Below are 288,358 nucleotides of genomic sequence, written 5' to 3' on the forward strand. Positions count from 1 at the left end.
ATTTATATTGGTACAATTTCTGATAATTTTTTACTCTATCTTTTTGGGAGGGATAAGGCCATAAAATTCTGGATTGGGATTTTTATTTATGCCATTCCCCATGGGGGATAAGCCCATGCAATACCATCCCTGCAAACATCCGCAGTACATGTACTACAGGTATCTTACAAGGAGATATAGATTTACATAGATGAGTTTTGCATACAGAGCGCTGCCCCTAGTGGTGGCTGCAGAAAGAAATATTTCTAGCATTTAGGTTCACACTTTAGTGACCCCAGAGAGAAGACGACTTCTCTCCAGTCTCGCAGAGAGATTTCCAAATCCTAGGTCTCAGTGTCCCTCTGCTAGCAGTGACTATTATGGAGGAACCTGAGCTGACATCACACAACTACCACAAGCCACTCACACATTTAGCGTAGATGGAGTTCTTATCAGCACGGAGGCATTTGTAATTCTTGTCCAGAATTTGGAAGCCCTCTCTTCTAAGGACTGAGCTGTTCCTGAAGGCATTGATGATCACCTGGACTTGCTGAGGTTGAAGCTGCAATGAGAAGAACAGAAAAAAGTACAACAAATCCCATAAAACCACATATACAGTACACAACACAGATGGACAGGTATCTGAATACTCGATAATCCAGGTTCTCTGGACTACTGAATATAGGGTAATAGTTCTCCATAGTCGCCACCATCCCGGGAGATCTAATAAACTTAACTGACAGAAGATCCCATCAGGATCCCATCCGTACAATCACATAGACTTCCCGAGAGGGACAAGTACAGGATTTTTCAAGGGGGTTTCTAAGTGTCTTGGAGAAGCAACCGAGGCAGGGAAATGCCCCCGATTTATGGGCTTTGCCACCTTTCTACATAAATGACATCATTCCCTTTTATGGGTCGGTTTGGTGTTAGTGACAGTATTCCTATGGAGGAGTTGCTGCAATCCTGCCTATGAAAACACTAAAACCTTTTTTTGGCGAGCAGCCAACCCCTTTAACCCTTAATCATGTATTTTATTTATATTACACTCATTGCCAAAAAATAAAATAAAAAGTACCGCACCCATATAGATATGTCAGATTGCTGCAAAACTCGTCCAGCAGTTATGTCTCAGGCAGATATGGAAATGGTTACAGGTGTGCTCTGATTAGACACTGCATCTTTCCACAAAAGGTAAAAAAAAAAATGCTTCCCCCCGCTGTCCTATAAAAAGGCTCTCAGAGGCTACTTTTGGGTAGTGTACCTCTTATTGAGAGATCGCTGCTAGACATGCTTCTACAATTCCCTTGAAGACATTTTGCCAAGTTTACAGACTGCGAGAGGGGGCACCTCATTGGACTGAGAGAAGAAGGATGATCGTTTCAATGAATTTCCCACCATCTAGGCTGTTCCAATCAAGCTGTTAGAAGGTGTTGGAGCAGTGGTTACACGAGGGCACGCACATACGGTGAACAGGCTCCGGATGGCCCAGACAGACCACCAGTAGAGAAGACCACTGACAAACACGAGCAGCTACTACAGCTTTCTTGTCCACCATCCACACACAGGTGGCTCCTTCACCGCACTCCTGTCTCTGCTTGGACTATTTCCAGGCACTTAGCAGAAGGAAATTGGATGTCATTGTGCCCATTAAGTGTCCTGCCATTGACAGCCGGCCATCGTCATCTTTGTTTGCAGTTGTGTCGTAATCAGAACACTGGACTGCTACTGACTGGAACCATATGATCTTTAGAGACCAATCCAGGTTCTGTTTGAGATCCCAATGTGGTCGGATTCCAGTATAGAGGCCTTGTGGTGGGCGCTTCAACCCTGCCTTTGCTGTGGAGGACCCACTGCCCCAACTGCTGGTGGGATGATCTGGGGCATCATCATATACGACAGTCGGTCACCCCTAGTAGTGATATGAGGGACACTGACAGCTCAGTGATAAGTGCAGGACAACCTGCCGACACATGTGTTCCTCTCATGGCAGGGCTTCCAACTGGCATCTATCAGCAGGATGATGCTCACCACACACAGCAAGGGTTTCCCAGGAATGTCTCCACCAGATTACAAGACTTCCTGGGCTGCCCGGTCACCAGATTTATCACGGAGCATTTATGGGACCAGCTGGGACATCAGCTTCACCAACCTACAAGTGTGCAGGATCTACAGACCCATCTATAACATCTGTGGGCAAATATACTGCAGGATACCATACAGAACCTGTATGCCTCCATGCCCAACCGTATCTCATCTTATGTCCAGGCCAGAGGCGGTATCTCATCTTATGTCCAGTCTAGAGGCCGTATCCCATCTTGTATCCAGGCTAGAGGCCGTATCTCATCTTGTATCCAGGCTAGAGGCCGAATCTCATCTTGTATCCAGGCCAGAGGCCGTATCTCATCTTGTAGCCAGACTAGAGGTCGTATCTCATCTTGTATCCAGGCTAGAGGCTGTATCTCATCTTGTATCAAGGCCAGAGGTCATATCTCATCTTGTATCAAGGCTAGAGGCCGTATCCCATCTTGTAGCCAGGCCAGAGGCCGTATCTCATCTTGTAGCCAGACTAGAGGCCGTATCCCATCTTGTAGCCAGGCCAGAGGCCGTATCCCATCTTGTAGCCAGACTAGAGGTCGTATCTCATCTTGTATCCAGGCCAGAGGCCGTATCTCATCTTGTATCAAGGCTAGAGGCCGTATCTCATCTTATGTCCAGGCTAGGGGCCGTATCTCATCCTGCATCCAGGCTAGGGGCAGTATCTCATTTTGTATCCAGGCTAGAGGCCGTATCTCATCTTGTACACAGGCCAGAGGCCGTATCTCATCTTGTACACAGGCCAGAGGCCGTATCTCATCTTGTACACAGGCCAGAGGCCGTATCTCATCTTGTACACAGGCCAGAGGCCGCATCTCATCTTATATCCAGGCTAGAGGTCGTATCTCATCTTGTAACCAGGCTAGAGGTCGTATCTCATCTTGTATGCAGGCTAGAGGTCGTATCTCATCTTCTATCCAGGCTAGGGGCCGTATCTCATCCTGCATCCAGGCTAGGGGCCGTATCTCATCCTGCATCCAGGCTAGGGGCCGTATCTCATTTTGTATCCAGGCATTAGGCAGCCGATCAGGGTCCTTTCAGTTGTTCAGTTTTCCCCTTCACTCTAATACTGTAACCACTTACATATATCATCATTACATTTACACATAGAAAGTGTATGTCTGTGAAGGTTCTCATTTATCCAGGTCATGGTATATCTGTAAAGAATAAATCAAGGCAATTGGACTTACTGTAGATTTCTTGAAAACGTTTCACTCGTTCTTCCAACGAGCTTTCACTCAGAATTGAGAAAGCTCGTTGGAAGAACGAGTCAAACGTTTTCAAGAAATCTACAGTACGTCCAGTTGCCTTGATTTATTCTTTACAGATAGATAATTTAATTCCATTCCAACGACTCCTCCTTGGCTATTTTTTTTATTTATTTTTTTCCACGAGTTTATTTAGGATGGAGCAGGAGTTAGTGGTGGTCTTGGGCAGGAAAGTGCACCAATAATTTAATTATAGTTAATAAATGTTCCTGCAGCTGCCACCAGGGGGTGATAGCTGCATATAGATTTTTAGTGGTAGCAGGGAGAATTACAACTAGTAACTTGATTTTTTCCCCCCAGAACTACGGTACTCATAGAGAGAGGGGTTCTCAGTCTCCCCTCTTCCCAAGTGCGCCCCTGTCCTTACATGGAATCCTGGCGGTGACATCAGGGCGGTGGCTTCTCGTATTTTGATGAGTGCAGCGCTCTCCACGTGTTGCGTTTTTATTAGGGCGTCATACAATAGATTCTGTATCTGGTTCATTTCTTGTTACACCTGTTAAAAGTAATATATTTATATGAGGGGGGAGGGGCGCTACTGGAAAGCTAATCAGATGGATTATTAGTCAGTCTAGGAGCTCGCACTATATGCTTATCACTCGGGGATCGGCGCAGTGTCCATACAGGGCAATTCCCGTAACCAATATCACATCGCTGGGGCCAGCTGTTCTAAGAGTTCTGTACTCTCTTCCTAGGTCAGGGACATCACGTTCATCAGTCACGCGGCCTAGATGCAGCTCAGTTCCATTTAGGGCTCATTCACACAATCGTATTTTCTTTCTGTGTCCGTTCAGTTATTTTTTTTTTTCATTTCAATGGGTCTGCAAAAAAACGGAAGGTACTTGGTGTGCATTCCGTTTCTGTATGTCCGTTCCGCAAAGAAATAGAACATATTGTCCTATTATTGACCGCATTACGGACAAGGATAGGACTGTTCTATTAAGGGCTCGTTCACACGAACGTAAGGGCTCAGTGCCCGTGCTGCGGTCCGCAATGCACGGGCACCGACTGTGGGGCAGCCGCATGTGGATAGCAGACCCATTCACTTGAACGGGGTCCGCGATCCGTCAGTTCCGCAAAAATATAGGACAAGTTCTATCTTTTTGTGGAACGGTAGCCCGGAACGGAACCACACGGAAGCACTCCGTCCCGATCAGCATCCCCAGATTTGCAGACTTATTCAAGTGAATGGGTCCGTATCCGTTATGCGGAAGCACACGGCCGCTGCCCCGTGTATTGCAGAACCGCCATATGCAGCACGGGCAACGAGCCCTTACGTTCGTGTGAATGAGCCCTAATGGCCAGCTGTTCTGTTCCGCAAAATACAGAATGCACACGGACGTCATGCATATTTTTTGCGGATCTGTGTACCTGCACAGACACACTCTATTCAATCAGTGCTGCTCCTGTCAGTCTGTGCAGGTACACCCCCCCCCAACTGGTTACCTCCCCCCTGTACCCTTACTGCAGACTGCTAGCAATTCATTCATAACTTCTAGTAGGAATAATAAAGAAATGGCACAACATAGAGACATAAGAATAGATGCTCCAGAATTGTTATTACATGAGGAATGCATGAAGCTGTTAAAACAGACATGTCAGGAGCGGTGACAGGGCCTCTAAGACAAGTGATTGAGCCTGGGCTGCAATACCAAGCACAGCCACTATACAATGGATGGCGCTGTTCATGGTAAGATGTGAGGAGGTCACAGCTCTCCAAAGCTTTTTCAAACAGCTGATCGGCAGAGCAATTCTATGACAGAATAAAGGCATTCCGTTATACATTCCGTTATAGAATTGCATTATGGTCCGTGGTAACAGAATCCATACCGCAATTCACCTGTTACCAGTAAACAAAGTGTGAACGAATTTCATAAGTGGAAATTCGCTCATCTCTATTATTAACCAAAACAGTATTCATATTTGGTACCGCCGACCTGTAAAATAAAAATAACTTATAATTTCAACGGTCCCCCCCCCAAAAAAATAAGTCCATTAAATATAAGTACCCCAAAATGGTATCAATAAGGCTACTTTCACTCTAGCGTTTCTATTTTCCGGTATTGAGATTGCTGCGGTTTGCTTTCCGTCCTGGGATGTGGAGCAAGACGAATCCACCATGACCCACGATGCAAGTCAACGGGGACGGATCCGTTTTCTCTGACACAATAGAAAACGAATCCGTCCCCCATTGACTTTCAATGGAGTTCATAACGGATGCAGACGGTTGTATTATCAGTAACGGAAGCGGTTTGGATGAACCTTGCCCGATCCAGCAAAACCGCTAGTGTGAAAGTAGCCTAAAAACTACAATTCATCCCGCAGAAAAAGACGTCCTAAAGCCTCATTCACACATCCGTGTCCGTGAGAAGGTGGTCAGTGACGCGTCCATGAAGGGTCCGTGTATCCGTTTTTTGCTGTCCCGGTGTCATCTGTGTTTCACTGACATTGCACAGCTGAAAAAAAAAATATTTTCAAAGCATCTCTTCCTGATGATCCGTGAAACACGGACCCCTAGACTATAATGGGCGTGATGGATCCATGAACACGGACAAAATAAAGCATGCCGTGCTAAACACACGGTTCCATGGACCGCGGTAAAACACTGACGTGTGAAGACAGTCATTAAATGAATAGGGACGTGTGAATGAAGCTTAATACGGGTACGATGACAGGAAGAAAACGGTTAAGACTCTGGTGATGCGGAGCCGCAGAAATAACAGCGTCTATTGTGTGAATGTAGTAAAAATACTTCACTCCGACCACTAGAATAAAAATTTTTTAAAAACTCAGATAACAATGGTGCAATTGCTCCTTTTTTTCACCCCCCCCCCAAAAAATGTAATAAAAGCTCAGTAATAAATCATATTTACTCCCCACACAACTCATCTTGCAACTAAAAAAAGCAAGCCCTAAATTGACGTTGACATAAAAAAAAAAATGCATGTAAAATTTTGTGGTAACAGAACTAGTCATTAAAGGGTTAAGGCTAAAAATCTAATGAATAACAACCGTTAGCCCATAGATAGCAGCCATAACGTAAACCGGCTCACCGCTCTGCGCCCCAGCACCGCATTCACACACAGCATCACGCGCAGAACTGCAGAAGGCGTGGCTACCACTCTCCAGACTCCCAATTGGCAGATATAACCCCGCCTACAATTCTTTTCCGCAACCCATTGGTTCATACTCCTGCCACTCACTCCCCCGGCTTCCAGTAGAGACTGGAAGGCGCGGCTACTACTCACCAGACTCCCGGTTGGCCGGCCAAAGTCTCCATAACCCCGCCTACAAACATTTTCCTGCATACCATTGGCTCTTACTGCTGCCACTCACTCACCCGGCTTCTGCCAGTGGCAACAGTAACAACGCGTTGCTACGGTAACTGTACACTGCTAAACTAATATGGCGGAGTGATACAGTTCGACGTAAAATAGTTCCATAAACGGGATTGTAAAATTGCAATGACATTTTATGGTGTGTGTCTGTATGTATATATATTACATTCTTACCATGTAGACTAGCAATAGAAGGTGAGAATAACGAGCTCATAACATGGAGGATAGGAAGGGACGATGAATAAATAGTGCTGCGGCAGTGTCCGTGTGCAGGGAGCATTGGTATTACCTACCATTTCACCAGCGCCGCTTATGAGAGTTTAAACCTGGTGTAGAAGAGTTTAATAGTCCTGTGGGATGTGATGGAGAGGCCGCGGAAGGATACACAGGTGAGTGAAGGGGCTTGGGCAGACTTGGGTTTCAGAGGAGGGAGGACAAGACGGTAAGTGCCTGGAATACATAAGAAGGGGATGCATGCAGGTATGTACAGCATACTATAGATACTGCAGGTGTAGCAGAGCTGAGTTTGCCTTAGTTACAATGTAACATTAGGACTCTCACCCCCATTATTTGCACGTTGCTAGTATGCCACAGGTGCGCCCTGCTCCCCACAGGTGCCCCCCCCCCCATGGTCCTAGCTGAGCATGTACCCTAGGACTGGGATTGCTGGGACGCCCCACGTTTGATGAATAAAGTGGCGGTGACACCATGGGGGAACCATGTATTTTAATTTTTTTTTTTAATATAATTAATGTTCATGGTTTTGTCACCACTAGGGGATGTGTCGCCCGGCGAGATGATCCCGGGGTGCAGAGGAACAAGGAAGGAAGGAATGGTGGCCGTCCAGAGCGCCCCGGAGCAGATGAAGGTAGGTCTGCGGCCTCCAGAGGGTGTTCTACATCAGCCACGACCGGTGAAAAGAAAGGCGCCTAGCTTGCATAGTACTGAGGATAGTATGTAGGTGGGTGTTTTTTGTTTGTTTTTTTAGCTGTTCGCTGGTTTCCCTCCATAAAGGAACCAGTTTTTTGTGAATCGCCTGACGGCTGGCGTAACGCTGTTCGTACACCCCCCTCCAACCACCGAGCAGATCCAGGGGATAGGTCATCAGCTACAAATAGTCAGAAAACCCATGTAAAGTCACCGCTCCTGAATTGTCAATTTTTTTAAACTACATTTTCTAGTAGGAATAAAAGAGGACAGCCTAGCGTTATAAGAAGAGATGCTCCCGAGTTGTTGCATTCTCTTTGGAGAGGTGACAGGTCCTGTGTTTTCCTCATCCTTAGGCCTCATGCACACGACCGTGCGTTTTTTTGCGGTCCGCAAGCCGCACGCAATGTAGACATGCCTATTCTTGTCCGAAAAATGGACAAGAATAGGACATGCTATATATTTTTTGCGGGGGCCACGGAACGGTGCACTCCGTGTGCTGTCCGCATGCATCTTTTGTGGCCCCATTGAAGTGAATGGGTCCGCACCCGAGCCGCAAAAACTGCGGCTCGGGTGCGGACCCGTAAAATGGTCATGTGCATGAGGCCTTATGAATTATATAGGATGGTGACTAAGAGCCCGATTACTATTTTATTATCGTAGCATCTCGTATGTCATCACACACACCTACCTGCTTGCGTGTTGATGTAGCAGAGCTGACTTTGTCCTATACAGAAAATTAACCCCTGATTTAGTGATAAAATATTGTGCTATCGGGGTCGAAATGAAAACCTCAACATCGCCTCGTTGCCAAATGTGCAGAACTTTACGAATTACAATATTGCATGAATTAATTAAATTAATTAATACCCTTGTGCCTCGTGTAGCATATAGTGTGCCGTATACGCCGCCCTCCTCGGCACCGCTTCAGTCTGATTGGTGCACCTGCAAATCTCCATGTGGTTGGGGACACTAGTTCATGGAGGGTTCATCAAAAGTATCTGCAGGATGATTGATGTGTTGTTAGGGGGTAATTTTGGGGTTGTCAGGGGATAATTGATGTGTTGGGGGGTAATTTTGGGGTTGTCAGGGGATGATTGATGTGTTAGGGGGTAATTTCGGGGTTGTCAGGGGATGATTGATGTGTTAGGGGGTAATTTCGGAGTTGTCAGGGGGGTAGACAATAGAGCTGTAACCTGACAGGCCAGACGTCTTGAGGCTTTTGTCTGAGCCGTAACAAGAATCTTCACTTTCCTTCGGTGTAATTGCAATGGCGCCCGCTCTTTGCACTGTTTATTCCGATCGCCACGGCCCGTGAAGGTGGTATACACACTGGGGGGAGATTTATTTAGCTGGCTTGAAAGAGTCACAAATGTGGGCACAAGTCCCGGTTTGCTACAAAATTTGCAACTTTTGGAATGTCGGTGGAAGGAGGAAGGCCGTGGGCGTGACCTCTGCGATCCAACTCATCTGACATGAGCGCCGGAAAAATGGTGAACATTACACCAGAAATCTATTCCAGCTTCTTCCTTCAGTAGATGTCACTTTCCGTCGCACTGGCAGCCCACCATTCACCTCTGTGGCGTGTCTCATGCCAGTGTAGGACAAATTAATACAACGCCGATCTAAAAGGGGTTGTCCTGCCTTGGAGCCGACAACCCCTGGGGTCCTAACCTGTGCCGCTCACCCCTCCACTGTCCCGCCACTGCTCCATTACTGGCCGCTACCGTTCCCTGCAGGACCAAGAAGCGGCTTAGTCCTGTGACCGTTGGGGGCCAGTCACATCGGCTTGAATGATAAGTCACAGCTGGTTAGGGCCATAAGGGTTGTCAGCTCCAAGGCCGGACAAAGTGCTGGAGACAAACAGTCGGCACAAGTGTCTGGCAGCGGCGTATCCATCTCTTCCCATTGAAAATACACAGAGGCTCCACTGAACCAATTGTGTATATGTGAATGGGGCAGGCGGGAAGAATAGCTGTCGGTGGAGGGGGCGTTCCACTGACATCTGTCTAAGGTAAATGGGATGAAGCAGACACTAAAGGGCATCTGTCAGCAGATCTGGCCCTATGACACTGGCTGACCTGTTACATGTGCGCTTGGCAGCTGAAGGCATCTCTGTTGGTTCCATGTTCTTATGTGCCCGCATTGCTGAGAAAAACAATGTTTTATTATATGCAAATGAGCCTCTAGGAGCAACGGGGGCGTTACCATTACACCTAGAGGCTCTGCTCTCTCCGCAACTGCTGTGCCCTCTGCACTTTTTATGACCGGGCCTGGTGTGATGACGTTTACACTGCCTGGAGCTGTCAATCAAAGTGCACAGGACGTGGCAGTTGCAGAGAGAGCAGAGCCTCTAGGTGTAATGGTAACGACCCTATTGCTCCTAGAGGCTAATTTGCATATATTAAAACATATTAATAATATTATTGGACCAACACAGAGGCCTTCAGCTGCCAAGCGCACATGTAACAGGTCAGCCGGGGTCATAGGGACGGATCTGCTGATACCCTTTAATACTCTTCTCAGATCTTTAGGCTTATTCCCTGGAGGAGGGTTTGTTGCCATTATATATTCCTCTTCTGATTCTCCATCACTTCTCAGTCTGTTACATTTAGGAATTCATCCCTAAAACAGAACAGCCTTCCCCTGCCCAAGACAATGGCGGCACCACGTCCGGTAACCAGAAGTCTGTCTACCACATCCCTGCGGAAGACCGGAGACTGGTTGTCACACAAGCCTTACGTCCAGGTAAAGACGCGGGGCAGATTCCCAATCCTTACCAAGACATCTCCTAACCCTTATTAGACAAAACTAGTGCAAGGGGAAATGGGGCAGTTGTCTAGTTGTCATGAGGTTTCTTATTTATCTCCCCAGCTACTGGTGGATGAAGAAAGTCGGGAGATCAGTGCAATGACCCAGTGCGTTCTGGACACAGAGAACCTCTACAACCAGGTACCTGCAGGGGACGGGACATAAGCCAAAAAAGAAGAGGAACCTTCCTTCTGCACATTTACTTCCTCTGTCTGTGGTCATCCTTGTCTCAGCCTTCAGTTCTACTTTAAATTCCTTTAGTCCAGAAACTAACTAGTTAAAATTCCTGCTGGTCTGGCATTCATAGTGTTTGGTCGAGAAGTTAGGTTTTGTGTTAGGACCAGGGATCAGCAAGCTTCGTCACTCCAGCTGTTGTGAAACTACAATTCCCAGCATGCTCTATTCATTTCTATGTGAGTTTTTAGAAGAGTAGAGCAAGTATGCATGCTGGGAGTTGTAGTTTCTCAAGAGCTGGCTTGCCTACCTCTGGTCTGGACAGTCTGATGGTCCAAGACAAGTCAAAGTACCTGATGATCTGGTCTGTGGTGGAAGCCTCAGGTCAACATTGGGAACCACCTTAGATAAGCCACAGATGACCTTTGACTAACATGGTTAATATACCTAATGGTCAGGTCTGTGGTCAAAGCCTCAGGTCAACATTGGGAACCACCTTAGATAAGCCACAGATGACCTTTGACTAAGATGGTCAATATACCTAATGGTCAGGTCTGTGGTCAAAGCCTCAGGTCAACATTGGGAACCACCTTAGAGGGGCCACAGATGAACTGTGACCCCAGATATATCATACACCTCTACGGCTGTAGTCGGGGATATATCATGAACCTGGTTGTGGAAGCCCTGGGGTGTGGTCGCAGTGGTGGAGGCTAGACTGGGGTGTATCACATGTGGTGGAGCTAGATGAGGACAATAAGAATCAACAGATATTGGATGAGCGGATGTACCAGACGGTGAACCATCAGAAAATGTAGCCAAGACTCGAAGGCAGAAGGATCATCAAACCAAAATCCCGAGAACCAAACTGGAATTAAAGGTGTTGTCCCGAATTAGGCTTGATGCACACAAACGTGGTTTGGTTCCACATCCGAGCCGCATTTTTTGCAGCTCGGGTGCGGACCCATTCACTTCAATGGGGCCATAAAAGATGCGGACAGTACTCCGTGTGCTGTCTGCATCCGTTGCTCCGTTCCGTAGTCCTGCAAGCAAAATTGAACATGTCCTATTTTTGTCCGTTTTGCGGACAAGGATAGGCATTGTTACAATGGATCCACAAAAACAAAAAACTGACGTCATCCGTTTCTTTTGTGGATCCACAATTTGCGGACCGCAAAACACATACGGTCGTGTGCATGTAGCCTTAGAAAAACATGCTTTCTTCCACAAACAGCGCCACACCTATCCAGAGGTCCTGTGTGGTATTGCAGCTCATCCCCATTCACTTCAGTGGGGCTGAGCTGTAATATTAGAACCAACCCATCGACAGGAGCCGTGCAGTTTCTGGAAGAAAGAAGCCATGTGCTCTAATCGCATGGAAGTAACTTCCTGTGGCCAAGGGTAAACTGGCATAGTCTGGCCAACCCTAAGGTGAGTGTTTAGTGGCTATGACTGTGGATGGGCGCTGGTTCAGGATGGCATGGGGGATGGTGGTACTTTCCCTTATGGCATTGTGGTCACAAAGCCATGAAATGTTCAGGTAACATTGACCAATCAGGAGAAGACTTGTTCTATGGCGGCCATGTTTCCCAGTCCGGCTCTGACAGAACTGATGGCTGACTTTTTTTTTTGCATTCTTCCTTAGAGAGTAAATGAATATGTGAAGCAGGCAGAGCAGGCTGAGCAGTGCAGGAAGGAGATCCAGCACAAGCGGTGGATGGAACGAGTGGCGGATCCTTTGCAGAAAGTAATCGAGAAATACATTGATAACCAATCCAGCGAGGACATAGAGAAGCGGAGAAGACGTCTTCTGGCTCAGTACTTAAGATACTGTAATAAGAAGGTAAAACTGCACAGGTGTTTACTATTGTTCCGGAGCCGGCCTAGGTCACTACTATTAAAGGGAACCTGTCACCGGGATTTTGTGTATGGAGCTGAGGACATGGGTTGCTAGATCGCCGCTAGCACATCCACAATATCCAGTCCCCATAGCTCTGTGTGCTTTTATTGTGTAAAATAAACGATTTGATACATATGCAAATTAACCTGAGATGAGTCCTGTCCCCGACTCTTCTCACGTACAGGACTCATCTCAGGTTAATTTGCATATGGATCAAATCATTTTTTTTTACACAATAAAAGCACACAGAGCTATGGGGACTGGGTATTGTGCGGATGTGCTAGCGGCCATCTAGCAACCCATGTCCTCAGCTCTATACACAAAATCCCGGTGACAGGTTCCCTTTACTGTTATGCCCGATGCAGCCCTCAGGGGGTGGAGCATGACACAGGTTCTTGCATATATAAAATAGATGCTTTCCATTATTCGAGTGACATACTATGGAGACCCCACCTTGGCATGTCACCCTTGGGACCTTATTATTCTAGGTGTAGCACATCAGTACTAGTAGGATTCCGTTATAGAAAGGTCAGGCAGAGGCACAAAGCGTTATCAATCATGGTAATGCCTTGCACTTCTGTAGTCCAGACCGCACAATCCCTCTCTCACACAGAGCGCGATTCCCGCACGGGACATGCTCATGTGAAAGAGCCCTTATAGTAGTTATATTCTTGTACATAGGAGCAGTATTATAGTAGTTATATTCTTGTACATAGGAGCAGTATTATAGTAGTTATATTCTTGTACATAGGAGCAGTATTATAGTAGTTATATTCTTGTACATAGGAGCAGTATTATAGTAGTTATACTCTTGTACATAGGAGGCAGTATTATAGTAGTTATATTCTTGTACATAGGAGCAGTATTATAGTAGTTATATTCTTGTACATAGGGGGCAGTATTATAGTAGTTATATTCTTGTACATAGGAGCAGTATTATAGTAGTTATATTCTTGTACATAGGAACAGTATTATAGTAGTTATATTCTTGTACATAGGAACAGTATTATAGTAGTTATATTCTTGTACATAGGAGCAGTATTATAGTAGTTATATTCTTGTACATAGAGGCAGTATTATAGTAGTTATATTCTTGTACATAGAGGCAGTATTATAGTAGTTATATTCTTGTACATAGGAACAGTATTATAGTAGTTATATTCTTGTACATAGGAACAGTATTATAGGAGTTATATTCTTGTATATAGGAGCAGTATTATAGTAGTTATATTCTTGTACATAGGAGCAGTATTATAGTAGATATATTCTTGTACATAGGAGTAGTATTATAGTAGTTATATTCTTGTACATAGAGGCAGTATTATAGTAGTTATATTCTTGTACATAGAGGCAGTATTATAGTAGTTATATTCTTGTACATAGGAGCAGTATTATAGTAGTTATATTCTTGTACATAGGAGCAGTATTATAGTAGTTATATTCTTGTACATAGGAGCAGTATTATAGTAGTTATATTCTTGTACATAGGAGCAGTATTATAGTAGTTATATTCTTATACATAGGAACAGTATTATAGTAGTTATATTCTTGTACATAGGAACAGTATTATAGTAGTTATATTCTTGTACATAGGAACAGTATTATAGGAGTTATATTCTTGTATATAGGAGCAGTATTATAGTAGTTATATTCTTGTACATAGGAGCAGTATTATAGTAGATATATTCTTGTACATAGGAGTAGTATTATAGTAGTTATATTCTTGTACATAGGAGGCAGTATTATATTAGTTGTTTTCTCGTACATAGGGGGCAGCATTATAGTTGTTAGTAGGTATATTATCCACCCTGAGGTATGATGTGAGGGAACTTTATTTAATAAAAAATATATTTAGCAAAACTTTCTATTAAACCTGGCTCTTCAGGATATGGTTGTTATTTATTCTACATCCTGTTCCTAGAAATGATGATGATGAGGTTTGTTTGTTTGGCCAGAGCTGTGGGATTCATTAATATTCATATGTTCTTCTCCTCCAGGGTAGCGCATTTATGAGAGATTATGACTCCTCTGAGTATGACCCATTCATTAATCGCCTTTACAAGCAATACCTCCGGGTAAGAGACGTCTACTCGAGCGTTATTAGTTCCTACCCCAGTGAGCTGAGTGCAGTGGGAGCGCCAGTACTCGCAGTGCTCCGTGGTGACAATTCTGCATCGCTAGCACCATGAGAGCAGTATATAAAATACACCCTTGTGCCGATGAGAAACAAACACAGGTAGCATCAGGTGAAAGGGATTTTTTAGAATTCCCATTGACTACTATGTAACTATTAAGTGTGAACAGACCTTTGAAAACGATCACATTTGCGCTCTATTTTCCATAATGCGTCCCCTTTATTCTTACAAGCCCTGGGTTTGATTCTCGACAATTAAAAATGGTTCCTTATCGCATCCCTTTAAGAAAATAAAACAGTAAGCCCTAATAGGACATCCTCAGGATGTGGGGTGGGGGGGGTCTCCTGCTCCAGACACCCCACTATTGGCCAGTGTGGAGAGCTGCTCATGCGGTCCCTTTTATGGTCACCCCATTCATTTCACTGGGCCTCCTATATTAGCACATTCCCTCTGAGCCTAAGCTGCGGCCTATTCACTGTATCCGTTCTCTTCATGTTTCATGTGTTTTGTTGTTCAGGTTTCCACTCCAAAGTTTCAGGACCCTCTTCTCCAGCAGTCCCAGAAGAGGTATGAGGAGGAGAAGATTGCCATGCACTGCGAGACAGGTATAGAAAGCTTTCTGGTTCAAAACGCGTTTTGTTCCTTTGTAACATGCTCTAATAGTCTGTATTCGGACACCAAGAGAGGTTGTCCTGCTTCACTTAAAGGGGTTGTTCCATGAATGATGTAAAAAATGACAGACATCATATAGCACATGACGATCTCTTCCTCACAAAACTAGAGGCAGCCCTGGACCTCAACTGGAACCAGAGATCTCCACATTCATTGTTCTGCTAGACAGGCTGGCAGCTCAGGAGGTGTGCCCTTTCTCAGGGGTATGTCCTTCCTGCTGTAGCTCCTTTCCCTGTAACGGTCATGGCTTTTTACAGTAGATATGGCTGGTGTCATTTGAAGATTTAAACTGAGTGCATGTGACCACCTTTAGTGAGGTGGACAGGAAATAAGGAATAGAACAAACAGCAGGTGGCGCTATACAGGTAGATTTTTGTTAAGTAACTCAGTGGCTATGCTAAATTTTCAGTTACGTGCTACAAAAATAGTATTCTGATCCAGGTTAGAAAAATGTATAATGTGTTTCATGGCGCAACCCCTTTAAAAGGACTGTATAGTCATTTTGTCCCACCGAGATGTTGGAGGCACGTACCTTACCAGGGCTCAGTATTCCGGTTTCACGTCTTTGATCATTTGATTTTCTCTTAAAAGGCAGGGTGTTTTCTGCCAAGGAAATCCATGAACTGAACTTGCAGAAGCTTCCACAGGTTCCTCTGGGTCGTCACAGTATGAATGGAGCTGAATGGCTGAAGACTCCATTTGGATATATTGAGAGTGAGACTAGGCTGAAGAGCAGGTGAGGAACCTCATGGTTCGTACTGTGAGTAATCCTGGGCTCCATAACAAAAGATATAACTTCATATGAGACCTCCCTGCCTCAAATAATAAACTTGCTGGTAACTCATGGCTGGCAGGTCACCTAAGCGACAATGGACAGCTGTGTTCCACCTGCACCCAACTATGTAAAAATGCATCCTCCTACCCATCTGTCAGTTTAGTAATTCCATGTTCACCAATACAGTGGTCCCTCAAGTTACAATATTAATTGGTTCCAGGACGACCATTGTATGTTGAAACCATTGTAAGTTGAGTAATTGGTTCCAAAGCCCCAAAACATCATCCAAGAGAAAATGAAGATTTAAGATAAATCAATTCCTTACACATAACCTCTAGAGAAGTGGCCTTGATTGGTTGGATCCGAGTCTGATTTCAACTTACGATGTCCCAGAAAAGAACATTGTATGTTGAAAATATTGTATCTTGAGGGAACACTGTACATTGAGGTAGGAAGAGCCACATGACCGCACGCATGCCCTCCAGAAGCCAGCAATGTGTACTCCACCTTAGGGTCCATTCACACGTCCGTAGAATGGGTCCGCATCCATTCTTAATGGGGATGGAAAGGATGCGGCTCCCGAAAAAAATAGAACATGTCCTATTGTCCGCAATAGCGAACAAGGATAGGCATTTCTATAGGGGTGCCGGCCCGGTGTATTGCGGATCCGCTATACACTACGGACTTGTGAATGGACCCTGAAGGTGTGACCTCTTGATGAAGAGTGGTCCAAAGATGATGGTAAAATAAAAACATAAGAACCTTGGGATGGTTGCCTCCCTTGTGTGTAGGAGATGGGTCTGAGTCATGACTGTGAATGGTTTTCTTCTGATGTCTTACAGGCAGAGAGTAAGGGGGTCCTGTAATCAGGAGAGTCTGGATTTCAAGCTGTGGACAGATAAAAAATTCCCACCTGAGATCTTCAGCAGCGAGATGAAAATCAGTCAGAAGAGAAAGTTTCCTGTAAGACCGTCCTCCCTCCCTGCGTATTGTCCTCACTGGGGGCCTGACCCCGCAGACACCATTACAGTATAGGCGCTCTGTGTATTCATTACTAGGGGACGGTTGGTGGGATTCTATTTGTTGAAAACTCATAAAAAATAAACATTTTGCTATGGTTTTCTCACTGGAACATACCAGAATCCCAGCCGTATTTTCAGTCCATGTAAGATCTTGTATGGGGGCAAGATTCCCTCAGTAAGGTTAACTTGTGTCTCTGGGGTGGGGACTGTTCGAATTCCGGTAGAAGTCTACATGTGCTCATGCAAGGCTTGTGTATCAGTTCCTCTCGGTCATACAGGTAAAAACGCGGCAAATGTATTATGAGCCATGGTCCTTTTTGGCTCAAATCACCCCAACAATATCCTATATTTAGAATGGTGTAAAAGTGGGCCAATGTTCCAAACTACAGTGCTAACCACCAAGATACAGCCTTCCTATACGCCAGACCTCTTCCAGCATAACTGTGGCCCAGTGCACAAAGCAAGGTCCATAAAGGCATGGTCCGATGAGTTTAGTGTGAAAGAACCTGACTCAACCCCATCCAACACCTTTGGGATGAACTAGAATGGAGATTGAGAGTCCGATCCTTTCATCCAAGATCAGCGTCTGACCTCAAAAAATTTCTTCTTGATGAATGGGCAAAGATTCCTACAGACACACTTCAAAATCTTGTAGAAAACCTTCCCAGAAGAGCGGAAGCTGTTTTAGATGCAAAGGAGGAACAACTCTATATTAATACCTATGGGATGTCATAAAATCTCCTGCAGATGTAGTGTGTAGGTGTCCCAAAACTTTTGTCCATATAGAGTATAGGTTAACTATGTACAGACCTGGGCATTCTTTGTCTGTAGTGTGAATAAGATCCAAGTGGTCACAGTATTTTACAGACTTTTCAATTGACCCAATATTTTGCCAAGCATGCCAGGGAGGAAATCCCAGCACAACCGCCCTTCAGCAGCTTTAACCAAATGCCTGTCTTTTGAGTGTAAAGAAATAGTCAGGAGCCATAAATCAGTCTTTTCTTTTATATACATTTTAGCATCAACTCAATAACATGCAGAACAAACATACGGATTAGCAACAAATACATTCTTACTGTACATCTGACACAAAGGATTGCCACGTCACAGCATCTAAAAGAAACCGATTCCTCGCTGAACACCTGATTCCACAAACCATTTTGCCTGAGCTTAAAGTGGAACAGTCAAAATATTAAGTTAAAAATACATAGAATAATATTCTAGCCAGTGTTAATTCAGGTCAGATAAAGGCGAGAAACAAGGTTAAGAATACTGATTCTGTAGACGTCACTACATCCCGGTCTCTCGGTTAAGGCAATTGTACATTAGATATCTGCTTATAAACACACAGTGCAAGGTAATCAAATACACACTTCTTCCTATTCATTAGAATCAAGCTTCAATTTAATGGGGTGGAGTTGCAGAAAGTGCATTTACTAAACTCAAGTTGCCACAGAAGCCATTTTTTTTTGCCAGTCGGTAAATTAACAGAATTCCCCGTTTAGTTCCCATAGGCAGTACATTTGACTTATTCTGGCAGTCACTGTCAGTCGTGGACTGAGGGGCCTGGGCTAAGCCACCATAGACATTGGATATCTGTTTGATTCAATGGAATCCTCTGGCAAGTTGACTGTTTTTATGGCTGACTATAGGGAGGGGGGGGGGGGGGAATTAATTGCCACTTATTGCCCTATGGCTCCTTAGCATGAGCATCAAGTGTTCTAAAGTTGTGTCTATGGCCGCTTCCGAGATGTCACTACTTCACGTGACATACTCAGACAACCGGCCGGTGGAGTGTTAAAGTAGACTGCACTACTGACAGCTTTAAGCAGGGGAGGGAGATGCAGTAACTAGTCTAAGGACACGTTTTTATAGCTACTGGTATTTTCCTGTAAGTGGTGCTATAGATATAGCAAGTCTGATGGCTTTCAGCATGTTGCATATATTTTAAGGCCACAGTATTAGAAGTGGGTTTCCAGGAGGCTCATTGCCTTCAGTCTATGAGTGTTGGTTTGTCTCTGCAGCTGTAAATACACTACAGACGTATTCACAATGTGAACAAGCAGAGCTGCACTGTAAAGCAAGGAGGATGGACTGCACTATTCTCAGTCTTGGATGAGGCAGGAGGAGTAAATGATAGAGCTGCCATAGATGCAACAAACTTTCCATCCTGTCCGATACTGGAACTTGGGCCACATTGGGGGCAGATTGAGTGCTTCAGTATTACCCATAAATATTCAAGAAAAGTGAAGAATCGCTCCCTTTCCTATTTGTGCCCACATAGAAACACCTCTAATATTCCAACTAGCAAAGCCTTACCCTGGTAGATTAGTCCACCGATAAATACAAGCGACGGTTTCTCAGCGCTTAACTCTGCTACATATTTACTACACATTCCAGTCGAACCATCCTGTAATAAATCATAAATCTTCTTCAGTCATCTATGATAATCATCTAGTGGAGCTCAATAAAGTCAGATCCAACTGGTCACACCATGCAGCTTCCCATAATGCCTTATTCAGTATTAGTCACAGGTCATCTCCAAAGATGCCAGCGTGTGATTGACAGAAGAGTCTATTAACCAGAGGCGGTCTGCAGCATTTACACTGGTTTTTGCACTTTCCCTTGGAGCAGGCGGTGGCTCTGCAGCACCTGTGGAGCTCAATGCTCCTTTTTGTCAGGAAAGGATACTGGGTAAAATATGGTTGGGACATGATACATCGAGCCTACCCCACTTCTGGAGTTTAGGTCCCGCCATGGGTACCAACAACACCCTTCACCATATAAACGGTGAATTACCCTATACAATTATTTGTATTTTATTATATCGGCACAGCGACGATATGGGAAGGTCAAGAGGCTGGATTAAGCAGCTCACTGCGTGAAAGGACATGAGGGTCTTCTTACCACATTTAGGCTGCGTTCACACGGGCGAGATTTCCGCACGGGTGCAATGCAGTAGGTGAACGCATTGCACCCGCACTGAATCCTGACCCAGTCATTTCAATGGGGCTGTGCACATGAGCGTTTTTTTTCACACATCACTTCTGCAATGCTTTAAAATCGGAGCACGTTCTATATTCTGCGTTTTTCACGCAGCCCTGGCTCCATAGAAGTGAATGGGGCTGTGTTAATAACACATTGCATCTGCAAGCAAGTGCGATGCGTTTTTCACTGATGGTTGCTAGGAGATGTTGTTTGTAAACCTTCAGTTATTTATCACGCGCGTGAAAAACGCATCAAAACACATTGCACCCGCGCGGAAAAAACTGAACAACTAAACGCAATCGCAGACAAAACTGACTGAACTTGCTTGCAAAATGGTGCGAGTTTAACTGAACGCATCCGGACCTAATCTGTCACGCTCGTGTGAACTCAGCCTTAGATATCTCCCACCAAATACCTCATTCTCAGTCATTCTACAATGTCATTTTCATGGTTTCTATTAATATTGATCATGCAGGACAATGTGTTGTACCCCATAGCACCCCCATAGGATGCCATCTTTTATTTTTTTTGCCTGATGGAAAAGAAAAAAATTACTTGATCGCTACACGCTTATATGCACGTTAGGCCAAGTTCACACTTTAGTTATTTTCATCAGTTATTGGGAGCCAAAACCAGGAGTGGATCAAAATCACAGAACAGGAGGAAATCTTTACATTATATCACATCTCTGAGTAGGTTTTGCTACCGATTTTGGCTCACAATAACTGAGGAGAATAACTGACCAAATAACTCAAGGCCTTAGGGACAGTACTAAAATCTAGCAAAACTGACCTTGATATCTTAAATCCTCTCTTCTAGGTAAAGCCCTGTCCTAGACTGGGTCTTTAAAGGACAAATTTTGTCAGATTACTACAAGACTTTCGGGATTAGCGGACGACCTCTAGAACAACCAGCATTTAATCCCTATTGCAATTTTAGGTTCCATGTCCCTTTAATGCTCAGTGGTACAGCGCCCCCTAGTGGTCAGTTTATAAGAGGATTTGGTTGAGACCACACAATATATAATGTATTCAGACCAGATGATATCCGGGGTCTAACTACAGCCCCCTTTCACTGACCTTTATTAGGTCACCTAATCCAAGACATCCTAATTTAAAGGGGCAGGCCACCTAATTTAAGCCTGTGGTTGTCAGGGCATGCAGGAAGGTGTAGTTTTACTACAGCTGGAGATCCACAGGTTGTTGAGAGTCCTCTTTGGGCAAAGCTTTAGTTTATTCCAGAAGATCTTCTTTAATGGCACAAGACGCTTTATCCTGTTACAGGCACTTTGTCTAGAACATTACATTTTCTGTCATTTACGATTCGTCTCGCTAATATTTAGCTTTGCTTTTGGACATCATTTTACAGTTTAAGCAAATCAATGACACATCCTATACTCTAGTCGCATATAATGCTGCATTCAGAACTCTGCTGGCTGCAACTAGCAGACCAATACACCCCAAATAGCATAGCTGACCTGGTATAAACGCAACATCTCCCATGCATATACCCCGTAGAGACATCAGGGGGCAGCGGCAGGTCTTTACTATGCTGAGAACGACTAGGAAGACAACAGGAAATGTGAATGCAGCTCTGAATATGAGACATATATATATATAGAAGGCCATTAAACCTACTGAGCAACAGCACCGTTCTAAATGCAGCTCTGGGTGTCACTGGAGTAGAAGACCAAATGTAACAAAGGAATAGTGCAAAATAAGTAAAAGCAAATATTTTTGCAAGGTTAGTCAATATTAAACACAGGATCAGAAGAATTGTGAATGGCATATAACAATTTAACAGGTTAGTCAGCATTATACATTTCACCAGAATGATTTTGATTGCAGCTCTGGGTGTGACACAGAGTATAACAGGGACAGTGCAGGATAAGTAATGCAAATCATCAGCTAATTTAAAATCAACATAACTACGAATACAGCTCTGGTTGTGCATGGAGTTAAAGGGGTTTTATGGGATTAGAAAAAACACTAATGCTCTCTGCAGAAACAGCTCCACAGGTTGTATGTGGTACTGCAGCTTAACTGTATAGCAGTAAATGGGGCTGAGCTGCAATATTGTACACATCCTGTGGACAAGTGTGGCGCTGTTTTTGGAATGAAATCACCTCAGAATTTCTAATCCTGTACATCACTCAGGGCTGTCTAACCCTTTACAAGTGATGGTGTATCCACGGGATAGGCCATCACTATCTGATTGGTGCGGAACCAACACCCCAAAACCCCACCATTCAGCTGTTAGCGGAGACGGAAATACACAGCTCCATCCATTAGATGCACAGATTCGTCTCTGTCCACCGCACAACGGACGGAGCTGTGTAGTTCCAGCGCCGGAGCTACTGCAGAACAGTTCATCTGCGGTGGTGTGGGGTGATGGATCCTGAACATAGACCATCACTTGTACAGGGTTGGACAACCCCTTTAAGACATAACATAACAGGATAAGGGCTCATGCACACGAACGTATTTTCTTTCCGTGTCCGTTCATTTTTTTTTTGCGGACAGTATGAACGGAAGTTACTGTGTGTGCATTCAGTTTCCGTATGTCCGTTTTGCAAAAAAATAGACATGTCCTTTTATTGTCCACATTACGGACAAGGATAGGACTGTTCTATCAGGGGCCAGCTGTTCCGTTCTGCAGAGTACGGAATGTACACGGACGGCATCCGTATTTTTTGCAAAATATATACGGTCGTGTGCATGAGCCCTTATCAACATTATATGTCTAAGGCTACTTTCACATTGGTGTTTTGGTTTCCGTTTGTGAGATCCGTCACGGACTCTCACAAGCGGTCCAAAACTGATCAGTTTTGCCCTAATGCATTCTGAATGGAAAAGGATCCGTTCAGAATGCATCAGTTCGCCTCCGTTCCGTCTCCATTCCGCTTTGGAGGCCGACACCAAAACGCTGCTTGCAGTGTCCGTCTGATGAAACCGATCCAAACGTTGACACAATAGAAAACGGATCCGTCCTCCATTGACTTTCAATGGTGTTCAGGACGGATCCGTCTTGGCTATGTTAAAGGTAATACAAACGGATCCGTTCTGAACGGATGCAGACGGTTGTATTATCTGAACAGATCCGCACCAAACGCGAGTGTGAAAGTAGCCTAACCAACATAAGGCCTCATGCACGCAACTGTATCTGCTTTGCGGTCAGCAAATTTCGGATCTGTAAATACTGATATGGTCCATGTGCTATCTGCATATTTTTTGGCGGATCCATTGACCTCAATCGGCCCGTATTTTGCGGAATGGACATGGCTGCACAAAGCACACAGAGGATTTTATGCGCTTTACGCATCCGTATTTCCATTATGCAAAAAAATATAGAACATCCTATTTGGCAGCAAAATGCAGACCACAGACCCCCTAAAGTCAATGGGTCTGCAAAAAATGCAGATGCAACATGGACCTCATCCATATTTTGCGGATCCTGTGATTTGCAGACAGCAAAACAGATCCAGTCGTGAGCATGAGGCCCAATTCTGAATGCAGCTCTGGATGTGAATGGAGTATAATGTAACTCAGGAACAATGTAAGATAAGCAAAGCAAATTACAAAGTAATCAACATTACACATACAACCATTAGATTCTGAAAGAAGCTTTGGACGTGACAGGAAAGAAAAAGCAGTGCAACTCGGGAACAGTGCAAGCTAGGAAAAGCAAAATATTCACAAGCTTAATGGCTTTGTCCACTTTTTACTACTGATGACCTATCCTCAGGATAGGTCATCAATATCAGATAGACCTGGGGTCCACTCTGAGGATAGGTCATCAATAGTAAAAAAAGCGGACAATCCCGCCACTTCCAGCGCAGTTGATCCAGTCCTCCCCACTACGTGACAACTGAGGCCAGTGATTGGTTGCAGTGGTCACATGGCATATATGACGACAAGAAGACGACATTAAGGCTGCATCGGCGGGGAGAATTGGAGCAGTAGTGCTGAAAGCTGTGGGGAATGAAATGCGTAAGAATGTATTCTTATATTAATTTATCAAGATGCCTTTAATCAATCCCTTTAATCAACAATTTGCATACTGTAGCAGCAGCTCTGCATGTGAATGGAGTATGATGATGTAATGGTTTCGGAACGTTATACATTGATTTAAACTGTAAAATGGTCCAATAATAGCAGTTACCGACAGTCTTATGCATCGTAATAACAACCCCCTTCCTATAGTCCTTGCAGCAGTAGAGTTCCAGGTCTCCTCCCTGTATAAGGAATCTTCTCCGCGATTCTTAACGTTTCTAGAGTCTGACGTTGTAAGGCCTGTCCGAACCATCATAAAAATAATATAAAATAAACCTGTCCCTTTAAGAGAGTCAATGTGGACAACTGTCACATCATAAATATATATATATATAAAAAAAGAAAAACTTTCCCAGTGTATCATATAGAAATATATACACAGCTATAAATATAGACTTCTATCTGCTTATTGTCTTCATTCTTTTCCCGCTCAGATTCTTGCAAAATTAAGATACATTTTTCTTCTTAAATCTAAATTTCCACCTCGTTTTTAGCGTCTCTGAAACGAGCATCCAGAATACAAATAATTTTTGATAGTTTTATAACTTTAATACAAAAAAAAAAAAAAAGAAAAAGAAAAAAAAGAATTGAGATCATAAATTATCCTGTTCCCATAGGGAAGCCTGGCGTGTAATAATAATGATGAGGACCTTCACGATCATGGCACCAGTCAGATGCCACGTGCACTCTCACAGAAGATCGGTTCGTTTCCCTCGTTTAAAACAGACCCTTAAAAAAGGTTGCAAAACAAAAAGCGTGGCGTTCTGCTTGGTGCAAGGCACTGTGATTGTGTAACTCGCGTTTGCATAGGTCAGTAGCAGAGGATTGTGACGTCTGGCGTGAATGGTTCTAGTGCACAACCATAGAACTGACTGCAGGGGGCGCTGTTTGAGATCTAGAACAGCTGCAGATCAAACCGCACAAACACCTCCCCCGTTGGCACCTCGTGTAAGAGTAAACGTTTGGTGGTCGGGCCTTTGCTTTCTTGCTCAGACCTGATCTTCGCTACTGGGATTTCAGTGCGGCCCAGAAAATCTGAAAGAGAAAGGATTACGTTTATGCAGGTCGATATAGTTACAGGCGGTAAATGAGGTTCTGAGCGCTCATGTAGAGAGGGTTTAAGGGAATTCTAGGGGGGATTATGCTGTTGTGACTACCAGTGAGCAGCTGAAATCTCCGGGGGAACTTGTCAGTAAGTGTTCGGTTTCTCTGCAGTGCCACCACAGGAGAAAGGAAGCATTACACTCTGCCCATTAAAATCAATGGGTTGTAAAATAAAAATAAATTCTGGCATAAAAATCTGTCCCAAATTAAGCTAACCAATAGTTGGTACAGAGTCAGAAAAAAGTGCCTGTCCCTGCACCACATTTATCCTCCAGCCTGAGCCCCTGTGATCAATCTGGTGCAGGTCAAGACCGCCAGTCTAACCTTAGTAAATCTGGGCCAATGTATCATGATTTGCCTGTAGTGTTCCTTTAAATGGCTTGTCCCACTTCAGCAAATAGCATTTATCATGAAGACATAATTCATACAAGGAGCTTACTAATTACTTTGCTGCCTAGATTCTTTTTTCCATCACATTATACACGGCTCATTTCCACGGTTAGGACCACCCTGCAATCCAGCAGCGGTGGTCGTGCTTGCATACTATAGGAAAAAGAGCCAGCCTCTGGTGTCCGGGGCCGTGGGAGCGCACATAGGCTGGCGCTTATTCCTATAGTGTGCAAGCACGACCACCGCTGATGGATTGCAGGATGGTCATAACCGTGGAAATGAGTAATGTATAATGTGATGGGAAAATGAATCCAACCAGCAAAGGAGGCAATATGGACAATCACAATACATTAGTAAGTGCCATGTATTAACTTTCTCTACATGATAAATGCCATTTGCATTGTGAGACAACCCCTTTAGGTAACTCAGATGCGTAGTAGATCCCAGTTGCTTAAAAATTGTCATGTGCTATAGTTTGGTCATTTTTGCAGTCGATCCAATACGGCTTCTTTTAATTTGTAGGGTGCAAGAACACAAATCACCAACAGTGGATTTTGATGGCACAATCCACTGCATTAAAGGGGTATTCCCACCACAGGCAATGGGGGCATATTGCTAGGAGGTAGGTCCCGCACCTACGCCGAGAACGGAGTGGGGAGAGTGGTGGCTCTTGCCATACCAGTGAATGGGAGCGCACTGCGCTTGCGCGGCCACCGATTCCATTTATTTCTATGTGGCAAGCGCTCAGCTATTTTTGGCGGCCCCATAGAAATGAATGGAGGGCGGCTGCGCATGCGCAGTGTGCCCTCCACCACCTTTCCCGGCTCTGTTTTCGGCGTAGGTGCGGGTCTCAGAGGTGGGACCCGCACCTCTAAGACAATGGGGGCATATCCTAGCGATACGCCCCCATTGTCTATGATGGGAAAACCCCTTTAGGCAAATTGTGAATCAATACAGGGGGATCCTCTGTTCAGGATCCTCAAGTCTTGGCCAGAGTAGAATACGGCTATAATGAGTGTCTCTCTTGCTCTGAAGGACCCGTCTTCTCCTACATTACTCAGACAACCCGTTAATTTGCATAGCATTGTGTAATGCTCAGTTTCTCCTGTGGTGGCGCTGCAGGGAAATGGAACACTTACTGCCAGGTTTCCCCAATCAGATCGCAGCTGATCGGTGGGTCTCCTAGAGGGATGTGCATAGGGGAAAGGGAAGAGGGGGGGGGGCTTTGTGATCTCCAAAAGGACAGGATTAAACTGAACAGATGCACAGATTTATCATCTCCCTGTACCATTTTTGGCACATAAAATGCAGATTTCATTCTGGTGCACGCCCTGGCAGACGATGCACCTAATATATGAGGCCTGCTCCTCGTCATAAATAAATTAGGTGCACTGTCCGGCAGCGCAGGATATTTCAAAGTTTGATAAATCTCCACCTCAACACAAAGCAGTGAGGAGTGAATCCAGGCCATGGACACTCACCATCAGGGGAGAACTGGTCTCGGTCAAACACGGTGATGCACAGCACGTCCTGGTACAGGTCCTTCAAGAAGAACTGGCAGTTGAAATTCCACTTTGGGTTGAGAGTATCGGACACGGCGCGGCTCGTGTAGCACTGGGAGCCCAGGGTGACCTCACAGTACGGGTTACTCTTCCCTGTGCAACAAAATCCAAGATATTGAAATATCTCAAGAATTGACCCAGATTACTGATCCCTACTACATTACATGGAACTTATTTGGGAAGAAAGGGAAACAAATTAGCTCGGCCTCTGACGCCACCAGAGGTAAGGCAGCTATCTTATATGTCAATGTTCAACTCAGGGGCGGAGCTAGAACTGACTGGGCCCCACAGCAAAAATTTTTACAGGGCCCCCCCCTCACTTACTTAAAATAAAACCTTTGAAAAAAACTATTTGTCTTTGTATCGCCATTTTCTGACAGCTAAAAGGTTTTTGTTTTTTTTTAAATATTTCTGCCTAAAGAGCTGAAGCTTTTTTTTCTGGTCGATGAACTGTAGTTTTTATTGGACCAATTTTTGATCACTAATATTCAAATTTTTGGGGGGGTGGTAACCAAATAAATGATGAATCGTGTTTTGATTGTTTTCAGTCACGGCGTACACCGGGCATGAAAATTATTTTTATTTTTTAATAGTGAAGACACTTTTGGACATAGCAATGATTTTTTTTTTAAATGTTTATTTAAAACATTGGGAAAGTGGGGTGTTTGGAATTTTCATCCCAACCTCTACCCACTCTGTCCTCTGCCAGCCTCCAGTACTATAGCATGCAGTACATGGCAGCCTCCCCTCTCTGCTCTGCCATGTACTAGTGCTTATTATGGCACACATACGCATGCACCCAATGCCAGCCCAGAACCATCCTGGCATCACACGTATGTATATGTAACTTAAGAGTGCCATACTAAGCACTAGTAGATGGCGGAACAGTGAGCAGAGAGGGGAGGCTGCCATGTACCGCATGCTATAGTACAGGAGGCTGGCAGAGAAAGGATTGGGCAGAGGTTGTGATCTGGCAGCCTCCTATGCTATAACAGATGCATGCCTTTTATTATATAGGAGGCTGGTGGGACTCTGCCTGCTGCTGTACCTGGCCTTTCCTCCTCTCCACTCCCAGTCTGTGAAGTTCAGGAGGAAAGGGTGAACCACTTGGACTCTGCCCTCGTCCTTCTTCATGCCCAGAACTATGCACTAGTGCAGCAGTAGGCAAGGCAAAGGGGGGCCAGGGGGTCCCAGACACATACCTGAAAAACAAGTGCTGTGCCTACCTGCTGCTTCTCCTGCTCGCTGCACCCCTTGAGGAGGACTTCACTTAGTGGGCGGGATGCAACTGCACTACCTGATGAGATTCATTTACATAGCGTGTTGCCAGCTTGTTCTCTGGCTGGCAGTGCGCTATGCAGGCAGGCAGAAGAGGCAGCTCAACTCCTCATCATGTATGGGGGCGGGCAGATGCTGGGCGGTGCGGGCACCCTTTTAATGAGTGTAATGCAGAGTGGCTGGGCATGGTGAGCCGGCCCCATGTGAAAATTTAAAAGTATGTACAGTGAGGCACCTGGGAGCAGTGAGGCAAGCAGAGGGGAGCAGTGAGGCACCTGGGGGCAGGAGGGAGCAGAGGGGAGCAGTGAGGCACCTGGGGGCAGGAGGGAGCAGAGGGGAGCAGTGAGGCACCTGGGAGCAGAGGGGAGCAGAGGGGAGCAGTGAGGCACCTGGGAGCAGAGGGGAGCAGTGAGGCACCTGGGAGCAGAGGGGAGCAGTGAGGCACCTGGGAGCAGAGGGGAGCAGTGAGGCACCTGGGAGCAGAGGGGAGCAGTGAGGCACCTGGGAGCAGAGGGGAGCAGTGAGGCACCTGGGAGCAGAGGGGAGCAGTGAGGCACCTGGGAGCAGAGGGGAGCAGTGAGGCACCTGGGAGCAGAGGGGAGCAGTGAGGCACCTGGGAGCAGAGGGGAGCAGTGAGGCACCTGGGAGCAGAGGGGAGCAGTGAGGCACCTGGGAGCAGAGGGGAGCAGTGAGGCACCTGGGAGCAGAGGGGAGCAGTGAGGCACCTGGGAGCAGAGGGGAGCAGTGAGGCACCTGGGAGCAGAGGGGAGCAGTGAGGCACCTGGGAGCAGAGGGGAGCAGTGAGGCACCTGGGAGCAGAGGGGAGCAGTGAGGCACCTGGGAGCAGAGGGGAGCAGTGAGGCACCTGGGAGCAGAGGGGAGCAGTGAGGCACCTGGGAGCAGAGGGGAGCAGTGAGGCACCTGGGAGCAGAGGGGAGCAGTGAGGCACCTGGGAGCAGAGGGGAGCAGTGAGGCACCTGGGAGCAGAGGGGAGCAGTGAGGCACCTGGGAGCAGAGGGGAGCAGTGAGGCACCGGGGAGCAGAGAGTAGTATAAGGGGCATGAGGAAACAACTAGTGCAGGGAGAGGAAGGACGATCCACTAACCTGAGGAGGGAGGACTCCTGCAAGAATCTGTTTAGGAGTGCACAGGTCTCCTCCCCTTGGATCCCATCAGCCAATCAGCGCACCCCTTTTTATCCTGATGCTCATTGGTTAGCCTGCTCCTTGCTATGGGGGCGGTCCCTGACATTGCTGAGATGTTCCTGGCGCTGCCATCTCCAGCACTGCTTCTGGCTGATTCCATGTGCAGCGCCCTTGATCCTCTCAGCAATGGGGAATAGATCTGCTAGGGGCACAGCTGGGGACGAGATCGCCACACGGACCAGGCAAAATAAACTTAATAGTGCTGCTGTCATTTGCCTACTGTTTGTCCCCAGCCCTGTGCTCCCGGGCCCCTTCTGAGCTGGGGCCCCGAAACAGCGGCTTCCCCTGCTTCCCTAGTAGCTACGCCACTGGTTCAACCCTTTAAACAGGCCTTGAGACATGATTTTGATATTAAATAAGCCAGCATCTCTTCTGCAGACAGCTGTTTCAGTGTGATTGCCCCTCACCAGTGCAGAGCAGAGAGAACTGGCTTAACTGGTTGAGAGGCCTAAGTCAGGATTTGGGGGCACCATCACTTCTTGGGGAGAAAGCGCCTTCATTGGCATGAGGAGACTTAGGCCATATACAGAGGTGCATGTATGGCCTATAAGTCCCTATCACGCAGATTAGAATATCACACTGATCTCCGATTTTAGGAGGACTGTCATAACGACCCCACCTCTCCATGTACACCAGAGGGCCCTTACCATTGGGTTTACAGGCTTTTAGCTCTGCTGCTTCATTGACTTGCACCATGAGACGCCCAATTCCGGAAGACTTGTGAGACCTCGCTGCAGACGGGAAAGCAATGACAGCCTCCATTAATCCTGCTGTAGCGTAATAATCTTATTATATAATCTATGGGAGGTGCACACAGTAAAGAATACGGCTTCCATTCAACACAACAAGGACATAAAACACAAGAAACTGACTTGTAACAATAAACACATATAAAATGAATATGAAGACGACGGTGACAATGCAGACAGAAATCACAAGCCTTAAAGGGGTTGTCTCATGAAAATGATGCTACTTTTCAACCCAGCACCTGGATCTGAATCATATTGTAATTGCATGTAATAAAAAATGTATTATAGCCACTGAGTATCCGTATAGCGCCACCTGCTGTTTGCTCTTTTTTGCCAATTTCTCTGTCCCCCTCACTAAGGTGGCTGCACATGCTCAGTTACATCCTCCAACTGTCACTAGCTGCAGCAGACAGGGCACGCCCTCTGAGCTGTGATTAGGAGAGCTGCAGCAGACAGGGCACGCCTTCTGAGCTGTAATTAGGAGATAGCTGCAGCAGACAGGACACGCCCCCTGAGCTGCTAGCTTGAAATAAATCTAGTGCAGCAACTGGAGCAATGAATGGGGAGATCTCTGAAGCCATCTAGCTTTGTTAGAAAGAGATTGTCATGTACTATATCAGGGATGGCCAACCTGCGGCTCTCCAGCTGTTGCAAAACTACAACTCCCAGCATGCCCAGACTACTTACAGGTATCAACCTACAGCAGGGCCTGGTGGGAAGTGTAGTTTTAAAACAGCTGGAGAGCCGCAGGTTGGCCATCCCTGTACTATATGATGTCCGATTTTCATTTTTTACATTAATCATGGGATAACCCCTTCAAGTCAGGTTTCATGCGGTAACAAGTGCCGGATTATTAGACTTTCTGGATTATGAGTTGTCAGGTTAAAAGGGAATTTCCATGAATATTCCTAATACCTTGATACGCCCTTTCCCGCTTCTTCTTCTCGGTATCAATGTAGTTCTCAGAGGCAGATTTGATTTTTTGGACCCAGGCGGTTCTGAGAAAGAGAAGAATAGCCAATGAGATCCTTCATACACAGATGCTATGAACCAGACCACCGTCCAGATCTGGTATCACATCAGGAATACTGTGGGCCTCTTATTTTTTTGCTTACAGCATCCAAACAGAGCTCACTTTACATTTCTTACCCTGCCCTGAAAAAATGTAAGCTGGGCCCTAATTGGTTGTAATGATTTTGCATTACACAGTGCTGATAAATGAAGTTCACTCTTCCTCCTAAGAGGAAATCCCAATGATGTCCTAATTGCCATGTTCTAACTGCAATAGAACGAGCAGTGGATGGCGTGGGCACAGGAGCGGGTGCAGGCTGTAATATACAGCCGACATCCTGACGTATACTCATGTAGAGCCTCAAGAAGAAAAATATTCCTAATGAGGTATTTTAGAGGTAACGCCCATTGCTGACCACGGATCCTGCGCAGTGCAGATCTGTCCACAGGGGAGCGCATCTGGTTACCTGCCATCTGAGTCATGGCTTTAAACTCCTGCCGTGAGGCCATGCTGGCTTCTAGAAGATGCTACCATCAGCCCGTCCTCCATCCGTCTACACACAGGGTTCTTCTGGTGGCCTGTGCCTGAGGACTGAAGCTGGCCCCACCTATTCACATTACCTCAGATGAACCTGGAGATTTTGGTGGGACTGACCAAACATCTAGTTTGTATGGGGGCCTCAAAAATTTCATCCGGCGGCGTATTGGGCATGTTGGCTTTCAACACGCCTGATCTTTTTGAGATGTCACTTCCAGAGGAGTCTGACAGCAACTTAAATGGCATCTGTCAGCAGTTTAGTACTTATGACACTGGTTGACCTGTTACAAGCAGCTGAAGGGATCTGTGTTGGTCCCATGTTCATATGTGGCCGCATTGCTGAGAAAAATTATGTTGTAATATATGCAAATGAGGATCTGGGAGCAACGGGGGCGTTGCCGTTACACCCAGAAGCTCTGCTCTCTCTGCACTTTGACAGGACCAGGCATGAAAAAATAATCATACTTGTCCCTGTCAATCAAATTCCAGAGAAAGCAGCAGTTCCAGAGACAACAGAGTCTTGGTGTAATGGCAACGCCCCCGTTGCTCCTAGAGGCTCATTTGCATATATTAAAACATAAATTTTCTCAGCAATGCGGGCACATCTGAACATGGGACCAACACAGATGCCTTCAGCTGCCAAGTGCACATGTAACAGGTCAGCCAGTGTCATAGGTACAAAACTGCTGACAGATGCCTTTTAATGTCTGCATCATCCCATTTACCTTAGACAGATGTCAGTGGAACGCCCCCTCCGCTGAGCATGCAGGTACAAGGGGGCTCAGAAGGGATTGCCGTAGCCAACAGCTTTCTAAACTGTATGACCAGATTTAGGGTAACTGCACACGTTGCAGATTACGTGTGGGGGAAAAAAAGGCAGCAAGTGAATGAGGTTTGCCAAATCTTCTATACGTGTACACTTTGTGTGCGGAAATTGACCTGCCGTGCGGATTTTAAAATCTACAGTATGTCGATTGTGTGATTCCGCACCTTCTGTACAGTGGTTTTCCCCATAAACTTCAGTAGGGTTGTTAATATAAAACGTAAAAATCTGCATCAAAAACAGCATAAATAGTGCGGATTTATATGCGGTTTTTGGTGTCAACTTTATGTGGATTTTCTGCACATAAACCCGCACTGTGTGCTGACACGCGGTGTTACCACTGCACCCTTCATGCCATTTCCGGTTCCCTCAACCACCGATGACTAGAGCCCACCTTTCGTTTATGTTGTCCGTCCTCAGGGTGTACACCCGGTCTATGTGGGAGATGTGGAACACAGGCTCATCGCTGGAGGGGTCACTCGGCAGCTTGACCAGCACTTCATTTAGAAAAACGGGCTTTAAGAAGCAGGAAAAAAAAAAAAACATATGAATCCTAGAATCGTATCGCAACCCTGATATTACAAGTGAAAAGTCTAGATTGGAAGCCCCACTCTTTAATGTATACCGTCTACGCAGAGGCATCACCGCAGCATCACCCACAACCTGCGGACACTGCATGTTCTCTCAAGCTGAAATACCTCACAAAACCAGGGCACAGATGTGGCGCTGTTTTGGCGGAAAAAAAAAACGCAGCCATGTTTCTTATCCTGTACAACCCCTTAACTCTTCTGCTAGGTGACAATCAATATGGCTGCCATTACAGAGAGTACTTCAGTGCATTCCAGGAAAGCTGGGTGACAATCCCACCGTTATAATGATTGTCATCCAGTTTATCTGCGGTGAGACACAACTGAAAACAGCTGAATAGGAGAAGACCTCTATGAGATTGCCCTCTCCGTGGTGGGCCCTTAACCCCTTACTTACTGTTTTGTACATCTTGTACTGGGCATTGGACTTGGGGCTGAAGAGCTTGTCCGATGCCGAGGAGACGAACTGCTTCACCATGTACGTGAGGAGCAGGAAGTCGTTGAAGAGAAACCCGTACAGCTCCTTGCTGCTCTTGGTCTTGTACAGTTTGCCGCTGTGCAGGATCTTGCGGGGCCCCAGGCAGTTCGTCAGGGAGTTAAAGGTGATCTGCTACACAAGGCAAAAGGCAAACGGTGAGCGGAAACGGTTATAACAAGGAGGGAGGGATAAAGTAACACATCGGTAGGTGATGGATGAAAGGGCACAGGACAACATAGTACACTATACAACACTATACTACACAACACTACAGTACAGTCTATAATAGCACACTACAGTATATAACACTACAGTACAGTCTATAATAGCACACTACATTATATAACACTACAGTACAGTCTATAATAGCACACTACAGTACACTACATTATATAACACTACAGTACAGTCTATAATAGCACACTACAGTATATAACACTACAGTACAGTCTATAATAGCACACTACATTATATAACACTACAGTACAGTCTATAATAGCACACTACAGTACACTACATTATATAACACTACAGTACAGTCTATAATAGCACACTACATTATATAACACTACAGTACAGTCTATAATAGCACACTACAGTATATAACACTACAGTACAGTCTATAATAGCACACTACATTATATAACACTACAGTACAGTCTATAATAGCACACTACAGTACACTACATTATATAACACTACAGTACAGTCTATAATAGCACACTACAGTATATAACACTACAGTACAGTCTATAATAGCACACTACATTATATAACACTACAGTACAGTCTATAATAGCACACTACAGTACACTACATTATATAACACTACAGTACAGTCTATAATAGCACACTACTTTATATAACACTATAGTACAGTCTATAAAACTATAACAAAACTATAACATACTACACTACAGTACAGTATATAACCGTACACGACATTATCTAACACTATAGTACAGTACACAACAGTACAGCCTATAACAGTATAGGTCATTATATAACGCTATACTACACTACATAACACACCAGAACACTACATTGCATAACACTATAGTACACTATATAACACTGTAGTACACTATAAAACACTATAGTACGCTATATGACACTATAATACAGTATATAACACAATAATACACCATTTAACACTATACTACATTATATAACACTTTAGTACACTATATAACACTATAATACAGTATAAAACGATATGAAACTATAGTACGGCATAAAACACTATACTATGCTATAATACAGTATATAACACTATAGTACATATTATAACACTCTAATATAATACATACCACTACACCATATAAAAATCTATAAACTATACTCCCCACCTGTCCACAGCGGAGCATACACTTCACAGACACGCAGTAAATCCTATTCTCACCCAGACACTGGATCACAGGCCTGGCCCAGCCGCTATGTCATCGCTGGTCTCCTTACCTCGGTTAGTCCATCACACTGAACATGTGCCTGCATCCATTCCAGCTTGTCGGAGTTCTCCTTTTCTCGAACGCCTTCATTGACCTGAGAGCACAGCTCCTCTGACCGCTCCAGAGCATCCCTCAGATGACCGTGGTCACGGTGGGTCTCCGGTGTGTTCTCAAGGATCTGGTGAAACCATAAAGATTAGATCTGAGGATGGCGCCTCCTGCCTGCGTACAGACAAGGCTGGACATACGCTGGGCGATTAATCAAATTCGCAAAGTCACGAGTAACTTAATTGAATAACTTCAGTAGTTGATTTTTAAAGTGGAAAACCTTGGAACCGAAGCAGAATTCGGTTTCAAGTTTTAAAGTGGTTTTCCACTTTAAAAATCAACTACCGAAGTTATTCAACGAAGTTAAGCACAACTTTGCGAATAACTTACTTCGGCTCATCAGAGCCCATACATTCTACGTACGAATCTCTGTACAGTATTATTCCAAAGTTTTGAACGAAGCATCCAAAGCTTGCTTCACTCAACTCTAGTCTAGACATGACTATATGCCTATTATGCTGTGCCACAGGCCTGCCACTGTTACAAGATATATCATACATTATAAAGACAACCTAATAAATTGATGTCTCCTAGAGGGGCTAAAAAAATAAACATAAAAAAAACTATTCCGCCATGGGTTTTTGCACTTTAAATTTACCATGTTTACCGTGCGGTATAACTAGCATGTTACTTTACTCTATGGGTTAATACGATGATGGCAATTCCAAGAATGTATAGTTAGATTATTCTTTTTTTTACAACTTTTACAGAATAATAGCACATCTCATGCAAAAAAATGTGTCTTATGTTGCTGCATTTCAGAAAAGTGGTGGGACCTGCTCCCATCTCCAGAGCACCCCCCCCCCCCCCCTCCCCAGAAAAGTCAAGGAAAGCACACTGCACATGTGCAGCCACCCTCCATTCACCCCTATAGGAGTTTTGAAAATAACAGAGGGTTATTTTCAGAATCCCCATACTGGTGAATGGAGAGCATGCCGAGATAGGGTAGGCCCCAGAGTTAGTACTATGACATCAATGTCTGAGATGGGAATACCCCTTTAAGATAAAAAAAATAAATAAAAAAAAAATAAAAAAAATAAAGAAAAATCCCTCCAACCCCAGCCGGACACTCACGTTCTTTATGATGAGGGGATACCGTGTTATCCTTTGCATAGGTTTGAGCAGAAAGCTGGACAGAGGCATTCCCTTGCAGCGCGGGTCAGTGGCTAGTCTCTGCAGAGCAAGAAAACAAGTATATTAGGATAAGACATTGTGGGTTACTGCAAGAAAATCACAGTATTTGTACCCTGATCTACCAGTATGTTAGGGCCTGAGGGGACTACTCCACCTAATACTAGGACGTCAGGGGGTGATGGCAGTGGACACCCTACCGTGCCCAGGCGACCACCACTCCACTGTAAACAGCTCTTGGATTTAGGGTCCCATTCTGGTCAAAGTCTATTACAAATGAGACGAGGTGTGAGGATCGTTAGAAACCAACCTTCAGGAAATCCTTAAATTCTTGTACTTCATCAGTTCTGGACTGTAGCAGGGCAGCTCCATTGAGCTGGCAGCTGCAGAATCGGATGTAAGCTTGCATATGTGACAGCTCGGTGACCAAAATGTCTCCAATCATCTCCACAGGCATCTTCTCCCCTCCCGTCTTCTTGCGCACTCGTAGCGCCCTGCAAGAATTGCAACCATGTGTAAACGTGCAGACTCTCAAAAAGGGGTGCAGCTGGTTAAAGGGATACTCTCTGGTTTCAGCAAATAAGTAGCGTTCTATGTGTAATGCTAAAATTCTGTCCCGGTCATGTGATGGACACACAGCGGCAGGGCTCGTTATCAGCGACGTCTTGTAACGAGCTGTTCTCCAGTGTGTCCATCACATGGCCAGGACAGTTTTTGTATGGAGCATAGTAAATCAGAAGGACAGCAAGCCGAGATCTTGACATCCAATGAGGAATCGATGCTGGAAGTATATTCTCATGAGGTTTATGAGGTGTCAGATTTACAGTACCAGAAACCAGAGAGCAGTGCCAGAGGGGTTGGTCATCTCTACAGAGACTTCTCAGTCTGAAAACCAGTGGTGGACTAAGAGCACTCAATGGGCTCTGCTTGCATTATCTACGCAAGGTCATTTTGACTGAATTGTCTGAAGGCAATCTCATTCAGGACTATATAGAGGATAGGGAATAAGTATTAAACGACTGGAGGTTTGAACCCCCACCGATAATGAGAACGAGGGTCCTGACTCTGCATAATGGATGGAGTGGTGGTTAGGCATCTCCATTATGAGATCTTCATTGCAATCCCATAGAGAATGAATGGTGCGACAGTGCCAATGCTCGACCAAATCCATTCATACGGGGAGACACTGGCCCCCAGTTCTCATGGTCAGTGGTTTCCAGCAGTCCTATGGACACAGAATGTTTAAATCTTAGAGTTAGCCACACACATCTCCATCTCAGCCCGAGAAGGAGAGGAAGAACTTTCAAAGAAGGCTCTGTTCCCAACTGCATCATGGCTTGTCGCCTGTAACGGACGCCACGATGCAGTAGCAGATCTGTTGCATGCTTGATACCAGTGATGAACCTGGATGGTATTTATTGCTTTATAGACCTGAGGTTGGGAAGATGTCTCTCCAACCAACAGATGTCTCTCCAACCAAAGATGTGAGACTTTTAGGGCTGTTTCACATGAGCGAGTCCACTGCGGGAATCACGCTCGGTGTGTGAGCATGATCCTCCATTCTGGACTTGTAGGAGCTGGCATTATACTGATTTATAATGCTGTGCGTCTCTGCATGACCTTACTTCTACAGAATCATGGTGACATAACGCCATCACTATGATTCTGTATCAGTAAGGTCATGCAGAGGCGCATAGCCTTATAAATCAGTATAATGCTGTGCGCTCCTGCAAGACGAGCGGTGTCCACGCTCACACACGGAGCGCGATTCCCGTAATGGACTCACTCGTGTGAAACAGTCCTTAAAGGGAACCTGTCATCAATTTTATGCTATCCTTATTAAGGGCAGCATAATGTAGTGACAGATGAGCTAATTTTAGCAGTTTGTCATTCATGAGTTTAAAGCAAGGTTTTGCCAAGAATCAGCCTCAATCATTGCAGCCCAGGCCTAGAAAAGAGTCACAGTTACCCGATAAGAATCATGGCTGTTCATGACCTCCTTCTTTCCTGACCACCTGCTGATGATTGAGTCTTCTTCTTAGTGTCCTCCCTTGGAAAGAACTGACAATCATCAGCAAGTGGGCAGGGAGAGCAAGAGACCATGAAAAACCGTGACTCTTCTCAGGTGGACATGACTTTTCCAGGATTGAACTGCGATGATTATGATGCTGGTTCTCGGCAACTGCTTACTTTTAGCCCATGACTGACACAGGGCTCAGATCAGCATGCTTTTCACTACGTTAGGCTGACCTTAATTAAGTCATCATAAAGTTGATGACAGGTTCCCTTAAAGTCCATGTATACTAGTGCATCCTGGGGGTATGGCTGTGGAGGCAACTGCATGACACCCAGAGAGGGTTCCGGAGTCCTTTTCTACAAAACCTTGAAGATGTGCAATACTCACTTCAGTAACTTTGTGTTGGACATAATGAGCTCCTTCCAGTTGACAAATATCATCGCCATTTCCGCCTCAGTTAGGGCCCCGGATTCTGCCATTGGCTTCTGGAAAACCTACATGAAACAACCAGCATACGAGAAACCTCTGAAACCAACCACTACTGGACTACCACGCTAGGGCTGCCTGTTACAATCCCCCAACCTAGAAGAATGCAAATTCCCACCAGCTCGGTTGTCTTCTGCTCAGCAGGATGAAGCACAGACCTGGCTTTGTCTTGTAACCTACCTCAACCACAAGCTGAAGATCGTCCATGTACCTCTCCTCAGTCTGGATCAGCTCGTGTATATAGCCTTGCCTTTTCCTCTCCATGGGGTGCATGGTGTCCAACGTCTGGAGGTCAGCACACCCTGCAAGAATACACTATGGATGGTTACTAAAGAACGACCTAGAAGTTCGCTACAGTAACACACTTGTGAAGTGGAAGGTAAAATGACAGCACTCAACGGTCACTGCCCTTACCCTCTAAGCAGGTGTCGAGTCTCATGAGCACCTTTTATGACAGCCACAATGAATGATAGTCAGAAAAGTGCCTGGCACCGAACTGCTCGCCATGATACATCGCAGTGACTTCCTGCATCTGCCACTAGGGGGAGCTCACTACATGCAGATTTTAACAATTGATTCAATACTAGCTGCATATTTCTTTCCACATATAGTGCCCTCTAGTGGTGGCTGTGTGCTGCCAGAATTATCATTACCATTTATGAAGTCAGAAAAAACTAGTTTGCCTATACAAACAGCATATAATATAGGGCAGTGATGGCAAACCTTTTAAAGACCGGATGCCCAAACTACAACTCAAAAGACACTTATTTGCCAACACGGCAATTTAACCTGAAAACTGAAAAATAACGGCCAAGTTAAGCTGTGGGGGAGGGGATTAACACAGGCCCCCGTTGAATGCCCGCGTTGTGCCCCTTAGTATTAAATGTCCCATTAGTGGCCCCCAGTATTAATAATGCCCCATTTATTGCCCCCAGTATTAATAAGGCCCCCAGGATTAATAATGCAGCGATATCCATGGACAGGAAATCTCATCTTCTCCAATCTGTGACGCTCCAGCTGTTCAGTAACTACAACCCCCAGCATGACGACTGCAGTAAGTATTACATAAGCTGTTCTTTGTCGTTCTCAGGACAGGAAGGTACGATGCCATTAGTCAGGATATTACAATCACAGAGGCTTCCAGATGTGACACAAGGAATGTGAGCGGTGATGTCCCGGAATGCAGCCTTATAATTACTGACATTATTTCCAGTATGAAATGTGAAGAATTGTTCTGTCTGTCCGCATGGTGTAGGCTCTGTTCACATAATCCCTGGAGGCAGGGGCGGACTGGGACCTTACAGTGGCCCTGGAAAACAATCTAAAAGTGGCCCCATGTTGTAGGGGTTTCCAAACTGACAGATGGAGTGACAACATAAGTAGGCGGGGCCACAATACCTTAGTGCAGCACAAAATCCCGCCCCAGCAGAACCAAATACCAGTGTGCAGCACAAAATACTGCTACCCCTCTGCGGTATTCAACTGTATCACTATCCTGAGTTGAATGCCGGAGGACACCTATGAGCGCCGAGATGCATAAATACCGGATACTTTTGTCATTAATTAACCCCCCTTAATGAGCGTATTTTTGGTTTTGCATTTTTGTTGTTTCCTCCCCGTGTTCCAATAGCCATAAATTTTTTTCGTTTTCCATTCATATAGCCATGAGGGCTTAATTTTCTGCGGAATAACTCATTTTTATGGGCACCATTTAATTTACCATCTCTGTTATTGGAAAATGGGAACAAAAAATCAATGTGGGGTTAGCGGGCGTGAGGGGGGCTCAGGCGGCCCCCTGGGTATCAGCCCACCGGTTCATTTCTCTATATGTTCGGTGGCCAGTCCTCCACTGTCCAGAGGCCTCCGCCGAAAACTGCATCAGATTTGACTGGATGAATAGTGCTACAAGCAGAAAAGCTACAGTGACCTGTAACTGTATGGTGCGTCATCCCTCTATAACTCCTGATAGGAATTTATAAATAAAGATCCAGATGGTTGCTACCAGTTAGGGAGCAAGGGGGGGGGGGGGGGGGGTAACAGGAGATATGTCAAGAGAGGTGACAAGCCTTCTTTAACCACCTCCCGACCGCCTAACGCGCCGATGCGTCCGGGAGGTGGTTGATTTACTCCTCCTGGACGCATCGGCGCGTCATCTCGTGAGACACGAGATTTCGTCACAGCCGGCCCGCGCATGCGCATCGCGGGCCGGCATTTCGTCGCCAAGTATTTCGTCAGCAACCTGCCGGCCAATGATCGTGGCTGGCAGGTTGCTGATTTTAAAAAAAAACAATCAGAAGCCAGATAACCCATCATATTAGTAAATATGATGGGGTTATATGGCTGCTGTGCTCCTCTGCTCCTTCTTTTGGTCGGTTGGTTCCAGCAGAGGAGCACACATCACTGTGAGTACCCACCAACACCACACTTAGCCCCCAGATCACCTCCCAGCACCCAATTAACCCTTTGATCACCCCTTCTTGCCCCTGTCAATCACTAGTGAAAAGGAAAAAAGTGATCAGTGCAAACTGTCACTTTTTTTTTTTCACTGGTATTGACCGTTAGGTTTTAGGTATAGTTTAGGCCCCTTGGTTAGGTAGTTTAGGGATCAGTTAGCGCCCAGCCCACCGCACCGCAGTCCGTTATTCGCTGATTAGCGTATCGCTAATCAGCATTTGTACTTTTATAGTATCTGGAAGTGATCAAAACTGATCACGGTCAGATCTATAATTGTATTAGTGTCACTTTAGTTCTCCCTCCACCCAAAACGCAGTGTTTGCCCGATCAGGCCTGATCGGTCGCCCACACCCGCCCCACCGCAGTGACAAAATTTTTTTTTATTTTTTTTGATCGCTGCACATTCACTTTACACGCACTGCGGCGATAAAAAAAATCAGTTTTGATATTTTTTTATCAACCGCAGCGGCCTCCGGTACTTCGCTAGCCTCCCATTTGTAAGACAGGCTTGCTTTTTTTTTCTTGGGTAGTCTCAGGGAATACCCCTAAATTTAGTTGCCCACATGTCAAACAGGGGGTATTCTTCTGAAGAGGCCTACAGGCTTCTGACCCAGTCGGATGAGGAATGGGAACCCTCATCTGATGAATCTAGCGGGTCAGAATACGAACCTGTAGAAAGCAGTGGCTCTCTGACCCAAAGTTCAGACGAGGAGGCTGAGGTCCCTGATAGCACCAGGCGTACCCGGCCCCGTGTCGCTAGACCGCAGGTTGCGCAGGATCTGCTTCAAGAGCAGCAGAGTGGGGCTGGTGCTGTCGGATTACGTGGTGAGGCATACACCAGCAGCGCAGCCCTTCCTGGACCTAGTACCAGCACTGCCGTACAACCTGGTGAAGTGGCGAGCACCAGAAGGGCAGTTGAAGCTGGTACGGTGGCACGTGCAGTAGTGACCCCGTCGCAGCCACCGCAAAGACGTGCCCGTAGAGCCCCTAGAATCCAGGAGGTGCTGGCAAACCCTGATTGGCAGTCCCCAACTTCAGCCGCACCTGTAGTTCCCCCTTTCACCGCCCAGTCTGGAGTTCGGGTTGAGACAGCTCAGATCGGTTCGGCCCTGGGATTTTTTGAGCTGTTCTTGACTGCGGAGCTCTTAGACTTAGTTGTGGCAGAGACAAACCGGTATGCCACACAATTTATAACCGCTAACCCGGGAAGCTTTTATGCCCAGCCTTTCCGGTGGAAACCAGTCCAAGTTTCCGAAATTAAAACTTTTTTGGGCCTCCTCCTCAACATGGGTCTAACTAAAAAGCCTGAATTGCGGTCATATTGGTCCACGAACCCAATTCATCACATGCCCATGTTCTCTGCTGCTATGTCCAGGACACGATTTGAGACCATCCTGCGTTTCCTGCACTTTAGTGACAACACCGCCTCCCGTCCCAGAGGCCACCCTGCTTTTGACCGGCTCCACAAAATTCGGCCCCTCATAGACCATTTCAACCTGAAATTTGCAGATATGTATACCCCAGAGCAAAACATCTGCGTAGACGAGTCCCTTATACATTTTACCGGGCGCCTTGGCTTCAAACAATACATCCCAAGCAAGCGCGCCCGGTATGGGGTCAAATTGTATAAGCTCTGTGAAAGGGCCACAGGCTATACACACAAATTTTGTGTCTATGAGGGAAAAGATCAGACCCTGGAGCCGGTCGGTTGCCCTGACTACCTGGGGAGCAGTGGGAAGACAGTTTGGGACTTGGTGTCACCCTTATTCGGCAAGGGGTACCATCTTTATGTGGACAATTTTTACACAAGTGTGGCCCTCTTTAGGCATTTGTTTCTAGAACGGATTGGCGCCTGTGGTACCGCGCGAACTAGTCGCGCGGGCTTCCCCCAACGGCTCGTTAGCACCCGTCTTGCAAGGGGGCAGAGGGCCGCACTGTGTAACGAAGAACTGCTCGCAGTTAAATGGAGAGACAAGCGTGACGTTTACATGCTCTCCTCCATTCACGCAGACACGACAATACAAATTGAGCGAGCAACCCGTGTCATTGAAAAGCCCCTCTCAGTCCACGACTATAACCTTCACATGGGAGGGGTGGACTTCAATGACCAGATGTTGTCTCCGTATTTAGTTTCCCGCAGAACCAGACGCTGGTATAAGAAGGTGTCTGTATATTTAATTCAATTGGATCTGTATAATAGTTTTGTTCTCTACAGTAAGGCTGGGAGAACTGGATCCTTCCTCAAATTTCAGGAAGAGATCATCGAGAACCTCCTGTATCCCGGAGGTTCCGTGGCCCCATCCACCAGTGTAGTTAGCCGTCTACACGAGCGACATTTCCCCAATGTCGTTGCTGGTACCTCAACCCACCCGTCACCCCGAAAAAGATGTCGTGTCTGTAGCAGGAGTGGAATAAGGCGTGACACCCGCTATTTCTGTCCTGACCACCCTGCCCTATGCTTAGGGGAGTGTTTCCGGAAGTACCACACACAGGTACACCTAGCATAGGGATCATCTCACCAGGACAGGCACACAGGGCTATTAGGGCCCATTCACTCACACAGCTGCTGCAAACGTCTCCTTTCACCTGGGACAAAGTGCATTCACTCACACAGCTGCTGCAAACGTCTCCTTTCACCTGGGACAAAGTGCATAACGCACTTCGCCACATCTTTGGGCGATTTGCGCTTTGCACATTGACCCATAGGGAAGGAGAGGTTTGTTCTATAAAGGTAAAAAAAAAAAAAAAAAAAAAAAAAAAAAAAAAAACACCAGTAAGCAAACACGTTAATGTTTAGTTCAAAAAGTTTACATGTTCTGTTCCAAAGTTAATAAAATTATTGCGTTGCGGCCTGGTTTTTTCTTTTTTTACCTTCCAGTTGGACCAACCGATCGACTAGCTGCAGCTCTGATGTGCATTCTGACAGAAGCATTGCGCTGCTGTCAGATTACACGCAAGTCGGTGTATGCGGCGCTGCAAGACGAGATGTTCTCCTCTGCAGTAACAGATACGTTTGCCGAGGCATACGAGCTGAGGAGGAGGCGGCGTTCCTATGCTTTGACAAACACTTTGTATGTAAAAAAAATAAATAAAATCCCGGCAATGATTTATTTATCCACATCGATTGATGTGAATGGAGAAATCTGGTTTGCCAGGGCATACGAGCTAAGTGGGTATGGATGTAGGGCGGAGCTCCTATGTCCTGGCAGACGCCTTTCCCCTCCTTTTTTTTTTTGGCAGAGATTTTTTCATCCACATTGATCGATGCGAATGAAGAAATCTGTGCCGTTCATTTTTTTGTTTCAGCCCAGAGGCTGAACGGAAAAAAAAAATCTCATTACCTGTATGCTCAATATAAGGGCTCATTCAGACGGCCGTATGCTATCCGCAAAAATGCGGATCCGTTTTTTTGCGGATTAGATGCTGACCTATTCACTTCTATGGGGCCCTTTTCTATTCCAAGGTTCCGCAAAATAAATGAAACATGTCCTATACTTGTCCGTGAAAATCAGGACATGGCCCTATTGAAGTCTATGGGTCAGCAAAAATACTGAATGCTATCCGTTTTTTTGCGGATCAGTTTTTTTGCGGATCCGCAAAAAAACGGATAGCATTCAGTATTTTTGCGGACAGCATACGGCCGTCTGAATGAGCCCTAAGGAGAATAGCAGAAACTCCTAATGCTGGCCATACATGTAATGATTGCGGAGACCCTCAAATGCCAGGGCAGTACAAACACCCCACAACTGACCCCATTTTGGAAAGAAGACACCCCAAGGTATTCGCTGAGGGGCATATTGAGTCCATGAAAGATTAAAATTTTTGTCCTAAGTTAGCAGAAAGTGAGACTTTGTGAGAAAAAACTAACAAAAAAAAATTTCCGCTAACTTATGCCAAAAAAATACATTTCTATGAACTCGCCATGCCCCTCATTGAATACCTTGGGGTGTCTTCTTTCCAAAGTGGGGTCACATGTGGGGTATTTATACTGCCCTGGCTTTTTAGGGGCCCTAAAGCGTGAGAAGAAGTCTGGGATCCAAATGTCTAAAAATGCCCTCCTAAAAGGAATTTGGGCACTTTTGCAGCCTAGATGCACAAAAGTGTCACACATCTGGTATCGCCGTACTCAGGAGAAGCTGGGGAATGTGTTTTGGGGTGTCATTTTACATATATCCATGCTGGGTGAGATAAATATCTTGGTCAAATGCCAACTTTGTATAAAAAAAAATGGAAAAGTTGTCTTTTGCCAAGATATTTCTCTCACCCAGCATGGTTATATGTGAAATGACACCCCAAAACACATTCCCCAACTTCTCCTGAGTACGGCGATACCAGATGTGTGACACTTTTTTGCAGCCTAGGTGGGCAAAGGGGCACATATTCCAAAGTGCACCTTTTGGATTTCACCGGTCATTTTTTACAGATTTTGATTGCAAAGTTCTTCTCACACATAGGGGCCCCTAAATTGCCAGGGCAGTATAACTACGCCACAAGTGACCCCATTTTGGAAAGAAGACACCCCAAGGTATTCTGTGAGGGGCATGGCGAGTTCCTAGAATTTTTTAATTTTTGTCGCAAGTTAGTGGAATATAAGACTTTGTAAGAAAAAAATTAAAATAAAAAATCATCATAATTTTCCGCTAACTTGTGACAAAAAATAAAAAGTTCTATGAACTCACTATGCCCATCAGCGAATACCTTAGGGTGTCTACTTTCCGAAATGGGGTCATTTGTGGGGTTTTTCTACTGTCTGGGCATTGTAGAACCTCAGGAAACATGACAGGTGCTCAGAAAGTCAGAGCTGCTTCAAAAAGCGGAAATTCACATTTTTGTACCATAGTTTGTAAACGCTATAACTTTTACCCAAACCATTTTTTTTTTTTTTGCCCAAACATTTTTTTTTTATCAAAGACATGTAGAACTATAAATTTTGCGAAAAATTTATATATGGATGTCGTTTTTTTTGCAAAATTTTACAGCTGAAAGTGAAAAATGACATTTTTTTGCAAAAAAAACGTTAAATTTCGATTAATAACAAAAAAAGTAAAAATGTCAGCAGCAATGAAATACTACCAAATGAAAGCTCTATTAGTGAGAAGAAAAGGAGGTAAAATTCATTTGGGTGGTAAGTTGCATGACCGAGCGATAAACGGTGAAAGTAGTGTAGTGCCGAAGTGTAAAAAGTGGCCTGGTCATGAAGGGGGTTTCACCTAGCGGGGCTGAAGTGGTTAAAGGGGTCAGTTAAAGAGTTTTTCCAGAGGAACAAAAATAGAAAAGACGTGGAAAGGGTTAAAATAAAAAACAATCATTACCTACCACATAGACTCCCCTTCCACCTCTTCTTTTAAACAAATAAAAAAAAATATATATATATATATATATATATATATTCCCCTGGAAAACCCCTTTAGGAGAAGGCATTGGGGGGGGGGGGCTGGGGAGTTTACATAAATACTGACCGTCTCCGCCTAAACGTAGGTGGAATTTAGCGTTAGTTAGAGCTGACCTCAAATGCGATAATGTACCAGGTAATTGCTGCCTATGTACTGACAGGGATGAGCCTTAGGAGAGAGGAGGCCTGGAGGGTCGCTTTAAGGGCTCTTTCACACGAGCGGATGCCGTGCGGGTAATCTGCTCCGTGCCTCTCGGTGTTCTTTTTACTACAAAATCAGAGTGAGATAAAGTGGTCACTGTGATTTTGTAGTAAAAAGATCACAGAGAGGCACCGAGCATTATCAATCATGCTAATGCTCCGTGTCTCTGCTGTCCGGAGCGGGGCTTGGCTCTTTCTTGCAGTGGATTGCAAACATGGGATCCACTTGTGTGAAAGATCCCTAAGATTTCCATGGAAGACAGCAACAGCAGGAGCTGTCAGGGTCATAATGGATGAGGAAAGGTTCCCCAAGAGGGAAATAATTTTGGTGGTTCCCCATAGCTGAGAATTCCATCTCTAGGTGACAACCCTAAACCCAGATGTATAGGATTCAAAGACCTACCCGCCACTGTCCCATCAACACAACTACAAAAACAAAGACCTCAGAGATAGGAATTTACAAGCTCTGGGACACTTTACATTACGCTCATTGGCATGTACACAAACCCGGCGGCCTTAGTAACGGCAATTAGCCATTTCAAAAAGATGAAATCATTATACGCAGAACATGTGCCAATCAGGATTGTTAGCAGGGAGGGGAAGAACCAGGGCATGCTTCCTTCCTGGACACAGAGTAAGAGTACAGTATATACTGTATACTACCATTTACTCCTCCTAGTAATAGAAGGCGTGTAGTAACAATGAGTCCATATACTAATTATCCCTTTCACTCATTCAGAATGAATCCCCCAAAACTGTTAATCTTATTTTCAATCATGAGTAGCATTGTGAAAATAAAGATTTAAAGGCCATGCCATCTTTGGGGGCAATTTTTTATTTTGTCAATGCATTTTATTCATTTTGGGCTAAAAAGCTTTTTTCATTTGGTCTCTATTAAACATTTTTCAACAGTTTTTTCTCTACAGCTTTCAGATTCAGTGCATGTACAGACCATGAATCCATCAGAGAGCTTTTCAGACAGCTCGATGTATAGCCCTTATCTCTGAACACCTGACAGCTCAAAAAACTCATTTACAATGTTGCTAACCTTTCACAACATTGCATAAAAAAAACTGATCCGGTATTGCAATGCATTTTTCTGACTGATCAGGCATTTTTCTGACTGATCAGGATCCTGGTTGTTTCATGTAGGTTTTCCAGAAGCCAATGACAGTTTGCCTGATCAGGCACGCATTTCAGGCAACGGAACTGCCTGCCGGAATCAATTGCAAGTGTGAAAGTACCCTTATCAGCTGTTTATTTGTCGTCGTCGTCCCCTCCTACCCCATTGCTAATTGCTTTCCACTTTGAAATATGTTTGAAAACCAACCAGCAAAGCTGAAATACCATACTACACGTGTCAATACAAGTTTATGGAAGTGTGAGGATTTGGGGGGGGGGGGGGGGGAGGGGCGCAAGTGAGCAGCAGCAGAAGTGAGACAGAGGAGACATGCATAGACAAAGAGCTGAATAGGAAGTTTATATCTCAGTACAAGTTCTTTATTCACAACCATACAGGTCAGTACTTCTCTGTAATGTCCTGCATGACCCTGGAGCTGCTTCCAAGTAAGAGAAAGTTAGGAAGCAGTTTCTCCTCTACTTTCTGTGTGTGCATTAGATGGCAGCTAGCCTCTTCCCACCATGTCTGAGGGAACTTCCAACTAGACATTCACTATGCACAGAGGAAAACTTCTGAATAATGCCAGATACCAGTGATATAGTGGCCAGAAATAGCATTATTCCTCATCTACACACACTGTCCTATGGACTAATATAAAGTTTGTTGAAAGTTTAATTATGTTTTAAGCCATAGTTTTATTATTATAAAAATGTAGCTATAATAGGCGTTATATATAAGCTGTCAGCAGTTCAGAGACAAGGGTTACAGATCGAACCTTCAGAGCAGCTGTCTGATGGATTCAGTGTGAGACAGAAAGCCATGGTCTGCAGATGTAATAAAACTCAAAGCTTAGAGGAAAAACTGTTGTTTTTATAAAGACCAATTGCAAACAATGATTTTTAGCCCAAAAATAATAAAATGCAATCATAAAAAAATGCCATCAAAGCTGTCTATAGCCTTTAAGATTTGGCCCTTTACATTGATCACATATCATGAGTAACTTATGATGCTGTTCTGTTTAGACCTCCAGCGACCAGCTATAATAAAGCAGCAAGTGCTCAATTTACCTGCAGCGCCCCAACAGGTGAAAGAAAGAATTACATAGTTCTAATTAAAATGAATGGGGATGTCTATGTAATGTATAGTCACAGTAGGTCCACCAGAGCAAGAGACACGTCACCTCCAGTGGAGAAAGCAGACTCTTTTTTTAAGTATTTCTGCGTTCCCAGTTGTCCAGCTGTATACTGCAGACCAAGCAGACATTCTAAGAGGCATCTGGAAGTGTCAGACTAGGGCACCTAGGGCCCACCAGTAAAATGAGTTGTGGGGGCCAAATAAACAGCTACATACAAATACTATCTGCTCACAAAGTGACAGCAGATGCAAGACGCTCAGGATGATTCATTATGGGAGTCCCTACAGACTTCAAGAAGACGGGTCCCTGGAGAAAGAGGATGCTGCCTTAGTACCTACAAGTCATCTGAGCCACCCAATCCTTCTATAATAATAAACGGAGGAGTTTGATAAATAATCTAACCAGTTTTTATATGAACATAGTCTTGTTGGGATGCTATACACTTCCTATCTGTATGTACTCTAGTTGTGCTGAGAGTGGTGGAGTACGTGACCACCAGGGGTTCACCTGATCACAGATGGGCCAGTCCAAGCTTGCTTCTCCTCTCCCCCCAGTAAACATGCGTGCATGTGTATTGGGGAGCCAGAAAGGTTAGCGGCTGACAGATGGTTATTGTATGTATATATATGGACAGCTTACTCTATGTGAAGCCACCGTTTTACCTGCGTCTTGATTGTCCAGCCTGGACATCTTCAACTTACAGCAGACAATGCCATATTGTTGACTAGTCCAATTTATTTCCCTACTTTTGTATTGATGTTTTGTTCATTGTCAAGAAGACAAAAATTCAAATGAGTAAAAGGGACACGTTCTTCACAGGTTCTCTTCATAGTTATTCTCTGACCGACAAGACAAGACTGTGGCCTTCACGGATGTAAAGTTCATTCTCAGAGATCAGAACAGAATCGGTGGAGGGTCTACCTCAGGTACATCACAGTGATAATTCTCCATGGAGAAGTGGGTAATATTTTCGCTCTGTCATATTTGAGAAGTTTCTTGCATACACAGCCGGTTTCAAATTTCCACCACAGCATCTCCATGGTATTTAGATCTCAGCTCTTTTTGACTTAGGTGGCCCCTCCTTTCCTTTTTATCCGGCCTGTTGCTGGTCTTCTTAGGGTCATTACATTACAAAGTCCACTTTCTGACGAGCCTGAAAGGTGGCCTCATATTATCCTTGGGTACAATTAAGAATTTATAATGCAATCAGTGCACTGCCCAGGCCCTAATGCAAAAAAGCAAGCTCAAACCAGAACATGGCCACCACCATGCTTTACAGTGCTGGTATTAGATTATGATACTGTCTTTCCCTCTTTCTGGACAGCGAAGCCCTCCTACCTGCACCACCACATAGATCTACCTTTGTAATGGTAGATACCTGCAGACTCACATTGTGCGGATTTCTGGAAATTCTGGGGTTCTAAGTGACTTATTTTTAGCAACTTCTGCATCCACCGTCCGGCTGGGGTCAGCTGGCAGTTGTTTCAAATAGTTTTCACTGTACATGGGGTGTCATTTCTTTTTCACATGAATACATTCAAAGTGCACAAGTGGCTGCGTCAATAGCATTGAAACGGGTTATCTAGCAGAATACAGATACTGATGAGCTAACCTCATGATAGGTCATCCATATCAGATCTGTGTGGATCTGACGCCTGGCCCCCCACCAATCAGCTGTTTCGGGCAGCAGGAAACTATACAGTGTACAGAGTGGAAGCAGAATGCTACATACACTATGGAGGCACGGGAGCTGAACTATTCACTTGGATGGGGGCTGAGCTGCAGTACCCCAGCGGGCTACTACACCGTGTATGTAGATGTCTGCTTCCAGCTCCAGACACGGTACAGTTTCTGGCACAGCAGCTGCACACCAAAACAGCTGATCAATGGAGGTGTCAGACACCCCACAATCTGATATTAATGACATATCCTGAAGAGGTCATCAATATCTGTAGCTCAGACATCAAGCATTGTCCATTTTATCCAAGCCCCTTGTGCTCTTTCCACCCATGAGCTCAACTCTACGTTTAGATCGCCATTCTACGCCCTCCTGATGAAGAGTCCTATTTTTCTTAGCACATTTAATCCCTGAACCTATCTCCAACTGGCACCATCTTCTCGCTGACTACATCCCTGGAGTATTAATCCATGCCCTGTACTGTACTACCATAACCAAGCATAATGCAGAGCAATAAAGTGATAAATTAATGAGTTTCTAAACTTTTCCGATGTTATAAGTAATAGCATATTCTAAGTTTATAATGTAAGCTATGTTCAGTACTTTAGGATGCCTATATATCAGTCTATGTATGTATATAGATTACTCTACACCACTGTGTCCGATATCTCAGGGGCTTCACCAGACACACAAATTATCAGCAATCACAATATATGTAAACTACAGACCTCCCTCCCTTGCAAACCAGGGTTCATGGGTCCAAATCCTGACCAATGGTTCAACAATAAATGAAAAGGAAGTCAATATTTGGTAGAGGGATGCATTCAGATTTCTAGGCAGTAAGTCTTCTCTCAAAATCTAAAAACATACCAATAGTCGCACTGGCTTTTAATCACTTGGTCTTTTGGAAAAACTATACTAACCACTGAGCTGCTATGCCATACTAATAAATGGAGCTGATAGATTAGATCACTCTAGTTATCAAAGTCTTTTCTAAAATACAAGGTTTTCCATCTCTGACCCAGTTCGTGAGACTGGAACAAGTCCATTATGTTGGCTTCCATTCTTGAGATAGACCTGAGCGTTCACGTGAAATAGGACATAGATAATAACATCCCTGCCGCTGGGAAATAAGACCGATGAAGTACTTACAGCTGTCCAGACTTGTCCTCGAACCTCTAAAATTCCTGTCACAGTTCTCAATCAACAGCCGTAGAGCCTCCCTCTCCCGGAGGATCAGAGGGCTGGGGATCGATCTAACAGCCCTCCGATACATTTCATCGGAGTCCTTCTTGGTCACAATGCAGAACATCTGTTTCATGTTGGAGCTTGAGGAGCCCTGCTCCACCTCATGTCACAACACAGGCACATGGAAGATGTCCCGGCTGAAAGAATGCCGTCACAGACGTGTACCTGAACATGTCTATGAATCAGATGTACCTGCCAGGCAGCATGGTACAGGGAAACATCCCTCATGGTAACTTCAACGTGATGGCACACAGTCATCTTCCAAACTCTCTACAGGACGTTCTGGAGCTCGGTTATGTACAGTATGTCAAGTAAAAACTTAAACTTCAGCAACATCCAGTGAAAGTGATAGACCAACGAGAAGTATTTCCATCCATTTACTTGGGGGTAGGAGGTCTCATGAAGATGACCAGTCTGGTTTCACAGTAAATTTCCTAGCTGAAGACTCCCTTTAAATGGAAGGCCAACCATATACTACACACATGGGGTGGATCCACTGTCCACCAAAGGTGAAAGCCACTCACTACTGGCTCAAAAGAAAACGGTTGCCACCTTTCAAGACGCTTTTTGTCAGAGGAAAGAAGGATTAGACATCATGCTCCATCTTTTGTTTTCCATGGCAAAAAAGGGTCTGTCAGAGGAATCTAGGGGCCTCCAATTTCTCTCTTCCTACCGAAATAAACATGTTTGCTCAACTGACCTGAATGCATCATTGTGTAGTCGAAAGAAATAGACATCAGCCAAATGAGCTTCCACCCATCAGCTACCTCATGTATGGGCAGCTTCACCATTTCCATGAAGAACTAGAAATGTGTGCTAGTCCAGGTTTACCTCTGGTTCCGGTCACTGTATCCTGCATAAAATGTTGGCTTTCGGATGGACAAAAATACTACATGCAGCATTTTTTGTCTGGCCAAAAGCCGGCATACATGCTGGAAAGCGGCGGGATCCCCATTTACTACAATCCGGCTATGCTGGATACCGTTCCTCTGCCAGAACGGACTGCTGGAGTTCACGCAGCCTGAGATGCAGGATTGGTATCACCCATGTCCTAGTTGTCAAAATTAACCTGTGGTAAGGTCAGAACATCCTGAAACCTGACGCAACGTCTAGTGGTTTACTCAAACGATTATATCATTCTAGTATTTTAAATGGTATGCCGAGAGATCTCTGAATTCTGTACCTACAGCCGGTGATGCAATACACCTAATTTGCATATTTATTATCTATTTTACTCCCTTATATAGCGCTGACATATTTCACAACACTTTCACCAAATAAGCTGACGATATAAGTTCCCTATCAGTATATCTTTGGAGTGTGGGAGGAAACCGGAGTACCCGGAGGAAACCCACACAAGCACGGGGAGAACATACAAACTCCATGTAGATGTTGTCCTTGGTCGGATTCGAACCCAGGACCCCAGCGCTGCAAGGCACCAGTGCCAACCACTGTACTGCCCTGTATATGGTAATAGAAAAACCCTCCAGTACGGTGGAAACGATCTACTGAAATGACTGCAACCCCAAAGACATCAAAGTGTCATTTCTGGCTCACAGCATGCTTTAGGGCTACCATTTGGTTGTAACCTAATCCCACTGCCTTCTTTTTGGTAGTCACAAGGCTATTACATGGGAACAGGAAGGATTAAAGGGGTTGTCCAGGTTCAGAGCTGAACCTGGACATCCCTCCATTTTCACCCCGGCAGCCCCCCTGACATGAGCATCTGAGCAGTTCATGCTCCGATGCTCTTCTTTGCCCTGCGCTAAATCGCGCAGGGCAAAGGCATTTTTCTGAGTTCCGGTGACATATCGGGCTCTCCATTGGGGCTGACAGGCAGCCCGGTGACGTCACCGGCACTGATGGGCGGGATTTGGCTCTGCCCTAGCCAGTAAAACGGCTAGGGCAGAGCTAAAGCCCGCCCCTCAGAGCCGGTGACGTCACCGAACACACTGCTGGGCGGAAGTTACCGCCCGGCAGTGTGTTATTGAAAACACAAGAGCCTGTGCCCTGCGCGATCTAGCGCAGGGCACGGGAGCGCATCGGAGCATGAGATGCTCCGATGCCAGGCTCAGGAGGGCTGCCGGGGTGAAAATAAGGGTATGTCCGGGTTCAGCTCTGAACCCGGACAACCCCTTTAATGGAGTGTTTGTGTACAAATGTATATTTTTTGAGTAATTGTCACAAGGGTGTCACGACCTATGGCTGACCCTGTTGTGCCTGGGGTCAAAAGGTCGCCATGGGTGGCTACGCGCTCAGTTTCTCAAGAGATCACTCCATGACCTAATGGTGAGAATGGATTCCGGTCCAGGTTTTCCTGCTTAGGTTTGCAATCCTTTTTGTCCCAGTTAGGAATCTGTAGCTTTACCTTTCAGCTGTTCTCTGTCAGCCACTCCCAGCTACTATATATTCTCCCTCTCTGCTTCCCTTGTTGCCAGATGTAGACCTTCCTTCCAGATCTTCTATTCTGACCTCAGGTGGACATCTGTTGCCGTGGAGCCGTTGGAATTGGAGCTGTTTGAACTAAGGTTTAGTGTTGAGCGAACTTGTGTAAGTTCGGCGTCTACAGTTTGAGTTCAGGTTATCGAAGTATCCCGTTATGGATTCTAAATTCCGTTATGGTCCATGGTTCCCACTGCCCTACTCACTACCTAGGGCTTATTTCAGGGTAAGCCAGGGACAAGGCGCGTGATCGGTGTAGGGGTTAGCAGCCAGTCTAGGGACGTCAGGGCAGCCAGGTGCCAGTGCCAGGTGAGTTAGGGGTCACCACTCCTCCCTCTCCCTAGTGGAAGGGTACTCCTCTTCCCTCCCCTCTGCTCCGCATGTCTGTTACCTGCCATATCAGACGTGATAGTAATTCAGTGCCAAAAAGACTCGACTACATAGACGTCAAATAAGGAAGAGCTGCTCTAGAAATGGTTGGACTACCGATCAATGCAGCTTTTATGACTTGTTTGATTGATGGGCCAAAAAAAGTAATGACTGTGTTGTTGTGGGCCCCCTTTCCCCCAAAAGCCTTGGAATAGCTACACAGAGGCCCAAATCCTGTGGCAGAGTCTCCCATAGTGTCACTGCACTTAACCCCCAGGAAGTTTATGTTTCTTTTTTCCTTTTTTTTTTTACTCCCGGCCTTCCAGGAGCCATAACTTTTTTATTTTTCCAATCCACATAGCTGTAGGAGAGTATGCATTTTTTGCGAGACAAGTTGTACTTTCCAATGGCACCATTTAATATTGCATACAACATAGTAGGAAGCCAGAAAAAAAAAAATCTAAATGGGGTGGAACTGAAAATAACCCGCAGTTCCACCATTGTTTTATGGGTTTCATTTTTAAGGCGTTCTACAGGTAAGCATGATTCAGCATGATTTTTGTTGTGTTTTAGCTATTTGGCTAGTGGCCGATATATGACCCAGAAATATGGAAGAATCAATGAACAACTGAGCTCATGTAACAAAAAGACGAGTCACGCAAGTCCCAATGAAGCGATCTTTTAATAAACTAACACGTTTGCATAGTTACATTCACCTCCCCCATACATAAGAACGCAATTTCCCACATGCCGAGAACAAGCTGCAAGTGCACAATTATCACATACAGTAAGTTTTGATAACCAAATGAAAAAAAAAAATCACAATTTAAGGCCACGGAAGCGTCACTAAGTGCCGGACACCACGAGCCCAGCTTGCGGCGATATTGGCGCTAATGGGATACATTCGCAAAATTATAGTCACCAGACACCTATTTATATAACAACTGTACAGCAAAGGCGGGTGGAGTGCGAAGGGAACAACAATGACTATAATGTATACGGGCATGGAATGGTTTGCCTTTGGAGCTTCACGTAATACATTTTGGATGGTAATGATGAAGCAGCACTGGGAATAGACTGGTATAGTTACACCACAACGTTCCTGTCAATCTTTTAATAAGACAGTCCGAAAGATTTGGTGAAATTCCCTCAAGGCCTCTACATAAAATTCTAATTTTTAAAAAAAATCTGATTACTACGGCAGAACGGGATGACTGCTTTTCTCCTTTAGTGTACAGTTGTACAGTAAGCATCCAGTTTGTGCTTGTTGACTCCAGCTAGCCACACATCGGTACTGGTCGACCATCTAATGTGTATAGTGTTGCCCTGACGCTCCCCAAAAAGCAAATATTGGTGAAAAATAGGGTGGGTGAGGAATGATGAATTTCAACATGCCACATTCTTTTGTTCTAGGCGATATTACTGGTTCACTGACATAATTAGTGCAGTCGCTAAGTACTTTCAATTTGCTGGGATAGGAAAATGAATAGCATTCCCGCAAAGTCAGATCGTATGGGGACAGTAAAAGTGCGGTACCCCTTTAAGAATAGATCAGGACAGACTTCCAGCAGCAAAACAATGCAGAAAAATATGCGGCTAGGAATCTTTCCTGCTCCTTTGCATCAAATATGCTGGTAAATGCATCTTCTAATGGCTGCTGTTGCTGGGACCCCCGTGGCCATAAGGACAGGTCTCATGAGCCTCCAGTTCCTTCAAAGGAGTCTGAATAGGTGGCAGTGTGGGCACACTGCACGGTGCCAGTACATTCAATGACTGAGGTGATATTGAAGGGAGCAGGGCGCATGCGCGACCACAGCATCATATAAACTGTTCATTGCAGTGAAGACGAACGGGGGGCTTAGGAGCCCCATTTTAGTGATCAGTGAGGGCTCCCGGCGGTGCAGACATTTGTCAACTATCGATAACTTCCTAAAGTTTAAAACTTCTTTGGAAAAAAATTATAGAAAATCGCATTCTAAGAAACTCCGTAGTGAAATCACAAATATATAAAATGAACCCCAATCCCGTAGATATACTGCAGCCATAAATGTTATGTCTGACCAGTTAGGGGTGTCTCACCCAGTCTGAGAGACTGTAAGATGATCACCCCCTCTCACAGCATGCAGTCATACACATAGGCTGAGACAGATAGACTGCAGCTGCATCCCCCCTTTTTCCTATCAGGTTTTGAAAGAGTTTAGAGCTTGAAGAGGTTTCTAAACATTTACATAGAGTTTAAGGAGAGTTAAAGTTTCCTGTACTTAAATTTACTACTGAGTTCTGAAGAACAAAAAAAAAAAAAAAAAGTTAAAGGGCTTTTCTAGGATTCATATATTGACGACCTATCTGCAGGATAGGACAGAAATATTGAAGTGGTGGGGGTCCAACTCCTGTCACCCTTGTCGATCAGCTGTCAGAAGACGCTGCGGCACTCTAGTGAGCGCTTATGCTCAAGCTTGAGAAAGGCTCATGTGAGAGCCAAAACGTCTCTTGTGCCACCTTTGGGTGAATAAATCCTTTTTCACTGAAGATCCTTTGGAGTGCAGTCCGTTTTTTCTATTCCGTATTAGTGGGTAAGCACCAGTTACCATACTCGGACATTGCACTCGTTTTTTACTCTACTTTTTGGCTTGGTGGTGCTGCTAGTTATTTTTATTTTTTATATATATATATATATATATATATATATATATATATATATATATATATATATACAGCCCGGTGACAAAATTAACCGAAAGTGCTGAATTTGTTAATCTGTCATGGTACAGTTAAAGAGGAGCGGTCACCTCTCCTGACGTGTCTGTTTCAGCAAATACTTGCATCAACCATTAAATAACGATTCTGAAGCATTTTTTATTTAAATATTTGCATAGTGCCGTTCCTCAGTTATTCTTCCTGGAACTATATGAATAAATTGAGAGTGGGATGTTAACATTTTCCCTGTCACAGGCTGAGATTGTCAGCAACGGACGGGGTCAGTGGGCAGAGGTAAAGAGGAATGTAAGGCCAGTTTATCCATACATTTCCAGGAGGAATTACAAAGGGACGGCACAGCGCAGTGGTAAGAACAGATGCTTCTGATTTGTTGAATTTCAAAGACGACACAAGTGTTTACAAACACAGGCATGTCACCAGCGCCGACAAGTCCTCTTCAAAATATCTGAATTCTGTGGGAAAAAAATAGACAAGACACCTGGTGCCACATGACAAATTCACCTCCACTTTACTGGAAAACTGAACTGTGCTACACCTGCGTCAGTGTGGAATAAAATAAGAATTTTTAGAAAATTATACTCGCAGAAAATACATTCATCATTTTTTTTAATTTACAGTCAATTCACAGAAGAGAAGTAGATTAGATTTTTAAGCTTTCCTAAAAGTTAAAAAACAAAACACAAACCAGTAAATGAGTAAAATGTACCCAATTTCAAACCCAATAAATTAATATACTCTATAAATACTCTGATTTGAAGGTAAATAACACGTAAATAAACATAGGTGCACAGAATAATTGCCCTCATGAACTTCGCCTCCCTTTGTCCACGTGTCAGAATGAGAACGTCTAGATATGGGGAGGACACACCCTTACAAGACCTTTGTGAGCAGGGAGTGGCCTAACATGGAGAACCCCTTTAAGGGCTCATGCACATTAACGTATTTTCTTTCCGTGTCCATTGAAAAACGGAAGTTACTCCGCGTGCATTCCGTTTCCGTATGTCCGTATTTCCGTTCCGCTAAAAAATTGAACATGTCCTATTATTGTCGCATTACGGATAAGGATAGGACTGTTCTATTAGGGGCCAGCTGTTCCGTTCCGCAAAATACAGAATGCACACGGATGTCATCCATATTTTTTTTCGGATCCGTTTTTTGTGGACAGCAAAATACATACAGTCGTGTGCAAGAGGCCTATGACTCACAATTTGCTGGACTTCTACAAACCTAGAACTTTACCAGTAGCTCAAAGACAACCTGTCACCTCTCTGGATACCTTAATTCTCTGTAAAAAATAAAAATAAAAATTCTGAAGACTCTATTCCTATTACAATGGGATGTGCCATTCATCTGTTATTCCTACTATAAATGTATGAATAAATTGCCAAATGGTTGTCATTAATAATGGGTGTGTCCCACGCACTAACACACTGTCCATTCTGCTCACTATTCATGAAAACCTTCTGACAAGGTTGCCAATTTATTTCTACATTTCCAGGAGGAATAACAGAGGAGCAGCACAACACAAGAGTTATACGTATAGATGTTCCAGACTAGTTATTACATGGGGAATGCAAGTAGTTACTAAGACAGACACGTCAGGAGAGGTGACAGGTCCTTTTCATGTATGCACCGAATATTCTACTATTTCATCAATTTAATGAGTGCAGAAGTATTCACACCCTTCAGGCAGCAATTAGTAGAAAATGCATTGCAGAAGAAAAAATATTTCTTTCTGCATGAAAACTGCACCTCGTGTACAAGAAGCTACATAGAAGCTACTACTGAGTGTCCAGAGCCCAATCCACGAAATTATTTGAGACCGAGCTGAAAATTGCGGTTGACAGAACTTATAAAAAGGATCTGTCACCTCTCCCAACAAGCCCGTTTTAGTAATGACTTCATATGATGTTCCTTCTATTACTCCCACTAGAAGTTTAGGAAAGAATTTCCAGCAGTCTGCAATAAAGGCCCAGGTGGACAGTGTCAGACTGTGCAGGGGCCCAATCACATTTGGTAACATCCATCTGTACCTTTACTATAGGAAAGTAATTCATAAACTTCTAGTAGGAGTAACAGAGGTTTTGCACAACATGTAGTATATGAAAAGACGATCCATGGGGTATGCATGTTAGGAGAGGCGACAGGTCCTCTTTAAAGGGATTTTCCAGCTGTTCACAGTGGCCATTCATGTTCAGCAATCGCTCCTCACTGCTGATGGAAGGGACGGGAGACTAGGACGGCCTGGTCTAGGAATCTGTGGGGATCCCAGGATTTGGGCCCAAACCTACGGGTGTCCTAAGACTGAGGTCTGTAAGAGGGCGGGGGGTTGAATACTTTCTAAAAGTACTGTTCTGGCTTATCCTCACCGGCTTGCCTTAATACAGCATTACGGTGCATTCACACAACAGTGTCGTGTTTTGCGGTCCGGAAACCGCCTGTGTGCGTTCCGCGAATTGCAGAACGGGCAGCCCATTATAGAAATGTCTATTCCTGCTCTATATTTTTTGCGGGGCTGCAGAACGGAACAACCGTGTGCTGTTCACATCTTTTGCGGCCCCATTGAAATGAATCGGTCCGCACCCGTTCCGCAAAATTGCTGAACGGATGCGGACTCATTCATACGGTCGATCTAATTAAAAAATAAATAAAAAAAATACAAATACGCAGCACATCGCAGTCCTGTAAAAAAAAAAATTTTTTTTATTTTTTTTACAATGGAACTCTATGGTTAATGGATGCCGCTATATGACATCAGTCTGAGGAATCTGTTAACGCATACGTTTTTTGTATACGTTAAACGGATGGGAAAAACGTGATGTGAACCCAGCCTAACAATTTGCTTATAGCAGATAGACACTGATAATAAACGCCAAGAAGCAGGCAGCAGAATGTGGAGTTCAGCTCTGGAGGTGACTAGTGTATAAGTCACACTACTACATTCATTCACTGAAAGCAAAAAGTACTTGCAGAGTTACAGCTCATTATCTGTGCACTAAATTACGTATCCTAGGATCTCAGCGGCTCCTACGGAAAACGTCCTGGAATGCGGAATGGGTAATAATAATAGCAGCTTATATACTGGTCACACCTCTGCATTTTATGTTATTTCCCTTATAAAGGGCTAAGGGGAAAAAAAAAAAAAAAAAAAAAAAAAAAAAAAAAAAATGGTTGCCATGGCAACTTACATTTTTCCCCCCTTCGCTAGCAGAGACTACAGGAAACTTCATGCAACAGGCTGCTCGTGAATAGCTTCCATCCAGCAGAAGGCGCACGGCCTGGACATGAGGTATTTGCTGTGACTCCGAGAAGCTGGTTTGGGAGGTTGTGACTACTAGGGGGCAATGGGGTCGGCCATAACTACTAGGGAGGGAGCCAGATTTAAATACTTGGAAAAAAGAGTTGAGAGGCACTACTAGAGAAGTGGGAGGGGAAGGGGGGACATATTTTGTACTACAGCACAGGTGGGGGCACTGCGGTGACTACTAGGAGGGGGCTCTGCTCTGACTACTGGTCAGGAAGGTGGTAAACCTTCTCTGAACTAAAAACCAGAGCAATCAAGGGCAGACTGGTTGCTATGGATGTGCTGTCCTGTCAAAACAGTGGTTGTTATGCAGTGTATCCCTAGCAACTAGTCTGTCAGATGTAACACTAAATAAACAGGGTAGGTTCTCCGTCCCAGCTTGCACTAGTAATCAGATTTTTCCTAAAAATTTGCAAAAATTAATTTAAGGGTAAGAAACTCTTTAGGTTTTGTCCCTGCGCACAATCGATTCAAGACAATCCTTTAAGGAGGGCCTGTCACCCCCCCCCCCCCCCCCGACATATCGGTCTTAGTAACAGGTAAATTTTTCATAAAGTAACAATTCCGAAGCATCTTCTCTTAGAATTCTGCAGGGTACCCGTTATTTCTAATGATTCAATGTCTAATCAGTGCCAACACTGTTCAGGGTAACACTCCTTCGGCAAGGGGAATGGTCACACCCGGTTGTTCATTTACCCATACATTTCTAAGAGAGGGATAGCAGAGGAACAGCACAATGCAGAGTTCTAAGAGTAGATGTGCCAGACAGGAGGGCAGGAGAGGTGACAGGTCCTCTATCGGGGTAAAGTAGTGAACCCAGAAGCGGATATACAATAGCAATAAATAACGTAAAACATAACCATCATTCAAACGTGTGCCCACCAGTATCCCAGTTCAATAGGTAGTATCAAAGAAACACTGCATCCCAAAAGCTGTACTATAGGTACAAGATACAGCAGAGCTGACTTTGTCAGTTGGTACCACACAGTAATACCTTGTCCAGGATTACATAAAAAAAAAAAAAGTATCTCCATAAACAGCGCCACTCTAGTCCATGGCTGCGACTGGTATTGCAGTTCGGATTCAGAGCTGCAATTCCAGACCCTTTCCATGGACTAGAGAGGCGCCGTTTCCGGAGAGAACAAACCCTTTATTCCTCTGGACAATGCTTTTACTTGTGTTTTTCCACAAGATAAGGCGACATAAAAGCAGCTCTGCTACATGTGATGATAACCTGTGCAGTATGTCACCCATGAGACAGCAGTGCCTAGAAATGAGCGCAATACTTTTTTTGGGGTAACAAACACTTTTTTGGTAATATCGTACCTTTCTTTATCAATCATATGGTAACAGAGAAAAAAAAAAAAAAAAGACAAATGGCACAAAAAATACAATGTGATCCGAGCGGAGCATTTAACACTTGAACATTCCGACTACATAGCTATATAAACATCAGTAGGACCGTCCGTCTTAAAGGGGTTGTCTCACTCCAGCAAATGGCACTTATTATGTAGACTGAAGTATCAGGCACTTACTAATGTATGACGATTGTCCATATTGCTTCCTTTTTCCATCACATTCTACACGGCTCAATTCCATAGATACGACCACCCTGTAATCCAGCAGCGGTGGTCGTGCTTGCACACTATAGGAAAAAAAATCCGGCCTCTCTGGTGACCGGGACAGTGGGAGCTCACTTAGCCTGGTGCTTTCTCCTTTAGTGTGCAAGTACGACCACTGCTGATGGATTGCAGGGTGGTCATAACAGTGGAAACCAGCAGTGTATAATGTGATGGAAAAATTAATCCAGCCAGCAAAGGAAGCAATATGGACAATCACAATACATTAGTAAATGCCTTGTAGTAACTTTCTCTACATGATAAATGCCATTTACTGAAGTGAGACAACCCCTTTAAGAGCACTTCCGCCTAATATTGCAGAGTCACCGGTAAAAGTTGAACCGGTTTATATTTCGATAGTAAATTACATATATGTTTTTGGAAAGGCTGGGTGACAACTAAGGCTACTTTCACACTAGCGTTCGGCTGTCCGCTTGTGAGCTCCGTTTGAAGGGGCTCACAAGCGGACCCGAACGCTTCCGTCCAGCCCCAATGCATTCTGAGTGGACGCGGATCCGCTCAGAGTGCATCAGCCTGGCGGCGTTCAGCCTCCGCTCCGCTCAGCAGGCGGACACCTGAACGCTGCTTGCAGCGTTCGGGTGTCCGCCTGGCCGTGCGGATCCGTCCAGACTTACAATGTAAGTCAATGGGGACGGATCCGTTTGAAGATGACACAATATGGCTCAATCTTCAAACTAATCCGTCCCCCATTGACTTTACATTGAAAGTCTGGACGGATCCCTCTGAGGCTACTTTCACACTTAGACATTTTTTGACAATATAATGCAGACGGATCCGTTCTGAACGGAGCCACTGTCTGCATTAATATGAGCGGATCCGTTCAGAACGGATCCGATCGAACGCTAGTGTGAAAGTAGCCTAAGAGGACCAATATTACAGCACCCCCAGGGTTCTCACCCAGCTTTCCAGTCTTCCTAAAATCAATACCCGCACAGTGATACAAGTCAATGCCATAATCTTGCATAACTGGGTGGCCATACTGACTGCCCCTCAGCTTCCTAGTAATGAGATACAATGCAGAAAATGCGAAAATTCTGTCATTTTTTGCAATTGTAGGTGAAGAAGCTATAGAATAGAGGTCCCCAACCTGTAACTAACTCTATCTGTAGCAAAACTACAACTCCCAGCATGCCTGTTCATGCTGAGAGTTGTGTTTTGCAGAACAATATATATACTGTGCTCCCCATCACCGACAGCAGCGACATAGAAAGCTATTGCACTGGTAACATAGTCACATTGCGCCCTTAAACATGGTTCCTTTATAGGAAAGAGCGGTGGGAACCAATATATGAGGCTGCAATGGAACCGAGGCGGGACTACAAGTCCCAGCATATCTTGACAAAAGGTGGTCCTCGTGTAACTAGTCATATGTGATATCGTAGGCAGGAATAATTTATGACAAAATGACATCAGGAGGGGTTTAGTGGGTCTTTGTGTGGCCAGACCCCATAAATTAAAGCTGCAGGGAGGTGCGGCAAGTAATGCGACATTCAGAGGCACGAGGTCCTGACAATTCATTGCTCCCAAATAGACACTGGCTAATAGGCGAAGCTAGCAAACCACACCAAGCCAAGCGGCAAGCTATGGAAGACCCACAAAGACCCACTATCCTTCCACACATAAAATGAAACCCAAAGGCAACATGGTAACGTGACTTTCGGCTTGATCTCGTCAGAGGACTAAGTTTTTTTTTTTCGAGTGGATTGGATGGCAATGACCGAGGCGCTCTCCAAGCTATAGTCATACACTTGGATAGTGGGTCTCTGTGGTGCTTTCATACTGGTAGTCAAGGCTGTGTCCTGGAAATAAAGCAGAGAACATACCGACAGTGAAACCACAGGTTATGAAAGAAAAAAAAAAATGAAAAAGTTAAAAATTAAATTCCAGCTGCCTAAAGCCACCACTAGGGGGAGCAAAACGATTTACAATGATGTATATGACGTCTGCAGTAAGGCACACAACAGTTAAGGCTAGGTTTACACTGAATGCACCTTAGCACTCAGCCAGGCTTTCTGATGGGCATATGTTTGAATATCCAGAAAAAAATATCCAAATGTAGAGAGGGATGGAAACATTCACTTCAATGAGGCAAACAAAGTTCAAGAGATTAATCTTTAGACTCTTAGTTTGATCTGAGACATTTGTTTCAGTCTTTTTTCCCAGATAGATTAGCAGAGCTTAGGGCTCTTTCACACCTGCGTTCTTTTCTTCCGGCATAGAGTTCCGTCGTCGGGGCTCTATGCTGGAAGAATCCTGATCAGTTTTATCCTAATGCATTCTGAATGGAGTGAAATCCGTTCAGGATGCATCAGGATGTCTTCAGTTCCGGAACGGAACGTTTTTTGGCCGGGGAAAATACTGCAGCATGCTGCGCTTTTTGCTCCGGCCAAAAATCCTGAACACTTGCCGCAAGGCCGGATCCGGAATGAATGCCCATTGAAAGGCATTGATCCGGATCCGGCCTTAAGCTAAACGTTGTTTCGGCGCATTGCCAGATCCGACGTTTAGCTTTTTCTGAATGGTTACCATGGCTGCCGGGACACTAAAGTCCTGGCAGCCATGGTAAAGTGTAGTGGGGAGCGGGGGAGCAGCATACTTACCGTCCGTGCGGCTCCCGGGGCGCTCCAGAGTGACGTCAGGGCGCCCCAAGCGCATGGATCACGTGATCGCATGGACATGTCATCCATGCGCATGGGGCGCTCTGACATCATTCTGGAGCGCCCCGGGAGCCGCGTGGACTGTAAGTATACCGCTCCCCCGCTCCCCACTACTACTATGGCAACCAGGACTTTAATAGCATCCTGGCTGCCATAGTAACACTGAACGCATTTTAAAGACGGATCCGTCTTCAAATGCTTTCAGTACACTTGCGTTTTTCCGGATCCGGCGTGTAATTCCGGCAAATGGAGTACACGCCGGATCCGGACAACGCAAGTGTGAAAGAGGCCTTAATTCTGTCTGGCTAAGAAGACGTAGACAAACGTCAAGCAGGACAAAAAGGGTCTAAGGACGAATTCTTTTGATTCCGCTATGTACAAGAATATACAATAACTACTATAATACTGCTCCTATGTACAAGAATATAACTACTATAATACTGCTCCTATGTACAAGAATATAACTACTATAATACGGCCTCCAATGTACAAGAATATAACTACTATAATACTGCTCCTATGTACAAGAATATAACTACTATAATACTGCTCCTATGTACAAGAATATAACTACTATAATACTGCTCCTATGTACAAGAATATAACTACTATAATACTGCTCCTATGTACAAGAATATAACTACTATAATACTGCTCCTATGTACAAGAATATAACTACTATAATACTGCGCCTATGTACAAGAATATAACTACTATAATACTGCGCCTATGTACAAGAATATAACTACTATAATACTGCCTCCTATGTACAAGAATATAACTACTATAATACTGTTCCTATGTACAAGAATATAACTACTATAATACTGCTCCTATGTACAAGAATATAACTACTATAATACTGCCTCCTATGTACAAGAATATAACTACTATAATACTGTCCCTATGTACAAGAATATAACTACTATAATACTGCTCCTATGTACAAGAATATAACTACTATAATACTGCTCCTGTGTACAAGAATATAACTACTATAATACTGCTCCTATGTACAAGAATATAACTACTACAATACTGCCATACTTCTGCTACAGACAAGAATATAACTACTTTTTGGATATGAATGAATTTGCTCTAAAAAGCTAAAATAAAATTTAGATCAAGAAGGCAAAACCCATAAAGCAGGAGACCTAATGGACAATATATGGTTCAGTCAGCTGTGCATGGTATACATCAAAGTACCGAAATACAGTGCACAGAGAAAATGTGTGTGCTGCACCAACAAACTAAGAACACAACATATAGCACTAGGTATTCTCCACCTCTGTGGTTATGGTGAGTGCGTTGTAGATGGTGTTTTTATTACCAGGACCTGCTCCACTGCCGGATAGATTTCACTGGCCAAGTTGTGAGATCCCCTGGTGGTCAGTTTAACCCTACTTCTAAATGGTTACCAGTTGGCACAATTACACCCCCCCACCCAACGTGCCAAACAGGACCTCGAAAGAAAAGCAACGTCCTTCTTTCCCCGTTTTAAAAGATCAGAAATACAGACGAGTCAGTACTCACACTGCTGGCTGGGGTCACATTCTGTTGTCATCTTGACGTAATTAGCAGGAAATAGGCCTGTGACGCCGCTGATCTCCCCCTGCCACCAGTCTACGTCGTCCTTGTTGAGGACATTGATGAGCTGTCCTTTGCTGAAGTTCAGTTCGTCCTCGTTATTGGCGACGTATTCATACATGGCTATGACCTGACACACTGCGGAGGGTAAAGAGACAGGGTGTCAGCACACAGAGCCCAATAACGGGGTAAGATCCGGCGCCATGATGCATTAGAAAGAGGAACCCCCATCAATCAGGAGGAGGGGGGGGGGGGGGGGGGTTTACATGCTCGACCGCAGCTCAGGGACCCCAATTCCTGTGTCCAGTGGGGGCAGCAGGGTTCCCAGTACTTCTGCCAGTAGACAATCGCTAGGGTTCAACCTCTGAGACCCCTGCAAATCCTGAGAACAAAATTCCTGCACTCTGGGAGAATGTGGACATCACTGTGCAGAGAAAACCTGAGGATCAGTGGGGGTCCCCGCAGTCAGACCCCAGTCATTTTCATTCCAGTTGAGGGAAAAAAACTCATTTGGGCCAGTTCAGAGTTTTTTTGGCACTGATTTTGGAACGTTTCTGCCTAAAAATCCATTAAAAAAAAAAACATCTTAGAACTGCTTCCCATTCATTTCAATAGGAAGCAGCACATGGAAAAACGCAGCAGCGCGCCCTATCCGGGGCAGAATCTGCGCTGAATCTCTTATTAAAATGTAGGTCCATGCATTTTCTTAGCCTTTTTTTTGCACATATCCCCTCCAAAAACCTCAAGCAGAAAAAGCAGCTTTGTACTGAATTGGACACCTATTGGTTAAAAACAAAATATTGGAAAAAACACTAAGAAAAACAACACAAAAAAACACACATGCAAATTCTGTGCTGATTTTTTCAGTGTGTTTTCAAAAGCCATTATGTGAACATCCCCTTTAAGTATAAATCCCTGTATAACATTATTAAATGGTAATCTTTTATATTCTCCCTATGAATAAAAGGACATTTTAATTTCAATTTCAAGGATCTTCTTACCTGGAATGAACGCTGGAGCTGCCTTGTCATTACTTGGTCCTAGTAATTTGACATGGGAAGCCGGGAACCATCCCTTCTGCCGCTTCTTCCCTCTGGCCTGAAGAAGATGATCATACATTCACATATTGAAAACAGAACATCACTATATTAGTACATAAGATAAAAATTTAAATTGCTACTATTGCTAATACACTGACTGAAAAAAATACGGACTGACTACTTACTACGGCCCTTACAGGATGGCGGCCGCGGGAACCTTACAGGATGGCTGACACTATCCTAACGCCTGCTCTAATGGCCAGGATCGGAGACAACCTCCATTCCATTCCATCATTTAAGGCTCTGATCACCACAGTAGTAAGCAAAGCATGATTAAATCCTGGTTCACCAGGCTTCTTAGTGTCCCGATCAGGGACTGGGGACCCTTGTGCAGAGAGCCCCAGGGACCTAGGAAGGACTGTCTGTTTATGAAGCCCAACATTAGGACACACTCAAAGTTGCCTTAAAAAAAAGACTCTGTTATAGTGATGAAAAAATATGGTGAAGAAAATGCAGAAAATTGCTATAGAGGCAAAAAATGAAAAAAATAAATAAAAAGTATCATGTCATTAAGGTCAAAGCAGGCAGGGGTTAAAATGAATGGGATGAGCAGGGGCGTAGCTAACGGCTCATGGGCCCTGGTGCAAGAGCTCAGCTTGGGCGCCCCTTCCCTCAGTACTTTGTGTGTCTTCTTATGCGGCACAAGGGTCTTTGGGCCCTGTTAGGCTCCTGGGCCCAGTAGCGACTGCTACCTCTGCACCAGGGCCGGCGTCATAACCCGGCATCCCCGGGCAAGTGCCGGGGCCCAATGCTCCTGGGGGGGCCCACTGAGCTGCTATGAGCACTTCCATCAATACAGATGGGAGCTCTCACTGCTGTCATTTCAGTTACGCAGTACCCCTTTGGTGGGCCCTCTGAGCTGCAGAGACTCAGACACGCCCCCTGAGCGCAGAGACTCAGACACGCCCCCTCTACACAGGACACATGCTGCCTGAGGAGAGAGACGGAGGGCTGGAGCTGTGAGTGAGTCTGCACTGTGACTGTCTCTTGTAGACAGTCTGTGAGTGAGTCTGCACTCTGTCTGTCTCTTGTCTGTGGGACAGAAGGGGGGGGGGGACTCTTCGATCGGCTGCTTCATGCTATTTAGTTGTGTTACTGTTTCATTAAGCAGTTTGCCTCCATGACACCTGCCCCCCCCCCCCCCCCCATATCCTGTCCTATCTCATCCTCATGGGGCCCCTGCTGTCTCCTTTCCTCCCTCATGTATCCAGAGCTCCTGTTTCACCCTCCTATCTCCTATTGCTGCCCTGCACAGACCTCCTGCCCCTACTTCTTGTATGAATCCCCCTCAGAGCCCCTTCCACCTACTTGCTGTGTCCACCCGTCCTGTCCATTAAGGGCCCCTGTCTCACTCCTCTGCCTCTCATTATGGTGGCATCTGAACAGCATTCACCATAAGGACCTTCTAACGTCACAGGGTCATGTGACTGTGCCCCCCACCCCATACTGTGCCCACTTATACCCTGCATTGTGCCCTCTTACCACACCTTGTGCAGTGCCCCTAATCATTCCCTGCACTGTGCCCTCTTATACCCTTTTATCCTGTCACTGTATGGTGGTTTTATCATTGTATGGCGGTGTTATCACTATATGGCGGTGGTATCCAATAACTGCATGGCCATAACTGTATCCCCTTCCCTGCCCACGCCATCCTTTTTTAGACCTGGCATGAGCGGGAAAAGATACAGATTGCGGTGCTAAGGACCTTTGTGCCACAATCTTTGTCAGAAATACGCCTAAGGCTACTTTCACACCTGCGTTTAGGTGCGGATTCGTCTGGTATCTGCACAGACGGATCCGCACCTATAATGCAAACGCTTACATCCGTTCAGAACGTATACGTTTGCATGATAATGCAAACGGATCCGTTTAGACTTTACATTGAAAGTCAATGGGGGACGGATCCGTTTGAAAATTGAGCCATATTGTGTCAACTTCAAACGGATCCGTCCCTATTGACTTCCATTGTAACTGTGGACGGATCCGTTTGCCTCCGCACGGCCAGGCGCACATCCGAACGCTGCAAGCAGCGTTCGGGTGTCCGCCTGCTGAGCCGAGCGGAGGACAAACGCTGCCAGACTGATGCATTCTGAGCGGATCCGCATCCACTCAGAATGCATTAGGGCTGGACGGATCCGTTCGGGGCCGCTTGTGAGCCCCTTGAAACGGAACTCACAAGCGGAGCCCCGAACGCAAGTGTGAAGTAGCCTAACATAGACGTATTTATATATAATAAATGACCCCCTAATTGTATTATTATTCGGGGGTAGGGCTAATATCTTTATATTATATAGATTCTAGTGTATTATACTGGGCCCTGTATTTCCCAGTAGAAAATGATCCTTGGGAAGCACTGTCCTCATCCCTGACCACCAGGACCAGGCAGCGTTCTGTCAGTACATGGCGGCCTCCCCTCTCCGCCACACTGCTCCGCTGTGTACTGGTTCTTATTCTGACACTAGCGCTGGGTTCACATCCCATTTGTGCCATCCATTTAATGTATACCAAAAATGTCTGCGTTACCAGATGCCTCAGACTGATGCCGTACAGCGGCGTCCGGTCACCATACAATCCTCAGACTGATGCCGTACAGTGGCGTCCGTTCACCATACAATCCTCAGACTGATGCCGTACAGTGGCATCCGTTCACCATACAGTTCCATTGTAAAAAAACATATACGTTAACGTCTGCATTTTTCACTTGACTCTGCAGGATACAAAAACGTGGAGTGCTGCACATTTGTATACATCAAACCGATAGGAAAAACGTGATGTGAACACACATTGGGGGGGAGGGGGGTGTACTAAAATTTGCTGTGGGGCCCAGTCAGTTCTAGCTACATCACTGCACATCTCCTTCTCTCCTCCAGGCCTGGCTCACTGCTGCTGCAGCGGGCGGCCGGAGAGAAGGAGCGCAGGGAGCTGCGGTTAGTGAATGACAGGACCGCCAGCTCCCCTGCAATGATAGGTATGTGAGGGGGCCACTGGGGGGTCATTCATCACACTGTGAGGGCCCCTTACACAGTATAATGACTCCCAGTGCCCCCCATTTAGTATAATGATCCCCATTGACCCTCCATTTAGCATAATGACCACCAGAGCCCCCATTAAATATAATAACCCCTCGTGCCCCCTCCATACAGTATAACCCCCAGTGTGGGGGCGACTGGGGGTCATTATTCTGAATGGAGGGTCACTGTGGGGTCATTATACTGTGAGGGCCCTTTACATAGTGTAATGACCCCCAGTGTCCCCCATTTAGTATAATGATCACCAATGACCCTCCATTCAGTATAATGACCCCCACAGCCCCCTCCATACAGTATTCCCCCAGTGTGGGGGCTACTGGGGGTCATTATTCTGAATGGGGGCGACTGGGGGTTATTATTCTGAATGCAGGGCCACAGGTGGTCATAATACAGTGGGGGGGGGGAATTGGGGGTTCATTATACTGTGTGAAGGGCCACTAGTAGTCATTATACTGTATAGAGGCCACTGGGGGTCATTATACCGTGTGGGAGCAAAATGCCTCATGGGGGCCCACTGGGATTTATCGCCCAAGGGCCCACATGAACCTGGAGCCGGCCCTGCTCTGCACCCCCTATAGCTACACCCATGGGGATGAGGGTTTTCCCTCCGATCTATAGCCCCGGATTGGTGTATATCTATTACCTGCAGTTCTCCTTGCCACCAGCCGGATGGATTCTTCTTTAGAATGAGGATGAGCTGTCCTGGAGCCAGGCTGAGCTGCTCTGTTCCTGTTGCTGTATATCCTGTGGTAACCTGGGCAATTTCTGCAGTGTAACAGGGAGATCATCAGTAAGTAGGCCTGCACGTCCAAGTAAGACACATGTGGAACAGAACACAGATTCCACGCAAAATGAAATGCCACATACCGGGTTTTTTGGTTAGAGTTCCAGCCTTGCCAGCACTGCCGAAACCCTGAAAAAACGAGAAGATGATTATTATTTAGGGGTGAGGATACGTATACAAGTTTTTTGACAACCTTGAAGCCCACCCAAATGGAACCAAAAACAGTTTGCAATATATAGTATTTTTGGACTATAAGAGGTGCTGGCAAAAAGCCTATGAACTGTAGAAACTTCACATTTTTATTTAAAAAAACAAAAACATAAAAAAAAGTCAGGCTGTCCATTTACAGAAAAATAAATTTGGTTTTAGCAGGATTTTGTAACACATTACTTGTATGAAACACAAAGTCCCTCACTCTATATGGCTTTTTCAGAATAAAAAATGGTGCTCTTTTGCATTTTATAGTCTGCCGTCAGAGTCAGCAGTGCCAGACTTCCCTGACTACTTCCTTAAAGGGGTGGTGTCGTCTCAAGCATGGTCTGCATATAGCTAGGATATGCTCCCAATGAAAGGTGCGTGACCCACCGCTGGCTCGGCTATTTCCGTCAGCCCCGTAGAAATGAATGGAGCGGAGGCCGCGCTCGGCATATCTCAGGAATATGCCACCAATGCTTGAGATGACACAACCCCTTTAATGATCTGGTGGAGGGCTCATACAGTGCTTTGCTGCCCAACATCGATCCCCCCAGCGATCATACAATAACAATATGTGAACAAGGAATAAGTAGTGTTAGTGTGACAAGCCCTTTAAGTGAACTCCGCATTTACCTCTTGATCACGTGGCCGCACATAGTTGGACGGGAATATTCCAGTCCTGTCACCAGTTGTACCAGTCCACCACTCGCCTTCTTTCTGTATCACTTGGATAATGTCTCCTTCATTAAATACGAGGTCGCCTGGTTCACTACTTGAATAGGGATACAGGGCCACAAATTCTACATTGGGAAAAAGCAAAGGTTACAATAATAAATGCCCATCTTTGAAACCAATACACTGTATTTCTCCACTCCACCTAATGTAATTAATTTGCAAAATTGCTTCAATTAGTTTCCATGGTTGCAGACTACAAACAAACCTTTGTAGTCAGATCCTGAAGTCTAGTTTCCTTTCTATCACAAATGATTGTTCTCCTACTAAATGTATATTAATAAAACGAAGGGGGACAATGTAGCAAAAACCCAATGCTGTCCCAAATGTGCTCAGCTCCGCACTGGTTTTGGTTTGCCTTCGATAAGAACTTGAAACAGTCCTATTTGTCCGCATTACCGTTAAACTCCATTAACTTCTATAGCAGGTGGCATTGGCTAAAAATGTTGCCATACAAATACTTGCCTGCACAAATTATTGTGCGTGTCTCCATGGGGATTAATGTAGATGGCACGTCCATAGAGCAAGCCTTATGCGTGAGCACATGTAAAGCAATATAAGCACTACCTACAGTATATGGACCTGTGGAAAATGCACCAAAATGGCCACCAAGTGTTAATCCCGCAGAATCAAACCCAGATAAAGAAGAGTGTGGGATCCCTGGAGGGAACTCTGCTCAATGCGTTTCCTCACCGTCAGCGGTATAAGAAGGGGTTGTCGGTTTCTTTTTGACAGCTGCGTACACAGGCTCAGATCTGAATGGAACAAATAACATACATTATAACGCTGTAATATACACACGTATGTAAGATATGCGTCACACAGGCTCCATTATTGCTCACTAGAGGTTACAGAATCTGGAGCAGTATAATTAAAAGGATGCTTTTCAGGACAATTTTTGAAATCTACTCACTCGGGGGTTTTAGCCTCATTGGGGATGATCTTGACGTAGGATTTTGGAAACCATCCCTTTTGACCTCGAACTTCCCCAAACCACCAGTTCTCTTGCTGTTCCAGTACAATAATTGTATCGTTTTTGGTAAAATTCAAGTGGTTGTCCTTTTTTGCAGTCCAGGAGCACAGTGCTTGAGCCTTCACCTCCTCCACGGGCTGACCCTGAAACACAGAGAAACATTTCAGCCATTTTAAATAGAACTTCCACCTAAATTTATTTAATAGAAAAATGTGATTACCGTATTTTTTGGACTATTAGTCAAAATACACTCAAGCGAGTTCAATGCGAGAAACTCGCTTAGTGTCAGTGTAAGGTCCCATTCTGACCTCCGCTCTTCTAACAGAATCGCACGGCGGTATAAAATGACTTATAAGTGTGTTGAGCGAACTTGTGTTTTAAGTTCGGCATCTAAAGTTCAGGTTATCGAGGAATCGTGTTATGGATTCCGCTACCACGGACCAAAACTTGGTCTGTAGTAGGGGAATCCATAACGCGATTCTTCGATAACCCGAACTTTAGACGCCGAACTTAAAACACAAGTTCGCTCAACACTACTTATAATGCTGTGTGACCCAGAGAGTCTATTAAATTACACTGACATAAGGCTGTCACTGTAATACAATAGATTCCAGGACTTTCAGGGTGACACAGCATTATAAATTATTATAACGCTGTGTGATCCTGTCAGAGGAGCAGAGCTCAAAACAGGAACTTTCAGAGGCACATGAAGCGAGTTTTTCACACGGTACTCGCTCGTGTGTCTTTCTTAAGATACACCTGACTATAAGACGTACCCCAGGTTTAGACCGCAGAAAATATATACAGTATATATTTTCTTATTTAACCTTCTGTGGTGGTTTAATGAAGTGGCCGTAAGGGGAGCTGGTCACCGCCACGGCCATCTGTACCCCGCCGTTGACGGATGTTATCTGCACGCAGGGGAGATGCAAAGACAGCCATAGAGCGATCCGGAAAGAAACTATTGTCGGGGACCAGCTAAGTAACCATATGGACATTGCAGAGAGGGGTTCCTGCCCAAGAACTCCTTCCCAGACTGGAGTGGATCATCACACCATGCCCATCCATCTATTATATGGTTGGCGAGTAATCCAAATGCCTGGTATATGATAATACATTCCCCCTGTGGTCTCTGCAGTAAAAATGTATGGCCCTCTGCAGGGTTCCCTAATTATAATGGCGGACCACTGGTGATTTCTGAAGCTGGACTTCAAGCAATCAGATGATCACCAACCTGGCTTCAACGTAAGCCAAAATTGATCATAGTTGGCTGAACTCACCAAGATCAGTGAAATCAGCCCACATCTCTTGTGTATGGGGGCCGTCTGATTATATTCTGGCGGCAGAAGTATCAGACAAGTTGGATTCTAACATGCCTAATCCATCGTTCCCACGGGAGATAAGCTGCAGTGTTTGGCAGCGACTTTGCGCTCTCCACATGAACGTTCAGCCAAACGTGCATGTTTATGGAGGAGTAAGGAAATAGCAGAACTTCGGATTCTGGCACGGCTTTGCAGAAAATGTAAAGTCAAGGCATTTTGGACACCTACCTGACTATGTAGTGGGGAGATGGAGCCTGGTGAGATGGTGCGGGTAAACGCAGACGTTTTCTGCCATGTAGAATTGACGTTAAGGCTGGAGAAAGGCAGATTTTGATACTCAGTATCCACTTCAGAGGGCTTAGGTGGTGAAAGTGACCTGGAAATTAAAAGAACGCAAAAAAAAAAATATAATAATTAGACTGGATTCAACCATGGTGGCTGGAACAAGGCACTGACCTGCATCTAGTGCAACTAAACGCTGCAGCAAAATATCATTTAAAAAAGTGCATTTCTCCATAAAGGACATTCATCACGCATGTGTAGGATAGTGGGAGTCTGACCAGTGGCTCCACCATGAGGTCTAGCGATATGCCACCATGTCTGAGATAAGCAAAGCCTTTTAAAGAGAACCCGTCATCTCCCTTGAGATTACTGTTTTAGGAAAAAATCCTATTCTCCATAATATAACAATTCTGGGGCATATTTTTTCTTAAGATGCTGTGCTGTTCCTCTGTGAATTCTCCTAGAAATGTAGGACATTGACAACTGGGTGTTGTGGGGTGTTTTCTGCGCAACCTGACACTATCTAATCGGTGGTGACAATGTCAGACTGTGTAGGGCAGTGTTTCCCAACCAGTGTGCCTCCAGCTGTTACAAAACTACAACTCCCAGCATGCCCACACAGCCAAATGCTGTCTGGGCATGCTGGGAGTTGTAGTTTTGCAACAGCTGGAGGCACACTGGTTGGGAAACACTAGTGTAGGGACACACACATTTGATAAGGACAATGATAATGTCCAGTTGTCAAGATATTCACATTTCCAGGAGGAACAACAGAGGAATGGCACAATAGAGTTCTTAAAAAACAGATGCTCCATAATTGTTATTTCATGGGGGAATACATGTATTTACTAAGGCTACTTTCACACTAGCGTCATAGGATCTCAATAGCGGATGAAAACGCTTCCATTTTATCCCCATTCATTGTCAACGGGGACAATACGTAACTAAACAGAATGGAGTGCTCCAAAATGTATTCCGTTCCGTTTGGTTGCGGTCCCATACCGGAGGGCAGCAAGCTGCAGTTTTCTTTCCGTCATGGGAGGCGGAGCAAGACGGATCCGGCATGACCCACAATAAAGTCAATGGGGATGGATCCGTTTTCTCTGATACAACAGAAAACGGATCCGTCCCCCATTGACTTTCAATGATGTTCATGACAGATCTGTCATGGCTATAGAAGACATAATACAATCGGATGCCTGCAGTTGTATTATTGTAATGGAAGCATTTTTGCAGATCCATGATGGATCCGTCTTGGCTATGCTAAAGATAATACAACCGGATCCGTTCATAATGGATGCAGACGGTTGTATTATCAGTAACAGAAGCGTGCAGGCAGTCAAAAACAGACATGTCATGACAGGCCCACATTAAATGGGATGGAGCTGCAGTACCAAGTACAGTCATTACCCAAAATGCACCTGGGTAAACAATGAAGGGGATGTGGCACGCGCTGAAGCGCTGCAGCCCTACTTTCGGCTGTTAGGTGGTGTGTGCTCAGGCAATTAAATGCCCACCAAACAGAAAACCCCTGTAACTATTTCTGAAATAATAAAAATACTACAGCCCCTATGCTATAAATGGCAAATTCAATGCTGCTTACTTGGCAGGTGGTGAGGTAGATGACACAGATATGGTTGGCGGCAGCAAGGCCTTCTTCGGAGATGCTGACTTCTCCGCCTCCGGCACTTTTTCAGTGTAGTTTGAAGGAAACCAGCCGACATTTCCCTGGACACAGCCGTACAGCCAACCGGGCTCTCCAGTAGTATTTTCATCCACCTGGTGAGAAGAGGAGTAGATCAAATCTGAGCACCCAAGGCCCAATCATAGAAAATGCAAGATGTACTCGGACATGGTTAATGGTTTACTTTGCTCTTAAAGGGGTTGTCTCATCACATAAAATGGGGGCATATCGCTAGGATATTCACGTTGGAAGGCACACTGCGCATGCGCAGCTGCCCTCTATTCATTTTCTATGGGTCCTCTGAAAATAGCCAAGCGCTGGCTTGGCTATTTCCGTCGAGACCATAGAAGTAAATGGGAGCAGTGGCCGGTCATGCACGGTGCATGCGCTCCCATTCACTTCTATGGGGAGCGCGCTTGGTGGTGGTTGGACTGGAGTCCTCCAGCCACCACCTTGGCGGGCTCCGTTTCCGATATAGGTGCGGGATCCCAGCAGTGGGACCCACACCTATAAGAAAATGGGGGCATATCCTAACGATATGCCCCCATTGTCTGAGACGAGACAACCCCTTTAAGGCATCCATACACATTCAATAGCTGTCAGCTGAAAGATTGCTTGGCCGATAGCTCTCTCTCCTGACCTCATCCCGGCTCCCCCATACACTTACACATTTAGCTCCGCTGAACGGGTACATGTAGTCTATGGGAAGAGCAGAGAGAGCAGCTGCCTGACACTTCGGACAGCAGTTTATCTCCTCAGAGAACAAAAGGAAATATTCATTTGGGAGCCCCCCACTCATCTGTGGGTTTGGCTGAAAAGACTGTACGGCCAGCAAAGAACTGCAATGTGCAATGCAATTCCACAAGTGCCAGATTATTAGATTTACTAGATTGAATGCCATCTGGCCCGAATAGAGAGCAGCTTATCAAGAACGAACGCTCCTATGAACACTCGTTCCTGATAATCAGCCCATGTAAAGGTGGCGCAGATCACCTGGTGAACGAGCGAAACAACTCAATCAGCGTTTCTGGGCAGCAGATTGTGCAATGTAAACAGCCTCTGCTGCCCAGGAGCAATGATTTTTTATGGGGGCGAGCGATAGCAGCAGCGATCTCTCGTCCTCATACTGTGGAGGCGATCACTGCATGTAAATGCAACGCTTCACCTCCACTGACGAGCAACCGATTGTCGGGAATGAACACTTCCCTCCAGACAATCAGCTTCTCCGCGGAGTGTGTATATGCGACCTAAAGGAACCATATCATACACCTCAAATTTGAATCTCAACCAGTGGGATATTTTCAGCCTCACTCCAGTACAACTGGAAATGTCCATTCTTCCAAAAATACCCATTTTGGAGTAGATTTGCATAAACCACGGGCTTTGAAAATTTTGGGGGGGATAAACCAGTGAAAAGGGTACAGTTAGATAGTCTGCAGGAAGTTATATGAGACTACATTACACTACATACTAAGAGAAACAGGAGCCAAACCTTGTCTTTACCTGAACGATATCGCCAGCACTGAAACTCAGCTCGTCTGCATTTCTGGCCTCAAAAGGATAAAGAGCTGTGTAGTTTACAAACGCCGAAGACTTTCTGTTCTCAGAGGTTCCAGCAGCAGCACCTGAAAAGTACGACCCATGAGCTTGTTACAAAGTTAAGCCCAACAGATGACACAGGCAAAGATGGCATTAGGGGCTGCCATCCTCAGTACGCCCCTCATATTAGACTGGGATTGTACTGTTACTATTTAAATGTGTACGTCATGGCCTCTACTCCAGTCACAACCAAAGCTGATTACAAGTTCTGCAGGATGATGTAACATAACATCCGTGACTGGGGCATAAGGAAATAGGTGACTACGGGTTATTTCATGTTAGGCACGCTATAGTAATTTCAGAGTGACACAACACAGCGTGGCAGATTTATCAAAGGGTTTACTCCATTTCTAAAGGGCATCCGTCAGCAGTTTTGTACCTATGACACTGACTGACCAGTTCCATGTGCACTTGGCAGCTGAAGACATCTGTGTTGGTCCCATGTTCATATGTACCGACATTACTGAAAAAATGATGTTTTATTATATGCAAATGAGCCTCTAGGAGCAACGGGGGCGTTGCCATTACACCTAGAGGCTCAACTTTCTCTGAAACTGGGGCGCCCTCTCCACTTTGATTGACAAAGCACATATGGCGCTGTCAGAGTGCACTGTAGTTGCAGAGAGAGCAGAGCCTCTAGGTGTAACGGCAACGCTCCCATTGTTCCTAGAGGCTCATTTGCATATATTAAAGCTTCAGTTTTCTCAGGATTGAGGGCACATATGAACATGGGACCAACACAGATGCCTTCAGCTGCCAAGTGCACATGTAACAGGTCAGCCGGTGTCATAGCTACAGATCTGCTGACAGATGCCCTTTAATGCATGCCATATTTGCATTATAATAATCAGCGGCTTTTCAAACTTGAAAGGTGGAGAGAAAAGTGTGTTGGGCTTAGCATGAGAGGGCATGACGGGCCACGGCTAGACAGATTTACTGTAATTTACACAATACACTGGTGTAAATTGAAGCTCAAATCTATGCCAGCTGATAGCTGTATCACTAGCGATATGAGGGGGCACTCGCTGGAGTTTTACCATCTCTCCCTTTGTCGATGCTGCCATGTCTTCCCCCAATAGATTTGAGCTTGTCTGCAAACTTTTCGTCTATGTTGAGTTTGGAGAAGCGTTTCTCTGGTTCCCTGCTGCTGTCTTTCCACCTCTTCTCCTCCTCTTTACTTTTTTCCTCCGCTTCCTTCTTCAGCTGTGCCTGCTTGCGTTTTTCCTCTTCCTGTTTCCTCCTCTGCTCTGCCTCCCTTTGTATCTCTGTCCGCTTCCTCTTCTCATCCTCTTCCCGTTGCCTCTCTTCTGTCAGCTTCTGCTGTTGCGCTTCCCGCTCCTTAATCCTAGCTGCTTCTTCCTCTGCCCGTTGTTTTTCCAGAAGCATCTGCTCCTTCCTCCTCTCTTCCTCCAGACGTCTCTGCTTCTCCTCCTCTTCCTTTTTCACTCTCTCCTTCCATAGATTCTCCTTCTCCTGCTTGGCTTTCCTGTAGAACAAAACAGATAATTGATTTCACAGGACTATAACATAAAGGTGGCGCTGTCATGTGAATGGGGGCAGTTTAATTTTTCTTTTTTCCCCATCTTCAATCAATTGCTCCCTGGGGGATATATGGGTATCAAATGCCGCCCCTTATCCTTATCCCCTATGCCTATGTCAGTGAACATACTTCCTTGGCTGATCCAGTATGCATATTTACCAGGGTGACAATTGCTACTAGTTAAAGGAAATCTGTCACCTTGCTCACTGGTATCGAACCAAGGGAACTGCATTGTAGCACATTGTACCTCCATCACAACTATACCTTTGTTATAGAAAGCGCTGTTTGCAATCTTCAGAAAAATACTTGTTAAATTCAAAGTCTCGACTGTAGCAGCCCAAGCCCACCTCTCGACAACTTCCCAGTCATGCCCCTTGCACCATTATGTCCACCCACTCCTCTGCGCCTGACTGGTCCCTGTACCTCTTGTAGAAATCTCACGAATTTGAAGAGCAGGAGACTGCACTTGCGCCCTACTGAGGGCATCAGACTCGGCTCCTTATGACTAGCCCAGCCCATTCGCAGATAAGGAGTTACGTCTGATGCCCTCAGTAGGGCACTCAGTCTCCTGCTCTTCAAATGCGTGAGATTTCTAAGAGAAGTACCAGGACCAGGTCAGCGGGGTTGTGGCAAGAATGTGACATCTCGGAGGCGGGCTCCGGCACTAGCGAGAGGCGGGCTCCGGCACTAGCGAGAGGCGGGCTCCGGCACTAGCGAGAGGCGGGCTCCGGCACTAGCGAGAGGCGGGCTCCGGCACTAGCGAGAGGCGGGCTCCGGCACTAGCGAGAGGCGGGCTCCGGCACTAGCGAGAGGCGGGCTCCGGCACTAGCGAGAAGCATCGGGTACCAAGACCCATACCAATCGTTAAAACGAAGAGGTAAAAGTGTGCCTCTTAATTTCTGTTTTTGCTCAGTTCTTGAGCGAGCGGTATAAGGATTCATAGAAAGGCCTCATGAACATGGCCGCAAATGGCGGGTCGGCAATCCACGGCCGCTGGCCATGTGCACCCCGCATCACAGATGCAGACCCATTCACTTGAATGGGTCCGCAATTCCTGAGATGCGGAACGAAGTCACGAAACGGAACACCGGAAGCACTATGGAGTGCTTCCATGGTGTTTCTTTCCGTAGTTCCGCACCGCAAATAAATATGACATGCCATATTTTTTTGCGGTGTGTATAGACCACGGACCCATTCAAGCTGAATGGGTCCAGCCCGCTGCACGGAAGGATTTTGCCAGTGCATTGGGGACCGCAATTGCTGTCCCCAATGCACGGAACGGCCGTGTGCTTGTGGCTAAAGTCTGTAGGCTTACTGCACTTGCTTCTCTCTCTGAGGAGTGCTGCACGAAGCAGAAATGAAGAGGCAAAGTGGTCAGCTGAGCAATTCTACCCCCTCGTTTTAGTGATCGTGGGGAGCCCCTAGACCTGAAGACACACGTTACCTTGCAGCTTCTTCCTCTTCCTTCTTTTTCTGGGCCATTTCGGCTTTCTTTCGCTCCAGGTCCCTCAGCTTGTCTTGCTTGATTTTCTGCAGTTGGTGGAGAGCGGCCTGCTGTTTGCTGTAACTTTCTCTCAGTTCCTGGAAAAGACAAAAATACTTCATGAGACAATAATAAATAAAAAAAAAGGAAGGGGGCAGGGGGAGCGCAAAATCCGGCGGCAATGGAGAGCCGTGCTGTGTGGCATGCACAGACATGACGGCGTGTGTGTAGATGAAGAACCCAACATACAGAGAAACAATATGGCACTGCCATGAACTAAGAAATGGGACTCATTTTTACTGACAATTTGATTCTGATGAGTATTAAAAAAAAAAGACACAACCCAAATTTTCAAACTAGTGTAATCTCAACTTTAGTCCTAAGGTGGCGCTGTTTATTTGACTATCTAGTGAGTATCTGGAAAATGCCGCCTGTGGAGCAATGCGGAAGGGAGTGGCGAGCTGCACCCTCACTGCTACACAAGACCGCCGTATCATACATGATTGGTAGGGGGCCTTATTTTGTGGTGGGGCCCAGAAAGCTTCAAGTGTCACATCTGGTCATTTTCAAAAGATTCGCACGTCTTGCTACACCACTGTCACTGCAACACCGAAAAAAGCTAAAAAAATATTTCATATTAGCAGTTTCTCAGCAATTCTAATTGTACTGCAGATACAGCAATCAGGAACTGTGAAATACAGGTTCTGGCTTCTCTATGGGGAGTCCGGATGTCTCGCCTCTTCTGCGGCCACATGTACTAATGATGTGGGAGGTCTAAGAGCAGTGAAAGGTGTCATCCAGTACTCAAATATGTATAATCTATCCTCAGTAGGTCGTCAAAAAGGTAAATAGTCAGCACACTCTAAAATGGATAAAAATGAAAAATGTATTTACTCCTGTGGACGCGATGGTTCGGCTCAAACACTAGAGCCTTTTTCAAGGCGTGAATACATTTTTCATTTTTATTCTGTTTGCAGTATGCTGCCTATTTACCTTTTTTGATATTTTGGACGTTGGTCTAGTTCCATTGGGCTTTGCACCTCATCCTTTTCCTGGTGCTGCCATTTTTTGCCAAGTAGGTCATCAATAGATTGGTGGGGGTCCGACTCCCGACACTCCCACCGATTAGCTGTTGAAAGGTGCTGCGGTGTTCTGGGCGAGCGCTCTGGCCTCTTCCTAGGCCAGTGATGTCTTGCCCACTGGTCTGATGACCTTTATGCAGCACACTCCCATTGAAGTCAATGGGATTAATCTAGACGATGAAGCACAGCCACTATACCATGTACTGAGCTGTGAGGAGGCCCCAGCACTCGCCAAGTTTGAACAGCAAACCATCGGCGGGGTGCCAAGAGTGAGACCCTTTCAAGATGAAGTTAAAAAATCTTGGCGCCCCGTGTATATACTTACCTGGCAAGTCACAATCTAATGCTGGGCTCTGGCCACTAGTTTTCTCTACCTATGTACTTACTGTCTATTTTGTTGGTCATCAATGTGTAAATCCCGAGAAACCCACAAATTTTACATATTTAAAGGGGTTGTCCGCTTTTTACAGTTGATACCCTATATCAATATCATCAATACCAGATCGGCGAGGGTCCGACTCCAGCTGTTTGAAGAGAAGACAGCGCTTGTATGAGCTCTGCCTTCTCTGCTCTGTTCACCTGCTCGCCGCAGCAATTGGAGCGGTGAACGGTGTAATTACAGGTATGGCGTCCCCATTCACTTCTATGGGGAAGCTCCGTCCTATTCACTTGAACCGATGGAGCCGGCCACTCGCCGATCTGATATTGAAGACCTATCCCGAAGAGTGGACAATCCCTTTAGGATCCTAAAGCCTTGAAATCTATTACACATATATAGGGCACATTCCAACTTTGCGGACATTTTAACGGATCTACTCCAAGTCTCGGCAGAACAAAGGATGGCACTAAGGCTTTTGCACACATGCAATGAAGGAAACAGTAAATGTCATGTCTTCTGCAGAACATCATGATGCACCTGTACACTGAAGGAAAGCTGACGAGCCCCCTAGACCTCTCCCTTCTACTCACCTGGGCCTCCCCATCCAAAAATGAGCACATTCATACGAGAAATGGAAAGCGAGAAATGAAAATACAAGGGAGAGAATGAAAGAGTGACAGAACGACAGGAGAAGGAGACATGGAAATTGAAATAACCTTAAGCAAGAGGAAGAGATTGCTGAGACAGCTGAGGAGAAACATAAGGCACTGCAGAACAGAGTCATCCATATTCTCACACTGCAAGATAAGGCAGAGAAGGCATGGTAAGTACTGGGGATCCCGCTTCTGGGGCTGCTGGGAAGCACGAAGACCACAGGTACGTCAAACACTTCACAACTTCTCACTATGAATATAATACTTGGCCTACACTTTAAGCCACCGCTGGATAAATCAAGGGGAAAATGTTATTTCCTGTTGCATACAAGGGGACGGCCCATGAGAAGTCGGCTGAGCTTGGAGAGGGTAAGTACCATAAGGAGTCTGTCTGCCATGCGGGGAGGCCTTGGAAGGAGTTTACATGTTCTGGGGATAGAGTCCGCCTGCTTTGGGGGATGGGCCCATGAAGATTTTGCCTACTTGAGGGGGGATGCCCGAGAGATGCTGCCTTCAGCGGAGGAACTGCAAGAAGCCTGGCTACCTAGTGGGGAGGACTAGTGATGAGCAAACTTGTGTTTTTAAGTTCGGCGTACAAGGTTCGGGTTATCTAAGAATTCCGTTATGGATTGTGCTACCACGGACCATAACTTATGGTTAGTGGCAGCGGAATCCATAACGGAATTCTTAGATAAACCGAACATTGTACGCCAAACTTGAAAACACAAGTTCGCACAACACTAGGGAGGACCCTTGAGAGGTGGTCTTGGAGGGTGGGCCCACAAGGAGCCTGTCTGCTTTGGAGGGAGTGCCTGCTTTACATGAAGGCCCACCAGGAGTCTGCCTGCCTTGGAGGAGGGTCAGTGAGGAGTCAGTCTGCCTGCCTGGTGGTGAGGACGCGTGAAAAACCTGTCTGCCTTGGGAAGATCTGAATTCTCTGAAAGTAAGATCAGAGTAAAATTAACATGGCATTAATTTGTTTCCAATAAATGAAAGAAAATTATAGAATAAAATCTGTGTGTCTGCCACCTGACTGTGTGTCTACAGCGCTTCGCGTTCTTCCCCACCTTGAGCTGGTTGCTGAACGTGTCCATCTCTGATAACTTTGCAGAGGTCTCTTTCTCCAGGGCGTCCAGCTGCTCCCGAAGCCTCTGACACAACCCGTCCTTCTCCATATTTTTCTTCTGAATGCCAAGCAGACTAGAGCTTACGTTATCTGTCAGAGAATATAACCCTGGGTTAGGCCCCTTTCACACAGGTGAGATTTCCGCGCGGGTGCAATGCGTGAGGTGAACGCATTGCACCCGCACTGAATCCGATCCCAATTATTTCTATGGGGCTATGCACATGAGCGGTGATTGTCACGCATCACTTGTGCGTTGTGTGAAAATCGCAGTATGCTCCTCTTTGTGCGTTTTTCACGTAAAGCAGGCCCCATAGAAATGATTGTGGTTGCGTGAAAATCGCAAGCATCCGCAAGCAAGTTTGGATGCGGTGCGATTTTCACGCACGGTTGCTAGGTGACGATCGGGATGGGGACCCGATCATTATTATTTTCCCTTATAACATGGTTATAAGGGAAAATAATAGCATTCTGAATACAGAATGCATAGTAAAACAGCGCTGGAGGGGTTAAAAAAAATAAACAAAAATTTAACTCGCCTTAATCCACTTGTTCGCACAGCCGGCATCTCTTCTCTCTTCATCTATGTTGTGCACAGGAAAAGGACATGTGGTGATGTCAATGCGCTCATCACATGGTCCGTTACATGATCCATCACCGTGGTAAAAAATCATGTGATGAGCGCAGTGACGTCATCAAAGGTCCTTTTCCTCACAAAAGACGACAGAAGAGATGCCGGCTGCGCGAACAAGTGGATTAAGTCGAGTTAAATTATTATTTTTTTAACCCCTCCAGCGTTATTGTACTATGCATTCTGTATTCAGAATGCTATTATTTTCCCTTATAACCATGTTATAAGGGGAAATAATACAATCTACACAACCTTGAACCCAAACCTGAACTTCTGTGAAGAAGTTCGGGTCTGGGTACCACATTCAGTTTTTTATCACACGCGTGCAAAATGCATTGCACCAGCGCGATAAAAACTGAACAATGGAACGCAATCGCAGTCAAAACTGACTGCAATTGGGTACCTACTTGCGCGGGTTTGCCGCAACGCATCCGGACCTTATCCGGACACGCTCGTGTGAAAGAGGCCTTAGAGGAAGCATCTCCAGATAGGTCACTAACCTCTCACAGGTCCACATTCTGGGCAAAACTCAGGTAGGAAAGTCACTTACCAGGGGATTTTATCAGCTGAATCTGCTTTATCTTCTCGTTCAGTGCTTGCTTCTCGGGGTGCAGACTGCTCAGCTTATTCTGATATTCCTAAAACACAAGTCACAGAAGGTCAGAAATTAGAAGAAAAAAAAAAATGAACGCAAATTCAGAGCAACCAAATTAGGCAGAGTTGTCACCTAAAGCATGAGTTGTGTCTGGTATCGCCGATCAGCTCCATTGAAGTGCATGGAGATGAGCTGTAATACCACACACAACCTGTGTACTGATGTGGTGCTGTTTTAGGAAGAAAGCAGCCACGCTTGCCTAATCCTGGACATGCTCACTGTCTTATACAGGTCTATTGGAAATCACAAGGTCCACCCGGATACTGGGAATGCCATGCAGGAAATTCTCCAGTATAATTTGGGGGTAATATAGCTGATCACATGTAAAGAATTATATATATTTTTTGTACAATACATTTTTTTTCAGTTTCTATACTTATTTTTCTGGTCATTAGTTAATCTATTATATGAAATATAAATTCCACGTTTTCATTGCTTACAATAAAGTATATCTTATTGTATCAGAATTTTTGTGTCTCGGTTATTATCTTAAGGTAAAAGAATTATATTTCTATAAAACACATTAATGTAAATTTTCCATAGTCACGTCTGTAATAATATCTGTATAATCAGCACGTCCGAGAACCTGATCATTATACAGAGACCAGTGGGGTACACAGGCGCTGCTTATCTCTTCCTGCAGTGGCAGTCGGTCACAGATCACTTTATCAGGAAGATCTTTCTCCTAAACCAGTGTTTAACTGACGTTTAAATCTCCCCCTCTATTTAAGAGGATATTCTTCAGCAGATTCAGTATTATACAGCACCACAGTGCCACAGCTGCTGCAGAACCTTGTTATACACACACCTCAGCTGCTGCAGAACCTTGTTATACACACATCAGCTGCTGCAGAACTACATAATACACACTCAGCTGCTGCAGAACCTCATAATACACACCTCAGCTGCTGCAGAACTACATAATACACACCTCAGCTGCTGCAGAACCTCATAATACACACCTCAGCTGCTGCAGAACCTCATAATACACACCTCAGCTGCTGCAGAACCTCATAATACACACCTCAGCTGCTGCAGAACCTCATAATAAATACACTCCTCAGCTTCTGCAGATCATCATAAAATAAAACCATAAATCTTTTATGATGGCATTCCATATCACTGAACAGTGGACTCTTCAGAAGGAGGTTCTGCAGCAGCTGAGGTATTAAAAAAATATATATATAAAAAAATCTGCACTCAGTCTGTAGTCTTCTGGTTTCATCTGATAAGGGAACTCATTAGTAACTTCTGATGTTCCCATAATTTACAGTAAAGGAAGTAATATCCACAAGATCAATGATTCTTCCTCCAACCTTCAAAATGTACTGTTTTGATGTCCAATTCAACATATTAAGGAAATGGACACATTTGGGGTGATTTTTTCTTCATTATATTATCAATATATTGTTGAAAAAAATTATTTCTGTAATAGCTTTGTATTAAATGTTATTTTTATTTTTTTTGTTTTGCAGCCTGTATGTACTACAATAAGTAGCAGGCTGCGGACTGTCATTCACAGTGAAATCCCATCATTCAGGCGGACACTGATCTGAGGTCACTTCCGATCAAATTATAGTTGATCAACTTCAATTTGATCACAGTTAGGGCGCATTCACACAACCGTAGTGTTTTGTGGTCTGCAAATTGTGAATCCGCAAAACACGGATACCGGCCCGTGTGCGTTCCGCAATTTGTGGACCGCACGTGGCTGCCAATATCATAGGACATGCTCTATATTTTTTGTGGGGCCACGGAACGAAACTACGGATGCGGACAGCGCACTGTGTGCTCAGAAAACGAAGGGCAGGAGCAGCACACAAAAGGCTTTCCAGAGCTTTACTTGTAGGAATGCAGCAGCTGAGCTGAAGACCCCAGATCCAGGGCGGTCAAGGTGAAGGCAATAGAAAACGTAGGCTACAGCAGCATCTCTAAACAAGTTACCTCTTTATTCAGCAAACTCCATGGCACGGTGGACAAAAAATGCAACGTTTCGGCTACATCTAGCCTTTGTCAAGCATACAATACAAGTGATAATGCCCACATATAAATAGTTAAAAACATGCACTCCCACAATGTTATTCACCCAATCAAAAAACAGAATCGATAGAGGAAATCTAGTCAGAGCCAATCGTAAAAGGATCGCACAGCAGTACCTATTTAACATAATGTATATACGCCTCTCTAGCTCACCTGTATGAGCTTCACATATAATCGCGGCTGTGCAGACCTCGGCCTGCCTGTCGAGTAACTGCGCATGTCCATATACGTCGCGACAGTGCGAAGGCAGATCAAATCTCGCGGGCATACACCAGCGGCGTCAACAACCAATGAGAGGCGCCCGCACCGACGGCGTCATAGCCGACGTGCAAGTCACGTGACCGAAGATCTCGATCACATGACCGCTGTTCGTATGTATGTTATTAGTAGCCACGCTATGATACTGTCGCAAACTGTCGCCGCCCGGGAGATGCGCATCTACACGAGAGGGACCACACAGTATATTAAGTACTCGCCCACTATCATGAGGAGGGATGATCAAATGTTATACGCTGGAATGATGATTAGCACACTAATCCTATATTGAATATGCCCCACAATAATCAAGCATGGGGATCATTACATAGAAATACCACAATCAATACAGTGATTTAACCAGGGGGTGCATATAAATATCCCATATAAAACCATCTGTATCAATACTTGTAACGGATGAAGGCCTAACTGATCCCTGCAACATTGAACTCCAGGTTGAGTCCAAAAGGTTGCAGGGACCGTAGGGTATACAGGTCCTTCTCAAAAAATTAGCATATTGTGATAAAGTTCATTATTTTCTGTAATGTACTGATAAACATTAGACTTTCATATATTTTAGATTCATTACACACCAACTGAAGTAGTTCAAGCCTTTTATTGTTTTAATATTGATGATTTTGGCATACAGCTCATGAAAACCCAAATTTCCTATCTAAAAAAATTAGCATATTTCATCCGACCAATAAAAAAAAAGTGTTTTTAATACAAAAAAAGTCAACCTTCAAATAATGATGTTCAGTTATGCACTCAATACTTGATCTGGAATCCTTTTTCAGAAATGACTGCTTCAATGCGGCGTGGCATGGAGGCAATCAGCCTGTGGCACTGCTGAGGTGTTATGGAGGCCCAGGATGCTTCGATAGCGGCCTTAAGCTCATCCAGAGTGTTGGGTCTTGCGTCTCTCAACTTTCTCTTCCCAATATCCCACAGATTCTCTATGGGGTTCAGGTCAGGAGAGTTGGCAGGCCAATTGAGCACAGTAATACCATGGTCAGTAAACCATTTACCAGTGGTTTTGGCACTGTGAGCAGGTGCCAGGTCGTGCTGAAAAATGACATCTTCATCTCCATAAAGATTTTCAGCAGATGAAAGCATGAAGTGCTCCAAAATCTCCTGATAGCTAGCTGCATTGACCCTGCCCTTGATAAAACACAGTGGACCAACACCAGCAGCTGACATGGCACCCCAGACCATCACTGACTGTGGGTACTTGACACTGGACTTCAGGCATTTTGGCATTTCCCTCTCCCCAGTCTTCCTCCAGACTCTGGCACCTTGATTTCTGAATGATATGCAACAGTCCAGTGCTGCTTCTCTGTAGCCCAGGTCAGGCGCTTCTGCCGCTGTTTCTGGTTCAAAAGTGGCTTGACCTGGGGAATGCGGCACCTGTAGCCCATTTCCTGCACACGCCTGTACACGGTGGCTCTGGATGTTTCTACTCCAGACTCAGTCCGCTGCTTCCGCAGGTCCCCCAAGGTCTGGAATCGGTCCTTCTCCACAATCTTCCTCAGGGTCCGGTCACCTCTTCTCGTTGTGCAGCGTTTTCTGCCACACTTTTTCCTTCCCACAGGCTTCCCACTGAGGTGCCTTGATACAGCACTCTGGGAACAGCCTATTCGTTCAGAAATTTCTTTCTGTGTCTTACCCTCTTGCTTGAGGGTGTCAATGATGGCCTTCTGGACAGCAGTCAGGTCGGCAGTCTTACCCATGATTGCGGTTTTGAGTAATGAACCAGGCTGGGAGTTTTTAAAAGCCTCAGGAATCTTTTGCAGGTGTTTAGAGTTGATTAGTTGATTCAGATGATTAGGTTAATAGCTCGTTTAGAGAACCTTTTCGTGATATGCTAATTTTTTGAGATAGGAATTTGGGGTTTTCATGAGCTGTATGCCAAAATCATCAATATTAAAACAATAAAAGGCTTGAACTACTTCAGTTGTGTGTAATGAATCTAAAATATATGAAAGTCTAATGTTTATCAGTACATTACAGAAAATAATGAACTTTAACACAATATGCTAATTATTTGAGAAGGACCTGTATATCCATTTAAGTTCTTTTTTCCTAAGAGCAGCGTCTCTGTCCCCACCCCTACGTGAAGCACCCACACTGTCTATCACCCTGAAGCGCAATTGATTGACAGAGTGTCCTGCCTCCACAAAATGTCTGGCTACTGGTTTGTCCAAGTTAGCCTTGCAAACAGTACTTTTATGTTTGTTGATCCGTTCACGAATCTCCATCGTAGTCTCACCAACATAGATGAGACTACAAGGACATTGTATAACGTAAACAACATCTCGGGATCTGCAAATATAGTAGCCATTAATCTTCTACTTCTTGCCACTATAAGGATGAGAAAAATGGTCACCTTTAAGAATGTTACCGCAATTGCAACAGGACAAACAAGGAAAAGTTCCATTTCTACGTGGGGCCAAGAGCCTTTGTGTGCCCAAACCTGGACCTCCAACGTCTGTCTTTACCAGCCTGTCACGTAAATTAGAGTTCCTCCTGTAGGCCATCATTGGAGGGACTCTAAACTCTTCGATGTCTGGCAAACCTTTTTGTAATATGTGCCACTTCTTTCTAAGAATACGAGCAATTTCTCCACTGTCCTGACCGTACACAGACACAAAAGGAACTCTACTCGTGACCTTGGCTTTCGATGATTTTGTGTGCTGTCCGGATCTTTTGCGGCCCTATTGAAGTGAATCGGGCCGCACCCATTCAGCAAAATTGCTGAAAGGATGCGGACTCATTCATACGGTCGTGTGAATGAGTCCTTAAGGAGATCATAGGAGCAGCTGGGGAGCAAACCATCAGCCCCTATAGATTTTATTTCACGGAGAATAGTATTCTGCAGCATGCAATATATTAGAATACTGTACAAAACAAAACACAAACTGCTTTTAGCCCAAAATACATGCAATAAAATAAAATTGCCCTAGCGTTAACCATAGCCTTTAAAGAGAACCCGTCACCTCTGCTGACATGTCTGTTTTAGTAACCCCTTTCATTTCCCGTGTAATAAGAATTCTGGAGCATCTACTCTTATAACTGTATGTTGTGACATACCTCTATTATTCCTGCTAAAAATGTATGAATAAGTTGATAACTGGGTGTTACCATGTCCCTTGTCAAAGATGTGTGTACCTACATAGTCCGAAACTGTCAGCAAGAAATGAACAGTACCAGACTGTGCAGCAAGTGAATGGGGCAGCTATGTAACAACAAGCACAGCGCATGAGGAGGTGGTCACACATGTACCAATCACAAGGCACCGATGTCAAGGCTAGACAAGCTGCGGCTTGTGTTCACACCTGGATTGCTGCCCTTACCTGGAGCTGCTGCTGGAGCTGTCTGATGTCACCGACTCCCAGATCACACTTCTTGTCGATGGCGTTCAGCTCATTTTTCTTCATTTGCTTCCTATTCCGGACATCTTGAACTTTTAGGGTAATCTGTTGATGTTTCTCCTCCTAAGAAATGCGACAAAACAAACCATTTCAAACCAAAGCTCCCCGAAGGTGGACATAGCCTTTAAAAGGGGTTTTCTGGGAATAACTGTTTAAAAAGAGGTTGTCCCACGAAAAATATTCAGCAGTTTTTAAACCAGCACCTGGGGGTAAATACTTTTGGAATTGTGTGCCATTAAAAAAATGTAGTACAGTCACGAGTTATTCAATAGAATATCTCTATAGCGCCATCTACCATTTGTTCTTTTTCTTATTTTTCTGACCACCTCACTGACGTGGACGAAAATGCTCTCTGTGATAGAGAGATTTGAAGCAGAAAGGACACGCCCCCCAAACTGCGGCAGAAAAGACACGCCCCCCCCGAACTGCGGCAGAAAAGACACGCCCCCCCGAACTGCGGCAGAAAAGACACGCCCCCCCCCGAACTGCGGCAGAAAAGACACGCCCCCCGAACTGCGGCAGAACGGACACGCCCCCCGAACTGCGGCAGAAAAGACACGCCCCCCGAACTGCGGCAGAAAAGACACGCCCCCCCCGAACTGCGGCAGAAAAGACACGCCCCCCGAACTGCGGCAGAAAAGACACGCCCCCCGAACTGCGGCAGAAAAGACACGCCCCCCGAACTGCGGCAGAAAGGACACGCCCCCCCCGAACTGCGGCAGAAAGGACACGCCCCCCCCCGAACTGCGGCAGAACGGACACGCCCCCCCCCCCCCGAACTGCGGCAGAACGGACACGCCCCCCCCCCCGAACTGCGGCAGAACGGACACGCCCCCCCCCCCGAACTGCGGCAGAACGGACACGCCCCCCCCCCGAACTGCGGCAGAACGGACACGCCCCCCGAACTGCGGCAGAACGGACACGCCCCCCGAACTGCGGCAGAACGGACACGCCCCCCGAACTGCGGCAGAACGGACACGCCCCCCGAACTGCGGCAGAACGGACACGCCCCCGAACTGCAGCAGAACGGACACGCCCCCCGAACTGCAGCAGAACGGACACGCCCCCCGAACTGCAGCAGAACGGACACGCCCCCCGAACTGCAGCAGAACGGACACGCCCCCCGAACTGCAGCAGAACGGACACGCCCCCCGAACTGCAGCAGAACGGACACGCCCCCCGAACTGCAGCAGAACGGACACGCCCCCCGAACTGCAGCAGAACGGACACGCCCCCCGAACTGCAGCAGAACGGACACGCCCATTGAACTGCAGCAGAACGGACACGCCCATTGAACTGCAGCAGAACGGACACGCCCATTGAACTGCAGAACGGACACGCCCATTGAACTGCAGCAGAACGGACACGCCCATTGAACTGCAGCAGAACGGACACGCCCATTTAACTGCAGCAGAACGGACACGCCCATTTAACTGCAGCAGAACGGACACGCCCATTTAACTGCAGCAGAACGGACACGCCCATTTAACTGCAGCAGAACGGACACGCCCATTTAACTGCAGCAGAACGGACACGCCCATTTAACTGCAGCAGAACGGACACGCCCATTTAACTGCAGCCGAAAGGACACACCCATTGAACTGCAGCCGAAAGGACACACCCATTGAACTGCAGCCGAAAGGACACGCCCATTGAACTGCAGCCGAAAGGACACGCCCATTGAACTGCAGCCGAAAGGACACCTGAGCTGTCAGCTTGATATAAATCTAGCAGAGCAACTAGAGAGGAGATCTCTGGATCCATGTGAGGTACAGGGCTGGCTCTAGCTTTGTTAGAAAGAGATTGTCATTGTCTGATTTTCATTAATCATGACATAACCCCTTTAAGTGATTCAAAGATTCATACTTATCTGCTCCCCGCTGGTCCAATACTGCATGCTGGCTAACGTTTGTCCATGGCTCGTTTACTTCCTTCCGAGCAAGGGCACCTGATCTGCTGCAGCCAACCACTGGCTTCAGCAGTGACACGTCAAGTGTGGACTTGTGACCACTATAGACAGTCATTGGCTTTAGCAGAGCAGATGCCCATGCCCAGAAGGAAGTAAACAAGCCACGGACAAGAAGATGGACAGAGGAGCTGGCGTGCAGACCAGAGCAGCAGGGAGCAGGTAAGGCTGTGGGCACCACTTAAAAGTTAGTTCTTCCCAGAAAACCCCTTTAAGGTGTTCCATACGATGCCTTTAATATGACCTAATAAATATATTCTGTGGTTATTTTCATGAGAACCATTTAAATATTAGTCTCCATCGCAAGATATCTGCACTGCGTAGATGATTTCCTAATTACAGCCGATATTACAGTCCAGAGTGCATTCAAAATTCTGTCAAACTCTGAGCTGGGATCCTTGATGTCTCAATGCTGGCACAAAGCTTTCTGGGAGACGTAGTCTTTATACCAGGAACTACAACAAAAAAATCTAATGTAGGAAAAACTGACTGCCCCTGTTCATTATAGGAACTCTGTAACAAGCTTGCTTTTTCCAGTAACAACCTGCATTATTGTTACAGGATTGTAACTCAGCATTAACACAGGATAAGTAATGTAATGTATGTACACAGTGACTGCACCAGCAGAATAGTGAGTGCAGCTCTGGAGTATAATACAGGATGTAACTCAGCATTAACACAGGATCAGTACAGGATAAGTAATGTAATGTATGTACACAGCGACTCCTCCAGCAGAATAGTGAGTGCAGCTCTGGAGTATAATACAGGATGTAACTCAGCATTAACACAGGATAAGTAATGTAATGTATGTACACAGTGACTGCACCAGCAGAATGGTGAGTGCAGCTCTGGAGTATAATACAGGATGTAACTCAGGATCAGTACAGGATAAGTAATGTATGTACACAGCGACTTCACCAGTAGACTAGTGAGTGCAGCTCTGGAGTATAATACAGGATGTAGCCCAGGATCAGTACAGGATAAGTAATGTAATGTATGTACACAGTGACCCCACCAGCAGAATAGTGAGTGCAGCTCTGGAGTATAATACAGGATGTAACTCAGGATCAGTAATGATATGTACATACACAGTGACTCCGCCAGCAGAATAGTGAGTGCAGCTCTGGAGTATAATACAGGATGTAACTCAGGATCAGTAATGAAATGTACATACACAGTGACTCCGCCAGCAGAATAGTGAGTGCAGCTCTGGAGTATAATACAGGATGAAAATGAGGATAAGTAATGCAAGTAGGTAGTAACCAAAAGATACTAAACGTATTTAAAAAATTTGTCATGCAGATTTAGGTTTTATATACAACAACGGTGTTCAGAAGTGCATTAAGATTTAGTGATGCACATGTAGGCATACAGGGCTAATGTTTAGTAATATTTCCAACACGCTGGCTTGTGAGGTGCAATGTGTAAAGCTGCACTTACCGGTAATTATGGGGTACAAAGCCCTAGCTGAGCAGCAGTCACAATTTCGAGTCCTGTACATGTTCCTGGTCACAGGATTCTTACCAGCGCTTCCAGTTCTAACTGCAGGCTCTTCTTCTTGGACTTCAGCTTCACAATTTCCTCCTGTTCTCTATTTCTCTTGTTGAAAAGCTCTTGACGCCGGATCCTCTCCAGCTCTTGCTGTCTCTGTCGCTCCAGTTCTTGCTTTGCGGCCTATGGTTAAGATGGTAACAAATTTGAACCCAAAATTGTCATGGTTTTGGGGCCAATGCAATGATCTTCATACTACACAACTTGCATTGTATGCGGCTCCCCCTACCCATCACCCACGTCAGTGAAAGGAAAATAGATGGCAAGAGAAACCATGACAAACACAGCATGTGAGATCCACCCCAGAGGTAACAAGATAGCTACCTCTCTCCGCTCTATTTCCTTCCTCTTCTCCTCCTCTCTTTGCCGCTCCAGCTCCCGCTGCTGCTCCATGCGCCTCTCCATTTCCATCTGTCTCCTGCGTTCCTGCTCTTGGCGCTCCCGCTCCCGGCGCTCGTGCTCTTCCCTTTCCTTCTGTGCCTTCCTCTCGGCCTCCCTTTGCTGCTGCTCCAGTAGAACATGGCGCCTCTTCTCCAGCTCAAGGTTACCTTTCTCCATGTTCTCCTTTCTCTTCTCTTCAAACGTCACTATCCATTATAAAGCAGAAAACCAGTACATACATTATATCAAGGCCTAGGAATAGGGTAAATGGACAGCAGCTTTAATGTAAAATGAGAGGTGGAATCTCCTTGGCCGCACTAAAACCATCTAACAAATTTGGCACTGGCCTAGGAAGTCCTTCACAAAACACAGCCATGCTTTGCCACCAGATACAACCCCTGTTTGGTAGTGGAACCACTGGTGGCAACCCAACTGCACACCCATTCACGCAGATGGATGTAACTGTATGTCCCATCTGGGGGTACATTTCCGCATATGGGTGCAAATTTACATCCAGTGGCTGGCATGGGTACAACAACTGTGCCTGCAGCATTGGCAGCGGGTGACGGCTGCAGTAAACAGCCAAAACCCCTTGAAACGGCTGGCAATAGAGATAACTCAGATCTTAGCTGTCCAAAGACTTAGATGCCCAGGTCCAAAATGACTGCATTGCCTGGGTGGGTACACATCTGTCACCCCATCAACACAAATGTGACTGAATCAAGGGATGCCAAAAAGTTGCCACATCAAACGGGGTACTATCCAAAAACATTTGGGCTTCAATGGCTATATGACAAAGCCGCAGCATAACAGATTGCTTGTTAATTACCGACAGGCAGAAATGCTTTGGTTTACCAAGTATAACAAAGCATTATATAAGAAATGAGCAAATCAAATTGTAAAGTCCCCTGGTGGGACTTAAAAAAACAAGTTAAAAAGATTTTTTAATACCTTAGGCTAGACCGCTAGCTTTTGACGGTGGCCTAAATACTGCATGGGTACCCCGTGCAGCGGAGATCATGGGCACGGCTGTAACATAAAAGCCGCACTCATACTCTAACAGCCCGAAACCAGCAGGGGTCCCGATCTGCGGGGATAAACTCCTTATATGCTGCGGACAATAGTGCCTGTGACATGTAAGCAGTTAAAGAGGGAGCGGATTTCCTCTGTCTCCCATTGGCACACTGCAAATGAGATCGTAGGGTGCTGAGGTCAGTGCTGGTAGGACAGGGCCTAGGCAAGGCCCCACGTCTGCCTTTTGCATGTCCGTTAATATCTGCACAGACATTAAAATACATTGCACTGCATGAACAGTGCAGTATATATTAGAAGTGATCAAAAGATTACCTATTATAGTCCCCTCTCGAATGGTTAAAAAAAGAAAAAAAGTGTACAAAAAAAATTTAATAAAAAAACCTTTGCGAAGATAAAATCTCCCCCACATATTTAGTATAACTGCATCCGTAACGACCCACACTATGCAATCATCATGTAATTTATCCCATACGGTGTAAAGAAAAACAAAAACAAAAACACAGAATTGCTTTTTGCTTATTCGCCACAACAACAACAAAAAAAATAAAAATAGAAAGCAATCTAACATTTTTATTCACCCCAAAAATTATGATGTATACTACAAGTCGTCCTGCAAAAATCAAGCCTTCATACATCTCCATAGAAAGAAAAAAAGTTATGGGTCTTGGGATGTGGCAATGCCAAAACATCTTCTATAAAAATAATTATGCAAGGAGTAGTAAAACATACAAAAAAATATGTATTTGGTATTGCTGTAATTGTACTGACCCACAGAGTAAAGTTATTGTGTTATTTATTCCAAAAAATAAACACTAAAAAATGTATAATGTAAAAGCTCAGTGGCAGTATTGCAATCCAAAATGACACCATTAAAAAGTACAACTTGTCCAGCAGAAGCAAGCCCCTCATACGGCTCCACAGACAGAAAAATACAAAAGTTTTGGTTCTTAGAAGGTGACGAAGAGAAAAAATAAAAATAAAATGCCTGGTCATTAAGGCCCAGAACAGGTTGGTCACTAAGTCATAAAAAATAAAAAAAAGTCCATAAAAAGTGACTATTTTGCAAAAGAAAAAAATAAATCCCCACAATGAAGCACAAAAAAAGCTATTTTTCTCTGCTACATGCTATTATCGTTCAAAAGTACAAAAACAAAACAAAATAAAAAACATATTTGATATTAATGTATTGTACCTACCTAATTAACAGAAACATGTATTTATGCCACATGGTAAAAGGAGTAAATTTAAAACGCTAAATAACTAATGGCGAATTGCTGTTTATTTCCCTCCTCTAAAAGTTAGATTTATTTCTATGTTTAGGAGCCACCTGGGCGGTCCTACTTACTTACAGCGATCTCTATAGGCTTAGGCATACAGAGACAGCTGTCAATCACTGATTAGGACCGCCCACATGACTCCAAAAAGGTCAGAATGAGCAGAGGTTTAAATAAATAAATTACAGGTTTTGATGAATCTTCCACTATAAACCTAAAATATCAGTCTGCTCACCCCCTCCTGCTCTATAACATGCTGCCTGCAGATTATACTGCATGTTCATGGTGACCAGTTCCCTTTAATCAAAAATTCTGCAAGTATGCCAAAATGGTGCTACTGGCCAAAAAATAATAATAATAATTAATAAGCTATATTAATGCAAAACGAAAACAAACAAAAACAAACACCCTATGACTCTTGGTTTGGCCTGGAAAGGATTAAAGTGTACCTCTGACTATAACTAAATCAATAATAGAAGTAAAGCTATTACCCTTTGTAATTTATCTTAATACAGAAAAAAAAGCCTCTTTCTCCACTTATCAAGCTCAACTCAGAGATAGGGAGACATTAGTTTTTGTATATAAGGCGCCAATACTAGAGCCCCTGTGTCACAGGGTGGCAGATCTCCACATAGAGAAAAATATATATATCTGTCCCAGCAGACAAATGCACTCCGCCTAAGGTCTACTCACCTGCTGACTTCTTCTGAGGCGGCTCCTCATCTTGCATCCTTTTGTAGGTTGGCAAGGTCCCATTAATGTTATCGTCACCACTGTAAGAAAGAAAGCAGAAGCCATCGTTTTTTTTTTGTGCTTTGGACAAGTAAAGTGAAGCTCACATTGCAATACAAATCATTATAATTTACTATGTCTAAGCAGAAAGAGAAAAAAAATGTATATACAAAATCGAAGAGCTAAATGACCACCAACATATCCAAATCGTACACATAAAAAAAAAAAAAAAAAATGATACAATTACATTTTTCAACAATTCCTTTTTGACACTTTAGGACTTGAAGGGGTTGTCAGACATCAGCAAATGGCATTTATCATGTACAGGAAGTTAACACCAGGCACTTACTAATGTAGTGTGATTCTCCATGTTGCCTCCTTTGCTGGCTGGATTCATTTGTCCATCACATTATACACTGCTCGTTTCCATGGTTATGACCACCCTGCAATCCAGCAGCAGTGGCCGAGCTTGCCTCAGCATCAGCCTATATGAGCTCCCGCGGTCTCAGTCACCAAAGAGGCCGACGCCTTTTTGCTATATTGTGCAAGCACAACAATCGCTGCTAGATTGCAGGGTGGTCGTAGACAGGGAAACAAGCAGTGTATAATATGATGGAAAATTGAATCCAGCCAGCAAAGGAGGCAATAAGGACAATCACAATACATTAGTAAGTGCCTTGTATTCACATAGTCTACATGATACCGTATTTTTCACCCTATAAGAAGCAACTCGTTTTTTAGAGGAGGAAAAGAAGAAAAAAAAATATCTTTCATCAGATCTTAGCTCAGAGAACCAATCAGACCCTCAATGTTAATCAGACCTCAGATCGGACCCTCAATGTTAATAAGACAACCCCCAATTAGACCTCAGATCGGACCCCTATGTTAATAAGACCCTTATTCAGACACTAAGATCAGACCCCCAATTAGAAGAAAGAAAAAAAAATAAGTCAACTTACCGGTCCTACTCTGGACGCCGCACTCTGGGGATCCAGCTCCTGCACTTCCTGAGGTCACAGAGCGCCGAGGTTCTCACGCTGTGCGCAGTCACAGCACAGCGAGCAGCCAAGAACCAGGACGCAGTGAGTACAGAGCCGCTTCCCGGTCCTCCTATACTAATGAGCCCTTCCATAATTGAAGCGCTCATTAGTATTTACCCTATAAAATGCACTGACATTTTGGGAGGAAAAAAGTGCGTCTCATAGGGCGAAAAATATGCTAAATGCCATTTGCTGATGTGAGACAACCACTTTAATTATGTGATCGCTCCAACAATGTATTCGGAAAGCCTTTGAACCCTTATACTTTTGCAGCATTTTGTTATGTTGTGACCTTGTACTAAAATAAAACATTCTGGACTCATTCCCCCATAATAAAGAAAGTAAAAACATAATGTTTGAAATCGTTTTGGTGTCCGCCTGGCCGTGCGGAGCCAAACGGATCCGTCCTGAATTACAATGCAAGTCAATGGGGACGGATCCGTTTGATGTTGACACAATATGTGCCATTTCAAACGGATCCGTCCCCCATTGACTTTCAATGTAAAGTCTGGAGTTCTTTTATACCATCGGATTGGAGTTTTCTCCAATCCGATGGTATATTTTAACTTGAAGCGTCCCCATCACCATGGGAACGCCTCTATGTTAGAATATACTGTCGGATATGAGCTACTTCGTGAACCTCAGATCCGACAGTATATTCTAACACAGAGGCGTTCCCATGGTGATGGGGACGCTTCAGGTTAGAATACACTACAAACTTTGTACAAGACTGCCCCCTGCTGCCTGGCAGCACCCGATCTCTTACAGGGGGATATGATAGCACAATTAACCCCTTCAGGTGCGGCACCTAAAGGGGGTAATTGTACTATCATATTCCCCTGTAAGAGATCAGGGCTGCCAGGCAGCAGGGGCAGACCCCCCCCCTCCCCAGTTTGAATATCGTTGGTGGCACAGTGTGCGCCCACCATCGCCCCCCCCCCTCCCTCTATTGTATTAAATCGTTGGTGGCACAGTGTGCCAACCACCATCGCCCCCCCTCCCTCTATAGCAGTAACATTGGTGGCAGTGTGCAGTCTCCCATTTCCCCCCCCCCCCCATCATTGGTGGCAGCGGAGTTCCGATCGGAGTCCCAGTTTAATCGCTGGGGCTCCGATCGGTAACCATGGCAACCAGGACGCTACTGCAGCCCTGGTTGCCATGGTTACTTAGCAATAGTACAACAGTAGAAGATTCATACTTACCTGCTTGCTGCTGCGATGTCTGTGACCGGCCGGGAGCTCCACCTACTGGTAAGTGACAGGTCTGTGCGGCGCATTGCTAAAGAACTGTCACTTACCAGTAGGAGGAGCTCCCGGCCGTTCACAGACATCGCAGCAGTAAGCAGGTAAGTATGAATCTTCTACTGTTGTACTATTGCTAAGTAACCATGGCAACCAGGGCTGCAGTAGCTTCCTGGTTGCCATGGTTACCGATCGGAGCCCCAGCGATTAAACTGGGACTCCGATCGGAACTCCGCTGCCACCAATGATGGGGGGGGGGGGGGCCAATGGGAGACCGCACACTGCCACCAATGTTGTTACTGCTATAGAGGGAGGGGGCGATGGTGGTTGGCACACTGTGCCACCAACGATTTAATACAATAGAGGGAGGGAGGGGGGGGGGCGATGGTGGGGGCACACTGTGCCACCGACGATTTATTACAATAGAGGGAGGGAGGGGGGGCGATGGTGGGCACACACTGTGCCACCAACGATATTAAAACTGGGGAGGGGGGGGGGGGGGGGGGGTCTGCCCCCTGCTGCCTGGCAGCCCTGATCTCTTACAGGGGAATAGGATAGTACAATTAACCCCTTTAGGTGCCGCACCTGAAGGGGTTAATTGTGCCATCATATCCCCCTGTAAGAGATCGGGTGCTGCCAGGCAGCAGGGGGCAGTCTTGTACAAAGTTTGCAGTGTATTCTAACTAGAAGCGTCCCCATCACCATGGGAACGCTTCTGTGTTAGAATATACTGTCGGAAATGAGTTTTCACGAAGTGAAAACTTAGATCAGAAAAAGCTTTTATGCAGACGGATCTTCGGATCCGTCTGTATGAAAGCAACCTACGGCCACGGATCACGGACACGGATGCCAATCTTGTGTGCATCCGTGTTCTTTCACGGACCCATTGACTTGAATGGGTCCGTGAACCGTTGTCCGTCAAAAAAATAGGACAGGTCATATTTTTTTGACGGACAGAATACACGGATCACGGCCTTGGCTGCAAAACGGTGCATTTTCCGATTTTTCCACGGACCCATTGAAAGTCAATGGGTCCGCGAAAAAAAACGGAAAACGGCACAATGGCCACGGATGCACACAACGGTCGTGTGCATGAGGCCTTACTCAGGACTTAGTGGAAGCCCCTTTGGCAGCGATTACAGCCTCCAGTCTTCTTGGGTATGATGCCACAAGGTTTGCACACCTGGATTTGGGGATTTTCTGCCATTTTTCTCTGCAGATTCTCTCAAGCTCTGTCAGGTTGGATGGGGACCGTCGTGGACAGCCATTTTCAGGTCTCTCCAGATGTGTTCGATTGGGTTCAAGTCAGGGCTCTAGCTGGGCCACTCGGGTGATTGGCGGCACAATTAGACGGGCAGATTGGCGTGAACAAGTGCTAACAGGAATGATTGTTCCCGATAATCTGCTCGAAATTTGGGCAGTCTCAATCCACCTTAAGACATTTGGCTGTATGCTTAGGGTCATGGTGTTTGGAATTGAGGCCAAAAAGTTCAATCTTGGTTACATCAGACCAGAGAATCTGGTTTCTCACAGTCTGAGAGTACTTTAGGTGTTTTTATGCAAACTCCAGACGGCTTTCATGTGTCTTTTACCGAGGAGAGGTTCTTTCTGGCCATAAGCCCAGATTGGTGGAGTGCTGCAGTGATGGTTGACCTTCTGGAAGTTTCTTCCATCTGTACACAGGAACTCTGAAGCTCAGCCAGAGTGACCACTGAACTTCTTCCAGCTCTACAGGCAGTTCTTTCCTCATCATGGCTTGGTTTTACCCTGATACACAATGTCAGCTGCAAGACCTTATATAGTCAGGGGTGTATGTTCCCAAATCATGTCCCATCAACTGAATTGACCTCAGGTGGACTCAAATTAAGGTGTAGAAACATCTCATATATGACCAAGAGAAGCGGGAGGCCCCCAGAGATAAAGTTCAAGTGTCGTGGCAAAGTGTTGGAAAACAGACCAAATTTTAATTTTTCCGTTTTAATACGATTGCAAACATGTCTAAATTTATGTTTTCATTTTTTATTTTTTTTTATTAAGGGGAACTGAGTGCAGATTGATGGGGGGAAAAAAACTTGATTTTGTGAATTTTAGCACAAGGCTGCCATATTATAACAAAATGTGAAAAAAGTGAAAGGATCTGAAGACTTTCAGAATTGTATATTTTGCTAAGGCTGGGTTCAGACCTGAGCGTTCTGAAATGAGCGCTCTGTATGCGCGATTGTACGGGCGTTTACAATCGCGCATACAGAGACAGGCGTGCACACATTGTCGCGCGTTCCCGAATATCTATGTGCGGGAACGCGCGACAAACGCCCAAAAAAAAGCTCAAGCACTTGTTTGAGCGTCGGGCGTTTTACAGCGCGATCGTACGCGCTGTAAAACGCCCAGGTGAGAACCATTCCCATAGGGAATCATTGGTTCTTGCCTGTTGTGCGTTTTACAGCGCGTAGGAACGCGCTGTAAAACGCTCAGGTGTGAACCCAGCGTAAGGGCACTTTCACACTAGCGTTTTTCTTTTCCGGCATAGAGTTCCGTCACAGGGGCTCTATACCGGAAAAGAACTGATCCGGCATATCCCCATGCATTCTGAATGGAGAGTAATCCATTCAGGATGCATCAGGATGTCTTCAGTTCAGTCTTTTTGACTGATCAGGCAAAAGATCAAACTGCAGCATGCTACGGTTTTATCGCCGGCCAAAAAAAGGGAAGACTTGCCTGAATGCCGGATCCGGCATTTTTTTTTCCATAGGAATGTATTAGTGCCGGATCCGTCCTTCCTGCGCAGACTGAAAAAGAGGTGAAAAAAATAAATGCCGAATCCGTTTTGCCGGATGACAACGGAAAGACTGATCCGCCATTTCAATGCATTTTTCTGACTGATCAGGCATTTTTCAGACTATTTAGGATACTGATCAGTCTTACAATTGCCATCAGTTGGCATACGGAACTGCTTGCCGGATCACTCTGCCGCAAGTGTGAAAGTAGCCTAAGACCTGCAGGAAATAATTTTGACAAGATGTGCTACAAAACACAAATAATAACCACAAAGTATCAACACATGGCGGTCACTGACGCCTCTAGATTACAAAAGTTTAACATGGTTTATAATTATTGCAAAATGTTTATTTTACAAGAATTAATAAAAATCTAATTTGAACCAATACTTTACCAGGGGACGCCATCCACAGACTCATGGATATTTGATCTATGTTAGCGGTCTGCAACTCCTATAACTACATTTCCTAGTATTTCCTGACAAGCACACTGGGCGCTGTAGTTTTGCAATCGTGGACCACGGCTGGTGACCACTGCCCTATCACTGCTGTATACCTACAGCTTTAGTGTAGACATAAATCAGTTTAGCCAGTGTGTACTTACCTCACCCTCCTCATGCACACAGTACAACCCATCCCTCGGTGTCCTGTGTTCTGTGTGTGCCTTGTGAGGGGCAGCGAGCAGCAGAATACAACAGACACAAGTCACCAAACTCTTATCAAAGCTCAACGTCCGTCATATAACGGCTGCTCGGGAGAGATAAACTGCAGGCTTGCACTGATGCTCCACTACAGAAAACCCAGGGAAGTGCATAAAAAGCAATTCTATAAGATTACATTATTAAGGGCTCATGCACGCGACCATGTGCCGGCTAGGCTCTTTATTGTGGCCCGCAATATTAGGGCTCCGCACGCTTTTGCGCCGCAGTACGGGTGCGGACCCATTCACTTGAATGTGCTGCTGTGGTTTTTCTCTTCGTGCCTCCGCACCACAAAAGAATAGTGCATGGACCCATTCAAGTTGAATGGCTCTGGATCCATCTGCGGAATGTGCACGGATGTTGCCCATGCATTGGGGACCACCGAGCAACAACCGTGTGCGTGAGCCCTAAGTGGGCGAGTTCCAAACCTAGTGCTGTGATCTTGGAATATCTGCAGTTTTGTTTGGTGTCTTCAAAACAAAATGACGTTTCGCTTGCAGAAGATTAGGGCTCGATCCAGGTGAGAGGATTGTAAGGCTGGACTAACCACAACAATAATCCCACATTTATTCCCATAGTTTTGTGTTCATGGGAAAACCCCCTTTAATACATCTTGGATCTCTCTACCTGAACTCTATGTTTTTCTGATAGAAGCCTCAAATCTCCTGCACAGAAGTAAAATTTAAATATTAAATTATGGCTGCCTGCAGTGACCACTAGAGGGAGATTAGGAGCATACTGCATGCGAGTCCAACGTACAAACAAGTATGCTCCCTCTAGTGGTGGCTGCAATAAACCAGAATTTGATGGTGCATCTGTAGGTGTAGGCTTGGAAATTCAGAGCGAGCTCTGTCTGCTATAAAGATGCGTTAAGACAGTGATAGGCAAACTTCGGCTCTCCAGCTGTTGCAGAACTACAACTCCCAGCATGCAAAGACTGCTTACAGCCTACAGCAGGGCAAGGTGGGAGTTCTAGTTTTGCAACAGCTGGAGAGCCGCAGTTTGCTGCGTTAAGAAATACCCCATATACATGTATAACCATCAGTTTTAATATGTCCATGATTATATAACGGTTTCCACATTTGACTGTAGGTGATTAATTACCGGAATGATGGTGGCATCAGTTCTGGGGGCAGAGTCAGAGGGAGCGGCTGGCCGGCTTTTGCCATATCTGTTAAATGCATGGCAAGCACAAACTCATCAGCTTTCAGTTTTCCATCTCTGTCAACGTCAGCGAGAGACCTAAGAGGACACAAAAGGAAAATTTTGTTTATTCTTTACACCAAAACTCCTTCTCACCTAACATATAAAAGGTACTGGTCCAATGAAAGCTCCTGCACTGGGTATATGGGAATATGTAGCACCCCAGAGTGGTGTTACAACTCCTGCACCCTGCTACTGTTTTTATTGGGCTGTCGTCTTATGTATTTCTATCCAGGTCCTATACACTGTGCAACGTTAATATCTTTATGCAACTGTTATGTTTACGTAATATGCCTGGTTCACCAGCAGGTGGCCGGAAATATGCCAGAGCTATCTTAGATAGAATGGAACTCACCATTCCATTCTAACCCCCCCCCCCCCCTCTGGAGAGAAGTGGGCTAGTCCTATTTCCTGCAGGAACGGTGGGGACCAGTTAGTTGCAGTGTAGTCTTCCCTAGACAGAAGAAGGGTGTGCAGGGGCACGTCTCTGCTGGACGTGCCCATGCCAGCCAGAGCACTCTAAGCTCTGCTGGCTATGGAGGCCAAAGCTTGAACCCTCAGGAGCCAGGAGTAAAGTTCCCTGGCATAACCTAGAGTCAGACTACAGAGAAGAAGTGCAGCATACAGAAGAAGCTGAGTTATACAGCCAGCCTGTCAGTACAGCAGAGTCAGAAAGAAACAGTTATAGCAGAGTTGAGTTTGCCTGCCAGTTTAATGCTAAAGCCTGCTGGAACCAAGACAAAGCCTGAAACTGTTTGAAGAAATGTTTATTCAAAGTAAAGCTGCCACTGAACTTTATCTCAAGGTCTGGACTCAAGTTATTCTTTCCAATCCCTCAATTATTCCCACTATGATTTTCTTCGGAGACAAAACATGGGGTCCAGCAGTATCCAGGTAGGAGCACCGCGACACATAAAGAGACATTTAGGCCGCACTACACCACTCGGCATTCCTACTAAACCTGGGATGCGTTATAGAGGCCCTGGGGTGAGGGCCCCTTGCATATGGGCAAAGAAAATGCAGCAGCGCTTATCCGAGCAATGTTGTCCCTTCCAACAGCTGACCCGCAGGGGGGCAGAGAGTCTGCCCTCTGCTGACCCGCAGGGGGGCAGAGAGTCTGCCCTCTACTGACCCGCAGGGGGGCAGAGAGTCTGCCCTCTACTGACCCGCAGGGGGGCAGAGAGTCTGCCCTCTACTGACCCGCAGGGGGGCAGAGAGTCTGCCCTCTACTGACCCGCAGGGGGGCAGAGAGTCTGCCCTCTACTGACCCGCAGGGGGGCAGAGAGTCTGCCCTCTACTGACCCGCAGGGGGGCAGAGAGTCTGCCCTCTACTGACCCGCAGGGGGGCAGAGAGTCTGCCCTCTACTGACCCGCAGGGGGGCAGAGAGTCTGCCCTCTACTGACCCGCAGGGGGGCAGAGAGTCTGCCCTCTACTGACCCGCAGGGGGGCAGAGAGTCTGCCCTCTACTGACCCGCAGGGGGGCAGAGAGTCTGCCCTCTACTGACCCGCAGGGGGGCAGAGAGTCTGCCCTCTACTGACCCGCAGGGGGGCAGAGAGTCTGCCCTCTACTGACCCGCAGGGGGGCAGAGAGTCTGCCCTCTACTGACCCGCAGGGGGGCAGAGAGTCTGCCCTCTACTGACCCGCAGGGGGGCAGAGAGTCTGCCCTCTACTGACCCGCAGGGGGGCAGAGAGTCTGCCCTCTACTGACCCGCAGGGGGGCAGAGAGTCTGCCCTCTACTGACCCGCAGGGGGGCAGAGAGTCTGCCCTCTACTGACCCGCAGGGGGGCAGAGAGTCTGCCCTCTACTGACCCGCAGGGGGGCAGAGAGTCTGCCCTCTACTGACCCGCAGGGGGGCAGAGAGTCTGCCCTCTACTGACCCGCAGGGGGGCAGAGAGTCTGCCCTCTACTGACCCGCAGGGGGGCAGAGAGTCTGCCCTCTACTGACCCGCAGGGGGGCAGAGAGTCTGCCCTCTACTGACCCGCAGGGGGGCAGAGAGTCTGCCCTCTACTGACCCGCAGGGGGGCAGAGAGTCTGCCCTCTACTGACCCGCAGGGGGGCAGAGAGTCTGCCCTCTACTGACCCGCAGGGGGGCAGAGAGTCTGCCCTCTACTGACCCGCAGGGGGGCAGAGAGTCTGCCCTCTACTGACCCGCAGGGGGGCAGAGAGTCTGCCCTCTACTGACCCGCAGGGGGGCAGAGAGTCTGCCCTCTACTGACCCGCAGGGGGGCAGAGAGTCTGCCCTCTACTGACCCGCAGGGGGGCAGAGAGTCTGCCCTCTACTGACCCGCAGGGGGGCAGAGAGTCTGCCCTCTACTGACCCGCAGGGGGGCAGAGAGTCTGCCCTCTACTGACCCGCAGGGGGGCAGAGAGTCTGCCCTCTACTGACCCGCAGGGGGGCAGAGAGTCTGCCCTCTACTGACCCGCAGGGGGGCAGAGAGTCTGCCCTCTACTGACCCGCAGGGGGGCAGAGAGTCTGCCCTCTACTGACCCGCAGGGGGGCAGAGAGTCTGCCCTCTACTGACCCGCAGGGGGGCAGAGAGTCTGCCCTCTACTGACCCGCAGGGGGGCAGAGAGTCTGCCCTCTACTGACCCGCAGGGGGGCAGAGAGTCTGCCCTCTACTGACCCGCAGGGGGGCAGAGAGTCTGCCCTCTACTGACCCGCAGGGGGGCAGAGAGTCTGCCCTCTACTGACCCGCAGGGGGGCAGAGAGTCTGCCCTCTACTGACCCGCAGGGGGGCAGAGAGTCTGCCCTCTACTGACCCGCAGGGGGGCAGAGAGTCTGCCCTCTACTGACCCGCAGGGGGGCAGAGAGTCTGCCCTCTACTGACCCGCAGGGGGGCAGAGAGTCTGCCCTCTACTGACCCGCAGGGGGGCAGAGAGTCTGCCCTCTACTGACCCGCAGGGGGGCAGAGAGTCTGCCCTCTACTGACCCGCAGGGGGGCAGAGAGTCTGCCCTCTACTGACCCGCAGGGGGGCAGAGAGTCTGCCCTCTACTGACCCGCAGGGGGGCAGAGAGTCTGCCCTCTACTGACCCGCAGGGGGGCAGAGAGTCTGCCCTCTACTGACCCGCAGGGGGGCAGAGAGTCTGCCCTCTACTGACCCGCAGGGGGGCAGAGAGTCTGCCCTCTACTGACCCGCAGGGGGGCAGAGAGTCTGCCCTCTACTGACCCGCAGGGGGGCAGAGAGTCTGCCCTCTACTGACCCGCAGGGGGGCAGAGAGTCTGCCCTCTACTGACCCGCAGGGGGGCAGAGAGTCTGCCCTCTACTGACCCGCAGGGGGGCAGAGAGTCTGCCCTCTACTGACCCGCAGGGGGGCAGAGAGTCTGCCCTCTACTGACCCGCAGGGGGGCAGAGAGTCTGCCCTCTACTGACCCGCAGGGGTGCAGAGAGTCTGCCCTCTACTGACCCGCAGGGGTGCAGAGAGTCTGCCCTCTACTGACCCGCAGGGGTGCAGAGAGTCTGCCCTCTACTGACCCGCAGGGGTGCAGAGAGTCCGCCCTCTACTGACCCGCAGGGGTGCAGAGAGTCCGTCCTCTACTGACCCGCAGGGGTGCAGAGAGTCCGTCCTCTACTGACCCGCAGGGGTGCAGAGAGTCCGTCCTCTACTGACCCGCAGGGGTGCAGAGAGTCCGTCCTCTACTGACCCGCAGGGGTGCAGAGAGTCCGTCCTCTACTGACCCGCAGGGGTGCAGAGAGTCCGTCCTCTACTGACCCGCAGGGGTGCAGAGAGTCCGTCCTCTACTGACCCGCAGGGGTGCAGAGAGTCCGTCCTCTACTGACCCGCAGGGGTGCAGAGAGTCCGTCCTCTACTGACCCGCAGGGGTGCAGAGAGTCCGTCCTCTACTGACCCGCAGGGGTGCAGAGAGTCCGTCCTCTACTGACCCGCAGGGGTGCAGAGAGTCCGTCCTCTACTGACCCGCAGGGGTGCAGAGAGTCTGTCCTCTACTGATCAGGTACTGATGACCTATCCTGCGTATTTAAGTCCCAGAAAACATCCCTAATAAAAAGGATTGATCCAACTGGACAATTCCTTCTAAAAATGAACAGGGGCCCAGCTGCTAAAAACCTCCAGTGGCTAGCTGCTATTGCTGTAGGAAGGCTTAGTCAGCAGGACCCATGCTCTCGGCAACGATGAGGATCAGAGGGCCTGTTGTGCAACTATACTTATACAGTTGCACGGATTAGAGCATGTTCACACCAGCGCCATTACAGGATCAGAACAACAAAAATAATGGAAGTGCTGGATCTGGCAAATAAGGGACATGAACAGAGCCAAACAGACCCCACTGACTAGAATGGTGTCAGTTTGGTTTCTGCTTTTTTTGCGCATGCAGGACTTTTGCATTCACTCGTTTAGGTAGAATCTGCGACGAAAGACCTGAACAGAGCCTCCACCACAACTTTATTAAACATGGCTACTTTCTTCCAAAAACAAGAGTTGCAACGCCAAACAAAACACATGAGCAGTTGTGGCACTGTTTTGGGAAGCAGCCATATTTTTCTTTCAAGGGGTTGTGCACGAAACATTATTTACATTTTTCAAATCAGCACCTGGATACTTAACAAATTGCATGCAATTAAAAAATAATTCATAGCCAGTGAGTTATTCAATAAAATGTATCTGTATAGCGCCACCTGATGTTTATTCTTTTCCTTGTTCCTCCGTCCACCTTACTAAGCTGGTCGCACGCACTCAGTTTAAATCTTCAACTGCCTTCAGCCATACCTTTGGTTAGAAGCAGTGACAAGTACAGGGAAAGAGCTACAGCAGAAAGGACACGCCCGCTGAACTGTGAGAGGGAGAGAGCTGCAGATGAAAGTACACCTCCCCAGAAAGGACACGCCCCCTGAGCTGTGAGAGGGAGAGAGCTTCAGCTGAAAGTACACCTCCCCAGAAAGGACACGCCCCCTGAGCTGTGAGAGGAAGAAAGCTGCAGCTGAAAGTACACCTCTCCAGAAAGGACACGCCCCCTGAGCTGTGAGAGGGAGAGAGCTGCAGCTGAAAGTACACCTCCCCAGAAAGGACACGCCCCCTGAGCTGTGAGAGGGAGAGAGCTGCAGCTGAAAGTACACCTCCCCAGAAAGGACACGCCCCCTGAGCTGTGAGAGGGAGAGAGCTGCAGCTGAAAGTACACCTCCCCAGAAAGGACATGCCCCCTGAACTGTGAGAGGGAGAGAGCTGCAGCTGAAAGTACAACTCCCCAGAAAAGGACACGCCCCCTGAGCTGCCAGCCTGAAAAAAATCTAGCAGAACAATTGGAACAATGAATGTGGAGATCTCTGGATCCATGCGAGGTACAGGGCTGGTTCTAGCTTTGTTAGAAATCTATTGTTAAGTACTATATGATGTCTTATTTTATTTTTTTACATAAGTTATGGGATAACACCTCTAAAGACACCTCTGGGGCAATTTTTATGCTTGCATTTTACTCATTTTGGGTTAAAATCATTTGCAATGGGTCTTTATTAAAAAAATAAAATAAAAATGTTCCTCCATTTTTGAGATACAAGGGTGCAGACCGTCACTCCTGAGTTCTGTCCGGCTCATGTGAAGCCTCATCTCTGATCCCCTGACGTTATAAACAATCATTATAGCAAAACTCTTAGAAAACTAATAGGAATCTGCCTTAAATAAGTGTTTATGAGGTCAGGATGTCAGCGATAACACATGAGCCATCAGCTGACGGGACTGAACAGTGATACTCTAAGGCTGGGTTCAGACCTGAGCGTTTTACAGCGCGTTCCTAGGCTCTGTAAAACGCTCAACAGGCAAGAACCAATGATTCCCTATGGGAACGGTTCTCACCTGAGCGTTTTACAGCGCGTACGATCGCGCTGTAAAACGCCAGATGCCCCAAGAAGTACAGGAGCTTCTTTGGGGCGTCTTGTCGCGCGTTCCTGTACATAGACTTCCGGGAACGCGCGACAATGGGTGTTCGCTTGTTCCGGAGCCGCGATTGTAAACACGCATACAATCGCACATAAAGAGCGCTCCATCCCGAACGCTCAGGTCTGAACCCAGCCTAAAGATAGACTGATTTATTTATTTATTTTAAACTTTGAACATTTCTAATAAGGACCAATTAAAAAAGATGATTTTTAGCTCAAAATAAGTAAAATGCAATCATAAAAAGTGCAGCAGGTGTCCATAGCCTTCAATCTTAAAAAAAATTCACTTTAGGCCTCATGCACACGTCCGTATGTATTTTGAGGTCCGCAAAAAACGGAACCCTAAAAAATACGGATGACTTCCGTGTGCATTCCACATTTTGCGGAACGGAACAGCTGTCCCCTTATAGAACAGTCCTATCCTTGTCCATAATGCAGACAATAATAGGACATGTTCTATCTTTTTGCGGAATGGAAATACGGACATATGGAAACTGAATGCACACGGAGATACTTCCGTTTTTTTGGGGGACCCAATGAATGGTTCTGCACACGGTCCACAAAAAAAACTACAAAAAAAACGGAACGGACACAAAGAAAATTTGTTTGTGTGCATGAGGCCTTAAAGAGAACCTGTCAAAGTCCACTTTCTGCCGAGTTTCTGAAAGATAAGGTGAACGGGGTTATTATAGTTGGAAAGAAATGTTTGCAAAGTAAGCAACAAGTGCAAACAGCAAGCAGGCTCAGCTCTGAACTTGGCAGCACGCTGCGGCCGTGTCCTCACGGAGCGTGAAGATAAAGGTCACATGCATTTCTCAGACCTCACGGAGCAGAAACAGCGGAGGATTTCCCTAAACATCCACCGTCTTCCTTCCTTTCTTTCTAATCAAGCCTCGCAGCGCACAAGACATTGCCTGCTCATGTCCGGTCTCATGACTGGCCTTTCTTTCCCTGCACGATGAGACTGCTCTAATATCTGCCCCCTCTATGCACACAGAAGCGCTGTCTCTGCACAGTAACAGGGAGATTATTTTATGGAAAATATTTCCGACCAATCCTCTACACATTTAAATAGGACCTGTCATTAAAGGGGTTCTCCAGGCTCTTTAATACTGATGACCTATCCTCGGGATAGGTCATCATTATCAGATCGGCAGGGGTCTGACACCTGGCACCCGTGCCGATCAGCTGTACTGGGAGACGGCGCGAACAGCGCCCACCTTCCCTTCTCTCTTCCTGTCCGCTGCTGCTGTCTCATAGACATACAGGAGAGGACAGGAAGAGATAAGGGAAGATGGCACGTGCACACAGAGCGCCGCCTCCCCGCCGATCTGATATTAGGATAGGTCATCAATAGAGATGAGCGAACTTCTGTTTTAAGTTCGGCGTCTAAAGTTCGGCTTCCGGTTAGCGGAGAATCCCGATCTGGATCCGGATATGGATTCCGACTTCCGTTGTGGTCCGTGGTAGCGGAATCAATAATGGCCGATTATTGATTCCGCTACCACGGACCACAGCGGAAGTCGGAATCCATATCCGGATCCAGATCGGGATTCTCCGCTAACCGGAAGCCGAACTTTAGACGCCGAACTTAAAACAGAAGTTCGCTCATCTCTAGTCATCAATATTAAAAAGCCCGGGCAGCCTCTATAAATCTCCTGACCTGCCTGTTTTGTTGCTCATTCACATGATTTCCATGTCCGAGTGCAGAACAGATCACACAAGGACTGAACACTGACCTATTACAGTTAATGAGCCAAACCATGGCAATTTTGTTTATGGACCCTCAGCCCGTCCAGAAAGAATCGCAGCGTGCTCTAATTTGGTCACTAGACTGGACCATTGAAGTCTAAGGGTGGGTGAAAAAAAGGACAGCACACAGAGGTCATCAGTGTGCTGTTCTTTTATTCATTGGGGGTTTCTAGGAAACAATGGGCAGCCATTCTTCCATTTTGTTTTTATGGCTGTGAAAAACAGGTGACCTGCCGATGCCACACGGACAGAAAAACGGTTCAATGGAACAGAGACCAAACCGATTCAACACAAACTGTGTCGCTTGTCTGAATGAACTGTAGAAAACTCTGGATCATGTGTTATCAAACCCCTTTAGGGGCAATTTTTTTTTATAAAAGCGTTTTCAACTATTTTAGTTCTACAGGGTTAAAAGGGGTTGTCCGGATTCAGAGCTGAACCCAGACAAATCCCCTTTTGTTCCCCAGTGAGCCCCTCTGACATGAGCATCGGAGCATTTTATGCTCTGAAGCTCTCCCCGCCCTGCGACGGATCGCGCAGGGCAAGGGCTTTTTTTTTGTTTATTTTTTACACTGCTAGGAGGAGGCTTCCGCCTTGAAGTGTTCCCGGTGATGTCACTGGTACTGATGGGTGGGCTTTAGAGCTGCCCTAGCCAATTTACAGGCTCACTGCTAGGCGGAAGCCTCCACCTAGCTATACCCATGGAGAGCTTGGTATGTCACCGAATCTCCAGAAAAAGCCCTTGCCCTGTGTGAATCAGCACGGGGCAAGGGAGAGCATCGGGGCATGAAATGCTCAGATGCTTATGTCAGAGGGGCTCTGAACCAGGACAACCCTTTAAGTTTCAGTCTCTCCTTCAGGGAGCTGCTCTCACAGTCCTGATCCCTGAACTCCTGACAGCTCATAAGCATTCCTATAGGCCATATTGTTATCAGTTTATTCATTTAATAAAAGTTTAGCTATAATTAGTTGTCAGAGAGTCGTCAGAGCATCAACCTGATGGTTCACTGGGAAACTGAAAGTAAGACACTCTCCAGCCAGGCTGAAACGTAGCCCTATAGAACAAAAACTGCTGAAATTTTTTGATAAAGACCAATTAAAAAAAATATTTTTAGCCCAAAATGAGTAAAATACAAATAGTTAAAAAATTTATCCGGATGCGTTTCTGATCCTTTAAAATGGTATGTTGTACCGTTTCTCTGTCATGCTTCCTAAAAATGTAAACTACATTAACAAGTGGGTGTTACTAGTTGAGGTGTCTACAAAGTTTTATTATGTCCAGTCAGTGCTGCCAGTGTCAGACTGTGCAGGGACACGGCCCTCTGACAGTTGGAACAGTAAGACAGAGTTGACAATTTATTCATACTAATTGAGGAGCTCCAGGGGAACAACACAATGCAAGATCCTCATATTGGTTATTACATGGGAAATGCAACAGCCAGGAGTAGTAACATAACACGTGCCGTACTATAGACCCTTAGGCCTCGTTCACACTGATGTAACATCTATATTACATCGCCTTATGGAGGCGCCATATGATGCCACATGTGGGGTCCATGCATCTGTAAAATGCTTTCTACCCTAAAAGGGAGCGTGTTAAGAGACAATGCTGCGTTCATGCACCTCAATGCTGCAATGGTGGCGGTGATGCATCTTACCATATAGTAGCCAGCTGAGTATGGGAGAGGTTGGAATTTAACAGAGCGTTCTTCACTTGAGACCCTGAAAAGTGAGAACAAACACCATATTAGTCTTGTTACAACTAGGCTTGAGCGAATCGGGTTCGGATTGCTCTATCGAAACCAGATTTGTTTGAAAACTTTGCTGGCAGTATCTCCTCCTTAGTGCGCTAAAATGGATGGGCTCCGCTAAGGCCTGGAAAATCTTGCTGCAAATAACATGAGACTTGTTTCGCCTTGTGTCTATGACGTTACACTTCAGTTACCGACATAAATTACTGTTCCAAAGTCCGAAGCTGTACTCGGCTTTGCTAATGAGATTAATAAATAATTTATCTGCACATAACTGAAGTGTAACGTCATAGATGCGAGACGAAGCTAGTCTCGTGTTATTTGCAGCAAGAGTTTTCAGGCTTTAGCAGAGCCCACACATTATAGCACAATACGGAGGAGATATTGTAAGTTTTCCAAACATATCGGGTTGGGATAGAGCAGTCTGAACCCGATTCGCTCAAGCCTAGTTACAACTGAATCAATACAATCTTCTATGAACTAAGGGGGTCATTTATTAGGACTGGCGTTTTAGACGCTGGTCTTAACCCCTTGCACTGGTAGTAGATTCACAGACGTTATGTAGAGGCGCCGGCCTCTACATAACTTCGGCGTATCCAGCGCTGGTCTAAATGTAAGACCGCTTCCTTGCTGGCTTACATTTAGACCATTTTTTACGTGTAAAACAGTTGTAGAAAATGATGAATTAGAGGGGGCATGAGTGGGGAAAAGTCGCAGATTGAAGAACAATCTGAACCAGAAATACGCCTAATATAGTATTGTATGTATGATCGTAAATGATCCCCTAAATGTCCAGGATTTTGAGAAGCTGCATACAAATTTATATCTTTGTGCATAGTGTTCCTTTCCTATCTTGCCTTATCTAGGCCTCCAGCAATAAAACAATCTGTGAATACCTTACCCATCCTCTAATTATGAGATGACTCTTCTTATCATGTCTATATCTACACAGTAAAGCTGACCAGTGATCTACAGTCTCCCATCTAGATAGTTTGCTGCAATGCATCAGTGTAAAAATGGACTGATACATGTTCATATTTCTGCTGCCTGAGAGATCCGCACTGGGGAGGATAAGTCAGGCAAATCACTGATTTATTATACTGGGGGAAGGGGGGCACTATCCGCAATTCAGGACGGTTTTACTCAATTGTGGGCAGCTGAAGTGAAGGCTGGTAAGTCAGGCAGAAGAGACAGTGATTGTGCCACCCAGACTATAGAACACCCATGTAAAATGATGCACTGACCTGTAAGGTAGCCACTCATGGATTTGTCAAGGCCATTAAACTTCTGTCTGTATTTCAGCCTGGCGGGTAGAGGCACGGCCCAGTCCTGGGTGCTAGCTTTTGGGGAGTTACCCGTCAATGAAGTGGTTGAAGATGAGTTGGAACTGGACAGTAAAATGTTAAACAATTAAAGCAAACCATTGCATGTGGATACCTAGGACTTTTGTCTTTAAGGGGATTTCTCATTTTTTTGGTTTTAGTTTCATAAATTCGAGGGAAGTCTGTAGAAGATAAAGAATGTGGCTCTCTGTATTTAAACATTGTAGCTAAAATTAAATAAATAAAAAAAACAGCTGTAGGATCCAGTAAGTGACAAAGCATTGCCTCATCCCAAAAAAAGACGAGGCTGTGACAAGGGAGCTGCCTACAGAGCTATATCTGTGTGTATAGCGTTCCTACCCTGCCTTATCTAGACAACCAGCAATAAAACAGAGCTGTCCATAACTTGCCCACCCCCTCTAATGATAATGCAATGACTCTGCAAATTCTGTCTCAATCTATACAGCAAAGCTGACCATTGAGCTGCAGAAAACACAAAGCATACCAGTCTACCATGATAAGTTCACTAGATAAAGTAGGGATTCAGTTTAGCCTGGCAGAGATTGGAGATCTAGAGATCCTTCCCTCTGGGATTACCCAAAGCTATATGCCATTAATGTGTCGGCCCACTGGGACGTGCAGCAGTAATTACTGTGCGCCACCTCTACAGGCGAGACGACTCATAGGTAATTACAAAGAGAAAACAGAGCTTGCACAAGAGCAGCCTACTCTTCTAAAAGCAGATCCGTGTGGGTGGCAGGACTCAGACTCCGCCAATCTGATATTTGTGACCTATCTTAAGGATAAGTCCTTAATATTTACCCACTGCACAACCCCTTTAAGCCTATTCAATCTGACTCCTGTTCACATACAGGAAGCACAGCTTCAGGATGAAAGCCGTACTTAGCCTAGGTCTCCAAAGACTGCACAGTGCCATCATGTCTTCATATACAACATAAATGCGCCCCTTCTTGTAAGATCCTGGATAATATGGCGGCGATGAATGCTGCGAATGATACAGGAAACAGGTTCCTGCGCGTTTAATGCGTGTAAGCAATCTGCAAGTCTACTGCGTTATCAGTATTGTTTAGCTTGGCTCTGAACAAACATCAGTCGGGTGACTCGATAGTTTATACGGCACACAAATTCCTGGTCTGTGGGCAGCACATCGCCCTGTGTAAACAGTAAGCCTGTACAGGGACGGGTGACTGCCGTAATGCTCATTCATCGCTACACAGAAGGGGGTGAATCCTGATAGATAAGCGGGGACTGATCAAGAATGAACAATGGGCGTGGCAGTTGCAGAGAGAGCAGAGCCTCTAGGTGTAATGGCAACGCCCCCGTTGCTCCTAGAGGCTCATTTGCATATATTAAAACATAATTTTTCTCAGCAATGCGGGCACATCTGAACATGGGACCAACACAGATGTCATCAGCTGCCAACTGCACTTTGTATCATTCTGTAGTTTTTCCACTTTTTATACTTTATAATAAACTTTTTTTATACATCTTTTCCATCTTTTTCCAGGTCAGTACAAAAGGACAGATGTCCTTTAGGACTCATGCACACAAACGTATTTTCTTTCCGTGTCAGTTACGTTTTTTTTTTGCAGAACCATTCATTTCAATGGGTCCGGGGGGGAAAAAAAAAAAAAAAAAAAAAAAAAAAAAAACGGTAGTTACTCAGTGTGCATTCCATTTCCATATGTCCGTTCCGGTTCCGCAAAAAAATTATTAGAACATGTCCTATTATTGTCTGCATCACAGACAAGGATAGGACTGTTCTATTAGGGGCCAGCTTTTCGGTTCCGCAAAATACATAGGGTCGTGTGCATACGCCCTAAGTGTAACTATCAATTCAGTTTATTTTAATATAGTGCAGGAGTGTTAAACAATTTTGTAATATACTTTATTAGGAAAAAAATAATACTTTGTACTAGAAAACAGGGTGTAAAGAGTCTTCTTAGCAAAGCTCTAACAGCGTCCCTAAGGCCAAGTTCACACTTCAGTTATCAGGTCGGTTATTTCCATTATTTCCATCAGTAACTGTGAGCCAAAGCCAGTTGTGAAGCCATCTCAGAGATCGGGTATAATGGAAAAATTTCCTCCTGTTCTACTTTTTTGACCAGCACCTGGTTTTGGCTCACAATAGCTAATCGAAATAACTGAACAAATAACTGAAGTGTGAACCCTGCCTTAGGGCTCATGCACACGACCGTATTTATTTAGCAGTCCGCAAAACACGGATCCGCAAAAAATACAGATGCCGTCCGTGTGCATTCTGTATTTTGTGGAACGGAACAGCTGGCCCCTAATAGAACAGTCCTATCCTTGTCCATAATGCGGACATGTATTTTTTCGCGGAAAGGACATACATAATGGAATGCACATTTGAAAAGAATGGTTTCACGTATGGTCCGCAAAAAAAACTAAAAAACGGAACAGACACGGAAAAAAATAAAAAATATGTTCGTGAGCCCTTAGGAGAATCTGTCTTCAGCGTTTTAACTGAGCGCTGAAGACACCTGTGTGTAGCATACGGCGGCTTCCAGCCCACCTCCTGTCACTACCGCAGTCCCTGACTATGTACACGTGTCCAGTATCACTGCCCATCACCCTGCTTATCTGACTTGTTACACAAAGGTGTCTTTAGCGCTCAGAACAACACTGAAGACAGCTTTGCTAAGAAGACCGTTGCACTTTAAGGTCTTTTACATGGACTGTATTTACTTGTAGCAATCACCTCCACAGATGTTTAAATGGAGGCTGTCAGGCAGAAGGCACCTAGCAATCAGTCTCAAACACTAGAAAAGCCACAGGGCAGAAAGGGGTAAAGACGGTTTGGGGAATTTAAATTAGATGAAGACCTGCAGACTGTTACCTGCTAGAGCCCAGGTCTATCATGGACTGAGTCTTCTGCATTACAGCACTGCCAAATCCTCCGGCCATTAATGAGAGCGAGCTGTTGTGAGGCAGCGCTGAAACATACAATACATGATCAGTAAATACTAGTAACATCTTAAAAGTCAAGAAAAAAATTATTTTCACAAAGGACAGCGGTTAACATTCATCTTTGTTTCAGACTTTTCTCATGTGGACATCTCCCACCCTGTAATACATGCTGGATCTGTGTGTCCAGGATGCGCATGTCTTCCCCTTGCAAAGTGCCTCTTGTGAGCTTTCCCATACAGAAAGTGTGAGCCGTCCTCCTTGGATCTTCTCCCCCCTCTCCGCTATGTACAACCGCCTGCTGCTATCTCTGACACTAAGCTAATGGAGGGGGGCAGCAGAGAGCTGACGGATTTATATCCGATTCAACAGCTCAGCAACTATGTGAAGGATTTACACTCACTCTGCAGAAGCGGCGTCCATAACCTTCATAGAAAATGTAAGTTTCAAGCTAAGGTTACATGCACACGACCGTATGCGTTTTGCGGTATACAAATTGCGGATCCGCAAACACAGATGACATCCGTATGCCATCTGTTTTTTCTTTTTGCGGATCCATTGTAACATTGCCTATCCTTGTCTGCAAAACGGACCAAAATAGGACATGTTCTATATATTTTTTTGGAACAGACATCCTGATGCGGACAGCACACGGTGTGATGTCCGCATTTTTTGCGGAACCATTGAAATTAATGGGTCAGCATCCTATCCGGAAAAAAAAATAATGAAACAGAAACAAACAACGTTCATGTGCATGTAGCCTAAGGGTCCATTCACACATTCGGAGTGTATCCTGGAGCCGCGGACCGGAAGATCGGGGGCGCGCTGCAAAAATGCAGATGCGGACAGCACACTGTGTGCTGTCCGCATCCATTCCTGCCCCATAGAGAATGAATGGGTCCGCACCCGTTCCGCAATTTGCGAAACGGATGCGGACCCATTCTATGGACGTGTGAATGGACCCCAACACTGGAATTTTGCCAAAAGATTTAACCCTTAGCACTGGGAAAAGGTGAAGTCACAATGAAAATCTAAGGGAAATCTGTGGTATAATGGGTATGATGAAAATCCATAGCTTGCTTTCAAATCCACATCTCTCTGAACTGTACGTTGTTGTGGATTTTCAGTGCAGAATTCGGTCTGACAGAATCCTCCCCTTCCTCTAACCTGGAGTGAAATGAATGTACCTTACTGAACACTAAAAGGGATGCAATGGATCCCAACAACATCACGTTTCTTGCAGTTTACTTTGTGACACGCTTTGACTGCAATATAATCTGAAGTGATAGAACGACAGGTAACAACTAAACACAATAATGACAACGTACAAAAACACATTCTCCGCCGATTCATTTCATGATCTCTCTTTATAATAGTTGGAATGTTTTTTTATGATAATGAGCTCCAAATCTCTAGGCCACAGAAATAAAATGACAAACTTCTGTTTGCAGCCACCACTAGGGGGAGCTTAGTGGCTCACTGCATACAGCAACTTTCATTTAGGGTTTTTTGGACCACTGCATCTAAAGGGCAAAGCTCAGATTCCTGTTTTCAAAGGACATGACATATTCATCATAAAAGGGATTTCTTTTGCTTCTCTTGTGACAATTTAAAAGGAATGTGTCATCAGAAAATTGTCAATTTTTTTTATAATAATCCGACGCCTGCAACGTAGTCATCTGTGCACCGGGGAAAGCAGGTGCAGATGTACTGCGCATGCATCTGCAGGAAGTATTGTGTGAGACTTTTGGAAATATGTACAACATATCGCACATTTGCGATTGCACATTTGCACGAAGGCTCAATATATTTGTATGGGAGTTCCGGAGATAGCTGAGCGGAGCGCTCACCCATCTTCGGAACTCCCATCCAAATGAATGGAGCAACCGCGTGTATGTGCAACCGGCCCCTGCGCTCATTTCAGAGGAGCAGTAGCGGTCCTACAGGGGGTACAGGGCCCCCATTCTCATGATCGTGGGGGGGGGCTCCCAGCAGTACTGATCTGATAGCTAATCCCCTATTCCTACCGGAACACACCTTTAATAAAGTACAAGAGTCACATGCAGATTTGGCGTGGATATTTCGGTGGATCTGCAGCACATTTCACCTTATGCAATGCAAAGGGGGAAATCCGCAGCAGAAAATAGAAAGCTGCAGATTTAAGATCCACACCACAGGTCAATTAATGCTGAGGATTTTTTCTGAAGCGCGCAGAGCAGATTTCAAAATATCTCACCCACTAGCGCTGGCGCACTAACATACGAAAGATTTTCTGCAAAACCACAGGGTGCTCATACCCGTTTTAACGTACCCTTCGAGTGTCAGGATTAATCTTGAGAGACACATTTTTTTCTATACATCAGTACCCTAAAAACATCTCCTAAAAAAACAGACTTACATGGACACTTACTTGAGGACAAAGGCACAGTGAAAGAGGACAGGGGGGTGGATGTTCCATTTGGCAATGTTGATGATGAGCCGACAGAAGGCACCAGAGGACTAGACATAGGCATGGGTGGCAGAGGACTCATTGAGGTCAACGAAGTAGTGGGAGCAATGGGTAACAGCATGGGCATAGATGGCGGCATGGACAGGTTTGGCATACTTCCCATTCCTAAGCGCAGAACACAAAGGACTAACATTACACTGAAAATGCATTCATCTGAGGATCTTGATTACGAGAAGGCACTAACAGAAGGACAAGAGCAAGTAGATCTGTCATATCCAAAATGTTACCCCCTCTATCTGCAGTAGAATAAAGAGCAGGAGGAGCTGAGCATGCATGCTCTGGAATAGGAGTCCCGAGGGCAGGGACTGACAACAAATGCATGAAAGTCTGTCAACCCTTGAGGGAGACGCCCCCCTCTAATCTCCTTTTAGATCTCTCCTTATCGCCTCCGTTTTCAGCTGACAGAGGGTAATGGGCCAGAAGAGCATTCTTGTCTGAACTGGGGAGGGCTGCTGCTGCAGCCAGCTGTCTTACAGTCTGACCTAAGAGTTTTGATAATTGGCCAATCTCTATGGTCACAAACTGAAAAATTCTTCATCGTCTATCACCTGATTACAAATGACAATGGATCTTTTCTCACCACACTAGATTATATTTGTCTCAGCATCTCCTGCGCTATGACACGCGTATATTGCAATGGATACCACATTGAGGAACAAAGAAAGACACACCATAGCGGGAGGACATTAATGGCGAGAAGACTGGCGGCTGCTTCATGACTGGCGGGAGCATCATTGGCAACGTCTGACCCTGCAGCTTGAGTTTGATCAGCTTCATTGCGATGGAGAACTCCAGCTGGTCCATTTTTCCGTCTTTGTTCAGGTCTGACAGGGCCCTTAAAGACATCAAGCAGATGAGAATCATTACTATGACCAAGTCATCTGCACAGCAGGCGTCCGACTCCAGGCGTGCTCCAAGGGTTCATCCACGCTGGACTGAAACGCCACAACCTGCTGCCAAATCTGTCTTTAAATGGGTTCTTCATGTGTTTTTTTTTATTTTATCGATGATCTGATCAGTGGGGGTCCTATACCTGGGACCCCCGCCAATCATCTGATTGAGAAGGCATCAGCGCTCACAGTAGGGCAGCGTCCGTCTCTTAGCTTTTCCTAGGCCATGTGTCCTAGGAGCAACTTAGCCCTGTTCACTTCAATGAGGCTGAGGTGCAATACCAAGCACGGCCACTATACAATGTACGGCGCTGTGCTTGGTGAGCTGAGAGAAGGCCGTGGCGCTACTGCACGCACCACAGCCTTTTCATACAGCTGATCAGCGGGGGTCCTAGGTGTTGGACCCCCACCCTTCAGATACTGATGACCTATCCAGAAAGGACAGGTTATCAGTAAAGGAACACTTGGAAAACCCCTTTAAACACAGATTTTTCTTTGGATCTGTATCAAAATCTGTGCTGGGCCAACATACGTCCCGTGTGAACGTTCCCTAAAGGTGGGCATACATGGAAAGGGGCCTCAGTGACTACAATAGATGAAGATAAACAATGGGTGTATAATGGCAGAAATACCATGCAAAACTTCTACCAAGTATGACAAGTGAGACCACTAAACATAAGGTTACTTTCACACTAGTGTTTTTTGCGGATCCGTCATGAACGTATCCGGTTGTATTAGGTCTTATATAGGCTCCATTCAGCTCAGTTATGTACCTTCTCCATCCTTTCCGTTCTCCTGCTCCTAAACGGTGCAGGAGAACGGAAAAGCTGAACGGTGATGTGAATGAAGCCTTATGGTTCCAGTCACACGTCCGCAAATTGCAAATCCGCAATACACCCGGCCGGCACCCCCATAGAATTGCCTATTGTTGTTCACAATTGCGGACAAGAATAGGACATGTTCTCTTTTTTTCCAGAGCCGCGGACCAGAAGTTCGGGGCCGCGCTCCGGAAAAGAGAATGCGGACAGCACACCGTGTGCTGTCCGCATCCATTCCTGCCCCATAGAGAATGAATGTGTCCACACCTGTTCCGGATAATTGCAGGTGCAGACACATTCTACGGACGTGTGACTGGACCCAGCTGTATCTCCACAGCATCCAACAGCCAGACAAAGGTACTACGTCTGGTAACCTGCAAACCTGTGTGTCATCCAGTGGAAACCCAGCCCAAGACTGGTCATATAGATTAGACAGCTGTCAGCTAAACACTGGTTCCGCCAACAGCTATCTCTCAAGACCCCTCCATATCATGCATGCCTGGCCGAGAATGCAGGTGACCTGAAGAAGAGAAGGGAAAAGGCCATTGCCAGACACCTCTGCTAGCAGCTCCTCTCTTTAAGAATCAGCAAAACAGAGTGCAGCTCTGCATAAACTCAGGATCAGTACAGGATAAGTAATGTAATGTATGTACACAGTGACTGCACCAGCAGAATAGTGAGTGCAGCTCTGGAGTATAATACATGATATAACTAAGGATCAGTACAGGATATGTAATGTATGTACACAGGGACTCCACCAGCAGAATAGTGAGTGCAGCTCTGGGGTATAATACAGGATGTAACTCAGGGTCAGTACAGGATATGTAATGTATGTACACAGTGACTCATCCAGCAGAATAGTGAGCGCAGCTCTGGAGTATAAGGGCTGTTTCACACGAGCGGATGCCATGCGTGACATCCGCTCCGTGAAAGAGTGCCAAGACCCGATGCAGACTGCAGAGGCACGGAGCATTAACACGATTGATAATGCTCCGTGCCTCTCTGACCTCTCTCTTTACTACGAAATCACAGTGACAACTTTATCTCGCTGTGATTTCGTAGTAAAGAGGTCACAGAGAGGCACGGAGCATTATCAGTCATGTTAATGCTCCGTGCCTCTGCAGTCTGCATCGGGTCTTGGCTGTCATTCACGGAGCGGATGCCACGCACGGCATCCGCTTGTGTGAAACAGCCCTAACACAGGATGTAACTCAGGATCAGTACAGGATAAGTGATGTAATGTATGTACACAGTGACTGCACCAGCAGAATAGTGAGCGCAGCTCTGGAGTATAATACAGGCTGTAACTCAGGATCAGTACAGGATAAGTGATGTAATGTATGTACACAGTGACTGCACCAGCAGAATAGTGAGTTCAGCTCTGAAGTAAAATACAGGATATAACTCAGGATCAGGACAAATTAAGTAATGTAGTTACAAAGGTTCAGAATATTTTATGCAGATTATCTAAACATAAAATATTACAATGTGAACATATACATTTATATTCCAGATGTATTGTACAATAAATGCTGTAATCAGTACATGAGCTCCAAAATCTTAATATCAGAACTAGCAGAAAATGTCAGTGACAGAAGTTATGTAAGTCCTGGGTGCGTCACACGGGAGAACGCTCATGAATTAAACATGCAGTAAAGTATATGAACACAGTAGAGGCACAGGCATATTAATAGGAAGATTCAGGAGAATTAACACTGCGCTCTCCAAGGCTGGTTCTCAGATGAGAACTACACACAGTCTTAAAGATTCTTCTCTGAGCAGCGACAAAGTGACACAGAGGAACAAAACATCAGCGGAAAAAATCTATAAAACAGCAGGAGAATTAACTTACACAGTCACCGAGAAGAGCAACTAAAAAGCCAAACTACAACATATAACATATGAAGTCCCAGCAGAGGAAGAGCTCACATTCCTACAGACACAGGCTGAAGCGGCTGTACTTCGCTGCTCCTATGACAACACTTCATGTGCTCTGGCCTAGTTCAGCTGTGTCAAAGTGACAGTGTGACTCAACAGTCCCATACAACGCAATGTCCATATGCTAGCCCGAGCACTAGTCAGACCCCTCTGTATAAACTTTAAACATTTTTTAGAACCAAGTGGAATATTGGCTACAAAACAAAAGGTGCGGTGCATTATGTTAAAGTGTGACAGTGATTTCAGTTTATTTTAATATAGTGTAGGGACAGGGATGGTAAACATTTTTGTAATATACTTTATTAGGGAAAGATAGTTCTTTGTGCAAAGTGTCTTCTTAGCAAAGATGTGACTGAGCGCTACTAAGGAGAGTCCTTCTTCAGTCTGCAGTTCTACTGAGCGCTGAAGACACCTGTGTGTAACATCCAGAGACTTCCAGCCGCCTCCTGTCACCACCCCGGTCCCTGACTATGTGTCCCATCTCCCTGCCTATCTTACTTCTTACACACAGGCAACTTCAGAGATTGGGAGAACTGCAGACTGAAGAAGGACTCTCGTTAAGGCTCAGTCAGAGCTTTGCTAAGAAAAGAAACATCTTTACCTAACAAAGTAAATTATAAAAATGTTTAATATCCCTGTCCCTACACTATATTAAAATAAAACTTAAATGACAGTCACACCAAGCAGGTAACTGGAAGTATGCGTCAAATACCGCAAAAAATACGTATGGTGTCTGTATTGCATCCATTTTTTTAAATTCATTTTCGAAAACCAGACAAGAATAGGCTATGTTCTATCTTTTTTGCGGAGATGCGGAACGGACAGGGAGGAGGACAGCACATTTTTTGCGGACTCATTTAAATGTATGGGTCCGCATCCATTCTGCTAAAAAAAAAAAAAAAAAAAAAAAAAAAAAAAGGGATCGGATGCGGAGCAAAAATACGGCTGTGTGCATGGGGCCTTAAAGTTTGGTCTCCATTTGATCAGATTTCTGTGCATCTATGTCTTTCTTTGTGGGGCACGAGAAAAGTCCACCATACGAATGTGTCCTGACCAGAAGGAAAGCAGGACAAACAGATCCCAAAATGTAACTGTTTTGACTCTGTTTGCCCCATTGCAGTGCATGGATCGGCTGAGGGATGCGTGTGGGATCAGTTTTGGGTACTGACACACATCCTCTCGGCACAAAGCTCAGTGAAGAGCTAAATCGCAATGTGAACAGACCCCTAAAGAACAGGTTTCTGAAGACCGGACCAGCTTACCATATATCCGCTAGGATGGCGGGCGGAAGGCCTGACTGTAAGAAGAAGGTTCTAGCTTGCTCTCCTGTAAGAGAAAGGTCACAGTGTCAGCCATTAGGATCTCCTCAGACTGTATATTCTACATGTAGGTTATAATAATCGTGTATTTCTTCCATCACTGTGATCATTCGTGCTCGCCTTCATTATAAACGCCTTGTTCGCACTTCTGGATGCGCTGACAACAAACTATATTTTTTTTACATCTGTATTTTTTATTTGCATATCATTAGCCTATCTATAGACCCAATAATTTCCATAAGTCTACAACTTTTCCTTCTTGGTGTTGCAATTTCACTGTTGAGGAGTGTACATTTATTCTATATTTCTACATTTACACTGAAATGATGTTGAAATGGCGAAAAACAAAACAAAAAACCCATGGGGTCATGGTTCTGCCTCAACTTGCTGCAGGACCACTTTATGGGCCAGTTTGTAGAAGCCCCTAGTAGCAGCAATGCTGTACTGGATCCAGTAATTTCTAATGATGCAGAGCTTGTTGGAAATGTTACTGTTCGAGATACACTAGGTGATAGTGACCACAATATAGTTATATTCCCCCTACAATATAAGCAGCAGACTCTGTCAGGCAGAGCAAAGACACTGAATTTAAAAAAAGGCAAATTTCCCTGGGTTGAGGGCAGCATTTCAGGGCATAGACTTGGAGCCGCTACTGTCACATAATACTGAGGATAAATGGGAGAGCTTTATATCCACATTGAGTAACTGCACAACATTTTTTTTATTCCTTTAGGTAACAAGTATAAATGGCTAAAATTAAACTCCCCATAGCTTACATCTACTATAAAAAGGGCAATAAAAGAAGAAAAAAAAAGCATTCAAAAAATACAAATCTGAGGGGTCAGCTGTAGTGTTTGAAGTTTACAAAGGGCTTAAAAAAAATCAGCAAAAAGGAGATAAAATTAGCAAAAATACAAAATTAACAGCAGGTGGCAAAAGAGAGCAAAACAAATCCCCAAAAATTCTTTAAAGGGATTCTGTCACCAGGTTTCACCCCTGTCAGCTAAACATATGCTGATGTTCAGGGCCTCATCAGGATTCCTAATGTGGGCTTCTAAATGTGATCCGTAGCCTTATTTGGCTAAAAAAAACAGCTTTTACTAACCTGTCACTCAAAGAAATAAGGTGCCCAAGGGGATGTCAAGGGATGCAAGGTGCCGGCCGCACCCACCGCCGTTCGTGCCCAGCGCCGCCTTTCCAGACTTCTGCACCGCCTCCTAATCCTCTGTGCCGCCTCTCGCTCTCCCTCCCTCCCCCTCCTCCTGCTTTAAGATCTCGCGCGTGCGCACACGGCTCTGAGAGGCTGGCGCCAGAGTGCAGGTCATACCTGGGTTGAGCGAAGTGCCGGCGCATGCGCGCTTTGCTTTAAGAAGACAAATCGAGAAGTCCGCACGAGCGCATCAGGCAGAGCCCTGTGCGCATGCGCGAGATCTTACAGCAGGAGGAGGGGGCAGGGAGGGAATGCGACGCAGAAGTCTGGAAAGGCGGCGCTGGGCACGAACGGCGGTGGGTGCGGCCGGCCCCTTGCATCCCTTGACATCCCCTTGGGCACCTTATTTCTTTGAGTGACAGGTTAGTAAAAGCTGTTTATTTAGCAAAATAAGGCTACGGATCACATTTAGAAGCCCACATTAGGAATCCTGATGAGGCCCTGAACATAAGCATATGTTTAGCTGACAGGGGTGAAACCTGGTGACAGAATCCCTTTAAATATATAAATGCTAAAACACCAGCAGGTAACATTCTCCAGAAGCGTCAAAGCTTCTTTACTGTGAGAACTGTGAAGCTGTGGAATAGACTTCCTCAGGACGTGGTCACAGCAGGAACAGTGGACAGTTTTAAAAAGGGTTTAGATGAATTCTAAAAAGTAAATGACATTAATGCTTATGAAAATGTGTAGAAACATAGAATCTCACTTCCTTCTGGGATTCACGTCTCCACCTATCCCTTGGTTGAACTTGATGGACTTATGTCTTTTTTTAACCGTATTAACTATGTAACAAAAGGTATGTCTATACTGTAAGTGTACGTCCACCTAGAAGAGTTCTCGCTAACAGCACTCATTTTAATAATCGCTGTGAGAGTATATAATTCATTTTATGCTTGTGATAATTTTCGGTACTAGGTCAAGATTCATAATCTGAATTCTGCCCCTCAGTATACTGTAGATCTATACAACGAAGTACAATAAAAGCGCCAACAATACTAAGCGTATGCAGGAACCACGCACAGAACATCTGTCGGACACCACGGTCGGCATGTTGTGCGGCGCCGTACCTGGCTCTGCTGTGTTTGCGCAACATTTCACCAAAGCAGAGAAAAGCTCAGAGTGCACTGAATTAACCCATTAATGATCCCCAATGTGTTACAAAAATACAGAATTATGAACTCTAAACTTCTGAGTCACCGACACACGTGTAATGTAGAGGAAAGTCTGCATCGCTGCAGTGCGTTTAATAATTAACGAAACGTTTGTCAGCGCGCCACCTGCAAGTTCTCAATATCAGCCGAGCTCCACTGCTGTACTGTGGGCAGCAAATTTCCACCTCCAGCAAAGTCCGAAATTCTGTGTAGATAACATTCTGGAATTTACTGAACAGCAAACTAAGCTGTAGAAACCAGTGTCAGGCAGCTGCTGCCAAGGCCAATAAGATAATGGGTTGCATCAGAAGGGGCATAGATGCCCGTGATGAGAACATAGTCCTACCACTTTACACATCGCTAGTCAGACCACACATGGAGTACTGTGTACAGTTCTGGGCTCCTGTGAACAAGGCAGACATAGCAGAGCTGGAGAGGCTCCAGAGGAGGGCAACTAAAGTAATAACTGGAATGGGGCAACTACAGTACCCTGAAAGATTATCAAAATTAGGGTTATTCACTTTAGAAAAAAGACGACTGAGAGGAGATCTAATTACTATGTATAACTATATTAGGGGTCAGTACAGAGATCTCTCCCATCATCTATTTATCCCCAGGACTGTGACGAGGGGACATCCTATGCGTCTGGAGGAAAGAAGGTTTCTACACAAACATAGAAGATGATTCTTTACGGCAAGAGCAGTGAGACTATGAAACTCTCTGCCTGAGGAGGTGGTGATGTTTTTTTTTTTTTTGCCTTCCTCTGGATCAACTTGCAGGATAACAGGCTGAACTATATGGACAGAGGGCTTTTTTTCAGCCTTATAAACTATGTTAATATTCATAGTGGTTAGAGCTTAGATTTCCATACACAGAGCTAGAAATTCCCTATAAAGATGCAGAGAAAAATAAATACATAAAACTTATGCTGTCTGCCTGCATGCACCACTAGAGGGAGCCCAGGAGCTTACTGCATACTGTTTTATATCCACTGTGCATAGCCAGGTGTAATAAGCTCCTAGCACCCTCTAGTGGTAGCTGCAGTCAGATAAAATCATATCATTTAGGCATCATCCATAAGAAATTATTTTCCCCAAAAACAGTGCCACTCCAGCCCATGGTTTGCGTGAAGTACTGCAGCTCAGCCATGACTGACTAAATAGTGGACAGTTACATCCTAAAAATGTTATTAACACCAGAGTTTTGGCTACATAGGGGTGCAAAAGCTTAAAACACAGCCTATGCCCAATAAAAGTATATTAGCGCAATAAACGTTGCCCGACAGTCGGGGTTGTGATCCGGTTACAGATTTTACACCAGGAGTTGTGAGGAAACACTGTGGTCACGGGTGGTAACTTTAATTTCTGTGCTCCTGTAACACCCAGGGGAAAACAAGAAGAGATCTCACACTGTGGAGCTGCAGTGCCACCTAACACCGTGGTCACTGGTAGTCATCCCTCCCCGACTAGAAAAAAAAAGTGCAGATACACAGGGTTAAAATAAAAAAAAATTAATACTTGCAAAGCTGCTATTTTTGGGCTGAACTGTAGTCTGCCTGAATTTCAAGGTTTTCCCCGAAATTAGAGGGAGTCAGTCAGCAGTTCTGACCATGCTAAACTGCTGCGATCAGCAGGTAGGAGCTGGGGAGATCAGTACAAACATAGCTTTTTTGTAGCTTTTCTTATCAGGAGTAGTGTAACTATGATGTTTTATTCTGCTCCTGCAAGTGCACTGGGGGCGGGAAGTGCATCGGCATTGAGCTGCTTCACAGCTCCTCCCCTCTGCTCTGAATGACAGCTGTAGTGGAGCTGTGAAGCAACTTAAAGCGAACCTTTCACCTAATTTTCACTTTTTAAACTATCAACAGTACGTTATAGATTACCTTTAGTGTGTTGTTATCCATGTTAGGTGCGCTTTCCTGCGCTCTTTATTCATCCAGAAATCGGCTTATAAAGTTCAAATTTTGTGCTGTAACAGTCAAGCAACAAGTCAAGGGGGTAGCCCTTCCCTCTCCTCTGGCCGTACTGCCCCTGCCCTAACGCCGCCTCTATGCCATGTAATTGACAGCAGGCTCACTCGCAGGGACGGCGCTTCTGAATCCTGCGCATGCGCCGTCCTCCTCATTCGCCGCTCGCTCCTGTCTTTCTTGCGGACACAAGCGCGACCATGTAAGAGAATAGCGCATGCGCCGTACGCGATTCCTGCCTGCTTCTCTTCTCTACCTCCCGTGCGCGCGCTCCACTATCTTCATGCTCCAAGTGCCCCACGTGATCACTGTAGACTTGTAACCAGATTGCAAGCCAGTGATCATCGGGAGCAGAGCTTGTGTCCGCAAGAAAGACGGGAGCGAGCGGCGAATGAGGAGGACGGCGCATGCGCAGGATTCAGAAGCGCCGTCCCTGCGAGTGAGCCTGCTGTCAATTACATGGCATAGAGGTGGCGTTAGGGCAGGGGCGGTACGGCCAGAGGAGAGGGAAGGGCTACCCCCTTGACTTGTTGCTTGAGTGTTACAGCACAAAATTTGAACTTTATAAGCCGATTTCTGGATGAATAAAGAGCGCAGGAAAGCGCACCTAACATGGATAACAACACACTAAAGGTAATCTATAACGTACTGTTGATAGTTTAAAAAGTGAAAATGAGGTGAAAGGTTCGCTTTAATGCAAAGAGCACCTGCAAGTGAAGCTCCGCCTCCAGTGCACTTGCAGTAGCAGAATAAAACATCATATTCACACTACTCCAGATGAGAAAAACACTACAAAATGAATATTTTTCCTGCTCTCCCTAGCCCTTACCTAGTCATTAGCAGATTAGCATGGTCATGGTCACATAACTGCAAAATGAAAGACTGACATGAAAAAGTGTTCCACAAAATAAAAAAATAAAAAAACAGCCACTTGGTCAGAATCTAGTAATTTCAGCCCCATGGCTCCAGTCACCGCTGAGGCAAGCATTGGCAGGGGTCACATTAACATATCACTTCTGGTCCAACAGTGACTAGAGCTGTGGTGCTGGAATGACGGGGCTTTTAACAGGTGAGTGGTGTTTTTTCGTGGACTTAAAGATATACAGACGTGGACAAAATTGTTGGTACCCTTTGGTCAATGAAAGAAAAAGTCACAATGGTCACAGAAATAACTTTAATCTGACAAAAGTAATAATAAATTAAAATTCTATAAATGTTAACCAATGAAAGTCAGACATTGTTTTTCAACCATGCTTCAACAGAATTATGTAAAAAAATAAACTCATGAAACAGGCATGGACAAAAATGATGGTACCCCTAGAAAACACAGAACATAATGTGACCAAAGGGACATGTTAATTCAAGGTGTGTCCACTAATTAGCATCACAGGTGTCTACAACCTTGTAATCAGCCATTGGGCCTATATATATGGCTCCAGGTAATCACTGTGTTGTTTGGTGATATGGTGTGTACCACACTCGACATGGACCAGAGGAAGCAAAGGAAAGAGCTGTCTCAAGAGATCAGAAAGAAAATTATAGACAAGCATGTTAAAGGTAAAGGCTATAAGACCATCTCCAAGCAACTAGATGTTCCTGTGAGTACAGTTGCACATATTATTCATAAGTTTAAGATCCATGGGACTGTAGCCAACCTCCCTGGACGTGGCCGCAGGAGGAAAATTGATGACAAATCTAAGAGACGGATAATCCGAATGGTAACAAAAGAGCCTAGAAAGACTTCTAAAGAGATTCAAGGTGAACTTCATGCTCAAGGAACATCAGTGTCAGATCGCACCATCCGTCGTTGTTTGAGCCAAAGTGGACTACATGGGAGACGACCAAGGAGGACACCATTGTTGAAAACGAATCATAAAAAAGCAAGACTGGAATATGCCAAACTACATGTTGACAAGCCACAAAGCTTCTGGGAGAATGTCCTGTGGACAGATGAGACAAAAATCGAAGTTTTTGCCAAGGCACATCAGCTGTATGTTCACAGACGAAAAAATGAAGCATATCAAGAAAAGAACACTGTCCCTACTGTGAAACATGGAGGAGGCTCTGTTATGTTCTGGGGCTGCTTTGCTGCGTCTGGCACAGGGTGTCTTGAATCTGTGCAGGGTACAATGAAATCTCAAGACTATCAAGGAATTCTAGAGAGAAATGTACTAGCCAGTGTCAGAAAGCTTGGTCTCAGTCGCAGGTCATGGGTCTTGCAACAGGACAATGACCCAAAACACACCGCTAAAAACACCCAAGAATGGCTAAGAGGAAAAAATTGGACTATTCTAAAGTGGCCTTCTATGAGCCCTGACCTCAATCCTATTGAGCATCTTTGGAAGGAGCTGAAACATGCAGTCTGGAAAAGGCACCCTTCAAACCGGACACAACTGGAGCAGTTTGCTCATGAGGAGTGGGCCAAAATACCTGCTGAGAGGTGCAGATGTCTCATTGACAGTTACAGGAAGCGTTTGATTGCAGTGATTGCCTCAAAAGGTTGCGCAACAAAATATTAAGTTAGGGGTACCATCATTTTTGTCCATGCCTGTTTCATGAGTTTATTTTTTTACATAATTCTGTTGAAGCATGGTTGAAAAACAATGTCTGACTTTCATTGGTTAACATTTATAGAATTTTAATTTATTATTACTTTTGTCAGATTAAAGTTATTTCTGTGACCATTGTGACTTTTTCTTTCATTGACCAAAGGGTACCAACAATTTTGTCCACGTCTGTAAGTACAATAAAGACAGACAGATGACACAGAGATAAAGATAGATATGAGATAGATAGATACTGTACATATATGGATAGATGCAGATCTCATCCCTCAGGCAGAGTACTAGAGAGCAGACACCACGATGTGATCATCACGTTAGCTCAGCGGCTGGACACTAATCTGTGGATTAGTCTGGGACACTACGTGAATGGACTATGTTGGGAATCTGCCATCAAAGCAAAGCCTTCAATGAACTCCCTGCCTGCATGAGAGGGTGAATAACTCATTCCTGTTTAGAAATAAAATACCGAAAATATCCAGGAAAAAAAGGAGTTGTCAGAGATAATAAAAAAACTTGGACAACCCCTACTTAAAGGGACTCTGTCAGCAGATTTGTCCCTATGACACTGGCTGACCTGTTACATGTGTGTTTGGCAGCTGAATGCATCTGTGTTGGTCCCATGTACATACAGTACAGACCAAAAGTTTGGACACACATTGACTTACATTGTAAGTCTGGACGGATCCTTTTGGCTCCGCGCGGCCAGGCGGACACCCGAACGCTGCAAGCTGTGTTTGGATGTCCGCCTGCTGAGCGGAACGGAGGTCAAACGGTGCCAGACTGAGCGGATCCGCATCCACTCAGAATGTACTCAGATCCATTCGGGGCCGCTTGTGAGAGCCTTCAAACGGAACTCACAAGCGGAGCCCCGAACGCAAGTGTGAAAGTAGCCTAACACATGTGGAATTATATACATAACAAAAAAGTGTGAAACAACTGAAAATATGTCATATTCTAGGTTCTTCAAAGTAGCCACCTTTTGCTTTGATTACTGCTTTGCACACTCTTGGCATTCTCTTGATGATCTTCAAGAGGTAGTCACCTGAAATGGTTTTCACTTCACAGGTGTGCCCTGTCAGGTTTAATAAGTGGGATTTCTTGCCTTATAAATGGGGTTGGGACCATCAGTTGCGTTGTGGAGAAGTCAGGTGGATACACAGCTGATAGTCCTACTGAATAGACTGTTAGAATTTGTATTATGGCAAGAAAAAAGCAGCTAAGTAAAGAAAAACGAGTGGCCATCATTACTTTAGGAATTTAAGGTCAGTCAGTCTGAAAAATTGGGAAAACTTTGAAAGTAAGGGCTATTTGACCATGAAGGAGAGTGATGGGGTGCTGCGCCAGATGACCTGGCCTCCACAGTCACCGGACCTGAACCCAATCGAGATGGTTTGGGGTGAGCTGGACCGCAGAGTGAAGGCAAAAGGGCCAACAAGTGCTAAGCATCTCTGGGAACTCCTTCAAGACTGTTGGAAGACCATTTCAGGTGACTACCTCTTGAAGCTCATCAAGAGAATGCCAAGAGTGTGCAAAGCAGTAATCAAAGCAAAAGGTGGCTACTTTGAAGAACCTAGAACATTTTCAGTTGTTTCACACTTTTTTGTTATGTATATAATTCCACATGTGTTAATTCATAGTTTTGATGCCTTCAGTGTGAATCTACAATTTTCATAGTCATAAAAATAAAGAAAACTCTTTGAATGAGAAGGTGTGTCCAAACTTTTGGTCTGTACTGTATGTGCCCACACTGCTGAGAAAAATGATGTTTTAATATTTGCAAATTAACTTCTAGGAGCAACGGGGGCGTTGCCATTACACCTAGAGGCTCTACTCACTCTACAACTGCTGTGTCCTCTGCACTTTGATTGACAGGACCAGCCAGTGTAAACATGAGCCTCTAGGTGTAATGAAGACATTGTTGAGCTCATGAAAGATTTATCCTTTTTTTTTTTTATTATCTCAGACAACTACCGGATTTTTCGCCCTATTATGGATGCCCGCATTTTACAGGAGGAACGGGCAGCGGTGAATGCAGCGCTCCCCGGGCTCTGTACTCACTGCTTCCTGGTCCTTGGCTGCTTGCTGTGCTGTGACTGCACACAGCGTGAGGACATTAGCGCACTGTGACCTCACGCTATGCACGTCGGGTCACAGCATAGCGCGCGGCAGGAAGAAAAAGAGTGCTGGATGTGAGGAGAGGCCTCGTCCGCAGCAGGAGAGGTAAATAGATTTTTTTTTTTGTTAATCTGATCTGAGCATGGGGGTCATTCACATAGAGGTCTGATTGGGGGTCATTCACATAGAGGTCTGATTGGGGGTCATTCACATGGAGGTCTATTTGTTAGACTTATTAACATTGGTCTATTCTGAGGTCTGCCGAATTTTTTTTTCTTTCTTATTTTCCTCCTCTAAAACTTAGGTGCGTCTTATGGGCGGGTGAGTCTTATATGGTGAAAAACAAGGTAATTACTAATAAACATGAGACTCAACACTCAAACACAAACTCAACAAGTTCAACTTCGAATTATTGGCTTATCTCGGTGCAGCTCTTCATAACAGACCAGACAGCCTCTTTATTTCGAAACCCTCCACTAAAAAAAAGTATATCTGCACCCTCTGAATTGTGCTTCCAATGTTCTAAGCCTGACTGCCTAATCACTTAAAGGGTGTAATCTACTTCTTAAGAAAAAAACAAACAAAAAAAAAAAAAAAAACACCAATCTCCCACCGATCCAGCACAGACACTCCCGTACTGCCTGCAGCGTTTTTGAACAGTATGTAAATGCTGCAGCCAATCAAAGACCCCGGTGGTGACATAACACACAACTGGTATGACGGCTCCCATAAGTGAGCGGCTATGATACGGCACACATGGCTACCGAGGCGACCAATTGGCTGCAGTAGTAAAAAAATTAAAAAGACTGAAAACTTGTGGAGCCTCTGCGCTGGATTATTGGCAGATCAAAGAGATGTTTTTTTTTATTATTTTATAATATTTGGGGTGGTTTTTATTGTTTTTCAGAGGCCAGATGGCTGGGGAGGCCAATTAATTCCCATACAGCAAGCACCTAAAATTTGTCAGAAGTGATGAAAAGTATGAACGACATAAAATGAATGTGCGCTGCTATGCAGATATACAAAGGGTTAAAGGGAGTCTGTCAGCAGGTTTGGCTGGGCTAAACTGCTGACATCACTAGTTGGGACTGGGGACAGTAGGCCAAACTTACTTTTTGCAGAGCTTTCATCATCAGGAATAATGTGAATGGGAGGTTTTGTTCTGCTAGATTCTTCTCCTGTAAGTGCACAGGAAGCAGAGCTTTACATTAAAGTGCCCTCTGCACTGAGCTTCTTCACAGTCCCTCCCCTTTGCTTCAAGTGACAGATGTACGGTAGTGCTCTCCTGGTTGGATTTTACAGCTGTCACTCAGAACAGAGGGAGGGGCAGTGAAGAAGCCCAATGCAGAGAGCATTTCACAGTGAAGCTCCGCCTCCAGGGCAGTTGCAGGAGCAGAATCTGGCAGAATAAAAGTTCATGTTCACACTACTCCTGATGAGAAAAGCTCCAGAAAAGGTATGTCTGTACTGCCCTACCCAACGCGGTCAGCAGTTTAGCATGAACTAAACTGCTGACAGACTTACTTTAAAACGGAATCTGTCTCCCACAGCAAGACCAATAATACACGTAAAAAACACCCGTCCAAGTCTCATAATCAGTACTTTGTACGTCAATTCTTACCCTCCCCATTCCCCCGCTGTGCACCTACAGACCAGCTGAAGAATGCATAGAGAGGACTCCTCCTGGAGTCCTCTCTATTATGTGTGCGTGCCTAAGAGTCCTCTCAGTGTATTCCATGCCTGGCTTGCAAGAACACAGCGGGGGAATGGGGGTGCGTATCGACATATAAATTACTGATCCAGAGTCAGCAGTAGGTGTCTATACATTAATTTAAAAAAGCAAAAATCTCCACAAAAAGCTAAATCCTACAAAAAAAAAAAAAAAAAAAAAGGAGGAAGCTCACCGGTTATCAGTCCACCTGCTGGCTTCAGGCTGGCGAACTGCTGGTCGTGCTTGGTCCGCTCCTCCATGGTGATCGCCCACATGTTTGGCCCTCCTGCAAGCAAGATACAGTACTGACAGTTAAATACAAATGTGAGAAGGAGGTCGGCTTCTTTTTGTAACGCACACAGGAAGCGTATAAAGCCGCCATCACCTGCCCCGATCACCAGTACGATAGAAGACGTCCCTCCTATGTCTACAGGGGAAGTAACACAACGCAAGACGCTGCTGCCCGCTGATTTCTGCAACTTCCTGCTGCTTCAAGAGCTCTCTTCCCAGATCCTCAAATGATTCACTGGCTGTCATGTGTTTCCTAATCAGTCCTTGTGAATATTCATGGGGCTCCCCCTCTCCGAATACGATATGGAGCAGTGTTCTCCAACTACAACTCCCAGCCAGAGACTGGCAGGGCACACGGCTGGAGAGCCACACAAACCCAAGGGAATGCAAACATTACGGCCAGTCCTAGATCTCCCCATTAGGGTCCATTCACACATCCGCAAAATGGGTCCGCATCCGATCCGCAATATTCATTTTCAATAAGGCCGATATGTGCTATCCGCATCCACATTTGCGGATCCGCACAAAAATAGAACATGTCCTATTCTTGTCTGCAATTACGGACAAATAAAGGCATTTTCTATGAGTGTGCCGGCGATGTGCAGTCCGCAAAACGCGGAATGCACATTGTTGGTGTCCGTGTTTTGCGGATCCGCAAAACACATACGGACGTGTGAATGGACCCTTAAGGATCCATTCAGACATTCGTAGTGCATTGCGGATCTGCAATACACCCAGCCGGCACCCCCATAGAACTGCCTATTCTTGTCCGAAATGGCGGACCGGAAGATCAGGGGAGCGCTCTGGAAATGAGGTTGCGGAGAGCACACCGTGTGCTCTCCGCATCCATTTCGTCCCCATGGAGAATAAATGGGTCCGCACCCGTTCCACGATGCGGACACGTTATACGGACGTGTGAATGGGGCCTTATTGCTGTAATTGCCCTGCTCGTTTTATTCCAAACTGGCAGCTTAGGGGACGTGTCCTTTCTCAGGGGCATGACCTTTCTGCTGTAGTTAACGTGCATCTGTCTCAGTGAGCAGGATTAAAGGGAACCCGTCACCTGGATTTTGGGTATAGAGCTGAGGACATGGGTTGCTAGATGGCCGCTAGCACATCCGCAATATCCAGTTCCCATAGCTCTGTGTGCTTTTATTGTGTATAAAAACCGATTTGATACATATGCAAATTAACCTGAGATGAGTCAGAGCTTGAAAATATGACTCTTCTCTGGTCACACAAGTAAGATATGACTCTTATGTTAATTAGCATATGTATCAAATCGTTTTTTTTACACAATAAAAGCACACAGAGCTATGGGGACTGGATATTGTGGATGTGCTAGCGGCCATCTAGCAACCCATGTCCTCAGCTCTATACCCAAAATCCAGGTGACAGGTTCCCTTTAAGTAATTAGAAAAAGAGCAAACAGCAAGTGGCGCTAGACGGATACAGTTCAGTGCAAAATGTTTAATGACATGCAATTACAACAGTACTCTGGTCCAGGTGCTGGTTTAAAAACTGTAAAATATTTCTCGTGAAACAACCCCTTTAAGATGTGCACACCTCAATCTGCAAAAGGTCCATGAAAGCAGGGCAGGCTCAGTGTCAAATTCATAGGACGCCATTTAAACTTAAAGGGGTGTTCCAGCACAATGTAAAAAAAAAAAGTCCCAAAAAACGTATATACACCCTGCAGATCCCCTGCGATGCTGCTTCGACACTGTCCAAGTCGCCGCTGCGCTCCTCTTCCTGCTGACGTCCCGACTCAGCAGGAAACGGCTGGCAGTGACACTCATCACTGGCGGAGGCGGGTCATCGCTGCAGACAGTGATTGGTTCAGCAGCCATTTCCTGAAGCGGTGAGACAGGAGTAGGAAGGGGGGGCGAACCACAGACTCTGGCACCATTGGGACAGAGGATGGAGATGGATGTACTAGTTATTTTTTTGGGGGGTTTGCAGATCATCTTTTTTCTTACTGGACTGGAATACCCCTTTAAATGGAGCTTCCATTCCTATGGCTCTATGTTGTGCTATTCCTCTATTAGTCCTGCACAGAAGTTATGAATGAATTGTCCAGCTGGGTGTTACCAGTTGGGGGGGGGGGGGGGGGTCCCTGCACAGTCTGACACTATCCAATGAGTTCTACCTGTGTCAGACTGTGCAGGGACTACCCCCACCCCCAAGTCCTGTTATCACCCAGATAGACCTTTATTGCAGACTGCTGGCAAATCATTCATAACCTTCTTGTAGCAGTATACAGTGCTGCTCCTGCCTGTGCCCCCTTAGCCTGGCTAAATTCTGGCAGAGCACATAGGAGACCCTGTATCCTGTACACATGTGCTATGCCAAGATTTAGCGGAGCTGCACTTTACTAGATTACTAATGTTAGAGGGCATCTGTCAGCAGTTTTGTACCTATGAAAGTGGTTGACCTGTTCCATGTGCACTTGGCAGCTGAAAGCATCTGTGTTGGTCCCATGTTCAGATGTGCCCGCATTTCTGAGAAAAATTATGTTTTACTATATGCAAATGAGCCTCTAGGAGCAACGGGGGCGTTACCATTACACCTAGAGGCTCAGCTCTCTCTGCAGCTGCTGCGCCCACTGCACTTTGATTGACAGGGCCAGGCAGTGAACACCTCATCATACCTGGCCCTGTCAATCAAAGTGCAGTGGACACAGCAGCTGCAGAGAGAGCTGAGCCTCTAGGTGTAACAGTAACGCCCCCGTTGCTCCTAGAGGCCCATTTGCATATAGTAAAACATCATTTTTCTCAGCAATGCGGGCAAATCTGAACATGGGACCAACACACATGTAAGTGCACATTTACCAGGTCAGTTAGTTTCATAGGTACAAATCTGCTGAGAGATGCCATTTAAAGTGCAATACTGATACTGATGTTAACAGCTACCTTGGCTGCCAATCACCGATAGGGCCGTCTCCTTGACTTCAAATTTAGATGAATCAAATGCAAGTTTTACTTAATCTTTTCCCATTTCTGCTCAGCTCCTCCTGCTCTATAACATGCTGCCTGCAGATTGCCCTGCATTTTCATGTTGACAGGTTCCCTTTAAAGGCCAAAACTGGCCTGGGTATTAAGGGGTTAATAACACTTCATTGCCAAAAATGTGCATTTGTGAGGGGGCTATTCATTTTATTTTTAAGTCTATAGGGGTATTAAAAAAATAAAAAATAATTACCTTAAAGGGGACCTTTCACCGCTCCTGACATGTCTGTTTTAATAGTTTCATGCATTCCCCATGTAATAACTATTTTGCAGCCACTATTCTTATAGCTTTATATTGTGCCATTCATGTATTATTTCTACCAGAAGTTATGAATGAATTGTTAGCAGTCTGCAGTAAGGGTACAGAGGGGAGGTAACCAGTAAGAGGGGGGGGGGGGGGGGGGTATCTGCACAGTCTGAGAATGGCAGCACTGATTGGATAGACTCAGACTGTGCAGGGACACACCCCTCTACTGGTTACCTCCCCTCCGTACCCTTACTGCAGACTGCTAGCAATTCATTTATACCTTCCAGTAGAAATAATAAAGGAATGGCACAATATAGAGCCATAAGAATAGTGGCTGCAAAATAGTTATTACATAGGGAATGCATGAAACTATTAAAACAGACATGTCAGGAGAGGTGACAGGTCCTCTAAAATGTACTGGTGTATATCTAAATCTGCTCTAACAACAGGGAATACGGTCCTTCAGGGGCCCCTGGTCTTCCTCCAGCCCTCTCGCCCTTCGCCATCAGACCGCTAATTGCATAACCTGTATCACACTGCAACAGGGATTTAGAATGGTCATGCTGTAGCTTTAAGAAAGTTGTAAGAGCATGCAACGCTTCAGTAAGTGCAAACAGGTTTACCTGCTGCGGGCGGGAGTCATGGGATCCTGATCTTAGGGTGCAATTAACTGTCCGCACGGACAGGGATCAGATATGGCACCGTGTGCATCACTACTGTCTCCAAGATCCACATGTGAACGTCCTTCACGCTTATTCTACACATGGCTGCTGAGTGTGCACCGGAGGCGTAACATAAAGCTCCTGGGGCCCAATGTAAAATCTGTACTAAAGCCCGGACAATCCCATTTATTATACTGGTGTCTTATATGGCAGGAGGACCTTCAGGACCCCTCAGACACCAGGGCTTGGGTTCCATCTGAAAAAACCTTCGTGTGCAGGAGGCCTTACTCCAGACCTCGGCGGTATTTATACTACTACCACTTGCTGACTGAAAAGGATGCAGCGCTCCGTGGCGTGCCACAGCCCCTTCAATCGTGTCGGGAGTCAGACCCCACTGATGGGGTCTGGAAACAGTCAGCAATCTTATTGTCAGATGAACCCAGCAATTGCTTGACCAAGCTCCTGTAAGGACTCATGCACACGACCATATGTATTTTGCAGTCCGCAAAAGACAGATCCGCAAACACAAAAAAAAACAACTGATGACATCTGTGCGACGTCCTTTTGCATCTTTTTTTGGGCGGATCCAGTTTAACAATGCCGGTCCTTGTCAGCAAAAACAGACAAGAATAGGACATCTATTTTTTGGCAAAACTGACATGCGGACACAGAATGCACATGGAGTAATTTCCGTTTGTTTTTCCAGCCCCATTGAAATGAATGTTTCCACATAGAGACCTGTAAAAAAAACGGAACCGAAACCGAAGAAAAATACGTTCCTGTGCATGAGGCCTTATGCACAGAGACCTACTATAAAGATGGCACTTCCCAGAAATTACCAGAGGAAGGTTTAGTACAGACAATGCGAGAGTTGAGCTCCGAAGCCTGCACAATTGTTAATGAACCTCTGGACTATCACACAGGTCATTGCAAGATAAGCAATGCAATACTGCTGGGGTCCAATGCAAGTTTTCATAGTGACACAGACAAAGTTTTGCTGAAAATTCAAGTTTATTATATCTTTTGGCCAATTTCTTATTTTTTTATTGTTATTGCATTGTACTAATTTTGAAATAATTTTTTAAAATTGTTCTTTATTAAAAATGTCGAGCCCCTTTCTCTGTACAACCTTGAGATTCTCTAGTAGCAGGCTCTGTATTTTTACGGTTTACGGTCAGTGTGACGGCTCATTATCTCGGACCTTATAAACACTCATTATAGCTCAGTTCTCATCTTAGAGATAAGGGTTATTAGATGATTAGTGAAAGCACGATTTACACAGCTAGATAACTCTTTGTGATAGAACGGCTGAATGATTTTTAGCCCAAAATTTGTGAAATGCAATCATAAAGACTCAGCAAGAGAGAAGATGCTATAATCTCCAGGCAGGATTATAATAGACGCAGAATAAATTACTCCGAGCTGGGCAGAACAAGACACGGTCACAAAACCCAGACGCCAGGCCCTGCCTCTATTCACTACACACTGCCAAAAACTGGGCTCTGTCTGTGGTGCAAATACTGTAAAGCCCTCTAGGTAAGTCCAGATGGGCACTGGGCCAGATCAAAAGAGTGGCATGTCCGAGATAAATCTATACAAATCCAGTCCTGTGTCCTCGCAGCTTTTAAAACCTCTGCTGTGGTCACTGAATTAAAGGGGTTGTCCCGCGACAAATATTCTACAGTTTTTAAACCAGCAACTGGATCTGAATATTTTTGTAATTGAATGTAATTAAAAATTTTGCATAGCCACTGAGTTTTTCGATAAGATGTATCTGTCCAGCGCCACCTGCCGTTTGTTCTTTCTCTTATTTCATTGTCCTGCTCACTGGGAAGGCCGCACATGCTCAGTTTCATCCTTCAACTGACTCCTGAGCTGTGATTGGGAGAGCTGAGACACGCCCCCTGAGCTGCAGCAGAGAAGACACTCCCCTTCAGCTGTCAGCTTGATATAAATCTAGCAGAGCAATGAATGTGGAGATCTCTGGATCAATGTACAGGTTTTATAATATAGTACAGTAATAATTATGTATAGATCTTTTATTCTTATTTCCAACAATAAAACTCAGTTTCTGTATTTCTTTACCTTTTTTACTTTTCAAAACAATTTATTTATTTTTTGTCCCATAAGGGGACTCTGTTTGCTTCTATAATACCGTGCAATACTCATGTATGGCAGTGTATTATAACTGTCAATTAGTTTTTCGCTTGCTTGGTGCATGCCTTCGTTGCCGGTCTAATGCAGGGATCAGCAGCCTCCAGCTGTTTGGAAACTACAACAGCCAGCTACAACAGAGGTTGCCGACCCCTGGTGTAATAACAGGTTTTATATAATAAAAGATCATAAGCCATACAGTGTGATCAATATGCAATGCCAGGGAAGGCGTCCTACTCTTTTTGCTTGTAGGATGTAGCAGAGCGGAGCCTGTTGCTTTTTTTACTACTTTTTGTAATCTCTTAATGCATTATAGAAGACTGCAGTAGGTTATCGCTATGCATCAACAGTGCAATCCCAAAAAGCTAATTCAGCTCTGCTAAACCACAATTATAGCAATATTCAGTCCATGGAGAGAGGTACTCACCATTCAGGGCCGTGGGAAAGTGAGGCATGGTGTTCCGCAGCATCATCTCGTTAACTCCAGGCCATCTGCAAGCACAACACACAAACACAGCCCTTGTTAATAAGGATGCAGAGCATGGGCCCCGCTGTGCGCACACAACGCCGCTTCCTAATGACTGACTCTCCCCGCAGGAAGACAATGACGGGGCTGACGGTGGTCTATGAATGGGGGCTGGGAGAGGTCACTGTACATTAGACGGCAGACACGGCACCAGCACTGGACCCTGCCCGTCGGGGGATGAGTCAGTGGCACCGGATGGTAGTAAAAAGGCGCTGGCACTGGCTCCACACTAGGCTGGTGCACACTGACTGCTAATGGTCAGAAAGACTTTACATAGAAATGAATGAGGGGAAAAGTAACATAAAAAAGGGACAGAAGGGACAGAAGGGACAACCCCCCCCCCCCCCCAAAAAAAAATACTATGGGGGACATTTATTAAGCATGCTGCGCCAGAATTATGTTTTAAAATGCGCCAAAAAGAATGTCGTTTTAATTTGCACCAAATGTATCAACTATTTTCTCCACAATTTTCACCATAAAGAATACATCACGCCAGAAATAATATTTATAACAATTTATAGCAAACTGGCGCATATTACACCTCATTTATCATCCTCTTATGGGCAGAAATGGCTCAAATTGTTGCAGACAATTAAGGGTACTTTCACACTTGCGTTTTTCTTTTCCGGCACAGAGTTCCGTCCTAGGGGCTTAATACTGGAGAAGAACGGATCAGTTTTATCCTAATGCATTCTGAATGGAGAGAAATCCGTTCAGGATGCATCACCTCAGTCACTGAACTGCGTTTTGCACGGCGGAAATACCGCAGAAAGCTGCGGTATTATATCCGTCCAAAATTCCGGATCAGTTTCCGGAAAGCTGGATCAGCATTAAATTTACATTGAAATGTATTAGTGCATTAAAAATACTGGAATGCCGGATCCGTCCTTCCGGCCTGTGCACGCGCAGACCTTTAAAAATGTGAAGAAAAAATAAATAAATATAGAAATGGATCCATTTGTCTGTATGACAAACGGAGAGACGGATCAGTTCTTACAATGCAATGCGGATCCGTCTACAAATGCTGTTCGTTGGCATGCAGATTGCCGGACCACTCTGCTGCAAGCGCGAAGGTAGCCTAAGAACAGCTTATGTGGTAGCGTTTTGTGTGAAAAGTCGCATCTATGGCAAAAAGTCGCATTTATGAAAAGAAGAACCAACCTGTTGTGGGAACAAGTGATGGGTAAGTATCAAAAGAGGAGGCGCTTATTATAGAATATAAATGAGCTAAACAGCAGGGCTTGGTCAGTAAATTGTCAAAAAACAATGAGAAAAACGTCCCAAGTCAGAGAAAAAAGTCACAATTTACCAATGCAAAAAAGGCTTCAAAAGTCGCAAGTGTGGTCTGGACAGGGGTGGCTGAAATGACACATTAAAAAAAAAAAAAAAAAAAAAAAAAAGCTAATTTTTGTGCTATTGGTGTTAAAATGTCGCAAATTAATAAGAGAAATAGCCGAATAATCAATCTATATTTTAAAAGAAATTCACATTTCACACATGGTGTGCGCCTTTGGATATATGAGGGGAAACTAATCACTACTTTTGATTTGTAGTGTTAGTATGTTTTTGGCGCAAATTACGCCATTATTGATAGCAGACCCTGCGTGTCCAAGTGGTTAAAAGGGCGATATAGAACATGCTGCAATTCTATGACTATGCTCGTGTACGTAAACTCATTGATATAAATGGGCCAGGACTCATCAGGACAGAAAACTCGTCAGTGTTCGGTCAGTGATTTTGAGCCCAAACCAGGTGAGGCTCTAAACACAGAACAGGAGCAGATCTTTCCCTTATACCCCAGGTCTGTGGAGGCTCCAATCCTGGTTTTGGCTCACAGTCACCGATGGAAATCACTGACCAAACACTGACTGTGTGAACAAGGCTTTAGGAGCCATCACACACTGAGAATTCTGTTGCAGAAGTTCCCACAAATGAACCTTCGTTTCAGGCCTCATGAGCAATACGGATTGCGACAGGATCTGCTCTAGGAAAAACTGATGGTTTTGCATGGAAGTTCAGTCAGTTTTTTTTCTACGATTGCATTCTGTGTGTGTGTTTTTTTCCGTCCGGATTGTATGCGTTTTTTCACGCGTGTCAAGAAAAACTGAGGAATAACAATCTACATCTCCTAGAACCATCAGTGAAAAACGTATTGCATGTGGATGTCTTTCGTTTTTCACGCAGGTCCTATTCGCTTCTATGGAGCAAGGGCTGCGTTTAAAACGGACAGTATAGAAAGTGCTGCGATTTTTCCTGAACGCAAAAATAATGCGTAGAACACATCCACTGAAATGAATGGGTCAGGATTCAGTCTTGATGCGATGCGTTCTCTACATGAATCACATCCGGACGGAAAATTCTGACTACTTTCACATCTGCGTTTTTGCTGGATCCGTCATGGATCAGCAAAAATGTTTCCGTCGGGATAATACAACGGTCTGCATCCGTTATGAACAGATCCAGTTGCATTATCTCTAAAATAGCCATGACAGATTTGTCTCTAAAACCATTGTATGTCAATGGGTGCCGGATCCATTTTCTTTCGTGTCCGAGAAAACGGATCTGGCACCATTGACTTACATTGTGTCTCAAGCCAGATCCGTCTTGCTCTGCATCCTATGATGTACTCAAAAACGCTGCTCGCTTGGTTTTTTTGTCCACCATGGGAACGCAACCAAACGGAATGGAATGCATTCTGGTGCACTCTGGTCAGTTTTGTCTCCATTGACAATGAATGGGGACAAAACTGAAGCGTGTTCCACCGCTGATAAGATCCTATGACGGATCTCAATACCGGAAAGAAAAACGCAGATGTGAAAGTAGCCTTACGCATGTGAAAGAGACCTTTGCGCTTTTACATCACCTTCTCTATGGGTTAAAAATAAAAAATAAAAAAATATAAGAATTTTTTTGTGGGCCCAGGGCCCCGATTTACTAGTCCTATAGATGACATAACCTTAAATCAGGTCCAGACGGCCAGGCTATCACGGGGCTTAGGCTGGAGGATAAATGTGGAGCAGTTCTATGGGGCTGAGCTGTGTCTAAGGCCTCTTGCGCACGACTGTTTGGCCTTTTCAGTATTTTGCGGTTCGTTTTTAACGTATACTTTTTTTTTTGTTTCCGTTTAGTTTTGCCGTTCCATTTCCGTTTGTGATCCGTTTTCTGCTGATCGCAAACTGAACCATTGACTTGAATGGAGCCACAGAACGTGATTTGCAGGCAATAATAGGACATGTTCTATCTTTGAACGGAATGGAAATATAGAAACGGAAGGCATGACCCATTGAAGTGAATGGTTCTGCATATGAACCGCAAACGGAACACAAAAAAACGGAACAGAAACAAAAAAAATAAAAAAAGCGTGCAAGAGGCCTAAGCCACGAGACTGGCCTAGGAAAAGCTGAGAGGCCGCAAGCTATCCTAGATAGGTCATCAGTATTAAAGTCTTGGAAAACCCCTTTAAGGCAACCCCTGTCCATATACTTCATTAGGGCATATGGAAATGAGAGAGGGGTTCCCCCGCTTAGGGCCGCCCTATGAGCCACAATAGGAATCTTCTCTGTCGGAGTTCCTCCTGTAGCGGCAGATTTGAGCTGTCCTTCTACTACATGGATTGTCCTGCATCTTATTCACACGTCACGGACTCACGGATCTGCGCCGTCTGTGTTCTCCATTGATGTTAATATGTGTATTCACACATTTATACGTTTTCGTGGTCTGTGGGGCTCTGGTTACTATTTCGGAAGCATGCCCTATTACGGTTTATCTGTTCGTTGATTTTCAGCTAAGCACTGCCGTGGAATACAGATGACACACCGAGGGCAAAAGCGGACAATGGGATCAAACACAGATCCTTCACAGATGATCGCTCTACACAGCGATCTTTAGTCGCCAGGCAGCCCCAGCCTGAGGCCTCTTTCACTCGTCCGTGTCTGCGATAACATCAGTCAAGATGGTCTGATGTCATCGCAGACACGGACGTGTGAAAGAGGCCTCAGGCTGGGGCTGCATGGCGACTAAAGATCGCTGTGTAGAGCTGCGGGTTTGCAAAATAAGGCAAGTGAATGGGGTCGCAACGCAAATTGCAAGAAGGAAAGTCCACAACCCCAGAATCGGGGGCGGATTGGATCGCAGCAACTTACAAGTCACATTGCGACAAGTCTAGTTATATCTTGGGTCGTCGTGAAGCCCCAGCCAGATAATACATCTAAGAGGAACATCTAGCTGGCTGCGGCTGTGTGAGAGGGGGGTAGGAGCACAAGAGGGCAACAAGGGCTGCTTAAATTATACGGAGGCAAGTCACCTGCATTAGGGCTCATGCACACGATTGTATATATTTTTTTTTGCAGCCCGTATGTGGAACCATTCACTTCAATTGATTTTCAAAAAAAACTAAAAGAAAAACTCCAAAACGGAAGTCACAAGGACGTCATCCGTATTTTTTTTGCGGATCCGTGTTTTGTGGACTGCAAAATATATAGTCGTGTGCATGATCCCTTATCACCAGTTTTATAAGGCCCAGTTCCTGGGGCATCTTCTAGATCGCTGCTTGCTCTAAGTGAATGGAAACATTATTTTCTTAATTGAGAGTGAATAGCCGATATCATGAAAATCGGTCAGGTCTGAGACTGCTGGGCGGCCCGTCACGTTGCGATGATAAAGCTTGCGCCATCAGAGTTGGGAAGGATGCCCGTGAACATCGGCACGGACTCCTCCAGCATAATTGTGATCTGTGACCCTCACCCTGATGCAAGACTGACATGGACTGTCTGTATCATCAGGTCTCTGCCTCTCTTTCCACATCAAAAATCTAAACCTGGAATTACCCCTTTAATTTACGGATTCCATGCACTTAGTTTGGGATTCAACTAAATTCAGAACTTGCGCGTAGATTTTTTTTATTATGACAATGAATAAAGGAGACGTGGGCCGTATGATTTTATCATCAGTTTCCCAATCCATCTGGATGAGTGGTAAAAAAACAAAAAACAAACACACAACAACAAAAAAAATGTAAAAAAAACCCCCCCAAAAACTAACAAAAAACAAAAGTATGAAGTTGACCCCATACATCCGTTTTACTATCTACAACATCCCAGAGGTGCAATTATCCATGCTGAGCAGGAGCAGGTCCCAGCTTGTAGGAGAGCGTTACCCAAGCCCTGATGGCTCCCTCCTGACACGGAGCTCATCACACCTTCATAGGGATAGGAGAAGATCCTGAGCGGCTGTTCTCCTCACATCTCCTCCACCTCATCCATAATTCCCCTACGTGTTACTACACTTACCAGCATTAATTACACAAGTCATGGGATTTCTTAGTAGTCACACTTCGTTATCCTCCCTACAACTATTGCTGTGATTCACTATAGGGAGAAGGAAGGTGGGAAGACTAATGGGAGACGGTGGGAGAGATTTATTATCGAAAATGCAGCAGAACTCTAGCACAATGTGCACCAAAAAGCTGTCAGTGAACACATTGTCCACTGAGGAACATGGCTTATCAGGAAGGGGTGTGCCCTCACGAGAGAGGGGCATGGCTTATCAAGAAAGGGGGATGCCCTCACGAGAAAGGGGCATGGCTTATCAGGAAGGGGTATGCCTTTTTACGAGATGGGGGCATGGCTTATCAGGAAGGGGTATGCCTTTTTACGAGATGGGGGCATGGCTTATCAGGAAGGGGTATGCCTTTTTACGAGATGGGGGCATGGCTTATCAGGAAGGGGTATGCCTTTTTACGAGAGGGGGGCATGGCTTATCAGGAAGGGGTATGCCTTTTTACGAGAGAGGGGCATGGCTTATCAGGAAGGGGTATGCCTTTTTACGAGAGAGGGGCATGGCTTATTAGGAAAGGGGGATGCCCTCTCGAGAAAGGGCATGGCTTATTAGGAAAAGGGTGTGCCTTCACGAGAAAGGGGCATGGCTTATCAGGAAGGGGTGTGCCTTCACAAGAAAGGGGCATGGCTTATTAGGAAAGGGGGATGGCTTCACGAGAAAGGGGCATGGCTTATCAGGAAGGGGTGTACGTTCATGAGAAAGGGGCATGGCTAATCAGGAAGGGGTGTGGCTTATAATGCACTACCATTCTTCATTATGTCACAGATCTGCAAAAATAAGATTACGAGCCCCAAGGAATGAAAATCACAAACAAGCCTTAAAGAAAAGCCTAGCTGACCATCTCACTGCCTGAATTACAATGCCGCCCACAGTAGGCTGCTCAGCAGTGTAAACATAGGGGGCAGTACTGACTTTTTTAAAGTCTCATATTATTTGATTGATATCTTTTATTAATCATTAAATTCAGTACGGTTTCATATTCAATAAGAATATGCAGCCTAGGTTGACACTTCTTCACATGAAGTCACACTGTGGTTTTGTAAGCCAAAATCAGGAGTGGACCATAAAAGAAGTGAAAGTATTAAGAGGACAGATAAATAATACTTCTTATTTTTTTTTTTATTCACAACTGGTTTTAACTTCCAAAACCTGACTGTGTGGCCGTACCCCAAAATGGAGTGGGGGTTGGGAGATCTGAAAAGCAATATTCTCAGGTACTCTATATCAGTATGACATTTGGATGATGTTTAAGCTACTACAGTAAATTGAGACAAAAAAAATCCTAAAATTTAGATGCCAGCAGCAAATTTCTAAGTTCACTTGATACCTGGTTCCTGGAATTTGTTCACACCTGTCATAAACGTTTGGTGGCCATGTGCTGAATGATTATTTGGTTGTTCCTTCCGATTCCTCCGTACACATGCATGCACAGCCCGACTGAGCATGCAGGTGTTCTCAGTGGGGAGACAGGCATGCCCACTCTAGACAGGCATATCCCATCCACAGTGTGCAGACCTCAGATCTATGGTATATCTCCACAGAAATAAAACGTGCTGAAAGTCAAACACTCACTGACTTCCATATGTTTTGCACAAATCAATCACACATACAAACAAAGGCATCTGATAAACCATATGTTCTTCAAACCACCCTCCAGACAAAACCTTTGTTTACTGCCCTGACACGTTCAGTCTATAATGGAGGAGAAACAACGTAAATGCACAAAAAACAAACATTATGTATGAACACCAGGCTACAGCGAGGGAAAACTAGGGGACCCAGAGTACTAAAAAGTATAGGAAAACTGCCTCCTATGTACACGAATATAACTACTATAATACTGCCTCCTATGTACACAAATATAACTACTATAATACTGCCTCCTATGTCCACAAATATAACTACTATAATACTGCCTCCTATGTCCAAGAATATAACTACTATAATACTGCCTCCTATGTCCAAGAATATAACTACTATAATACTGCCTCCTATGTCCAAGAAAATAAATACTACTATAATACTGCCTCCTATGTCAAAGAATATAACTACTATAATACTGCCTCCTATGTCCAAGAATATAACTACTATAATACTGCCTCCTATGTACAAGAATATAACTACTGTAATACTGTCTCCTATGTACAAGAATATAACTACTATAATACTGCTCCTATATACAAGAATATAACCACTATAATACTGCTCCTATGTACAAGAATATAACTACTATAATACTGCTCCTATGTACAAGAATATAACTACTATAATACTGCTCCTATGTACAAGAATATAACTACTGTAATACTGTCTCCTATGTACAAGAATATAACTACTATAATACTGCTCCTATGAACACGTATATAACTGCTATACTACTGCCTCCTATGTACAAGTATATGCTATATCCCCTTGTGCATTCTTAGATTGTGATGCTATGGCCTAGTCACATTGATACTTGATATTTAATTACTCAGGAACCTATATGAGGTAGCAGTGACATAAGATCTCGCAATTACAGGGGAGAATTCACTCTTTGCTTTTTAAGTGAGAAAAAGGCAATCCACAAGCGGTGCTGACCAGGCTAAACTTATGATAGCACCAGCTAGGGGCTGGGGAGAGCAGCACAAACATAGCTTTAATTATCAGGATTAATGAGAATATTATGTTTTATTCTGCCAGAAACTGCTCCTGCAAGTGACCAGGAGGCGGAGCTACTGAGTGTTAAGTGTGGCATCCAAACAAGAGACCAGTACAACTCAGGAAGGGGAGGGGCTGTGAAGCAGGTCAATGGATAAAGCACTTCACAGTGAAGCTCCGGCTTGAGGGCACTGGCAGAAAACTTCATATTCTCACTACTCCTAATAAAAGCTCTACAAAAAGGTATGTTTGTCCTGCTCTCTCTTTAGTCCCTACTATTTTTTGTATGATCCAAACTGCTGACAGGCTCCCTTTAAACTAAATATTTAGTCAAAATCTACACATTTCTGGCACTTCTATCTGTGTGGAACAGTATCCTATGCAGAGGAGGATGAGCCTTTACTTATATAGGCTGGAGCAGCCACCAAACCGCTGCAGCAGTCGGAAGAAGAATGTATCACAGGGTTAATATTCACACCTGGCACAAAGTCATTTCTGTCCATAAATTACAGCACATGAATACATTCCTGTAATCAGGGCATTATTGAAATTCTTCCCTATTATCTGAGCGGCGATCAGGCTGTGAAATTCCACATCCTCTCCTGCAGAGCTGGCAGCGACCCCAAACATCATCATAGCTCTAATGTTCCTGAAGCACAGCTCCAAACCTTCTGAGCAGCGTGGATTTGATTTAAATCACTAGTCAGTTAGGCTTGAATTAAATCATAGTTTTCTACATAAAGACTAATTCTTGCTGGTATAACTTATAATATGCAAGTAGATGAAGATTTTTAGAATAACAACTTTTCATATTAGTTTGATTAGGTTGATTCTGCATTCATAGGTTTGTAGAAGTTAGGATTAAAGGGAACCTGTCACCGGGATTTTGTGTATAGAGCCAAGGACATGGGCTGCTAGATGGCCGCTAGCACATCCACAATACCCAGTCCCCATAGCTCTGTGTGCTTTTATTGTGTAAACAAACCGATTTGATACATATGCAAATTAACCTGAGATGAGTCCTGTACATGAGATGAGTCAGGGACAGGACTCATCTCAGGTTAATTTGCATATGTATTAAATCGTTTTTTTTACACAATAAAAGCACACAGAGCTGGACTGGGCATTGCAGATGTGCTAGGGGTGATCTAGCAACCCATGTCCTCAGCTCTATACCCCAAATCCAGGTGACAGGTTCCCTTTAAGGTCTTTTTCTCAACTCTGTTCAGATTATAACATTTTTTGCTGTGAAGAGGCATGTGATCTCTGCTGAGTCAAATTCAGTTTTGAGAATTGCAAAAGTAAACCAAGCATCTGTGATAATATCTTGTAGGCAGAAAAACAGCCAAATAATCTTACAAAAACCTCTGGAAGAGCACGACATTGTGAATGGATTAATGGAATTTATTTACCCAAAAAAATACACATAGAAACATAGAATGTGTCGGCAGATAAGAACCATTTGGCCCATCTAGTCTGCCCAATATACTGAATACTATGGATAGCCCCTGGCCCTATCTTATATGAAGGATGGCCTTATGCCTATCCCATGCATGCTTAAACTCCTCCACTGTATTTGCAGCTACCACTTCTGCAGGAAGGCTATTCCATGCATCCACTACCCTCTCAGTAAAGTAATACTTCCCTGATATTACTTTTAAACCTTTGCCCCTCTAATTTAAAACTATGGCCTCTTGTAGCAGTTTTTCTTCTTTTAAATATTCTCTCCTCTTTTACCGTGTTGATTCCCTTTATGTATTTAGCAGTTTCTATCATATCCCCTCTGTCTCGTCTTTCTTCCAAGCTATACATGTTAAGGTCCTTTAGTCTTTCCTGGTAAGTTTTATCCTGCAATCCATGTACCAGTTTAGTAGCTCTTCTCTGAACTCTCTCCAAAGTATCAATATCCTTCTGGAGATATGGTCTCCAGTACTGAGCACAATACTCCAAATGAGGTCTCACTAGTGCTCTGTAGAGCGGCATGAGCGCCTCCCTCTGTCTACTGGTAATGCCTCTCCCTATACACCCAAGCATTCTGCTAGCATTTCCTGATGCTCTGTGACATTGTCTGCCTACCTTTAAGTCTTCTGAAATAATGACCCCTAAATCCCTTTCCTCAGATACTGAGGTTAGGACTGTATCGCTGATTTTATATTCTGCTCTTGGGTTTTTATGTCCCAGGTGCATTATCTTGCACTTATCAACATTAAATTTTAGTTGCCACATTTTTGACCATTCCTCTAGTTTTCCTAAATCCTTTTCCATTTGGTGTATCCCTCCAGGAACATCAACCCTGTTACAAATCTTTGTATCATCAGCAAAAAGACACACCTTACCATCGAGGCCTTCTGCAATTTCGCTGATAAAGATATTAAACAATATGGGTCCCAGAACAGATCCCTGAGGTACCCCACTGGTAACAAGACCTTGGTCTGAATATACTCCATTGACTACAACCCTCTGGTGTCTGTCCCTCAGCCACTGCCTAATCCATTTAACAATATGGGAGTCCACGCACAGCCTTATTCTACATAATTAAAAAACGAATCTTTATTTCATGATGGAATAACCTTTGGATGGTAATATTTTCCTCAAAAAGCATTTTATATAAAAAATAAATCAGATTTAAATAAAAGAAATCCAATTTTTTTTTTTTTTAAATCATAGATTTTTATCCACCCTGCTTCTGAGTAAACATAGTTACATTATAAAGTTCACCACTAGGGGGAGATTACCGCAAACTGTGTATAAGTTCAACTAGAAAACACTGTATACGGTAAGCTCCCTCTAGTGGTAGATTGGGAGATTCTGCATGGCCTCTGCCAGCTTTATGGTGCCGAATCTGTCAAATTTCCAATGTCAAAACCCGCATTGCTAACAAAGCCTAGACGTGTTTTCTGTGGATTAAAGGGCATCTATCAGCAGATCTGTACCTATGACACTGGCTGACCTGTTACGTGTGCGCTTGGCAGCTGAAAGGCATCTGTGTTGGTCCCATGTTAATATATGGCTGCATTGCTGGGGAATTTTTTTTTTAATTTATGCAAATGAGCCTCTAGGAGCAATGGGGGCGTTGCCGTTACACCTGGAGGCTCTGCTCTTTCTGCATCTGCCACGCCCCCTCCACTTTGATTGAAAGGTCCACACATTATGATGTTTACACTGCCTGGTCCTGTCAAAGAGGAGGGGGCGTGGCAGCTGCAAAAAGAGCAGAGCATCTAGGTGTAACGGCAACACCCCCGTTGCTCCAAGAGGCTCATTAGCATATTTTAAGACATCATTTTTCTCAGCAATGCGGCCACATATGAACATGGGACCAACACAGAGGCCTTCAGCTGCCAAGTGCACATGTAACAGGTCAGCCAGTGTCATAAGTGCAAACCTGCTGACAGATGCCCTTTAAATATTGATAACCTATCCTCAGGATGCCGAGGGAGAGAAAGAGCAGGCCGCGGGATTTCAACATGTCCGATCCTTGTTGTCAGAAGGTTAAGCTACTTATTCCATTCTCCCTAGTAAGAGCACCTGCGTAGGACAAACAAAAAAAAAATGGCCGATCTCTTCCATAGACAGTGCCACTCTACGTGTCTGGTATTACGGCTTTACCCCATTCATGTGAATAGGGCTGAGCTGCAATTCCAGATGCAGCCTATGACCAAGCGTGGCACTGTTTCTGGAGGAAAGAAGACATGTTTTTGTAATCTTCTGCAACCCTAACAGGGATGGTAGTCATTACCAAGGCCACTGGGAGTATCACTCAGCTTTCCAGACATCATGAATGACATATTAATCCGCAAGAGTGTACGCAGAGTACCATGTCACTTTGGGCCACACATAAGGACAACTCAGGGACTTAAGGGAGCAATGATCTGTGAAATGCACCCAATGTCCACTAGAATCAGGGACCAGGCAAGGTACTAAGGACTGACCTTGTGATTACTCTGCAGGGACTTTGACTTTGCACGTTGCCTGCTGCATTCTTGTAGAGGGTGGGAAGAGGCTGGTTTATGTGATGACATAGTGGCCCTGCAAAAAACATAGCAAGTGCAGAGTGACTGTTCCTCCGGCATGTGGATGGAGTCAGAGGAAAGGTCTGCAGAGACCAGGGAAACGCAAGTCCACAGGTGAAAAGATCAGGACACAGAGGACAAAAACGCAGTCAAAAATCTTCTGCTCTGAAGCAGGTTTTCCTGGAGATCTCGCTAAGGAAAGGGGCCACCGGGGACGGAGGACCAGACGCCCCGTTCTTGGGCTTGTTGTCCAATCTTTAGCCCCTTTAGTCTGGATCTCCAAAGAGAAGATGTGGATGAGAAAAGCCACTAAAGGTGCATTCACATAAATCTCAGAAGATAAGACTTATACGTAAAGCAATACTAGGGTTAAACGATTCCTGTATAGATTTATAGGGTCTGGTGGGATCAGCGATCACTGGTCAGTGCTGGAAAGTCTCTGGTAGATAATCCATGGCGGCCACGTGTACGGCTATGACAGTGACATCCATCTAAGGCGACTTTCACACTGCCGTTGTGGTTTCCGTTTGTGAGATCCGTTCAGGGCTCTCACAAGCGGTCCAAAACGGATCAGTTTTGCCCTGAATGCATTCTGAATGGAAAAGGATCCGCTCAGAATGCATCAGTTCAGTCTCAATTCCGCTTTGGAGGCGGACACCAAAACGATGCTTGCAGCGTTTTGGTGTCCGTCTGACGAAACTGAGCCAAACGGATCTGGTCCAATAGAAAACGGATCTGTCCTCCATTGACTTTCAATGGTGTTCAAGACGGATCCATCTTGGCCATGTTACAGATAATAAAACGGATCCGTTCTTAACGGATGCATGCGGTTGTTTTATCTGAATGGATGTGTTTGTGCAGATCCATGACGGATCCGCACCAAACCAGAGTGTGAAAGTAGCCTAAGGCCTCATGTACACAACCATTCTGCTCTCCGCAGAGCTGCACAAGATGGACGCGGTCTGTGTATACGCCGTATTTTGTTGCAGACATATGGATGTGGAAAGCACATGGAGGACCTCCGGGTGCTTTCCGCATCTGGATCTCCATTCTGCAAAAGATAGAAAATGTTCTATACTTGTCCTCAAAATGTGGACAGCGGACCTACTGAAGTCAAAGGTTCCATAACGGCACAACACACACCTTCCGTATTTTACGGATCTGTCGTTTGCGGACTGCGACATGCTTACAGCAGTGTGCATGAGGCCTAAACCTCCACTCAGCTAGTGAGACTTTAGCAATACCCGTGTATATAATGTATGTATCCGGCCTGATGCTACATACACCTACTCTGTGATCTGCTGCATGGATACACGAGGCGGCCATAAAGCGTGCCCCCGCATCCCTGTAGTCTAGATCAATGTCCAAGTGTGCGAGGAACTGCTGCATAATTTTCACACCAATTTATAGGGTAACCTGCGGCAGTAAATCTGCACCGTCCAAACCCGGAGGATTTTGCTGCAGATTTACTTGAGGGTTTCACTTGCAGAAAACGTGACGAAAATACAATCAGAATATTCAACTCCACTGGCGCTTAGACGGCTCCCTTGTCTGGTCCCATAGGGGTCTCTGTACAACCCGGCCACCCTTCACGTGCGTCTTAGTAACTTACTTTAATCCGCGTGAAATAATAATTCTGGAGAATCTTGTTATATAACTAAGTTGTACCGATTCCTCTATTATTGCTACTAGAAGGCTAAGGCCCCTATCGCACAAGTGAGTTTTCCTCGCGGGTGCGATGCGTGACGTGAACGCATTGCACCCGCACTGAATCCTGACCTAACCATTTCAAGGGGCCTGTGCACATGAGCGTTGTTTTTCAACCATCAGTTCTGCGTTGCGTTAAAAACACAGCATGTTCTATATTCTGCGTTCTTCACGCAGCCCTGGCCCCATAGACGTGAATGGGGCTTCAGTGAAAAACGCATTGCATCCGGATGCGGTCCAGACGCAATGCGTTTTTCACTGATGTAACCCGGAATTAACCAATGACTGACCACTCTAATAATCCCTAGAAGCAAATCTGACACCAGGGCCGGTCCAGGATTTATAAAGGGCTGGTATTCAAATTTTTTGGCGTCTTCAGCACAATCCTCCACCTCACCCTAGTCACTCCCGTCAGCTTCATGCATGTGCTGCAACATGTCATTACACTGGGTGGTACTAGGAAACCATGTTCCGATGCACCCAACCAGAAGAAAAAGGCACAAGACCTACACCCCGCACTACTTATTAACAGTCTTAAAGGGGTTTGTCCAGGTTCAGAGCTGAACCCGGACATCCCTCCATATTCACCCAGGCAGCCCCCCCGACTTGGGCATCGGAGAAGTTCATGCTCCAATGCTTTCCTTTAGGCATTTTCAGGAGTTTCGGTGACGAACCTGGCTCTCCATGGGGCTGCCAGGAAGCCCGGTGACGTCACAGACACTGATGGGCGGGCTTTGGCGCTGCCCTAGCCAGTAAAACTGCTAAGGCAGCACTAAAGCACGCCCATCAGTGTCTGTGACGTCACCGAACACACTGTGTTATTGTAAAAAAAAAAGAGCCCTTGCCCTGCGCAATCTAGCGCAGAGCAAGGGAGCGCATCAGAGCATGAGATGCTCCGATGCTAACATCAGGGGGGCTGCTTAGGTGAAAATATGGGTATGTCCGGGTCCAGCTCTGAACGCGGACAACCCCTTTAAGGGGCACCTATCATTTTTATCGACTATGACATGGCTGAAGTTTTGATCAGCGAGGGTCTGGGCTCTGAGACGACCCCCCAGAAATTCCAGAAAGTAAGGGTTCATGCACACGACCATATGTATTTTGTGGATCCGCAAAAAATACAGATGATGTCCGTGTGCATTCCGTATTTTGCGGAACTAAAAAGCTGGTCCCTAATAGAACAGTCCTATCCTTGGCTATAATGCGGCCAATAATAGGACAGGTTTTATTTTTTGGTGGAACAGAAATATGGAAACGGAATACCTTCCGTTTTTTTTGCGGACCCATTAAATTAAATGGTTCCGTATATGGCCCGCAAAATAAGTGGAACGGACACAGAAATGAAATACATTCTGAGCATGCAGAGTATGAATCCACAGAAAGCCTATAGACTTCCTATAAATCCGTTTACCGCTTGCTCCGATCTCCGGGGAGAACAGAGCACAAATGAAAGGGCATAGCGCTCCGTTGTCTCGGCATACAGACCCCACTAGTCAAAACTTGTGAAATGTCACCGTCTGAAAATGATAGATGCCCTTTAAAGAGAATAGATTTTTATCCACTGAGGGTAAACTGTGAAGGCTTCCAGTGAATGACAGCAAGCAGAGATCTTGAAAGTTGTAAGTAATTTTACAAAAAGTTTATTGGAACAAAGTTTTTATTCTGCAAACGTGTTAAGGAAAAAAAAGCTGATTTCATAATCTTCCTTTTGTGCTCATTATTGCCCCCCTGTTGAGCACTGACAACTGCCCTGAGCTCAGGAATGTGGTCGTCACCGCCTAAACCCATGGAGCAAGCGCCGGGAGATCCACAGACAAAGGTACTTGGGCCACCTCTGGTAGTCTGTGAGCACATGCAGTAAAGATTACAATGGGAAGGTTAATAATGTAGAAGAATTTGAATAATGGAATTTTCCGCTAGGATTATCTGAGTTAATAATGTTATACCGCCAGTGGGCGAGGTGGGCACAGGGCGGCGCGTCTTGCATTTATCTGCAAAGTAAACCAGTGCAAATAGGATATTGGTGGAGACCCTCACCAATCATGGGAACAGGTTACTGTACCCCCTCAAATCCCCCCGAAATGAATGGAGCAACTGGCTGGGAGTGCACACTGACTCTCCATTCATCTGTATAGGAATTACGCAAATAGCAGATCGCTGTACTCGGCCATAGAGATAAAAGGAGCAACAAGAGATGCAATGCGCATGCTCCATTCATTTTGGTAAGGGGGATGGCCTCCAAGAGGTATGGGTCCCTGTCCTCATGATCGGGGGAGGGGGTTCCCGGTGGTATGACGGCCACCGATCTAGTGATGCCCACCGATCCAGTACTTATCCTCTATGCTGTGGCTAAGGGATAACATCTCACACTCGGAATACCCCTTTAAGTGGTTTCAATAGTGGAGGGCAGGTTTAGCTTAGATGTCTTGGACATGATATTTTTGCCTTCTCTTACGAAACTTCTGGGCGTACCAGTGCTCCTGAGAACAATAAGAAGCTACAGTGAGTCAGCCGGTATCACAACCAACGTGGGGAGTAAATTACATGTCTTCTAGTTCTCCCTCCTACACGTGAGCAACAAAACATCTAATGTTTGCACATAGAAGCAGCTGCAAGTAGAAGAAAAACCGTGCCCGCGTATAGGGCATTACCAGTCCCAGGGACCTATCAAATCTGGCAGTATATTGTGCTGCACCGTGGTATCTGGTGGTTCTGCTGGGGCAGGATATTGTGCTGCACCGTGGTATCTGGTGGTTCTGCTGGGGCAGGATATTGTGCTGCACCGTGGTATCTGGTGGTTCTGCTGGGGCAGGATATTGTGCTGCACCGTGGTATCTGGTGGTTCTGCTGGGGCAGGATATTGTGCTGCACCGTGGTATCTGGTGGTTCTGCTGGGGCAGGATATTGTGCTGCACCGTGGTATCTGGTTCTGATGGCAGTACAACTTGGGACCACTTTAAGTTTTTTTTTTCTTCTCAAGGCCGCTTTAAGTTCCCAATCTGCCCTGTCCGGCTTCCTTCGCCTTTATGTATGAGAGGTGGAGGAAGCCGTAGACTGTAATGATAGTAAAAAAAAAAAAAAATCTATTTTTACCTCGCCAGAATTAAGACAAAATAAGCCAAAGGGGCAAGGTGGTCTGTGACTGCCGGGGGGGATTGTCACTGCTGCCACACCCCATCAATCAATTACCAGTTTCCTATAACTGGAGATATAACAATTAAAAGCATCACTAACATTCCACAAAACGTATTATGTTTTATGGAGACATAAAAAGTTGTGATCGGGAGGGCTCCGAGTGCTGAGACCAATAATAATGCCATAATTATGGAAAACATTCTGGTGCTAATGCTATGCTTATTTAGCAAATTTGAGATTCCTGGCAAATACATTTTGTACAACATTATTTGGGCCCGTCTGCCAAACGTCAAGGCGATCTCTACCAGACGGGAACCTAACACTAAATCCTACCTGTTATGTGCCAAAATGGCCACCATAAAATTCAGGGAGTGCAGGTTCCACATACATGCTGGGTCCACTCTGCTTTTTACCATTTTTGGTGCCATAACGGCCTCCATTAAATCCAGGGATGCAGGTACCAACATGTATGCCGAGCCCACTCTTTACCTCTCCTGGTGCCAAATGGCCTCCAATACATCGGACATACATCTCTCTCTCTCCTTACTGCTGAGGATGGAATGGAGATGGGCCCATAGACTTCTAGCGAGGTAAGAGAGCACGCCATTTGCAGAGCTTCTCTCCGCTCATTCTAGAGATCGGTGGGGTTCTCAGCACTCAGACCACCACTGATCTAAACTATGTTTCTAGGACATATCAAAAGTTTTCTGAAAAATTAGTGACGCTTTAAAGGCGTTACGCCATGATTAATGTACAAAATGAAAATCAGACATCATACAGTACATGACAATCTTTTTCTAACAAAGCTAGAACCAGCTGTGTACCTCACATGGATCCAGAGATCTCCCCATTCATTGCTCCGCTAGATTTATATCAAGCTGACAGCTCAAGGGGTGTGTCTTCTCTGCTGCAGCTAATGGGGCGTGTCCATGCTCTCCCTATCAAGACTCTAGGGGCGTGTCTCAGCTCTCCCAATCACAGCTCGGGAGGCGTGTCTCAGCTCTCCCAATCACAGCTCACGAGGCAGTTGAAGGATGAAACTGAGCATGTGCGGCCATCTCAGTGAGCAGGACAAAGAAATAAGAAAATGAACAAACAGCAGGTGGCGCTATACAGATACATTTAATAGAATTTTTAATTAAGTGCAATTACAAAAGTATTGGGATCCAGGTGTTAAGTTTGAAAAAATGTAGAATATTTTTTGTGGGACAACACCTTTACGGGCTATCCAAACATTTCTCAGCGTGTGGATGCGCCTGCACTCTCGGACAACTGCTCCAGGTCTCTCATGGCCCCTTCAGTAGATGCAAGTGCTCTGTAGTTGGGAGTTGTAGTGCATTAAACCTCCCAGAATTCTCTGGCAAAACAAGCTGAGAGTTGTAGTCCACTGCTATACAAGAGACTGGCGCTGTACAGTACACATACTTGTTTTAGGTTCTTCCCACAAAGCAACAGGAAGCAGAAACTAGAATGCACACTGTCACGTAGTATAACAATATGGGAGGACGGGAACCAGAAAGCCTGCAAATCATGTGCACTGGGAGCAGAGAGCGGAGAGCGGCCAGGGTTATTAACACCGCTTTGTAAGGATAGATTTTGTATGCGTCCTGGTTTGTTCCACCCTGACTACTGCATAAGACGTGTACCAATTAACACTCCTAGAAAACACTGATGAATGCGAGAAATGTATGCGCTTCGTAGATACAGATCCTATGCCCCAGACACGCTATAATTAGAGATCTCACGGGAACGCCTGCTCTCGCTCCACGGGTAAGCAGCACATTCTGCCTCCGTGCTTTAGTTTCCATAAAAAACACATTACGTGAACCCATGGCAGCCCTTCATTTGCAATTCCAAGCTGTAAGCAGATTGTGCATTTAGCAACGTGCGAGTAACCCCTTCACGACCACAACGCTAGTGACGCATAGTGATAAAAACCACGTCATCGAGCGGCGGAAGAGGAACTAGGATCCCGCCGATCTACAATTTCCCCAATGGGTGAACCAGGTGGCGTCTTAAATGTTAGTAAGGGCTCATGCACAGAAACGTATTTTCTTTCTGTGTCCATTCATTTTTTTGCGGACCGTATGCGGAACTATACATTCCAATGGGTCTGCAAAAAAACAAAACAAATGGAAGTTACTCCGCGTGTTCATTCCGCAAATGGATAGAACATGTCCTATTATTGTCCGCATTACGGACAAGGATAGGACTGTTCTATTAGGGGCTAGCTGTTTCGTTCTGCAAAATACGGAATTCACAAGGACACCATCCTTTTTTTGCGGATCCGTGTTCTGCGGACCGCAAAATACATGCATTCGTGTGCATGAGCCCTAAGGCTATCGGCCCCCTCAGACACCAGGCCCTATATCCACACACCTTATAAAAAGGTTAACTCTACTTAGGGTACTTTCACAATAGTTTTCCGGTACTGAGTTCCGTCCTAGGGGCTCAATACTGGAAAAAAAAACATCAGTTTTATCCTAATGCATTCTGAATGGAAAACAATCCGTTCAGTACGCATCAGGATGTCTTCCATCCGGTCCCTTATACGGTATTTGGCCGGAGAAAATACTGCAGTATGCAGTATTTTCTCCGGCTAAAATTTCCAAACACTTGCCGGATCCGGCATTAATTTCCATTTTAATGTATTAATGCCAGATACGGTACCAAGTGTTCAGGAAATTGCTGCATTGACGGATCCGGTTTTCCAGATGACACCAGAGAGACAGATCCGGTATTTAAGTAGCCTTAAAGGGGCTATCCCATCTTAGACAATGGGGGCATATCGCTAGGTGATATCTGATAGGTGCAGGTCCCACCTCTCGGACCCGCACCTACAAGGAAAGCTGTGGCTGGAGGATCTCGGGTTTCCTACTTATGCTCCGGCAAATTGCAAAATTACATTTCTGTCTGCAGATTTTTAGTGCAGATTTTACCCCTTTCAAAGTAGAAGAGTGAAATCCACATTACAATCTTCATTTTATCACCGGTATATCTATAAAACGATTAAGTAAGACGCAATGGACTCCTCAGAACGTAAGATGGGCTGATAGTGCTGCCGAGCGAGTGTCAGGATGTAAAACAAGAAAGGTTGGTTCCCAGATGTGTGTCATAGTGCACTGCAGCCTGATCTACGCCAGAGACCACAGCAGGACGGACGGGACGGGCGACACCACTTTCAGGGCGAATTCTCATCAGAATACTTCAAACTGGTAGCCGTAAAACTACAGATTCCGCTATACAAATGTTTATACATGTCGTCCGTCAGTTAGGGAGGAAGTGGATAGGACCGCCAGAACCATGGAGAGAGGTCCTGGTCCTGCAACCAAAGACATCTCTTCTGGAATAGCTGACGTCAGCCAAATAGTCTTCATGTAGGATTCAGTCCTACGTCCAGAGGATCTTCAAGGCCTATGTAACTCCTATATTTATACTTCACTTACCCCAATTCTCTATAGAGATTTTATTTATAGGAGAACTTGCTGACAGATCCTCTATACTACACCACACAGGAGAGCCGACAGATCCTCTATACTACACCGCACGGGAGAGCCGACAGATCCTCTATACTACACCGCACGGGAGAGCCGACAGATCCTCTATACTACACCGCACGGGAGAGCCGACAGATCCTCTATACTACACCGCACGGGAGAGCCGACAGATCCTCTATACTACACCGCACAGGAGAGCCGACAGATCCTCTATACTACACCGCACAGGAGAGCCGACAGATCCTCTATACTACACCGCACAGGAGAGCCGACAGATCCTCTATACTACACCACACAGGAGAGCCGACAGATCCTCTATACTACACCACACAGGAGAGCTGACAGATCCTCTATACTACACCGCACGGGAGAGCCGACAGATCCTCTATACTACACCACACAGGAGAACCGACAGATCCTCTATACTACACCGCACAGGAGAGCCAACAGATCCTCTATACTACACCACACAGCAGAGCTGACAGATCCTCTATACTACACCACACAGGAATGCAGACAGATTCTGTATACTACACCGCACAGCAGAGCCGACAGATCTTCTCTAATGATGAAGTACACATCTATTTTACAGCATGTATTAGGGAATTAGTGATGACGTGGATCCTGTTGGGTGCCGTAGTGTTTTTACAGTACTGTACAGAAGCAGAGTAAAGGGATTTCAGAAAACCTGTAACCCCAGTATAAAATCACTGTAAACATTGCTGTATTTCTGGTTATTTACTGGAGCTACAAATACACCCCTTTCCCTGACTCTAGAAAAGATCACAATGACTCACAGGTGTCCTAATTACCACATCGCCTGTACACTCCTGTTACAATGTGCGTAATGGAGGAAACAAGAGGCTACGACGATACTTTACTGCAGCTCCTTCCATAGACAAGAAGGCCCAGTTAAAAGGGCTTTCCAAGATTTTAATATTGATGTCCCCCCGGATAGGTCTTCAGTATGTGATCGGTGGGGGTCACTGCCGATCACCTGTTTGAGGAGCCCGTGGCCTTCTCACCAAGCACAGCGCCATACATTGCATAGTGGCTGTGCTTGGTATTGGAGCTCAGCCCCTAAGGCGCCAAGCTGCTCCTAGGCCACAGGACCAATTAACGTGTAGTCAATGTCCTAGGAAAAGCTGAGGGAAGGCTACGGCGCTACTGTGAGCCAGCGCCTTCCGAAAAACATCTGATCGGCGGCAGTCTTGGGTGTCAGACCCCCACGATCTGCTACTGATGACCTTTAAGATGACTAGCAGTGTAATGAACAGGAAAAACGCTTGCACACTTCGCCGCCTCCTCTTCAAACAGCTGGTCAGACCCCACCAATCGAATATTGATGACCTATCGGCCATCAATGTATACTGACTGCACATACCCTTTAAGCCAGTGGTTGGCTAAACAGGATCTGGTGGCCAGGCCAATGACTGAAAGATGGAGACGCAGGAGCCAGCACGGAGGACCGGAGCAGGTAAGTATCATCTGTTCAGTAGGGGAGGCACCTGCTAGAAGTTACATATTCCCAGACTCTCTCAGCCTCGGAGCAGACAACCTTTACGGTCTTACCCTTGAACATAAAATGACCCCCCCCCCCCCCCCCCCCTACCTGTCCGTGGTCTTGGTGCTGATCCTTTTCCAGCTGTTTCCAGTCCCCGAAGGACCAGGAAGCGGCCCGGTCCCATGCCGGCTGCGGCCACAATGGCACGAGTAGCACATGACTGCTGTCCTGCAGAGGTAAGTAGGTTCCATGTGTGCCCGTCTCCTATAGATGCCACCTCAGTGCTGCCGGATCCATACTGCACGGCCAGCTCTGCAGAGCGCACGATGCGGATACCGACGGCACAGCTGATTCATTACAATGATTTAATAGCAGCAGTCAGGTTTCTTGTGAAGCCCAGGCAGACATTGCTGGCGCCTCGCTCTAGGACACTGAATATAACTTTCATTCCTCTCTTCTCGTACCGCAGGACAAATGCATGTCTAATAAGTCATTACCGGGTTTTCTCCGCGCTCATCACGGCCTGATCCATGGTGGAGGGGTCCGGCGTCAGCACTCTGCGACTGTCTAATACACATCACTAGACCGCCCCATTTTCAAGATTGTTGCTTATTTTTAAAGGGAACCTATCCCCCCCCCCCCCCCCCCCCCCCAAAATGCAGTATAATCTGCAGACAGCATGTTCTAGAGCAGGAGGAGCTGAGCAGACTGATATATAGTTGTATGGGAAAATATTCAGTAAAACGTAATATATTATAATTTTCAGTAAAATAATAATTTATTAAAATTTAAATCCCTGCTCATTCTGGGCTTTGAAGTCCAGGAGGCGGTCCTATCAGTGATTGACAGATCTCTCTGTATACACAGTCATAGAGGGAAGGCCGCCATCACTGATAGGACCGTCTCCTGGACTTCAAAGCCCAGAATAAGCAGAGATATAAATGCATGAAATATAATATTTTCCCATATATCAATCTGCTCAGCTCCTCCAGCTCTATAACCTGCTGCCTTCAGATCAGACACCATGCTCAGTTTGACTATTCCCTTTAAAAGGGGTTATTCATTGTCACAAACAACACCCCCCATGTGCCGGGCCCCTCACAGGTAATGTACTTACTCCGCTCCTGGTCCCCGCACCGCCTCTTCTTCCTGGACACTGATGAAAAAATCCGGGGTTGGGGGGAGCAGCTAATGGCCGGTGGGAATGGGGACGAGCCTCCCTAGCATCGCGGGTGACGCTAGGGAGGCTCATCCCCGTCTGCCATTGGCTGCTCCAAAGCCCCCCCCCCCCGGATATTATTATCCGTGTACAGAGAGAAGCAGCAGCGGAGCAGGGAGCGGGTTAAGTATATTACCTGCGAGGGTCCAGGCACAGGGGGGTGGCTGTTTGTTAAATTGGATAACCCCTTTAAGTACCATTACAGTCATTCCATGGAGAGGTTTACACATACAAAATATAAAACAAGTACAATAGGCATAAACTTAATACCAGACCCTTCCCGCCAGGCCATATAATCTACAAGGGAGAGAGACAGTAGGTGAGGGTAGAAGCTGCTCATCCAGTTGTATGGCGGCAGCATGCTCATTACAGGTAGTGGGCATTCCTAAAGAGGTGGGTTTGGATGTTGGGATGGAGAGTCTGATGTATTGGGGTAGCGAGTTCCAGAGTAGGGGGGATGCACATGAGAAATCTTGTAGTCGACGTGTGAAGAACAGACAAGAGGAGGAGGTCCTGTGAGGATCGGCGATTACGTGTGGGGATGTATCGGGAAAGCAGGTCAGAGTAATAAGGAGGGACAGGTTGTGGGAGGCCATGTATGTAGTTGTTAGCATTTTGCACTGACTTTGCTGCGCAGTGGGAAGCCATAAAGGGATTGGCAGAGGAGAAACGAGGGGACAGGTGGATTACCCGGGCAGCAGAGTTGAGGATAGGTTGGAGGGGTGCAAGTGGCTTAGGCCTCATTTACACATCCGTGATGACATCTGTGACAAGACGGTCAGTGGTTCATCCATGAAGGATCGGTGTCTGGTCTGTGCGTCCATTTAAAGCCCTCTGTGTATTAAGCGTATCCAACGGACACCGTCAGGCTGAAAATTAATTTCCACAGCACAGGCCACCGGTGTTGTGTCCGTGGTTTTCACAGACTGTAATGTATGAGAGAAATCCACAATAATGGTGTCACCTTGGACCGTGGAAGACCAAACATTGAAGTCAATGGATAGGTGTACTCTGAGACCACAGACAGTACATATCTGTGATAGGCTTTAGGCCTCATGCACACGACCGTTCCGTTTTTTGCGGTCCGCAAATAGTGGATCCGCAAAACACGGAAATCGCCCGTGTGCCCTCCGCAATTTGCGGAACGGGAGGCCCATTGTAGAAATGCCTATTCTTGTCCACAGAACGGACAAGAATAGGACATGTTATATATTTTTTGCAGGGCTACGTAACGAAGCAACGGATGCGGACAGCACACGGAGTACTGTTCGCATCTTTTGCAGCCCCTTTGAAGTCAATGGGTTCGCACCCGAGCCGCAAAAACTGTGGCTCGGATGCGGACAAGAACAACGGTCGTGTGCATGAGGCTTTAGGCGAGTTTCACATCACTGACATTGTATTCCGGCAGCAAGTTCCGGTGACATTTTCTCAATATGCAAGGTAGGTTGTTGGTGCAATGATGGCGTCACCATTGCTCTTGTTGCACCGAAGCTCCACTCCTTTCTGTGTCCAGTCCCTCCGCCGTGGCTTTAGTTGACAGGGCCAAGCAGTGGTAAAGCAGTGAGGGAGGAGCTGGTCACAAAAAGGAGAAGAGTTTCTGTGCAACAGTTACACCCTCATTGCACCAAAGGTCTAATTTGCATAATGAGAAAAGATAAATATCTTGGGAATGGAGCTTCTGATCAGCTAAAGAAAAACAGTGTTTTTATCAGATGAAACACAGCAATGTGTCTATGGTAACAGCTGGAAAGCGAGGTCACTGGTGACAGATTCCCCTTAACTCAGAACTTCCCAATAAGCTGTATGAAAATGCGTTTTCTAGACTCGATGACCCCTTTAAGGGATTTCAATGCAAGGAAACCCTCCCCCCGTCTTTCCTGTTGCTTTCCCCTTCCCATTGTAAATAGGAACAACATAGCTACTGTATATATGTGAGGGGCTGTGAGAACAGAGACTGAGCGCTCGGCAGCAAGAGGTGCTGCCCACAGCTGGAGAGGTCAGCGCCCCGGCCGCCGCTGCCCACAGCTGGAGAGGTCAGCGCCCCGGCCGCCGCTGCCCACAGCTGGAGAGGTCAGCGCCCCGGCCGCCGCTGCCACCAATTAAAACATTAATGGGAGGGAACTGTGAAGCTAGCAATGCACCACCAATGAAAATAATTAACCCCTAAATTCAAATGTATGGAGTGGCACGGAGGTGGTTGAGGGGTTAGTTGGGGTCGCCGTTCCCAGTCGTTGCGGTGAAATCGCAGGGCTCTGATAGTTTACCATGGCAGCCCAGATGGTACTGGAGCCCTGGCTGCCATGGTAAGCTCCCTGCTGCCGTGTGTACTATGCACGGGGCAGCAGGGAGAGTGTAAAGTCCTATTCACCATAATAGAGCTCTATTAGGGGGAATAGGACAAGGGATCTAAAAAGTTTTAAAAAGTTTAAAAACACCAAAATATTAAAAGTTTAAATAACCACCCCTTTACCAATTTTACGTATAGAAATATATAAAACAATTAAAAAATAAACATTTTACTTATTGCCGCATCCTAAAAATACTGAACTATTAAAATATAAAAAAAAATATCTCTTATGTGGTGAACGCCGTAACAGAAAAATGAAAAAGACGCAATTCGCCATTTTCTTGTCACCTAGTCTCCCCACAAAATAAGATAGACTGGTGAGGCCAGCGCCCGGCCCGGGGCCCACAGCTGGTTAGGTGCCTGGGACATGGGAAAGAAAGCTTCAACCTACAGCATGGGGGCAGCACCAGAGCCGATAGGTGCAGGAGAACCAAGACCGTGTAATGTATTACTGATCACGCAGGACAGTCTACAGGTACGGGGAGCGGGCAGGTTACCAGCACATGTCACCTGTCACTCCGCAGGCACTACCACCTGTAACTCAATGTACTAATCACTTATGTACATAGTTAGTACACAGGATAGGACATGTTCTCCGCACATACATGACATCATATATGCAGTGACTGAGAACATATATGTAATCTGTCACTTCACATAAACAGAGTTGTAGACGTCACCTACAGAACTAGCACGTACATATGATATCTCATAACCTGTGCACTAAGCACATATATGTAACATATCACCTAAGCTCATACATATATGTCACCTATCCCTCCATACATACACAGTACATGTCCCAACCCATGTACCTGAGGACAGGAGGGAGAACATGACCTAACCTGTGCATACATGGTTATTACATTCATGTGACCAGTTACCTACAGCTCCTCAATACAGAATGCACATATGACATGTCCTATATGACATACTCAGGACGTACATATGGAGCACATCCATGTAACGTGTCCTAAGCCCTCAGACTCATTACATGCGCTTCTCATGTCTCCACACATGGACTGGTTACATACATGACACATGTCCAAACCCATGGAGCCAGAACATGCCACCTGTAAATGACCACATACCAGTAGTAGTATGTCACCTGTATCTCCTGACATACAATATACATACATGTCCTACCCCTGGCCTGACATATCACATGTCACCTGAGGAGATAACATAACACGGACTGACCTCCTGGCACCGCTGCCGCCTGTCCCCGCAGTCTTCCTGCCAGTCTCTCCGGAGGAGGGTTGTGACGTCACTGGTCACCTGCTCCTTCATAGTCACATGACCAAATGTGGGCAGTGCTGGCAAACACCGACTGCAGGAGCTTGCGGGAACACAGCCCCTCCTCCTTCCACAAGCTCTCGCAGTCGGTGTTTGGCAGCACCGCCCACTTTTGGTCATGTGACCATGAAGGAGCAGGTGACCAGCGACGTCACAAACCTCCTTCTAACAACTCCATTCTAGCATCCACCATATGGACAGGGATGCCCGGGCACAACAGGCCTAGGTCCAGCCTCCTTCACTCCAGACTCCTCCCAGTACTCCCATAAAAAAAAAAAAAAAAAAAAAATGATGGGGAAAAAAAAATAACGGCGGCCATCTTGGTCCTCCACCTCCTGGGAGGCAGGGTGCATTGTGGGAAGGAGGAGGCGAGACGGTATAAATAGGCGGGGCGCGGCCATTTTAAAGCCGGTGTGCGAAGGCGATGCTCGTACATTTCAGAACAAAATAGGTGTTTATTTATTAAAGTTCTTGGGTTTTGTGACAAAAATGAACCGAGGAGGAAAAGGAGGAGTTGTGAGGAGAGAAACTGAGGGGAATAGGAATAAGGGTCCATTCACACTTCCGTAAGTGTTTTGCGGATCCGCAAAACACGGACACTGGCAATGTGCGTTCCACAATTTGTGGACCGCACATCGCCGGCACTATAATAGAAAATGACTAATCTTGTCTGCTATTGCTGTTTTCACCAGTTCTGCAAAATTGCGGAACGGATGCGGACCCATTTTGCAGACGTGTGAATGGACCCTAAGTGCGTTATAATACCCTGAGCAGTCAGCAGTTACACAAAACTCATTTTTTTTTTTTTCTGTAAGAAGTCAGGCCTTTTTATGTTAACCCCATAGTGACTGCCAGTGTGCCTTTTTTTTTTTTTTTTCTTAACGGTGCTGCAGCAAACTCTTGCCACTGCGCCAGCAGCCGTAGACTGACCTGATAAGCTGCTCGTCAGGCTGTGTTCACATTATGTTTTTGTCAAGCTATATGTATCTAAGCTATATGACAGCTATAGCTAAGCTATATGTATCTAAGCTACATGACAGCTATATCTAAGCTATATGTATCTAAGCTATATGACAGCTATAGCTAAGCTATATGTATCTAAGCTATATGTATCTAATCTATATATATAAGCTATATCACAGCTATATGTATCAGCTACATGTATCTAAGCTATATGTATCTTAGCTATAGGTATCTAAGCTATATCACAGCTATAGGTATCTAAGCTATATGACAGCTATATGTATCTAAGCTATATCACAGCTCTATGTATCAGCTACATGACAGCTCTATGTATATAAGCTATATGATGGCTATATGACAGATATATCAGCTATATGTATCTAAGCTATATATATCTAAGCTATATCACATCTCTGTGTATCTCAGCTATATGTATCAGCTATATGACAGCTATATGTATCTAAGCTATATCTATATGTAAGCTATATGTATCTTAGCTCTATGTATCTAAGCTATATCACAGATATATGTATCTAAGCTATATGACAGCTACAGTATATGTATCTAAGCTATATGACAGCTATATGTATCTAAGCTATATGACAGCGATATGTATCTAAGCTATATCACAGCGTTATGTATCTAAGCTATATGACAGCTATATGTATCTAAGCTATATGTATCTAGGCTATATGAAAGCTATATGTATCTAGGCTATATGATAGCTATATGTATCTAGGCTATATGATAGCTATATGTATCTAGGCTATATGATAGCTATATGTATCTAGGCTATATGATAGCTATATGTATCTAGGCTATATGACAGCTATATGTATCTAGGCTATATGACAGCTATATGTATCTAGGCTCTATGACACCTATATATATCTCAGCTATATGTATCTAAGATATATCACAGCCAGTGGCGGATTACAATAGGGATGTTCGGGTCGGCAGCCCCGGGCCCAGCACCGCTGGGGGGCCCAACGCTGACCCGAACGCCCACATACTGCGGCGGGGGCACGGGAGCGCATAGCTCCCTGTCCCGTCGCCGATCACCGGCATTCACCGCATAGGCCTCAGGCCTTGTAGGCCTGAGGCCTATGCGGTAGTGAAATCCCGGCGCAGGAGTGCGTGATGACGTCATCGCGCGCCTGTGCCGGGATGCAGCACTGTGACGCACCTTCCTCTGCGAGCAAGCGCCTGGCCCTGGACATAGGTGAGTATTTATCTTTTCATTTTTTGTTAATTTTTTATTTTTTTATTTCATTTGCCTACTTGGGAGGGGGGGGGACACACAGGAGGACATATTAGGGAAGATAAATCGATTACATGGGGGGGGGGGAATGTGGGGGCTGTATGGGGCCAAATTATTATGGGAGGGAATACTATGTGGGGGCAAATTACTAGATGGGGCAGTGTGGGGGCAAATTGCTATGTGGGGGCAAATTATTATGAGGGAATACTATGTGGGGGCAAATTACTAGATGGGGCAGTGTGGTGGCAAATTGCTATGTGGGGGCAAATTATTATGAGGGAATACTATGTGGGGGCAAATTATTATGGGAGGGACTACTATGTGGGGGCACATTTCTATAAGGGGCAGTGTGGGGAAAACTATTGTGTGGGGGCAGTGTGGGGTAATTTCTATGTGGGGGCAGTGTGGGGTAATTACTATGTGGGGGCAGTGTGGGGAAAACTATTGTGTGGGGGCAAATTATTATGAGAGGGAATACTATGTGGGGGCAAATTACTATGTGGGGGCCAAATTATTATGAGAGGGAATACTATGTGGGGGCAAATTACTAGATTGGGCAGTGTGGGGGCAAATTATTATGAGGGAATACTATGAGGGGGCAAATTACTATGTGGGGGCAAATTATTATGAGAGGGACTACTGTGTGGGGGCAAATTTCTATATGGGGGCAGTGTGGGGGAAATTGCCATGTGGGGTAATTTCTATGTGGGAACAGTGTGGGGTAATTACTATGTGGGGGCAGTGTGGGGCAAATTACTGTGTGAAGGCAAACTACTATATGGGGGCAGTTTGGGGGAAATTACTGTGTGGGGGCAAATTACTATGGGGGGATTACTATGTGGGGGTGTTGCTATTGGGGAGGCACTGTAGGGGAAATTCTATTATTTCTGGGGACACTATACAGGGATTATTACCTGGAGCACAATATAGGGTGTTATTATTACTGGGGGCACTCTAGGGGACATTATAACTGCTGTGGACCCTATAGGAACATTTGGGGTAATTGATCAAACTGGTGTAATGCAGAACTGGCTTAGTTGCCCATAGCAGCCAATCAGATTCCACCTTTCATATTTGACAGCTCTTTTGGAAATCCAGTTCTACTTTACACCAGTTTGATAAATGACCCCAATTATATCTATCAGGGTCACTATTTTTTCAGCAGTATAGTTCCTGGGGCATTGGGGAGCACAACGGGCACAGTATTTGGGGTGGCAGCAGGATGACACTGTGGGGACACCAGGATGGGGAGGTTGATGGAAAACTGAGAAATCTAACGTGTCTGTGTTACAAACTGTAGAGACGAGATGCGGCTAAAAGAATTTGCCATGGTGGTCTGGGTCAAATGGAGGAGAAGAGGAAAGAGAAGGTCTACATGACAGGAGATGTCACTGGATGTAACAGGTATGTGGTGCTGTATTCTCCTCCATGTCTTTTTTATTACAATTATATGTATTTTAAATTTGATGACCAAATTTTTCAGTTTAGGACCCAATTTGGGGTATTTTTTTAAGTCTAAAGATGTCATATGGCCTAAGAAGAGACTGTGGCGCTCATGAAGCACCGCAGCCTCTTCATACAAAAAAAAAAAAAAAAAACTAAAAAGGAGGGGTGGGGGAGGGGCCAAGTTGGGTAGACATAAAAAGTCTACATGCCCCTGTTAAAATGTCAGGTTTCTGTGATGTAACAAAATGACAAGGATAAATCCTTTCAGAACTTTTTCCACCTTTAATGTGACCTATAAACTGTACAACTCAATTGAAAAACAAACTGAAATATTTTAGGTAGAGGGAAGAAAAAATATAAAAAAAATAATAATATGGTTGCATAAGTGTGCACACCCTTAACCCCTTAACCCCTTAAGGACCAGGCTCATTTTCACCTTAAGGACCAGGCCATTTTTTGCAAATCTGACCAATGTCACTTTAAGTGCTGATAACTTTAAAACGCTTTTACTTATACAGGCCATTCTGAGATTGTTTTTTCGTCACATATTGTACTTCATGACACTGGTAAAATAAAGTCAAAAAAAATAATTTTTTTGCATAATAAAATACCTAATTTACCAAAAATTTGGAAAAATTAGCAAATTTCAAAGTTTCAGTTTCTCTACTTCTGTAATACATAGTAATACCCCCCATAATTGTGATGACTTAACATTCCCCATATGTCTACTTCATGTTTGAATTATTTTGGGAATGATATTTTATTTTTTGGGGATGTTACAAGGCTTAGAAGTTTAGTAGCAAATCTTGAAATTTTTCTGAAATTTACAAAAACCAAATTTTTAGGGACCACTACAGCTCTGAAGTCACTTTGCGAGGCTTACATAATAGAAACCGCCCAAAAATGACCCCATTCTATAAACTACACCCCTCAAGGTATTCAAAACTGATTTTACAAACTCCGTTAACCCTTTAGGTGTTGTACAAGAGTTATTGGCAAATGGGGATGAAATTTGAGAATTTCATTTTTTTGCCTAATTTTCCATTTTAACCCATTTTTTCCACTAACAAAGCAAGGGTTAACAGCCAAACAAGACTTTATCTTTATTGCCCTGACTCTGCCGTTTACAGAAACACCCCATATGTGGCCGTAAACTACTGTACGGCCACACAGCGGGGCGTAGAGTGAAAGGTGCGCCGTATGGTTTTTGGAAGCCACATTTTGCTGGACAGTTTTTTTGACACCATGTCCCATTTGAAGCCCCCTGATGCACCCCTAGAGTAGAAACTCCATAAAAGTGACCCCATCTAAGAAACTACACCCCTAAAGGTATTCAAAACTGATTTTACAAACTTTGTTAACCCTTTAGGTGTTGCACAAGATTTAATGGAAAATAGAGATACAATTTCAAAATTTCACTTTTTTGGCAGATTTTCCATTTTAATATTTTTTTTCCAGTTACAAAGCAAGGGTTAACAGCCAAACAAAACTCATTATTTATGGCCCTGATTCTGTAGTTTACAGAAACACCTCATATGTGGTCGTAAACTGCTGTACGGGCACACGGCAGGGCGCAGAAGGAAAGGAATGCCACATGGTTTTTGGAAGGCAGATTTTGCTGGACTGGTTTTTTTGACACCATGTCCCATTTGAAGCCCCCTGATGCACCCCTAGAGTAGAAACTCCAAAAAAGTGACCCCATTTTAGAAAGTACGGAATAGGGTGGCAGTATTGTTGGTACTAGTTCAGGGTAGATATGATTTTTGGTTGCTCTATATTACACTTTTTGTGCGGCAAGGTAACAAGAAATAGCTTTTTTGGCACGTTTCTTTTTTTGTGCTATTTACAACATTCATCTGACAGGTTAGATCACGTGGTAATTTTATAGAGCAGGTTGTCACGGACGCAGCGATACCTAATATGTATACAATTTTTTTTATTTATGTAAGTTTTATCCAATAACTTCATTTTTAAAACCAAAAAATTGTTTAGTGTCTCCATAGTCTGAGAGCCATAGTTTTTTCAGTTTTTGGGCGATTATCTTGAGTAGGGGCTAATTTTTTGCGGGATGAGATGACAGTTTGATTGGCACTATTTTGGGGTGCATATGACTTTTTGATCGCTTGCTATTACACTTTTTGTGACGTAAGATGGCAAAAAATAGCTTTTTTTTTTTTTTTTTTTTTTTTACGGTGGTCACCTGAGGGGTTAGGTCATGTGATATTTATATAGAGCCGGTCGATACGGACGCGGAAATACCTAATATGTATACTTTATTTTTATTTATGTAGGTTTTACACAATGATTTTATTTTTGAAACAAAAAAAATGATGTTTTAGTGTTTCCATAGTCTAAGAGCCATAGTTTTTTCAGTTTTTGGGCGATTATCTTGAGTAGGGTCTCATTTTTTGCGGGATGAGATGACGGTTTGATTGGTACTATTTTGGCGTACATGCAACTTTTTTGATCACTTTTATTACCTTTTTTGGGAGGTAAGGTGGGCAAAATTTCAATTTTCTCATAGTTTTTATTTTTTTATTTTTATGGCGTTCACTGTGCGGGGAAAGTAACATGACCGTTTTATAGATCAGGTCGTTACGGACGCGGCGATACCTAATATGTGTAGTTTATTTTATTTTTTTAATTTTTATTCAGTGATAAATGTTTTTTTTTAATCTTAACTTTTTTCACTTATTTTTTTTATTTGTTGACCCAGACCCACTTGGTTCTTGAAGATCCAGTGGGTCTGATGTCTGTAAAATACAGTACAGAACCTATATAGGTTTCTGTACTGTATTTTACTTACACTGAACAGATCTATGCTTTCAGCACAGATCTGTTCAGCACCATGGACAGCAGGACGCCTGAGCAGGCGTCCTGTTGCCATGGGAACCTTCCCCGTCTGCTCAGTTATGGTCAGAACTGCGCAGACGGGGAAGGGTAAGGACGGGGCTCTGGGGGGGCTGTCTGGGGGCTCTCTCCCTCTCCCATCGGGGGGCTGCAAAGGCACAGCAGCCCCCCGATCGGAGAGGGAGGGAGCTCCCTCTTACTGTTAACCTTTTCCATACAGCGGTCCGTATGGACCGCTGTATGGAAAGGGTTAAACGGCTGACATCGCATTAACGATGTCAGCCGTTTATACCAGGGTGCCAGCAATGTGCTGGCACCCTGGTATACCACTGTACACCAACAATTACGCAATAGGGGGCGGGCGGGGGATCGCGATCCGCCTGCCGCACCGCCCGCCTCCCGCAACGCCCCCACCGCCTGCGACACCCCCCCTGCACCACCCGCCGCCATCAAATCATGCAGGGGTGCAGGGGGGGGGGTGTACTATATTGATTTTAGGCACTCTAAAGTTTCTGATCCCCGCGGTCAGGGACCGCGGGGATCAGAAACTGCAAAAAGCGCAGCAAACCGCAGGTCTGAATTGACCTGCGGTTTGCTGCGATCGCCGACACGGGGGGGTCACATGACCCCCCCTGGCGTTTTAACAGGATGCTGGCTGAATGATTTCAGCCGGCATCCTGTTCAAATTAACCCCTGCGGCGCCGGAATGCCAATTTTAAAGTCAGGACGTACCGGTACGTCCTTGGTCCTTAAGGACTCGGGAAATAGGGCGTACCGGTACGTCCTATGTCCTTAAGGGGTTAAGGACACAGGGCGGGCGGTGATCGGAACAGAGTGGCTGACGAAATAATTCGGCAGGCACCCTGGCCCAATGCCTATAGGGGGGTCCTGTGACCCCCCCCCCCCCCCCCCCGCATCGGCGATCGCAGCAAACCGCAGGTCAATTCAGATCTGCGGTTTGCTGCGTTTCCGGGTTATTCGGGTCTCTGGTGACCCGATAACCCGGAACAGGATTGTGATCGGTGGTGTGATAATACACCACCAATCACCATCCTTAGATCCTGTGAGGTGATGGTGACAGGCAGGGAGACTTTAGGGAAAGTTAAGGTTTTTAGTGTTGCATCATCCTCTTAGGGTGTCTGAGGTCCACAGCACAGCTGTGTAACCCTAGACACCCCCAGGGGAGCTGCAGCTTGCCCCCCCCCCCACCTTTTTTTGGGGGCGCAAGCTTTTTTCTTTTTTTTTTTCGTACGCTGACAGTGGCTGGCACTCTTTAGTGTCCGGCCACTGTTGGTGCATCGCCCACCCCACTGCTGATCAGCGAGTTAGATTTTATTTTTCACATTTTTTGGGGCTTTTTTTTAATTTTTATTTATTTTTTGTTATTTTTCCCTGTTAGGTTTAGGGCCCTTTCACACTTGCGTTGTCCGGATCCGGCGTGTCCTCCACTTGCCGGAGGTACACGCCGGATCTGGAAAAACGCAAGTGTACGGAAAGCATTTGAAGACGGATCCGTCTTCAAAATGCTTTCAGTGTTACTATGGCAGCCAGGACGCTATTAAAGTCCTGGTTGCCATTGTAGTAGCTGGGAGCGGGGGAGCGGCATACTTACAGTCCGTGCGTCTCCCGTGGCGCTCCAGAATTACGTCAGAGCGCCCCAGGCGCATGGATGACGTGTACATGCGATCACGTCATCCATGCGCCTGGGGCGCCCTGACGTCACTCTGGAGCGCCCCGGGAGCCGCACGGACGGTAAGTATGCTGCTCCCCCGCTCCCCGCTACACTTTACCATGGCTGCCAGGACTTTAGCGTCCCGGCAGCCATGGTAACCATTCAGAAAAAGCTAAACGTCGTATCCGGCAATGCGCCGAAACGACGTTTAGCTTAAGGCCGGATTCGGATCAATGCCTTTCAATGGGCATTCATTCCGGATCCGGCCTTGCGGCAATTGTTCAGGCCAAGAAACGTTCCGTTCCGGAACGGAAGACATCCTGATGCATCCTGAACGGATTTCTCTCCATTCAGAATGCATTAGGATAATCCTGATCAGGATTGTTCCGGCATAGAGCCCCGACGACGGAACTCTATGCCGGAACCGGCCAACGCAAGTGTGAAAGGGCCCTAAGGGAAAAGTCTTGGAACACCCGTGCCCCCACACACACGCACACCTAATAAAGATTTACACACACGCAGACACACACGCCCGTATGGCCCGCCAGACGTTCTTTCCCGAGGAGGCATACGCCCTCCTTGCCTCCGAGTCCGAGAGCCCCAGTGAGGACGAGGGGCTCCTCATCATCATCAAGCGACAATGAGCCTCCAAGGCGGCGGAGACGCCGCCAGGCGGATCGAGGGGACCCTGTGGCCCACCCTAGTATGAGCAGCTCTGGGGCTCGTACTAGTTTTCCGGCCCACCAGGTTAGTTCACCTGAGCCCCCTGCAGGTGAACTTGTCTGGTGTACCCCAGAGAACTTTGAGCCCGTGATTCCTGATTTTGTTGGACAACCAGGAATCCAGATTTCCACAGTGGGCCTCACTGAATACGACTTTTTTAGTCATTTTTTCATTGACACATACAAGGCCGTCCATAACCTGTCCCCTTCCTACATCTCTGAGCTACTTTCCCGATCACGCACTATCCGATCCTCACAAGACCTCCTTCTCTCCTCTCCTCGCCTCTTCCCACAATCGACTCCAAGATTTCTCCCGTGCATCCCCCATACTCTGGAACTCGCTACCCCAACATATCAGACTCTCACCTACAGTGGAATCCTTCAAAAGAAACCTGAAAACCCACCTCTTCAGACAAGCCTACAACCAGTGACCCTGCTGCCTCTATACTGCCATGACCAACTTAACCCTCTCCTACTGTGTCCTTCTCCCATACCATGTAGATTGTAAGCCCTCACGGGCAGGGCCCTCTCTCCTTCTGTACCAGTTTGTAACTCATCTTGTTTATGATTAGTGCAATTGTCTGTGTTATGTATGTGCACCGCTTATCATATGTACAGCGCTATGGAATAAATGGCGCTTTAATAATAAATAATAATAATAATTGACCAACTGGTAAATCTAATGGTGGAGCAGACAAACCTGTACGCCCAACAGTTCGTCCCTCAAAACCTGGGCTCCTTTTTAGCTAGGGCCAGTGACTGGACTCCGGTCAGTGCAGCCGAGATGAGGACGTTTTGGGGCCTTGTGCTGCACATGGTCCTTGTCAAAAAACCTAGTGCCAGGCTGTACTGGAGTGGAGACGTCCTCTACCAGACCCCACTCTACAGTACGGCCATGACACGCTCCAGGTTAATGCAGCATGTCCCCCCCGCCCCCGAGGTGATCCTGCCTATACAAAATCAGGCCGGTCATCGATCACTTTGGGGCCAAATTTTTGGAGGCCTACGTACGTGGAAGGGAAGTCGCGGTTGATGAGTCTCTCATTGCTTTTAAGGGGAGACTCATTTTCCGCCAGTATGTTCCCTCAAAGCAGGCGATGAATGGCGTGAAGCTGTACAAACTTTGTGAGAGTACCTCAGGGTACACATACAAGTTTTGTGTGTACGAGGGGCGAGATTCGTGTTAGCAGGAAACTTGTATGGGACCTTATGCACCCACTACATGATAAGGGTTACCACCTTTATGTGGATAACTTTTATACTAGTATCCCCTTGTTCCAGTCCCTTGCCACCAGATCCACGTCCGCTTGTGAGACCGTGCGTAAAAATTAGCGCGGCCTCCCTGCCCACCCCCTCCAGGTACCTATTCCCAGGGGTGAGACCCGTGCCCTTACCAGTGAAAACCTGTTGCTGGTCAGATAAGGACAAGAGGGATGTCCTTGTACTGTCCACAATTCACGGTAACGGCATCACCCCTGTCCCTGTGCGAGGTACCGCGGCAACGGTCCTCAAGCCGATTGTATCGTCGACTACTATCGGTATATGGGAGGAGTTGATCTCTCTGATCAAGTCCTCAAGCCATATAACGCCATGCGCAAAACTCGGGCATGGTACAAAAAAATTGCAGTCTACTTGTAACAGGTTGCCATGTACAACTCTTTTGTGCTGTCCCGGAGCGCTGGCAACACAGGGACATTCCTCCAATTCTATGAGGCAGTCCTCAAGGCCCTGATCTTTTCGGACCGGGAAAGAGCAGGTGGGAGTACCTCGGGAACTGTAGGCGCCCGGATCGTCCCTGGCCAACACTTTCCAGGTGTGGTCCCCCATACTAGAAAGAAGGGACGGACCCAAAAAAGGTGCAGGGTGTGTCACAGGAGGGGGATACGGAAGGACACCACCACTCAGTGCGACACGTGCCCCGATCATCCGGGCCTCTGCATTATTGGTTGCTTCAGGGAGTACCACACTTCCATGGAGTACTAAATTTATAATCCCCTTTTCCATTTAGCCACTGACAATCGATAAAAACTATGCTTCTCAGACTTGAGACACCCCAAACAATTTGTTAAACTAAAATAATAAAAAAAAATAAAGTATACAAATTAGGTATCGCTGCGTCGGTAATCTCCTTTATAAAAATACCCCATGACCTAACCCCCCAGATTAACACAGTACCCCCCCCCCCCCCCCAAAAAAAAGTGCAAAAAAAGATTTTGTTTGTCACCTTACAAAACAAAAAGTTTAATAGCAAGTGATCAAAAAGTTATATAGCCCCCAAAATAGTGCCATTAAAACCTTCCTCTCATCTCGCAAAAAATGAGCCCCTACCTAATACAATCGGCAAAAATTTTTTAAAAGGATAATATAGTCTAAAACCTAAATAATTAGACTATTAGGTATCGCCGCGTCTGTAATAACCCCCCAGATTAACACGGTCCAATATTTTTTTTTAAATGGTGCCAAAACAGCTATTTTTGGCACTTTCCCATTTCAATACGTTTTTTTCCGTTAACAAAGCAAGGGTTAACAACCAAACAAAACTTAATATTTATTAGGCCTCATGCACACGACAGTTTTTTTTCACGGCCCGCAAAAACGGGGTCCGTGATCCGTGACCGTTTTTTCGTCCGTGGGTCTTCCTTGATTTTTGGAGGATCCACGGACATAAAAAAAAAGTCGTTTTGGTGTCCGCCTGGCCGTGCGGAGCCAAACGGATCCGTCCTGAATTACAATGCAAGTCAATGGGGACGGATCCGTTTGATGTTGACACAATATGGTGCCATTTCAAACGGATCCGTCCCATTGACTTTCAATGTAAAGTCTGGAGTTCTTTTATACCATCGGATTGGAGTTTTCTCCAATCCGATGGTATATTTTAACTTGAAGCGTCCCCATCACCATGGGAACGCCTCTATGTTAGAATATACTGTCGGATATGAGCTACTTTGTGAACCTCAAATCCGACAGTATATTCTAACACAGAGGCGTTCCCATGGTGATGGGGACGCTTCAGGTTAGAATACACTACAAACTTTGTACAAGACTGCCCCCTGCTGCCTGGCAGCACCCGATCTCTTACTGGGGGATATGATAGCACAATTAACCCCGTTAAGTGCGGCACCTAAAGGGGTTAATTGTACTATCATCTTCCCCTGTAAGAGATAAGGGCTGCCAGGCAGCAGGGGGCAGCCCCCCCCCCCTCCCCAGTTTGAATATCGTTGGTGGCACAGTGTGCCCCCCCCTCCCTCCCTCTATTGTATTAAATCGTTGGTGGCACAGTGTGCCAACCACCATCGGCCCCCCTCCCTCCCTCTATTGTATTAAATCGTTGGTGGCACAGTGTGCCAACCACCATCGCCCCCCCCCCCCCCCTCCCTCCCTCTATAGCAGTAACATTGGTGGCAGTGTGCGGTCTCAACAGTAGAAGATTCATACTTACCTGCTTCTTGCTGCTGCGACGTCTGTGTCCGGCCGGGAGCTCCTCCTACTGGTAAGTGAAAGGTCTGTGCGGCGCATTGCTAAAGAACTGTCACTTACCAGTAGGTGGAGCTCCCGGCCGGACACAGACATCGCAGCAGCAAGAAGCAGGTAAGTATGAATCTTCTACTGTTGAGACCGCACACTGCCACCAATGTTACTGCTATAGAGGGGGGGGGGGCGATGGTGGTTGGCACACTGTGCCACCAACGATTTAATACAATAGAGGGAGGGAGGGGGGCCGATGGTGGTTGGCACACTGTGCCACCAACGATTTAATACAATAGAGGGAGGGAGGGGGGGCGATGGTGGGGGCACACTGTGCCACCAACGATATTCAAACTGGGGAGGGGGGGGGGTCTGCCCCCTGCTGCCTGGCAGCCCTGATCTCTTACAGGGGGATATGATGCCGCACCTGAAGGGGTTAATTGTGCTATCATATCCCCCTGTAAGAGATCGGGTGCTGCCAGGCAGCAGGGGGCAGTCTTGTACCAAGTTTGCAGTGTATTCTAACTAGAAGCGTCCCCATCACCATGGGAACGCTTCTGTGTTAGAATATACTGTCGGAAATGAGTTTTCTCGGAGTGAAAACTTAGATCAGAAAAAGCTTTTATGCAGACGGATCTTCGGATCCGTCTGTATGAAAGCAACCTACGGCCACGGATCACGGACACGGACACGGATGCCAATCTTGTGTGCATCCGTGTTCTTTCACGGACCCATTGACTTGAATGGGTCCGTGAACCGTTGTCCATCAAAAAAATAGGACAGGTCCTATTTTTTTGACGGACAGGATACACGGATCACGGCCTCGGCTGCAAAACGGTGCATTTTCCGATTTTTCCACGGACCCATTGAAAGTCAATGGGTCCGCGAAAAAAAACGGAAAACGGCACAACGGCCACGGATGCACACAACGGTCGTGTGCATGAGGCCTTACCCTGATACTTCAGTTTACAGAAATGCCACATTTGTGGTAAAAAAAATGCTGTATCACGAAAAGGCAGGGCGCAAAAGGAAAGGACCAACAGTTTCTGGAAGGCCGATTTTGATGGCCTTTTTTTATTGACACCATTTCCCTTTTGAAGCCCCCCTGATGCACCCCTAGAGTAGAAACTCCCTAAAAGTGACCCCATCTAAGAAACTACACCCCTCAAGGTATTCAAAACCGATTTTACAAACTTTATTAACCCTTTAGGTGTTCCTCAACAGTTAATGGCAAATGGAGATTACATTTCAGAATTTAAATTTTTGGTAACCTTACCTCACAAAAATGTAATATAGAGCAACCAAAAATCATATGTGCCCTAAAATAGTCCCAAAAAAAACGCCACCTTATCCCGTAGTTTCCAGAATCGGGTCACTTTTATGGAGTTTCTACTCCAGGGGTGCATCAGGGGGGCTTAAAACAGGACACGGTGTAAATAAATGGTTCATAAAAATCAGCCCTCCAAAAGCCACACGGCGCTCCTTTCCCTCTATGCCCCGCCGTGTGGCCGTACAGTAGTGTACGACCACATATGGGGTGTTTCTGTAAATGGCAGACTCAGGGCAATAAAGATACAGTCTTGTTTGTCTGTAAATTCTTGCTTTGTTAGTGGAAAAAAATTGGTTAAAATGGAAAATTTTGCAAAAAAAAAAAAAAATTAAATTCTGAAATTTCATCTCCATTTGCCAATAACTCTTGTGGAGCACCTAAAGCAGGCATCCTCAAACTGCGGCCCTCCAGCTGTTTTAAAACTACAACTCCCACAATGCCCTGCTGTAGGCTGATACCTGTAGGCTGTTCGGGCATGCTGGGAGTTGTAGTTAAGCAACAGCTGGAGGACCGCCGTTTGAGGATGCCTGACCTAAAGGGTAAACAACGTTTGTAAAATTTGTTTTGAATACCTTGAGGGGTGTAGTTTCTAGAATGGGGTCATTTTTGGATGGTTTCTATTATGTAAGCCTAACAACGTGACTTCAAACCTGAACTGGTCCCTAAAAATTAGGTTTTTGAAAATTTCAGAAAAATTTCAAAATTTGCTTCTACATTTCTAAGCCTTGTAACATCCCCAAAATATAAAATATATCATTCCCAAAATGATCCAAACATGAAGTAGACATATGGGTAATGTAAAGTAATAACTATTTTTGGAGGTATTACTATGTATTATAGAAGTAGAGAAATTGAAACTTGGAAATGTGCAATATTTTACAAATCTTTGGTAAATTTGGTATTTTTTTTTATAAATAAAAATTAATGTTTTTTACTTCATTTTACCAGCGTCATGAAGTACAATATGTGATGAAAAAACAATCTCAGAATGGCCTTTACAGGACGGCCACTCCTAGGGAGAGTAGCAGCAGTGCTGAACTTTCTCCATTTATAGATGATTTGTCTTACTGTGAACTGATGAACAGCAAGGCTTTTAGAGATCTTTTTATAACCCTTTCCAGCTTTATGCAAGTCAACAATTCTTAATCATAGGTCTTCTGAGAGCTCTTTTGTGCGAGGCATCATTCACATCAGGCAATGCTTCTTGTGAAAAGCAAACCCAGAACTGGTGTGTGTTTTTTATAGGGCAGGGCAGCTGTAACCAACACCTCTAATATCATCTCATTGATTGGACTCCAGTTGGCTGACACCTCACTCCAATTAGCTCTTGCAGATGTCATTAGTCTAGGGGTTCACATACTTTTTCCACCTGCACTGTGAATGTTTACATGGTGTGTTCAATAAAAACATGGTAACATTTAATTCTTTGTGTGTTATTAGTTTAACCACTTAAGGACCACAGGTTTATACCCCCCTAGTGACCAGGCCCTTTTTTACAAATCGGCACTCCACAACTTTAGCGGTTTATCGCTCGGTCATGCAACTTACCATCCAAATGAATTTTACCTCCTTTTCTTCTCACTAATAGAGCTTTCATTTGGTGGTATTTCATTGCTAGTGACATTTTTACTTTTTTTGTTATTAATCGAAATTTAAAGATTTTTTGCAAAAAAATGACATTTTTCACTTTCAGTTGTAAAATTTTGCAAAAAAAAAGACATCCATATATAAATTTTTCGCAAAATTTTTTTGTTCAACATGTCTTTGATAAAAAAAAAAAATGTTTGGGTAAAAGTTATAGCGTTTACAAACTATGGTACAAAAATGTGAATTTCCGCTTTTTGAAGCAGCTCTGACTTTCTGAGCACCTGTCATGTTTCCTGAGGTTCTACAATGCCCAGACAGTAGAAAACCCCCACAAATGACCCCATTTCGGAAAGTAGACACCCTAAGGTATTTGCTGATGGGCATAGTGAGTTCATAGAACTTTTTATTTTTTGTCACAAGCTAGCGGAAAATGATGATTATTATTATTATTATTTTTTTCTTACAAAGTCTCATATTCCACTAACTTGTGACAAAAAACAAAAACTTCCATGAACTCACTATGCCCATCACAAAATACCTTGGGGTGTCTTCTTTCCAAAATGGGGTCACTTGTGGGGTAGTTATACTGCCCTGGCATTCTAGGGGCCCATATGTGTGAGAAGAAGTTTGAAATCAAAATCTGTAAAAAATGGCCGGTGAAATCCGAAAGGTGCTCTTTGGAATGTGTGCCCCTTTGCCCACCTAGGCGGCAAAAAAGTGTCACACATGTGGTATCGCCGTACTCAGGAGAAGTTGGGGAATGTGTTTTGGGGTGTCATTTTACATATATCTCTGCTGGGTGAGAGAAATATCTCTGCAAAAGACAACTTTTCCCATTTTTTTTTATACAAATTTGGCATTTGACTAAGATCGCATTTGATTTTATCGTATAAAAGGATCTTAATAGGAGCGCCCAATCTGCCATTACATTGTATGAATGCACAAACAAAGTATTAGCAGAGGCTTGTAAGTGCAGCTATACCCCATACAAATGAATGGGAGGCACTGCACTCCACAGTGGCTACATGTGACAAAGGCAAATACATTCATACACTCCAATTGTACCCTCCATCAGACACTGATAATTTTAATAGTTTTCTATAGTTGTTTGGTTCATTTATTTTAAAATAATAACTAATAAATAAATATTTTTATTTTCAATTAGGGACCCCTACAGGGAATTTAGGGTCTGAATAGACCATAGATGTGTCATCACCCCATATACACTCCCTGATCACCCCCCTGTCACTGATCAACCCTCTGTCATTGATCACCCCCCTATCAGGCTTCATTCAGACGTCCGTATGTGTTTTGCGGATTCGATCCACAGATGCGTGGATGCGTAAAACACATACGGGCGTTTGAATGGAGCCTTACAGGGGGGTGATCAATGACAGGGGGGTGATCAGGGAATCTATATGGGCTGATAACCCCCCTGTCATTGATCACCCCCCTGTAAGGCTCCATTCAGACGTCCGTATGTGTTTTGCGGATCCGATCCATAGATGCGTGGATCCGTAAAACACATACAGATGTCTGAATGGAGCCTAACAGGGGGGGTGATCAATGACAGGGGGGTGATCAGGGAGTCTATATGGAGTGATCAAGGGTAAATAAGGGGTTAATAAGTGACGGGGGGGGGGTGTAGTGTAGTGGTGTTTTGTGGTACTTTACTGAGCTACCTGTGTCCTCTGGTGGTCGATCCAAGCAAAAGGGACCACCAGAGGACCAGGTAGCAGGTATATTAGACGCTGTTATCAAAACAGCGTCTAATATACCTGTTAGGGGTTAAAAAAAAATCACATCTCCAGCCTGCCAGCGAGCGATCGCCGCTGGCAGGCTGGAGATCCACTCGCTTACCTCCCGTTCCTGTGAACGTGCGCGCGTTCACAGGAAATCTCGGCTCACGCGAGATGACGCCAATCGGCGTTAGTGTGACCTGGGAGAGCCGCCGCAATGACGCCTTTCGGCGTTAGCGTGGCGGCAAGCGGTTAAGCAGACTGTGATTGTCTATTGTTGTGACTTAGATGAAGATCAGATCACATTTTATGACCAATTTGTGCAGAAATCCATATTATTCCAAAGGGTTCACATACTTTTTATTGCAGCTGTATATATAATGGTTCTTTCTATTCAAAAGTTCTGCCAGTAAGATGTAGTTTTTATTGGTATTTTGGGGTACATACAATTTTTTTGATTGTTTTTATTCCACCTTTTGAGGCAATTCTGGAATTGGGATTTTTTTTTTTAATGGCATTCTCTTTACTAAATGATATTCTATTTTCATACTGAGACACTAAGTTTTGTTTTAGAAGTTAAATGAAAACTTTAACTTCTAAAAAAATAAATATATAAAACCTATGACTGTACAATACTTCTATTGTAATCTTACTGGCATCCTTTTACAGCCTGCCAAATGTGTATTAAGAGTCCTAACATGACAGGATGGGAAGCCTTCACAAGGCACCTGGGCTGCCATGATGTCTGACCGGCGCCATGCAATTGCACTATGGGGGGGGGGGGGGGGGGGGGGAGGGCAATCGTTGGACAGCGGTAGTCACTTTCCTCTGTCTTAACTATTCAGATTGCTAAAAAAACTGGTATACTGCTTTTCACCACATTTGTTATGAGCTTTTGACAATTTTTGTGCCTCACTTGACAAGAAGAATTTCTTAGTGGAAATAGGCATGGCTTCAAGACATTCTGCCAGCAAGATTATGCATATAGACCTGATTACATGTTATTGGCGGTCTCCTATAGCGTGTCAAAAATATGCCAGTATGTAACTTATGAATGCTGTAGTTTTGCTGTAAAACCCCACTAAAAAACTATTTTATATAAATGCAAATCAGCTGTGAAAAGAGCCCAAGGGGCCATCCTAATCCTCAGTGGAGACCAGCCGCACCCATTCCGAGTGAGCCCACAATCTCCCCTCATCCCCAGGCACAGCGTACTGTCTATAGGCATCTGTACATGGGCAAATGGCCAATGAAGTGAGAAGAAAGCCCTCCCCCTCTGGATAGGTCATCAGTATCAGATTGGTGGTGTTCCGACACCCAGAACCCCCGCCAATCAGCTGTTTGAGAAGGCTGCAGCGCTCCTGTTAGTGCCATAGCCTTCTCCATGCTCACCAGGCTCAGCTCCATACATTGTATAGCGGCAGTGCTTGGTATCGCGCTCAGCTCCATTAACTTGAATGAGTCAGAGGGCTCATAGGTAGGGATGAGCGAACTCGAACTGTATAGTTCGGGTTCGTACCGAATTTTGGGGTGTCCGTGACACGGACCCGAACCCGGACATTTTCGTAAAAGTCCGGGTTCGGTGTTCGTCGCTTTCTTGGCGCTTTTGTGACGCTTTCTTGGCGCTTTTTGAAAGGCTGCAAAGCAGCCAATCAACAAGCGTCATACTACTTGCCCCAAGAGGCCGTCACAGCCATGCCTACTATTGGCATGGCTGTGATTGGCCAGAGCACCATGTGACCCAGCCTCTATTTAAGCTGGAGTCACATAGCGCCGCCCGTCACTCTGCTCTGATTAGCGTAGGGAGAGGTTGCGGCTGCGACAGTAGGGCGAGATTAGGCAGATTAACTCCTCCAAAGCACTTGATTAATTGATCGATCTGCAGCTGTGGATCATTGAGCTGCTGATACTCAATTGCTCACAGTTTTTAGGCTGCCCAGACCGTTTGTCAGTCACTTTTTTCTGGGGTGATCGGCGGCCATTTTGTGTCTTGTGCGGTGCTGCGACCAAGTGCATCCAAGCTGCGACCAAGTGCATTTAACCCTCAATGGTGTGGTTGTTTTTTGGCTAAAGCCTACATCAGGGTGAAGCTGTCACACCAAGTGCATTTAACCAGCAATAGTCTGTTTATTTTTTGGCCATATACTACATCAGGGGCAAGCTGCGCCTGTCACCAAGTGCATTTAACCCTCAATGGTGTGCTTGTTTTTTGGCTAAAGCCTACATCAGGGTGAAGCTGTCACACCAAGTGCATTTAACCAGCAATAGTCTGTTTATTTTTTGGCCATATACTACATCAGGGGCAAGCTGCGCCCGTCACCAAGTGCATTTAACCCTCAGTAGTGTGGTTGGTCAAGCTGTCACACCAAGTGCATTTAACCAGCAATAGTCTGTTCATTTTTTGGCCATATACTACATCAGGGGCAAGCTGCGCCCGTCACCAAGTGCATTTAACCCTCAGTAGTGTGGTTGGTCAAGCTGTCACACCAAGTGCATTTAACCAGCAATAGTCTGTTCATTTTTTGGCCATATACTAAATCAGGGGCAAGCTGCGCCCGTCACCAAGTGCATTTAACCAGCAATAGTCTGTTTATTTTTTGGCCATATACTACATCAGGGGCAAGCTGCGCCTGTCACCAAGTGCATTTAACCCTCAATGTTGTGGTTGTTTTTTGGCTAAAGCTTACATCAGGGTGAAGCTGTCACACCAAGTGCATTTAACCAGCAATTGTCTGTTCATTTTTTGGCCATATATATACTACATCAGGGGCAAGCTGCGCCCGTCACCAAGTGCATTTAACCCTCAGTAGTGTGGTTGGTCAAGCTGTCACACCAAGTGCATTTAACCAGCAATAGTGTGGTTATTTTTTGGCCATATCCCAGTCTAATTCTGTCACTAAATCCATACTGGTCACCCAGCGCCTAAATACTAGGCCTCAAATTTATATCCCGCTAAATCTGTCGTTACCGCTGTACTGTTGTGGCTGGGCAAGTTATTTAGTGTCCGTCAAAGCACATTTTTTGTTCAGGGTTGAAATACAATTCCCAATTTAGCAATTTCATAATTTAGTGGTTTCTGCTATATCAGAGCTATTTGAAATCTATCCCTAAAAGGGTATATAATATTCAAGGTGCACATAGGGTCATTCAGAATAACTTCACACACACGCTACTGTGCATTTCCAAGTCTAATTCTGTCACTAAATCCATACCGGTCACCCAGCGCCTAAATACTAGGCCTCAAATTTATATCCCGCTGAATTTGAATACAATACATTGGGCCAAATAATATTTTTGTTGTTGTGGTGAACCATAACAATGAGGAAAACATCTAGTAAGGGACGCGGACGTGGACATGGTCGTGGTGGTGTTAGTGGACCCTCTGGTGCTGGGAGAGGACGTGGCCGTTCTGCCACATCCACACGTCCTAGTGTACCAACTACCTCAGGTCCCAGTAGCTGCCAGAATTTACAGCGATATATGGTAGGGCCCAATGCCGTTCTAAGGATGGTAAGGCCTAAGCAGGTACAGGCATTAGTCAATTGGGTGGCCGACAGTGGATCCAGCACGTTCACATTATCTCCCACCCAGTCTTCTGCAGAAAGCGCACAGATGGCGCCTGAAAACCAACCCCATCAGTCTGTCACATCACCCCCATGCATACCAGGGAAACTGTCTCAGCCTCAAGTTATGCAGCAGTCTCTTATGCTGTTTGAAGACTCCGCTGGCAGCGTTTCCCAAGGGCATCCACCTAGCCCTTCCCCAGCGGTGAAAGACATAGAATGCACTGACGCACAACCACTTATGTTTCCTGATGATGAGGACATGGGAATACCACCTCAGCATGTCTCTGATGATGACGAAACACAGGTGCCAACTGCTGCGTCTTTCTGCAGTGTGCAGACTGAACAGGAGGTCAGGGATCAAGACTGGGTGGAAGACGATGCAGGGGACGATGAGGTCCTAGACCCCACATGGAATGAAGGTCGTGCCACTGACTTTCACAGTTCGGAGGAAGAGGCAGTGGTGAGACCGAGCCAACAGCGTAGCAAAAGAGGGAGCAGTGGGCAAAAGCAGAACACCCGCCGCCAAGAGACTCCGCCTGCTACTGACCGCCGCCATCTGGGACCGAGCACCCCAAAGGCAGCTTCAAGGAGTTCCCTGGCATGGCACTTCTTCAAACAATGTGCTGACGACAAGACCCGAGTGGTTTGCACGCTGTGCCATCAGAGCCTGAAGCGAGGCATTAACGTTCTGAACCTGAGCACAACCTGCATGACCAGGCACCTGCATGCAAAGCATGAACTGCAGTGGAGTAAACACCTTAAAACCAAGGAAGTCACTCAGGCTCCCCCTGCTACCTCTTCTGCTGCTGCCGCCTCGGCCTCTTCCTCTGCCTCTGGAGGAACGTTGGCACCTGCCGCCCAGCAAACAGGGGATGTACCACCAACACCACCACCACCTCTGTCACCAAGCGTCTCAACCATGTCACACGGCAGCGTTCAGCTCTCCATCTCACAAACATTTGAGAGAAAGCGTAAATTCCCACCTAGCCACCCTAGATCCCTGGCCATGAATGCCAGCATTTCTAAACTACTGGCCTATGAAATGCTGTCATTTAGGCTGGTGGACACAGACAGCTTCAAACAGCTCATGTCGCTTGCTGTCCCACAGTATGTTGTTCCCAGCCGCCACTACTTCTCCAAGAGAGCCGTGCCTTCCCTGCACAACCAAGTATCCGATAAAATCAAGTGTGCACTGCGCAACGCCATCTGTAGCAAGGTCCACCTAACCACAGATACGTGGACCAGTAAGCACGGCCAGGGACGCTATATCTCCCTAACTGCACACTGGGTAAATGTAGTGGCAGCTGGGCCCCAGGCGGAGAGCTGTTTAGCGCATGTCCTTCCGCCGCCAAGGATCGCAGGGCAACATTCTTTGCCTCCTGTTGCCACCTCCTCCTTCTCGGCTTCCTCCTCCTCTTCTTCCACCTGCTCATCCAGTCAGCCACACACCTTCACCACCAACTTCAGCACAGCCCGGGGTAAACGTCAGCAGGCCATTCTGAAACTCATATGTTTGGGGGACAGGCCCCACACCGCACAGGAGTTGTGGCGTGGTATAGAACAACAGACCGACGAGTGGTTGCTGCCGGTGAGCCTCAAGCCCGGCCTGGTGGTGTGTGATAATGGGCGAAATCTCTTTGCAGCTCTGGGACTAGCCAATTTGACGCACATCCCTTGCTTGGCGCATGTGCTGAATTTGGTGGTGCAGAAGTTCATTCACAACTACCCCGACATGTCAGAGCTGCTGCATAAAGTGCGGGCCGTCTGTTCGCGCTTCCGGCGTTCACATCCTGCTGCTGCTCGCCTGTCTGCGCTACAGCGTAACTTCGGCCTTCCCGCTCACCGCCTCATATGCGACGTGCCCACCAGGTGGAACTCCACCTTGCACATGCTGGACAGACTGTGCGAGCAGCAGCAGGCCATAGTGGAGTTTCAGCTGCAGCACGCACGGGTCAGTCGCACTACAGAACAGCACCACTTCACCACCAATGACTGGGCCTCCATGCGAGACCTGTGTGCCCTGTTGTGCTGTTTCGAGTACTCCACCAACATGGCCAGTGGCGATGACGCCGTTATCAGCGTTACAATACCACTTCTATGTCTCCTTGAGAAAACACTTAGGGCGATGATGGAAGAGGAGGTGGCCCAGGAGGAGGAGGAGGAGGAAGAGGGGTCATTTTTAGCACTTTCAGGCCAGTCTCTTCGTAGTGACTCAGAGGGAGGTTTTTTGCAACAGCAGAGGCCAGGTACAAATGTGGCCAGACAGGGCCCACTACAGGAGGACGAGGATGAGGAGGAGGTGGAGGAGGATGAGGATGAAGCATGGTCACAGCGGGGTGGCACCCAACGCAGCTCGGGTCCATCACTGGTGCGTGGCTGGGGGGAAAGGCAGGACAATGACGATACGCCTCCCACAGAGGACAGCTTGTCCTTACCCCTGGGCAGCCTGGCACACATGAGCGACTACATGCTGCAGTGCCTGCGCAACGACAGCAGAGTTGCCCACATTTTAACCTGTGCGGACTACTGGGTTGCCACCCTGCTGGATCCACGCTACAAAGACAATGTGCCCACCTTACTTCCTGCACTGGAGCGTGATAGGAAGATGCGCGAGTACAAGCGCACGTTGGTAGACGCGCTACTGAGAGCATTCCCAAATGTCACAGGGGAACAAGTGGAAGCCCAAGGCCAAGGCAAAGGAGGAGCAAGAGGTCGCCAAGGCAGCTGTGTCACGGCCAGCTCCTCTGAGGGCAGGGTTAGCATGGCAGAGATGTGGAAAACTTTTGTCAACACGCCACAGCTAACTGCACCACCACCTGATACGCAACGTGTTAGCAGGAGGCAACATTTCACTAACATGGTGGAACAGTACGTGTGCACACCCCTCCACGTACTGACTGATGGTTCGGCCCCATTCAACTTCTGGGTCTCTAAATTGTCCACGTGGCCAGAGCTAGCCTTTTATGCCTTGGAGGTGCTGGCCTGCCCGGCGGCCAGCGTTTTGTCTGAACGTGTATTCAGCACGGCAGGGGGCGTCATTACAGACAAACGCAGCCGCCTGTCTACAGCCAATGTGGACAAGCTGACGTTCATAAAAATGAACCAGGCATGGATCCCACAGGACCTGTCCGTCCCTTGTCCAGATTAAACATTAACTACCTCCTCTTAACCATATATTATTGGACTCCAGGGCACTTCCTCATTCAATCCTATTTTTATTTTCATTTTACCATTATATTGCGAGGCTACCCAAAGTTGAATGAACCTCTCCTCTGTCTGGGTGCCGGGGCCTAAATATATGCCAATGGACTGTTGCAGTGGTGGCTGACGTGAAGCCTGATTCTCTGCTATGACATGCAGACTAATTCTCTGCTGACATGAAGACAGATTCTCTGTTACGGGACCTCTCTCCTCTGCCTGGGTGCTGGACCTAAATATATGCCAATGGACTGTTACAGTGGTGGCTGACGTGAAGCCTGATTTTCTGCTATGACATGCAGACAGATTCTCTGCTGACATGAAGCCAGATCCTCTGTTACGGGACCTCTCTCCTCTGCCTGTGTGCTGGGCCTAAATATATGCCAATGGACTGTTGCAGTGGTGGCTGACGTGAAGCCTCATTCTCTGCTATGACATGCAGACTAATTCTCTGCTGACATGAAGCCAGATCCTCTGTTACGGGACCTCTCTCCTCTGCCTGTGTGCTGGGCCTAAATATATGCCAATGGACTGTTGCAGTGGTGGCTGACGTGAAGCCTCATTCTCTGCTATGACATGCAGACTAATTCTCTGCTGACATGAAGCCAGATTGTCTGTTACGGGACCTCTCTCCTCTGCCTGGGTGCTGGGCCTAAATATATGCCAATGGACTGTTGCACTGGTGGCTGACGTGAAGCCTCATTCTCTGCTATGACATGCAGACTAATTCTCTGCTGACGTGAAGCCAGATTGTCTGTTACGGGACTTCTCTCCTCTGCCTGGGTGCTGGGCCTAAATTTATGCCAATGGACTGTTGCAGTGGTGGCTGACGTGAAGCCTCATTCTCTGCTATGACATGCAGACTAATTCTCTGCTGACATGAAGCCAGATTGTCTGTTACGGGACCTCTCTCCTCTGCCTGGGTGCTGGGCCTAAATTTATGACAATGGACTGTTGCAGTGGTGGGTGACGTGAAGCCTGATTCTCTGCTATGACATGCAGACTGATTCTCTGCTGACATGAAGCCAGATCCTCTGTTACGGGACCTCTCTCCTCTGCCTGGGTGCTGGGCCTAAATATATGCCAATGGACTGTTGCACTGGTGGCTGACGTGAAGCCTGATTCTCTGCTATGATATGAAGACTGATTCTCTGCTGACATGAAGCCAGATTGTCTGTTACGGGACCTCTCTCCTCTGCCTGGGTGCTGGGCCTAAATATATGCCAATGGACTGTTGCACTGGTGGCTGACGTGAAGCCTCATTCTCTGCTATGACATGCAGACTAATTCTCTGCTGACGTGAAGCCAGATTGTCTGTTACGGGACTTCTCTCCTCTGCCTGGGTGCTGGGCCTAAATTTATGACAATGGACTGTTGCAGTGGTGGGTGACGTGAAGCCTGATTCTCTGCTATGACATGCAGACTGATTCTCTGCTGACATGAAGCCAGATCCTCTGTTACGGGACCTCTCTCCTCTGCCTGTGTGCTGGGCCTAAATATATGCCAATGGACTGTTGCACTGGTGGCTGACGTGAAGCCTGATTCTCTGCTATGATATGAAGACTGATTCTCTGCTGACATGAAGCCAGATTGTCTGTTACGGGACCTCTCTCCTCTGCCTGGGTGCTGGGCCTAAATTTATGAAAATGGACTGTTGCAGTGGTGGCTGACGTGAAGCCTGATTTTCTGCTATGACATGCAGACTGATTCTCTGCTGACATGAAGCCAGATCCTCTGTTACGGGACCTCTCTCCTCTGCCTGTGTGCTGGGCCTAAATATATGCCAATGGACTGTTGCACTGGTGGCTGACGTGAAGCCTGATTCTCTGCTGACATGAAGCCAGATTGTCTGTTACGGGACCTCTCTCCTCTGCCTGGGTGCTGGGCCTAAATTTATGAAAATGGACTGTTGCAGTGGTGGCTGACGTGAAGCCTCATTCTCTGCTATGACATGCAGACTAATTCTCTGCTGACGTGAAGCCAGATTGTCTGTTACGGGACCTCTCTCCTCTGCCTGTGTGCTGGGCCTAAATATATGCCAATGGACTGTTGCAGTGGTGGCTGACGTGAAGCCTCATTCTCTGCTATGACATGCAGACTAATTCTCTGCTGACATGAAGCCAGATTGTCTGTTACGGGACCTCTCTCCTCTGCCTGGGTGCTGGGCCTAAATTTATGACAATGGACTGTTGCAGTGGTGGGTGACGTGAAGCCTGATTCTCTGCTGACATGAAGCCAGATCCTCTGTTACGGGACCTCTCTCCTCTGCCTGGGTGCTGGGCCTAAATATATGCCAATGGACTGTTGCAGTGGTGGCTGACGTGAAGCCTCATTCTCTGCTATGACATGCAGACTAATTCTCTGCTGACATGAAGCCAGATTGTCTGTTACGGGACCTCTCTCCTCTGCCTGGGTGCTGGGCCTAAATTTATGACAATGGACTGTTGCAGTGGTGGGTGACGTGAAGCCTGATTCTCTGCTATGACATGCAGACTGATTCTCTGCTGACATGAAGCCAGATCCTCTGTTACGGGACCTCTCTCCTCTGCCTGGGTGCTGGGCCTAAATATATGCCAATGGACTGTTGCACTGGTGGCTGACGTGAAGCCTGATTCTCTGCTATGATATGAAGACTGATTCTCTGCTGACATGAAGCCAGATTGTCTGTTACGGGACCTCTCTCCTCTGCCTGGGTGCTGGGCCTAAATATATGCCAATGGACTGTTGCATAGGTGGCTGACGTGAAGCCTCATTCTCTGCTATGACATGCAGACTAATTCTCTGCTGACGTGAAGCCAGATTGTCTGTTACGGGACCTCTCTCCTCTGCCTGGGTGCCGGGGCCTAAATATCGGAGAATGGACTGTTCCAGTGGTGGGTGACGGGAAGCCAGATTCTCTGCTATGGGACCTCTCTCCAATTGATTTTGGTTAATTTTTATTTATTTAATTTTTATTTTAATTCATTTCCCTATCCACATTTGTTTGCAGGGGATTTACCTACATGTTGCTGCCTTTTGCAGCCCTCTAGCCCTTTCCTGGGCTGTTTTACAGCCGTTTTAGTGCCGAAAAGTTCGGGTCCCCATTGATTTCAATGGGGTTCGGGTTCGGGACGAAGTTCGGATCGGGTTCGGATCCCGAACCCGAACATTTCCGGGAAGTTCGGCCGAACTTCTCGAACCCGAACATCCAGGTGTTCGCTCAACTCTACTCATAGGCCTTGTGACTGATGAACGTGTCTTCCTGGCTTAAGAAAAGCAGAGAGAAGGCCACGGTGCTCACAGGAGCCTCAGTGCCTTCTCACACCACTGATCGACTAGGGACTGGGTGTCAGACCCCCAACAATCAGATACTGAGGATAGGTCATCAATAAAAGAAAAAGAAAAAATCCCCTTTAAGCACCTGCCAACAGAATGGTTGGTTGCAGGGACTACCCTCGCACCATGATGTACTACTACGTCAAGTGCACAAAGGGGTTGTCTCACGAAGGCAGCAACCCTTGTTCCTGTTTTCTAAAAGGGCATATTGGAGGTGTAAGAGATGAGGCCAGGCTCAGGAACCACCTCCTCCTCAAGAGCCATCATGTAATACTACACTAAGCTGGTCGCTGAGATAGACCATACCAATCAGACACTTATCCACAATATTTGTCATGGGATAACCCCTTTAAAAGCACGTGGGAAACCTACTACATAGTAGGTAATAAGTGGATCTTCAAAGAAAAGGGGGTTAGTCAGCACCTCCCAGTGCGCAGGTGCACGCTGCCATGGCAAAGACCTAGAGAAGAAGAAAAATAAATAATAAATGCAGCAGCACTCTGCAAATCAGATAAAGTACAATAATGCCATAGTCGCAAATATTATAGTGCTAATGCTTTGCTTATTTATAAAGTGAGATGCTTGGCCAATGCATTTTGTACAAAACCATCTGAGCCCGTCTGCTGAACGTCGAGGCGATCTCTGTAAGACAGGTCCTAACACTAAATTCTACCTGTTATGCGCCATAAAGTTCAGGAAGTGTTGGATCCACTCTGCCTTTTACCATTTTTGGTGCCATAATGGCCTCCATCACAAGGGATGCAGGTTCCAACATGCATGCCGAGCCTACTCTATACCTTTCCTTGTACCAGACAGCTTCCAATGAATGCAGGGAGAGCAGGCTACAGCTTTATACTGAAACTAATTAAAATCAGCCAATGGGGCAGACAGGCTAATCAGGAGTGCACGACTGAATTGCAGGGTGCTGCTGCATTGTCTTTTTTTTCCTCTAGGTCTTTGCCATGGCAGCGTGCACATGCGCACTGGGAGGTGCTGACTAACCCCCTTTTCTTTGCAGATTTACAGCGCTGGAAATGTGGCACTCCAGCGAGTTGTGCACTCCTGATTAGCCTGTCTGCCCCATAGGCTGATTTTTATTAGTTTCAGTATAAAGCTGTAGCCTGCTCTCACTACATTCATTGACGTTCGGCAAACGGGCTCAGATGGTTTTGTACAAAATGCATTGGCCAAGCATCTCACTTTATAAATAAGCGTAGCATTAGCACTATAATATTTGTGAATAAGGAATTATTGTACTTTATCTGATTTGCAGGGTGCTGCCGCATTTTTTTATTTCTCTAGGTAATAAGTGGACCTATCATTGAAAATAAAAATAAAATCGTTATAGAAGTTTGATTAGACATATGGAGGCTTTAGTCTTAAGAAGAGATGTTTAAAGGAGTTATCCAGATTTGGATGACCGATCCTCAGGATACGTCGTCATCATCATCACCTGTTATAGGGATCTGCCACACTCACCAGAGCTCTGGTGAGCGCAACCGGCTCCTGCAGCTTTCCAAGAACTTCGCTGTACATTGTATAGTGGCTGCGCGTTTTATCACTGGCCTACGAAGAGGCGGCGGCACTTACGGAGTGCCGTCCTATTCTAAGAGCCGATTCCAGGATAGCCTGCAGGTCTGATATTGATGACCTTTCCAGAGGATAGGTCATCAATATAAATTCTCAGATAACTCCTTTAACCCTTTTGCTACCAGCGCTGTACATGTATGGCACTGGAGCGATGTTCGAACATGCAGCAGGCGTCAAGGCCGACAAGTCTGCCGTTTCAAAAAGCAAAGACCTGCGGTTAATTACTGTGACTGGCAATAATGCCGATCACGATAATTAAAGGCTTTAGATGCTGTGTTCAAGCTCACACTTCCGGGCCTTCCTACCGACACCACCTGCGGCCAATGGGGCTGTCGGTTGTTGTTCTGAATACTATGAGTCTTGCTGCAATTCTTATTTTGGCCACCAGATGGCAGGCCAACATAAGAAATGAGCAATTGACAGTCAAACGCATAATTGTACAAAATGAAAAAAAAAAATTTATAGGCTCATATATAAGCTTGAAAATCATTACAGAAATATTTAAAAAGTTAATATATAAAAAATATATATAAAAGTTTAAATCACCCCTCTTTTCATATAATAAAAAAAAAATACCTAAATAACAAATATAAACGTTATGGGGATCACCGTGACCGAAAACGCCTGTACTATTAAAATATAAAAAAAAAATATGAGAGAGAGAGAGACACAGAGAGAGAGAGACAGAGACAGAGACAGAGAGAGAGAGAGCCAGAAAAATGAGCGGCACTCCAGTAGATAAAAGCAAGTGAACCTTTTATTCACCCAGGGGGTGCAACGTTTCGGCTCTAAACATGAGCCTTCTTCATGAAGGCGGCTCATGTTTAGAGCCGAAACGTTGCACCACCTGGGTGAATAAAAGGTTCACTGAAACGTTGCACCCCCTGAGTGAATAAAAGGTTCACTTGCTTTAATCTACTGGAGTGCCGCTCATTTTTCTGGATCCGTTTATTGGGGCAAGAAGTCTATTCCCCCTAGGACGTGCACCCAAACCTTGTTTCTTGAGCCAGTGCTGCTATTTTTCTTAATAATATATATATAGATTATAATATATATATATATATATATATATATATATATATATATATATATATATATAGTATCGTTGTAATCGTACTGGCCTAGAGAATGAAGGGCGTGGGTCAGTTTTGCCGCAAACGAAACGCTGTGGGAACAAAACATGTAAAACAGTTGAGGAATTGCTTTTTTTTTTCCATTTCCACCCCATTTGGAATTGTTTTAATCACCTTCCACTACATTGTATGCCATAATAAATGGTCGCATTAGAAAGTACAACTAGTTCTGCAAAAAATAAGCCCTCAAACAGCTACCGGATTTTTCGCCGTATAAGACGCACTTTTTCTTCCCCCAAAATGGGGGAGAAATGCCCCTGCGTCTTATACGGCGAATGCAGTCAGTTTTACATCGCTGGCAGCGATGTAAAGAGAGCGAGGACTCGGGGAGGGACTGGGAGGAGGAGCTGGGGCCGGCAATAGAGGCGGGGCGGTGCAGTCACTGTACTAAAGGCCCGCCCCGCCGGTGTACTAATAAAATATGTCATATTCAATGAATGGTTATTAAATATGCCCCTTTATGCCTAATAGTACCTTAAATCCTTAGCGCTTCAGTAGTATGCAGGCTGGGCGGGCGGCAGCGTAACTCCCTGATGTCACGTGCCTGCGCCGCCTACTTTATGAATGAAGCAGGCGGCGCAGGCAAGTGACGTCAGTGAGTGACGCGCCGCGCCGGCTGCCCGGCCTGCCGGCATTGTACTGAAGCGCTTCGGATTTAAGGTACTTTTAGGAATAAAGAGGCATATTTAATAACTATTAATTGAATAAGACATATTATATTAGTATACAGGAGCGGCGGGGGATCTGTGGATGGCACAGTTATGGGCTGGGAGGGTCTGTGGATGACACATGTATAACAGTGCCATCCACAGATCCCCCCCTGTAACAGTGCCATCCACAGATCCCCCTGTAACAGTGAAAGCCACAGATCCCCCCATAACAGTGTCTGTCATCCACAGTTCCCCCCTAACAGTGTCCATCATCCACAGTTCCCCCCATAAGTGTCCGTCATCCACAGATCCCCCCATAACAGTGTCAGTCATCCACAGATCCCCCCATAACAGTGTCCGTCATCTACAGATCCCCCCATAACAGTGTCCGTCATCCACAGATCCCCAGTAATAGTGCCATCCACAGACCACCTAGTTCCAAACCCACAGCACACCTTTTGGTTAAAAATATTTTTTTTCTTATTTTCCTCCCCAAAAACCTAGGTGCGTCTTATACGCCGGTGCGTCTTATACGGCGAAAAATACGGTATGTTAACGGAAATATATAAAAAAAAAGTTATGGCTCAAGGAAGAAAAATGAAAAACGTAAAAATTGGAAAAAACCTCCAGTAGTGAAAGGGTTAAAGATAAAACAAGATGACTTTGTCCAAATACATAAAAGGTCCTTACAAGAGATAATGTGGACAGTTTATCGATGTATTTTTGGCAGGTTTCTTGCATAAATACATAAACATATGACCATGGAGCGGACTGCAGAACCTGTAGATGCGTATGAGATGAGACACATGGAAACAGTGATAATTCTAGAACAAAAATAAATTTAATATTTTATTTGTAAAACTATCAAATTAATTTTCATCTTTAACAATATATGCCAGATCCAAGATCAGACCAGCTGTGTCCACAGCCACCCTTATACCATTACATTTTGCAGTGAGGCTATCTAACACTAGAGGTTCTTTAGCTAATAATAGTGGAGAGATTTCTATCCGATGCCGGGGGCTGAACGGCTCAGATGGGCTCCCAAGAACAGACAACGTTAGACCATCTCTCCTCTGGAGAAGCTGACAGCCACACACATGTACAGCTTCTGTCTGGTCCACATCGACGGTGACTTCAGGAGGTATAGACCACACATGGCCGTCCTGTAAGTCCGTAAGCATTTCCCCGCCATCGTGTTCCAAACTTCGTGCCACAGCCTCTAATGAGGAGCAGAAGCAGTCAGCCACCAGCTTATACTCAGACGCTGTACATCCCAGGTCTTCAAGATGACTTCTGTGAATAATTGAACTCTGAAAACAGAAGATGAAAATAGGCAATACATTTATATATATATCTGATTTATAAAGCTGAGTGTATGTATGTATGTCCGCTAAAGGAATCCGCACAGTCGCATTTACAATGACGAAATTTGGCACACAGGTACATCAGGTGTCCTCGAAGGTTTTAGAACGAGTCTCGGCTCTCTAGGACGTACAGTTCCTGAGATATTACCGAACAATGCATTAGCCAATAGAAGCTTGCAGGCTTTTAGTCTCCACATACAGTTAACCATTTCACTACCATGCCACATTTCACCTTAAATCACAGGCCGATTTTTGCAAATCTGAAAAAGTCACTTTATGTGGTAATAACTTTAAAACGCTTTTACTTATCCAGGCCATTCTGTTTTCTCGTCACATATTGTACTTCATGACAGTGGTAAAATGGAGTAAAAATATTTCATTTTTATTTATAGAACAATAGATAGTAATAACTCCAAAAATAGTTATTACCTTACATTCCCCATATGTCTACTTCATGTTGGGATTATTTTGTGAATGATATTTTATTTTTTGGGGACGTTAGAAAGCTTAGAAGTTTATGAGCAAATCTTGAAATTTTTCAGAAAATTTTCCAAAACTAACCTTTTATGGATCAGTTCAGGTCTGAAGTCACTTTGTGAGGCTTAAATAATAGAAACCACCCAAAAATGACCCCATTTTAGAAACGACACCCCTCAAGGGCAAAAGCTGTATTATTCCAGATGAGGTGTGCACAACTAAGCTATATTTTATACACCCCTCAAGGTATTCAAAATTGATTTTACAAACTTTTGTAACCCTTTAGGTGTTCCACAAGAATTAAAGTAAAATGTAGATCAAATTTCCGAATTTCACATTTTTGGCAGATTTTCCATTTTAATAAAAAATTTTCCACTAACAAAGCAAGGGTTAACAGCCAAACAAAACTCAATATTTATCGCACCGATTCTGTAGTTTACAGAAATACCCCATATGTGGTCGTAAACTGCTGTACAGGCACACGGCAGGGCGCAGAAGGAAAGGAATGCCATGCGGTTTTTGGAGGGCAGATTTCACTGGGATCATTTTAAGCTGCCAAGTCACCCCTAGTGTAGAAACTCCAAAAAATAACCCCATTTTGGAAACTACGGGATAAGGTGGCAGTTTTGTTGGTACTATTTTAGGGTACATATGATTTTTGGCCGCTCTATATTGCACTTTTTTTGAGGCAAGGTAACAAAAAATAGCTGTTTTGGCACTGTTTTTATTTTTTGTTATTTACGATGTTCATCTGATAGGTAAGATCATGTGGTATTTTTATAGAGCAGGTTGTTACGGACTGAACAAAACCAAATATGACTATTTTTTCTTTGGTCGTTTGTTTCAGTTTTACATAATAAAGCATTTAAAAAGAAAATATATTTATTTTCTCCATATTCTGAAAACTTTTACTTTATTTTTACGGTGTTCATCTGAGGGGTTAGGTCATGTGATATTTTTATACAGCAGGTCGTTACGTGAAAAACTCATATGGTCGTGTGAACAAGCCCTAAAAAGGTGGAGCCTCTCTCTCCAACCTCAGTGGTTTACAAAGCATGAGAGTGACTCCAACCTAGGTTAGTTTGTCTAATATATATATATATATATATATATATATATATATATATGCTTGACAAAGGCCTCAGTGAGAAGGCTGAAACGTTGCTGGGAATAAAGTTTGGGGTCGTCACCCTGTCACCAAAAACTGGAAGTGCTGCCTCTTCATTCGGTGATTATATATATATATATATATATATATATATATATATATATATATACATACACACACACACACACACACACACACACACACACACATATATACATACACACACACACGTTTGGACACACCTTCTCATCCAAAGAGTTTTCTTTATTTTCATGACTATGGAAATTGTAGATTCACACTGAAGGCATCAAAACTATGAATTAACACATGTGGAATTATATACATAACAAAAAAGTGTGAAACAACTGAAAATATGTCATATTCTAGGTTCTTCAAAGTAGCCACCTTTTGCTTTGATTACTGCTTTGCACACTCTTGGCATTCTCTTAATGATCTTCAAGAGGTAGTCACCTGAAATGGTTTTCACTTCACAGGTGTGCCCTGTCAGGTTTAATAAGTGGGATTTCTTGCCTTATAAATGGGGTTGGGACCATCAGTTGCGTTGTGGAGAAGTCAGGTGGATACACAGCTGATAGTCCTACTGAATAGACTGTTAGAATGTGTACTATGGCAAGAAAAAAGCAGCTAAGTAAAGAAAAACGAGTGGCCATCATTACTTTAAGAAATGAAGGTTAGTCAGACCGAAAAATTGGGAAAACTTTGAAAGTGTCCCCAAGTGCAGTCACAAAAACCATCAAGCGCTACAAAGAAACTGGCTCACATGCGGACCGCCCCAGGAAAGGAAGACCAAGAGTCACCTCTGCTGCGGAGGATAAGTTCATCCGAGTCACCAGCCTCAGAAATCGCAGGTTAACAGCAGCTCAGATTAGAGACCAGGTCAATGCCACACAGAGTTCTAGCAGCAGACACATCTCTAGAACAACTGTTAAGAGGAGACTGTGTGAATCAGGCCTTCATGGTAGAATATCTGCTAGGAAACCACTGCTAAGGACAGGCAACAAGCAGAAGAGACTTGTTTGGGCTAAAGAACACAAGGAATGGACATTAGACCAGTGTAAATATGTGCTTTGGTCTGAGAAGTCCAAATTTGAGATCTTTGGTTCCAACCACCGTGTCTTTGTGCGACGCAGAACAGGTGAACGGATGGACTCTACATGCCTGGTTCCCACAGTGAAGCATGGAGGAGGAGGTATGATGGTGTGGGGGTGCTTTGCTGGTGACACTGTTGGGGATTTATTCAAAATTGAAGGCATACCGAACCAGCATGGCTACCACAGCATCTTGCAGCGGCATGCTATTCCATCCAGTTTGCGTTTAGTTGGACCATCATTTATTTTTCAACAGGACAATGACCCCAAACACACCTCCAGGCTGTGTAAGGGCTATTTGACCATGAAGGAGAGTGATGGGGTGCTGCGCCAGATGACCTGGTCTCCACAGTCACCGGACCTGAACCCAATCGAGATGGTTTGGGGTGAGCTGGACCACAGAGTGAAGGCATCTCTGGGAACTCCTTCAAGACTGTTGGAAGACCATTTCAGGTGACTACCTCTTGAAGCTCATCAAGACAATGCCAAGAGTGTGCAAAGCAAAAGGTGGCTACTTTGAAGAACCTAGAATATGACATATTTTCAGTTGTTTCACACTTTTTTGTTATGTATATAATTCCATATAAATATTTTTAATATATATATATATATATATATATATATAAATAGATGAGTGCACATAAGTTACTTTTAGCTCCCAAAAAGTGTGGCAGTTATCCGTGCCTTCACTGTGTAAACTGTAAGTACATGGTGAAGGGACGTGATTTCATTCATCCGAACACTGGAGTTATATATCCACTCAAATTTTATTTGACTTGTGATTCCAGTTACGTTATATACGTTTTATTGTGTCCCTGCAAGCTTTTATATGTAGGTGAAACTATATGTGACTTTAAATCCCGCTTTCTACACATATAGGACCTTTGGATGGATGGGTTCAGCTCAGCAGGAGGACAGATGTTCTGGATATGCACGGCTCATCCCGGACTATACTGTATATTTTTTTCTTCTTTTCTTCAATCATACTAATGCGTTTGCAATATGCGCTTTTTCCATTTATTATGGTCCATTCAAAATGCTTTTAGCCCGGTAAGGGTTAATATAGTGAGTGCTAGGGCATCAGTAATTTCTGTCCCCTTCCCCCCTTATTTACATAATTCGAGTGATAGTGCATCGTTGGATAGCACATCACCCGATTTTGTACCCTGGGTAAAGCATCTTGAATGACATTTGACTTTTGATGTTACTCCGTATTGATATTGACATACTCTGACGGTGGTGCCTGTGACGCGGCGATCATGTGACATACCATTGCGAACACGTGACCGCTCTTTCAATGACGTCACGGACATGCGCAAGTCTAGTTCCGGGACGCCGTATCCACGAGACACAGCACGCAATCCTGTATCCACCTGTCATCTGAGCTTGCCCGATTCCATGCCAGGCCCTCCTACAACGTCACACTTACAGGTGACAATTATTTAATCTTGATTATCATCACTTTAGGGTTATCAATATGTATTTCATGTACCGATGATTTTTGATATCTGAGTTATATGTATTCATGTATTTGATTGCACTGTCTCTCCGATATGACGTTCGGAAGTATTCACTAAATATGCACTGTATTTTATTTTCATTATTTCTGTTTAAGTATCACTTATATATGTTAATTGTGATGACTACATAAAAACCCACACTTGTATTGTATGCATTGCTTGAAAATGGTCCCAGTAAGCGGACCGAAACGTCGCTACCTGGGTGAATAAAGGATCCCACCATTTTTCACCAGACGGATGTGCTGCGGTGTGCTTATTTTTTTTGTCTACTTGACACTGTTGGACTTGGTGTCGACACCGCTGGCACCCAGCATCTTCTACGAGGATATATATATATATAAACACACACACACACACATATACATATATACACAGTTCATGCTTGCATTTAAAAGTTTAAAAGAGGGTGTCTGCTATGTACAATCCCTACTTCTTAGAAAGGTAAGCTGTTCTCAAACTGTCTTCCTGCTTGGATGACATCTCCAACGTTCAGCTGGAACCTTGGAGAAAACCTGCCAGTAAGTGTTCAATTTTCCTGTGGCGCCACAACAGGGGAAACGAAGCATTACAGGGTGGACAATCACATTAATGGGGTGTTTGTGTAATGGAGGACAAAAAAGTACACGTCCTCCAGAGTGAGGGGACAAGTCTGGCTCTCCCACCATTTATACCATCAGTATGGTATAAAACACATAGGAGGGAAACAGGTCTCATAAGTTTCCATATTGTAACACAATACACTGAGCTATAAATTAACTGTCTGGACACAACTGAGATAGGTGAACTATCCTGTAACAGCCTCTACTCAGGCCAAGAGATAAAGACCCTAAATAACAGACTCCCCCAAAGGAAGGATGACCCCCCCTGCATTTCCCTACAACCATCCATTAAAATAGCCCGTACATGGATGGCATCTGTCGACGTTTTATTTATTTTTTTGTAACAGCAGTGCATGCCGATTTTCCCTTTCCAGGACAGAGGGCTTGTGAAGAAAATCAGACATGTGAATTGGCATATTGACTATAATTTGTCAGTGTTCAGTCTGGATGTAAACCTATCACTCTGGTATACTTCGATCCTGAATGTAGCACTTCCTGTTTCTGTATCCAACCAAGCCCATGATGCACTTCTTTCTCTGCCACAGCTCCAGCCCTGCACAGCCACTTACTCTTCTATCACCGCTCCTAACAACACCCAGCTAGTTTATAGCTCCTCCCACCAGCTAGTTACATAGACACTCCCCTATCACTGCCGCTAACACAATTAACATAGACACTCCCCTATCAACACCCAGCTTGTTTATAGCTCCTCCCACTCAGCTAATTACATAGACACTCCACTATCACTGTCCTTTCCATGGACATAACAGTACAGGAAGTAAGAAAGAGCTGCAGGGACATGGTCATGTGACCACACCCTAAAATAGGAGCAATAATAGTAAAAGAAATACATTACAGCAACCTTCAGAAATGATAATTTAAAAAGATGTTGATTCGAACTGGAAAACCCCCTTTAAGATTTGCTCATCTAAATGATCCCTTAGGCCCCTTTTAGGCAAGCGAGTCCCATGCATTGGATTCGCAGCGCTGGTATGCGCCAGCTCCCTTCCTGACATCCTAGCACTGACGGTGTCGCATAGCATTATATTGATTCCCATCATTACGTATTATCCAATACATTCCAGAACTGTAAGGGTTACATAGCATCATAAATCAATTTAATGCTATGAGACCCCGGCAGTGCTGGGAGGTCAGGACTGGAGCTGCCGCATACTGGCGCTTCGGGTCAGATGCGTTTAACTCACTTGCCTGAAAGGGGCCTTAGAGGTCAGACCTCAATTCTCAAAATACACAACATGGCAACTCTGACTACAAGCCCGGCCTGTCACATGACCTCACACTGCTAAGCAACTCTAAAGGTGATTGACATAAATATGTTTAGTTTTTGCTTATAATTATATAATCACCTTATACCGGATATAGGCAGCTATATGTGCTTCAGTACAGCCTCCACCAAGCAGGAGCCAGGGGTCCTTTAAGAGAAGATTTAAAGTGTGCTCGGCAGTGTGACACGTCCGCTGAAAAGACAAATGAGAAATAAGAAAATTAAGAAATAGTACCATACCTAGATACAAAAAGCTAAATGGCAGATCAAGTATAAATCGCTTGCTTAGAGGGAGTCTGTCTCCGATGTGACGGCATAACCGCTCCCCTTGCAGTCCTCTGGCTTGGAGATCTCACACAAGCGCTTGCCAGTCACCTCCGGGTCCGCGCATGTGCACTGCTCTAACCACTATGGGCAGAGGCACCGGTCTTAACAGTGTGCATGCATTGGCCTGGCGATTGCGCAAGATCTCCAGGCCAGAGGACTGCAAGGGGAGCAATTATCCCGGCAGATCGGAGAGGGGCCGGGGCACTTACAGCCATAATGCCGACCTTGGGCACTTGCAGGACCAAATATGTATGGTCTTTATAACTAGATTTTGTACTCTTTATTTATCTTCCATTCAATGGGGGACACAGGCATTGACCATGGGTATAGCTATTGCCACTAGGAGGCGACACTAAGCAAAAAAAGCTCTAGCTCCTTCTCCTCTCAGCTATATCCCTCCTGCAGACATTGAGCTAATCAGTTTGTACAAAATCAGTAGGAGCAGCCAGAAGAAGCCAACAGAAAATAATAAGAAACCCAGAGATGGGTCAAGATCAAGAACCAGACGGACGTATCTAGGAGAACCAATAATGTACATACCGGGTGGGAGCTATGTCCCCCAATGAACTGAAGAGAAACAGATTTTACGGCAAGTACAAGATCTAGTTCTCATCTGTCTCATTGAAGGACACAGGCATTGGGACGTTCCAGAGTAGTCTGAGGGTGGGCTCAACTTCGACCCCCCTGCCATCAAAGAACCGCAAAACGTTTGCAAAACTCTACGCCCCAAAGAAGCATCAGAAGATGCAAAGGTGTGCACCCTGTAAAAGTATGCAAAGACGACCAGGTCGCTGCCTTGCACACCTGAAGGGCCGAAGCCCCATGATGCACCGCCCAAGAGGCTCCCACTGCCCGAGCCGAATGAGCGGTCACCCAGAAGGGCGGGGCCCGATCCTTAACGCGATCCCGCTTCCACAATAGCCAAACAAATCCATCGGGAGATGGAAGTCTTTGACGCTGCCAGTCATCTTCTTAGCCCTTCTGGAATCACGAACAAAGAATCCGTCCGCATGAAAGATGCCAATAGATACGGACTGCACTCACCAGATCCAGAGCATGGAGCGACTGTTCCTGAGGATGAGACTGGTCCGGACAAAATGAAGGAAGAATAATCTCCTCATTTAGATGAAATGCAGACACGCCCTTCGGAAGAAAAAACTAGACCGGATGAAGGACTCCCTTGTCCTGATGGCGGATCAGGAAAGGCGACCGACATGACAAAGCAGCGAGTTACGACACTCTATGGATGGAAATGACTGCACCAAAAAGTCCACCTTGTAGGACAGGAAGCAAAGGGACACCTGCTGCAAAAGCTCAAATAGAGAGCGCTGAGCACCGGTTTAAGGTCCAGGGATTCAATGGAAGTTGGTAAGTGGGGGCAGCGTCCGCCACCCCCTGCAGAAATGTCCTCTGATGCTGTCACCGTAGTATAAAGTGCACTACATGTAAAGGTGTGTTCACAGCTACAACTAGCGAGAAGGTTCCACCCCTAGAAGTGGGACGATGAACAGAATACTCCCCCTGCGGCAGAGTCCCACAGTAGGGGCACGGAATAAGAGTAGCCATAAAATCTATGGTCAGCGCAAGGCTGCCTCATAGGGGGGGAGGTCATAGCACAACTACGGTCTCTAGGGCCAGAGGACAGACTCCCCCTGACAATGAAGCCAAACCGCAGTAGTCACCAAGAGAATGGTACTAGTGCCATCCTCCAATTGAGAAGGAAGGAAACTGGCAAGCGGTGTATCTGTTCCACCTACTAACAGAGAATGGACGTCTAGCATGTTGAGTCAACAGCCTGTCAGCTACAGTCCCACCTAAGATGGAAAATGCGATAGAGAATCACTCTGCTGACTGAAGAGGGGAACCTTACCAGATGTATCACTACGGGTGTAAGCACTACTGGTTTTGCAACTACTCCTCAATAGGAGAGTAATGCTACCGGGTCTACCATATGCAATTGTGGTGCAACTAGTCCACCTACAGAAGGGGGAAATCCAAAAGGATAGATGACAACCAGTATTAGTGCCATTACTCCTCCTGCGGAGGGGATAATGCCCCAGGACGTATGGTATCCAGCAGAAGCGCAGTTACTCGCCTAATGAAGGAGGGTAATGCCATAGCCCGTATAGGAACCCGTGGTAGAGCAACTCCTCTATGGAAAGAGGGTAATACCACCAATTGTACAGTATCCAGAGCAAGTGCCAATACTCCTAATAGGGAAGGAGAGGAATGCCGTGGACGTATTAGATCCAGTAACAGTGCCACTACTCCACCTATGAAAGGATGGTAATGCTACCGGACATCCAGTATCCAGTGGTGGTGTAAATAGTCCGCCAACAGAAAGAGGACCCTGCTACCTGATGTATAGGATTCAACGGGAAACGCAGATACTCTGCCCAGAAAAAAAAATGTCCATTAAAAAAGGAGGATAATTCTAAAGGCTGAACCGCATCCAGTGGTGGAGCCATCACTCTGCCTATGGAAAGAGAATAATGGTACAGACTGTATGGCACCCAAAAGGAGCGCTATTACCCTGTCTATAGACGAAGGGTAATGGTACAAGCTTCACAGTATCCAGTGGAAGTGCACATACCCGCCTAGGAGGACCATGCCGCCGGTAGTACAACATCCAATGCAAGTGGAATTATTCCGCCTATGGAAGGAGGGTAATGCTACTGGCAGTACAGCATCTAGCGTACATGCAATTACTCCACTTAAGGAAGGAAGGTAATGCTGCAGGCAGTACAGCATCCAATGCAAGTGCATTTACTCCGCCTTTTGTGGAAGGAAGGTAATTCTACAGGTACTACAGCATCCTATAAAAGGAGGGTAATGCTACAGGCAGTACCGCCTCCATTGTAAACACAATTACTCTCCTAAGGAAGGAGGATAATGCTGCAGGCTGTACGGTATCTAGTCTAAGTGCATTTACTCCACCTTTTATGGAATGAGGGTAATGCTACAGACAGTACCGCATCCAAGGTAAATGCAATTACTTTGCCTAAGGAAGGAGGGTGATGCTACAGGCTTGTACTATATCCAGTGCACATGCAATTACTCCACCTTTTTATGGAAAGAGGGTAATGCTACTGGCTGTACGGTATCCAATGCATGTGCAATTACTCCACCTTTTATGGAAAGGGGGTAATGCTGCCGGCTGTATGGTATCCAATGCATGTGCAATTACTCCACCTTTTATGGAAAGGGGGTAATGCTGCCGGCTGTATGGTATCCAATGCATGTGCAATTACTCCACCTTTTATGGAAGGAGGGTAATGCTACCGGCTGTATGGTATCCAATGCATGTGCAATTACTCCACCTTTTATGGAAGGAGGGTAATGCTACCGGCTGTATGGTATCCAATGCATGTGCAAATACTCCACCTTTTATGGAAAGAGGGTAATGCTGCCGCCTGTACGGTATCCAATGCATGTGCAATTACTCCACCTTTTATGGAAGGAGGGTAATGCGGCTGTATGGTATCCAGTGTAAATGCAAATACTCCACTATGGGAGGGGTGTAATGCCGCGAATGAAGGGAGGGCCATGGTACAGGACATATGCAGCAAGCGGTATGCAAGCACACCACCTATTCATTGCCCCACAGGCCTAAGTGTAGTGTTCTAGGGCGATGGGAACTAAGCATAAAATAGGACTGGAGCTCCAAGAGTTAACAGTTGTTAGAATCACACTGAGCCCTCAACCTATTAACCCTTCCCTGAGTTATCTGAAAAAACAACATATCATCCTTAGCTTGTTCATCTGCTGATTGCACCTCAGAGATGCTTAACAAACATCTGAATACCTAGCCTTGAGCTTTCACAAGACAATGCATTTTCCCCCAGCCACAGGCTCTCTGAGGCAAGGAAGGTGTTAAACAGTAGGCCGGGGCTGGAGCTCAGTGGGCCACTGGAGGAGCGCACTCTGAGAACACAGTCCCCGACCCCAAACACACCGGAAAAATGCTGTGTAGTAGGCCGCAGAGCGGGGGCACGGATTACAAACAGGGTTGACAGGAAGCATTACCGGTTGGGGCGGCAATCAAGGAGGGAGCGGGAAAACAAACCAACGACATATCCCGGCCGTACAATAAGCCAGCCAGGAGCTTAGGAACTGCCTCAGTGAAGCTGGGGCCTCGACTACCAGAGTCTCCGGCAGTCTTTTTCTGCTAGGAGACCATACTTCCACTTTTCATATAAACCGCTCCAGACATAGACCGAAACGCTGGGATGAAATATCCACCATCCCCAAGCCTGGTCCTCCTTTTCTTCTGAAGAGCGGGAACGAGCAGGAAGTTTGGCCCCCCATTTCCTGAGTGGAAGTGCAGGCAGTTTTTACCCAGACTGCCTGAAGCTTCCCACTAAAAGAAAGAAAAAGACAAAATTAGTAAACCAGCAACGCAGGGGTCTGCCTCCTACAGACACAAAGCTAAAACTGATTAGCCCAATGTCTGCAAGAGGGATATAGCTGGGAGAAGGAGGAGCTAACACTTTTTTTTAAATCATTATAATTACATTATAATTTTGCACCCCGGTCTCGTTCATGCAGACGCAGGTACAGGAGCCCTGACCCTTTTTTACTAGAACAAAAAACACTGATCATATTAAAATCTGCTTAGCTGACAAGTGATCATATTTACCGTAAGCTCCTTTACAGAGGTCTCATTCCGGTTGCAGAGCACAATACTGCACACAGTAGTGTCAGAGGGGAGGAGATGCAGGTAGTGCTTATTCCCGTAGGACGCCTTACTGATCTGCTTGAGGCTACCATAGGAAACGTGGGAAAGCGGACAGAGAGAAGCTATAGGCTGGGCGCCTGTAATAGAATGGTAGAATACACAGAATTACATACATAATTGTAACACGGAAAACATTAATAAACTTATTCGGGGGGTTTAAAACTGGTACAGACCTAATAACTTGTACAAGAAAGGCTTGTATTACAGCCAGTGTTTTTTCGCTAACAAGCGTTTTTTCACGTAATACTGCTGCCGATTACCCTCGTTCACCAGGAAATCGCATCCTATATACAGGCACAACAATCATTGCCAGCAGCACATTGTGCAGTCTAATCACACCCTGCTGCAGCCAAATAATGATTTTGTATGGGGACATTGGCATTTGTGATCACTTCTCCCCATACTGTGGAGGAGATCGCTGCATGTAATTGCAGGGGTCTTCTTCACCGACGAGCAGGCGATGGTCGGGAAGATAAGGCTCATCTGCCAGTGTAATACAGCCCTTAGGTTGTGTTCAACCAGGAAGCAGCATCTGCCTCACTGCGCATGCGTCAGGTCACGAAGCCCAATCGAGGCAGGTGCGAGCACACAGAACTCTGTGTAAGCGGCAGTCATTTATATATAGGTCATACAGGAGGATTATCAGCTCAGTTAGATAATTCACATGTATACGTTTTGTGGACTGGAAGCTTCACATGGCTACATTGTTCAATGGCTCCGCTGCTGTACATGGACACCTGACAATCAAATGGGAGGGAGGAATGCATATGGGCACTGTGTAAGCTGTGCACCAAGCGCTCATGCCAGCCCCTTGGTGCTCCAAATTTCTCTTTTGCATAAATATAAGAACAATATCTCTGCTGCAGGGCAACCTACAGAAAATAAATAAAGGTATTATTTTACTCAGCGTGATCAACCCCACCAGGCACTATATCTGGTTTAATAGGGTTGATCGAGTCAATTAAAAATCCTCAGACAACCCCTACAACGGCTTAAAATAAAAATAGCATATTTTCCTGCTTCTCCAGTGCTGTTCTCTGCAGCACTCCCTAATGCTGTTTGTTTGCCCAGATAGAACACGCACACGCAAGTGCTGCAGCCAATCACTTTATCTTTATCAGTCTATAATGGAGGACAGCGATTGGCTGCAGTGGTCACATGCCAAATCCAAATCAGCAGCAGGAGTACCGAGGAGTGTTGGATAAAATGGAAATGGAAAAAAAAATGGATTTTTTTTTATTTAAAACATTATAGGGGGGGTCATATATGTAATATTGGAGTTAAAATGAACTTCAGGTGCAATTAGTTATCACTTCAGTGCGATGTATAACTTCCAATTCTCTAGTAAAGTAAAATACAAAGTTCTCACTGAAGCAGTAAAATTGAATAACTCACTGGTTGTGATGCTGAAAAGCAAAGGAATGGACTGCAATACCTCACTGGACCTGCGGACGGGTGTGGCACTGTTTTGCAGCGAGGCTCTTCTAGTCCTGTACATCCCATTTAATGCAATCCAACAAACTCAGAGCATCTCCAGTGGTGAAGAACTACTGATGTATAAGACCCTCGGCAGGGGCTTCAACCCTATGGACCCTCTCCAGAAATATCTTTAGGCATGTCAGTGGTAGCTGGTGGTACACCTTAATCCTAGCACATTATGTAAAACATCAATACATTATTACCTGTCATTTGACTTAAAGGTTCCATAAGAGCAGCTCCTAATCTGTCCACCTCAAGGACACCGTGTTCCTTCAGGTACTGTTTCAGCGATGGGTGGATCACTTTTTGACACAACACCATTTGCACGTGATCATCCACTAACCGTTTCCCTAAAACAATCAACTGCTCCAACATGACATTTTCTGGATCTACCCCGACCATAACCTCCATAGTGCCCTCTCCAGTATCACCAAGTTCTCCACATAATGACATGGAAAATAAGGCTAGCTTAATATTGGTGGAGGGTAGGCCTGAAGAAGGCCTCACTCTGCTCCAGGCTGGCTCTTCAATGAGCACTCCGGGAATAAAGACAGACTCCATTACACTTGGGCCTTCGACCGTCACGAACAGAGTTCTTCCTAAAAGCTGACCAGGACAGGACTCATCGGGGACTTTGTGGAGAAAAGCTTTTACAATCAGGAGGCTCACGTAATCGACTTCTTTCACCGTCATCATGCATGCTGGTTTGCTACTGAGTACGGACCGGGTAAAATCAAGAATTGATTTGCTGTAGTAAAGTCGACGTTGATTTTGCAAGCGCAGTCCTCAGACTTCAAGTAACTCAAGGAGGTGTCCAAAAGCCTCTTGTTTAATTTTATCACCTTGTGGGTTGAAACGGGTAAACTCAGGCACCTGTCGATCAGGCTGCAACAGAGGATTGCTGCAAAGAGTCCACAATCACTGAAGGCGGAGATATGATTACGGATGGAGGCGACAAGTAGCTGCAACGCAGGGTGGCTGAGGGACAATCCACCGAGTAATGCCGCGGACTGCGACGTCGTAGTAACACCCCCCCCACTACCATTGTGAATCTGCTTCAGTCTTCCATACGGGCCATAGCATGATGCCACCATCATCCGTATCACACTCAGTGCTTGCCGCAGTGATGCACTGGTGAAGGGCCCGGCTGCGCACCGTGATGGATTTTTCTGTTCAACTCTTTCCATTGTGACTATGTAAGAATTCCTACTCCTCAAGAAAATAAATCAGGTTAGGATTTAAAAATCACATCATTTATTAAGCTCACACCAACAGGGGGAAATGTGCAACACGACAGTTGTAGGTTGACAAGTACTCAACATGAGTGAATCCGGTGAACACGCATGAGGTGGGGTGTCATTCCCTGCTTCGAGAGTCTTTGACCGCCATGGTTTCTTTAGCAGAACTCTTTGCCACCTTCTGAATAAAATATGTCCCAAAGTGGATGCCTAGAAAGGAGATCCCAGCAACCCACAGCCAGTTCCTCCTCAAAAACGATTTCTGCTTCATGGCTCCCAGGTCAAGAAGAGCAGCTCCACAATCTGAAAAGCAAACATTGCAATTAAAGTCAAATACAAATTCAGATTCAAATCTCAAACTCGTCCTAAAATGTAGAACATTGGTGACATGTTTCCAAGTCTTGTCCCTGAAGGTGACTATGGGCATTGGAGCCTCCAATGCAGATGTGGATCGAGTCTGGCAGAGGGTGCCCTGCAGATCAGCTGCTTAAAGGGGTTTTAGCCATAATTGATGTAAAAGATGAAAATCAGACATCATATAGTACATGACTATACCTTTCTAACAAAGCTAGAACCAGCCCTGTACCTCACATGGAACCAGGGCACCAAAAAAAAAAAAAAAAAAAAAAAAAAAAAAACACTCAACGTACACCAAAAAGTCATATGATTAAATCCCAAAACGTATTAATATACAAAACATGAACACAAGAAAAGCTAAAAACAGGTTACGCAGTAAAGTCTCATTCACACGTCAGTGACTGCGAGTCAAGATGAGCGAAGCAACTTCGGATGCTACATCCGAAGTCGCTTCTCTAAAAAAAAATTGTTGTAATACTGTACGAAGATCCTTCTCCATACAGCATTAGAATGTACTGCCTCCGATGAGGCAAAGTCCGTTATTCACTAAGTTGCGCGCGACTTTGTTCAATAACTTCTGTAATTGATTATTACAGTGAAAAACCTTGTAACCAAATTCGGCTTCGGTTCCACGGTACCATAATAGAAGTCTATAGCCTGCATAATGAATCCGTCTGGTTTGCGTTATGCAGGAGAGGACTCCAGCAGAAGGTAAACGGGACGGATCAGTTTTGCAGCCCATAGACTTCTATTATGATGGAAAGAATAACGGAATGCCTCTAAAGACATTCCGTTATAGTCTGTGGTAACGGAATCCATAACGCAGTTCAGTAAATACCGCAACACAAACTTCAAAATATGAAATTCGCTTATCCCTAGGTTTGACCAATTTGGATGTTTGTATATTACTTTTAGGAGGACTGATGTTTGCACACGTTGTATTTCTCGCTCAGGCGCATAGCACCTGGCATTATTGATGTCGTATAGAGTTGTTGAACTTGTAGCTTTCACTTTATTATTTTTTGTCTGATTTGGGCATTTGAGATACTCGTTCTTCTGTAATACCGTACCCTATAGTGTGGGAGGTGCAGGCTTACTAATTATCTTTACCGCACACGTCCCGTGTAAGCCGTTTTTAACTTTTCTCATGATCATGTTTTGGATATTAATACATTTTGGTATTTAATCATGTGACTTTTTGGTGTGCGACATTTTTGTATTTTTTATCATCATAATTGGTTGCTGGGCTTTTGCACATGGCAGCACCCTACTGCCATCAGTTACATCAGTTGTGTCTGGCTCTGCAAATAAGGGTTTGGAGAGCTACAGGAACAGAGACTGAAGTTATAGTCACCTACCTAAAAAACCACCAGCATACCACTATTTGGCTTTTGCATCCGTTTCCTTGGCAGAAAGAAATCGAAAAATGGATGGCATCCGACCTTGCCCCTCAGGATGAAAGACTGGGTTTGACTGCATGTTATACCAGCCCCAGTGTATAACTCCGAGACCCGCTCCCATTACTATCAGAACTTTGTAGTTCTTCCACACTGACTTTAGTCCCATCACTGGCACCAATCTACACAAAAACAGAAGAAAAATGATGCCATAAAATAAAAACACAAAGAGAGATGAGGGACCAAGGAGGCCCCAGACATGCCGATCGTAGCCCTATACAACATGCTTTATATAGGAGTATAGCCATTTCTATTATATTCAGACTACAGGATGCATGCCGAATTTATATTACTGCACAGTTATCTCCCCTACAACCATAGGCCGCAGACGCCCACCGCATAACACAGGTCTCATCCGGTAAATATATGGCTACGCTAAACTACTTCACTATGAATTGTCTTTTGCTAGTGTCCATCCCTCCCATCCAGGAGGACACAGCATTAAAGGGGTATTCCATCCACTGAACAGGTCAGCCCACCAACCAAACATGATACACCTATCCCAATTTCCCCGAGCCGCACAACCACAAATGTGAGAAGTCTGAATAAAGCGGTGGTCGCGCACGCCTCCTACCGTTTCAGTCAATGTCTTTGGCCCTGATGGAAGCAACGGAGCATAACTCTAACTCATACCAAGTTTGCTGTATTCTTTGAGCTGTTTTGGCTACTAGGGGGGTGGACCTGTTTATGTAATAAGTGATGTCATGTTCATGGGTCACATGGTCTTTGTTCAGCTCAGTCTCCGTGAATGGGACTGTGCCACAATATCAAATCACAGCTGCTATACAATCAGTGTTCCCTTTAAGACGTGGCAGCTTCTACAGTCCCCCTGTGTAGAGCAGCAGGCCATGACTTCAGGTCCCACTCTGGGCTGCATGATGGCATGTTCCCAGTTTTGGGGCAGCCAGTGCACCCATCCCAGCATCCGAACTCAGAACAGGCACATGCCATGTGGCCCAAAGTGCTAGTTAGTCTCAAAATGTTCTTACAGGGTCCAAAGTTCCACCGCCCCCTCTTCCCGCTCTGCAGAGGTGTCCTCCTCTTCCTGCCGATCCAGAGTCCAGCCTCCAAAAGGCAGCGTGCCAGCAGAGCGCAGACTGTCGGCCGTTCAGACATTATTTGTGGCTATTTTTTTTTATTATTTTTTTAAGCCCGTAGAGCGTGACGTGCACTTGGTTACGGGTTATCACAGGCCCTCTCCTAAAAGAGAAGGGCCCCCATAAACCTTTCCCAGTCCCTCCGGGCCAGAAGGCTCCTGCAAGGGACCGAGACAAAACAGGCTACTTCCAGCCGAGGCAGAGTTCGCCCTGGCAACCCTCAGCCGAGGGTACGCCACGTCTGTACTCCTGCCTTCACCTAGGCTGCCACCCAAGGTGTCAGCACGGAGACTCAACTACTAGGCTGGGCTCTCCCCGGAGGTGACCCGTAAGGTCGATGTAACCCAGTACAGTTGGTGAGGTCAGCGCCCGACCTGAGGCCTGTAGGAGGGCCGCCACTGCCACCAATTAAAACATTAACAGGAGTGAAGCTGCCACTGCGCCATCAATGAAAATAATTAACCCCTAAATGTAAATGTATGGAGCGGCGCAGAGGTGGTTGAGGGGTTAGTCGAGATCGCCGTTCACAGTCATGGTGGACAGGTGCCGGCTGCATAATACAGCCGGTACCCGCTGCGTATAGAGTGGGCTCACCGCAGCAGCCAGCTGAATGCATTTGCATTTAGGGATTAATCATTTTCATCACTGGAGCAGTGGCCAGCGGCTACAGGCCCCCCTGTCAGAATTTTCATTGGAGGCAGTGGCAGCTTCCGATTGAAGCCCCAGCAGTGAAATCACGAGGTTCTGATCAGTTACCATGGCAGCCAGGATGCTACTGAAGCTCTGGCTGCCATAGTAATCTCCCTGCTGCTGTGTGCACAAAGCCCAAGGCAGCAGAGAGAGTGTGAAGTCCTATTCACCCTAATAGAACACCAAAATATTAAAAGTTTAAATAACCTCCCTTCCCCAATTTTACATATAAAAATATATAAAACAATAAAAAACTACAAAAAAAAAAAAAAGAATTATTACTTATTGACGCATCCTAAAAAGACTGGACTACAGCCAGTGGGGTCAGCGCCCGGCCCGAGGCCTGCAGCCGATGAGGTCAGCGCACGGCCCGAGGCCTGCAGCCGGTGAGGTCAGCGCCCGGCCCGAGGCCTGCAGCCGGTGAGGTCAGCGCCCGGCCCGAGGCCTGCAGCCGGTGAGGTCAGCGCCCGGCCCGAGGCCTGCAGCCGGTGAGGTCAGCGCCCGGCCCGAGGCCTGCAGCCGGTGAGGTCAGCGCCCGGCCCGAGGCCTGCAGCCGGTGAGGTGCAGGAGAACCAAATATTCTGGATTATGAGAAATACATAAACTCGTATGGTTAAGACCTGTTCACACTCTGCTCAGCCTCCTGCATCAGGTCCTGTGACAGATCACGCAACATGGCGCTTCTGTGCAGAAGGTGGTGGAGACGTTCTGGATTATTAAATGTATGGCTGACCCCATACAGTACAACGTCTCCTTGTGGCTGACCCCATACAGTACAACGTCTCCTAGTGGCTGCCCCCATACAGTACAACGTCTCCTTGTGGCTGCCCCCATACAGTACAACGTCTCCTTGTGGCTGCCCCCATACAGTACAACGTCTCCTTGTGGCTGCCCCCATACAGTACAACGTCTCCTTGTGGCTGCCCCCATACAGTACAACGTCTCCTTGTGGCTGCCCCCATACAGTACAACGTCTCCTTGTGGCTGCCCCCATACAGTACAACGTCTCCTTGTGGCTGCCCCCATACAGTACAACGTCTCCTTGTGGCTGCCCCCATACAGTACAACGTCTCCTTGTGGCTGCCCCCATACAGTACAACGTCTCCTTGTGGCTGCCCCCATACAGTACAACGTCTCCTTGTGGCTGCCCCCATACAGTACAACGTCTCCTTGTGGCTGCCCCCATACAGTACAACGTCTCCTTGTGGCTGCCCCCATACAGTACAACGTCTCCTTGTGGCTGCCCCCATACAGTACAACGTCTCCTTGTGGCTGCCCCCATACAGTACAACGTCTCCTTGTGGCTGCCCCCATACAGTACAACGTCTCCTTGTGGCTGCCCCCATACAGTACAACGTCTCCTTGTGGCTGCCCCCATACAGTACAACGTCTCCTTGTGGCTGCCCCCATACAGTACAACGTCTCCTTGTGGCTGCCCCCATACAGTACAACGTCTCCTTGTGGCTGCCCCCATACAGTACAACGTCTCCTTGTGGCTGCCCCCATACAGTACAACGTCTCCTTGTGGCTGACCCCATACAGTACAACGTCTCCTAGTGGCTGACCCCATACAGTACAACGTCTCCTAGTGGCTGACCCCATACAGTACAACGTCTCCTAGTGGCTGACCCCATACAGTACAACGTCTCCTTGTGGCTGCCCCCATACAGTGTAACGTCTCCTAGTGGCTGACCCCATACAGTATAACGTCTCCTTGTGGCTGCCCCCATACAGTGTAACGTCTCCTAGTGGCTGCCCCCCATACAGTACAACGTCTCCTTGTGGCTGACCCCATACAGTACAACGTCCCCTTGTGGCTGACCCCATACAGTACAACGTCCCCTTGTGGCTGACCCCATACAGTACAACGTCCCCTTGTGGCTGACCCCATACAGTACAACGTCCCCTAGTGGCTGACCCCATACAGTACAACGTCCCCTAGTGGCTGACCCCATACAGTACAACGTCCCCTTGTGGCTGCCCCCATACAGTACAACGTCTCCTTGTGGCTGCCCCCATACAGTACAACGTCTCCTAGTGGCTGACCCCATACAGTACAACGTCTCCTTGTGGCTGCCCCCATACAGTACAACGTCTCCTTGTGGCTGCCCCCATACAGTACAACGTCTCCTTGTGGCTGCCCCCATACAGTACAACGTCTCCTTGTGGCTGCCCCCATACAGTACAACGTCTCCTTGTGGCTGCCCCCATACAGTACAACGTCTCCTTGTGGCTGCCCCCATACAGTACAACGTCTCCTAGTGGCTGACCCCATACAGTACAACGTCTCCTTGTGGCTGCCCCCATACAGTACAACGTCTCCTAGTGGCTGACCCCATACAGTACAACGTCTCCTTGTGGCTGCCCCCATACAGTGTAACGTCTCCTTGTGGCTGCCCCCCATACAGTATAACATATCACCTAAGCTCATACATATATGTCACCTATCCCTCCATACATACACAGTACATGTCCCAACCCATGTACCTGAGGACTTAGGAAGGAGAACATGACCTAACCTGTGCATACATGGTTATTACATTCATGTGACCAGTTACCTACAGCTCCTTAATACAGAATGCACATATGACATGTCCTATATGACATACTCAGGACTAGAGATGAGCGAACTTCTGTTTTAAGTTCGGCGTCTAAAGTTCGGGGGCGGGTTAGCGGAGAATCCCGATCTGGAACCGGATATGGATTCCGACTTCCGTTGTGGTCCGTGGTAGCGGAATCAATAATGGCCGATTATTGATTCCGCTACCACGGACCACAACGGAAGTCGGAATCCATATCCGGTTCCAGATCGGGATTCTCCGCTAACCCGCCCCCGAACTTTAGACGCCGAACTTAAAACAGAAGTTCGCTCATCTCTACTCAGGACGTACATATGGAGCACATCCATGTAACGTGTCCTAAGCCCTCAGACTCATTACATGCGCTTCTCATGTCTCCACACATGGACTGGTTACATACATAACACATGTCCAAACCCATGGAGCCAGAACATGCCACCTGTAAATGACCACATACCAGTAGTAGTATGTCACCTGTATCTCCTGACATACAATATACATACATGTCCTACCCCTGGCCTGACATATAACATGTCACCTGAGGAGATACCATAACACGGACTGACCTCCTGGCACCGCTGCCGCCTGTCCCCGCAGTCTTCCTGCCAGTCTCTCCGGAGGAGGGTTGTGACGTCACTGCACTGGTCACCTGCTCCTTCTTGCTCACATGACCAAATGTGGGCAGTGCTGGCAAACACCGACTGCAGGAGCTTGCGGGAACACAGCCCCTCCTCCTTCCACAAGCTCTCGCAGTCGGTGTTTGCCAGCACTGCCCACTTTTGGTCATGTGACCATGAAGGAGCAGGTGACCAGCGACGTCACAAACCTCCTTCTAACTACTCCATTCTAGCATCTACCATATGGACAGGGATGCCCGGGCACAACAGGCCTAGGTCCAGCCTCCTTCACTCCAGACTCCTCCCAGTACTCCCACTGTTCTCGCCCATAAAAAAACAAAACGGCGGCCATCTTGGTCCTCCACCTCCTGGGAGGCAGGGTGCATTGTGGGAAGGAGGCGGCGAGACGCAGAGCGGTATAAATAGGCGGGGCGCGACGCAGAGCGGCCATTTTATAGCTTGTGTGTGAAGGGGACGCTTGTATAGAGCGTACATTTCAGAAAAAATAGGCGTTTATTTATCTAAGTTCTCGGTTTTTGTGAGAATAATGAACCGAGGAGGAAAAGGAGAAGGAGTTGTGAGGAGAATAGGAGAGAGCAGGGCGCTCATTAATAGTGGAGGGAGAGGAGAAGCTGAGGGGAATAGGACTAAGCACATGCGTTATACCCTGAGCAGTCAGCAGTTACACAAAACACTCGCTTTTTTCTGTAAGAAGTCAGGCCTTTTTATATTAACCCCTTAGAAACGGCAAATGTGCTTTTTTTGTTTTGTTACTTTAACGGTGCTGCAGCCGGAGACTGACCTGATGGGCTGCTCGTCAGGCTGTGTTCACATGACATGTAGTCAAGTATTTACCGTGCACGATTTGAAAAAAAATAAAATAAAAAAAAAGTACATGTTAAATAGATTTTAGAATGGACCTGAGGCATCAGTTTAATGGAGGTTTTTTTTTTAACTCTAAATCAAGGGCCACAAGGGTCTTACTCTTTAGTAACCAGCCTATTCTGGGCCTTACTGTCCAAGTGATTTATTTTTTTTGATCGCCGCCTTCTAAGAGCTATAACTTTATTTTTATTTTTCACTTTACGTAGGTGTGTGAGGGCTTGGGTTTTTGGGGCACACAACTCTCTGAGTAACTTTTAAGGCTCATTCACATAGTCTTGTTATTTGCCGTCTGCTCAGTTCAGCAAAATATTCCGCCCAAAAAATATATTTTGCTGATCTGCAAAAAAACGGAAGGCAATATTTTAATAGAGATTCAAAGGTGACATAACAGGGAGTTAAAGTTTGCGGATACGGCAATATCCAGATTACATACGGAACACATCCCGCTTGCAGTCTGCGTTTCTGCGGAACCGTAGACTGTAATGGAGCCTTGAACCGCATCTTGCGGACTAGTATAAGACATGGTGTGCTCTTTGAGGATTTTGTGGCTTAATAGAAATGAATAAGTGCATCTGATCCGCAAAAATGTGGAACGAAAAATATAGTCATGAGATTGGGCCCTTTTTAACTCTGGCAGGGAAGTGGGAAAAAACAGCAATACTGCCACTGAGATTTTACATTACAAGTTTTATATTTTTTGGCATAAATAACTATTCTCTGGGTCAGTACGATTACAGCGATACCAAAAACATTTTTTTTGTTTTGTTGCTTTTCTACAATAAAAAGATAAATGTGTTTGCATCACTGCATCCCCAAACCCTTAACTTTAATTTACTTTCTACGGCGCTGTGTGGGACTTTATTTTCGCAGGACCACTTTGTTTTCATTATAATTTTGGGTCACAATAACACTTATTGATCACTTTTCTTTTTTTGTGGTGAATAATCCACCCCCAAAGAAAAAACAACTAGTACCACACCTTTGTATTACATATAAATCTTTATTAATACATGACAAATCACATTAATAGTGCAGCACAAAACCTCCCGATATTATAGCAAACACCTCCGACATACAATGCCGCCTTCTCTATGTCACTAATGTACCATACAGACCAAATAAGCAAACAGATTCCCGAAGAGAAATACAGACCAGCACTCTGGCAGCAGTGGTACCCGACGTATATTTCGCCCAGCTTCTTGGGTGCTAAATTTGTGAACACAGACTTATACATTGCAGTGCTGTAGGTCCGGTCAGCACCGGCAGAGCACACTGACCTATGTTGTACTTTCTAATGGCACCATTTACGGTTGCATACCATGTAGTGTAAAAAGGAAAAAAAAATCCAAATGGGGTAGAATTGGGAAAATTCTGACAGGATTTTTATTTTATTTTTTTACGCTATACACTATGCAGTAAAATTGACCTGTTAACTTCATTCTCCAGGGCAGTATGGTTACGATACCATACTTGTATAATTTTTCTTGCGTTTTAATGGTGAACAAAAAATGTAAACCTTTGAGGAAAAAATTTATATCACCATATTTTGACCCCCTATAACTTTTTGTACTTATGTGTACGCTGTGTGAGGGCTCATTTTTTGCGGGGCGATCTGTACTTTTTAGTGATATCAATTTGAAGTGTGTGCAACGTTTTGATCACTTTTTATAAAAAAAATTATCAGGGAGTTGAAGTGACAAAAATTGTGAATATTTTTTTTTTCCTGTTACACCATTTGCCGTATGGCATTAATATTGTTATATTTTAATTGTATGGGGATTTTCGCACGCGACTATACGCATGAAGTTTTTTTATTTTTTTATTGGTTAACAGCAAAATTTTGATTTTGCTGACAGGCCTGAATTGGCAGACATGGATTTTTTGTGACATGTCGCATTAAAAAATTTCCAGAGATCCCCAGAAATTAAAAATACCAAGAAGTGACCCCATTTTGGAAAAAGCACCCCCGTACGAACATTTTAAGTGGTAGAAAGGGTACTTTTCAACAAACGGGTATCTCACAGAAGGCAGTAAAACTTGTTTAAGGATTTCAAAGAACACATTTCTGAAAATGAAAAATTTCTAGCAGACCCCAATTTTTCACTTTCACAAGGGGTTAAAGGAGAAAATGCACCCAGTATATGTTCCCCATTTTCTCCCCATTCAGGAAACACCTCATATGTGCTTGTAGTCTGCTGTATGGGCGCATAGCAGGGCTCTAGAGGCAACGTGCAAAATATGTGTTTTGTAAGCTTGAATAAACAGACATGTCGTCTGACGTCCCCAGAAATTAAAAACCCCAAGAAGTGACCTCATTTTGGAAAGAGCAACCCCGTACGAACAAATTTAGTAGAAAGGGTACTTTTCAGCAAACAGGTGTCTCACAGAAAGCAGAAACACTTGATAAAGGATTTCAAAGCACACTTGTTGAAATTTAAATTACTAGCAGACTCAAGGATTTCAAAGCACACATTTGTGAAAAAAAATTACTAGCAGACCCCAATTTTTTTCCACAAGGGGTTAAAGGAGAAAATGCACCCCAGTATGTGTTCCCCATTTTCTACCCATTAAGGAAACACCCCATATGTGCTTGTAGCCTGCTGTATGGGTGCACAGCAGGCAAACAGCAAAATATGGATTTTGCTGGCAGGCCTGAATTGGCAGACATAAATTTTAGGTGCCATGTAGCATAAAAAAATTTCCTGAGGTCCCGTAAAATTAAAAACTATAAGAAGTGACCCCATTTTATAAAGTGCACCCCTGTATGATCATATTAAGTGGTAGAAAGGGTACTTTTCAGCAAACAGTTCTCAGAAAAGGCAGACACACTTGTTAAAGGATTTCAAAGCACACCTTTGTGAAAAAAAAAAAAAATTACTAGCAGACCCCAATTTATTTTTTTCACAAGTGGTTAAAGGAAAAAATGCACCCCATTATGTGTTCCAGATTTTCTCCACTCTCAGGGGAAAGACCCCATATGTGCTTGTAGCCTGCTTTATGGGCGCACAGCAAGGCTCTAAAGGCAAAGTGCAAAATATAGTTTTTGCAGGCTTCAATAAACAGACATAAATTTTACGTGCCATGTCGCATGAAAAAATTTCCTGAGGTCTCCAGAAATTATAAACCCCAAGAAGTGACCTTATTGTGGAAAGAGCATCCCCGTACAAACATTTTAATTGGTAAAAAAAATTACTTTTCGGCAAACAGGTGTCTTACAGAAGGCAAAAATTCTAGTTAAATGATTTCAAAGCACATATTTCTGAAAATGAAAAATTACTAGCAGACCCCAATTTTTCACTTTCACAAGGGGTTAAAGGAGAAAATGCACCTCAGTATATGTTCCCCATTTTCTCTCCATTCAGGAAACACCCCATATATGGGCACACAGCAAGCAACGAGCTAAATGTGAATTTGGCTAGCCTGAATTGCCAGACATGGATTTTTATTGACATGTCGCATTAGAAAATTTCCTGAGGTCCACAGAAATTGAAAACACCAAGAAGTGACCCAATTTTGGAAAAAGCACCCCCGTACAAACATTTTAAGTGGTGGAAAGGGTACTTTTCAGCAAACAGGTGTCTCTCAGAAGGCAGAAACACTTGTTAAAGGATATCAAAGTACACATTTGTGAAAAAATAAATAAAAATTACTAGCAGCTCCCAAATTTTTCCCCACAAGGGATTAAAGAAGAAAATGCACCCAGTATGTGTTCCAGATTTTCTCCCCATTCAGGAAACACCTCATATGTGCTTGTGGCCTGCTGTATATGCGCACAGCTGGCCAACAGCTAAATGTAAATTTGATTGGCCTGAATTGGCAGACATACATTTTTGGTGCCATGTCGCATAAAAAAAATTCCTGAGGTCCCCAGAAATTAGAAACACCAAGAAGTGACCCCATTTTGGAAAGAACACTCTTGTAAGAATATTTTAAGTGGTAGAAAGGGTACTTTTCAGCAAACAGGTGTCTCACAGAAGTCAGTAACCCTTGTTAAGGGATTTCAAAGCACACATATCTGAAAATAAAAAATTACTAGCAGACCCCAATTTTTCACTTTCACAAGGGGTTAAAGGAGAAAATGCACCCAGTATATGTTCCCCATTTCCTCCCCATTCAGGAAACACCTCATATGTGCTTGTAGCTTGCAGCTTGCTGTATGGGTGCACAGCTGGCAAACAACTAAATGTGAATTTGGCTGGCCTGAATTGGCAGACATGGATTTTTGGTGCCATGTCGCATTAAAAAAAATTCTGAGGTCCCCAGAAATTAAAAACACTAAGAAGTGACCCCATTTTGGAAAGAGCACCCCCGCACAAACATTTTAAGTGGCAGAAAGGGTACTTTTCAGCAAACAGGTGTCTCACAGAAGGCAGAACCACTTGTTAAAGGATTTTAAATCACACATTTCTAAAAATGAAAAATTACTAGCAGACCCTGATTTTTTATTTTCACAAGGGGTTAAAGGAGAAAATGCACCCAAGTATGTGTTCCCTATTTTCTCCCCATTCAGGAAACACCTCATATGTGCTTGTAGTCTGCTGTATGCCCGCACAGCAGTGCTCTAGAGGCAACGTGCAAAATATGTTTTTTGTAAGCTTGAATAAACAGACATGTATTTTTAGGTGCCATGTCTCATTAAAAAAACATTTGAGGTTCCCAGAAATTAAAAACCCCAAGAAGTGACCCCATTTTGGAAAGAGCAACCCAGTACAAACAAATTTAGTAGAAAGGTGTCTCACAGAAAGCAGAAACATTTGATTAAGGATTTCAAAGCACACTTGTGGAAATTGAAATTACTAGCAGACTCAAGGATTTCAAAGCACACATTTGTGAAAAAAAATTACTAGCAGACCCCAATTTTTTCCCCACAAGGGGTTAAAGGAGAAAATGCACCCCAGTATGTGTTCCCCATTTTCTCCCTATTAAGGAAACACCCCATATGTGCTTGTAGCCTGCTGTATGGGTGCACAGCAGGCAAACAGCAAAATATGGATTTTGCTGGCAGGCCTGAATTGGCAGACATAAATTTTAGGTGCCATGTAGCATTAAAAATTTTCCTGAGGTCCCCAGAAATTAAAAACCATAAGAAGTGACCCCATTTTGGAAAGTGCACCCCCCCCGTATGATCATATTAAGTGGTAGAAAGGGTACTTTTCAGCAAACAGATCTCAGAAAAGGCAGAAACACTTGTTAAAGGATTTCAAAGCACATCTTTGTGAAAAAATAAATAAATTACTAGCAGACCCCAATTAATTTTTTTCACAAGTGGTTAAAGGAGAAAATGCACCCCATTATGTGTTCCAGATTTTCTCCACATTCAGGGGAAACACCCCATATGTGCTTGTAATATGCTTTATGGGCGCACAGCAAGGCTCTAAAGGCAAAGTGCAAAATATAGTTTTTGCAGGCTTGAATAAACAGACATAAATTTTACGTGCCATGTCGCATGAAAAAATTTCCTGAGGTCTCCAGAAAATTATAAACCCCAATAAGTGACCGTATTTTGGAAAGAGCATCCCCGTACAAACATATTAATTGGTAAAAAATTTACTTTTCAGCAAACAGGTGTCTTATAGAAGGCAACAATACTAGTTAAATGATTTCAAAGCACACATTTCTGAAAATGAAAAATTACTAGCAGACCCCAATTTTTCACTTTCACAAGGGGTTAAAGGAGAAAATGCACCCCAGTATATGTTCCCCATTTTCTCTCCATTCAGGAAACACCCCATATATGGGCACACAGCAAGCAACAAGCTAAATGTGAATTTGGCTGGCCTGAATTGGCAGACATGGATTTTTATTGACATGTCGCATTAGAAAATTTCCTGAGGTCCACAGAAATTAAAAACCCCTAAGAAGTGACCCAATTTTGGAAAAAGCACCCCCGTACGAACATCTTAAGTGGTGGAAAGGGTACTTTTCAGCAAACAGGTGTCTCTCAGAAGGCAGAAACACTTGTTAAAGGATATCAAAGTACACATTTGTGAAAAATAAAAAACTACTAGCAGCTCTCAATTTTTTCCCCACAAGGGATTAAAGAAGAAAATGCACCCCAGTATGTGTTCCAGATTTTCTCCCCATTCAGGAAACACCTCATATGTGCTTGTGGCCTACTGTATATGCGCACAGCTGGCCAACAGCTAAATGTAAATTTGGTTGGCCTGAATTGGCAGACATAAATTTTAGGTGAATTGGCAGACATAAATTTTAGGTGAATTGGCAGACATAAATTTTTGGTGCCATGTTGCGTTAAAAAAATTCCTGAGGTCCCCAGAAATTATAAACACCAAGAAGTGACCCCATTTTGGAAAGAACACCCTTGTAAGAATATTTTAAGTGGTAGAAAGGGTACTTTTCAGCAAACAGGTGTCTCACAGAAGTCAGTAACACTTGTTAAGGGATTTCAAAGCACACATATCTGAAAATAAAAAATTACTAGCAGACCCCAATTTTTCACTTTCACAAGGGGTTAAAGGAGAAAATGCACCCCAGTATATGTTCCCCATTTCCTCCCCATTCAGGAAACACCTCATATGTGCTTGTAGCTTGCTGTATGGGTGCACAGCTGGCAAACAACTAAATGTGAATTTGGCTGGCCTGAATTGGCAGACATGGATTTTTGGTGCCATGTCGCATTAAAAAAAATTCTGAGGTCCCCAGAAATTAAAAATACTAAGAAGCGACCCCATTTTGGAAAGAGCACCCCCGCACAAACATTTTAAGTGGTAGAAAGGGTACTTTTCTGCAAACAGGTGTCTCACAGAAGACAGAACCACTTGTTAAAGGATTTCAAATCACACATTTCTAAAAATGAAAAATTACTAGCAGACCCTGATTTTTCATTTTCACAAGGGGTTAAAGGAGAAAATGCACCCAAGTATGTGTTCCCTATTTTCTCCCCATTAAGGAAACACCTCATATGTGCTTGTAGCTTGCTGTATGGGCGCATAGCTGGGCTCTAGAGGCAACGTGCAAAATATGTTTTTTGTAAGCTTGAATAAACAGACATGTATTTTTAGGTGCCATGTCCCATTAAAAAAACATTTGAGGTCCCCAGAAAAAAAACCGAAGAAGTGACCCCATTTTGGAAAGAGCAACCCCCGTACGAACAAATTAATTAGTAGAAAGGGTAGTTTTCAGAAAGCAGAAACACTTGATAAAGGATTTCAAAGCACACTTTTGTGGAAAAAAATTACTAGCAGACCCCAATTTTTTCCCCACAAGGAGTTAAAGGATAAAATGAACCCCAGTATGTGTTCCCAATTTTCTCCCCATTCAGGAAACACCTCATATGTGCTTGTAGCTTGCTGTATGGGCGCGTAGCTGGGCTCTAGAGGCAACATGCAAAATATGTTTTTTGTAAGCTTGAATAAACAGACATGTATTTTAGGTGCCATGTCTCATTAAAAAAACATTTGAGTTCCCCAGAAAAAACCCCAAGAAGTGACCCATTTTCTCCCCATTAAGGAAACACCCCATATTTGCTTGTAGCCTGCTGTATGGGTGCACAGCAGGCAAATGGCAAAATATGGATTTTGCTGGCAGGCCTGAATTGGCAGACATAAATTTTAGTTGCCATGTAGCATTAAAATTTTTCCTGAGGTCCCCAGAAATGAAAAACCTTAAGAAGTGATCCGATTTTGGAAAGTGCACCCCCCGTATGATCATATTAAGTGGTAGAAAGAGTAATTTTCAGCAAACAGGTGTCTCACAGAAGGCAGAAACACTTGTTATAGGATTTCAAAGCACACCTTTGTGAAAATAAAAAATCACTATCAACCCCAATTTTTTACTTTCACAAGGGGTTAAAGGAGAAAATGCACCCAGTATATGTTCCCCATTTTCTCCCTATTCAGAGGAGACACCCCATATGTGCTTGTAGCCTGCTGTATGGGTGCACAGCAAGCAACGAGCTAAATCTGAATTTGGCTGGCCTGAATTGGCAGACATGGATTTTTGGTGCCATGTCGCATAAAAAAAAAAATCTGAGGTCCCCAGAAATTAAAAACACTAAGAAGTGACCCCATTGTGGAAAGAGTACTCCTGCACAAACATTTTAAGTGGCAGAAAGGGTACTTTTAAGCAAACAAGTGTCTCACAGAAGGCAGAATTACGATTTTGAATCACACATTTCTAAAAATGAAAAATTACTAGCAGACCCTGATTTTTTATTTTCACAAGGGGTTAAAGGAGAAAATGCACCCAAGTATATGTTCCCTATTTTCTCCCCCCTTCAGGAAACACCTCATAAGTGCTTGTCGTCTGCTGTATGGCCGCACAGCAGGGCTCTAGAGGCAATGTGCAAAATATGGTTTTTAGTAAGCTTGAATTAACAGACATGGATTTTAGGTGCCATGTCTCATAAAAAAAAAAAATTCTGAGGTCCCCAGAAATTAAAAACCCTAAGAAGTGACCCCGTTTTGGAAAGAGTACCCCCGTACAAACATTTTAAGGGTGGAAAAGGCACTTTTGACCTCACAGCTGTCTCACAGATAAGAATATGTAGTGGTTATTGGAATGTTGGAAAGGGAATATGCAAGCGTGTGCCCTCCTAAAAACCTTCAAAGACGCTTGGCTATATAAATACATCTTTGTAGGAGGAAGTCATGTCCCCATATGTGAAATAATCACCATCTCAATATGGAGCAAGCACCCAACACTGCGCCACGGCCGTTGCGTCTTCCTTTACTCAATGCGCATGCTCCAGTTCTTATTGCCACATCCCCTTTCCGCTAGCGGTCGCCATCTTATTTAAGGGCTAAGAAATGGGCATACTAATTTTTCTATTTTCTAGATATATAATCACCATCTATACCCACCGTTCAACTATAAACATCACATTGCCGGGCAACTATATTGGTCATGCTCACACTAAAATCCCCTGCGTTATACGTTGTTGGAATCAAAGGTCACGGATCAAGACCAGTCAATTTACCTAGCTTTATCTACTATTAACCCCTCAGGCTTTATTCAAACAATGTATATTCTATCATATATAGCTAAAAGTTGTTAAACAATAGATTTATGCTTCATGACAATATGGGCCATAATCTCCCTCTTCCATGATTTGAATCTTCAGTACTACAGTAGAGTAAAACAAGATGAAATAATAAACAACCATATACTAATTTTCTTCCAAAATAATACCTAAAATAGTGCACTAAAATTCACTAACTCTAATAGCAAGATACAGGAGACTTTATAAGTCTAGGGCTAGGATACATCAACTCATCATACCAAATTCAACCCTAAAGTCTACATTTAGTACATTTGGTCTTAAAAGAGTACAAACGGAATATCCATCGCAATTCACTTTTCTTTAATAGTGATAATCTATCTCACCCTCTCTTTGGCATTTTTACTTGGTCCAAAATCATAAACTTCAGTTCATTTTCTTTGTTTCATGTCCACAAAGTGTTTTGATACTGGTAAATCCTTTCTTTTGTTTCTAATGGTCTGTGTATGATTATTGAGTCTAGTTTTCATATCACAGGTGGTTTCCCCCACATACTGTATATGTAGAGAGAGAATAGAGAGCGAGGGTTAATCAGATCTTAGGGACTGGTTTATCCAAAAAGATAAGAACTCAAGGTGCCAGTGGGATAGGTGTGTTTGAGGTGATAGAATAAGTTACTTCTATAGCCGGAATGGTGGATGGAGGAAAAGGAGAATAAGGTTGCAAGTAAGTGATATAGGGGGTGCGTTTGCTACTGGGATAGCGATGTGGGGGTTTAAACAAGAATTTTGTAGAGAGGGCTGGTATCATGTGGGCTCCTTCATTAAGAATGGACACAGAAAGCAGACCTGGACAGTATTTGTCCCAGATAAAAGCGCCAGGCCCCCCAAAAACTAAGTAGTACTGAGGTGATGACACATGTAAAGGGGTAAGATCACAAACACGAAGATTTTTTTTCCAGATTTTGCTCACCTATAAGATAAAGTTTATAGGGGTGACCACAATATAATAAAATTGGTGTTAAAGAGAGGCTTAGAATTAGCTACTGTGTCTACACAGAAGTAAAAACGCGTAAAGAAGGGATTAAAAAGTAATAAATAGAATATTAAAATATTGATCCAAAATGTTGTTTACTCACTTCACTGAGTAGGGAGTGGTCTGCTGGATAAGCTTAAGACACCAGCAGAACCTCCTACCCCCCCTAGCCAGAATCGCTTGTAGAATGACAGATATTGATGGCAGCCAATTCACAGGTAGCTTCAAATCAATTATTTTATTATAAAATAAGGCTCAACGCCTTTCAGGGTACAAAGATGGGGACCCCTTCATTAGGAGCTTTACATATATAATAATGGTGTATACACATACCTTGATATATATTGTTTTAGAATTTCCGCCAAAAAGAAGGGGGCGTTGCTCAGTTCCGGTGCCGTGTGCGCCTTTACTCAGTTCTGGTGCCGTGCTATACTTTGCGCATACTTCCGTTTGCTGTATGTTCCACCATGGCACGCATTTCCGGTTCTCTTGCGATTGCTTCTAGTTTTGATTCTACTGCTCTGTGTTTGCTTCCGGTCCCTGCGATCAAAACATGTTGTAGAGGCAATAATAAAACTATTTAACTGAATTTTGGTTTGGTTTGAATTTCATGATTTAATATATACATATTCCCTTGTAAATTTAAGTTTTATTAATTTTTTGAAGTGTAAAAGAGAAAAATTGTTTTACAACATAGTAAATCAGGATAACAAAGGATAAGCAGGTCATCAAGTACAAAAAATTATATAAAGATTCTCGATCAGTTAGGCTAGTACCCCCAAAAGAGGAAAATTTTTTGTGTGAGAAATAAACATATATGACTCTCAAAGGTTAGTCTGTTAATCAGACATAATTGTCGCCTAAACCCTGTGTCTTAAGGTAGAAAACTTGAGTATAGAGATTAATCATATCAGGCCTTAAAACCTAATCACAACACCAGTGGTGTTTCAAACAATTTGAGGAGCATTATAAAGTTTCAATAGGGGTTTCCCAATAGTAAGGGAACATCTGATTAATAGTCCAATAAGCGACATAGTTTAAATGTTTTCAGATGATCTCCCACTATGTGGGGTTGGTGAGGTTAATCAGTGTAAAAGACGTCATAACCTTTAGGTGTAGTTTAAGGTCAAGGTCAGAGGAAAGTAAAATGTAGCTGATGGACCTAATACTAGATACCTGTTGTCTAATCCTCTGAAGTATCAAACAAGATTAACTGCTGACAGCCCGTGTAATGCCAGCCACAGTGCTGACGGCTTGGAAGATAGCCGCTGACACTTGCCTGCCTTCAAGTGAACCAACGGTGTGTACCTCATTGTCTCTCATGCTTCCATGGAACTACTCCTTGGCAAGGGAGCCTGGTGCACCATAGGTGAGATGTCTGAACCATACAAGGCCATGGAACTGATAGTCGGGTCCGACCACCCAGTGCACCCCTGGGGACCCGCCACCTTCTTCCGATCGGTGTGGGAGACTTGACTCCCCTGGAAGGGAACACCAGCCAATTGCCGGGTGAAATGGGGAATCGACAAGCCCAGCCGCTGGAACTTCGGGTCGGGTGCACCTACCGGGTGCACTCTCCTTCACGGTCCGCTCATTCTCAAAACAACACCGTCCGGCCCTTCTCTTTGCCAGCGGGAGGAGTGGGGGGCTCCTCCTGTTCCCCTGGAACTGCTGGTCGGATAAAAATCAAAATCCGTTCTCATAGCGGTCCTCTCGCTCAATCCGGCAGATTCTACCTTCTCTGCCGGCGGGAGGAGCGAGGAACTCCTGCCCAGGCACCTGAACTGCTTGGTGGGACGCAAACACCCTGCCCACCCCACAGGGTCTCTCTACCTTCTTCCGGGAGGTGTTGGAAAGGGGGGCCCCCTCCCGTGCAACGCCACCCCTGTGACCCAGGGGTGGTGCGTCGGCATGCCCAGCCTCTGGAACTGCTGGTCGGATAAAAAATCCAGATTCGTTCTCATAGCGGTTCTCTTTCTCAAAACTGCACCTCTTGTGGAAGTTCGGCCCGGGACAAAGTCAGACTGCCTTACCCGATTTCGCTTCCATAAGCTTGGACACATTTTGGGCAAAGTCCCCCTCCTACATGGAAGTACCACACGGCGACTTCCCTTCGAGCTAGCAAGCCAAGACTTGCAGGGCTAGTAGAGGGGGACTTGTGCTTCAAGTGGAGACCTCCAGCTAGTCTCTACCACCTTCCCTTCCATAATGGCAGAGGGGCAAAGTCTGACTTTTTACTTGTTCGTTCTCATAGCGGTCCTCTCGCTCAAACCGGCAGATTCTACCTTCTCTGCCGGCGGGAGGAGTGAGGAACTCCTGCCCAGGCCCCTGGAACTGATGGTGGGATGAGGCCACCCAGATCGCCCCCAGGGCATCTCTACCTTCTTCTGAGAGGTGTGCGAGACTTGACTCCAAGGTCAGGATACACCACCTCTGTGAACCGGCAGAGGCCTGTCATCATGCCCAGCGCCAACTTCATTTGAGAAACAGTATGTCGCTCAGTTCCCACTGATGAAAGGAAGAATTTAGCCATGGGATCGTATTCGTCGCTTCTGGTTAGCAATGGCCGGACTGTTTCATAGTAGGCCTGAAACCACTGAGGAGAGAACAAGGGTACAAAATGTTCAAATAGAAGAGGGTGGGAGCTGAATAACACCCGGGAACCAGCAAAGGGCCATCTGCTCACACTCACCGACTCTTCATCATTATCAAGGGCGAAAGCAGCAACTTGCTGAGTAGAGGTCTTATGAGTTCTTACACCGATCACACATAGTTTTTGACCTTCGTACTCATGGTGAATCCTCTCATCCCACTCTCCCACCTGCAAGGAGAAGACATGAGGAGCGACGAATGGTGAAAAAGAACCCCACATACTGAACCAGAAAAGCGACTTACAGTCATGTTTTGGACTACCCCCGGTCGTTGAAGATGCTTTAACACAAGAAGGCACTCTAGGTAGAGGATAATTTCAGTTTGCTGATAGGAGGTTGCACAGTTGGCCCGGACTTGGGCTATGCACTTCAAGAACATGCTCTTGGCGTCCCTGAGGACTGCTCGGCATTCGGACGGGCTGGGTGATTTTTGGCTCAAGGCTGCGTACCTAAGACAAGGGGAGAAAGAAGACCAGAGAAGTTAGGTACTCACAAACAGGGAGTGGGGAGGACCAACAAATGACTCCACCATCCCAGCCCTACCCCTGGCTCCACATTCACCTCTTGTCAACCCGGTCTCTTGAGAGACGCTTGGACAGGATCTTTTGGATGTCCTCCGTGGCGATGAGGAAGAAGTTGCACTTTTTGTACAGCTCAGGCTGCCTGATGGAAGGGTTGGTGGAGCGCATATTGTACTTTACGAACCGTCGAATACGCTGGATGCAATTTAAGCGAGTCTGGTGAGAGAGATTGACTTCTAAGAGCTTGTCAAAGTAAGATCGTACCTTCTCAATGTCGTTGACACAGTCCAGGCAGGCACATTGTGGATTCATGAAGTATAGGAACCGGGCAACCGTATCCACATCCTGCCCATGATTGCTCAGGCCCAGCGTAGACTTAAGGATAATGGGCGTAAGGCTTCAACAGAGGATCCCCAGAGGGATGACGGCTGTACAGCCCAGCGTCCTGCATCCTCTTCCGTGCAGCACCTTTCCCTGTGGTTTTAAAAGTCCTAGATACAGGGGAAGAGGTTTATGAGAAAAGAAAAAAGTCACGGTGCAACCATAAAAGTCACGGTTTATCACCAAGGGTCGTGTACCCACCAGGGAGTGCATTGAAAGAAATTTTCATCGCTTTCTCCTGGAGACTCGGCTGAGGAGAATAGGTCCATGGTTAATGAAGGGGTCACATCCACCTCCACCCCTGAAGGGGCCAGATCCACCTCCCCTAGACTCGGGGTTACTGAGGAACACTCCTCCACTGGGCTCACGGTTACTGGAAAAACCTCCACCGCCACTGGGTTCTGAGCTCCAAAAGAACCCTCCTCCGGGCTCACGGTTCCCGAAGAAACATCCACCACTGGGCTCATGGTTCCTGAAGAAACCTCCACCACCGGGTTCACGGTTACTGGAACACCATTGTCCTCCACTAGGCTCAGGGTTATTAAATCCCTATCCTCCCAATCACTGATAAGCTGGCAAACAGTTCCGTGATCATTGGGGGTGGAAGATGAAAGCTTCTGGCTGGCCTGGGGAGGAGGACCAGACATCAAACTGGAAGCACTATAGAGAGAAGTATAAGGTATGAAAGTTAAAAGAAGGGTGTTCTGGAGGGAAACACAGGTTCACCAGACATAACAGCACCTTACCAGGGAGAAGGGGGCTTATCGATGATAGTAAACCCTCTGTCTTCCAGGAACTGTACAATGTCCTCAGTGGATTGAAGGGAGGCGACCTGATTGTAGCTGATGGTGGTACCACGGCTGCCAATGTTTTTCAGGGTGGTCTTGGAAGTTAACAGACTGGATTGGATCTCATCGTCTATGCGAAGTCTCATGCAGCATCTCCTCAAGTGCGTGGATAGGTCTCTGTACACTTTGTGACAGACGGCACAGGTGAGGGCAGTCCGGTTGCGACTTAAGAGAGATAAAATTACAATATATGCATGGGTATGGCAAATCACACACGCCGGCTTAGTGCTACTTCATGGAACTGCTGGTGGGATGCGCCCACCCAGTTCACCCACGGTGCCTCTATACCTTCTTCCGCAAGGTTTGAGAGACAGGGATCTCTCATTGGCACGACACACCACCTCTGTGACCGGGGATAGGGGTGACCCAACATGCCCAGCCGCTGGAACTGCTGGATGGGTGCATGCTCATTCACGTTCTCTCAAAACAACATAGTTTGTCCTTCTCTTTGCCAGCGGGAGGAGTGAGAGACTCCTGCCTAGGCCCCTGGAACTGCTGGTGGGATGAGACCACGCAGTTCGCACCCCCAGGGCATCTCTACCTTCTTCTGAGAGGTGTGCGAGACTTGACTCCAAGGTCAGGATACACCACCTCTGTGAACAGGCCTCGATAGAAAAATAGTTTATTTAATTTACACATACATATTAATCACTGCTACCTGAAGTGTTGGGCAGACATCCCATCTCCCTCTCCACCATGTTTATTCTATCCTGGGAGGGCAGCGGCAGCTGGGGTCTGGCCTGCATCACTACCACAAGATCTCTTCACCAACTTGTAACCATGACATATGTCATCCAGCACTTTCTCTCGGTAGTGCCTGTCCGCCGTGGAGTTTGTGTGTGCCAAGTACTTTGCAAAGAGAGACTTTTCAGGATCAGTGTATCTTGCAAGCGTCCATGTTTCACAAACCTTCCTGACCACCTGACTGGAGATATCGGGGAGGTTATATCTGGTAACGAAGGGGAGAATTAGCTGAAGATCCGGGCAACAAAGAGACAGAGAGCGGGGATGACTGCTTGGGCACTACTCACTTTGATTGGTAGCTCTTGATGGCTCTTGATGTCTCTTGAAACAGTATGTCGCTCAGTTCCCACTGATGAAAGGAAGAATTTAGCCATGGGATCGTATTCGTCGATTCTGGTTAGCAATGGCCGGACTGTTTCATAGTAGGCCTGAAACCACTGAGGAGAGAACAAGGGTACAAAATGTTCAAATAGAAGAGGGTGGGAGCTGAATAACACCCGGGAACCAGCAAAGGGCCATCTGCTCACACTCACCGACTCTTCATCATTATCAAGGGCGAAAGCAGCAACTTGCTGAGTAGAGGTCTTATGAGTTCTTACACCGATCACACATAGTTTTTGACCTCCGTACTCATGGTGAATCCTCTCATCCCACTCTCCTACCTGCAAGGAGAAGACATGAGGAGCGACGAATGGTGAAAAAGAACCCCACATACTGAACCAGAAAAGCGACTTACAGTCATGTTTTGGACTACCCCCGGTCGTTGAAGATGCTTTAACACAAGAAGGCACTCTAGGTAGAGGATAATTTCAGTTTGCTGATAGGAGGTTGCACAGTTGGCCCGGACTTGGGCTATGCACTTCAAGAACATGCTCTTGGCGTCCCTGAGGACTGCTCGGCATTCGGACGGGCTGGGTGATTTTTGGCTCAAGGCTGCGTACCTAAGACAAGGGGAGAAAGAAGACCAGAGAAGTTAGGTACTCACAAACAGGGAGTGGGGAGGACCAACAAATGACTCCACCATCCCAGCCCTACCCCTGGCTCCACATTCACCTCTTGTCAACCCGGTCTCTTGAGAGACGCTTGGACAGGATCTTTTGGATGTCCTCCGTGGCGATGAGGAAGAACTTGCACTTTTTGTACAGCTCAGGCTGCCTGATGGAAGGGTTGGTGGAGCGCATATTGTACTTTACGAACCGTCGAATACGCTGGATGCAATTTAAGCGAGTCTGGTGAGAGAGATTGACTTCTAAGAGCTTGTCAAAGTAAGATCGTACCTTCTCAATGTCGTTGACAAAGTCCAGGCAGGCACATTGTGGATTCATGAAGTATAGGAACCGGGCAACCGTATCCACATCCTGCCCATGATTGCTCAGGCCCAGCGTAGACTTAAGGATAATGGGCGTAAGGCTTCAACAGAGGATCCCCAGAGGGATGACGGCTGTACAGCCCAGCGTCCTGCCTCCTCTTCCGTGCAGCACCTTTCCCTGTGGTTTTAAAAGTCCTAGATACAGGGGAAGAGGTTTATGAGAAAAGAAAAAAGTCACGGTGCAACCATAAAAGTCACGGTTTATCACCAAGGGTCGTGTACCCACCAGGGAGTGCATTGAAAGAAATTTTCATCGCTTTCTCCTGGAGACTCGGCTGAGGAGAATAGGTCCATGGTTAATGAAGGGGTCACATCCACCTCCACCCCTGAAGGGGCCAGATCCACCTCCCCTAGACTCGGGGTTACTGAGGAACACTCCTCCACTGGGCTCACGGTTACTGGAAAAACCTCCACCGCCACTGGGTTCTGAGCTCCAAAAGAACCCTCCTCCGGGCTCACGGTTCCCGAAGAAACATCCACCACTGGGCTCATGGTTCCTGAAGAAACCTCCACCACCGGGTTCACGGTTACTGGAACACCATTGTCCTCCACTAGGCTCAGGGTTACTAAATCCCTATCCTCCCAATCACTGATAAGCTGGCAAACAGTTCCGTGATCATTAGGGGTGGAAGATGAAAGCTTCTGGCTGGCCTGGGGAGGAGGACCAGACATCAAACTGGAAGCACTATAGAGAGAAGTATAAGGTATGAAAGTTAAAAGAAGGGTGTTCTGGAGGGAAACACAGGTTCACCAGACATAACAGCACCTTATCGATGATAGTAAACCCTCTGTCTTCCAGGAACTGTACAATGTCCTCAGTGGATTGAAGGGAGGCGACCTGATTGTAGCTGATGGTGGTACCACGGCTGCCAATGTTTTTCAGGGTGGTCTTGGAAGTTAACAGACTGGATTGGATCTCATCGTCTATGCGAAGTCTCATGCAGCATCTCCTCAAGTGCGCGGATAGGTCTCTGTACACTTTGTGACAGACGGCACAGGTGAGGGCAGTCCGGTTGCGACTTGGAAGAGAGATAAAATTACAATATATGCATGGGTATGGCAAATCACACACGCCGGCTTAGTGCTACTTCATGGAACTGCTGGTGGGATGCGCCCACCCAGTTCACCAACGGTGCCTCTATACCTTCTTCCGCAAGGTTTGAGAGACAGGGATCCCTCATTGGCACGACACACCACCTCTGTGACCGGGGATAGGGGTGACCCAACATGCCCAGCCGCTGGAACTGCTGGATGGGTGCACCTGATAGGTGCACCTGGTAGGTGCATGCTCATTCACGTTCTCTCAAAACAACATAGTCTGTCCTTCTCTTTGCCAGCGGGAGGAGTGAGAGACTCCTGCCTAGGCCCCTGGAACCGCTGGTGGGATGAGACCACGCAGTTCACCCCCAGGGCCTATTTACCTCCTCACATGAGGTGTGGGAGACAGGGTACATTCGAATCCCCTCACCCTTCTACTGACAGGCAACTCAGACCATGGAGCCACCAGCGGTCTGACTGAAACAAGCTGAGCAGTGGCCTTAGGGACACGGTGTCCCGGGGGAATATGCAGACTGGTTTTGGGGTGCACTTGGCAGCCCATAGCCTTTGCAGGACACTCGGCCAGCAGCCATTCAGCCGGCGGCCCCGGCAGACACTTGCATGGCGGCCGCCTGGCTGGCAACCCAGAGACTTCGTCGGACACTCGCATGGCGGCCGTGTGCAACCCAGAGACCTCGTCAGAAACTCGCATGGCGGCCGTGTGGCTGTCTGCATGGAGGCTTCGGCGGACACCGACATGACAGCCCCTGGGCTGCTACCCACTCAGGCTTCGGTGGACAGTCGCCATGCAGCCCCGAGACCTCGGCGGACACTCGAATGGCAGCCGACAGTGCTCGGTGAAAACTCGCCCCAGCAGCTCCTCTGCAACCCACCCAGCAGAGAGGGTTATTATCCAAGGGTACAACTCACGGTATGCCTCTTTCATGGCTGATAGGTGTCTGTTTCGGGGACATGGAGCAGAGCAAACGAAGAGCGGTCTGCAATCCTCCAGGTGTTACCTCAGAAATGACACGCCTACACAGCAGCTGTATCTGTCCGCCCAGGCGCGCGGGAACTCGGCAGCCAATGGGCTGACGGCTGGAGTGATTGGAAGCACCTGATGCAGGTTTAGGGTCTTATTCCTCCATTTGTATATGAAATGACCAATAATACCTGCTAATCCAGGACTATGGGGGGAGGGAAGGAGGGGGGGAAAGGAGGGTTAGTTGGGGGTAAGGAAAGAGGGAGGGGAGGAAAGGGGAATGAACTAAAACAAAAACATTGTCAGAACTATTGGGTATGAATAAAGTCCATAAGTATAAGGCCTATATAAGAGTATGGACATGAGCCTAAGGGACAACCATTTTGTCTTATTTTAAAAGGCAGGGTGAGATTTTTGTTTTTACTCTGAAATTGCTAACCTAAGGTTCATGATATATACCAAAGTGTTTACCTAAGTCTGTTTTTGTGAGAAGGAGATGTCCCAAGGTCTAATGAAATATAATTGCCTAGATAAGACAATGTATTAGAAAGGTGCTGAGTTCTGATGATTTTCAGTGAATAGAAAGACTCTAATCTTTCTTTGTGGTTTTATATGTTTCAAGGTAGGAGTAGATTGATTTTATATTATCAATTTTAATAGGCGTACCGAATATATAGTATATATATATATATGAGTATGGTCCTTATAGCTATATTCAGTATTAAGAGTAGAAACGAGGTACAAATTCCTCTGTCATTTTTAGAATCTCTCTCAGTGTAACACACAAATTAATTATTTCTTTCCTTGAGGTTTTCTTGAATGGAGAAATGTGGACACAAGTGATCATGAACAAACCCTGTCGCTTCCAAGAACAATGAATTGAGATATCCCTGTTTATCTTGATTTAATTAGGTCTGGTCAAAAGATTTAAGGATAAACAAGATGGTTGACGAAGTATATAAGCCATTGTCTATTCAAGATCTTCTCAAGGTTTTGTCTGAAACCTTAGATAACATTTATTGCTAGTATACTAGATAAGAGAAAGAAGTGAGTGGTTCGATTTTTGTATGTAATACTAGTGCCATCTAGTGTTAGGGTAACAAAGATCTAGGGTGTATTCTCCCCTAGAGGGAAAATACTAGAGGGAGGTTCTGTTGATTATAAAGTGAGGTCACTAGTTAATGATAAAACTTGGCCAAGCCCTTTCTAAGATAGGATAAAAAGATGGTATGGGCTGACAGAGAGCGATCTCTAGAGCTATCTAGCTCTCCCTCTGAACATCATCAAAAGACCAGATCCAGCCCTGACCACCTTTTCAGTCATTCGAGGCAGCCATCTTTGAACCATTGAAACTGATTTCTGCTAGCTGACATTTTTGTATAGTATAACCTTACCTATATTTTATAGGATAATTAATTAATATAATACATATCTATATATATATTCAATTAACCATACTTTGTGTATAGTATCTGTTTTGGAATAAGATTGGGGTGTACCTGCAGCATCATCCTGAAAATTAATCCAATACAGGGAGATTGAAAATATACTAGGGAAAACACGGTATTATCTCCAAGGAACTGAATTCAGTTCTAGACCAGTATGGTTGATAATATATATATATTTATATAGATAAAAGATAAACCAGATTTGGGTTTAATCGGACATTTGTCAACTGAGAGAAATCAAGTATTACATTGATTTTAAATATAAATTGAGGGGTATTATTATAAGAAGGCATAATTGTGTATATATATGTTCTCGATTATTTTTGTCTATATCACTATTTTGCATATCATTGATTGAATTTTATTATCGCCAATTTTATTATATATATTATTTTGAACTATAAATTGTATTAATAAATTACATATATATTTTGTCTGTAACTGGGTTTTGTCTTCAATTCAACGCAGATCACGAGCTTGTTTTAGCTTGATATTTATGATAATAAGTTAGAATCTCCTTTATTACCGATTTTAATTTATTCACATAAATAATATAGACTGTCAATCGGAGACAGCATAATTATTCCGACAACATATAACAGAAAACCATGTCACATGAATGATAGCCTTCCGTTGCAAGAAATCCATACCGACGGGAACTCCGTCAGTCTAAATATGTGATAATCTTCTCTGAGAAGCTGTTCCATTTAGACCATATTTCCAGGTATTTTTTGTAGTTACCGATGGAGGACCACTTGATTTTTTCAAAACTAGTTGTCAGGTTGATTTCTGATAACCACTCTTCTATAGTCGGGATATCGGTGCTCCTCCAATACCTCGGAATTAATGACTTAAAAGTGGTGATGAGAAATGGGAATAGTCTATCCTTCATAAGGCGATTATCCTGTTTTGCCAGACCTAGCAGGATCAACTCTCTATCTAGTTTGATAGGATAACCATAAATCTCAGATATAATTAGGTTAATTTTTTCCCATAATGGTGTAATTTTGTCACAGTATATCCAAATATGAGAGAGGGAACCCTCCCGACCATCACATCTCCAACACTTTGCGGGTATATTACTGTTAATCCTGTTTAAAAGAACCGGTGTTCTATACAACCTAGATAGTAGTTTGTAGTGAGTCTCTTGCAATCTCACTGATGTGACCTTAGGAATTGATGAGGTTAAGATCATTTCCTTTTCCCTCTCATTAAAAAGTTTACCTAACTCTTTAGCCCAGCTGTCAAGATATGATGGTGGGGTTCCCCCTTCATTGAGAATCGAGTATAAGGTGGATATATGAGGGGAGGGGCACTTCTCCAGGATCATTCTGGTAATACCTTTGAAGTGTGACATCTGATTAACTTTAGTATTTAGAGAGGCTACATGTTTGTATAGTAATGAGTGTTCCTTTACCGATAAATAGGGAATTAGAGTGGATCTCTTACATGTGTCCCAATCCATTAGATTCTCTCCACTTAAAACATCTTTCAGGGTGTTATCCCGCCCTAGTTTCCAATTCAGGAATTTACTTATAATTGACCTAAATTTTTGGGGTATTAAAGTGAGAAGTGATAGGTACCCAGGGTCAGGAGTAGTTACCTTGGCTTTTCTATGTTTTTCCTGCCAGATTTTAATTGTTTGAATTGTGTATGGGGATTTTTTGATTTCTTTATATAGATCACTATTATATAAAGTCTTCCATGTGACCTGGTTGAGCGGGCAACACGCACAACTCTCCTCCAGGTCTACCTATGGTTTCCTTATTGGTCTGGTATTCCATTCTATGACTCTGGATATGGTCGCTGCGTCTCGATATTTTACAAAGTCTGGCAGGCCAAGGCCTCCAGCGTTTTTGGGTTTTGTTAAGATGCTATAGGCAGATCTATGTTGGCCCTTTTTCCAAATAAACGCCAGGATAGCTCTCTTTAGAGTTAGGAAAAAACTTTTGGGGATGTTTATAGGGACACCTTGTAGCAGATATAAAACTTTAGGGAGAGAAGCCATCTTGACTATGTTGACCCTGCCAATCCAGGAGATGTAATAGTCGTTCCAGTCTGATAAATCTTTTTTTATGCTGGCTAAGAGGGGTGGGAAGTTTAGATCAAAGATCTCATTCTGGGACGCGGCAATATTGACCCCCAAGTATTAACAATGGGTAGTGGACGGGCTCAGTCGGCTAATGGTCTTTATTTTATCCCATGTGTGTTTATCAATGTTGAAATTAAATACTGTGGATTTATTTAAATTAATTTTAAAGTATGAGAGTTTCCCATAGATATCCAATTCTGATAATATGTTAGGTATCAAAGTTAAGGGGTTAGTGACATAGAAAAGAATATCGTCTGCAAAGGCAGCTATTTTGTGGTGCATGCTAGGGGTTTTCAAACCGGTGATATTCTCATTTTGTCTAATTTTGGCTAATAGGGGTTCTAATGAAAGAATAAAAAGGAGTGGTGAGAGGGGGCATCCCTGTCTAGTTCCATTTTGTATTGTAAATGATCCGGACCTTGTGCCGTTGACGCTCACTGAAGCCGAAAGTTTAGAGTAAATGGCTCTGATCTTACTTATAAAAATCTCCGGGAGACCAAACCTAGTCAGAGAGGCCAAGAGAAATTTCCAGTTAAGGCGATCAAACGCTTTTTCCGCGTCAGTTGAGATCAATGCCAATGGGATAGAATTATTTTTGCTATATTCCATAGCCAGCAATGTTTTTAGGATGTTATCCTTGGCTTCTCTTCCTGGTGTGAAACCCACCTGATCGTAGTTAATGATGTCAGGAATGACTTTTTTGAGTCTATTTGCGAGGGCTTTTGTGAAAATCTTCAGATCGTTATTAAGGAGGGAGATAGGCCTATAATTTTGGCAGAGAGATGGATCTTTCTCTTCCTTCGGGATTACGGTTATATTTGCAGTGAGCGATTCAGGCCTAAAGCCCAGATCCTGTCCAATACAGTTGAAATATTTTGTTAGGTGCGGTGATAGGATTGATTTAAACTGTTTATAATAGGCAATACTAAATCCATCTGGACCTGGACTTTTACCATTAGGGGTGGAGCTGATAATTTCCTCAATCTCCTCTTGATTCAGGGGTTCTGAGAGTATTGCTTTTTGAGCTTCATCTAGCTTGGGAAGTTTTATTTTGTCGAGATAGTCCTTAATTTCATGGGAGGATGGGATTGTTGAGTTAGGCTCTGTGTCTATATTATATAGTTTTTTTATAGTAAGCGTAAAATGTCTCTGCAATATTTTTGGGGATATACTCCAGATCACCTTTATCATTCCTAATTTTGTGAACGGAAGTTTTGTTTCTCTGTTTCTGGACTACTCTAGCTAGGTCTCTACCGCATTTATTGGCACTTAAAAAGTGTCTGTATTTTCTATAATAGAGGTACCTTTCCGAAGCGTGGTTAATCGTATCTCTCAGATCATTCCTCAGCATAATCAGTTCCTTTTTCTTCTCCCTGGAGCAAGAAACTTTATGTTCTTTCTCTAAAATTCTTATTTTGGCCATAATCTCTTCCACTTTAATGTTCCTTTCCCTTTTTTTCCTGGCCCCTAGTTGCATAAGATGTCCCCTTACGACCGCCTTATGTGCTTCCCATACTGTAGCCCGACTAACTTCTGTAGGTGTGTTTTCCTCAAAAAATTAATTAATTTGTGAAGCTATAAAGTTCTGGTCCGCTTCTAATTTTAAAAGGTATTCGTTAAGCATCCAGGTTGGTCCTATGTTGGATGTTGAGTTTATGTTAATTGTAGCAGAAGAGCTACAATTAACATAGCTAGAAGAGGAGAATGATCTGAGTAGGAAAATGTGTCATACAGAGTTTTCCTAATTTTATCTAAATTGTTCTGACATAATATAAAGGTGATCTATTCTAGAGTACTGATTAAGAGTTGAAGAAAAGTGCGAGTAATCTTTTTCACCTGGGTGTTCAAATCTCCACATGTCTATAAGCTGTCTCTCGTGGAGAATATTTTTGACTGCTGAGTCTTTTAAAGGGCAGGGATGTCTTTCCTCTTGATGTATCAATAGAGGGGTCTAAAGAAATATTAAAATCTCCTCCAACTATTAGTATTCCCTCTTGAAATCTGTCCACAATGTCAAATACGTGTTTTAGGAACCCCACTTGATTTCTATTAGGTGCATATAGGTTCACAATTGTGTGGAGTATTCCATTGATATGACCTTTAAGCAAGATGTATCTCCCATCCTCATCTATAATTTTGTCTATTTCAGTAAAAATTAATGTTTATGTGTATCAGGGTTGCTACGCCCTTTCTCTTCCTAAGAGGGGTGTTCGAATTATACCACCTTGTATATACTCCTTTTTGGTGAGCGGGGTGTAGGATTTTTTAAAATGAGTCTCCTGTAAGAGAGCAATTCCTACCTTTTCCTTTTTAAGGTAACCTAGGATTTGGTTTCTTTTTCTTGGAACATTTAGCCCGTTGACATTATATGTCGCTATTATTAGGTCTTCCATACTAAAAGTGTGACATAAAGAAATCGTTTAGGCATGTGACATTCAAACAATGAGATAACTAAAAAAAGTAAACATTTAAAACCAGAGTAACACAATGGTAAGTGGGTGCTGTACATCTCGTATGGAACGAGCTTGAAGTACAGCCCTAGAACCGTACAAAGTAAGTCGCCAGCAACTCTTGAGCCAGCCCTTAAGGCTCAGTGGGTGCTGGGTTAACACTTGACTAGTGGAGAGGGAACTTCCTGGGGGGGAAGGACCGTTCCCTCTATTGTCCGGTCGGCCTTCGCCTCGGCCACGACACAAGGACGTTGACAGGAAGACCAAGGACCACCAACTAAATTTAAGTAAGGGAGAGAGGACCGGTAAGTCCCCGGCGTCTAAGTTGGTGACTATGCCACAATTAATAAGAGAATAAGACGATGTGGCAAATTCCAATAAACATTAAAGGGTTAACCTTAAATCTGGGTTCTTTTCAAGAACCCTACAATCAGGTATACACAGTGTCCCCAAAGAGAATAACATATAGAGAAAAGAAAAAAGAAAATATGCATTTATGAAGAAGTGAATGATCAACCATCACCCTCGATCGGTCTCTGGCTTTTTGCAGGAGTCTTGGGATATCCTTTTTCTAGTGATCTGTGTCTTTTTGGCTGGGTGGGAGTCATAGAGTTCCATGGTTCCACCTTTGGCAGGGTGGGGAATGAGAGTTCCTCTTCATTTAGTATTGTCCAGTCGTTAATTTGTAATTCCGCTAATTCCAGTTTTTGAAGCACCGGATTCAAGTCTTCAGGTGTCCTGACTGTGTAGGATCTATCTTGTATCGTGGTGAGTAAACCCACAGGGAACAACCATCTATATTTGATGTTCCTATCCCTCAGTTCTCTTGTCAGAGGAAGGAGTCTACTTCTGAACTGGAGAGTGAATCTTGAGATGTCTTGGTATGTTATTTCACTATCTTCCCATTCAATTCTTTTAGCGGCCCTGGCCTTTTGGATAATGTTCTCTTTTGTCCTGAAGCTCTGCAAGTAGCATAATACGTCCCTTGGAAAGTCTGTCTTGACATGCTTTGGCCTATAAACTCTGTGTGCTCTCTCTATGAACAGTTCAGTTTTTTCTTCCTGTTGTAAGAGCTCATTAAAGAGTTGTGTAAGGACCTGATGAATGTCTTTATCTTGGACTGTTTCCGGTAGGCCTTTAATTCTGATATTATTCCTGCGTGATCTGTTTTCCAGGTCATCCAGGAGAATACGCATGTTGTATAATTTTCTCTTTTGATTGAGTATGGACCTTTCAGATGTATCCGCATGGTTAATCAGCGTGGAGGTCGTTTCTTCTATGGCCGTTGTTCTAGTGTAGATCTGGCGAATGTCAGCCTTAATCTTAGTAAGTTCTTCTTTGATAGAGGAAGAGAAGTCCTTTAGAAGCTCTTTGAAAAAGTCCTTGGAGGGAAGGGCTTTGATGTAGTTTTTCACCTCCGTAAGTGAGCTAGGAGTACTGTCATCTTCACTCTCTGAACCACTTGAGTTAGTTTCTGTAATCTTGCTGTTTAACTGTTTGGAGACCTCTGAGGATTTTTTGAAGTGTTTTGAGGCCTTAGGGGTAGCTTCGGCTGTAGATTTACTTTTGCCCATCTTGTGTGCTGTAAGACGCCGGGAACATGCGGGTGAAAGATTATTTAGCTCATAGCAAAGTTCCTCACTATTTTGAGGAGAAATTTCTATAAGAATTCAATTTGTCTTTACTTTAACTACCTTGACTGGTAGCCATAGTCTCAAAAATTTGCAGTGATAGAGACAGCTGATAATGTATATGGAAAAGCGGTCTTTAATCTGCTTGCCGGCGGTTCTTATGTCAGCAGGGTTCACCTTTACAAATGGCCGCGTAAACGTGATCTTCACAAGCTGTTTGTCAACTAGAGCCTTGCTGTAGAGACTCTCACTAATCACAATTGGCTCAGCAGATCGATTCAGCTCCGATCTTCTATTATTAGTAGTGTCTGCTAGTGTTAGCTCAGTTTATTTGTACTTAATGAGGTCTCTTGCAGTGGTGATTAGATACTTTATATGCTGGGCGCCTGGGCAATTGCCTGCCCCACTGAGGTGCCCTGTCTTGCGGTGAGTGTGCCTTCTGCAGCGTTAGCAGTGGCTCCCTTCAGGTGCCGGGAGCTGGGCGCGTAGGGATCTGTCAGGCACAGGCACTGTGGAGCAGCGCCGTGCTTCTTAGCCGTCAGTTGCTCCGGCCGGAACTACATTCATCCGCACCGGGAACGGTCCAGCTCCGGTGTTTTACAGCACTAACCTCAGTGGTGCTGATTCACTTCACTGGCGCTGGTGACGTCTATTTATCTTCAATGGTCTTCAGTCTGCAGGGTCATGCAAACCTCCAGGAGCGGGACTACTTCTCCTCGGTCGGCTCCTTTCTCCCCGCCGGGAGCGCTGACTTCGGTGCCTAAGGGGGAACAGGCCGCGCGTCTAAGAATCAAACAAAAGCTGTAAATAAGGCTCCCACCACCAGAATAGGGTGCTATGTCGTCACCCAGTTGTGGATCTATCTTCAGAGCCGCTTGATTTTGAAAATAGTGTCCATATAAATGATCTGATGAAAAAAATGAAGAGTTGATATACATATGAAGAGCCTACAGAGAATGTATAATTACTATTGATGATCGAGCACCCGAGTATTTGCGTGTTCGGCCCGAACACATTGCTATATTCGTTTGCTCGACCGAGTATCCGAGTATAATGGAAGTCAATGAGAAACAACCAGGCACCCCCTGCTCTGAAGAGAGGAGGGTGGCTGGTCCATTAAAAAAGGTCAGAAAGTGACATAAACACCACCGAAATGGATCGGGAACAGCATGCGGACGATGTCTGAATGCATCTTGGACTCCCAGGTCGCTGCTGGGAACCACGTTGTCCAAGTTGTACGCCACTTTAACAGACTGACAAAAACATTAGGGGCGAGGGCCTGCTGGTGAGCTGACGCTCTAAAACATAGGGGCGAGGGCTTGCTGGTGAGCTGACGCTCTAAAACATTAGGGGCGAGGGCTTGCTGGTGAGCTGACGCTCTAAAACATTAGGGGCGAGGGCTTGCTGGTGAGCTGACGCTCTAAAACATCATATGCGAGTGGATGCTGTTCAAATGACGCTCTAAAACATTATATGTGAGTGGATGCTGTTCAAATGACGCTCTAAAACATTATATGTGAGTGGATGCTGTTCAAATGACGCTCTAAAACATTATATGTGAGTGGATACTGTACAGCTGATGCTCTAAAACATAATATGCGAGTGCATGCTGTTCAGCTGACCCTATAAAATTTTTTTAGTTGAGGGCCTGCAGTTGAGCTGACCCTATAAAAAACATTTGAGTGGAGGGAATATATACAATCTGGATGAGGAGGAGGAGTAGAAAACAAGATTCAGCCATATACTCTTTTGTGGTGGAAAAGGTGCATGGGAATACACTACAGTAGATTGAGTACATTATACATGATAGATGATAGATTGAAATTGCCTTTATGTTGATCATCAGGTCAGCTCTCCACTGGTGGAGTAGAGAAGTCAGGGGCAATCCAGGCCTTGTTCATTTTTATCTGAGTCAACCTGTCAGCATTGCCAGTGGACAAGCGGAAACACTTATCAGTTTAATGCCACCAGTTTAATGCCACCAGCAGCACTAAGTACCTGCTCTAAAAAACGCTGGCAGCAGGGCAGGCCAGCACCTCCAAGGCGTAGAGCGCAAGTTCGTGCCACGTGTCCAGCTTAGACACCCAGTAGTTGTAAGGCACTGAGGGATCATTAGGACGCTGAGATGGTTTGCCATGTATTCCTTCACCATCTTCCAAAACTTTTCCCTCCTTGTACCACTAGGCTGCGCTTCAGGGTGAGGTTGCTGGCGGGGTGTCATGAAAGTGTCTCATGCCTTGGGGAGTGTTGCCTTGCCTTTGTTGGAACTGCTGTGTGTTCCCCTTGTCTCCCTTTCTCGGTTGCCTATGGAAGTACGGACTCTGCCGACCTCGTCAACAAGGACCTTCTGGTATTGCACCGTTTTGCTTGTCCTCCCCACCACAGGAATGACAGATGAGAATTTCTCTTTGTAGCGGGGGCCGAGAAGGGTGAACACCCAGTAAATCTGTATTATCAAAAATGCCACCTTCCTCTTCAGATTCCTCTCTCTGCGTTATTTTAAGGTGTGTTAAGTAGTACTATTCCTATCAGTTTAATCCCTGTTACGTCCCCTATTAGGGGACGTGTATATGGAACCGGGAGATGGAAAAAGATGGTTGGTCGGTCCTTCTACTTCCAATTTGGGGCACTGCGCCACCAGATAGGAGTGGTGTGTTAAGTAGTACTTTTCTTATTAGTTTAATCCCAGTTACGTCCCCTATGAGGGGACGTGTATATGGAACCCGGGAGATGTAAAAAGATGCTTGGTCGGTCCTCCTACTTCCAATTTGGGGCACTGCGCGTGCAATCTACTGTGCTACCAGATAGGAGTGGTGTGTTAAGTAGTACTATTCCTATCAGTTTAATCCCTGTTACGCCCACTAGTATTCTTATTATAAGGTGTGTTAAGTAGTACTGTTCCTATCAGTCTAATCCCTGTTACCTCCCCTATCAGGGGACGTGTATGGAATAGATTTTAGACAACCGCAAAGAGTTGTCAATAGTTGACACACTCATGACATAAATTTTATACCTCTATGCGTCAATCTTGGTGTAGTGATGACTGTGCTCTTGCGCACGTTTGGGAGATTGCAGGCAATGGAGTTTTTTTTTCAAAGTAGGTAGTTCAGTGACAGTTAAGTTACCCAAAAAACAATGATTCTGCAGTGTGGGCCCATTGTTGGCCTAGTAGCCTTTAATGATCACCTTAGATGATCATAAAGAAAATGTATGTTTTTTCTATGCAAAATTATCCAGCCGATTGCTTTTGGTCTGTTCACAATGAAGCAACGACCTTATGATTTGGGGTGTGCCAACATTGCCATTGCCAACACACTCGTAGAGGTGGTCGCTTCATTGTGATACGTAAGCCTCTTCACCACAACAAGGTAACAATCACGAAGGGGATATGACACATGTATGTGCCTTTTTTTGTTTTTGAAGCCACAGTGCTGCACCAGAGCCCAGAAAAATTAGGCATGTACACATGCCCGAAAAACTAGGTATTGTTGCAGCCGCTGCTGTAGCAGCGGCCAGAAAAATTGATGTCTCCCAGGCAGAAAGTGCCCTAAAACATTGCGGCTTGCACCCTAGTTGGTAGCGGATAAGTCACGCAAGTCATCCGGCATTCAGAGATAAAATACAGCAGCGTGTGGACCATTTTTAGCCCAAGGCAGCTCATTTCACCACCAGGCCTTTTTTGGTCGAATGTATCGCCCACTGTCAGTTCCTTCGGGATTTGCCTTTGATGTGGAGCAAGACGCAGCAGAAGAGGACTCAGCCGAGGAGGTTATGGAAGAGGATGGAGTAGAGGAGGTGGCAGCAGGCCTGCCTGCAAGTCGTGGCGGTTTCACCAACTCCTCTGCAGAGCCACGCATTCCATGCTTGGCAGCCGTCAGCAGGTTGACCCAATGCACAGTGTAGGTGATATACCTGCCCTGACCGTGCTTTGCAGACCAGGTATCAGTGGTCAGATGGACCCTTGCCCCAACACTGTGTGCCAGGCATGCCATGACTGCCTTTTGTGTAAAGAAATTTCGGCCGGGTACCTTCCATTGCGTTGTCTCAATAGCTACACATTTTTTGAAGGCCTCAGACTCCACCAGCTTGTGTGGTAAAAGCTGGCGGGCTAAGAGTTCACAAGCCAGCTGTCAGACGCCGGGCAAGGGGGTGACTTTGTGACATTGACATTGGCTTCTTACGCTCAAACATGATAGACACCTGACTGTGGGCAGATGAGTAGGAACTGCTCAAAGCGAGAGATGGAGTGGCGGATGGTTGAGAGGGGGCAAGGAGGACAGCAGTGGTTGACGTGGCTGAAGATGCTGGACCCAGGAGGTGGATGGCGGCTTTGAGTTTGTGTGCTGCTTGTACTGTAGGTGTTTGTGATGTGCGATCATGTGCCTTTGCAAAGCCCTTTGCATATCCCTGTTATCTACTTCCATTGGCAATAATGGGTGTGCATCACTCATTTCTTCCAACTGATGTGTAACTAACTCCTCTGACAGATCAAGTGAAGCGGCTGTGGTGCTAGTGTTGGTTGCGGCAGGCGGGCGAGTGGTAACTTGAGAGGTGGCTGAAGCTGAGCTGGAGGAGGATGGTGCGTCAAGGTTCTGAGCGGAAGCTGTAGAAGATTGGGTGTCCTGTGTAAGCCAGTCAACTATGTCCTCAGAACTTTTCGAGTTCAGGGTACCTGGCTTCTGAACGCTGGGCATTATTCTAGGGCCAAAGGGAATCACGGCCCCTGTGGGGTGGCCTGCCTCTGCCTGTCATTTTTTTTTTTGATTAGTTAAGTTGTACTATGCGTTCAAGCTACTGTGACACCAGATATGATTTGCACTGGTGACACTATGGACTTGCAGCTGGGCCTTAAACGCACAAACACGTGCAGGCAACTGACTGCTATTTATTCACAGTCAAAATTGTTGTTTTACTTTAAATATAATCGAATGTGACACCAGATATGAGTTGCGCTAAAGTGACACTATGTGCTTGCAGCTGGGCCTTAAACACACAAACACGTGTGTAACTAACTGCTAGTTATTCACAGTCCAAATTGTTGATTTTCTTTAAATGTAATCGAATGTGACACTATGGACTTGCAGCTGGGCCTTAAACAGAAAAACACGTGTGTGCAACTAACTGCTATTTATTCAGTCAAAATTGTTGTTTTTCTTGTGACACCAGATATGAGTTGCTCTGGTGACACTATGCACTTGCAGGGCATGAAATACGCGCGTGCCAGCAACTGACTGCTATTATATTATTATTTTTTTTAAATGCAAGCTACTATGACTCCAGATGAGTGGTGGCACTGGGCAATTAAGCACAGTATACGCTGTGAGCCTGACACACACGCTGGCAGGCAGGCAGGCAACTGCAATTAGATTACACAGAAAAAAAAAGCATACTGATGTTCTAGCCCTAAAAAGGGCTATTTGGGTGCTGTTCTTACAGCAGAGATCAGATGAGTCATTCAGGACTGCAGTGGACACTGAATACACTGGCCTAGATATCGATTTCCCTATTAAATCAGCAGCAGCTACACTGTCCCTCATCTCACTAAGAATGCAGCTTCCGAATGAATCTAAAATGGATGCTGTCCAGGAGGTGGTAGGGACTGGAAGGCAGGGTCTGCTGCTGATTGGCTGGAATGTGTCTGCTGACTTAGGTACAGGGTCAAAGTTTACACAATGATGACGAATAGGGGGCGGACCGAACATCGCATATGTTCGCCCGCCGCGGCGAACGAGCTATGTTTGCCGGGAATAGTTCGGGGCATCTCTACCTTTGGTGTGCTCGGTCCCTGGTGGCGGTGGCCAGTAGCAGGCAAACTGTTTTGGCGATGTCTGCTCTGCTTTTCACCCTGCTAATTTTTTTGCTATGCTCTTGGCTCGGTCTCACCACTGCCTCTTTCTCCGAACTCTGAAAGTCAGTGGCACAACTTTCATTCCATGTGGGGTCTAGGACCTCATCGTCCCCTGCATCCTCTTCCACCCAGTCTTCCTCCCTGGCCTCATTTTCCGTCTGCACACTACAGACAGACGCAGCAGTTGGCACCTGTGTTTCGTCATCATCAGAGACATGCTGAGGTGGTATTCCCTTGTCCTCATCAGGAAACATACGTGGTTGTGCGTCAGTGCATTCTATGTCTTCCACCCCTAGGGAAGGGCTAGGTGGATGCCCTTGGGAAACCCTGCCAGCAGAGTCTTCAAACAGCATCAGAGACTGCTGCATGACTTGAGGCTCAGACAGTTTCCCAGATATGCATGGGGGTGATGTGACAGACTGATGGGCATGGGTTTCAGGCACCACCTGTGCGCTTTCTGCAGAAGACTGGGTGGGAGATAATGTGAACGTGCTGGATCCACTGTCAGCCACCCACTTGACTAGCCCCGTTACTTGCTCAGGCCTTACCAGCCTTAGAACGGCATTAGGCCCGACCATATATCTCTGTAGATTCTGGGACCTGAGGTAGTAGTGCAGTGTCCCAGGGGGTCAGTAGTGTATGCTGGGCTTTGTAGTGCAGATTGACTCACTAACCTGGGATCCACTGTCGTCTTCAATTGGGGCAAATACTGGAACAGGCAGGTATTTAACAGTTCGTGACGCCAGTGTCAATTAAACGGTGACACGCCGTGTATGGCATTGTAGAAGAATGAAGCAAGCATAGGATAGCCAACAAAAACTGGAACTTTTACTGAATATCAGTGAATACAGCTGGTTCTTGGGAGTACAGAATGGCCGGACTTAGCAAGGCATTATACAGAGTGTTGATTACAGGAGATGCAGTACAGGCGGCATGCACACTATTCCTGACTGGTCCTGCTACATGTGACTTTCTCTCCAAGGTCTAATGCCCTTTATCTGGCGTACCCTTGAAGCTGTCCTTATCTAGTACCTCCTCTGTTATCTTGAGTACCTCTTGCTTTATCTGATCGGCCTCTGTGGTAGTCTTCAGGCTGTTTAGCTATGCCCTTCTGACTTCTATGCATACGGACTCAGGAGGGAAACCCTCTCTGCACTGAGTCTGGAAACTTCTACCCTTCCTGAGCTAGGCCCTAGCCTATTTATACTGAACTGGGGGCTCCCTCTGCTGGCTGTGATAAGGATTGCCGGTAACCGGCCTGACTGGCTTAAAGGGAACTACACATTCAAATCTAGCAGTGTCGGGTAGCCTACCCGTATGCTGCAGTAGGTTCAGTAGGACGTGTAGCTGTGGCAGAACGGCCACTCTCTCTCCCTGCACCAGAGGATTCACCAACCCCACGACCTTGAACGCGTCCCTTATTAGAAGTCTGTTAAAAATAATTATCTGCCAATAAAAACCCTGATGTAGGGTATTGCACTCAATTTTTATTTTTTTTACTCTGTGTGACAGCGTTATTTGTGGCCTAAATTTCACAGTAACTTATGCACCTCTAATCCTAGATGTGCAGTATATCAGAGGGTTTTTTAACCCCAGTAAGCAAAAAGCTGTATTTATGGCCTAAATTTCACAGTAACTTATGCACCTATAATCACAGATGTGCAGTATATAAAACACCGGTATGCGAAAGCTGTATTCCTAGCCTAAAATGAACAGTCCCTTATGCACCTATAATCCTAGATGTGCACTATATGAAACAAAAGTTTTTTTTCACCCAGTATGCCAAAGCCGTATTTCTGGCCTAAATGTGACCCTCACTTATGCACCTATAATCACAAATTTGCACTATATGAAAGTTGTTTTTTTTTCACCCTAGTATTAGAATGCCGTATTTCTGGCCTAAATTGAACAGTCACTTATGCACCTATAATCACATATGTGCACTGTATGAAACAGAGGTTATTTTTTTCACCCCAGTATAAGAAAGCCGTATTTCTGGCCTAAATTGAACAGTCACTTATGCAGCGATAATCCTAGATGTGCACTATATGAAAGAGGTTTTTTTTAACCCCAGTGTCTCAAAGCAGTATTTCTGGACTTGCAGATATCCTGTGCTGGTGCACTATCGTTGCATAAAATGGCTGCCGATCAGGTATTGATATTGACTAACTGAAGGAAAAAAAGTTCGTTTTCAGTAGTAGTTGGCTCAGGGCAGGCTTAAAACAATTGTGCACTGAACCCACAAAAGACATTTGCTGTAGATCGCTGAGAAAAGAAGCAGTTCTTCATAAGATTCCTCCCTGATCTCTCCCTCACAGCAGCTGCCGCCTATCCCTACACTAATCCGAGCAGAGTGACGGGAAGCGCTACGTGACTCCAGCTTAAATAGAGGCTGGGTCACATGCTGCAGTTGGCCAATCACAGCCATGCCAATAGTAGGCATGGCTGTGATGGCCTTTTGGGGCAAGTAGTATGACGCTTGTTGATTGGCTGCTTTTCAGCCTTTCAAAAAGCGCCATAGAAATCGCGGAACACAGAACCCGAATTTTTGCGTAAATGTTCGGGTCCGGGTGCCGAAAAATCTAAAGTTCGGTATGAGCTCAACTCTAATTATTACATAAATATGAAAATAAAGATAAAAACAAATATTTTAAAATTTCCTTAAATGTATGTTATTAACAAAATACATGATTAGAATAATTTACTAAATTATAAATATATAATTAAATATATTTAAATTTTTTAACCTCTTGTCAATCAATTAATCTAGAATTACATGATTTAAATAAATATATAACTTTATAAAACATTCTAACATAAATATATTTTAAATTACATCATTAAATAAAAACCAAAAATAATTATATACATCAGTAAATACATTTAGTTCATAATTAAACAAATAAATCATTAAACATATAAAAAAATAAAAAATAAAATCATAATTAAACATTTTAAATTTATAAATAATTTAAAAAAAATCAATAAATGATTAAGTTTTTTTTTTAAAAACAACGGAGTTTAGGAGGGAAAGACAAGGAGAGGGATGGACAATGGCCCTTCAACAGCCTGAACCGACAGCGGGGGCCAAGAATTTAGTGCCGATCCAGGATCCGTTCATTTTGATGAATGTAAGTCTGTCCACGGAGTCAGTGGACAGACAGGTCCGCTTGTCGGTGACAACCCCACCTGCCGCATTGAATGTTCGCTCAGACAGTACTCTGGAGTGGGAAGATAGTAACTCCAGCGCATATAGAGCGAGCTCATGGCAGGTGTTCAACCTGGCAACTCGGTGCTCATGCTGTTGGAAGAATCAACAGACCCCATGTAGTCTGCCACCATGCGGGCCAGCCGCTGGTGTTGACTGCTGCTATTGGGTCGCGCATACTGGTAGAACGACTTCATCTCACCCATAAGGTCACTTGCTCGGCTGGTGCTGCTGGGGCCAGCCACCTGCTGGGTGAGATGGGCGGGGAGAACTGAAGCATGAGGCCGAGGGTTTGCCTGCTTCAGCCGCTTGATCAGGCAGGCCTGCAGTTGATCCATCCGGGCCTGTCTCCGGCTGGCTGGTATGAACTGCTCCAGTTTCCCCTTGCAGCGAGGGTCTAAAAGAGTGGCCAACCAATAATCATCCCTCTCCTTTATTTACCTGATCCGGGGTCTCTCCTGAGGCATCGCAGCATGTGGACAGCCATGGGGAAGATGACAGCCCGCTGCGACTGTTCATGGTTTCCCAGGACCATGACCTTTTGGTCCTCTTGCTGGAGCTGCCCCACACCCAGACTAATGGTGCCCTCAGCATCGGCTCTCCCTTCAGACCAGGCCCAGACTCAGACTCAGACTCCTGGACGTCGACAAATTCTTCCTTGTCATTGAGTCCGACATGCTCCCCGCTGACCCTCTTGGTCGCCTGCTCAAATGGTACCAACACGTGGCAGACCTGCTGTATCAGCCCCTACTCCGCATTAGTGATGTAGGGGAGTGGGTGTGATGGCCCTGGAGTGCCTAGGTCCAGCAGGTATTCTCTCACCGCCCGTCGCTGCTCCCACAACCTCTCTGTTATGCTGTCCACAATCAGCCTGTGAGGGGGCAGGCTGTTGTACTGCTGCAGTTTGGACAGGGACGCGGTTGGGGATTGTCGGAAGTGGCTGGCAATCCTCCATACCCTTGGCACAATGTCACTCAACCCTTGGTATGTGCGGAGGATCTTCTGTACAACAAGGTTAAGGACATGTGCCATGCAGGGCACGTGTGTGAGACTGCCAGCATGGAGGGTGGCGAGTAGGTTGCTGCCGTTGTCACAGACAACCATACCTGCCTCTAGCCTGCGGGGTGTCAGCCACTTCTGGACGTGAGCCTGTAGTGCGGCCAGTACATCAGGTCCAGTGTGTCTCCGTTCCCCTAAGGTCACAAGCTGGAACACGGCCTAGCAGCTGAGGTGCCCCACACTTGCATAGCTGGGGGGGGCTCAGCTGCCGTGAAGGAAGAGCAGCAGTTCTCCCCTCGACACCCCGGGGCCACAAACTCAGATGCAGCTGATCCCTCCCTGGCACCTCGGAGGGACACCCCATGGGCAGTAAAACTTATCTATTGTCCCTGCCCATGTCTGCTGATACAAGCATCCATTGTCAGATGCACCCTGTCGCTAACAGCATAATCCAGCGACAGGGATACATTCTGCACAATATACTGGTGTAGGGCAGGGATGACGGTCCTGGCAAAGGAACACACCATCTGAGTTGTGTTTGCTTCAACATCTGCCTGACCTAATTGCTGTCCACAAGATTGAAGCGCAGCAGATTTTGGGCGATGACCCTTGCCAGTAGCCCATTGAGTGAGTGCACACGTCGGTCCCCGGGCGCATATTTCGCGGTATGTTCAAAAGCGTTGGCAACCGACGGCACTGGAGGACTTGGAAACAGGGAGGGATGATCACATTATTTTACACAGTGCAGATCATTGTAATGTGTAATGTGAAAAAAAACCACAAAATAATAAATCTAATATTTGTAAATACGAATATTTCAATATTCTAAATATTCGCGAAAAATGTTGTTAAATGCTAAGCTCTTTGCCTCATTCTTCCGGTAGAAGTGGCGATATTCGCATCGCAAATATATTCACGTTACGAATATTTCAGTCACTCGTCAATGTAAGTAATATTGGAGTCTTAGGACTTTTGGAACACAATCAAGAATTTGTATTGTGTGCTGTAAATTTGTGTAATAATTTTTTTTTTTTAAATTTGCTTTTTGTATATTAGCGCTCAACACTAATTATAAATATCTGTTTATTTTTGTACACTCTAACAATGGCAGCAACATGTTCCATCTGGCTCTTCCTGCGGGCTGATAACATTGCCGACAGCAGGGTTCATCTGTCTAATCCTGCAGGGGATTAGCCTTCTGGATTAATTCTAAAGGTAGGCCACCATGATGTTTGATTTCTGCTTTGGGCCCCATTCACTCTGGGGCTTTTCCATTATATTGAATGGGGCTGGAGCTGAAATCTAGCAGCACAGTAGTATAGCTTCAGCACGGATTCGGCTGGCTGTGCCCCCGCCAGAACATGCTTCCGCCAGTATGAAATTAATTTTTTTTTTCTCAGTTTTAATTTTATATTGGTGAGCTACTATTTGTGTAGGTCACCAATATAAAGTGATTTTACAATTTTTTTTTATATTAGTCTAAAAATCAGCTTATAATGATACGGTACATGATGATGGTTTGTATTGTTTTATTCACAACAATGCGTAACCAGCATTTAGCTGAATAAAACAATAAAATTAATCATGTGCTGTCCCCTTTAAATGCTGATGTTCTATACTTACGTTGTCTGCATAGAAGTTTATTATTTGTGGATTGCGGGTCTGATTACGTCATGTGCTGTTCTAGTTCAAAGATGAACCCAGACATATCCCCTTAAAAATTATTTGAAAAATGGGACATGTTTGTGTTCTGCTCTGAACCTGGACAAGTTTTTTTTAACATAAAAAAAATATATAATTTAACGTTAAGACGTAATTAGAAATGAGGTATTTACACCTAATTTAAAAAAAATTGGATTTTACTAAATTCCTCAGCCCGCCAGTCCATGTCAAGGGTCCTCATTCTCTTGCGAGTCCCTAATCTAAACTAACAGGGGATCTAACTAAACTAAGAAAAATTTATTTTTAGTAAAATTTAACCACCTCCGGACCGCCTAACGCGCCGATGCGTCCGGAAGGTGGTTGCTTTTCTCCTCCTGGACGCATCGGCGCGTCATCTCGCGAGACGCGAGATTTCCTGTGAACGCGCGCACACAGGCGCGCGCGCTCACAGGAACGGAAGGTAAGCGAGTGGATCTCCAGCCTGCCAGCGGCGATCGCTCGCTGGCAGGCTGGAGATCCGAATTTTTTAACCCCTAACAGGTATATTAGACGCTGTTTTCATAACAGCGTCTAATATACCTCCTACCTGGTCCTCTGGTGGTCCCTTTTGTTAGGATCGACCACCAGAGGACTCAGGTAGGTCAGTACAGTCCCACCAAACACCACACTACACTACACTACACCCCCCCCCCCCCCCGGTCACTTATTAACCCCTTATAAACCCCTGATCACCCCATATAAACTCCCTGATCACCCCCCTGTCATTGATCACCCCCCTGTCATTGATCACCGCCCTGTCATTGATCACCCCCCTGTCAGGCTCCGTTCAGACGTCCGCATGATTTTTACGGATCCGATCCATGTATCCATGGATCCGTAAAAATCATGCGGACGTCTGAATGGAGCCTTACAGGGGGGTGATCAATGACAGGCGGGTGATCACCCATATACACTCCCTGATCACCCCCTGTCATTGATCACCGCCCTGTCAGGCTCCATTCAGACGTCCGCATGATTTTTACGGATCCGATCCATGTATCCATGGATCCGTAAAAATCATGCGGACGTCTGAATGGAGCCTTACAGGGGGGTGATCACCCATATACACTCCCTGATCACCCCCTGTCATTGATCACCCCCCTGTCAGGCTCCATTCAGACGTCCGCATGATTTTTACGGATCCGATCCATGGATCCGTAAAAATCATGCGGACGTCTGAATGGAGCCTTACAGGGGGGGTGATCAGTGACAGGGGGGTGATCACCCTGATTACCCTGATCACCCCCTGTCATTGATAACCCCCCTGTAAGGCTCCATTCAGACGTCCGCATGCGTTCTGTGGATCCGATCCATGTATCCATGGATCCGTAAAAAATCATGCGGATGTCTGAATGGAGCCTTACAGGGGGGGTGATCAGTGACAGGGGGGTGATCACCCTGATTACCCTGATCACCCCCTGTCATTGATAACCCCCCTGTAAGGCTCCATTCAGACGTCCGCATGCGTTCTGTGGATCCGATCCATGTATCCATGGATCCGTAAAAAATCATGCGGATGTCTGAATGGAGCCTTACAGGGGGGGTGATCAGTGACAGGGGGGTGATCACCCTGATTACCCTGATCACCCCCTGTCATTGATAACCCCCCTGTAAGGCTCCATTCAGACGTCCGCATGCGTTCTGTGGATCCGATCCATGTATCCATGGATCCGTAAAAAATCATGCGGATGTCTGAATGGAGCCTTACAGGGGGGGTGATCAGTGACAGGGGGGTGATCACCCTGATTACCCTGATCACCCCCTGTCATTGATAACCCCCCTGTAAGGCTCCATTCAGACGTCTGCATGCGTTCTGTGGATCCGATCCATGTATCCATGGATCCGTAAAAAATCATGCGGATGTCTGAATGGAGCCTTACAGGGGGGGTGATCAGTGACAGGGGGGTGATCACCCTGATTACCCTGATCACCCCCTGTCATTGATAACCCCCCTGTAAGGCTCCATTCAGACGTCCGCATGCGTTCTGTGGATCCGATCCATGTATCCATGGATCCGTAAAAATCATGCGGACGTCTGAATGGAGCCTTACAGGGGGGGTGATCAGTGACAGGGGGGTGATTACCCTGATCACCCCCTGTCATTGATAACCCCCCTGTAAGGCTCCATTCAGACGTCCGCATGCGTTTTGTGGATCCGATCCATGTATCCATGGATCCGTAAAAAAATCATGCGGATGTCTGAATGGAGCCTTACAGGGGGGGGTGATCAATGACAGGGGGTGATCAGGGAGTCTATATGGGTGATCACCCCCCTGTCATTGATCACCCCCCTGTCATTGATCACTCCCCCCCTGGTAAGGCTCCATTCAGCCATTTTTTTTGGCACAAGTTAGCGGAAATTTTTTGTTTGTTTTTGTTTTCGTTTTTTCTTACTAAGTCTCATATTCCACTAACTTGTGTCAAAAAATAAAATCTCACATGGACGCACCATACCCCTCACGGAATCCAAATGCGTAAACATTTTTAGACATTTATATTCCAGACTTCTCACGCTTTAGGGCCCCTAAAAAGCCAGGGCAGTATAAATACCCCACATGTGACCCCATTTCGGAAAGAAGACACCCCAAGGTATTCCGTGAGGGGCATATTGAGTCCATGAAAGATTGAAATTTTTGTCCTAAGTTAGCGGAAAGTGAGACTTTGTGAGAAAAAAAACAAAAAAAATCAATATCCGCTAACTTATGCAAAAAAAAAAAAAATTCTAGGAACTCGCCAGGCCCCTCATTGAATACCTCGGGGTGTCTTCTTTCCAAAGTGGGGTCACATGTGGGGTATTTATACTGCCCTGGCTTTTTAGGGGCCCGAAAGTGTGAGAAGAAGTCTGGGATCCAAATGTCTAAAAATGCCCTCCTAAAAGGAATTTTGGCCCCTTTGCGCATCTAGGCTGCAAAAAAGTGTCACACATCTGGTATCGCCGTACTCAGGAGAAGTTGGGGAATGTGTTTTGGGGTGTCATTTTACATATACCCATGCTGGGTGAGAAAAGTATCTTGGTCAAATGCCAACTTTGTATAAAAAAAATGGGAAAAGTTGTCTTTTGCCAAGATATTTCTCTCACCCAGCATGGGTATATGTAAAATGACCCCCCAAAACACATTCCCCAACTTCTCCTGAGTACGGCGATACCAGATGTGTGACACTTTTTTGCAGCCAAGGTGGGCAAAGGGGCACCTTTCAGATTTCGCAGGCCATTTTTTACACATTTTGATTTCAAGGTACTTCTTACACATTTGGGCCCCTAAATTGCCAGGGCAGTATAACTACGCCACAAGTGACCCCATTTTGGAAAGAAGACACCCCAAGGTATTCCGTGGGGGGCACGGCGAGTTCCTAGAATTTTTTATTTTTTGTCACAATTTAGCGGAAAATGATGATTTTTCTTTTTTTTTTCTTTTTTCCTTACAAAGTCTCATATTCCACTAACTTGCGACAAAAAATAAAAAATTCTAGGAACTCGCAGTGCCCCTCACGGAATACCTTGGGGTGTCTTCTTTCCAAAATGGGGTCACTTGTGGCGTAGTTATACTGCCCTGGCAATTTAGGGGCCCAAATATGTGAGAAGAACTTTGCAATCAAAATGTGTAAAAAATGCCCTGCAAAATCCGAAAGGTGCACTTTGGAATATGTGCCCCTTTGCCCACCTTGGCAGCAAAAAAGTGTGACACATCTGGTATCGCCGTACTCAGGAGAAGTTGGGCAATGTGTTTTGGGGTGTCATTTTACATATACCCATGCTGGGTGAGAAAAATATCTTGGTCAAATGCCAACTTTGTATAAAAAAATTGGAAAAGTTGTCTTTTGCCAAGATATTTCTCTCACCCAGCATGGGTATATGTAAAATGACAGCCCAAAACACATTCCCCAACTTCTCCTGAGTACGGCGATACCAGATGTGTGACACTTTTTTGATGCCAAGGTGGGCAAAGGGGCACATATTCCAAAGTGCACCTTTCGGATTTCACCGGTCATTTTTTACAGATTTTGATTGCAAAGTACTTCTCACACATTTGGGCCCCTAAATTGCCAGGGCAGTATAACTACGCCACAAGTGACCCCATTTTGGAAAGAAGACACCCCATGGTATTCCGTGAGGGGCATGGCGAGTTCCTAGAATTTTTTATTTTTTGTCGCAAGTTAGTGGAATATGAGACTTTGTAAGGAAAAAAGAGAAAAAAAAAAAAATCATCATTTTCCGCTAACTTGTGACAAAAAATAAAAAATTCTAGGAACTCGCAGTGCCCCTCACGGAATACCTTAGGGTGTCTTCTTTCCAAAATGGGGTCACTTGTGGCGTAGTTATACTGCCCTGGCAATTTAGGGGCCCAAATGTGTGAGAAGTACTTTGCAATCAAAATCTGTAAAAAATGACCGGTGAAATCCGAAAGGTGCACTTTGGAATATGTGCCCCTTTGCCCACCTTGGCAGCAAAAAAGTGTGACACATCTGGTATCGCCGTACTCAGGAGAAGTTGGGCAATGTGTTTTGGGGTGTCATTTTACATATACCCATGCTGGGTGAGAAAAATATCTTGGTCAAATGCCAACTTTGTATAAAAAAATGGGAAAAGTTGTCTTTTGCCAAGATATTTCTCTCACCCAGCATGGGTATATGTAAAATGACAGCCCAAAACACATTCCCCAACTTCTCCTGAGTACGGCGATACCAGATGTGTGACACTTTTTTGATGCCAAGGTGGGCAAAGGGGCACATATTCCAAAGTGCACCTTTCGGATTTTGCAGGGCATTTTTTACACATTTTGATTGCAAAGTTCTTCTCACATATTTGGGCCCCTAAATTGCCAGGGCAGTATAACTACGCCACAAGTGACCCCATTTTGGAAAGAAGACACCCCAAGGTATTCTGTGAGGGGCATGGTGAGTTCCTAGAATTTTTTATTTTTTGTCGCAAGTTAGTGGAATATGAGACTTTGTAAGAAAAAAAAAAAAAAAAAAAATCATCATCATTTTCCGCTAACTTGTGACAAAAAATAAAAAGTTCTATGAACTCACTATGCCCATCAGCGAATACCTTAGGGTGTCTACTTTCCGAAATGGGGTCATTTGTGGGGTTTTTCTACTGTTTGGGCATTGTAGAACCTCAGGAAACATGACAGGTGCTCAGAAAATCAGAGCCGTTTCAAAAAGCGGAAATTCACATTTTTGTACCATAGTTTGTAAATGCTATAACTTTTACCCAAACCATTTTTTTTTTGCCCAAACATTTTTTTTTTATCAAAGACATGTAGAACTATAAATTTAGCGAAAAATTTATATATGGATGTCGTTTTTTTTGCAAAATTTCACAGCTGAAAGTGAAAAATGTCATTTTTTTGCAAAAAAATCGTTACATTTTGATTAATAACAAAAAAAGTAAAAATGTCAGCAGCAATAAAATACCACCAAATGAAAGCTCCATTAGTGAGAAGAAAAGGAGGTAAAATTCATTTGGGTGGTAAGTTGCATGACCGAGCGATAAACGGTGAAAGTAGTGTAGTGCCGAAGTGTAAAAAGTGGCCTGGTCATGAAGGGGGTTTCACCTAGCGGGGCTGAAGTGGTTAAAACCAGATTCCAGCTAATATCATCGTCTTCCACGGATGTCATACAACTGCCACGATAATGCCCCCTCAGGGCTGCAGAATTAGTCGGCATAGAGTTCCTGAACAGCTAGTTCAGCCCTTCCAGTGCGTCCAGGTCGGCTCAGGTCTAAAACGACAAGAGATGTCATATTTTGGCCCATTTCTGCATCTGTGGAGGCATTGTGAATCCTGATGAAGTTGTGTAGTAGTACACAAGCCTGTATCACCAGGGTGACATTGTCCGGATTCATCTGTATGGATGACATGAACACTGTCCACTTTGTGGACAGAATTCCGAAACAGCACTCCGCATACCCACAAGCACAAGTCAATCGATAGTTGAAGATGCGCTTCCGGTCATCCAGATCGTGTCTAGGGAAGGGCCGCATAAGTTGGGGTGACAAGCAAATCCATCGTCTTCCATGATCACAAATGTAGCCGGCGGACCTGCAGATTCGGGAAGTGTACTGGGCTCTGCCAAGGCAAGCTGGTTTGCCTGAAGCCGTTCACCCATTCTGGAATCACTAAAGATGCGGGCGTCTAAAGTGGTCCCATAGGCCCCGATATCCACAATTTATAACCTGTAATTATTGTTAGCCAAGGGCATCAGCACTACAGAAAAATATTGCTTGTAATTGAAGTATCAAGACCCTGAGTGAGGCGGCTGCTTTACATGGATGTGCTTGGCATCCAGTGCCCCAATGCATTTAGGAAACTGTGCAGATTGGTAAAATCCCTTGGCGATCTTCCGCCTTGGGGGTGGACATCACCACTTCTCTGAGTTGTTGCCAGATAACTTTGCAGGTATGACAGACGATCCCAGAGATTGTTGAGATCACAAGGAGAAACACAAAATACAATGAAGCAAATGAGTTTCCAGTCGCGGTGCATTCTACATCATCTGAATAATGCAGGCATTTCCGGATGGCCTCAAACCGGGGGCGTGTCATGGCCATACTGTAGAGTGGGGTCTGGTAGAGGATGTCCCCACTCCAGTGTTGCCTGACACTGGGTTTTTGCACTAGACCCATGTGCAGCACGAGACCCCAAAACGTCGTCATCATCTTGGCTGCACTGACCGGCGTCCAGCCACCGGGTCTAGCCAAAAAGGAGCCCGGGTGCTGAGCAACGAACTGTTGGGCGTATAGGGAATAGGAAATATGTTAAAATATATTGGTGACATTTACATATCAATCAATATGACAAGGTCCTATATATATTATTACTATTGGATATGCCAGGGGTCGCCCTTTAACTATATCCCGTCTACCCAAGATGCATGGCCCCATTTAGGGGATGTGTGACGGAAGTACCTTTCCCGTAAATATACCGGGGTGGTGCGGGGCAAAAAATAAATATGTAAAAAGGGGTTATGGCTACTCGAACGTTATTGCTGTCTTCAAGATAATAAACAATATACTGGGTCTAAATGATAAAAGAGACCCTTGGATGTATGAATTTGACACTTCTTGTGTCGATGTCAATTTCTGTCATTTGAGGACTGGAAGTAGACAGGGGAAGGATCCCCTATTATAACAGAAGGAATGCTATGGTCTGCTAAAGAAAGCAGGTAAATGTAAGTCACTCATTCAGGCCACCCGGTGTCTGGGACTGCAGTCGGTAGATCCATTTGGTTTCCTTTTGGAGGATCCTGCGGTCCCAGTCTCCCTTTCGCGGGGAGGGTCTAATCAGCTCTAGTGCTGAAAAATTAATAAGCCGGGGTCTCAATTATGATGCTCCCACATATGGTTGGCTAAGGGGGGGTGTCTTTGTTATTCTTTGTCGTTTAGATGTTCTAGGACACGCCTCCGGAACTCCCTAAACTTTTTCCCCACGTAGTCTTTAGGACAGGTGCACTGAGCTACATACACCACTCCCTTACTACGGCAGTTCACAAAGTCACGGACGTCATATGTTTTTCCTGTGACGGTACAGGTATTCTGTCTGGAGCCTCGTATGTTACGGCACGCCAGACAGGATCCGCACCGAAAGGTACCCAGGGGCTTACGATCAAGCCATGTGCCCCTGGGTGCGGGCCCCGTGTAGTGACTGTGGACAAGTCGATCACAAAGTAAATGAAATGTTTGGTTGAGGGGAGAGTTTATCCGACACGTTCGGGTCCATTAGCAAGATGGGCCAATATTTTCCAATAATGTTTCTCACTTCCTGGCTCATGGTGTCGAAGGTTGAGATTATTCTAATGACCTCTTTGTCCTCCTTATTTGATTTTCTCGGGACCAATAGGGTATTACATTCACTTGCAGACGCATGTTGGAATGCATCCCTAAGGACGTGTTAGGAGTTACCTCTCTTAGTGAATCTTTTTTGTAGTTTCCTCGCATCCTGGTGGAAACCCTCCGTGTCTGAGTAGTTTCTCTTCATACGCAGATATTGGCTGCGGGGTATGCCCCGCTTTAGACTAAATGGATGATGGCTGTTCCAATGCAGTAAGTTATTAGTGGCCGTGGTCTTCCTAAAAGTAGAGGTGACAAGACCGCCTCCGGTTTTCGAGAAACGTTAAAGACTCTGGATGGTACTCCGAGGTAAACGAGAGTCCCAATTCGTTCGTATTAAGAGCCCTGATAAATAAATCAAATTCCTCCCGAGTACCATTCCATATAATGAATACATCATCGATGTATCGAGTCCAGAAGACGATCTTGTCACCCCACCATGTATATAAATCCGGGAAGACCACTTTATCCTCCCACCAGCCCAGGAGGAGATTTGCATAATAGGGGGCACATGGGCTTCCCATTGCAGTCCCCTTGAGCTGGTGGAAGAACTGTCCGTTAAAGAGAAAAAAATTATGATTGAGGACAAAGTCCAGGAGGGTCACCACAAAGTTACTATGCAGTCTATGACAGATGGCTCTAGTGTTCAGAAATTCCTTTGATGCCATCAAACCCTTCTCGTGGGGAATTGAGCTGTAAAGAGCTTTGACATCGATACTTGCAAGGGAACACGATGGATCGATATTTAACGACTCAATTTTGCGCAGAAAATCCATTGTGTCCCTTGTGTACGATGGAAGAGACGGTACAAAGCCTTTCAGGACATCATCATCATCTATATAGATCCCACTGTTCTGTATTAAGGAGCCCACTCCTGATACAATAGGGCGGCCCCTCAGCGGGGACACGCCTTTGTGGACTTAGGGCAGTCCATAAAAAGTAGCTATTTGTGGTTTGCTAGGTAACAAAAAGCGGAATTCTGCATCACTAATAACTTTTTGGGTTAGTCCATCTGTCAGTAGCGATGTGAGCTCTCCCAAAAAGATTTCTGTAGGATCGAACGGTAGTACGCGGTAGCAGTGTCTATCGTTTAGTAGTTGTTTGCACATATGGTTATATTGGAGGTGTCCTAGAATCACCAAGTTCCGACACTTATCTGCCGGCTTAATCACTATAGAGGTATCCCTCTCAAGGTTACGGAGGGCCTCGGTCTCACTGCCAGATAGATTATGATAATACGACTTCAATGGAGATAGTTTTTCTATCTCCTTCGTGACCATCTCCACGAAAATTTCTATATGGTCGTAGTTCACGGGCGGGGGTGCTTTTTTGCTCTTGGGTCGAAGGTCCGTGAAAGGAACCTGACCCAGTATGTGAGAGCCTTCTTCCTGTAATTCACATAAAATCCTGAAATCTATATACTCGCTCTCCTGCAAGCCCAGCTGTTCACAAGTGCTACGGTTATTATTTCTCATAAATTTGTGCCACTTCATTTTTTGTGAAAAGAGATGGAGGTCCTTCGTCCAAATGAACAAAGGTCCCCCTGTCCTTATTTAGCCCAATTGTGCTTGTTTGTTTGTCTGTCTTGTTCTATTGTCCCCACGTGAGGGATTTATTGTAATTTTTAATATTTTCCAATAAAAGCTATAATTTAGGTGGTTGACCTCTGTGATCTATATATTTAATATATAACACTTCATCAAAGTAGTCGCCCGCAGGATGCAGTGGTTGTCTCAGTTGACCCCCAAAAAATAATAATTTAGTGGTTAGTTTGAGAACATATAGCCATAGGAAACAATGAAAAACACTATATTATCCCAACATTCCAAAAACCTAATTAAAATAATGTGTGCTAAAGGAGATTCCAAGTGAAAATAAAAATGTATTTAACACTGTACCTTCTCTTAAAATATCTGACATGGAACTCGACATCTTCTGACTGCATAAGACGCACAGCTTGTCTGTGTCCCCAAAATAGAAAATTTAAGATTGTTTATTACAATGAATGTTGTCAAAAGTCTCATAAGCTATATTAATAGTATTCCACCATCCCCAAAATGTTTATTTAAACAAAGGCTGCTAATGGAGACCCCATATTCAAACAATGAAGTTGAAAGGCTGCATTTCTGTAAGTCTCTTACATGGAAGTCTTCGTCTTCCTCCTCCGTCGCAGGACACAGCGATTGTCTCACTTGACCTAACAAATAAAAGGAAAGATTGTTAGTAGGAATTTATTTAATTTAAGTTAACAATGACAATCCCAAGTTGATCCCACAATCCCAAAAAGTTAACCTAAATAAAGGTAGCTATTGCAGACCACAAGTTCAGGTAATGCAGTTAAAAGGCTACACAATTGTTTTTTTGAAAGTATCTTACATCTAAGTCTTCCTTCGTCTTCCTCCTCCGTCGCTGGACACAGATTGTGTAATTTGCATGATAGACTGTTATAGCGAATACATTTAGCTAAAGTAATAATTAACAAACACTCATTCACTGTAATTTTTTGATTGATCAGATCTTTCAAGGGAAGGAGGGTATTGCTATATAAATCTAGGAGATCAAGAAAAGTGTCACACAGAGATGTTATTCTGTCTGTGTGTCCTTGTAGATTCTTCATTAAATAGTTTTGGAAGCGGGAAACGTTCTATCACATCAAAGTATCAATGGAGTGTTGTAATATTTGTTCAAAAAGAATAAAACTAAATGTCATAATATACTCAGCTTCTTGGTGGCTTTCTCCTCTTGATAGTTTCTGCGCCAAATGACTGAACATCCAGATGACCCTCAGTTACAGAATCGTGCTTGAGTCTGACGGCGCATGCACCGCCTGTACAAGCGCGGTCACGGCGACTGAGCCGGGTGTCAGTTACACTACTTAGAGGCGGGGTTAGGGCAGGGGAGTTACAGCCCGGAGTGAGGGAAGGGCTACCCCCTTGACTGCTAGCGTGACTTCAGGAGCTGGAGACAGGACTTTATAAGTATTTTTTTTCATGAATACGCCCGCTTCACAGTGACAGACCAAACTCCCTGTTTAACGCACCGCAAACAGTCCATTTGCACAACGGCAAACTCCCCATTTGCACAAGGTTGGATACCAAGCTAGCCATGTCCCGTTCCTTGTCCTCACTGATGTCATTGAAGGTCTCTTCCTCCATCCAACCACGTACAACACCAACGGTCCCCGAAAGGTGACAACAAGCCCCCTGGGACGCCTGCTGTGTTTGGTCTTCCACCTCCTCAATGCCACCTTCCTCTTCTGACTCCTCTTCTTCAGACTCCTCTTCTTCAGACTCCTCTATCTGCGTTATTATAAGGTGTGTTAAGTAGTACTATTCCTATCAGTTTAATCCCTGTTACGTCCCATATCAGGGGACGTGTATATTGCATCGATTTTAGGAACCGGGAGATGGAAAAAGATGCTTGGTCGGTCCTCTTAATTCCAAATTGGGGCACTGCGCGTGCGCTGTGTAATGTACTGTGCAATCCCAATATGTGTGGTGTGTTAAGTAGTACTATTCCTATCAGTTTAATACCTGTTACGTTCACTAGTATTATTATTATATGGTGTGTTAAGTAGTACTATTCATATCAGTTTAATCCCTTTTACGTCCCCTATCAGGGGACGTGTATATGGAATCGATTTTAAGAACCGTGAGATGGGAAAAGATGCTTGGTCAGTCCTCCTACTTCAAATTTGGGGCACTACGGATGCAATCTACTGTGCCACCAGATACGAGTAGTGTGTTAAGTAGTACTATTCCTATCAGTTTAATCCCCTATCAGGGGACGTGTATGGAATAGATTTTAGACAACCGCAAAGAGTTGTCAATAGTTGACACACTCATGACTTAAATTTTATTCTTCAATGCGTCAATCTTGGTGTAGTGATGACTGTGATCGTGCGCACGTTTGGGAGATTGCAGGCGATGGGGTTTTTTCAAAGTCTATGGTCGTGCTGAGGTAGTTCAGTCACAGTTAAGTGTCCCAGAAAACAATGATTCTGCAGTGTGGACTAGGGCTGCAACGATTAATCGATGTAATCGATTATATTCGATAACTGGATTCGTTGTCGACGAATCCAGTTATCGAATAATCGCCGATTCGTTGCTATTCGGGCGGGCGGGCGGGCGGGCGCTGCATCTTTATTTTACCTTTTTACAATGACGCTCCCGCTCCTGTAACAGCCAGGCAGAGCGGACGGCGGCGTAACGTCACTCAATCACGTGACGCGCCTGCTCCGCCTCCTTCATTCATGAAGTGGGCGGAGCAGGCGCGTCACGTGATTGAGTGACGTTACGCCGCCGTCCGCTCTGCCTGGCTGTTACAGGAGCGGGAGCGTCATTGTAAAAAGGTAAAATAAAGATGCAAGCGCCGGGGCTGTTAGGGGGAAGGGGGGTCTGTGTATAGCACTGCTATGGGGAGGGGGGAGGATCTGTGTATAGCACTGCTATGGGGAGGAGGGGGGGTCTGTGTATGGCACTGCTATGGGAAGGGGGGTCTGTGCACTGTTATGAGGAAAGGGATCTGTGCACTGTTATGCCCATAACAGTGCACATATCCCCCTCTCCATAACTACGCCGTCCACAGATCCCCCATAATAGTGTCGTCCACAGATCCCCCATAAGTGTCGTCCACAGATCCCCCATAAACGCCGTCCACAGATCCCCCATAAACGCCGTCCACAGATCCCCCATAAACGCCGTCCACAGATCCCCCATAAACGCCGTCCACAGATCCCCCATAAACGCCGTCCACAGATCCCCCATAAACGCCGTCCACAGATCCCCCATAATAGTGTCGTCCACAGATCCCCCATAAACGCCGTCCACAGATCCCCCCATAAGTGTCGTCCACAGATCCCCCCATAAGTGTCGTCCACAGATCCCCCCATAAGTGTCGTCCACAGATCCCCCATAAGTGTCGTCCACAGATCCCCCATAAGTGTCGTCCACAGATCCCCCATAAGTGTCGTCCACAGATCCCCCATAAGTGTCGTCCACAGATCCCCCATAAGTGTCGTCCACAGATCCCCCCATAAGTGTCGTCCACAGATCCCCCCATAAGTGTCGTCCACAGATCCCCCCATAAATGTCGTCCACAGATCCCCCCATAAATGTCGTCCACAGATCCCCCATAAGTGTCGTCCACAGATCCCCCATAAGTGTCGTCCACAGATCCCCCATAATAGTGTCGTCCACAGATCCCCCATAAGTGTCGTCCACAGATCCCCCCATAAGTGTCGTCCACAGATCCCCCATAAGTGTCGTCCACAGATCCCCCATAAGTGTCGTCCACAGATCCCCCATAAGTGTCGTCCACAGATCCCCCATAAGTGTCGTCCACAGATCCCCCATAAGTGTCGTCCACAGATCCCCCATAAGTGTCGTCCACAGATCCCCCATAAGTGTCGTCCACAGATCCCCCATAAGTGTCGTCCACAATTTGTTTTAATATGGCCTTTGAACATAATTTTTCAAGTAAGATCATATAAACCTCTGTTTTGTAATTTTGTCGTTTTTCCCGATTAATCGATTAATCGTAGAAATTAATCGGCAACTAATCGATTATTCAAATAATCGTTAGCTGCAGCCCTAGTGTGGACCCATTGTTGGCCTAGTAGGCTTTAACCACTTCAACCCCCCTAGCTGAAACCCCCTTAATGACCAGGCCACTTTTTACACTTCTGCACTACACTAATTTCACCGTTTATTGCTCGGTCATGCAACTTACCACCCAAATGAATTTTACCTCCTTTCCTTCTCACTAATAGAGCTTTCATTTGGTGGTATTTCATTGCTGCTGACAGTTTTTACATTTTTTGTTATTAGTCGAAATATAGCGATTTTTCTTTGCAAAAAAATGACATTTTTCATTTTCAGTTGTAAAATTTTGCAAAAAAAAAAAAAAAATGACACCCATATATAAATTTTTCGCTAAATTAATTGTTCTACATGTCTTTGATAAGAAAAAAAATGTTTAGGCAAAAAAAAAAAAAAAAAAAAATGGTTTGGGTAAAAGTTATAGCGTTTACAAACTATGGTACAAAAATGTGAATTTCCGCTTTTTGAAGCAGCTCTGACTTTCTGAGCACCTGTCATGTTTCCTGAGGTTCTACAATGCCCAGACAGTAGAAAACCCCCACAAATGACCCCATTTCGGAAAGTAGACACCCTAAGGTATTCGCTGATGGGCATAGTGAGTTCATAAAACTTTTTATTTTTTGTCACAAGTTAGCGGAAAATGATGATTTATTTATTTCTTTTCTTACAAAGTCTCATATTCCACTAACTTGTGACAAAAAATAAAAACTTCCATGAACTCACTATGCCAATCACAAAATACCTTGGGGTGTCTTCTTTCCAAAATGGGGTCACTTGTTGGGTAGTTATACTGCCCTGGCATTCTAGGGGCCCATATGCGTGAGAAATAGTTTGCAATCAAAATCTGTAAAAACAAATGACCGGTGAAATCCGAAAGGTGCACTTTGGAATGTGGGTCCCTTTGCCCACCTAGGCTGCAAAAAAGTGTCACACATCTGGTATCGCCGTACTCAGGACAAGTTGGGGAATGTGTTTTGGGGTGTTATTTTACATATACCCATGCTGGGTGAGAGGTTGGGTTGAGGTACCGGCAACGACATTGGGGAAATGTCGCTCGTGTAGACGGCAAACTACACTGGTGGATGGGGCCATGGAACCTCCTGGGTACAGGAGGTTCTCGATGATCTCTTCCTGAAATTTGAGGAAGGATCCAGTTCTCCCAGCCTTACTGTAGAGAACAAAACTATTATACAGAGCCAATTGAATTAGGTACACAGACACCTTCTTATACCAGCGTCTGGTTCTGCGGGACACTAAATACGGAGACAACATCTGGTCATTGAAGTCCACCCCTCCCATGTGAAGGTTATAGTCGTGGACTGAGAAGGGCTTTTCAATGACACGGGTTGCTCGCTCAATTTGGATTGTCGTGTCTGCGTGAATGGAGGAGAGCATGTAAACGTCACGCTTGTCTTTCCATTTCACCACGAGCAGTTCTTGGTTACACAAGGCAGCCCTCTCCCCCCTTGCAAGACGGGTGGTAACGAGCCGTTGGGGGAAGCCCGCGCGACTAGTTTGCGCGGTGCCACAGCAGCCAATCTGTTCTAGAAACAAATGCCTGAAGAGGGCCACACTTGTGTAGAAATTGTCCACATAAAGATGGTACCCCTTGCCGAATAAGGGTGACACCAAGTCCCAGACTGTCTTCCCAATGCTCCCCAGGTAGTCAGGGCAACCGACTGGCTCCAGGGTCTGATCTTTTCCCTCATAGACACGAAATTTGTGGGTATATCCTGTGGCCCTTTCACAGAGCTTATACAATTTGACCCCATACCGGGCGCACTTGCTTGGGATGTATTGTTTGAAGCCAAGGCACCCGTTAAAATGTATTAGGGACTCGTCTACGCAGATGTTTTGCTCTGGGGTATACAAATCTGCAAATTTCTGGTTGAAATGGTCTATGAGGGGCCGAATTTTGTGGAGCCGGTCAAAAGCTGGGTGGCCTCTGGGACGGGAGGTGGTGTTGTTGCTGAAGTGCAGGAAACGCAGGATGGTCTTAAATCGTGTCCTGGACATAGCAGCAGAGAACATGGGCATGTGATGAATTGGGTTCGTGGACCAATATGACCGCAATTCATGCTTTTTAGTTAGACCCATGTTGAGGAGAAGGCCCAGAAAAATTTTAATTTCGGAAACTTGGACTGGTTTCCACCGGAAAGGCTGGGCATAAAAGCTTCCTGGGTTGGCGGTTATAAATTGTGTGGCATACCGATTTGTTTCTGCCACAACTTAAGAGCTCCGCAGTCAAGAACAGCTTAAAAAATCAACAAACTTAATCATAACCAGTATCTGCTACCTCTTTCTTCTATGCTGGGTTCGACTTGCAGTGATACTGAGGGCTTAAAAAAAGTCAATATCATTTTTATTCAATTACAGTTAACATAAATTTGAATTGCAATACTACATATTAGAAGAATTGATATAACAAGTGCCACGTAATCGTTGTTGTTCGTTCCTTCATAGCAGATGACAGAAGTGTGGTATGGGGACAACGCGGGACACGCGGGTGCTGTTTTCCTGAGCCATGTTCACATCTTCTGCCTGCTTCTCGACTGTGATCCTCTCACTTCTTCTGTACGGCTTAATGTGGTCAACGTTGATCTTATTCTTTAAGGTTACCCCGTCGGAATTTGCAATTTTCACCACCTTGCCGCACAGCTCCTTGATGACATAAGGACCAGAGAAATCAGGCTCGATCTGCCCCCCTTTCCTACCACTCTTTCTCCTATTGTATAGAAGGACCTCATTGTTGACACTGTAGATCACATCCTTGTTTTTCTTTAGCACTTTCTCTGTGCTTCATCTTCTGTTTTTCCTCGTTGTTTTCATTGGTGGTTTCCTGGATCTTCTACATTGATGATGTCTTTTCCTCAACGAAAGCAGTGTAGGTTTTCTCATCTGAAAGAATGATGTTAGAAAGCTGTGTGGAAATAAATACAAATAAATAAATCAATAAAAAATAACATTTTTTTTTACACAACTTTATATTTTACAGCATTATATTTATATTTACTAAACTTTATATTAAGGATGATTAAAATTTTTTTTTATGATAAGTGAAAGTTAATATAGATATATTTCCATTCAGCACTGAACGGAAAGCAGGACAACAAATGTTGAAGGGTGAAATGAGTATTAATAAAACCATGTCTTTTAAACTTATATGTTCACACTACAATTATTTCCTATTAGATAACAGACGTGGATCAGCTAAAAGGAACACAAATAAATGTGTAACGTTATTACCCAGTTAAGTGCCAATGTTTCATGATAAATAAAGGCAAAGGTTATTAAATTGGTGCAATGAAAAAAAATTTGGGGATCTGAAAAAAAATGTAAATAAAAAAACTCACAGGAAGTTCAACGGGAACCTTGGCGGGGGAGTACGGCCTCTCTCCCATACAGAATCGACGAGTATTTGGTGGTGGTTTGGACCTTGGAACTGATGGAGAATAAGGTTGCGTCCAAGAACTCGTCCCAGTTGTTCTGCTTCTCGTTCACCAGCTTGGTTAGAGCTCTACAAAGAATGCCATAACAAATACAATTACTACCATGGCTATTTTAATTACCGAATAATTGCCAGGTAACAACAGATAACTATACAAAAATTTCCCCAGCAAAACATACAACAGGAGATTTTAATTTGTGGCGTCCTGTGATTTTCTAAAACATGTCTTATAGGCTACACAATGCTTCTGTGTAATGAAGAATTAATTTTTAACATGTTAATAGTTCATTATTAATTTTAAGGAAACGGTGCACAAAAAGGTCAAAGGAGGAGACTACGTAGGTTTTGAAAAAGGAAATAATAAACTATTACATCTGAGCCAGAATAGACCTAGAAACTCGAATATTGTTTTTGTTTACTTTATTCTGTCTTTAACCCCTTAAGGACTCAGCCCTATTTTACCTTACAGACTTAGGCCATGTTTTTTTGCAAATTTGACCAGTGTCACTTTAAGTGCTGATAACTTTTAAAACGCTTTGACTTATCCAGGCCGTTCTGAGATTGTAGTTTTTGTATGTCATTGCTATAATACACTGTTTTTATTATTTTTATTACTTGAATTTTATGGGAATTTAATAATAAATATTTTATGCATATGTTAATTTGGTTGCAAAGTGTATGAGTGCTCGCTCATTTTTCCATTGAAATATTTAGTTTTGTTTGGCTGTTCACCCTTGCTTTATTACCGGGAAAAAAGATTCAACTGGAAATTTTGCCAAAAAATTGGTGTTTTGCCACCGTTTTAATCTTATATTTTTAACGCTGTTTATCCGAGGGGTTTGGTCAAATATTATTTTTATAGGGCAGATTCTTACGGATGCGGCGATACCTAATTTGTCTACATTTTAAAATTTCTTTAGATTTTACACTATATCATTTTAGGAACAAAAAAAAAATATTTTAGTATTTCCATAGCCTGGGAGCTACTGTTTATTTGTATTTGTTGGGCGACTATCTAATGTAGGGGCTCATTTTTTGTGGGATGAGATGGCAGTTTTATTGGCATTAATTGGGGGTGCATATGACATTTTGATCGCTCGCTATTACACTTTTTGTGATGTTAGGTGACCAAAAATTGCTTTTTTTTACCTTTTTTTTTAAACGCTGTTCATCCAGGGGGGTTGGGTTAAATTTTATTTTTATAGAGAAGATTTTTACGGACACGACGATTCCCAATATGTATGGCTCTCAGACTTTGGAGACACTAAGCAGTCATCCCCAAACCGCGCCCCTCCAGATTGTTGTAAAACTGGTTGTCTGGGCATGCTGGGCGTTATAAACATCTGAAGGGCAGCTGTTTAAAGATGCCTGCACTAAAACTAATATTTTGAGAAAAAAAAGGGGAGCGCGCGTTAATTTTTCCGCATTGCTACAAATTCTACATTATCTGAATAATGCAGGCATTTCCGGATGGCCTCAAACCGGAAGCGTGTCATGGCCATACTGTAGAGTGGGGACTGGTAGATGACGTCCCCACTCCAGTATTGCCTGACACTTGGTTTTTGCACTAGAGTCATGTGCAGCACGAGGCCCCAAAACTTCCTCATCTCGGCTGCACTGACCGGCATCCAGCCACCGGGGCTAGCCAAAAAGGAGCCCGGGTGCTGAGCAACGAACTGTTGGGTGTACAGGTTCGTCTGCTCCACCTTCAGATTCACAAATAGGTCACTGAAAAAAGCAAAACTAAAAAAGTCAATTTCAGTGAAGCCCACTGTGGGAATCTGGATTGCCAACAAAATCCGGGAATCTCGGGCTCAAAATCCACTGGGGAAACACCAGCTAAATTCACCGGTAGGCCGGGAAACCAGTACGAGCCTCAGGGCGGCTCGTACTGGTGTGGGCCATGTGGGCCCCTGGCTCCGCCTGGCGATGGGGGGCGGGGAAGTGGCAGCACTCCTGGTTGGGTATAGGGTCTCACAGCTAAGTGCTGTGGACCCCAACCACCAGAGACAATAAATCCTTATCTTTTCCCCCTAACTAACCCTCCCTTCTATCCCTGCCTAATCGTGCCTCTCCCTCACTGACCCTAACCTACCTGGAGAGTGATGGGTGCAGGTGCAGCAGCAGGAAGAGGAGGGGAGAGAGGAGCGTCGGGAGTTTGAATCTCCCGCCTCTCTACCCACACCAATCAGCATCAAGGATGCACTGCCGCCCCCAAATGCTCGGACTGTAATCACACCACCGATCACCGTCCCTTTCCGGTACGTCCTAGGTCCTTAAGGACTCGGCAAACATGGCGTACCGGAACATCCTAAGTCCTTAAGGGGTTAAATGGTTTTTATTAAAAATGTTATTAATGTGATTGACAAAGAACATAAGACTGTTAAGAAAATAACATTATAAAAATACACTAATTGACACTTGCCTTTTGATGTTATGATTTGTCTTTTCATCCATGCCGCTGGTCTGTGGGTGATACGCCGCTGTAACACTTCTTTCGATACCCAGATTAGAACACAGTTGGTCGTTCAGCTAAAAAACAACAACAAACATTTCACATTATCATAGCAAGGAGCTTACATCTTACCTAACAGATTTAACATACAATAGCAAAGGGCAAATACACATACTTGGTTTACAAATTCTCTACCCTGGTCCGAAAGAATTCTCTTGGGACAATCATGTCGATACACCATGGAGCAAATATGGTGTCCCACCTCAGCAGCACATTTGGTTCGCAATAGGAATGCCTCCACCCACTTAAAGAAATAATCCGTAGCTGTCAAAATATATTGAAAACCATCCACTGTCTTGGGGAAAGGATCGGTTAGGTCGATCCAGACAAGCTCCCAGACAGCGGATACCTATTATGAAGAAAGAATTATCTTTTACTTTTTTATTGTTAAAATTTTGTAATACCATGGTTATATCATTGTAGCCTAGATATTTACCTTAATATACTGTAACAGCTGTGGAGCAGCTATTGGTTTCCAAAATTCTGGCATTGATCGCATTCCTGGATCTAATGGAAATAACATGTTAAACGGTGTACACCTCTACTCCTTATACAAAAAAAAGAAAATATATACTGATCCCCTAGGTAACAAAGGGGTAAAAATGTACATTTATTCATATATCTAAAAGCACTAACATAAAACATCGGCCTAAAAGGCCTCTAAACAGACTAACATGAAGACAGCCCAATTGGGCCAGGACATACAAAAACACTTAGGTAATACCAATGGAAGGCAAGCATAAAAAAGGAACGTTCTCACCCATCAGGTGCTGTAGACGTTGGTGGTGAAGTGGCTTGAATGCATACAGCCTCCCATGCGGTAGATGTGCAAGTATGTGTTACCAGCAGAGATGATTGCAATCATGAAGACCCCAGGAAGGCAGAGAGCGGGAGCAATAAGTCCCTAATTAGACCTAATGGTGGGATGGGGCTAATTCCCCCTACCTACCTATACGAGGTACTTGCCCCGCAAGGGGCATCCCTATCCAGATAACTTTCCCTGATACAGGCGGAATCCCTAGTACACCCTATGGCGTAAACTCCCGATGTGTCACGTTTCATTCAAAGCGAATTCTTTAGGGAAGATGTACAAAAAACAACAATGTCAGGCTGATGGTGGAGCCTGCATTGGAAAGAACCAAAACAATGGGGGGGGGGGGGGAATCAATGAAATAAGCATACGGTGGTTGGAGCTGGTATACGGTTATTCCAGCAAATATCTAATAGACGAGGCCAGTGGAGCCAAGATCCCAAAAAAAAAACACAAGCAGCTTAAAGGCAGGCTCACCAGTGGGTGACGCCCGTAAAGGTCCAGATATGATCCAGGATATGGGCTATCCAAAGAGCGGCTGTCGGGAAGGGACACTTACCTGTCAGCGCTTTTAAAATCCCAGACCAGCGCGCCAGTATCCCGGACTTGCTCCACTTCCGCCCACGTGACTCCAAGTTAAGGAAGTCGTATGCTGGTGGAACGCAGGAGATGCATCCCCAGGAGATGCGACGTCATAGAACGACGCTGCAAATCGTGCGACCGCCCTGAGATCGGGCGCCGTACAATGACGCCGCAACCACATGACAAAGTCACGTAATCGGAATCCTCCGACCCAAGAATAACAGCTCCGCAATAGGGCCTCACCCCTAAAACGTATGCGTGCCATAGTGGAGGCAATTTAGTATCTAATACGGGGGCAGGCTGTGCCTGTAGCGACCCGGATGCCAAAGGCTAGTGAGCCGGGCAACAAGGGTGGCAGTTGGGGTTTGTAGTGTAACAATGCCCCTAGTAACACATTTATAAAAAAATGTGAACATAATACAGAGCTGTGAATTGCTGGCCAGGACATCACCGGCCACAGTCAAGAAACTGGTCAGCTAGATAGAGTACAGTATGAGAACCAAGACGACAAAGAGAACCCAGAAAGCCACATATGCTAAACATACAGAAAAAACTAAGGAAAAAATAATGTGTAACAACTGAAGTTAAATAGGATATCATATGTAGCAGCTGAAGTTGAGTTGATCATTCATTCCCAGTGGGGCCATAGTTTTCAAGTAGTAAATCCAACGAAGCTCACGTTGGAGAATGGCACAATCTCAGTCTCCCACACGCCGTGGAGGGAAGACACAGTCTATGCCCATTACTGTTATACGGGCATTCCTATTGTGATGGCTATGAATGTGATTGGCCACCGGTGTATCTTTGGCCTTTGAAATGTCACTTAAGTGTTCGCTGACCCTTCTACGGAGCTTGCGGATAGTTTTACCCACATATCCCCTACCACATTCGCATGTCAGGAGATATATCACCCCACGGGTACGGCAATTGATAAAGTGGTGGAGAGAGTATTCCTTTCCAGTTACAATACTTTAAAAAGTACATAATACAGTCATAATTTACATAAATGACTGCAAGCAATACAGCCACTGCACCTGTAACAGCCCTTAACATTAGATTTTAGCCATGTAGAGTCAGCGGAATAAAATCACTGGATACTAGCCTGTTGCGGAGACTGCGCCCGCGGCGATACGTGAGGTGTGGGTAGTCACCCACCACCTCTCTCAGGTCAAGAACCAGTAAAAGAATTCCCCAATTCTTTCGATAGATCTCACGGATCTCATTTGCGGCCCTATCAAATGTAGTGATTCCGCGGATCAATTTGGTGGTCTGCACTTGGTTGGATTTGGGAGTCAGAAGGGTCGTTCTATTGTCCAGAAGCGCGATCTAAAGGCACTCCTCAAAACTTTATCTGGCTAACCCCGTTGTTGGAACCTCACCCGCAAATCCTTTGCCTGTTTCATAAATTCACACCTAGAACAATTCCCCATAAGCCGTAGGTACTGACCCTTGGGGATGCCAAGCTTGAGCGGGAGGGGATGACCGCTCTCCCACCTAAGTAGAGTGTTGGTAGATGTGGGTTTTCTATAAACAGACATTTCAAGTTTACCATTATCCATTTTTCAAATGAGAACATCTAGAAATAGCAACTGTTTATAGTCTGACTCACAGGTGAAGTGCAAGCCGATATTATTGTCGTTAAGCAAGTCCACCAGTGAACAGAACGAATCCACGCTACCGTTCCATGTAATGAAGATGTCATCGATGTATCGCGCCCACAGCCCCACCTGGTCCATGAGAGTAGAACGCTCCTCTCTGAAGACCAGGGTCTCTTCACACCAGCCCAGGAACAGGTTAGCACACGACGGGGCACACAAGCTCCCCATCGCCGTACCCCTGAGCTGGTGGTAAATTCTACCGTTAAAGTAGAACACATTGCAGGTCAGCGTGAATTCCAGTAAGAGAGAATGAAGAGGCTGTGGGCGCGATACTGACACCCACGAGTACTTAGAAAGTGTTCAACTGCTCTAATGCCCAAGGAGTGTGGAATACTGGAATATAATGCTTCAACATCAATGCTGGCTAACAAACTACCTTCTTCAGTCTGAATTCCTTCTAGTTGTTTCAATAAATGCGTGGTATCCCGAGTATATGACGGGAGTGCTGTGACGAACGGGGCGAGAACCCAATCAACATAGATCCCCACACCAGACACAATGGGACGCCCCTTGAGTGGGTGTGTCCCCTTGTGTAGATTGGGAAGGCAGTAGAACGTTGCCGACGTGGGTGGGTGACAGAAACTTATATTCATCATCTGTGATAATCCGTGACTGTTTAGCCTCATCTAGGATGATCTTGAGTTGATTTTTGTACTCCTGGGATGGGTCACGTGCCAAAACCTCATATGTGTATGGATCACTCAGCAAAGACTCGCACACACCTCTATATTGACCATGTTCCATCACCACCGTGTTAACTCCTTTATCGAAGGGTTTAATAACTATCGAAAGGTCACCTTCTAAGTCAGAAACAGCGGTGGCATGAACCCGGTCATGATTAGAGCAGTGAGTAGGGTGTAAATCCTCAATCTGTTGCGAGACCGTGCTGAGGAACACATCCACACAAGACAATTCGCCAAAACCGGGTGGCATTTTACTGCTTTTGAACTTTAAGTTAGTAAATGGACCCAGGCCCTCTGGCTGCTCAAATTCCCTATCAAGACCATACAGTAAGCGTACGTCTGATAAAATGTCTTAAGGAATACCTAGCTCGCAGCACTGTTTTTTCTCTTGAAGTTTATGAAATTTGTGCCAGCAGAGCTTGCGAGCAAAAAGGTTGAGGTCCTTTGTAGTGTCAAACTGATTAAAATTGGGAGTCGGTACAAAGGAGAGACCGAGTTGAAGAACTTTGGTCTCAGCCGTGCTCAGGGGGCGGGAAGTTCGACAACCTGGGGGCCTAGGGGTTTGGCGTTGCTTGTTCCCGGTTGCGTACCCGGATTGGTCTGGGGAGGATTGGGTTGGTTCTGATATTGGCCAGTCCCCCCTAAAAAACGCCTATCCCTTCCCCGTGACCCTCCTCTCTTTCGACTACGACGATACCCCCCCCCCCCACCCCCGAGACCATCCAGCTCCCTTAGACACACTGAGTCCAAACAATCGGTTTCTGTTTAGGATTGGTCAGTGTTACCTCCCACAATGTCTCTCATGTTTTCTATGGAAGAATAAATCCTGTTTTCTTTAAAATCTGCCAGATCTCTCACAAACTGGTGGTGCTTGCGATTCTTGAGGTGGTATTGATATTTCTCAAGGAAATTATATAGTTGTTTTTCTTTGTTTGCAAACTCCGCCTCTTGCGAGATTGTCTGAGCAACTTCAATGCATGCAGTTAATTTTCTATTTAGAGCTTCTAAATTATTTCTCTCCTCAGTGAGGAGGAGGCGGCGCATGAGTCGTAGAGAACTCTCTGTGGCCTTCTTCTCTCACTTGCTGAGAAAACCCGAGACTTCTGAATCTCGTTGCAGGCAAAAGCGAGATTCTAAGTCCTCTTGGGACAATATTATGTTTTAAATAGTTCTCCAAGCTCTGAACTTCCCACCAGGAGAGAATTTGATCTTTATAAATGTCTGTTAATTCCTTAAATGCTGCATGAAAAGAAGGAATGTACTTTTTCTTGGAAAATTATTTGTCAGAGAAGACCTGGCCTCCACTAACCAGTTCTCAGCACTGAAGCCCGTGGCAAGGAAGCCAGCCATACTCTGTGAAAAAATGGTATACAACAAATCTATAATCGTGAAATGTAGTGCTTGACTAGTTCCTCCCAATAATACGCGAAAATATATACTGATCCCCTAGGGGACAATGTGGTAAAACTTAACATTTATTCCTATATCTAAAAGGATAAAGCACTAACATAAAGCATCGACCTCAAAGGCCTCTAAACAGACTATGCAGGCTACACCATGGGGCGATGCGTGAAATTCGACAAAGATCCTCTATGCTTCTTCCTCGTTTTTCACACATCTTCGAGTTCCGCAGACCAGCTCTCCATCTTACAAGAAATTTCAAAATTTGGAGCTATATTAACCACTTCAACCCCACTAGCTGAAACCCCCTTCATGACCAGAGCACTTTTTACACTTCGGCACTACACTACTTTCACCGTTTATTGCTCGGTCATGCAACTTACCACCCAAATTAATTTTACCTTTTTTTCTTCTCACTAATAGAGCTTTAATTTGGTAGTATTTCATTGCTGCTGACATTTTTACTTTTTTTGTTATTAATCAAAATGTAACGATTTTTTTTGCAAAAAAATGAAATTTTTCACTTTCAGCTGTAAAATTTTGCAAAAAAACCCGACATCCATAAATACATTTTTCGCCAAATTTATTGTTCTACATGTCTTTGATAAAAAAAAAATGTTCTACATGTCTTTGATAAAAAAAAATGTTTGGGCAAAAAAAAAAATATGCTTTGGGTAAAAGTTATAGCGTTTACACACTATGGTACAAAAATGTGAATTTCTGCTTTTTGAAGGAGCTCTGACTTTCTGAGCACCTGTCATGATTCCTGAGGTTCTACAATGCCCAAACAGTAGAAAAACCCCACAAATGACCCCATTTTGGAAAGTAGACACTCTAAGGTATTCGCTGATGGGAATAGTGAGTTCATAGAACTTTTTATTTTTTGTCACAAGTTAGCGGAAAATTATGATGATTTTTTATTTTTTCTTACAAAGTCTCATTCCACTAACTTGCGACAAAAAATAAAAAATTCTAGGAACTCACCATGCCCCTCACAGAATACCTTGGGGTGTCTTCTTTCCAAAATGGGGTCACTTGTGGCGTAGTTATACTGCCCTGGCAATTTAGGGGCCCATATGTGTGAGAAGTACTTTGCAATCAAAATGTGTGAAAAATGACCGGTGAAATCCGAAAGGTGCACTTTGGAATGTGTGCCCCTTTGCCCACCTTGGCTGCAAAAAAGTGTGACACATCTGGTATCGCCGT

At 45.2% G+C, this 288,358-nt stretch overlaps 4 protein-coding genes across 9 annotated transcripts in view; 1 reads left to right on the plus strand and 3 right to left on the minus strand.

Annotated features, from left to right (window-relative positions):
- PFN4 (profilin family member 4) overlaps positions 1-6,440 on the minus strand; it is a 9,302-nt gene extending 2,862 nt beyond the window's left edge. Inside the window, exons 1-3 of one of the 2 annotated variants that reach the window (XM_044292453.1) lie at positions 6,398-6,440; positions 3,712-3,840; positions 407-541 (exon numbers count right to left, since the gene is read on the minus strand). In XM_044292453.1, the coding sequence (XP_044148388.1) occupies positions 407-541; positions 3,712-3,828 (252 nt within the window). In that variant the 5' untranslated portion in view covers positions 3,829-3,840; positions 6,398-6,440. Of the gene's footprint in view, positions 1-406; positions 542-3,711; positions 3,841-6,356 lie in introns of both variants that reach the window. The other variant, XM_044292454.1, reaches the window with a different exon arrangement.
- A 535-nt stretch (positions 6,441-6,975) lies between these two features.
- On the plus strand, positions 6,976-17,153 carry FAM228B (family with sequence similarity 228 member B). Of its 2 annotated transcripts, none has more exons than XM_044292320.1 (9): positions 6,976-7,071; positions 7,459-7,550; positions 10,211-10,357; positions 10,484-10,561; positions 12,237-12,434; positions 14,489-14,566; positions 15,144-15,231; positions 15,890-16,034; positions 16,916-17,153. In XM_044292320.1, exons 2-9 carry the CDS (start codon positions 7,479-7,481, stop codon positions 17,106-17,108), a joined length of 999 nt encoding a protein of 332 aa, XP_044148255.1. In that variant the 5' UTR covers positions 6,976-7,071; positions 7,459-7,478; the 3' UTR covers positions 17,109-17,153. The 2 variants fall into 2 exon arrangements, with proteins under 2 accessions (XP_044148255.1, XP_044148254.1); XM_044292319.1 differs by lacking the exon at positions 6,976-7,071 and adding an exon at positions 7,139-7,162.
- Positions 17,154-23,124: 5,971 nt separating this feature from the next.
- On the minus strand, positions 23,125-171,372 carry ITSN2 (intersectin 2). Of its 4 annotated transcripts, none has more exons than XM_044292008.1 (39): positions 171,207-171,372; positions 144,512-144,576; positions 137,916-138,008; positions 126,949-127,012; positions 122,712-122,875; positions 121,942-122,145; positions 119,464-119,560; positions 116,505-116,647; positions 115,168-115,231; positions 105,766-105,903; positions 98,867-98,946; positions 95,808-96,070; positions 95,457-95,606; positions 91,889-92,029; positions 86,136-86,223; positions 84,899-85,047; positions 81,679-81,815; positions 79,732-80,180; positions 78,599-78,720; positions 77,015-77,190; positions 75,358-75,505; positions 73,748-73,950; positions 73,528-73,589; positions 72,736-72,902; positions 71,991-72,036; positions 71,767-71,888; positions 67,996-68,092; positions 66,941-67,132; positions 39,230-39,351; positions 38,951-39,057; positions 36,857-37,040; positions 36,490-36,588; positions 35,318-35,485; positions 33,779-33,991; positions 33,189-33,310; positions 31,338-31,420; positions 30,321-30,404; positions 27,111-27,284; positions 23,125-25,170 (listed from the first exon to the last, which is right to left on the minus strand). In XM_044292008.1, exons 2-39 carry the CDS (start codon positions 144,555-144,557, stop codon positions 25,031-25,033), a joined length of 5,301 nt encoding a protein of 1,766 aa, XP_044147943.1. In that variant the 5' UTR covers positions 144,558-144,576; positions 171,207-171,372; the 3' UTR covers positions 23,125-25,030. The 4 variants fall into 4 exon arrangements, with proteins under 4 accessions (XP_044147943.1, XP_044147942.1, XP_044147944.1 ...); XM_044292007.1 differs by having other exon boundaries at positions 30,321-30,443; XM_044292009.1 differs by lacking the exons at positions 105,766-105,903; positions 115,168-115,231; positions 116,505-116,647; ... (5 more) ...; positions 144,512-144,576; positions 171,207-171,372 and adding an exon at positions 104,565-104,638 and having other exon boundaries at positions 30,321-30,443.
- Positions 171,373-202,525: 31,153 nt separating this feature from the next.
- LOC122936115 (McKusick-Kaufman/Bardet-Biedl syndromes putative chaperonin-like) lies at positions 202,526-217,077 on the minus strand. Its single transcript, XM_044292134.1, is given in 5 exon segments — positions 202,526-203,102; positions 209,337-209,447; positions 214,221-214,396; positions 216,002-216,526; positions 216,529-217,077. Coding segments are annotated over 5 exon segments (1,713 nt in total). The 5' UTR covers positions 216,986-217,077; the 3' UTR covers positions 202,526-202,658.
- Positions 217,078-288,358: the final 71,281 nt, after the last annotated feature.

The sequence above is a fragment of the Bufo gargarizans genome, chromosome 4, assembly GCF_014858855.1.
Source record: "Bufo gargarizans isolate SCDJY-AF-19 chromosome 4, ASM1485885v1, whole genome shotgun sequence".
NCBI classification, from domain to species: Eukaryota; Metazoa; Chordata; class Amphibia; order Anura; family Bufonidae; genus Bufo; species Bufo gargarizans.

Bases quoted from the DNA above. Each gene is read 5' to 3' on its own strand.
- FAM228B (XM_044292319.1), top strand. The intron at 7,551-10,210 runs GTAGGTCTGCGG...ATCACTTCTCAG, and splicing joins GCGCCCCGGAGCAGATGAAG to TCTGTTACATTTAGGAATTC. The intron at 10,358-10,483 runs GTAAAGACGCGG...TTATCTCCCCAG, and splicing joins CACACAAGCCTTACGTCCAG to CTACTGGTGGATGAAGAAAG.
- ITSN2 (XM_044292007.1), bottom strand. From the start codon at position 144,557: ATGATGCTGCGGAACACCATGCCTCACTTTCCCACGGCCCTGAATG. The intron at 122,876-126,948 runs GTAAGCTGGTCC...GATGTCTTTAAG, and splicing joins GCCATCCTAGCGGATATATG to GGCCCTGTCAGACCTGAACA. The intron at 72,037-72,735 runs GTAAATGCGGAG...TCGTTTTTTCAG, and splicing joins TGCGGCCACGTGATCAAGAG to GGTTTCGGCAGTGCTGGCAA.